General features: G+C 42.0%; 1 protein-coding gene and 1 non-coding gene across 5 annotated transcripts; one reads left to right on the forward strand and one right to left on the reverse strand.

Moving 5' to 3' along the window:
* Positions 1-26,615: 26,615 nt before the first annotated feature.
* Positions 26,616-26,780, forward strand: LOC121277554. Its single transcript, XR_005942917.1, has one exon. It is a non-coding gene; the product is annotated as a U1 spliceosomal RNA (small nuclear RNA).
* Positions 26,781-56,455: 29,675 nt separating this feature from the next.
* On the reverse strand, positions 56,456-233,411 carry dennd4c (DENN/MADD domain containing 4C). Of its 4 annotated transcripts, none has more exons than XM_041185809.1 (33): positions 233,168-233,411; positions 190,391-190,707; positions 171,603-171,855; positions 156,580-156,649; positions 153,860-154,029; positions 152,574-152,815; positions 144,588-144,654; positions 144,388-144,446; positions 140,886-141,030; positions 140,609-140,784; positions 138,704-138,804; positions 137,172-137,390; positions 132,047-132,192; positions 131,599-131,637; positions 122,813-122,943; positions 114,815-114,944; positions 114,251-114,457; positions 113,726-113,854; positions 110,778-110,925; positions 105,451-105,579; positions 101,832-101,939; positions 97,252-97,386; positions 91,533-92,695; positions 88,020-88,188; positions 77,547-77,656; positions 75,963-76,138; positions 75,241-75,411; positions 74,213-74,393; positions 71,456-71,707; positions 66,991-67,108; positions 65,898-66,051; positions 65,527-65,591; positions 56,456-57,707 (listed from the first exon to the last, which is right to left on the reverse strand). In XM_041185809.1, the coding sequence occupies exons 2-33, from the start codon at positions 190,693-190,695 to the stop codon at positions 57,571-57,573; spliced, it is 5,805 nt and encodes a 1,934-aa protein (XP_041041743.1). In that variant the 5' UTR covers positions 190,696-190,707; positions 233,168-233,411; the 3' UTR covers positions 56,456-57,570. The 4 variants fall into 4 exon arrangements, with proteins under 4 accessions (XP_041041743.1, XP_041041744.1, XP_041041745.1 ...); XM_041185810.1 differs by lacking the exon at positions 233,168-233,411 and adding an exon at positions 199,605-199,656; XM_041185811.1 differs by lacking the exon at positions 233,168-233,411 and having other exon boundaries at positions 88,020-88,140.
* Positions 233,412-288,358: the final 54,947 nt, after the last annotated feature.

Genomic DNA, 288,358 nt, shown 5'->3' on the forward strand with positions numbered 1-288,358 from the left:
CTCACCACCACCCGCTCACCAAGACACCCTCGAACCCAGCCACTCACCCAGCCGCCCTCACACTCACTCACTCACCCAGCCACCCTCACATCCAAGCACTCACTCTCACACACACCCAGACACCCTCACACCCACCAACTCACCCAGCCATCCTCACAATCACTCACTCACCAAGACACCCTCACATCCACCCGCTCACCCAGACACCCTCACTCCCATCCCTCACCCAGACACCCTGACATCCAGCCATTCACACAGACACACTCGCAGCCAGCCACTCACCCAGATAACCTCACGCCCACTCACTCACCCAGCCACACACACACCCACCCACTCACCCAGACACCCACACACCCACCCTCACATCAAGACACCCTCACATCTCCCCCACTCACCCAGTCACCCTCACACTCACTCACTCACCCAGACACCCTCACACTCACTCACTGACCCAGACACCCTCACATCCACCCACTCAACCTCACACCCACCCAGACACCTTCACACCCAGACAGCCTCACACTCACACAGACACCCTCACGCCCACCCACTCATACAGACACCCTCGCGCCCAGGCACTCACACAGACACCTTCACACCTAGCCACTCACCCAGACAACCTCATGCCCACTCACTCACCCAGTCACCCTCACACCCAAACACTCTCCCAGACACCCTCACACCCACTCTTACACCCAGCCACACACACACCTACCCACGCACCCAGACACCCTCACACCCACCCTCACACCCAGACACCCTCACATCCCCCACTCACCCAGCCACCCTCACACTCACTCACTCACCCAGACACCCTCACAGCGAACCTCACTCCCAGACACCCTCACATCCAACCACTCACCCAGACACCCACACACCCACCTTCACACCCAGACACTCTCACACCCAGACACCCTGACACCTACCCTCACACCCAGAGACCCTCACACCCAGACACCCTCACACACACCCACTCACCCAGACACCCTCACAGTGACCCTCACTCCCAGACACCCTCACATCCAGCCACTCACCCAGACACCCACACACCCACCTTCACACCCAGACACTCTCACACCCAGACACCCTGACACCCACCCTCACACCCAGAGACCCTCACACCCAGACATCCTCACACACACCCACTCACCCAGACACCCTCACATGCATCCTCACACCCAGACAACCTCAAACTCACTCACTCACCCAGACACCCTCGCACACTTCCTCACACCCAGATACCCTCACACCCAGACACTCATCCAGACACCCTCACACTCACTCACTCACCCAGAGAGCCTCACACTCACTTACTCACCCAGACACCCTCACGCCCACTCAGACACCCTCACACCCACCCACTCACCCTCACACCAACCCAGAAATCCTCACACCCATCCACTCACCCAGACACCCTCACACCCACCAGACACCATCACACCCACCCAATCAACCAGACAGCCTCACACCCAGATACCCTCACATCCACCCACTCACCCAGACACCCTCACACCCAGACACCCTCACACTCACCAAGACACCATCACACTCACCCACTCACACAGCCACCCTCACGCTCACCCATTCATCCAGACACCCTCACACCTACCCACTCATTCAGACACCCTCACACCCACCCAGAAAACCTCACACCCACTCTCTTACCCAGAAACCCTCACACCCATCCACTCAACCAGACAACCACACACCCAGACATCTTCACACTCACCCAGACACCATCACACTCACCCACTCACCCAGGCACCCTCACGCTCACTCACCCAGACAGCCTCACACCCATTCACCCAGATATCCTCACACCCACCCATACACCCTCACACCCACCCAGACACCCTCACACTCACTCACTCACCCAGACATCCTCACAACCAGCCACTCACCCAAATAACCTCACGCCCACTCACTCACCAAGCCACTCTCACACCCACCCACTCTCCTAGTCACCGTCACACCCACCCTTTCACACAGCCACACACACACCCGCCCACTCGCCCAGACAATCTCACACACACTCTTACACCCAGCCACACACACACCCGCCCACTCACACAGACACCCTCACACTCACTCACCCAGACACCCTCACACTCACTCACTCACCCAGACACCCTCACACTCACTCACTCACCCAGACACCCTCACACCCACCCACTCACCCTCACACCCGCCTTGACACCCTCACAATGAACCACTCACCCAGACACCCTCACACCCACCCAGACACCTTCACACCCACTCAGATACCCTCACACCCACCCACTCACACAGACACCCTCACACCCACCAACTCACCCAGTCATCCTCGCACCCAACCATTCACCCAGACACCCTCGCACCCTGCCACTCACACATCCACCCTCACACTCACTCACTCACCAAAACACCCTCACATCCACCCACTCACCATCACACCCACCCACTCACACAGACACCCTCACACCCACCCGCTCACCCAGACACCCTCACGCCCAGCCACTCACCCAGACACCCACATGCCCATTCCTCATCCAGACACCCTCACACCCACCTGCTCACCCAGACATCCTCGTACCCAGCCACTCACCCAGACACCCTCACATCCACCCACTCACCCTCACACCCACCCAGAGACTTTCACACCCAGACAGCCTCACACTCACCCAGACAGCCTCACGCCCAGCCACTCATCCAGACACACTCTCGCCAAGCCACTCACACAGACACCCTCGCACCCAGTCACTCACCCAGACAACCTCATGCCCACTCACTCACCCAGTCACCCTCGCGCCCAGCCACTCACCAAGACACCCTCACACCTACCCGCACAGCCAGACATGCTTGCACCCAGCCACTCACACAAACACGCCCACGCCCAGCCACGCACCCTGATACCCACATGCCCAGCAACTCACCCAGACACCCTCACGCCCATGCACTCTTCCAGACACCCTCACACCCAGCCTCTCACCAAGCCACCTTCCCACCCACTCACTCACCCAGACATCTTCACACTCACTCACTGACCCAGACACCCTCACATCCACCCACTCACCCTCACACCCACCCACTCACACAGACACCCTCACACCCACCCACTCACACAGACACCCTCACACCAGCCACTCACCAAGCCACCTTCACACCCACCCGCTCACCCAGACATCTTCACAACCACTCACTCACCCAGACACCCTCACACTCACTCACTCACCCAGACACCCTCACACTCACTCACTCACCCAGACACCCTCACACTCACTCACTCACACAGAGACCCTCACACCCACCCTCACACCCAGACACCCTCACACCCACCAACTCCCCCAGCCACCCTCACACTCACTCACTCACCAAGACACCCTCACACCCACCTGCTCACCCAGAAACCCTCACGCCCAGCCACTCACCCAGACACCCTCATGCCCATCCCTCACCCAGACACCCTCACACCCAGCCACTCACCCAGACACCCTCGCACCCAGCCATTCACCCAGACACCCTCGCACCCACTCACTCACTGACCCAGACCCCCTCACACCCACCCAGACACCCTCACACCCAGACAGCCTCACAACTACCCACTCACCCAGACACACTCACACCCACCCAGACACCCTTACACTCACTCAACCAGACACCCTCACACTCAGACTCCCTCACATCCACTCACTCACCCAGACACCCTCACGCCCAGACACCCACATGCTCACCCAGACACCCTCACATTCATTCACTGACCCAGACACCCTCACACTCACTCACCCAGACACCTTCACACTCACTCACCCAGACACCCTCACACACGCCCTTACACCCAGATACCCTCACAATCATCCACTCACCCAGCCACCCTCACATCCAATTAGACAGCCTTGCACCCACTCACCCAGGCACCCTCACACTCACTCACTCATCCGGAGAGCCTCACACTCACTTAGCCACCCAGACACCCTCACGCCCACTCAGAAACCCTCACACCCACCCACTCACCCTCACACCAACCCAGATACCCTCACATCCACCCACTCACCCAGACACCCTCACACCCAGACATCCACACACTCACCCAGACACCCTCACACCCAGACATCCTCACACTCACCCAGACACCCTCACACATAGACATCCTCACCCTCACCCAGACACCATCACACTCACCCATTCACACAGCCACCCTCACACTCACCCATTCACCCAGACACCCTCACACCTACCCACTCACCCAGACACCCTCACACCCACCCAGAAAACCTCACACCCACCCACTTACACAGACACCCTCACACCCACCCACTCAACCAGAAAACCTCACACCCAGACACCCTCACATCCACCCACTCACCCAGACACGCTCACACCCAGACATCTTCACACTCACAAAGACACCATCACACTCACCCACTCACCCAGGCACCCTCACACCCATTCACCCAGACAGCCTCACACCCACCCACACACCCTCACACCCACCCAGACACCCTCACACTCACTCACTCATCCAGACACCCTCGCACCCACTCAGACACCCTCACACCCACCCACTCACCCTCACACCAACCCAGACACCCTCACACCCACCCACTCACCCTCACACCAACCCAGACATCCTCACACCCACTCACTCACCCAGACACCCTCACACCCACCAGACACCGTCACACCCACCCACTCAACCAGATAGCCTCACACCCAGACACCCTCACACTCAGCCAGACACCTTCACACTCACCCACTCACACAGCCACCCTCACACTCACCCACTCACCCAGACACCCTCACACCCACCCACTCAACCAGAAAACCTCACACCCAGACACCCTCACATCCACCCACTCACCCAGACATGCTCACACCCAGACATCTTCACGCTCACCCAGACACCATCACACTCACCCACTCACCCAGGCACCCTCACACTCACTCACCCAGACAGCCTCACACCCATTCACCCAGACATCCTCACACCCACCCATACACCCTCACACCCACCCAGACACCCTCACACTCACTCACCCACCCAGACACACTCACACCCACCCACTCACCCAGACAACAATACACCCAGACATCCTCACACTCAATCAGAGACCATCACATCACCCACTCCCACAGCCACCCTCATACTCACCCACTCACCCAGACACACTCACACCCACCCACTCACCCTCACACCCACCCAGACATCATCACACCTACCCACTCACCCAGACACCCTCACACCCACCCAGAAACCCTCACATCCACCCACTCACCCAGACACCCTCACACCCACCCTGACATCCTCACACCCAGACACCCTCACAATCACCCACTCACCCAGACACCCTCACACCCAGACATCCTCACACTCACCCAGACACCATCACACTCACCCACTCACACAGTCACCCTCACACTCACCCACTCACCCAGCCACTCTCAGACCCAACCAGACAGCCTCACACCCACTCAGGCAGACAGCCTCGCACCCACTCACCAAGACACCCTCACACCCAGACATCCTCACACTCACCCAGACACCATCACACTCACCCACTCACACAGTCACCCTCACACTCACCCACTCACCCAGCCACTCTCAGACCCAACCAGACAGCCTCACACCCACTCAGGCAGACAGCCTCGCACCCACTCACCAAGACACCCTCACACTCGAACACCCAGACAGCCTCGCACCCATTCACCCACACTCACACCCACCCATATACCCTCACACCCACCCACCCACCCATACACCCTCACACCCACCCAGACACCCTCACACCCACCCACTCACACAGACACCCTTGCACTCACCCAGTCACCCAGACGCCCTCGCACTCGCTCACTCACCCAGACCCAGGCAATGTAAGCCTGCATTAAAGCATGTAGCTTTGAGGCAGCAGTCATAATTTTAGGTGAACTTGAAATCGCCATGGAACCTTGTCTCTCACTAAATTCTGCTTAGCTTTAAAACTGTTAAAAATGGTTCAAAGTTCCTCAGAATACAACCCATGATTGGTAAATACATCACTTGTTTTCTCTGTATTTGATACAGTCAAGTAGCCAAGTGCTCAAACAATTTCCACTCTATAACATATAAATTAACAAATCTATTTGATAGTCCTTTTCCTTCAACATGTGAGAGTTAATTTAATATTGAGCTTTCATTTAGCAGATATATTTTTATTATTTGCCTTCATCTTCATACATCCATCTGCTTATTCCTAATGTCACACTAGTAAAGAAGTCCTTCATAATATTTTTAATTTTTAGGATCTCTAGTTTCATTTGAAGTGGTTTTTATATATTGCCCTTTGGGACTGGAATCCAGATGTGATATTTGAGCAAGATCAGTGGTTCATTACCATAAACTCATTCAGTATAGTAGGCACGGCCATGTGGATACTAAGATGTGTGGTAGTATGATATATTTAACCTATTGCCTTATTTAATACTGAGCATCAATATGACAAATTCAGGACATTAAGCTTGTACAAAGGGCACGTGAACATCGAATAAGTTTCAATATAGACAAGTATCATAGAATTTTATAGCATGGAAAGAGGCCCTTCAGCCCATCATGTCCGTGCTGGTCATCAAGCCCCCTATCTACTCTAATCCCATTTTCCAACACTTGGCCGGTAGCCTTGTAGGTTATAGCATTTCATCTAAATACTTCTTAAATGTTGTGAGGGTTCCCGCCTCTACCACCCTTTCAGGAAGTGAGTTCTGAAAAAAATTTTCCTCAAATCCCCACTAACTCTCCAGCCCCTTATTTAAACCTATGCCCCATGGTTATTGACCCCTCCACTAAAGGGAAAAATTCCTTCCTATCTACCCTATCTATGCCCCTCATAGTTTTGCACACCTCAATCAGGCCCCCACTCAGCCTTTTTTGCTCCAAGGAAAACAACCTCAGCCTATCTAGTCTCTCTTCATAGCTGAAACGCTCCAGCCCAGGCAATATCCTGGTGAATCTCCTCTGCACCCTCTCCAATGCAATCACATCCTCCCTATAATGTGGCGAAAAGAACTGCACACAGTACTCCAGATGTGGCCTAACTAATGCTTTATTCAGCTCCATCATAACCTTCCTGCTCTTGTATTTAATACCTTGACCAATAAAGGCAAGTATCCCATATGTCTTCTTAACATGTACCTGCCCTGCTGCCTTCAGGGACCTATGGACACGCACACTAAGGTCCCTCTGATCCTTTACTTGCTATGGTCCTACCATTCATCGTGTACAACCTTGCCTTCCAAAATGCATCACCTCACACTTTTCAGGCTTAAATTCCTTTTGTCATTGTTCTACCCATCTGACCAGCCTGTCTATATCGTCCTGTAGTCTAAGGCTTTCCTCCTCACTATTTACCATGCCACCAATTTTCGTGTCATCTGTGAACTTACTAATCATATCTCCTACATTCATGTGTAGATCATTAGAAACAGCAAGGGATCCAGCACCGAACCTTACAGTATACCACTGGACTCATGCTTCCAGTCACAAAAACAACCTTCAACCATCACCCTCTGTCTCCTGCCACTAAGCAAATTTTGGATCCAATTTGCCAAATTGCACTGGAGTTGTCAAAAGCCTTATTGAAGTCAATGTAGACTACATCAACTGCTCTAACCTCATCTACACACCTATTCACCTCGAAAAATTCAATCAAATTTCTTAGACATGATCTCCCCCTGACAAAGCCATGCTGACTATCCTTGATTAATCCTTGGCTCTGCAAGTGGAGGTTAATTCTGTCACTCAGAAATTTTTCCAAAAGTTTCCCTACCACTGATGGTAGACTCATTGGCCTATAGTTCCCTGGTTTATCCCTACTACCCTTCTTGAATAATGGTACCATACATTAGCTGTCCTCCAGTCTTCTCGCACCTCCCCTATAGCCAGAGACTATTTGAAAATTAATGTCAGGGCCCTGCGATCTCCTCCCTTGGCTCCCACAGCGGCCTGGGATACATTTCACCTGGGCCAGGGGATTTATCCACTTTTAAGCCCACTAAAATGTGAATACCTCCTCCCTCTCAATGCTAATTTGTTCAACTATATCACAGCCCCCTCCTTGATTTCTATACCTACATTGTCCTTCTCTATAGTGAATACAGATGCAAAGTATTCATTTAAAACTTCACCTATGTCTTCCGGCTCGTCACACAATTGCCACTTTGGTCCCTAATAGGCTCTACTCTTTCCCTGGTTATCCTCTTGTCCCTAATAAACTTATAAAACACCTTTTGGTTTTCCTTTATTTTACCCGTTAGTGTTTTTTCATGCCCCCTCTTTGCTCTCCTAATTTATTTTTTAAGTAACCCACCTAAGCCTTTCACACCTTATCTATCAGTTAATATTGGGGAAGTTGAAATCCCCTATTATTATTATCCTATTATTTTTACACTTCTCTGAGATTTGCCCACATATCTGCCCTTCTAGCTCTCCCTGACTGTTTGGGGGTCTATAGTACACTCCCAGCAATGTGATTGCCCCCTTTGTGTTTCTAAGTTCTACCTATATGGCCTCATTTGAGGAACCTTCTAAGGTATCATCCCTCCCTTATTGCAGTAGTTGACTCCTTGATCAATAATGTAACACCACTTCCTCTTTTACACCACCGCCCGCCCCCCCACTTCTCGCCTGAAGATCCTATACCCTGGAATATTGAGCTGCCAGTCCTGCCCTCTGGGCCTCAACTCTCAGATTTTTATTGAGAAGCTCCACTGGTGCATTTCACCGCCAGGTTTACTCAGCTCCACCCCCACTGCTGCTCCAACTGGCTTGATTTGGGCCTCAACCCTCAGGCTTTTACTGAGAAGCTCCGCTGGCACCATTCAACCCCAGGTTCATTTCGCTCCCACTGCTGCTCTGACTGAGGTGGTGAATTTCAATAGGTGAAATGGAGGCCACGTACACCTTGGTAAAATAAGAGTCCAAACTAGATGTGGAATCTTAGAGCGCAGGAGGGGGCTGTTCATCTTGTGCTTCTCGATTCTTTGAAAGGGCAATTCAGTTTGATTCTTTGAAAGGGCAATCCAGTTTGTCTCCGAGTATATGTCTAAGTGCTTTTTAACTTTTCCTGTTGGACCTGATTCCTCAAGCCTTTCAGTTAGTGTACTACAGATCTTAGCAAATCTCTGTGTGGGGGAAAACATTCCCCTCTAGTTCTTTTGCCAATTATTTTAAATATATGACCTTTGGTTACCAACCCACTTGCTAAAGGAAACTATTTATCCCTGCTTGCTCTATCAAAATCCCTGAATTTTGAGTGCCCCTTATCACTTCCCTGTAATCATCTCTGCTATAAAGATAATAATACCAGTTTCTTCAATCTCTCCACATAACTCAAGTCCCTCATCCCTACTACCTTCCAGGTAAACCACCTCTACATCAATATTTAATTATACCCCCTGTATACATTCTCCCAAAGTTCATCACTTCCCACTTATCCGCATTAAACTGCATCTGCTATTTATCTGCCCATTTCATCCACCAGTGTGTCCTGCGGAAGTCTATTATTCTGCTCACTATTACATTAGTTTACCACTATTCTCTGCCTCCTATCCCTTAGCCAATTATACATGCAAGTTACCATCAGCCCTTTCCTACCAAGGCTTCTGTCTTTGGAATAGTCTGTTATGTGGCACTTTATTAAATGCCTTTTTAAAGTCCCTATCATGCATTACCTTCATCAAGCTGGAAATGTTTTCTACTGAAAAGAGGTGATCTAGTACACAATTTAGAATTCTATAAACTTAGGCATAAAAGGCTAAAGTTTCTGCTCAATTCTGTTGGTTTTCTCAACAAAATTCCTCCAATGCCACCATAGCTGGTGTAAAGGATTATGGAATTAAGCACAAATTATGTTCAGTGCAACTTGTGTTTCTGTGATTTTTAAAACATTGTGATAGAAGCAAGCCCCACTCACAAAGCTAACCAAACTTGCAGGGTAATCATCATTGAGAGTTTCCACCAATTCTCATTTGCAGGCCTTCAAGGAGGCACCAAAAATTAAATTGGTCTTTTGGGCATAAGGCCACAAATAGGTATATTTTAAAAGGTTTTGAATTATATTTTTGTTAATTTACCAAGGAACTCACTATGTTATCTACTGGTAAAGTAGTTTTATACATAATAAGTCATTTCCAGCTGTTACAATCCCAGTGGGGGGAACCATAAACCAAATTTACTGAATGACCCACAAATGAAATTACTAACAAGATTTCAATTTTTGTAACTTTTATTTTAGCATGAATCAGAACCAATGCAAATTAAACAGGACTTAACAGGCAAATGATACTTCAAATAAAAAGGCAAATTTCATTTTAAATAGTCAATATGACAGATATGTCTTACACAATCACAAGCATTCCTCTTTCAGCATGTATGGCATTACGTAGCTACACAGTTCCACAATATGCTGTTCTTTAATCATGCAGGATAGTTCAGGGGTCTCTCCAACAGCTTTCACCTCCGAGTTTCATGGGTGCTATTATCATCAACAAGGCATACTTCTACAAACCCTCTTTTCCTTAGGTCATGGTTTGGCCACTTCTGGTAAAACATCCAGATTTTAGCATCTCTGAGCTATTCACACAGTCTTCCAGGTTTTAGACCCTTTTAGCCAGCTCATACAGTCCCTCCAAGAGTTCCTGTCTCCTTTTCTGCCAAACAGAAAATTGTCCTGAGAGAGATTTGATTTTTTTCCTCCAAGAATTCTCTATGTTCCTCCTTCTGTCTATTTGCTTTTTCATTGTGCCTGCATCTGTGAGCTGACGCCTTCAGCCTTCAGCTTCTCTGCTTGTAGCTCTCCTTTTGTTGCTGCCAGTCATATACCTTCTTTGTTAACTTCCTTCATGCTAGTAGTCCAGGTCAAAGGTGTTAAAAAAACTTATACTTACCTTCAGAGGTGGGGAATTCTGATTCCCAACAAACCTTGGGCCTTCTACGCATGCGCCGTCCAGGAAATGGCCACATATGTGCAGTTCAGGTATTTTACATTTTTCAAACCAAGGACCGGCGCTGCATGCGTGTGCAGAAAGAAGAAAGAAGATGGGTGTGAAATTGCAGGCCAAATGATTTGAAGCGGAATGCGATTTTCAAGTAGGTGTCCCAGGGAGTGGGACTCAGGAGGGGGACAGGGAGAGGTCCCAAACCAGGGAGGGAGATGGGGGAGGGCCTAGAAGGAAGTCCCAGGTAAGGGACAAAGACAGGGAGGCAGAAATAGGTCCTGTTGAGTTGCTTTACAAGAAAGGATAGAGGTACAGGCTCCAAATTAAAGAAAGAGTGGCAGGGAGCAGACTTTAAGCAAAATGAGCTCGAGAGAAACACTGCGAGGTGGGCCGTTGGGGAAAAGGTACCCTTTGGAGCACTGGTGTTCTGCTTGGCACAGCCAAAGATCTGAAATTGTGATTGAAAGTTGGAGCTTGTGTGTTCTCAGAAATCCAGGGGAAAGGAATCTCAGAAGGTGAGATTGAAACCCTGTGAGGTTGGTGTTGTTGAAGCCACCCGAGTGGGAGCAACTTTTGGAGAGAATTCCAAGATGAGATCTTAAAATGTAGAAATTGAAAACCCTCGAGAGAAAGACGAAGTTTCAGTGAGATTAGTTGGCTCACAATGTGATAAACATCTGGGTGGGTTGTTGAGAATTCCATGGAATTGGGTTTGGTCACATCTGTCACTTATTATGTGGTATGGTCTGTAAGACCACAGTTTGCCTGTTTAATTCACATGTACCTCATACTTACCCTGAATGTTAGAGTATAAGATAGATATTGTAAATTGCTTTATCTTTCTGAATCCCACTTTTGTCCAAGAAAGAGCCCAGAAAAATAGTTATCCTAAGAGACACTCATTCTGCTCAAAACTTACTATTAGCAAAGGACTTGAACCTTTCTCCAGAAAATCGGCTGAAGGGAAGTGTGTGTCTTACCCATCACATAGAGGAAATTTAAATTGTGTTCTGATGAAGGGACTTTGTGTGGGAGTTGTTCCAAAATTAACCTATTGAAAATGTAGAGTGTATAGTGGGCAATGACATAGTGGATAGGATTGATTTTCCACATGGGAATGGAGTGTCAGAGTTCCAAAGTTATTCTTATGGTTAAAAACTGCTTGCCCAATTGTGACCCATTTGAGCGAGGAACTGATCCAATTAACCGTACTGATGTGCCAACTCAGTAATGGACAGTATAGAAGCAACAGAAGTGCCTGAAGAATTGAAAATTAAGAATTGTCAATGGAAAGGACTGAAACTGCAAAATGGTCTGGAAGGGTCAATGACCATGGACACTGAATCACAAGTACTTGCCAGGGTTGAAACAAAGTGTACAGCAGCAGGAATCAAGGCAAGCGGACAGTTCACGAAAGACCGTTTAAAACCTGCAGAGGAGTGGAATGATATGGTTCATGAATTGTGTAACAAACCATAAAAATTCAGCATAAGGAAATGATTGATGTTGCTCAAAGAGAATTAAATAAGATCTGTTTGGAATGGGATCAGGAGAAACTACAAGATCTAAAAATGTTCAAAGATTGTACCAAGCAGGAGGATGAAGTCTTTTTATGTGAACATAAAAAGCATCTCAATAAATCCTTGAAACGGCTGGAAGAGATTTTGACAATAGGAGAAATGAGTTGTTATTGTACAAAAATGCCATTTTAATCTTATTGTCTTGAAATGAGAATTTACCACGTTTGAGTTTGGAAAAAGAGCTTGAAGATGGAATTCCATTTATAGCTAACAAAAAGGATGAAAATTAGGCTGTGGATTTAAACGAAATGTTCTTTACTGAGTTAAAGACCAGGAATAAGTGGAAAAGGAAATGCAAGCGTTGAGTTATGATAATTCTATGATGTAGAAATTCTGCTAAACCTACTTGTTACATTTACTGTCTTTTGTTTTGGTTAAACCTTTGTAATTGTATAATACGACATGTGTAATTATGAAACAAAATGAAAAGGTTATTGGTATAGCATGCAATAAGAAATTTGTTAGAGGTTTATGCAAACATATGCACAAGGAGCTGGAGTAGGCCATTTGGCCCCTTGAGCCTGCTCCACTATTTACTAAGATCATGGTTGATTTGATTGTAACCTCAAATCTGCATCCCGCCTATCGTCAATAACCTTTCATCCCCTTGCTTATCAAGAATCTATCCACCTCTGCCTTAAAAATATTCAAAGGCCCTGCTTCCACTGCCTTTTCAGGAAGAGAGTCCCAAAGACTCACAACCCTCTGAGAGAAAAAATTTCACCTCATCTCTGTTTTAAAAGGGCGACCCCTTATTTTTAATAACCTGCTAGTTCTATAGCCTCTCACAAGAGGAAACACCCTCTCCACATCCACCCTCTCCAGGTCTCTCGGGATCTTATATGTTTCAATCAAGTCGCCTCTTGCTCTTCTAAACTCCAGCGGATACAAGCCTCTAGCCTGTCCAACCTTTCCTCATAAGACAACCTGCTCATTCCAGGTATTATTCTGGTAAACCCTCTCTGAACTGCTTTCAATGTATTTACACCCTTCCTTAAATAAGTTGACCAATACTGTACACAGTACTCCAGATGTGGCCTCATGAGCATTCTGTATAACTGAAGCATATCCTCCCTACTTTTGTATTCAAATGTTAAGTTCTTGTAAACAAAATGTAATACCATTGTAAAGAAATCTTCACAGTAGTGAAGTTTCATTTTTTCCAAGGAAAAGGTATTAAGAAACCTATACTAACCTTTGGAGGTCAGGAATTCTTATTCCTGGCAAACCTTGGGCACCGCCTGGGAAATGGTCGCACATGTGCTGTTCAGGTATTTTATGTTTTTCAGAACGAAAACCAGCCCTGTGCATCTGAGCAGAAGGAAGAAAGAAGAACAGCGGAAAAATCCAGGTCAGATGACCTGAAACTGAATTCCATTGTCATGTATGTGTCTCAAGGAACGGGACACAGGAGAAGGACAGGAAGAGGTCCCAAACCAGGGACAGGAACTGGGAGAGGGCCCAGAAGGATGTCCCAGGTAAGAGACAAAGATGGGGGTGGGGGCACAGAAATAGTTCCCATTAAGTTAAGTTACAAGGATGGAGCAGAGAGACAGGCTCTAGATTAAAGAAAGAACAGCAGGGAGCAGACTTTAAGCAAAATGGGCTCGAGGGAAACACTGTGAAGTGGGCCATTTGGTCAAAAGGTACCCCTTTGGAGCAGCAGTGCTCTCCTTTGCACAGCCAAAGATCTGAAATTGTGTTTGAAAGGTGAAGTTTGAGTGTACTCAGAAATCCAGAGGAAAGGAACCTCGGTTCAATGTTCAAGGCAATGTTCAAACCCTGCGAGGTGGGCCATTGTTGAATCAGTCTGAGTAGGAGTGACTTATGGAGAGAATTCCAGGATGAGATCTTCAAATGTGGAGATTGGAAACCTTCATGAGAAAGATAAAGTTTCGGTGAGATTGGTTGGCTCACAATGCAACAAACATCTGGGTGGGATGTTGAGAAATCCATGGAAACAGGTTTGGTCGCACCTGTCATTTATTGTGTAATGTGGTCTGCCTGATCACATGTGCCTGTTAATTCATATGTATTTCATTACCCTGAACGTTTGGAGTAAAAGATAGATATTAGAAACTGTTTTATCTTTCTGAACTTTTATAGTAAAGTTTATTTCATTATTGCTCCAAACCCGTGGAATCTTGTGGCTTTATTCACTTAGGAAGCATCTTGAATCTCAAACTTTATCTACTTGAAACAAAATGTTATTGATCCCTAACTGGATCTCCCCCACTCCCCAAACCCCCAGCAGCAGCCCCTTCCCCACCACAACCAACAACCTGGGGTCTGGCCAAGGATCATAGCAAGGGTCACCAGGTTACGTGGACTAGTATTTCTTACCATCCAAGAAAATGACAACTGATCCCTTTACAATTTATGCAAACTCTTAAAAAATCCTCCGCAAACATTTTTAAACAGCTATAGGTTCCACAGACATTTTAAAGAGATTGCACATTTTCCTTACTGTACTGCTTCCGGGTCAAAGGTCGTTCCACAGTGATTTCAAATCAGGTTGAGGACAGGTGTGGTTGACACTGATTTTAAATGCTTTTTTAAATGATAAACCCATTTTCAGTTGTATTAAACACACCTTACCAAGTCACCACTCATATAATATGCCTTAATATAAGGGCTGCCTGATGACAGATTTTGCATTCATTGATATGTAAATGAATTTAATTAGAAACTTGGGTTGGGAGGTGAATACTTTTCAAAATTGAGCCCAAAGCAAAACTTTATCTTGAAGGCTTTAAAATTATGATAGGGTGGAGGATGTTTCCAATTATGGAGAAATCCAAAACTAGGGGGTCATAAATATAAGATGATTACTAATAAATCCAGGAAAATATTCAGGAGAAGCTTCCTTGCCCAAAGAGTGATTAGAAAGTAGAACTTGTTGCCACAGGCTGAGCTGAATAGCATAGAAGGGTATAGAGAGAAAACTTTCTTCTGGTGCGGAGTCTAGGACAAAGCGACATAACTTTAAAGTCAGATTAGGAATTACTTCATCGTGCAAAGGGTGGTGAAAGTATGGAACACCCTACCCAAAAAGTAGTCAACACTGCTTAACCAAATGTACTGCAGTGGTTCAAGAAGGCAGCTTACCATCATCTTCTCAAGGGCAATTAGGTATGTGTAACAAATGCTGTCCTTGCCAGCGACACATCCCGCGAGAGAATAAAAAATTGATAACTTTATATTTTAGGTGTATAGATTATTGCTAGCCAAGGATATTAAGGGATATAGAGCCAAGTTGAATGAATAGACCTAAGATACAGATGTTATTAAATGGTAGAATACGATCAAGGGGCAAAATGGCATACTCTGGTTTCTGTGTTTCTACATAAGGGAGAAAAGGGCTAGAAGGATATGCTGATAGGGTTAAATGACATAGAGTTGAAGGAGGCTGCTTTGAAGCATGAACACCAATGTGGATTAATTGGACCAAATTGGACCAAATCAACATCCCGGGAGTTACCATTGACCAGTAACTGAATTGGACTAGCCATATAAGTACTGTGGCTACAAGAGCAGGTCAGAGGCTGGAATCTTGCACCAAGTAACTCACCCGCTAACTCCCCAAAGCCTGTCCACCATCTACAAGGCACGTCAGGAGTGCGATGGAATACTCCCCACTTGCCTGGATGTGTGCAGCTCCCACAACACTCAAGAAGCTTGACACCATCCAGGATGAAGCAGCCCACTTGATCAGCACCCTTCCACAAATATTTATTCCCTCCAACAATGAACAGTGGCAGCAGTGTGTACCATCTACAAGATGCACTGCAGAAACTCACCAAGGCTCCTTAGGCAGCACCTTCCAAACCCACAAATGCTGCCATCTAGAAGAACAAGGGCAGTAGATACATGGGAACACCACCACCTACAAATTTCCCTCCAAGCCACTTACCATCCCAAATTGGAAATATATCACCGTTCTTTCATTGTCGCTGGGCTAAAATCCTGGAACCTCCCCACCTAACAGCACTGTGGGTGTACCTACACCACAGAGACTGCAGTGGTTCAAGAAGGCAGCTCACCACCACCTTCTCAAGGGCAATTAGGCATGGGCAATAAATGTTGGCCTAGCCAGTGATACCACATCCTGTAAATGAATATTAAAAAAATGGCCTGTTTCTGTGTTGTACATTTTATGTAAAGTAAAAAGGGTTTGCAATTATATAGTACCTTTCATGGCCTCAGGACATCCAACGTACTTTACGCCCAATGAAAAACTTTTGAAGTATAGTCACTGTTGTAGGAATCATGGCAGCCAAATTGCAATCAGCAAGTTCCCACAAGCAGCAATACGATACAAACCAGATAACTGGTTTCTATGATATTGATTGAGGGGTAAAAATTGGCTGGATGACCAGGTATAACTCCTCTACTCTTCAGGGTAGTGCCATGGGATCTTTTGCATCCACCTGAAGGGCAGACAAGACCTTGGTTTAATGTTTCACCTGAAAGAGAGCACTTCCAACAGTGCAGGACCCCTTCACCTTCCATTGAGCTTCATTGGAAGAGTGTAGGAGGCTGAGGAAAGAGAGGTTAGAGTGGGAATAGGAAGGAGAAGTAAATGTATAAGAAATAGAAGCAAGAGCAGATGATAAGGCCCCTCAAGCCTGATCCACCATTCAATAAGATCATGGCTGATCTGGTCTTGGCCTCAACTCTACTTTCCTACCTGTTCCCTATAACTCTCAACTCCCCTATAGTTCAAGAATCTGTCCAGCTCAGCCTTGAATATATTCAGTGACTCAACTTTCACAGCTCTCTGGGTTAAAATATTCCAAAGATTCACAACTCACTGATAGGAGATATTCCTCCTCATCCCAATGGGCAACCCATTATTCTGAAGCTATGTCAGCTGGTTCTAGGTTCTCCCACGAGAGGAAACATCTTCTCAGCATCTTCTCTGTCAAGCCCCCTCAGAATCTTATCTCATTCTTCTGAAGTCCAGTGAGTATAAGCTCAACCTGCTCAACCTTTCCTCAGAAAACTACTCCTTATCCCAGGATCAACCCAGTGAATCTTTCTGAACTTTTTGCAATGCAAGTATATCTCTCCTTATGTAAGTAGACCAAAGCTGTATGCAGTACTCTGTGCGGTCTCACCAACAAATTGTACAGTAGGTACAAGACTTCTCTACTTTTATGCTCCATTCCCCCTTGTGATAAAAGCTAACATTTAATTTGCCTTCCCAATTATTTGTCTGCATGGTAACATAATGTAAAAGCAAATACTGTGGATGCTGGAAATCTGAAATAAAAACAGAAAATGCTGGAAAAAGGCAGCAGGTTTGGCAGCACCTGTGGAGAGAGAAACAGAGTTAACATTTCGAGTCCGATATGACTCTTCTGTGGAACAGTTCCAAAAAGCAGCAACTTGCTTTTCCACCTATCTTTGTATCATCAGCAAATTTGGCTACTTATACCCTCCATCCAAGTCATTAATATAAATTGTGAACAACTGAGGCCCCAGGACAACTAGAGAAGCTGTTCCTTCACTGCAAGCGGCTGATCACCAGCTGCAAAGAGTACAGAACAAATGCGTTCAAAATCTACAGTCTTCCTAGTGCTGTGTCTTTATTGAACTAAATGAAACATGGCTGCCCCTTGACATTCCCTCATGCCAGAGGCCACATGTCTATGGCAAACTAGGTAAGACAATTAGCAATGATTGCATTTCAAAGCCCAAACATCCCTTCTCTATAATGAACAACAGACAACTTCGCATGCACTATCATGTGTAACTTCGAGTTACATAAGTTACCCACTAAAGCACAACTGTTCTTATGCATTAACAAACTGATTGTTATTCTTGTCAGTCTCTGCACATGCACTGCACACATGGTTATTAACTTGTACAGATTTTTTACTGGTAGGCATGTGTGTTGTCATTGGCTATTTGTCTGGATCCTTCTCCAAGAGTGTTGTTCCATGGCACTAGTTGCCGTGGTAACAATTGTTGTTCCATTTCTGTTGTTGGGTGTTGGTGGGCCCCTGGGAATGATGGTTGTTCTGTACTCTTTGCAGCTGGTGATCAGCCACCTGCAGTGAAGGAACAGCTTCTCTAGTTGTTCGTATATACCTGCAGTTGCACTAGTAAATTTGGTTGTTCATTTCCACTGCATACGATCAAGGTGACAACTGCTCTACGCTTGTCCCAAGTTGTCACGTGGGCTGACTCCTGTTTAGAGTAATGAAGGAGTACCCTAACAGGCTCTCCAATGCTCAACTCCAGCAATAGTTTGGCAGTCTTGTTAAATTGAAATTTGTCTTTCTGCCATTTCACCTTGATTTTTTTCACCCACACCTGTCACTAATTCTGGTTTCAGTAGTTTTTTTGCTATTGGAAGAGTAGTTTGGGTGCGACGTGACATTAGTCTTTAGACTGGATTACTTTTCATGCCTTTTCATTACTTTTCATGCATTGTGTTTCTCCACTTGAGGATTGTATATATCTGTGCTACTTTTGCTCAATTTCTTGAAGATTTCTTTGACAATTTTCATTGCTGCCTCAGTCTTTCCATTCGACTGGGGATGATGTGAAGATGATGTATAGTGTTGAATTTCCCAATATTTTGTGAAGCGGCTGAATTCTTCACTCGTGAACTGAGGGCCATTGTAACTCATCACAATGTCTGGAATGGCGTAACAACAGAAGTATGTTTTCAGTCATTCTACCATCTCTCCTGTCATCGTTGAAGTCAGCTGATCTACCTCCCAGTAGTCAGAATAGTAGTCGACAGTGACAAGATAATCAGTTCCTGCTATAGTGAAGACATCTTCTTCCAGCTTCATCCATGGTCTGTCTAGTATGTCAGGTATCATCAACGTCTCTCTAGCTTGTTTAGCTTGGTACTCATTACAAGCACTGCACTGGCTGATAAGGTCTTTAATTTTATTGGTCATATTTGGCCAGCAGAGTGCTTCTCTTGCCTTCCTCAAACTTGGTTCAATTCATTGATGGCTTGCATGTATGCTCTTCAGCATCTCTCCTCTCATCTTCTTAGGGATGATGACAATGTTTTCTTTGTACAGGATGCCATCTTGAGTGGTCACTTCATCTCGGTATGTCGAATGAGCTGTTATGACCACAGGTATGTCCTTGATGCTCTCAGGCCGTCTTTTCATCATTACTTCTTGCAGCACTTGGAGAGTTGCATCTTGTTGGGTAGTTCACTTGATTTGAGCAAGGCACTTGTCTGTCAGATTCAATGTCTCTGTTGGGTTGATGACTTCCAGACCATGTTGAGCTGCTGCCTTACCTTGAATCTGGAAGATTTCACATTCTGTTGTGGCATCCTCAATTTTCTTCATGGGGAGCGCTGTTCTTGACAGTAAGTCAGCGATGTACACCTGTTTCCCTTGCTTAGTCTACTGGGAGAGGGAACTGCAGGGAGCAGGTCCTAAAGGAAAAATAGAAAGGCCAAGAAGCCCTTCAAGTTAAATCAAGGGATAAGGACAGGAATTTGGAACAAGGCACTGTTCAGTGGAAATGGAAGAAAGAAGCAGAGAGGAAGGCTCCAAGCTTAAAAGGAGAAAGCTGCAGGACACAGACTTAAAGCAAATAGGCTTGTGAGAAGCCAAAAGATCCAAGGAGACAGCTGAAAGCTTGTAACACTTTATTAACGACATGTGAAGCAGTGGTGTTCTGTTGGTATGACTCAGTATCTAAGAGAAAGTGTGTGGAAGAAAGCTTGAATGCATGTGGCGATCCAAGGGAGAGGGACACTGGAAGGAGAATTTGAAACCTTAGAGGTGGACCCTTGTGGGACGTGTCTGAGAGAAAGTATCATTTGGGAGAAGATTCCAAAGCAAGTTCTTCGAGAGTGGGGGTTAGAAACCTTCGTGTGAAAGACAGAGTTCAGAAAGGCCGGTTGGCTCAGGGTGTGACAAGCATCTGGGGGGAGTTGATGAGAGATCCATAGCATCTGTTTAGGGTGCCATCTGTCACTTGGTTTCAGAGTGTGGTGTGTCTGACCACAGGTTGTTCATTGGTTTACATGGACTGTGTATTTACTGTGAACATTAGAGTATAAGATAGCTTTCGTAACTTGTGTTATCCTTACAAATCTGTATATATCTGTGAAGGTATAGTTGTGGGTGAAGGAGTACTATACTATGGTTCATCTTTCCTTGTTTAATAAAAGTTTTATTCTCTTGTTAAAAGTTCATCAGCTGACCCAATGACTCTGTTCAGTAGTTGCTCTCGATGTTTCTGAACAGAAAATCAAAGTTAGGATCTATCAAGCCGTGTTCCACCCTGGGATCTAACTTATCTAGTAGTAACATCAGCTGGGATCATAACAAAGTGGGGGCTGATCCAGGATTATCATTATAAGGTGGGATCTCTTAGGGGATTGTAAATCCTTGAACATTGGTGGGATCTGTGAATCCTTAAAAAATGAATACATGGAGGTTCTGGATATAGGAATTGGAGTTGCTGTGAGGTATATTAGACGGGTTGGAATTGAAAAGGTTTTGGAGGTTGTTGAAACTTTTTAACAAATGGAAGATGTAATGCTGACTGGTTTACAGAAATTAACCAAGAGTCAGCTAACGGAATTGGCAGATAATCTGGAGATAGAATTACCCATGGGGGCGAGGAAAGTAGACATGGTTGAGATAATGACACAGCACTTGAAACTGGAAGGGATACCAGAGAGACCATGTTCTCCAGGGGGTGAGTCAGTTGAGTTAGTTGGTCCAGTGTCAAATGAAACAACTTGAACATGAAAAGGAACTGAAAAAACTTCAATTAGAGGCAAAAAAAGGAAAGAGAAAGACAAGAAAAGGAAAAAGAGAGAGCATTTCAAAGAAAAATGGAAATGTGAAAACTTGACCTCCAGAGAGGTAAGTTAGCACTGGAGAAAAGAGAGAAGGAATGAGAAAGAGAATGCCAGGTTAAAAGGCTGGACTTTAAAAAGGGGGCCTCAGATACTGGAGAAGGTTCTAATGGTGAAACAAGCACCTCCAACCCAAAGCCTAGCAGGGAGATATTTAAATTCGTACAAGACCTTCCAAAGTTTGAGGAAAGCGATATAGAGGCATTCTTTATTTCATTTGAAAAGGTGTCTAAGCAAATGAAGTGGCCAAAGGAAATCTGGACATTGCTCTTACAGAGTAGGTTGGTGGGTAGAGCTCATGAGGTTTATGCATCGTTGTCAGAAGAGGTGTCTGTGGTTTATGATGCAGTGAAAAGGCTATTCTGAGTACATATGAGTTGGCCCCTGAAGCATGCAGGCAGAAATTTCTGAACATGAGGAAACAACTTGGGCAGACAAATATTGAATGTGAGAGGGTAAAACAAATTAATTTTGATTGTTGGATACAGGCATTAAAGGTAGAGACAATGTATGAAGCTCTTAGGGAAATAATCCTCCTGGAATAATTTAAACATTCACTTCCTCCTGTAGTTAGAACCCATGTTGAAGACCAGAGGGTTAAAACAGCTAGCCAGGCAGTGGAGATGGCTGACAATTAAGACTTGGTCCATAGATCCAAACCCTTTCTCCAGTACCCCAACAAACCCAAGAAGGAAAGAAGATGGGAATGTGAAAGGAAGGCAAATAGCCATGGAAGAGAAGGGACAGGTTGGAATTCCCATGAAATTTCTCCTCGGACAAGAAAGGAAGGTGCTGAGGGTGGAAGTGAGATTTGAAGGCCTAAGTATTTTCTTGGCAGATGCTGAAATGATCTTACACTCTTGTCTACTTCAAGATGATATTCTGCAGGTAGACATCCAAACCCTGTAAACACATATTTGTAGCATCCTTTAGGATCTGTTTGGCAGTCAATGGTTTTGTGTGCTGCAACATATTGTAAATCTCTGTTGGCATGTTCAGGTTGCCAGCTCAAGTTTAGACTTACTTCAGCTGAGTGTGAGGCTGTTGGGTCCCATCTATAATCTGGAACTCTAGATCTTCCATCTTGTCATTGCATTGGGCTCGCAGACTAATTTGTCCTCTTGGTATGAGTATCGTGCCTTCATATAGTTTCAACCTTACTTTTGAGGGCTTCATTTTTGGATCACCATGTTGCGCCACTTCGCACAGGTCTGTGAAGGTCATTATGTTGCATGATGCACCAGTATCTATCTGATACTTCCTGCTCACTTGATGCTCTCTTGCTGCAGTCATCATTGTAACAGTCCCAAACCATTTACCACCAATAGACTTGATGGAACCAACCTGTTGTATTGTGTATAGTGCTTCATCTGTCTCTTCAGCTGATATCTCTTCAGTGGCCATCTGTATAGGCTTGTTTTGTTTCTTTCTAGCCAAACACTTATGTGTGAAATGATTCCGCTTCTTGTAGTTAAAGTATTCCTTTCCCCAGGCTGGACAATTCTTCTTCTCCTTTGTATGGTGACAACCACAGTATTTGCACACTGCCCTTCATCTGAAATTGCTCTGCTCTTTAGACCTGGAATGTCTCTCGGCATAATGTATCTCCTGCTCTGTTCTGCCATACATGTGCTCCAGCTGATGTTTTACAAGCCCTGCGTTTCTACACATGTCTTTTGCTTTCTTGAGAATGAGTTTCTCCTCTATCAGTAGACTTGCTCTCGCTGTTGGATCTCTTATGCCTAAGACAATTCTATCTTTAATGAGATCACTTTTAGTTGCGCAAATTCACAAGATTCTACAAGCTGTGTTACTGCAGTCATGTACTGATCATTGGACTCTTTTTCACCATGAGCCCTAATATTGAACATATACCGTTCATAGGTTACATTCACTTGGGGTTCAAAGTGTGGCTTCAAGGCTTTCAAAATTTCTGCAGTCTGTTTTTTTCTGTTCTTTGGATAGATTTAGGATGTAATAAAATTTGTAGCAGTTTCTTCCCAGCATTGTTACAAGTGTTAAAAACAAAAAGCTGCGGATGCTGGAAATCCAAAACAAAAACAGAATTACCTAGAAAAACTCAGCAGGTCTGGCAGCATCGGCGGAGAAGAACAAAGTTGACGTTTCGAGTCCTCATTACCTTCAATTTTTACTTAGTTCTGTTGAAGGGTCATGAGGACTCGAAACGTCAACTTTGTTCTTCTCCGCCGATGCTGCCAGACCTGCTGAGTTTTTCCAGGTAATTCTGTTTTTGTTTTGTTATAAGTGTTGCTACTTGTATTGGCTCTAGCTTGTTAAATATGCTGCAATCTCATAGTTTTGTCATTGCAAGTGGAAAAATTGCCATTTCTGCCACAAATCTCCTTTCATTTTGACAGGATCTGTGAGTGGAAACTTTACAGCCACTTTTGTCTCACCCAGTATATTACTTGCAACCTTCAGTTTACGTTATCTTTTCCTTGTCAGTGTTTTTTTCCCAGAAGCTTTTTGCAGGTTGGGATAGTTCAGTGCTCCTCACTCAGTAGCTATGGCTGCTATTCCAGCTTCTCAAAACTCAATCTCAGCTCCACTCCTGACACCATATTACAAGCTGAAAGACTACAGTCTTTCTAATGTGGTGTCTTTACGGAACTGAATATGACATGGCTACCTACAGACATTCCCGTTTGGTAGAGGCCACATGACTATGGCAAGCCAGGTAAGATACTTAGTAATGACTGCATTTCAAAACCCAAACAACACTGATGCCTATGGAAATCCATGAGTTACAGTTGCCAATCCGAAAATAACCCATTTATCCCAACTCTCTGTTAGCTAATCCTCGATCTGTGTAAATATATTAGCCCGACTCCATGGACTTTTATCTAATGCATTAATCTTTTATGTATTGCCTTATCAAATGCATTTTAGAAATCCAAATACACTACATTTACTAGTTCCCCTTTACCCATCCTACTGGCCATATCATTAAACAATTATAATAAATTTGACAAGCAGTTTCCCCTTCATAAAATTATGTTGACTCTGCCTGATTATATTATGATTTTCTAAATTTTCTGTCACTATTTCCTTAATAATTAATTCCAACAAAATAGGCACCATTACAAAATTATATTCTACAGGGCACCAACTAAAAGGAAAGATTTAGAGGAACAAATTTGCAAGTTAATTACAGAAAAGTGCTACAACTATAGAGTGATGATGGGGGACTCTAATTCTCCTAATATAGACTGTGATAGTAATAGTTTAAAGAGCATACGGGACAGGTCCTGAAGTGTGTTTAGGAGAATTTTCAAGATCAGTTTGTTTCTGTTTCAACAAGGAAGGAGGTATTGCTGGATCTGATCCTGGGGCAGGATTTTGAGGTCATCAGGCGGGCCCAGAGGGCAAGTCAGGGAGCGGCCCCTGAACACAATTTTACACTGGCTGGCCAGCGCTGCCAGGGTGGGGGCGGGAGCATGGCGAGCGCTTAAGTCAGCACAGGCATGGGGGAGATGTGCGATGAAAGCTCCCTGAAGGCAGAGAGCAGCCTCAGGGATCTGAAGAATTTTAAACCTTTAAATAAGGATTTTAAAATCACACAAAAATTTCCACCCATCAGAATCACTCATCTAAATATGTTGATGATAAAAATTCTGCCCAAACATTTTTTTTAAATGAACATCAGAAACCTCATCCCGCCGTTGAGGTTTCCTCAAAAATCCAAAGATCGCCTGGTCACTTCGCCCGCCCACCAACCGTAACATTGGGCAGGCAGCAAAATATCCAGGTTAATTAACTGATTATTGGCCTTAATAGGCATTTTAATTGTCGATGGGCACACTGCCAACTCTTGCGCGTGCCTGCTGACCGAAATATCGCGCAAGTGCGCGATGACATGGGGACACTTGCTCGACGTCATCACCCGCTATTTAACGCTCAAGCATGTTGGGCGTACACCCACATACCAAGTGGAAAATCCTGCCCCTGGGGATTGAATTGGATCAAGTGTCTGTAGGGGAACATTTAGAGCACAGTGGTCATAGTACCATGAGGTTTAAGCTAGCAAAGGAAAAGGATAAGAGCAATCGAATTTAAAAAGTAATAAATGGAGGAGGGCCAATTTCAATGAGGTCCGAATGGATCTGGCTCAGGAAAATTGGAATCAAAGATTGTCAGGCAAAAAAAGGGGGGATTGCTTGTGCTGAGTTGAGGTACATTCCCAGTTAGGGGAAAGGTAGGACAAACAAAGCCAGAGTTCCCTAGATGATGAGCGAAAGAATAAGATGAAGCAGAAAAAGGGTAAATGTGACAGATGTCAGGTTGATAATGCAAATGAGAATCAAGCTGAATTTAGTAATTCAGAAGGGAAGTGAAAACGAAAATAAGAGAAGCAAAGAGACAGAAGGAATTGTTGGGGTGCTAACTGAATAATTTGCATTTGTCTTTATAAAGTAAAATAATGCTGCCAAAATCACAGTGAAAGAGAAGGACATTGAGACACTGGGCGGAATCATCCCAGGTTTGCACTAAGTACAGTAGTGGGTGGGTAAAACGACGTTTTAGCCACCAGCCGCAATGACACCTTTTCACGCTGTATTGGTCCCAAAGCCACCGCATTAATTATGCAATCCCGGGAAACACGTTGTTTCCATGGCAGGAAGGCTCTCATTTGCCTGCCACACCATCACCTTGCTGTAGCGGCAAGGCAGCACATTTAAAGTGCAGGCGCGCACACACCTCTCAGTGCTTCCAGCCCAGGACAGCTTCATGGAAGACATGGCCCCAAAAAATAGGAAGACTGCAGCCCCCAGGTTCAATGACGCTTCCCTCGAGCGCCTTTTGGCCTCAGCAGAGGCTCACCGTAATGTCCTCCACCCCCGATCTGGCCACAGGGTGGGCAGCAAACTCGCTAATCTGGCTTGGGAGGTGGTGGCAGCAGTGATCAGTGCCAATGCTGTGCAAAGGAGGACAGCCACCCAGTGCCACAAGAGGATGAATCATCTCCTCTGTTCTGCCAGAGTAAGTCACTCTTCTCATCACTCTCAACTCACAGACTCAACAACCCATCACACATTCACAGGGATCTCACTCACTGCCAGTTCAAGGGACATCACCATTCACTCTCTCACACACACCTTCATTGCCCTCATCCCATTCATGGTACCAGTCACCACCCACACATGACAGGCGTACTTATCATCCGGCCTGGCAGGCATCCTACTTACACTCTCTGCATCTCTATTCATGTAGGGATACTTACCTGGCAGGGGAGAGACCATGATCATGAAAGTGGTTCTCCCAGGACGAGGCTAGCCCATTGCACTTCAGGTGTGCCGACTCCTGAGATGTCCCCAAATGCAGGATACTCAACTGCAAAATTTGTGGTAGTGGGGGGACTGCGTTCGTGCTCTCCCCTGATTTACTAATCAAACAGTAGACTTTGTTTCGTTCGCATTTTCTTTTCCAAAAGGAACTATCCAGTAAACTATCCAGTAATTTTCCCCATTAAAATATCTATTTATATAGGACAAGCTGGCACACAACAAGAGGGAGAGGTCCAAGACTGGTGGAGGAAGCCTGAAATCAAGATCCTCACGGACTTTGAAAACAGAGCCATCCAGCTGGCTGGCGAGGATCTGGACTGTTCCTGTGCTGACGGTGAGGTCGGCGGTGCTCTACCAAATGAGGATCCAGCAGTGCAACATCCATCAGACAGCCATGCTGTGAGTGATGTGTCCTGTTTCACAGGCCAGTGTCATGCACTAATTGTCTCTCCTTGCTTTCGCAGGCACAGCTGCCACGCAGCCAACAGAATTCATGACCCAGGGCCTCCAGTCAAGCCATAAAGAAAGCTGAAGAGGAATCTGAAGGCACCCTCCTTGAAGTCCCATCACAGCGGTCACCCACACTCTCCACCAGTGCAGAGATACACACCTCTGTGGGACCTAGCTTTAGAATAGCCTTGGGATCACAATCTGGTGAGCACATCACACTGTCTGATTAACAGCAGGTGGCAGTAGGAACTTCCCAAGTGTCCGGCACTTGGAGGACCACTGGAGGCCATAAATTTGCTGAGTCAGAGTCAGATGACGAGCCTCTGGACTCAGTCATGTCACAGTTGCTAGAGCTGCAAAGGCAAGCTCGGGAATATCAGGGAATATCTGCTGCACTCCTCAGATTGCAAGGCACGATCGAGGAGTCCGTCCACATTCAGGCTGAGGTGATAGCACCGACACACCAATGCACCAAGGTCAACACTGGTAAGATGGTGGCCGCCATGGAGATCTTGGTCCAGGATGTCACTCCTGCACTGCTGTATGGGCTCAACTCCATCGCTGACATCACAGTTTCGCCTCCAACAGTGTGTACACAAGAGGAGTGTGGAGCAGTTTGATCTCACTCCAGCTACTCCTTTTCCTCAAGGAGTCAGCAAGGGGCCATTGGACCATGGGGAGGAGGATCATCAGGAACACACCCCCGGGTCATCCATCCAGGTGACTCCGGGAGTGTCCGGCCCATCCAAATCCCCTCTTCCTGTGACCTCAGCAGCTCCAAAGGCCAAGGACGGTGCCATTGCCACACAGCAGGACCCCGAAAGCAGGCCGGGGCCCTCCAGCTCTCAGCCCTCCAGAGGGCACCCGTCAAGGTCATCACAGACAACAGGACGTAATAGTCAGCAAGCTGCCCCCACCTCCACTGTGGATGTCAGGAAAGAACCGAGAAATAGTAGCAGGGTTAGGAAGGTTAAGAAGAATTAGTTGCACAGCCTGGGCATGGGTGTTAATCACTTGTACATAATGTTCACTATTGTCAATTAACTCCCAAGAATGTCTCCCTGCCTATCGCTCCTTGTTCTGTTGAGAAGTGTTTATGTCCTTCAGATGTGAAACCTTCTTGCACAAGACAAAGGCAGGTATCTCAGTCCAGGGCCTCTTCCCTGTGCTTTGTGCAGATTCCAGACCAAAGTGATAGTCCAGCCTCACACTCCCTGAACAAATTACTGATGCCTGCAACTCAGCAGTTCTTGTCATTGCTGCCAGGATGTCGTGGGCAAGCGTCACAGAGTTCTCTCATTCTCTCTGTGTGCTCTCAGCACCTTTAAGGTGGGGCTGGCCCCATCTCTTCAGTATCTGTGACCAGTGATGCGGTGCTCCTGAAGGGGTCAGGTGTTGAAGGCAGACAAAGGATCAGATGCTTTTAAAGTTTCATGGCTGCATCTCTATGATATGACCCTGATCACAGAGCGCAAGTGAGCTGCCCTCGGACAAGCAGGAGTCAGACATTCTCAGAGGCTATGTGAAGATCTATGGAGTGTCCTCACTGCATGTTGTTATTATCCTCCTGCAATCAAGTGACTATTAGGGCCTCCACTGCATCTCCACAACAGAAGCATTATCACAGAGGGATAAACCAGACTGGCCAAACATTCATAAATGCAATGTGAGAACCTCATGGTGTCTCCTCATTGCATGTCATCATCATCCTCTACAAATTTAGCAGCTATGAAGGCCTCCCAAGCGCCTGCCTCACCTGGCCTGTGCGAGGGCCTCACTGATGTCATCATCGTCTTCGAGGACCTCCTCACCCTCATCATCATCGGAGGAGATCTCCAGCTCCTCGATCTCCTCCTCAGCCAGCTCCCCTCCCCATTGCAATGCCAGGTTGTAAAGGGTGCAGCAGACAACGATGATGGGTGACATGCTCTGTGGACTATATTGCAGGGTCCCCCAGACTGGTCACCAGAACCTCATTTTCAACATCCCGATGGTTTGCTCCACCAAGTTGCAAGTTGCTCCCACTATTTGAGAATGGAGGGAGGGAGAAAACAGGGAACTACAGACCTGTTAGCCTTACATCAGTAGTAGAGAAAATGCCAGAATCTATTATAAAGGATGTGATAAATGAATACTTGGATAATCATGATCTGATTGGGCATAGTCAGCAAGGATTTGTGAACGGGAAATCACGTTTGACGAATTTGTTGGAGCTTTTTGAAGATGTTACCAACAAAATTGATAAAGGACAGTCGATAGACATAGTGTAATTGGATTTTCAGAAGGCTTTTGATAAAATCCCCCACAGGAGGTTGATTAGCAAAATAAAAGTACATGAGATAGGAGGCAATATACTGGCATGGCTTAAGGATTGGCTAACAGGCAGAAAACAGAGAGTAGGAATAAATGGGTCATTCTCATGTTGGTGGGCTGTGACTAATGGGGTACCACAAGGATCAGTACGTGGGGGTCAGCTGTTGACAATACATATCAATGATTTAGATGCGGGGACCAAATGTAATATTTTCAAGTTTGTGGATGATGCAAATCTAAGCGGGAATATGAGGAAGATGTAAAGTGGCTGCAGAAGGATTTGGACAGGCTTAGTGAATGGGCAAGAACATGGCAGGTGGAAAATAATGTAGAAAATTGAGGTTATCCACTTTGGTAGATGGAACAGATGTGCAGAGTATTTCCTAAATGGTAAGGGATTAGAATATGTAGTTGTACAAAGGGACCTGGGTGCCCTTGTCCATAAGCCACTGAAAGCTAACATGCAGGTGCAGCAGGTAATTAGGAAGGCTAATGGAATGTTAGCCTTTATTGTAAGAGGATTCGAGTGCAGGAGTAGCAAAGTCTTGCTTCAATTGCATAGAAGCTTGGTTAGAACGTGCCTGGAGTACTGTGAGAAGTTTTAGTCCCCTTAACTCAGAAAGGATATTATTGCCATAGAGGGAGTGCAATGAAGGTTCACCAGATTTGTTCGAGGGATGGCAGGACTGTCTTATGAAGAGAGATTGGGGAAACTGAGCCTGTATTCTCTAGAGTTTCAAAGAATGGGAGGTGATCTGATTGAAAGCTACAAAATACATAAAGGGTTAGATAACGTAAATACAGATAAGATGTTTCCTCTGGCTGGGGAGTTTAGAATCAGGGGACACAATTTCAAAATAAGGGGAAAGAAAGAGACTTAGGACCAAGATGAGAAATTTCTTTACTCAGAGGGTTGTGAATCTTTGGAATTCTCTACCCCAGAGGGCCTTGGAAGCTCGTCAATGAGTATTTTAAGGTCAAGGTTGATAGATTTCTGATTAACAATAACATAAAGGGTTATGGGGATAGTGTGGGATAAAGGCATTGAAGTGTTTGATCAGCCATGACCGTATTGAATGGTGGAGTAAGCTTGATGGGCTGAATGGCCTTCTCCTGTTCCTATGTTCCTATGCAGCATGAGCCTCATTATACCTTGGCTCAGCTGTAGCCTGAGGCTGCCGCACGGGTGTCATCAGCCACATTCTCTGTGGGTAGCCCTTGTCCCCGAGAAGCCAACCCTGCAGCCTTTGTGGACCCTGGAAGATTTCAGGGATCTGTGACCTATTGAGAATGTAGAAGTTGCACACACTACCTGGAAACTGTGCGCACACCTGGAGGACGCATTTGTGGTGGTCACACACCAGCTGCATATTCAGAGAATGGAAGCCCTTGCGGTTGACATTATTGACTGCTTGTTGTGATGGAGAGCTGAGCACCATGTGAGTGCAGTCGATGGCAGCTGCACCGGTGGGAAACCCAATGTCTGGACAAATCCAATCACTCTTCCATCCGGGCTCTTCTGATCCCAGGAGAAATGCACAAAGTTGTGTTGCCCTCATGAAGCTGGCATCTGTGACTTCATGGATGTATTCATGAGTGGATGCTCGTGATATCCCACAGACCTTGCTTGTGGAGCCCTAAAAGGAGCCACTGGCATAGAAATTGAGCACTGCTGTCACTTTCACAGCCACTGGCAGTGGATGTCCTCTATGTCCATGTTGCGCCAAATCCTGCATTAGCTGGCAGATGTGACTGACCAATTCCCTAATCATGAGCAGTCTTTGGCAACAATGGTTCTCGGGCATCTGCAGGAATAAAAGGTAACCTTTATAGACCTTGGGTCTAGCTAGGCACCGAAGGCTCGCTGTGGCTCTTTTGCAGCATATAGGGGAACCCCAAGTGCCTTTCTTCCCGAAGGTGCTACTCCTCCCTCTACATAGTCAGGCACTTCAGTCACTCTCCTCTATGTCGTCTTTGCTCTCTGTAAGCCAAAAGGTATACAGCTAGTTCACCAGGCTGCTTGATCCTGATTTACTCTTCCTGCAGGATGAAAGAGAGAGACACGTGGGTTAGCTTGGGTGTACTAAGAACCTCTCTTGACTTTTAAAATATTTAACACCCAAATTAATTAATTAAATAGAATACAGATGGCTGGGCAGGTGATGTGTTGCAGCTGTAGTATGTGGGAGCTGGTGGACACTGGTGCGATCCACAGTGACCACATATACAGCAAGCATTGGCTGCTCGAGGAGCTTTGGCTCAGAGTTGATGAGCTGGAGACCGAGCTGCGGACACTGCGAAACATCAGGGAGGGGGAGAATTACCTGGACACCGTGTTTCAGGAGACAGTCACACCCCTTAGATTAATTACATCAAATTTGGACCATGCTCAGGGACAGAAGGGTGTGACTGCAAGTGAGGCATGTATGGGGACCCAGAATTTAGCTCTGAGGGAGCCTCAGCCAGTGCCCTTGTCCAATGGGTACAAGGTTCTTGCTCCTAGTATGGACAGGGCCACAGGCTGCAGAGAGGATGAGTGAACTGACCACAGCACGGTGAAACATTCAAGTGGGGGAAGAAAAGAGAAATGTAGTAGTAATAGGGAATAGCATAGTCAGGGGAACACTGTTCTCTGCAATGAAGACAGAAAGGCCTGAAGGCTCTGTTGCCTACCTGGTGCCAAGGTTAAGAACATCTCTTCTGGGCTGGAGAGAAACTTGGAGTGGGAGGGGAAGGATCCAGTTGGTGTGGCCCACGTAGGTACCAACAACATAGATAGGACTAGGAAAGAGGTTCTGCTGAGGGATTACAAGCAGCTCGGGGCTAAATTAAAAAGCAGAATCACAAAGGCAATAATCTCCAAATTACTACCTGAACCATGTTAAAATTGGAGCAGGGTAAATACAATTAAAGAGTTAAATATGTGGCTCAAAGATTGGTGTGGGGGAAATGGGTTCCGATTCATGGGGCACTGGCACCAGTACTGGGAAAGGAGAGAGCTGTTCCGTTGGGACGGGCTTCATTTAAACCATGCTGGGCGAATCATATAACTTGGGTTGTAGATAGGACTTTAAACTAATCAGTGAAGGGGAGGGTTCAACTGAAAGGAAGTGTAAAAAGTCAAAAAGAAACGAGAGAGCAGAGATAGTGAAGAGGCGAACAATAATCAAAATGTGACAGGAAGAGGCAAAAAATATAAGCAGAAGAGTGCAGCAGACATTAGAACCGGAATGAGCAATAACGGTAAAAAGTCAGAGCTTAAGGCTCTTTATCTGAATGCACACAGCATTTGTAATAAGATGGATGAGTTGATAGCACAAATAGAAATAAATGAATATGACGATAGTTATTACAAAGACATGGTTGTAGGGTGAGCAAGACTGGAACTCAATATTCAAGGGATTTCGACATTCCTGAAAAATAGGCAAAAAGAGAAAGAAGGTGTGATAGCTTTGTTAATAAAGGAAGATATCAGAATGGTGGTGAGTAGCGATATAGGTGTAATAGATCGTGATGTGGAATAAGTTTGGGTGGAAATAAGGAATAGCAAGGGGAAGAAGTCACAGGTGGGAGTCATCTATTGGCACCCAAAGAGTTGCCTCACTGCAGAACAAAGTATAAATTGGGAAATAATGGGGACATGTAAGAAGTGTGCTTTAATTATCATTGTGATTTTAATCTGCACATTGACTGGACAAATCAGATTGGCAGAGGTAACATGGAAGACGAATTTGTAGAGTGCATCAAGGATTGTTTCTTAGAGCAATACATTGCAAAACCTACCCAGGAACAAGCTATGTTAGATCTGGTAATGTGTAATCAGACGGGATTAATAAGAAATATCGTAGTTAAGGATCCTCTAGGGGGTAGTGATCACAACAGGGTAGAATTTCAAATTCAGTTTGAGGGTGAGCAATTCAGGTCTCAAACCAGTGTCCTCAACTTAAGTAAGGGTAATTACAGAGGTAATTAAAGCAGGCTTGGAAAATAGACTAAGGGGAAGGTCAGTGGATGAGCAGTGACAGATATTTAAGCAGATATTTCATAACGCTCAGCAAAAATTTATCCCAGTCAAAAAGAAGGACTCGATGAGAAGGATGAACCACCTGTAGTTAACAAAGGTGGTCAAGGAAAGTATCCAACCAAAAACTAAGGCATACAAAGTAGCAAAAACTAGTGGTAGGCCAGAGGAGCCAGCAGCAGATGACTAAAAAGCTAATAAAGGGGGAGGAAATTGATTATGAAAGTAAATTGGCAAGAAATATAAAAACAAACAGCAAGAGCTTCTATGGGCCTATAAAAAGAAAGAGAGTAGCTAAAGTGAGTGTGGGACCCTTGGCGAATGCAACTGGAGAATTGATAATCGGGAACAGGGAAATGGCAAATAATTTAAACCAATATTTTGCATCAATCTTCATGGTGGAGAACACTATAAACATCCCAAAGATATAAGATAAGCAAGGAGCTAATGGGAGGAAAGATCTAGTAACAGTCTCTATCATGAGTGACAAAGTATTTGACGAATTAATGGGACTAAAGGCAAACAAGTCACCAGGACCTGATGCCCTGCATCCAAGGGTTTTAAAGGAAGTGGCTACAGAGCTAGTGGAGGCATTTGCCTAAATATTCCAGAACTCAGGGATTTCGGGAGAGTCTCTAATGTGACGCCCCTATTCAAGAAGGGGGAGAGACAAAAAGCAGGAAACAATAGGCCAATCAGCCTAACATCTGTAGCTGGGAAAATGCTAGAGTCCGTCATTAAAGAACAAATCGCAAGAAATTTAGAAAAGTTTAACACAATCAAACAGAGTCAACATGGTTTTATGAAAGGGAAATCATGTTTGACAAATTTGCTAGAGTTCTTTGAGGATATAACAAGCAGAGTTGATAAAGGGGAACCGGTAAATGTAGTGCATTTGGATTTCCAGAAGGTATTCGATAAGATGCCACATAAAAGGTTATTGCACAAGTTCACGGTATTGGAGGCAATGTATTAGCATGGAGACAGGATTAATGGATCTTTTTCAGGTTGGAAAGACATAACTTGTGGAGTGCCACAGGGATCAGCCCCAGGGCCTCAATTATTTACTATCTATATTAATGACTTGGAGGAGGGGGCAGAGTGTAATGTATCCAAATTTGCTGATGATACACAAATAGATGGGAGGACATGTTGTGATGAGGACATAAGGAATCTGCAAGAGGACATAGATAAGTTGAGTGAGTGGACAAAAACTTGGCAGATGGAGTTTAATGTAGGAAAGTGTGAGGTCATGCACTTTGGTAGGAAGAATCAAAAGGCAGACTATTTTTTAAATGGAGAGAGACTCCAAAAAAGTTCAGCACAGAGGGATCTGCATATTCTTGTGCGTGAAACACAAAAAGTTAGCATGCAGGTGCAGCAAGTAATTAAGAAGGCAAATGGAATTTTGGCCTGTATTGCTAGGGGGTTGGAGTTTAGAAATAGGGAAGTCTTATTACAACTGTACAGGGTGTTGGTGAGGCTGCACCAGGAGTACTGTGTACAGTAGGTCAATTTAGTCAAGTCAAAGCCTTGCTAGAATTAGCAAGGTCTGCAAAATGAATTAAATTGTGCAGGAGAACTACCCTCGAACTGTGAGAAAGATGGACCCCTTTTGTGCTCATTAGAGGCTATAAAGGCATCTGTCTGTACCAGCAGACAGATAATGGTGATTGACAATTGATAACAGTGTAAGAGGTAACAAAACAGAGTCAGGCTAGCTCTATTTCTTCAAGCATGGCCTTGTAAGAGACCCAGGACTTAAGAACAAGGGAAAAGGCATTGATGTAATTGAAAATCAATTAAATGGGCTAAAAACAGGTATTACCTTATATGGCACAGAGCCATAGCAATAAAGGTATAAAGAGTCCACAAAGTGCAGTGGTAAATCACTCAGAAGTAATGCATGGAGAATTCATTAGCGGATTGACCACCGACATGGACTCCAGCTCACAGGAAAGCTAAGCAACAGGTATTATTGCGAGTATGTACTATTGCTTAGTAGTTTAATAAAGGTGTATCACCTTTGGTGGAACCTCATCCAAGTCATTGTGTGTCATTGATATCCAGAGTAGAGGCAGAAGAATCTTTAGACCAGGAAGAGGGTCTTACAGGATTTGGTGAGTCAGGCAGGAGTTTTGAAGATAAAAAAAATGGCAAAACATACTATAGATGGGTTAATGACAAAATACGTGGCAAGGATATTGCCTCTTAAAACCGAGGTGTGTTCAGGTTATCCTGGAGGGGAATGAGGTAGACAAGATGACAACTAAACAGGCTCAGACACTGCTCATGGAGTGTCTAGAGAAGGGGGAGAGGGTCCCTTTCAAAGAAGTAGCAGTCATCCAAGGACGGATGGATGAGAAAAGGCTAAGAGCTGAAAAGAGTAAAGTCTTTTCAGTTGGGGCATTTCACTATGCTGAGAAATGTGACAATGTTTTTAAGGAGTTAGATAATAAAGTAAAACAATCAATTTTTGTAAATCCCACCATGCCACAAGTAAGGTGGAGATATGAAAGAAAGCTTGGGGTTAATGAAAATGGTTAGAGGAAAGCAAGAAGTTTAGTTGATAGACCAAGAGTATAGTTAAGATGTTGTGTGAAAAGGCAAAAAAAGAAATAACGTGTGTGAGTGTCTGCTTGTGTATTTTGTTGAGGTATAAATTTTTTTCTATCTGAATGTGATTTCCTTGTGCGTCTGTAAGTGCTGGGTTTGTGTTGCTGAACTAAAGGTTTACTAACCCCCTGTAGTCTGGTATGTTTTAAGATTTTTCTTGTGGTTTTTAATGTGTGTACACATTTATATTATGTTTGAGACTTTAAACTGGTTTAAACTCTAATATAATCTATAATACATTCTGAAGAAGGGTTAACTGTTTCTCTCTCCACAGATGCAGCCAGACCAGCTGAGCTTTTCCAGCATTTTCTGTTTTTATCTCAGATTTCCAGTGTCCGCCGTGTTTTGCTTTTATCTTGGTTTAAACTCTAAATTGTTTTTATTTCTCTCCCCCCTGGAGCTCTTGATTTGGGGATACTTTGGGTACTTTGTGTTTGTCTCATTACAGAAGTTCATTTTTCTAGGGGTGCAAGAAAATATGAAAGTGTGAATGTGATAATTGAGTGTGCCTAAGTTAATTTAATATAAGGTTTAATTGTAGATTTGTGGGAACTCAATGAACAGTTAAATGTGAGAATTATAAGTATGGTCTGGAGGGATGTGGAATTAGTGTTGGAACTTTGTTGCATTGTCACATCTCTCCCAGATAAATGAGAAATTTTGCAGGAGGTAATGATGCATTAAGGTGAGAATGAGTTTGAGATTTTGAATCAGTGAAGAATGGGTAATGCAAAGAACATCAGGAATTAGACGTTGGTTTAAACAGGGAAAGATAAGTGAAGCGAAAGAGAATGGGGAATTCTGTGTTTTTTCATTTTGATTAGGGAATTGTGAGGTTGCAGTGCTCTGTCTGGTTACAAGCCTCCCTGTAGCTGTGAAAAACTTAAGTCTCGTCTGCTTGCAATTTACAAGCTGCAAGGAACTGTCTTATTGCTTTTGTTTTATGTGAAAGCTTACAGGGGTTTCTATTTGTTGTTTTGGGCTAAATATGCTAAGGTTTTTCTTGTGAATTCACCTTGTTTTGAGTTTTAATTACAGGCAGTTCAGAAGTTTAAAGAAAGAAGATAAGCAAAAAGCATGTGCTATTTTTTGTGTGTGTGGAATAAACACATTTTTGTTCATGGATGATGTTTGTGTGCCTCGAACTTTAATGCTTTTCTTTCCAAAATTGTGATTTTGTGGTAGTAGTTTCAATACTTTAAGTTTAAAGCCTAACAAAAGGGAAGTGTAATTAATAAAGTCAATTTATGAGCCTGGAGTCATGGTTACTGGCCAGAATCATGATTCCAGGGTATATTTGATAAACATATGGGAATTGTAATCTGGATATAAATTCACACATGTGAGAACAAGTTAGTTTTAAAGTTTGATAGGGTAGATCAGAATTTGGGATATTTGAAATGATTATGACCAATTGGATTAATCTTAGGTTAGAAACTTCTTGCAAAGTTTGAAGATTTGTTCCCGAGACAATTGTCATAAAGAAAAGGGAAAAATTTGAGATTAGTTACTGCAAAGAAACAGTTTGAAAGGAGAGATTCAGGTTTCTAAAACAAAAGCAGAATTACCTGGAAAAACTCAGCAGGTCTGGCAGCATCGGCGGAGAAGAAAAGAGTTGACGTTTTGAGTCCTCATGACCCTTCAACAGAACTAGGTGAATCCAAGGAAGGGGTGAAATAAAAACAAAAAACAGTTCCATTGGCCCACCAGAACCGGGCCATCCAAATTTGAAAAAAGGTGGTGACATCATTACGTTCATTTGAGAATTTATGCCCCGCCCCTTTACAAGCTAGCAGAGAATTAACTCTTTTTTGTTAACAGCTTAAGCTCACCACATCTTTTACTTTGTTGAATGAAAATTTATTTATATATATAGATAGAGAGCATTACAAAACTTTAAGTTTCTGAGTTGTCAGACACATTTGGATGAATTAACACATTTTACCCCAAGCAGAAGGGATCTTTTGTGTTTCTTTTTCAGGTAACTGCAGGTGGAACAAGATTTGCAGTAGCTTTGGAAATTTGAGAATTTATCTGCAGACTTTCAATGTAAGAGCACAGCCATGGACTAAGAGGAATTTGGCCTTAGCCCAATGAGGCCATTGTTATTTCCCAAAGCAAAGTGCTCGAGTACGGGAAATCTGATGTAAACACACTGACCAACGGGTATCAGACTTATAAAAAACACCATGCCTGGGCACAATAAATTGAAATTAATGAATTAACTTTAATTCATATGAGTTGGTATTCTAAAAACTTTGAGGAAAAATTAGCTAAAATTTAAAGGGATTATAGGAAAACAATAAAAAGACATACATACACACACAACCTAGGTGGTTTCTATAGATATGTAAAAAAAGGTTTCTTTTGAGGAAGAAGTGAATTAAATATTAAAGGAAATCTGTCAGCCCAACAACACTGTTATTTGAATTTGGGATAATATTGAGATGTAAAAGGTGCAGTGGAATTTAACAAGTTACTTTTGAGAAACTATGATGCGATCTAAGATAAAGAACAAACAAGCAAAACATGTTTAACGCCTGGATTCAAATAGAAATAGTTCCTGTTTTAAAGATATTATGCAAGTATTTCACTGGACTGTAACATTTCTCCAGGGTTCGTGAATGGATGGTAACTAGTGAGATGTGTGAAATTGAATGAGAGGAAGTAATTGAGGATAGAAGGTAGAGATAGGAAAAAAAAAAGCACCAAATGGCAACTGGAATAACCTATATTAGTGTAATTCAATGGAATATTTTAACCTGGTGTTGATGTACATTCTAGCGAAAGGAAAGTGTAGATGAGGCTGGTAAATTGCCTTTGGTGATGTTTGGTGATGAATTGAATTTGATATTCAGGCCACCACCTGAGGCAACAGGACCATACGTGGAGAGATAAGCAAAAACTTTGAGAACTTTTGATAAGATCACATGAGAATCAAGAACGTGTGACGTGACATTTGGGGCACTGCAATCCGGCAGTGCTGAGCTTTTCAGTGGGTACTTCATGCTGACTGGCTGTTAATTGGCCAGCCAGCGTGAAATCGCAGTCGGGGCTAATCGCAGTTGGCAGTCCGTTTTCCGGCCGATCCTGGGCCTGCCAATCGCGCCCACCTACTGAGCTAAAACTTTCGGCCATAGTCTTTAAATCCTGCAGGTCCCTTCATGGTACGTGTGCATTTTGTCATTGGCTGTTCATCTGAGTGAGGTTCCTTATCGGGAGGGTGTCGTTCCCGGGCACTTGTTGCCTCAGTAACTATTGTTGCTCCACTGCCTTTATTGGGGACCCATGGACCTCTGGGTTTGATGGTAGTTCTGTACTGTGTAACGCTGGCGAGACCCCTTCTCCCTTACTGGCCAATTGCTGTGAAGGAACAACTTCACTAGTTGTGTATATATATCTGCAATTGCACCAGTTTATTTGGTGTCTCACTTCCACCACATATGATCGAGGTGAAATTTCTCAACGCATGCCCCACGTTTCCACACGGGCTGACTCTTATTGAGAGCGTTGATGGTTTGTACCCTGACTGGCTCTCCAAAGCTCAGCTCCGGAAGTGATATGGCAGACTTGTCAAATTGATACCTCTGTAAATGAAGTAACATTCTTTGCAGACACTTTGGAGCATATGGTAGCAGTTTGAGAGAAATGCTTTGAGATGGCTCCTGGTTGGACTCCACTGTCACCTCGTCTCTCCCAAGCAGGTATTGATAAAAATGCTCACAAGCAAAAACAATAGGCAGGCACTCTTTCTTGCTCTGAGCGTAGCGTCGTTCTGTTTGCATTAGTGCCCTGCAAATGCAACTGGCTGGCCTTGCTGCATTAGGGTTGCTCCAAGACCTGTCTTGCTGATGTCAAAATGCAAGGGCATGTCATTACCGATGTCATAGTACTTCAGTACTGGTGTTGTTATCATTAGTTTGATTTTAGTGAGCGATGCTTCTTGTTCTGTGCCCCAATACCTCTGCACATCCTTGGTAATAGGCTTATGCAATGGCTCACACGCCAATGCCAAATTGGGCAAACATTTTGCTAAATAGTTCATGAATCCAATAATTCGTTGCACTGCTTTTGTATCTGTTGGTCACTGCATTGCTGCTACAACTCTCACCTTGTCAGGATCCGGGTGAAGACATTTTGATGTCAGTACATGACCTGTGTCCTTAACTTCAGACATATTCAATTGCAATTTTTTCATGTTCAGCTTCAGGTTCATCTGGCGAGCTCTCTCTGATAGTCATATTAAATTATGATCATGGTCAGCTATGGTTTCTTCCACTGTGTCTCCACATCCATAGTCTAGTAGATCATCCACTATGGCGTCCACTCCGGGAAGGTCGCTGACTGTCTCATGTTGTTCATGTTGAAACTCTTCTGGAGCCGTGGAAATGCCAAACGGCATGTGGAACCATGTGTATCTCCTGAATGGTGTCCGGTATGTAGTTAGAAAGCTGCTGCTTCTTCTAGGAACCAACCTTTGCATCTAGGGTAGTTAAGAACGTTGCCTTGGCAAGTTGTGGCAAAATTCTTTCAATGGTTGGCATGGGGTAGTGAGATTTCTTCAGTGCTTTATTTAGATCTGTTGGGTTTAAGAATATTCTCAGCTTTCCTGCTTGTTTCACTGCTACCATGCTGCTAATCCAGTCTGGAGGAGTTGTCACTTTCTTGATTATTCCCCTCTTTTTCAGCTCTTCTATCTTGTCTTTTAGGATTGACTTGAGGGCAACTGGAACTCTTCTTGGCAGATGCTGAATTGGTCTTACATTCTCATCTGCTTCAAGATGATATTCACCTGGCAGACATCCCAACCCTGTAAACACATCTTTGTAGGATCCTCTAGGATTTGTTCGGCAGTCAATGGTTTTGTGTGCTGTGTTATGATCCCAGCTGACGTTACTACTGGACAAGTCAGATCCCAAGGTAGAACCAGGCTTGATAGATCCTAACTGTTATTTTTTGTTTAGATCCGTGGAGAGTGGCTACTGAACAGAGTCACAGGACTCAGCTGATGAATTTTTAACAAAAGAATAAAACATTTATTAAACAAGAAAAGATGAACTATATTACAATACTCCTTGTGCAAGCTCTCTCCCACGCATGTGGATCCTTCCTCCATCACACTCATCTAATGTCTCGAGCATTTTCAATGCTGCCTGCTAGGGTACTTTGGTAGGAAGAATAGAGGCATAGACTATTTTCTAAATGGGGAGAGAATTCAGAAATCTGGAGTGCAAAGAGACTTGGGAGTCCTAGTCCAGGATTCTTTTAAGGTTAACTTGCAGGTTGAGTTGGTAATTAGGAAGGCAAATGCAATGTTGGCATTTATTTCAAGAGGACTAGAATATAAAAGCAGGGATGTGCTGCTGAGGCTTCATAAGGCTCTGGTCAAACCACGTTTAGAATATTGTGAGCAACTTTGGGCCCCGTATCTCAGGAAGGATGTGCTGGCCCTGAAGAAGGTCCAGAGGAGGTTCACGAGAAGCATCCCGGGAATGAAAGGCTTAACATATGAGAAACATTTGAGGACTCTGGTTCTATACTCGATAGAGTTTAGAAGCATGAGGGGGGATCTGATTGAAACTTACAGAATACTGAAAGGTCTGGATAGAGTGGACGTGGGGAAGATGTTTCCATTAGTAGGAGAGACTAGGACCTGAGGGCACAGCCTCAGAGTAAAGGGAAGACCTTTTAGAACAGAGATGAGGAGAAACTTCTTTAGCCAGAGAGTGGTGAATCTATGAAATTCATTGCCACAGAAGGCTGTGGAGGCCAGGTCATTGAGTGTATTTAAGACCGAGATAGATAGGTTCTTGATTGGTAAGGGGATCAAAGGTTAAGGGGAGAAGGCGGGAGAATGAGGTTGAGACACTTATCAGCCATGACTGAATGGCGGAGCAGACTCGATGGGCCAAATGGCCTAATTTCTGCTCCTATGTCTTATGATCTTATGGTTCTCTTTTGGTTGTCCATCTTACATCTCCGCCTACCTACTGATTGCAGTCCCATGCAGCACCTGTTCCTGCTCACTATGAGTCGGATTTACATTCATGGTATGTTTAACATTCTTCTTTTGCTCCCTTGTCCTTTCCCCTCCCCCAGTCACCCATGTCATTTCCCCCATCACTGTTGACTCCCCTGGCATCACCTTCCACCTCCCACTTGCCAGCTACAACCCTGGGATTTTTCAATCTCTTCCTGCAGCTCGATTAGATGTTCTGGTAGTGGGGGAATATCATAACCAAATCTTTCCACATACTTCTACAACTTTCTTTTATTCATGCCTTGGGCTTTAATTTCAGTGCTATTATGACTGTAAATATTCACCAATCTTCTTTCCCCAGCCCTCATGGGTCTCTCAAGAATAAAACAAAATGTAGGTAGGAATACTGCGTATTTCAAATTCGACCCACATGGATACAATTTCCTGTTTGTGGTATGACAATATTCTGTTTGCGTTTTGAAATGCAACAGTACCACAGTGTGCTTGCACACGAACAGGGGAGAGACCTCATCCTGAGTGAGACACAGCCAGAGTGAGTTGACAATTTGGTGCACAGTAGGAAATGAATTGATAAGTTTTTCTCTTTAATTCCTCTTTAATTTTTGTAAGTTCAGTAGTCTAGTTAAAAGGTTGGTAAGGTAGCGGACTCAGTTGACTGTGTGACAGTTAACTGTCAATCACCTGAAGCCTGATTAGGGCCTGAATAGGTGTTGATTACTATTTGAAGCTTAACTAGTGTGAGTCATCTCAGCTTACCTCAATTCTATTTAAGAAAGGGACTATTTAGAAGCACACTACAGCATGCTTGCACACAAACAGGGGAGAGACCTCAGCGTGAGTGAGACACAGCCAGAATGAGTGTGGGTATTGGCAGTTTGATGCACAGTGGGAATTCGGTGATTAGGGGAAGAGGTGCTCTTTGCATTTTTTCTTTGCTATCCAACTTCTTAAATCTTCAGAAAGTGGTCTTGCCCTGCTGCAGCAGTAGAAGCTACAAGGGAAAGGAGTGACTGGTAAGTAGTGGGTAAGGTCAGGTAAGTATTTACTACTTTTATTGCTTATAGTTTAAGGTCTTTTTGAGGTTTATAGTTTGTATATTCTGTAGTAACAAGGATCAGGAAAGAAGTGCCCTAGAGTAATTGATTTAAAAGGTTTAATTTAAAGGGATGTCATGGCAGGAGAGCTCAAAGCTGTGGTGTGCTCCTCGTGCTCCATGTGGCAAGCCGGGAACATTTCCAGTGCTCGGGATCAGCATGTGTGCAGGGAGTGTGTCCAGCTGCAGCTCCTGGAAGCTCAGGTTTCAGAGCTGGAACAGCAGCTGGGGACACTGTGGAGAATCCACGAGAGCATTGTGGATAGCACGATTAGAGAGGTGGTCACACCACAGCTGAAGGGACTTGAGGAAGGAAGGGAATGGGTGACCACCAGGCAGTTCAAGAGAAACAGGCAGGTAATTCAGGAGTCCCCTGGGGTCCCACTTGCAATTCGGTATTCTGGAGGCTGATGAGGGTGCTGGTTCCTCCAGAGAGTGCAGACAGACCCAAGCTTCTGGCACCACAAGCAGCCTGTCTGTACAGGAGGGGAGGAAGGGAGGAAGATCGATAGTAATAGGGGATTCTATAGTCAGGGGAACAGATAGGCACTACTATGGCCATTAGCATGACTCCAGGACAATGTGTTGCCTCCCTGGTGCCAGGGTCCGGGATGTCACTGAACAGCTGAAGGGCATCCTGAAGGGGAAGGGTGATAAGGCAGAGGTCATGGTACATGTTGGTGACACAGGTAGAAAGGTCTTGCATCAAGAATTCAGGGAATTAGGCAATACACTAAAAAGCAGGACTTCTCGGGTTGTAACCTCTGGATTACTCCCAGTGCCACGTGCTAGAGAGCTCAGAAATAGAGAATAGCGCAGATGAATTTGTGGCTCAAGAGTTGGTGCAGGAGGGAGGGTTTTAGATTGCTGGATCACTGGGACCGTTTCTGTGAAAGGTGGGACCTGTACAAGTGGGACAGTCTACATCTGAACCAGAGCGGGACTAAAAGCCTTGCAGGCGGGTTTGCTAGTGGGAGGAGTTTAAACTAATTCAGCAGGGGGAGGGGACACAGAATGTTAGCAGAAAAGGGACACAACATAATACAGTAAAACAATCAAATCAGAGGGAGTACAGCTGCATTAAGTTTTAAGGGAGTAAGGCAGGGCTGGATGGCCTCTACTTTAATCCCAGGAGTATGACAGGTAAAACGGATGAGTTAAGGGTGAGGATTGACACATGGAATTGTGATATGGTAGCCATCACTGAGATGTAGTTGAGGGAGGGGCAGGATTGACAGCTCAACATTCCAGGATATAGAATCTTCAGGGGAGACAAGGGAGGGGGTAAAAGAGGAGGAGGTGTTGCATTATTAGTTAAGGAGTCAGTTACTGCAGTAAGGAGAGATGATACCTTGGAGGGGACATCGAATGAATCTTTGAGGGTAGAGCTTAGAAATAAAAAAGGGGCAGCCATATTGCTAGGTGTTTATTATAGACCCCCAGATAGTCAGCGGGAAATTGGGGAGCAAATATGTGCACAATTTGCAGAGGTGTGTAAAAACAATAACAATAGGATAATTATATTAGGTGATTTCAACTTTCCCAACATTAATTAGGATAAACATAGCGTTAAGGGCTTGGATGGAGTGGATTTCTTGAAATGTGTACAGGAGAACGTTTTAGTCAATATGTAGAAGGTCCAACAAGGGAAGGCGCAGTGCTGGACCTAATTCTGCGGAATGAAGCCGGATAGGTGGCTGAGGTGGTGGCGGGGGAGCATTTTAATGATACCGACCACAACCTGGTACAATTTAAACTTGTTGTGGACAAGGAAATAGACAAGTTGCAAAAAAATGTTTTGTATTGGGGAGAGCGCATTTTAGTAAAATAAGACAGGATCTGGTCAAGGTACATTGGGAACAGCTACTTGTGGGGAATCTACAGAAGAGCAGTGAGAGGCGTTCAAAAAGGAAATGGGGAGGGTACAGGCTCAACATGTTCCCTCTAGGGTGATAGGATGGAGTAACAACCCCAGAGAACTATGGATGACCAGAGATATTCAGGATATGATGAGAAGGAAAAGAGAGGCTTTTAGCAGATACAAGGGAAGCAAACCAGCGGAGGCATTAGTGGAGTACAGAAAGTGCAGGGTGGAGCTTAAGAAAGCAATTAGGAGAGCAAAGAGGGGATATGAGAAAACTCTGGCTGGTAAAAGTAGGGAAAATCCCAAGATATTCTATAAGTATATCAATGGGAAGAGGATAACCAGGGAATGTGTAGAGCCCATTAGGGTCCAAGGGAGCAATCTATGGGTGGAGGCACAGAACATTGGTAGAGTGTTGAACGAATACTTCACATCCGTCTTCACCCAAGAGAATGAGGATGAAGGTATGGAACTCGGAGACAGAGACTGCGAAGTTCTTGAGCAAATTGATATAGGGAGTGACAAGGTATTGGAGGCTTAAAAGTGGACAAATCTCCAGGTCTGGATGATTTGTGTCCCAGACTGTTGAGAGATGCAAGGGAGGAGATTGCAGGGGCTCTGACCCAAATTTTTAATTCCACTCTGGTCGTGGGGAAGGTGTCTGGGAACTGGACAACAGCTAATGTGGTTCCGCTATTTAAGAAGGGCTGTAGAGATAAGCCAGAGAACTACAGGCCAGTGAGTCTCATGCTAGTGGTAGGGAAACTATTGGAGAAAATTCTGAAGAAGAGAATCTATCTCCACTTGGAGGGGCAAGGTTTGATCAGGGATAGTCAGCATGGCTTTGTGAGAGGGAGGTCATGCCTAACAAATTTAAGTGAATTTTTTTGGGGAGGTGACCCGGTGTGTAAATTAGGGTAGTGCAGTTGATGTAGTTTATGTGGATTTCAGCAAAGCCTTTGACAAGATCCCACATGGGAGACTTATAAAGATGGCAAATGCACATGGGGTACAGGGTAATTTGATAAGGTGGATTCAAATTTGGCTTAGTTGTAGGAGACAGAGGATGATGACAGAAGGATGCTTTAGTGACTGGAAGCCAGTGTCCAGAGGTGTACCACAGGGACCTGAGCTCGGTCCTATTATTTGTCATTTATATAAACAACATAGATGACTATGTGGGGGGTAGGATTAGTAAGTTTGAGGATGACACAAAGATTGGCCAGGTGGTTAACAGTGAGGTTGATATCTTGGGCTACAGGATGATATAGATGGGATGGTCAAATAGGCAGATAAGTGGCAGGTGGAATTTAACCCTGAAAAGTGTGAGGTGATACACTTGGGAAGGAGTAATTTGACAAGGAAGTATTGAATGAACAGCATGACACTAGGAAGTTCTGAGGAACAAAGGGACCTTGGCGTGTGTGTCCATAGATCTCTGAAAGCGGAGGGGCATGTCAGTAGGGTGGTGAACAAGGCATATGGGACACTTGCCTTTATCAATCGAGGGATAGATTACACAAGTAGGGAGATCATGTTGGAGTTGTATAGAACTGTGCAGATGTTGAGTATTCCCAGCATTTTCTGTTTTTATTTCAGATTTCCAGCATCTAGAGTATTTTGCTTTTGTGTTAAAACCAAAGCTATTGTAATCATGATTTTGATTTGTATAGAGTGCTGCAGAGAGGTGAAAAGGGAGAAGGACTAAAATATATGTGAAAAAAGATGAGATATTATAAAAGTAAATTAGCAAGGGTTTCTATAAAAGCATATTAGAAATAAAAGATGAATCAGAATGGGTAGGACCAGCCAAAAATGAAGGGGAAATCTGGTTAAAGAAAGGGAAATGTGAACATTTATTACTAAATATATTTTCAGGATTTTTGATGGTGGACGTGACAACGTAGGTGTACCTGAGAAGGATGTGGAAAAATTGTTCAACATGAATATAGAAAACAAATTAATTCTGAAAAAAAAATAGCAAGGGGATTAAATCAACAGGTCTTTAAGGCATGATCCCTAGATAGTTAAAGTCAGAGAGGGGATAGCAATGCATTGGTAGTTCTTGCAAGTCAAAAATTCTCAAAAGCCCATGTTTTACATAGTTTATATGTGACTGCTGCCACACAAATGTTGGACCAAGATAGTGCATACCTGTAGAGAATTTAGAAATAAAAAGTTTCAGTGTCCAGACACAATGAATCAAGTCTCACAAAATAATTATGGCCCAAAATCCCTGGTGCTCAAAGAATTGCTAATATAACAGTAGGGAAAGAGTAGGATAGCCTGGTTAACCATTGGACCAGTTAATCCAATGTCAATTCTGGACAAACTGCAAAAATCCATAATTCAGACATTCAGAATTGCCAAGACAATCAAGGATTGGCTGCACATATTTGTTAAAGGCAACTTGATGACAGTGATTTTCTGTCTAGATAGAGGGAATGCAATGGATTTTCAATTAGCATTCTACAATGGTCCACAAGAGGCTCACTAGAAGAGTTTAAATAGATGCTAATAGTCAAAGAGAAAGTGCTGATAGACAAGAAAAGATGGATTAGAGTTACTGCATGTTACTTGATTTGGAGAAGAACCGGAAGTGGTGTACTCCAGGGCCAGCACTGTCCATTTTGATTTGAGACATCTTGTAGCATTGCTTAGTCCAAGGAAGTGGTATGGGTCTTAACTGTGTTTGTTGCAACAGACTGAGAAGATACAGTGACAAGCATGGACCAAGAATAGGAGCCACCAGCGCAGCATTATCTATTGATTTCAATATACAGGAAATGTTACTGCATTATCAACATAGAGCTTAATTTTTATATATAATTTGGATTGGATGGGGGAGCACCATTAATATCTACAAATAGGACATGTGCTAAGTTTTGGCAAAATAAACAATGTAAGGATGACTTAGGCAGCTTAGTAGAATAATCAGACAGAAGTTGCAAATTGTCAAGTGAGAAGTGATGTATTTTGTAAGGAAAAATAAGCAATAGAAGCGTATATTTAATAGAAAAATATCTAAATAGAAGGATGTGGAGAGACAGAGAACTAGGATTAAATATAACATCCCATTCTGTTTAACATCAACTTGCGTTTATATAGTGCTTTCAATTATAATACCAAATCAAAATCTTCAGTCCAAATCCAATCTCATGAAACTAAACCAAATCTATCAGATCAGTGCAAATAAAATCTACAACTTGCATTTATATACCTATAATGTAGTAAAACATCCCAAGGTGCTTCACAAGATTGTTATCAAACAACATCTGACAACGAGCCACATAAGGAGATAATAGGGTGACAAAATGTTTGGTTAAAGAAGTAGCTTTAAGTAGTGTCATAAAGATGAGAGATGGTGATGTTTAGGGAGAGAATTTCAAAGCATAGGCCAAGGCAGTTGAAGTCACTGCCACCAATGGCGGAGTGATGAAAACAGGATAATCTCAAGTGGCCAGAGTTTGAAAGATTCCTGGATAACTATAATACCGACACTCCCGACTCCCCACTGGATCACTTGACTATCCCTCTGCAACCACCCGACTACCCCGCCAACCACCCCGACCCAATTATCCCCTGACGGCCCCCCCCCGCCTCCACCACTATCCCCGGACCCATCCTACCCCTGTAGTATAATGTAGTATAAGGATCTGGCACATATAGGGTTAACGTAGGACTGAGTACAGTACCGCCCACACAGTGACATGAGAGAACACATGACCTGCACCTAGGGGTCAGTCCAGTGTTGGACAGTGCACAAGCAAGCATGGGGGCAACTCCAAGATGGAACCCTTTAATGTATATAAGTACCTAGTTCTTGTAGTTAATAAATACATACATTTAACCTACTTAGGATGACAATGATTTCACTAAGACCTACTGAATGGTATCTAGCACCCTACAACAACCCCCTCACCAACTTACCTACCATCCTACCCCCTCACCTACTTACCTGCTACTCTACCCACTCACCTTACACACTAACTCTCTCTCTGTAGCTTAAAGTGCCTTTGAGACCTGTAAATTTACCCAAATACGGCAGCTAATGCTGTGAAAAGGGGGCATGGCTTTGCTTCCCCAGTGATCCTGCACTGCAAAAGAAGGACCCCAGGACAGGTACAATCCGCATTTCTGAGAAGGCCCATTTCAGAAGTCCAAGCGAGAACTGCAAAGCTCCAGTACAGGGTAAGTAAGTAGCAGTGGAGTGGCAATCAACAGTGATTGCCACTCCTCTGAAGATTTGGGCCAAAGAGCCAATGGAGACAATCAACAAAAAGGCCTCATGTGCTTACACGATTCTTTGCCAAGAATAAATGAATAAATCAAGTCAGCAGATTGTTTAAAGGCAAATGTTTACCATAAATTGCATTATGCTATTTTTCTGTTTTTTTTAAGAAAATGATCAAATGCAAACTGGAACACCTCCCTCCACCCAGTCTGTAAACATAATCCCAAACTTCTGGTCACCTGTTATTTTAATTCTCCATTTACTCCCACTTTGCCCTTTCTGTCCTTAGTCTCCTGCAGTATTCCAATGTAGTTCAACCTGAGTTCAAGAAACAATACCTCATCAGTGATTGACCATCTAACAGACTACCATACTTAACAATGGATTCAATAATTTCAGATTGTAACCTCTGCCCTAATTTATTTCATTTCTCTTTGCTGGTTTTGGCTTCTCTCATTTTCTCTTCTGTTTTCGAACGCCAGGTGTTCATGATTCTGCCATTCACATCTCCCCTAGATACATCTTTTATTTTATTACTTGTCCCACTACTGTTCCCTTGAGCCATGAACACTTCTGTTATTTTATCTCTCCTGACTTTCACCTAATCACATGCCTTTCCTTCTGTTCTTTTTCCCACTGCCTCCCCTTTCACTTGCTTAAATTTTATTAGATCATTAAACTTTTTCCCAGTTCTGCTAAAAGTTAAAAACAAAAACAAAAATACCTGGAAAAACTCAGCAGGTCTGACAGCATCTGCGGAGAGGAACACAGTTAATGTTGCTAGTCCATATGACTCTTCAACAGAACTAAGGAAAAATAGAAAAGAGGTGAAATATAAGCTGGTTTAAGGGAGCGCGGTGGGACAGGTAGAGCTGGATAGAGGACCAGTGATAGGTGGAGATAACCAAAAGATGTCATAGACAAAAGCACAAAGAGGAGTTGACGGTGGTGATATTATCTAAGGAATGTGATAATAGGTGACATTAAGGGTAGAAAGCAGGACGAGCAAGGTACAGATAGCCCTAGTGGGGGTGGGGTGGGGGGAAGGGATCGAAATAGACTAAAAGGTAGAGATAAAACAATGGATGGAAATACATTAAAAAATAATGGAAATAGGTGGGAAAAGAAAATCTATATAAGTTATTGTAAAAAAAGATCGGAAAGGGGGTGGGGATGGAGGAGTGAGTTCATGGTCTAAAATTGTTGAACTCAATATTCAGTTCGGAAGGCTGTAAAGTGCCTAGTCAGAAGATGAGGTTCTGTTCCTCCAGTTAGTGTTGAGCTTCACTGGAACAATGCAGCAGGCCAAGGACGGACATGTGGGTATGAGAGCAGGGTGGAGTGTTGAAATGGCAAGCAACAGGGAGGTCTGGGTAATGCTTCCGGACAGGCTGAAGGTGTTCCGCAAAGCGGTCACCCAGTCTGCATTTGGTCTCTCCAATGTAGAGGAAACCGCATTGGGAGCAGTGAATGCAAAAAGTTGATTGATCTGAAACATTAACTCTGTTTCTCTCTTCACAGATGCTGCCAGACCGGCTGAGTATTTCCAGCATTTTAGTTTTCACAGAAAGAATAAAAACATCACTAGATTTTGGATGATGTTGATGAGGGACCGTGTGTGGATGAGAATTAGGAGGGAGCCAAGGAAAGATTGGGGGACATCAGAGGTGACAAAGCAGGAAGAGACACCTTTGAAAGTGGTACTCTATGACTAGGTGAATAAGAATGGAAGAAAGCAAGTTCCACCCAGCTGGATGACAGTGGAGAAGAGGATGGCGTGATCAGCCGTGTCAAAGGCTGCAGACAGGACGAAAGGATGAGGAGAGATAGTTTACCTTTGTCACAGTTTTTATTTATTCTTTTACAGGATGTGGGTGTCATTGGCTAGGCCGGCATTTTTATTGCCCATCCCTAATTGCCCTTGAGAAGGTAGTGAGACATCTTCTCGAACCGTTGCTGTCCCTGTGGTGTAGGTACATCGATAGTGCTGTTAGGCAGTGAGTTCCAGGATTTTGACCAGACGACAGTGAAGGAATGGCAATGTATTTCCAAGTCAGGATGGTGTGTGGCTTGGAGGGAAACTTGCAGGTGGCAGTGTTCAGATGCATCTGCTGCCCTTCTCCTTATAGGTGGTAGAGGTTACTTGTTTGGAATGTGCTGGCGAGTTGCTGCAATGCATCTTGTAGGTGGTACACACTGCTGCCACTATACATTGGTGGTGGAGGAAGTAAATGTTGAAGATGGTATATGGGGTGCCAATCTGCTTTGTCCTGGATTGTGCTGAGCTTCTTGAGTGTTGTTGGAGCTGCGTTCATTCAACCAAATGGAGAGTATTCCATCACACTCCTGACTTTTGCCTTGTAGATGGTGGACAGGCTTTGGGGAGTCAGAAAGTGAGTTACTCTCCACAAAATTCCCAGTGTCTGACCTGGTCTTGTAGCCACAGTATTTAATTGGCTGGTCCTGTTTAGTTTCTAAACAATGGTAATCCCCAGGATATTGATAGTGAGGCATTTAGTGATGGTAATGTCATTGAATGTCAAAGGGAGATGATTGGATTCTCTCTTTTTAGAGATGGTCATTGCTCATTGTGTGACGTGAATGTTACTTGCTACTTAGCAGCCCAAGGCGAAATGTTGTCCAGGTCCGACTACATATGGGTATGGGCTGCTTCAGTGTCTTGAGTTGTCGTGAATGGTGCTGTACATTCTGCAATCAACGTACATTCCCACTTCTGACCTTATGGTGGAGGAAAGGTCATTGATGAAGGAGCTGAAGATGGTTTGGTCTAGGACACTGCCCTGAGGAACTCCTACAGTGATGGCCTGTGACTGAGATGATTGATCTCCAACTACCAGGATCATCTTCCTTTGTGCTAGGTATGACCCCAAACAGTGGAGAGTTTTCACACTGACTGGTTTTGCTGGGTCTTCTTGATACCATACTCGGTTAAATGCTGCCTTGATGTCAATCTCACCTCATCTCTTGAGTTCAGCTCTTTTGTCCACGTTTGGACTAAGGCTGTAATGAAATCAGAAGCTGAGTGGCCCTGGCAGAGCCCAAACTGGGCGTCAGTTAGGTTATTGTTGATTAAGTACCACTTGGTAGCACTGCCAATGACTCCTTCCATCTCTGCTCAAGAGTAGACTGATGAGGCAGTAATTGGCCATGTTGAGTTTGTCCTGCTTTTTGTGGACACAACATACCTGGGCAGTTTTCCACATTACTGGGTAGATGCCAATGTTGTAGCTATACTGGAACAGCTTGGCTAAGGCCACAGCTAATCCTGGAGTTGAAGTCTTCAATACTATTACTAAAATGTTGTCAGGACCCATAGCTTTTACAGTATCCATTGCCTTCAGCCTTACTTGACATCACATGAAGTGAATTGAATTTGCTGAAGACTGGCATGGGTGATGCTGGGGCCCTCAGGACGAGGCAGAGTTGGATCATTCACTCTGCACTTCTGGCTGAAGATTGTTGCAAATGCTTCAGCCTTACCTCTTGTGATGTGCTGGGCTCCCCCTCCACCTCCAGTTAGTTGTTTAATTTCCCACCACCATGCACGGCTGGATGTGGCAGGGCTGCAAAGCTTAGATCTGATCCATTGGTTGTGGGATCACTTAGCTCTATTGCATGCTGCTTTCACTGTTTGGCATGCAAGTAGTCTGATGTTGTAGCTTCACCCGGTTGTCACTCATTCTTAGATATGCCTGGTGCTGCTCCTGGCAGACCCTGCTTCATTGAACCAGGGTTGATCCCCTGGTATGATGGTAGCATGGGTGATATGCCAGATCATGGAGGTTACATCTTCTGGTTGCATACAATACTGCTGCTGCTGATGGTCCACAGCACCCCATGATTGCCCAGTTTTGAGTTGCTACTTATGTTCAAAGTGTATCCCATTTAACACGATGGAGGTGCCACACAACACAATGGATAGTATCTTAAATGTGAAGACAGGACTTCATTTCCACAAGGATATGTAGTGGTCACCCCTACCAATACTGTGATGGACAGATGAATCTGTGACAGGTAGATTGGTGAGGACGAGGTCAAGTAGGTTTTTCCTTTAACACCTGCCACAGGCCCAGCCTAGCAGCTATGTCCTTTAGGACTCAGCCACCAGTGGTGTTACCAAGTCACCCTTGATGGATATTGAAGTCTCCCATCCAAAGTATATTCTGTGCTCTAGCCGCCCTCAGTGCTTCCTCCAAGTGGTTTCAACCTGGAGGAGCATGATTCATCAGCTGGTTGGTTGGGCCGGGGGGAGGGGGGGGTTGGGGGTGGGGGTGGGCACTAGGTGGTAATCTGATTTTCTTTCCCATATTTTACCTGATGCCATGAAACTTCATGGAGTGCAGTCGATGTTGAGAACTCTCAGAACTCCCATCCGTATACCACTGTGCCACCACTCCCATCCGTATACCACTGTGCCACCACCTCCAGACAGACCTTCCAGTTAGCTGGACAGGACCTACCCAGGGATGGTGATGGCGGTGTTTGGAACATTGTCTTTAAAGTATGATTCCGTGAGTATGACTGTCAGACTGTTGCTCTGCTAGTCTGTGGCACAAGCCCTCAGATGTTAGTAAGGAGGAATTTGCAGGGATGATAGGACTGGGTGTCCAGGTCGATGCCAGGTGATCTGTCTGATTTCATTCCCTTTTGTAGGCTTTGTAGCGGTTTAATACAGCTGAGTGGATTACTAGGCTATTTTAGAGTGCAGTAAGAGTGAACCACATTGCTATGGGTCTGTAGTGACATGTAGGCCAGACCAGGTAAGCATGGCAGATTTCCTTCCCTAAAGGACATTAGTGAACCAGATGGGTTTTTTAATGCAATCAGTAATGGTTTCATGATTACTGTCACCAAAACTAGCCTTTTAATTCCAGATTTAATAACTGAATTTAAATTCCACCAGTAGCCATGGTGGGATTTGACCTGGTCACACAATGTCATTTGTGACTTTGATAGGAGTATTATGATCTCTGTAAAGACTGGTAACTGGAAGTTTGAATTTCATTTTAAAATTTAATTGCTGAAAGACAGCCATGTCAAGATTTCATGCTTTAAGATATTTACTGCAACAAATAGCCAAAAACGCCATTAATTAAACACTGTTGTAGGTAACTTATACTTGAAACCACAGAACTGAATAGCACCCCCATCTTATTTTTAGTCCAACTGAAAAACCGACTTCACAGGTAAATGGTGTACTGTCCTTTATGTAGACATTCAATTTTCCCCAAAATCAATCTAGTGATTCTTTTCTCAGCCTGGTATCTTGCAATCTTAGAACTGTCTTTCACAGTGAATGTCCATTTGGACCAAGCTGGATGAAACTTCCAGCCTTGTTATAATTCCCCACAAATTTGGTCTTTTCAATCCAAGTGCGAGCTCCCACCTGCATTCCTGCAGTGAACCACAGAGACTTTTGCTGCTCGCTCTCTCGTGGATTGAGGCAGACCAAATATCACAAGTGTTTTCAGTGATATCTTTGTGGAACCTGTAACCTAATCTTTACAGTGGCTTCCACTGCATCCTTCCACTTGACAATGTGAATCACATAGGCCTTATATATAGGCAGAAATGCTAATTAGCTAATCTTGAAGAGCCAACTCTTTCACCTTGGAAAGAAATGGAACAGTATAAAGCGAGATGTTCACAGTTGTGGGGGGACAGTGGCAATGTCACTAGACTAGAAATCCAGAAGTCAAAGCTATTGCTGTGGGGACATGGGTTCAAATCCCATCATGGCAGTGGAATTTAAATTCCATTAATAAATCTGGAATATAAAGCTAGTCTCAGTAATGATGAGCATGGCAGCTATGATTGATTGTTAGAAAAACCCATCTGGTTCACTGATGTCCTCCAGGGAAGGAAATATGCCATCCTTACCCAGTCTGGTCTACATGCAACTCTAGACCCACAGCATTGTGGTTGACTCTCAACTGCCCTCTGAAATGGCCCAGAATGTCACTCAAATCAAGAGCAGTTGGGGTTAAATCAAGAGCAGTTGGGGTTGGCACTGTTGACACACAGGCTGCTGCCATTGCCTCCTAGCGTAAATACTTTGCACCTTCTGCGCATTAAAACAATCTAAGCCTTCTGTTGATCTCAAACCACCCAGGCTTACCATCAGGCAGACTTCAGGACAGGTCACATGACCCCCTTCATTTTATCTTTAAATTTAAAGGAGAAGTCCCAAAACATCACTCCCATAAACCTCAATTGTAACATGTTTCACTGCACCCCAATTGGAAGGATTCAAACAAGGAGTTACAGCAAAGAAGGGTATAGATTTGGGACGGAGAAACATGTTCAAGGACATTAATGAAGACGGCCACAACCTGTTCCGTCTTTGACAGCACTTATGCCACTGCTGTTTTTTTTCTAGCATGGAGATTAGAATTTTAAAAATTAATTCATGAGATTGCGACTAATGAGGCCTGCATTTATTGCCTATCACAGATGAAGCCTCCTCACGTGGCTACATCTTCCATCATGTGTCCTGTCAAGAGCATCAAAGTTGGTGTGGTGCATATTATCAAATCACACCTATTTGGCACTTTCTCCTGATTTTGTCCATGAAACCAGCTTCTTGCCTCCTCGGCCTTATTCTCACTAAATTGCTGACTACCCAAATTCCCCTCCTAATGCACAAATTAGCTGATAATTGCCAGTTTTATCTTCACGGACTGTCCCCCTCTTTAAATCTGTCAACGCTCATTGCTTTGAGAAAACCAATCCTTGACCCTGTTCTTGCAAAACTACTACACATTTCCAACTTCTCTTTTCTTTCAAGACTAACAACACTTGACGGATGCCTTCAAATTCATGAATAGTTTGGACAGACAGACGTGGAGAGAATATTTCCACTTGTAGGAGAATCAAAAATGAAGGGCTAAATACAAGATGACTATAAATCCAATAAGGGGTGAAGATACATGTCTTTACTTGTGGTTAGAATGTGGAACTTGTCATTACAGGAAATAGTTGAGCCAAACAGCTTAGATGTTTTCAGAAGCAAACAAGGAGAAGTACCTGAGAGGAGGCAGATGAAATGCGGGGGGGCGGGGTGGCACAACACAGTTTCAGGCTAAATGGCTGTTTCTGCACTGTATAATCTAGGTAATATTATGTACTCAGTCCCTTTACCATTAAAAATGACAATTTTGTATAACTATCCTTTATTCAACAAGTAATTGCTTAATATGTTGACATACATTATATTTAGAGAATTATACTGACAGTTGTCAAATAAAACAGCTGTGTATCTGCACAAGATTTGGACCATAGATGCAATCTGCCTTTCTAGAAGTGTTAAAATATAAAATCAATATTTTACAGCTCAGTGTAAAGTCTTTGATACAGGATTACATATAGATATCAGAACAGAATTTTTGTCCTTCAATATTATTTGTACTGCCACAAGTTACCCAGTGCATTTATAATTTTTCTCAGACTATTAAATCCTGAAAAACAAGATGTCAGCAATATTTGTTTTTTTTTAAATTAAATTACTCTGGTTTATGCCATAGAGAGGAAGAGAACTCCAACTATGTTTCTACTGCAGAATGCATCAAAAATCTCAGCATAAAATTACAGCATCCCTTTATAAATGCAACACTAAAGAACTGCCCTGTCAGAGACAAAGTCTATTGTCATTGTCACCACCTGGACATAAAGCATCAGCTGGGCATAGCACAGATAGAAGTCAATCAGGGGCTGTTTACTGTAAGCATGTGATCCTCCCCAACCAAGCCCCAATGCCCCGATCCAATCATGTAATGTTTTATGTCTCAGTGATACAGACAAAGAACTCAATTACCCAATGACCCCTAGTTTCATTATAGGAGGGTTAGTGATTTCATTCTGAATTGTAGAATCTCAACACTTGATTTATACTGAAAGAAAATAATCCAGAACTTAAAATCCAGTCGTTGATACTAAAAAATACAAAATGGTCAGAACCATCCTGTGTGATATTTGTACAAAACACTGCACTACTAGACCACTGATAGGAAATGGCAGACCTGCCTTAAGACATTTAGTGTTTAGCAGTTACATTTTATTAAATCTCCCTTCCATAGAAGTTTAGAAACAGTGAACAGTTCTTTCATTATTCACAATGCAACAGCACCTCAAACTGTGCAGTCATATCATCACAGACACCAACATCTTAATTCTAATCACCTAGATGCATATGCTTAGTTTGAAGATTGTACATTCATACTTTGGACTTAAATCATAGTGGTTCAATTCCATAATAATATTGCAGTTTTTTTTTAGATGAAGGGAGGCTCAAAACACTTCCGGCACCACTCAATCTTGGTACAAGGTGGTGAATCAATCGGGAGTGCCACCTTCACTTGTTCTTCTGTCAAGTGCTCGTAAGCTGCTCTGTATTCTCTATCAAAAGCATCTGTAATCACAAGTATTGAGCCAGGTTAGGATTCAATTGAGTAATACATTCAAACTTACATTTTGTTTTTGAAGATATTAACACCTCTACAGACCAGAAGTCAGACAATGAGCAATTACAATGATTCAGCATGCAAGGAGGCCATTAGGCCAATCATGGTCCCAAACTCATTTGCTATTCTCAATGCTGTACATTTTTTTCCTTCAAATATTATTAAATACTCTTTTGAATGTTAAAATTGAATGTTTCAACACCCTTTCATGCTCTGAATTCCAGACCACCCACAAATCATGAAAAAAATTCCCAGTCTAGTAATTTTGGCAATCATCCTAAATCTGTTTACTGGCCCACTGATGTTTTGGCCACTCAAAAGCTTTCCTGATGCTGAACACTTCTATCGAATCTCCCCTTAACTTTCTCTACTCCAACAATTCCTCCAGCTTCTCTAGTCTCTCACAGAATCTCTGGTAGCATTCCAGTAAATATTTTCTGTACCCTAAGACCTTGACATTCTATCTGAAGTTTGACAGCCAAAACTATATTATCCTCCAGCTTGTGCCTAATGAGTGTTTTATGAAAGATTTAACACAAGTCCCTTGCTTTTGTACTCTGTTCTTCTATTAGTAAATCCAAGGGTCCCATACGGTTTTTATTAAAAAGTCTTCTCAACTTGTGCTACCTTCAAAGATTTGTGGATATACACCCCAGATCTCTCTTCCTGCATTTGCTTTAAAATTGTACAAGTTAGTTCATGTTGTCACCTATTCTTCCTACCAAAACGTATCACTTCATCCTTCCCAGCATTAAAATCCACCTGCCGAGGTTCTGCCCACTTTCAGTCTCTGTCCTCCAGAGATCTGTTGTCAATATGGACTTTCATTTGACCAAGTATCACATAATAGCTATTTAGCAAAATTAAAGCCCATGAAATTAAATCTACAGGGGCAACATGGATTCGGAATTGGTTAAGGGATGAATGAAGAGTAGTGATGAATGGTTGTTTACAGAAGGCATTTGATAAGGCGCCACATCAAAGGTTATTGTGGAAGATAAAAGCTCGGCTATTATTGGCATGGATAGAAGATTGGCTAGCTAACAGGAAACAGTAGACATAAATAGGTTATTTTCTGGTGGGCAAGATGTAATGAGTGCTTTGCCACAGTGCTGGGGGCTCAACCTTTTGCAATTTATATAAATGACTTGGATGATGACACAAAGATAGGGAAATAAGCTGAGGAGTACATAAGGCCACAAAGGCATATAGATAGGTTTATTATATCAGAGTTTGCATCATCTGCAAATTTTGAACTTGTGTCCTGCATACCCAAGTCCAGGTTGTTAACATATTAAAAAGGGCAGCAGTCCTATTGCTAGCCCCTGATGAATATCACAGTATTCTTCAATGCAGCCTAAAAAATAAACACGAATGAGGAGTAGGCCATTTGGCACCTCAAGCCTTCTTTGCCATTCAATAAAAGCATGGCTGATTTGATTGTAACCTCAACTCCACATTCCCACCTACCCCCTTGCTTATTAAGACTCTATTTAACTCTGCCTTAAAAATATTCAAAGGCTCTCTTCCTTGAAAGGCAGTGGAAGCAGAGTTCCAAAGACTCATGGCCCTCTGAGAAAAAAGTTCTCATCTGTTTTAAAGGGGTGATCCTTTATTTATGATCCCTAGTTCTACATTCTCCCACAAGAAACATCTTCTTCCTATCCACACTGTCAAGACCTCTCTTATATGTTTCAATCAAGTCGCATCTTACTCTTCTAAACGCCAGTGGATACAATCCTAGCCTGTCCAACCTTTCCTCATAAGCCAACCCGCCCATTCCAGATATTAGTCTAGTAAACCTTCTCTCAACTGCTTCCAATGCATTTACATCCTTCCTTAAATGAGATGACCAATACTGTACACAGTACTCCAGATGTGGTCTCACCAATGCCCTGTATAACTGAAGCATAACCTCCCTACTTTTGTATTCAATTCCCCTCGCAATAAACAATAACATTCTATTCACTTTCCTAATTACTTGCTGTATCTGCATAATTTTTGCGATTCATGCAGTAGGACACCCGGATCCCCCTGCATCCCAGAGCTCTGCAATCTCTCACCATTTAGATAATATCTTCTTTTTTATTCTTGCTGCCAACATGGACATTTCACATTTTCCCACATTATACTCCATTAGCCAGATCTTTGCCCTTTCATTTAACCTATCCATATGCCTTTGTGGCCTTGTGTACTCCTCAGCTTATTTCCCTATCTTTATGTCATCATCCAAGTCACTTATATAAATTGCAAAAGGTTGAGCCCCCAGCACTGTGGCAAAGCACTCATTATATCTTGCCCACCAGAAAATGACCTATTTATGCCTACTGTTTCCTGTTAGCTAGCCAATCTTCTATCCATGCCAATAATAGCCCCTACATTACGAGCTTTTATCTTCCACAATAACCTTTGATGTGGCGCCTTATCAAATGCCTTCTGTAAACAACCATTCATCACTACACTTCATTCATCCCTTAACCAATTCCGAATCCATGTTGCCCCTGTAGATTTAATTTCATGGGCTTTAATTTTGCTAAATAGCTATTATGTGGTACTTGGTCAAATGAAAGTCCATATACACATCACATTAACAGCACTACCCTTACTACCACTTAATTCAAAGAACTGAATTTAATCAAACATGATTTGTCTTTAACTTGCATTTTATAAGCACATACTTTTCCCAAATACCAATTTCTAGGGGTATAGGTACATTGGTCAAGGACAACACTTCCTCTTTAGAAAAACACTTCGCAGCACTTTACCTGTAGTCACGCAAATTTTCTTTTCAGGTGCTTACCCAACTCCCTTTTTAAAGCCACAAGTGAATCTGCTTTACCATACTCTCAGGTAGTGCATTCCAGATCCTAACCACTCACTGTATAAAAAGTTTTCCCTCATGTCACCATGGTCTTTTTGTCAAACATGTTAAATCAATGCCCTCTGGTGGCTGGACCAATCCACCAATGGAAAAAGTTTATTTATCTACTGTCTAGATCCCTCATGATTTTCAGCAGCTCTACCAAATCTCTGAACCGTCTCTTCTCCAAGGAGAACAACTCCAGCCTCTCCAATCTATCCATGTAAGTGAGGTCCTTTATCCCTGGAAGCATTTTCAAACTTTTTCTGACCCTCTCTGAAGCCTTCACGTCCTTCCTAAACTGTGGTGCCCAGAATTGGACACACTACTCCAGCCGAGGTTGAATGTTGGACTCTATGTATCTATTTACATAGACCAAAAACTGATTCTACATCCTGATCTCCTGTACCAAGGTCATCGCTAACTATTGCACCAATGCCATCCTTGATCAACAGAGCTGCCCCCTCCACCTTTACCTAGCTTCCTATTATTCTTGAATGTCATATACCCCTCAACATTCAGGACTCAATCCTTGTCAACCTGCTGCCACATCTCCATAATGGCCATCAGATCATGGTTATTTACTTCAATGTGCACTATTAATTTACTTTATGAATGCTACCCACAGATAGAGAGCCTTCAGTTTTATCTTTGTTATCTTTTAATATCTAGTCTTGACTATTGGTGTATTCTTAGTTTTTTTAAAATCTCAGTTCTTTCCTGCTATTCAATGACCCTCATTTCCCATATAACTATTATGCTCTCATGTTTGAATCTACGCCTCGATTTGCTACATCTACCCAAGCTTAATCCCTCACCTCGAAACGTCAACTCTTTACTTCTCCGCCGATGCTGCCAGACCTGCTGAGTTTTTCCAGGTAATTCTGTTTTTGTTTTGGATTTCCAGCATCTGCAGTTTTTTGTTTTTATCCCTCACCTACCTTGTTTAGTTTAAAGCCCTCTCTACTTCCCTAGTTGTGTGATTCTCAAGAAGACTCGGCCCAGCACAGTTCAAGTATAGACCTTCCCAATGGTACAGCCCTCAGTACTAGTGCCAGTGCCCAATGAACTAGAACCCACTTGTCCCACACCAGTCTAAGCCACGCATTCATCTCTCTAATCTTAGTTGCCCATTGCCATTTTGCATGTGATTCAATTAACAATCCAAATATTACCTTTGAGGGGTTCGGCTTCTTAATTGGTACCTAGTTCCTCATACAGATTATGCAGAACCTCTTTCCTTGTGCTGCCTATGTCATTGGTACCTACATGGACCATGATGGCTGGATCCTCCCCCTTCCACAGCAAGTTCTTCTCCAGCCCTAAGCAGCTCATGGTAATATTATAGTAGTAATCTTTAGTTCTGAGAAGATTAAAGTTGCAGTGTATAAGGTAATTAAAAATTGGGCCTTAGATTGCCAAAACAACAAGAAATGGCAGTTCAAAAGGTGACACTTTTAAAAAAAAGTCAGAATAGAAGAGGAGGAGTTATTAAACAGCAGGTGGAACTACTTAGCTAAAAGAGCTGGAGATATGATGTCTGCAGTCCAGAGAGATGTTTTTATTTGGGAGGTAAAACTAAATTAGTTTAAAAGCTTTCAATATACCTTGAAAAGTTGTAAAACCCATTTACTTTCATTTGATCAAAAAAGAATTGTAAATGAGGGGTAATTAGTCTAAAAGGTCAGTTCAAGGACAGGCCAGAGCAAGCTACATCATCATGGAGTTGGGTGGAATGTAGGATGCTCTCTGGTTTTCAATTTATCTGAATGCTGAGAGAGTTAGTTGCAGTTTGGACCTCATGATTTGCAGCTCAGAGAAGATAGCCAAAGTAAATGACTGTTAGATAAATGTGTCCTGTAAGCACAGCAAAAATCTAACTTCTTCATTTACCACATGGAAGGTGGGTGAGACTTGATCTCAGTTTGAGTCTTTGAGGGAACAGAACTTGAAGATTACCTAGTTCGAAGCTAGTGAGAGAATCTACAGTGGGCCTCTGTCTTATTGCAAAAGAAAGTAATCAGCTGAATTAACTTTGAAGTATTGAAAAGTCTAAGAGAATTCTCAGGGGAAGCAAATAGTAAACTTGAGTGTATAACATACGTAGTAATAATCAAATAAAGTTTAGTGCTTTTGTCATTTAATTTTTTTCTATACAATAAAGTTTGTGTTTAAAAAAAGTGAAATCTTGTGATGTAGTTTTATTGGTTAGAAGGAGATGTTTGGATTTCTATTTAAATGTTAAAGGTCTCTTTATCTTAATGCCTTCCATACTTGTGCTTCTGAAAGGGCTTCCTTCTTCCTTAACCTAGGATTCGACTCCACTATGGTAGACGCAGCCTTTGACCATGTCCATTCTATTTCATGTACTTTTGTTTCCACCACTTTCCCTGAACAAAGAGCATCATCCACCACCATCTCCAGCGTGATGCCTTCACCGAATGCATCATCCCCTCCCCCTCTGTAATCCAAAAGGACTGTTGCCTCTGTAGTACCCTGGTCCATTCCCCCATTATCTGCAAGACTCCTTCCCTTTCCTATAGCACCTTTCCATGCGAGCGCAAGAGATACAACACATGTTCTTTTATACCACATTCCAAGGCTCCAAACAACTCCAAACATTCCTTCTAGATGAAACCGTGATTTACTTGTACTTCCTTCAATTCAGCATATTCACCTGCTCATGATGTGGGTTTCCTATATATTCAGGAAACCAAAAACAGATTGGGTGACGATCTTGTGGAACCCCTCTGTTCAGATTGACATTCTAAGCTTCTGGTCACCTATCATTTTAATTCTTCATCTTGATCCCACTTTGACCTTACTGTCCTTGCCCTGCTGCAGTGCTTCAACGCATGCTCAAGGAACAGCATTTGATTCTTCAGTTTGACACATTACAGCCTTCTAGACTCAAGAATGAGTTCAACAATTTTAGATCTTAATTGCTGCCCCCATTTTGTTTTGTTGTTCTTTGCTGGGTTGGTTTTTCCTCTCGTTTCTCTCATTTAGTTTGCTTTCAGGTGGCAGCTGGTCCGGATCCTGCCATTTACATTTCCTCTAGAAACATCTTTAGTTTCTTTACTTAGACTTTAGATGATTATTTGAATACAAACAATGTGCAAGGGTATGGGGAAAAGGCAGGACAATGGCAGTAGGTCAAGGCTCAGTTGGAGAGCCAGTGCAGACATGGGCTGAATGGCCTCCTTCAATACCATTAAGATTCTGTGATTCTGTATTCAGAAGGACTTGTCCCATTAACATTCCCTTTGGTCTTGCACCTTGAAAATCTTCGCGTTTATTCTCTCCTACTCTCCGCCCTATCACAGACCTTCCCTTTTGTTCTTCTTCCCGCCTTGCACAAAGCTTAAAGCCTATAACATTTCTAACTTTTCTCAGGTCTGCTGAAAGGTCATAGACCTGAGATGTAACTCCATTTCTCTCTCCACAGATGCTGCCTGACCAGTTGAATATTTTTAGCATTTTCTACATTTATTTCAGATTTCCAGCATCCCCAGTAATTAATTTCTACATCAGTATAGCATCTGTTTCAGGAATTATGATAGACAATACACAAGGGTTTGAAAAATCCTATAATTAATCTGAAAAAAATGTCTTGCAACTTGGTTTCAGAACACAGAGTTTTGCAACTTGCTAATAGGTTGCTCAGGCAATGTCAGTTACTGGTGCCAAACAGGCCGAACAACACCATTTAAGTGTCAGCCATGGCTCAATAGGTAACACTCTTGTCTCTGAATCAGAAGGTTGTGAATTCAAATGCCACTCCAGGACCCAAGCACAAAAATGCAGGCTGACATTCCAATGCAGTATTGAGAGTATATTGCACTGTTCACTGTATTTTGGATGAGACATTAAACTGAGGCCCCATCTGCTCGCTCTCAGGCTGATGTGAAGATCCCATGGCATTATTTTGAAGAGTAGACAGGAGTTATTCCCATTGCCCTGGCCAATACTTATTTTTAAATCAACATTACAAACAGATTTGGTCATCATATTACTGCTTGGGGGAAGCTTGTGTTTCCTAAATTACAACAATGACTACGTTTCAAAAGAACGTCATTGGCTGATAAGTGCTTTGGGGTATCCTGTGGTTGTGAAAGACAGCAGTTATTCACAGGCGTTAGAATCTACAAATATAAATGGGAGCATTAAGATGCAGGGAACAACATAACATTTACACCTGCAGTTACTGGTGAAGATTAGGTATGTTTAAAAAAAAAACAGGTTTATGGCAGAGGCTATTTTTGTTTTCAGCATTTGCATATTATAGAAGAGCTCTCACGAGTTTCTGACCTTTGTCACTTGGTTTCAGGGTATTTGCGAGGTGCATCTCTTTTTCTTTAGCATTCAGTGCAGATCAGCATTGCTTCTAGTGCTAGATACCAATGGTGAGCTATTCAGCAGGCATGGATAATTTTAAAACTGGCACATGCTGTATTATTGGAATTGGGAAAATTGCCTTCAGTTTCAATCTTGAGATGGAGATTTCAGTTCAGTTTATGTTTTGGCAAGAACTTCAGATCAGAAAAGTATTTTCCATGGTACCCACACCAGTCTGTACCTAATAGCAGGTTTAAATGTTGTGGATATTTTCTACACTTGTTTAGGAAGTAGCAATTTAGCAAGTATTCAGGGGTTAATAGGCAAACTTGCAGCACTGGTATAAAAGTTTTAGGATAGCCTAGAGGCACAATGCATACCACTGTCACAACATATAGCATCAGTTAATACAATACATATCATAAATAACATTTAGCAACTGTACATTAGGATTGCCTTAATTTTAAAATTTCATTTCCAAAAGTAAAGTGTGCAGGTGTTCAGAAGGTTGAAGGCTGCAACAAATCTGAAAATTCTACACATTAAACATGGAATCTAGTCTTACTTACCAATATCAATATTCTCTCTTCCAAGGGCCACCAAAGAAAGAAAGAGAATTTCCCTGTACATACTCCTGTGAAGAAAGAAAAAAATTCCAATGACTATCTAGCTACTGAATCTAAATCTGTCAAGATATACATACTAAAACCATTAATGTGCACTATCACAAATTGAGGCAATGGTTATTTCCAGCAGTTATTCACAAACATTAGAATCTACAGATATAATAGGAGCATTAAGATGCAGGGAACAACATAACATTTACACTTGCAGTTACTGGTGAAGATTAGGTATGTTTAAAAAAAAACAGGTTTATGGCAGAGGCTATTTTTGTTTTCAGCATTTGCATATTGTAGAAGAGCTCTCACGAGTTTCTGACCTTTGTCGTTTGGTTTCAGGGTGTTTGCTGGATTCCTTCAAGAGTAGGCATATAGGTCCCAACACATCATTGGTCTGGATACTTCTCACTATTATATGCAGGGGACTCTTCTCTACCTGACTATCTGGAGTTAATCCACCAGCCACATCTTTGTCTGTGAATAAAGAAGATTAATTTGATATTTTAGAACCAGAGGCATTCATTTTGATGACAAATTTATTTTGCTGTTTCATGCTCATGCAGTGCACATCTACAAATGAAAACCATCAATGTATGTTGCTTTGAGGTTTGGTGAACAAAATTTGAACATGAGAAACAACTTTTCAAAATGTCCATCTTTGGCTTTCCAAAAAGTGTTAGAATGCACAGGGAAGTCGGGAGCAGAGATGATTAATCAAGAGTCAATCAGAGCAATACAATGGATATTCTATTCAATTTGTCAGAGATCCAGACCAGATTGTGAAATTCAACAGATAATTGGATAAAGCAGACAATATTCTAGATAGAAACTTTAATGTCGCTTGTCAAATAATCTTAACTCTACATGAAACTATTACAGCCATGTTCAAACAACAAACTGCACTAGTCTTTTGTTACATAAGCCATGACACAAGTAGTGTTTCCATCAACTTAAGCTTTGTACATGTAACTTATTTTGTACAGAAACAACTGCTGATCTAAATAGTATTTGCTTGTGATTTATTTCCTGTGTTCACAGTTCCTTAACGAACATATTCCCATCTATTCGGATCCAACTTTCACCCACTTATTTGTACATTCAAATTTGGGGTGTTGCTTCAAGCAGCAATAACTGAAATTGATTTGGTCAAATTGAATTTAGATTACAAATTCACTTACTGCTCCTGGGTTTTACACAGCTGGGTGGTAATGATAAAATGAGTGATTGACCTGTACATCAGTATTTCTTCTAAACTGACTATTTTATTTTGATGGGGGTTGGGAGAACAATATCTATTGGTGTTGCATTTACTGTTCGGCAAACTACAAGCCCACAAATTAATAACAGGGACACCAAATAAATGCAAAATAAAGAAAGAAAAGCTATCCTGCGCAGTCCATCTCAGTCACTTACTTCTGTTTCTCCAACGTATATACAGGGGATCACCAGGTTCTTGATGAAGATTAATGTTATCCCAAAGTAGCTGGATGTAAACCAGTTTGCTGTCCTGTGAAAGACTTGACTGCGACAACTAGGGGGGAAAATACATAATTTGAGAACTATTTTCCACGTTTAAAATGCACAAGTGAACTAATAAACTGTCAGAGGGAAAATAACTGCTCCTATTCAGTTTAGAGAATTTTGATAATGTATATAACATATGAAACTGCATAATCCATGAGCAATCAAATTATGAAGGGTCCTTCATGCCTTCATGCAGTCAAAAACCATTTACATTTCAAGAATAGAATGATTAGCTATCAAGGTCTCTACTGCTGCACATGTATGTAGTAACAACCCTGGGCAGATTGAGTTTTCATTGCAGTACCAATAACATTTGTCTGGTTGAAGATAATGTAGGAGTTGGTGTGTAAGAGCTGAATACTGGGCGAAATGTTTGTTGTAGATTGCAGAAGTTTATGGCTGCACTTGATTTTTTGTTATAAAACAGATTAGTATAGCAGCTGTCTTTCCTACCCTTTCAGTTGACTCTCAACCACCCCCAGTGAAAAGAATTATGAGCATCTGAAGATGTTATTGCTAGAGAAATAACACTCCTCATTTCAACCATCTATAATCAGCAGCAAGCACTTCCAGGTCAGAAAAAGCACTGTCAAAATCAGAGTAATGCTCTATTTTTCCACAATGGTCTCAGCCCCTAAAACACAGCAAATTATCCTGTGGATTCAGAGTAAGACTGCCAAATTAGGAATTGTGCTGTAGGACAATGCCCACCTGGTAACTGAACGGAGACAAGGCCCTTGGAAGTAAAAAACGCTTTCATCCCATCAATATGAGCTAACAACTTACCCTATCCTGTATGACAGAAGTGGAGGAGTTAAAATACTGTGTCAGAGGGCAAGTATATCATTACTTAAATTGTTTCTCACATCAATACAGTTTTACTTCATTTTAGCAAGTACTTAATGCTGATCTTTTCCAGGACAATTTTAGTGCCTGCTCATAATGAAATGACTGTCTACCATTGTAATTGCTGTGGTATGCATATTTCTAACTAATTAGATGTCCACTTTTGCAATTATATAATGAAAGTTAATAGCACTAAAATATAGTTGCAGCGAGAAAAATGACAAGTTATCCTTTGCTTTCAAATGTAATGATTCACAAGGTTTCATCTATTTTTATTCTTTGAGCAAAGATATTATTTTCAACTCATTTTGTTACCATACCTATGGTACATAATCATCTTACATTTGTTCAACCAATTTATGTAAGCATAGACAGTGGGATAAAGCACCAAAGTTCAAACCACCTTAGAGCATAGCAGCAGCAAATTCAGAATTGCTGTTGTGCACTATGGAAACTTGTTACAATGGCACACAGAGTGGTCTACAAACCCCCTAACAGTAGCCACAGTGTAGGACTAAGTATTCAAAAGAAAATATTGTGTGTTTGTGATAAAGGAACAGCAATAATCATGGGTGATTTTAATCTACATATAAAGTGGAAAAATCAGATTGGCAGTAGTAGCCTGGATAACGAGTCCTTAGAATGCTTTCGAGATAGTTTCTTAGAGTAGCATGTTTTGGAACCAACCAGAGAGCAGGTTATATTAGACTTGGTATTGTGTAATGTAACAGGATTAATAATGACCTCAGAGTAAAAGGCATCCCAAGGTAGCAGCAACCACAATATGATTGAATTTTACACCCAATTTGAAAGGGAGAAGAGTGGGTCTAAGGCTAGTGTCTTAAGCTTAAATAAGGGCAAATATGTGGGGGATGAAAGCTGAGCTAGCTGAAGTGAACTGGGAAACTAGGCTAGAGGATAAATCAATAGAAAAGCTGTGGCAAGCATTTAAGGGGACATTTCAGAGTATTCAGAATAAGTACATTCCTATTATAAAAGAAAAATTCTCAGAGGAGGGTTCACCATCCATGGTTAACTAAAGAAGTTAAGGAAAGCATCAAACTTAAGGAAAAAGCGCACAACTCCGCAAAGATGAATGGCAGCACAGATTGGTCAGAATATGAAGAGCAGCAGAGAATGACTAAAAGATTAATAAGGAAATGGCGGAAGAAATGAACAAATATTTTGCTTCTGTCTTCACTATACAGGATACAAAAAACATTCCAGTAATAGCTGCAAATCAGGTGGTGAATGGGAAAAAGGAACTTGGTGAAACTGAAATCACTAGGGAAACTGTACTCAGCAAATTGATGGAGCTCCAGGCTGGCAAGTCTCCGGGTCCCAATGGACTACATCCAAGGGTCTTAAAAGAGGTAGTTGATGTGCTGGTGTTAATTTTCCAAAACTTGCTAGATTCTGGAGAAGTTCCATCGGACTGGAAAGTAGCAAATGTAACCCTTCTATTTGGCGGGGGGGGGGTGCAGAAAACAGGAAAATAGGCCAGTAAGCTTGACATCTGTCGTGGGGATGTTGTTAGAACCTATATTTAAAGGAAGTTATAGCTGGGCACTTAGAAGAGCTCAAGATAATTGGGAAGGGGCAGCATGGTTTTGCGAAAGGAAAATCATGTTTAACCAATTTATTGGAGTTTTTTGAAGGAGTAAGTGGATAAAGAGGAACCTGTAGACATACTGTACTTGGATTTCCAGAAGACATTTGATAAGGTGCCACATCAAAGGTTATTATGGAAAATAAACGTGCATGGTGTAACAAAAAAGAGTATTACGTAAATGGAGAATAGCTGCATAATCCTGAGGTGCAGAGGGATCTAGATGTTTTGACGCATGCGTCACAAAAAGTTAGTATGCAAGTAATTTAAGGCAGATAATGGAATGCTATCCTTTATTATGAGGGGGATTGAACATAAAAGGATAAATGTTATGCTTCAGTTATACAGGGCATCAGTAAAGCCGCACCTCGAATACAGTTTGCAGTTTTGGTCCCATTTAAGGAAAGATGTAAATGTATTGGATGCAGTTCAAAGGAGGTTTACTAGATTGATACTTGGAATGAGTGGGTTGTCTTATGAAGAAAGGTTGGACAGACTGAGCTTGTTTCCATTGGAGTTTAGAAAAGTAACAGGTGATTTGATTGAAGTAAACAGGGTCCTGAATGGCCTTGACATGGTGGATGTTGAAAGGATGTTTCCTCTTGCGCGCGAGTCCAGAACTAGGGGGGCACTGTTTTAAAATTAGGGATCACCTTTTTAGGACTGGAATGGAGGAGAATTTTTGTGCCAGAGGTTTGTGCAACTTTGGAACAGACTGCCTTAGAAGGAGGGGTCATTGAATATTTTTAAAAGCAGAGGTAGATTATCGGGGGTAAATGGGAATATGGAAATCGAAACACAAGATGATCAGCCATGATTTTATTGAATGGCAGAGCAGGCTCAAGGGGCCAAATGGTCTACTCCTGTTCCTATGTTCTAATGTACGTTACTCTGCATTTCACTGTGCCATATTCAATGTGGATGCCCAAAATGTAAGCGTCACATTCTCTTACATGAAAAACTTTAATTTTGAAAATAAATGGTCACAAAAAGTCATTGAAACAGTTTGTAAACTGCACAGATTTAAAGACACTATCAATACATTCATATCACACAACGGCAGAAGGACCTGGTGCCATTAGGAGTACGCTTTGTATCAAAGTCCAAATGTCTATGAGCTACTTTGGTGCATACCACAGAGCCCGATACAAAGCTTAAACACTCCAATCAATTTTCAAATGCTAACTGATATTGCTATAGTAATTTTCAATTTATCTACCAAATAACTAGCGTTAAGATGGTCCATTTCCAAACTTACAAATCCATGAAATACAAACAGCACAAACCAGCGTCTAGAAACATAAGCACAAATAGAACCAAATTGCCTGGGCTTTGTGGGCTCATATGCCATAAATTGGATATAATGTGGACCATTGACAAAGTTCAGAAAACCCAGCTGTACGTTCTGGAGAATGAGAATCAAAATCATTTATTGAATAAGTATTTAAAGACAAAGCATCATTGGTTCCTTTTCATGATAATTGTAGTGTCCTACTTGATATGGAAGCTATCAAGTTGAAGAAAGCAACACTGCTCTTCAATTGCATTTTCAGGCTACCACATTAGAGTTTAAAATTTACCACAAGCTCAAGGAATTTCAATTATTAGAGTTGAAATAAAATAAGTGAACACCGCGTCCAACTCTCAAACATTATGTAGCACTATCTTTCATCACACTAACATATTATAATGGTACAAGGATTAATCATAATAGCCCTCTTAACCAAACTGCAGTGCATACACAAGTGACTGAATACTTAAAAATAAAGATTTATATTCAAACTACCATGTTTTAGTTATAACACACAATTTGGTATGCTGACTGACAAATTGTGCCTTGTCAAGGTATAATTTATAAATGTTACCGCAAAATAAAATGGCCACTAATGTCTTATATACCTGCATTCCTTTATTGCAATGTTCGGAAGTCAGGATGAGACCTGGCAGGTTGCTTGGCAAATCGAGCCTTCTGAAATACCAAACAAGGTTCCAAAAAATGATTGGATGCTGGTTGATAAACTTGGAGCTGTGAATCACCTGATCTCCCTCATTCTCCAGAAGAGACTCCAACTCCTTACGCAGCACTAAAGGACTCAGATATGGTACAGACACAGGCTTTGGATTAGGTCTGCTTTTAAGACCCACAGAATCCTATTGAGCAAATATAAAATGGTGTACAGTGAATTCATGTATTCATTTAAAGTATTCATCAGAAACTAAATGTGTAGGTTTACTTTTGAAAGAAAAACTAAAACAGAAACCAGTTTCAGTAATCCTCAGAATAAGTTGGCATCCTGAGGGAAGGGGCAATGAAGTAGAGATGGCTTGAAGATGATACACTGGACAATGGAACATCAAAATCAAATCAAGCCTTGGCAGATGACCTGATAAACCAAAACGTGAACTCATCAAGTCAATGCTCCAGGAAACAGTTAATGATGTTGAGCTCATCCAAAACTGTGCTGCATTAACTCACATCAATTCCCTTTCACCCATCACCCTTGGCCTCAATGACTTTAAGTGGTTCCTGGTCCAGAAAAACTTGTATTTCAAAATCCTCAACCTTTGTTTTCAAATCCTGTCTTGCCCCTCCCCAACTCTAACCTCCTCCAGTCCTACAATCTTCCAAGAACCTTGTGTTCTTTCAACTATGTCCTCTTGAGCATTCCTCCCTTTGCTCAAGAGGCCACCGGTAGCCATCTCTTGCGTTGTCTCGGCCCCAAGCTCTAGAATTTCCTCCTTGAACATCTGCCTCCCACCTCCTTTATGCCATTCCTTAATACTAATCTCTTTGATTCAGCTTTTAGTTATCCATTCCACAGTCTCATTTGCTTAAGTGTCAATTTTAGTTTGATTATGTCCTTTGGGATATTTTGCTAAGTGAGAAGAAGCTATATAAATTTTGTTAATGTTTATCTAGCCAACCTGGTTTGTTAATAGGATCTGAATGGGATAACCAGTCACTCATTCTCCATACATGGCTCCAGATCAGCCTGAAATTCATTTACTCCTTTCACCACTGCTGCACAGTGGCAGCAGTGTGTACCATCCACAAAATGCACTGAAGGAACTCAGCAAGGCTCCTTAGACAGCACTTTCCAAACCCATGCCACCTAGAAGGATAATGGCAGCAGAACACCACTTCCTGGAAGTTCCCCTCCAAGCCACTCACCACCCTGACTTGGAAATAGATCGTTGTTCCTTCACTGTTGCTGGGTCAAAATCCTGGAACTCCTTTCCTGACAGCACTGTGGGTGTATCCACACCACTTGGACTGCAGCAGTTCACAAGTCAGCTCACCACCACCATCACCAATACAAGCATTATGGGACATAGATAACATTGGTAAGGTCATGTTATCTGTTGTCAATTGCTTAAATATGCGGTAGGCACTTCTTGGACCGAGTGGCTGGCTATACCACATATGATGGCATGAACAGTCAGTCAGTCACTTAGTGAGACCCTAGATTCACATGAAAGGCAGAGACACTTTTCTCAAGGATATTAATGATTTTTTTCCCCCCAACTCTCAATTTCACAATTTTCCATGATGGATTTGCGCAAACACTGCCTTTTACATAGCGCTTTTCACAAACACCAGACATCTCAAAGCACTTTACAGATATGAAGTACTTTTTGAAAAGTAGTCATTTTTCTTATGTAGGAAATGCAGCAGCCAATATGCACTCTGCAAACTCCCACAAAAAGCATTGTGATAACAGCCAGGCAATCTGTTTGAAACGTTGATTGAGATGAATTTTGGCAAGGAGAGCAGTGATAATGCCCCTGCTCTTCTCTGAAATGTGCCATGGGCTCTTAACGCCACCTGAGCAAGAGGGTTAACTGCTCAACCAAAAAAGACAGCACTTCCAATAGTGCAGTGCTCCCTCCATATTACACTAGAATGTCAGCCTTGATTTTTGTGGAGCCACATTCAACAAGATATTTTAACTTTAGCCAATTATTTTAATTTTAACAATTATAATAGAAATAAAAAGGAAGTTCCAGCGCTTGAATGCCACACAATTGTACCAGTTGACTCACATTAAACAAATTCAGAAAGTTCAGCTGAACTGTACAGATAGGAACAGGGAAACTAAAATGACAATTTAGAAATCAACCAGGTGATACTTATGCCAAAAAAACTAAATTGATTTTATACTGTACATAAAAAGCAGATAGTTTTAGAAAAGGGAAAAGGTCTGATTCAATTAACCCTTCTGACTTCTGATGGTCTTAGCCCCATCTTCCTTCCTTCTCACCAGATCCTTCTATTCAATTTATTCAGAAACACTCGGCCTCCCTTGGTAAGTTTATGTTTTTGTATGTGAAATAGTTCAGCCTTAGCCTCAAATAATAAATCATGTCTCTTGAGCAACTTTGATCAGTGTGGACAAGTTGTCAATCAACTCAACCTATTTTCCAAGAAAATAATTTATATACAGGCATAATTAATTTGGTGGACTTAGCTTCCTACAAAAAGGAATTCAAGTTTCTATGGATAGTCAAATGATCTCCTATCAAATATATTGTACATCTACTTAAATATTATTCAAAATGTAAATTATTTCAGAGCAAATTTGTGGCAGTACTAAGTCCAAAAGTTACTTTTCCAGACAAGCTTTCATTTCATATCTGGCTGCATTAACCACTTACCACACTTTCCTGCAGACTGTTTGGGAGGCTGGTTGTTGAAATACCATGTGTAGGCCGCTGAGACGCATCCAAGTTTTGCAATGGACCACCTACACTGTAACTTCGGATCAAAGATGCTGTCCGTTTAGGAGGTTCATCATTTTCATTGTCTAGCAGTTCCTTGGTGTCCTTTGGGAAAGCACTAGTCCAAAAGAGAGAAAAAAATGCCTTCCATGAAATCGCAGTATCACAGAATAGTACAGCACAGGAAGTGATCATTTGGTCCTTGAGTCTATGCTGGCTCTTCCAAAAAAAAAAAATCCAATTAGTTGTCCTTCCTATTTCCCCATAAATCTGCAATTTATTTCCTCCCTCAAGTAATTATCCAATTTTCTTGTGAAAGCTACTACTGAACCTACTTCCATCACCCTCTCAGGCAGTGCGTTCCAAATCCTAAGTACTTGCCATAAAAACACTTAGCTGACAGATCCAGCCCTCCATACTACCTTTTACCTGCCATGTATTTCATTTGCATAGTGAGTCAAGGTTTTCTTTAATATAAATAAGTTCTTATTTTGTTAAAACTTTCCAAATACATTTTGCTCATCCTATTCAATATACCATACATTTTCTGAGAGCAGAAGTAGAGCTCCTAAGCCTCTACAAATGCTTGTGCAAAACTGGTGACTAAGAAATGGGTGATAGTGGAAGTGAGGTACATTTAAAATTTCAAACTCTCAATAGCATATAGTAAAAACACACAGGGCACAGTAATAGGACAATAGCTTGTGCTTTCAACTTGTCCCCAAATGATAAAAAAAAAATGGGGAAGAAAGAATTAAAATCCAGCCAGTCTCTCTATGGGTTGCTCACATGCACTTATAAATCAATTTCAGGAGAGATACTGGAACAAGTTTCTGAGAAGACAGTTGTTTTGAAAAAGTATGCCGATCAGGAGAATAATACATTTGGTAAACAAAACATTATGTTTAGACAAAGAAACTAACAAGGAGGGAATAGAGGTCATTTATATAATATAGAAATATTACCGTTCATCTTCAGAAGTGGACTTTTCTCGAGTTGTGGGGACTGGTGAATCTAAGTTTATTGGATTTGATGCTGCAGGAACACACACAGTTTTCTGCACAACACGGTCAGTTGCTGTGCTCGCATTGTTGCTGTGCAAACTGTCACCAGACACACTGGACTTCAAGAAAAAACTGAGAAGAACAAATGGTTATAGACTTCAATTCAGGTACTGATCACAAAAATTCAGACAGAAATTTATGCAATTTTAAGACAAAAATAAATTTGCATAACTACCATTTCAAGATTAAGCAGTTTTATCTTAAGTCAATATTAATTTTGCTACAGCATGTTTCATACTCTTAAATCGGGTAGCAGGAAAGTCTAACAAGATTCATTAAGTAGAAAAATCTGTAATATTTCTCTTAAAAAGGAAAACAGTGGTATATCCGTAGGGATCACTCAACTTTATCAATTTCTTCAACATAATTTCAGAACACCAAACCATAGCAATCTCCTGATACTAGCTGAGCAGGGAGGGAGAGTATACGAGTGGATGTCAGGACACCTCCACCCAGTCTCTCTGCCATCTCTTAACTGCTCCCTTTCCCAAAGGCTTGGAAATAAAAAATTTATCCTTAAACATAAATTTATAAACAAAAATTTATCCTTAAACATAAGAATAAGTAGCACCAAACTTCGAATTTTACAAACTAGAGCAAAAATAATACAAACAACTTAGTACCTTCCAGCATCCCGTAGGTCCTTAAACTCAACATTTAGAACTGGCAAAAAAGTATTTTTACAAAATGGACAAGTGGTGTTAAGATTTGAATCATCTGCACTCCAGCCAGACATAATCTCCTCATCATAAACTAAAGCTTCACAGACACGACACTGAGAACAGCTGGACATCAATACCTTTAGAGGGAAAAAGTGCAATAAAACAGATTAATCAAATATCTCCATCTATTAGATGATTCCAACAAATGATAAATAAAAGGTGCTCCTCTAAATTGGTCATAATCAAAAAATTATGCAGTAACACAAAATATTATGAAATTTGACATGACCAAGGGATACAACATTCAAACATCTCCATAGAAACAAAAAACTATTGCACTAACTTAAAACAACTAAAGCTAATATTTTCACGCACCAAATACAGTCGACACTACCGTACCTGGTTAGCAAGACAGGAATGACACTGAAAACCTTTGATAATTGTAAATGGCTAGAGTTTTCCTATGCTCGAATTACTGCAAACACACTTGAAGTTACCGCCATATAAAATCACTCTTGGGTATAATTTCCACTGTGACATTCTTAGAAGTGCCACAGCAAAAAAAATGATAGCACTAAACTCAGCACTGATAAAGGCATCCACACAAAAAAATAAATTAATCCGACAATCCAGGCTTGATGATGCCATTAACTGATGTTCATGGTGTATATGGATTATGAACAATGTTCATGGGTATTCTGGATGTTACAAATAAAGGATCTCAGTATAAGGGCCACAGTTTAAAAGCAAGAACTTGATATTAAAGTTCAATAAATTTGAGTCGCATTGTTTTTTCTCCTTTTTCTTCACTTTGCCTGTCATCAGCAATCAAAAAAGTGCTTTCAAAGGAGCACTATGTAACCATCAACAAGCATTGTCCAGACATAATCCGACACTCCTATTTTACTTTCTACTTAAGGAAAATGCCATTTTCTGCTCAGTGCTGAGCCGAGTGGAAATTGAACCTGTGTACCCATCTCTATGGTAGTTTTATAAATTATTTTAGCACAGTAAGTTGAAGTCTGGAACGTGATTTCACAAAGATGTTGCTATATTAAAAAATTGGTCTGAGGCAATTAATAGACATTCACAGGTGTTTGAAAAATAAACTGGTAGTTGTTGCCAATGTGTCTACAGATTGCACAATATTTGCTCCCGCAACATGATTAGCAACCTATTATGAAGTAGGTCAACTCCAAACACTTGATCAATCAACTCTAAAATCAAAGGCAATCTTTAGCAAGGAGTTAACTTGATTCAATTAGTAGCAGTCTCCTTTTTGAGTAAGTGCTTGTGGGTTGAAGTACAAAATGAGACAGCAGAATTTAGGCTGAAACTTCAGTACAATACTGAAGGAATGCTACACTGCTGCCTGCAGGCGCCATCTTTCAGATAGGACATTAAAACCAGGCACTATCTGCCTATTCAACTGGGAGCAAGTATGAGTTTCTATGTAATATTTCAAGAATTGTCTTCAACCTTTTGGTTTATAGTTTTATAAATGATTCCTGCACCTTTTGCAAGCAGGAAGTATCATTTTCTTACCTCCATTGCACAATTCTGGAAAATACTTGATGTACTGGCACACTGGGAAGAGCCACGATCAGATTTCTCAGGGTCAATGTCCTTTCCTACTTTAGATGAATGTGCAGCACCTAGTCAAGTATATTAAGACACATGATTAAAAAGTCATCATGAAAAATTTCACTTGTTAATATATAGGGGGAAAGGTAACTTTTAATTTCTGTTTCATTCATGAGATGTGAACGTCACTGGCTAGGCCAGTATTTATTGCCTATCCCTAATTGCCCTTGAGAAGGTGGTGGTGAGCTGCCTTCTTGAACCACTGCAGTCCATGTGGTGTAGATATACCTATAGTGTTGTTAGGGAGGAGTGCTGTTAGGGAGGGAGTTCCAGAATTTTGACCCAGCGACAGTGAAGGAACTGTAATATAATTCCAATTAAGGATGGTGAGTGGCTTACAGGGGAAATTCTAGATGGTGGTGTTTCCATGTATCTGCTGCCTTTGTCCTTCTTGATGGTAATGGGTTTGGAAGGTGTTAAGGAGCCTTGGTGAGTTCCTGCAGTGCATCTTGCAGACGGAACACAGTGCTGCCACTGTTCGTCGGTGGTGGGGGTGCAAATGTTTGTGGATGGGGTGCCAATCAAGCAGGTTGCTTTGCTCTGGATGGTGTCAAGCTTCTTCAGTGTTGTTGCAGCTGCACTCATCCAGGCAAGTGGACAGTATTCCATCACACTCCTGACTTGTGCCATGTAGATAACGGACAGGCTTTGGGGAATCAGGCAGTGAATTACTCACCGCAGGATCCCTAGCCTCCGACCTGTTCTTGTAGCCACAGTATTTATATGGCTAGTCCAGTTCAGTTTCTGGTTAATGTTAACACCAGGGATTTTGTTAGTGGGAGATTCAGCAATGGTAACACCACTGAATGTCAAGGGGCGATCGTTAGGTTCTGTCTTGTTGGGGACGGTCATTCCCCATCACTTGTGTTGCACAAATGTTGGTTGCCACTTGTCAGCCCAAGCCTGGATATTGCCCAGGTCTTGCTGCATTTGGACATGGGCTGCTTCAGTTTCTAAGTTGTCACGAACTGTGCAATGTTCAGCACCATCAACAAATAACTCCACTTCTGACCTTATGATGGAAGGCAGGTCATTGATGAAGCAACTGATTGGGCCTAGGACACTACCCTGATGAACTCCTGGAGTAATGCCCTGGAACTGAGATGACTGAGCAGCAACCACAATCATTTTCCTTTGTGCGAGTTATGACCCCAACTAGTGGAGAGTTTTCCCCCTAATTCCCATTGACTCCAGTTTTGCTAGGGCTATAATACAAGACTATCCCCATATCTGAAAAAGTATTTACATACATAAATGATTAGAGACTAGCTTGCATAGCAAGTTATAATGGCCCGAATTTCAGTCAGCAGCAAACCAATACTGCTTGCTGCTGACCTCAAAGAAAGCTCGCCTACAAAGACGTAATGATCTAATTCCTTTTACTCGAGGTCAGTTTGAATCTGTTATCAAGACAAGGGGGTCTTCAGGTGTCCTGCAACAGTAATGTCATCACATATGGTAAGCACAATGAAGTATTCTCAGACAGTAAATCAGCAAGTAAGATGCCACAGACATTCTTTAATTTAAATTTTTACAGCGAAATGACTGGGTCATACACAGGATTAAGGTAGAAGCTTAAATATCAAGTGTCAAAAATAATTTAAAATGCCTGGAGGGACAGGATGTCATTGAGGAGGATGATACGAGAAGGATGAAAGGAATAGGAAGGATATAGCATTAGAAGAATGGTGTGGGAAGGATGGAATCTGGATTTAAAGAAACACTGTTGCAACAAAGATAATTTCATTGCAAATTTAAATGTCTTGTGGGTCCCTGCTAGTTAGTTATTAAAGATTACAAGTATGGATGACAATCCTTACTCTGTGGTTCACAAAATCCTCAACTGTGTACATTTCCCTCATTTTGCCTCTCAGCCCTTTCATAGGAACGTAGGACATGGAACATAGGACTTAAGAACAGGAGTAGGCCATAAGGCCCTTTGAGCCTGCTCTGCCATTCAATAAGATCTTGACTGATCTCGTTGTAGTCGAACTCCACTTCCCCACTTGCTCCCCATAACCCTAGACTCCCTTGTCTATTAAAATTCTGTCTAACTCAGCCTTGAATAAATTCAATGACCTAGCATTCACTGCTCTCTTGGGAAGAGAATTACACATACTGACAGAGAAAAATTCTCATCTCACCCTTAAAAGGGAGACCTCTTATTCTTAAACTGTGTCCCCTAGTTCTAGTCTCCCTCAAGTGTAGAAACATCCTCGTGCAAATTACCCTTCGGGTCTTAAGTGTTTCAATAAGATCACCTCCCATTCTTCTAAACTCCAATGGGTATTGGCTCAACCTTTCATCCCAGGAATTAGTCGAGTGAACCTGCTCTCTGTACTGCTTCTAACACAATTATATCATTTTTCAAACAAGGAGATCAAAATTGTACACAGTATTCCAGATGTTGTCTCACCAATGCCCTCTACATATCCAGTAAAACTTCCCTATTTTTATATTCTATTCCCCTTGCAGTAAATAACATTCCATTTGCCCTACTAATCACTTGCTGCACATGCATACGAACCTTTTGTGGCTCAGGTATCAGGACACCCAGATCCCCCTGTACCACTAAGTTCTGTAATCTCTCTCCATCTAAATAATACTGCTTTTCTATTCTTCCTGCCGATGTGGAAAAGTTCACATTTTCCCACGTTATAATCCATCTATCAAATTTTTGCCTGCTCAGTTAACCTGTCTATATCCCTTTGCAGACTCTCTACCTATGCTTGACAATTTACTTTACTACTTATCTTGATGTCATCAGCAAATTTAGCTACCATACATTTGGTCTCTTCACCCAAATCACTGATGTAGATTGCAAATAATTGAGGTGCCAGTATTGATCTCTGTGGCACTTCATTAATTACAGCTTGACAAGCCCAAAAAAGGCCCATTTATCCCTACTCTATGCTTTCTGTTAGCTAACTAATCCTTTATCCATGCTAATATGTTACCACACCACCCCCAATACCATGTGCTCTTATCTTGTCTCTCTAACAAGATTTTATATTGGTCATATTTTATATTGGGTTATCTTATGAGGAAAGGTTGGATAGGCTAGTTTGGAAGAATAAGAGGTGACTTGATTGAAACATAAAAGATCCTGAGGGGTCTTGACAGGGTGGATGTGGAAAGGACGTTTCCTCTTGTGCGAGAATCTAGAACCAGGGGGTCACTGTTTAAAAATAAGGAGTCGCCCATTTAAAATGGAGTAGAGCCAAAATTCTCTTTGGAGCTCTTTTCCTGAAAAGGCGGTGAAGCAGAGTCGTTGAATATTTTTAAGGCAGAGGAAGATAGATTCTTGGTAAGCAAGGGGTTAGGGATAGGTTATCAGGGGTAGGCAGGAAGCAGATTTAAGACTTCTATCAGATCAGCCATGATGCCATGATTTTATTAAATTGCAGAGCAGGCTCGAGGTGCCGAACGGCCTACTCCTGTTCCTTGTTCGTATGTTATATATAACCTTTGACGTGGCACCTTATCAAAGGCCATTTGAAACCCAAATATATCACATCTACAGGTTACTCTTTATAGACCTTGTCTGTTACTTCCTCAAAGACCTGTAATAAATTAGTTAAACACTATTTCCCTTTCATAGTGTCATGCCTGATCACATTATGATTTTCTAAGTGTCTTGTTATAACCTCCTTAATGGATTCTAGCAATTTCCCTATGATAGATTTTAAGCTAACCGTCCTGCTTTCACGGTCTCCCCCCTTTCTTAAATAAACATGTCACTTGAGCTATTTTCCAATCCACCAGACTCTGTTCCAGAGTCTAAAGAATTTTGGAACATTATAGCCAATAACTCCACTATCTCTGCAGCCATTTCTTTTAAGACCTGAGGATGCAGGCCATCTGGTCCTAGTGACTTCTCAACTTTTAGGTCTAATAGTTTTTCCAGCAACTTTTCCCTAGTGATGGTGACTGCTTTAAGTTTCTCCTTCCCATTCATCTTTTGATTTTCAAGTATCTTTGGGAAGTGCCCAGGTAACTTTCCACCTCCCTGATGCATTACAGTGTCTGCAGCTCAGCCTCCAGCACAATGACTCGGGGCCAAAAGCTCCTCATGCCACTGACACCACAGGTGTTTGCGCTCGGGATCACATTGACATGCAAGAACTCCCACATTCTAGTCGTAATTTATTACCTGCCCTGCCATCTTTATTATCTTGTAATTAGTTCATTATTTTTGTTATTTTTAACTAATAAACCCCACTATTCTACTGCTGCTCATAAACCTAATACTCAAAACCTCACAATTAAATTATCTGAATTTAAGATGATAAATGAGCAAAAATACTCACCAACTCTTCGCTACTTTCCGCTTCCCTCACTGCATCAAGTTCCCTTACTCAGCAATTCCCAAGTTCACACTCTGGCTGCACTCAGTGATGAGCTGCTGTCTTCGTGCTTGCTTAGTCTTTCCTTTCCTTCCAGAAGGAAATTAGGGTCCCTTGTTGATACATTCCACCCCACCAGCTCTCACATTTAACAGACCATCTGTGGTCATTTCTCTCCCTTTAGCATGACACTACCAAACATATCTTCCCCCTTCATTTCAGCATTCCAAAGAATTGGTCCCTCAGCAATACCTTAACCTACTCCTCTATCAATTCCTACACCCGCATCCCACTCAACAGCAATTTTCCTTCTCAGCACACAAGATGCACCAACCACCCTCATGTCCCCTCCCTTTTCACTGTTCCAGGACTCCAAACACTATTTTCAGGTGAAACAGCAATTTACTAATACTTCTTTCAATTTAACAAACAGTATTCACTGCCCCGATGCAGTCTCCCCTACATTAGGGATATCAAATGCAGATTGAGTAATTGCTTTGTGCAACACCGCCATTTAGTCTGTAAACCGTGACCAAGATTCTAGCTGCCTGTCCTTTTAACTCGCCATCCTACTCTGAAATCTGTTCTTGGGCTGCGACATTGTTCCAAAGCATCAATGATCAGTGCCCCATCTTTCAATAAGGCACTTCTGGGTCTTCTGGACAAATACAACAATTTCAGGTCATAACTCTTATAGTAGCTGTTGGCGACGATTCTGATATTTTCTATTCACACCTCCTCTGGGCTCATCCTTTGTTTCACTGTCTGACCCATTACCACCCCCTTCAACCTTGCACCACTATCCTTTTGTCATTTAATCTCTACTGCCTTTTGATCCACCATAGTCTTTCCCCAGTCACCTTTTTCTGCTACTGTACTTGCTTAAGACCTGTTACATCTCTAACTCTTACTAGTCAGGTGAAAGGTCATCATTCTGAACCATTAATTTTGTTTCTTTCCCCACAGACACAGCTGATCTTTAATAACATATTTGGATTTCAAAAAGGTGTTCCATAAGGTGTCACATAAAAGGCTCATGGTATTGGGCTAATATCTTAGCATGGATAGAGGATTGGCTAACCAACAGGAAACAGTAGGATATATGGGTGATTTTCAAGTTGGCTGCCACAGGGCTCAGTGTTGGCATCTGAACTACTTTTATCACATTAATGGCTTGGATGAAGGGGCAGAGTGTATTGCAGCCAAACTTATTGGCAATACAAAGAAAGATGGCAAAAGCTGAGAATTATTCTGGGAGAAGTCAGTGCAGTCACCGCAACTCAGAAGGGGATCGAGGAGGACCCACTCTCAAAGAACGGAATAGCCCTAAACATTACATTGTAGTGTTTCCATCCACCCTCCTCCTCAAACCAAAAAAAGAGGGAGGGGCAGTACCTTCAGGAATGCACCAGACCTATGAGAGACACTCTTCTGAAAGTGGATTTGAAAAAAAGCAGCTGATTGGTGAGTTTTTTTCCAATCTATTAAAGTAATTCATTGCTTAATACTGAGGTAGGAGCTAAAAAAAATAGTACTGTACAAGTACAATTAGTCAAGAAACAAGGCCCGGAGCTAGCGTATTTTTTAAGGGAGTAACTAGCTTAATTAAGAGGGACGCCATGGCAGGAGAACTCAGACCCATGAAATGCTCCTCCTGCAGGATGTGGGAAATGAGGGACTCTTCCAGCGTCCCTGGTGAACATGTCTGCGGAAGGTGTGTCCAAATGCAGCTTCTAGCTAACCGGATTTCAGAGCTGGAGCTGCGGGTGGAATCATTGTGGAGCATCTGCAATGCTGAGCAAGTCGTGGGTAGCACCTTTAGCAAGGTGGTCACACTGCAGGTGAAGATTACACAGGCATAAAGGGAATGGGTGACCATCAGGAACAGTAAAAGACTCAGGAGGTAGTGCAGGAGTCACCTGTGGTCATCCCTCTCTCTAACATATAAACCACTTTGGATACTGTTGGGGGGGATGGCCTCTCAGGGGAAAGCAACAGACAAGTTCACTGCACCGTGGGTGGCTCTGCTGCTCAGAGGGGCGGGAGGAAAACAAGTGGCAGAGCAATAGTGATAGGGATTCAACTGGGCACAGACAGAGGCTTCTGCAGCCACAAACATGAATCAAGGATGGTATGTTGCCTCTCTGGTGCCAGGGTCCAGGATGTCACGGAGCAGCTGCAGAATATTCTGGGAAGGGAAGGTAAACAGCCAGTGGTCGTGGTACACATTAGCACCAACAACATAGTTTAAACTAAAGGATGAGGACCTGCAAGCTCAGTATAGGAACTTAGGAGATAAATTAAAATGCAGGACCTCTAATGTAGTGATCTCAGGATTATTCCCAGTTCCACATGCGAGAGCAGGAATAAGAGGATAGATCAAATGAACACGTGGCTGGATGGTGTAGCCGGGAGGGATTCAGATTCTTGAAGCACTGGAACTGGTTCTGGAGAAGGTGGGACCTGTACAAAACGGATGGGCTGCACCCAGACTGAGCTGGGACCAGTGTCCTTGCGGGGGCTTTTGCTAGTTCTGTTGGGGAGTATTTAAACTAGTGTGGCAGGGGGGTGGGATCCCAGGAATAGGATCAGATAGGTCAGATTCAGATCAGAAAAATGGAGGTAGAACATTAGCTAGGGACGTTGTGATAGACATGGAGTTACAGGAGAAGCAAAGTTTAAACAAAGTGTTCAGCTAGGGAAATTGATGGGGTTAAACTGTTTATACTTCAATGCAAGGAGTATTACAAACAAGGTAGATGAGTTAAGGGACAAGGCAGCAGGATGTCATTGCTATAACGGAGACCTGGCTGAAGGAGACACAAAACTGGCAGCTTAATATCCCTGGTTATAGAGTCATCAGACACGATAGAGAAGAGAAAAAAAGGAGGGGGGTAGCACTAATGGTTAAAGAATCAATTCCAGTTATGAGGAGGGAAGATATACTAAATGGGTCAACAAACGAGGCTTTATGGATTAAGCTTAGAAATAAAAAAGGGGCAGTCACACTACTGGGAATATACTACAGACCCCCAGATAGTGAAAGGGAAATCGAAGAACAAATATGTAGGCAAATTTCTGCTTGTAAGAACAAGAGGGCAATAATAGTAGAAGACTTCAACTATCCTATATCAACTGGGATTCAAACAACGTAAGGAGCACTGAGGGAGAAAAATTCATGCAGTATGTCCAGGAAATTTTTTTCAACCAATTAGTGACAAACCCAATGAGAAGAGATGCAATTCTAGACCTAGCCTTGGGGAACGAAGAAAGGCAAGTGGATGAAGTGACAGTTGGCGACCATATCAGGGACAGTGATCACAATTCAGTTAGATTTAGCTTTACCATGGTAAAGGACAGAGATAAGGCAGGAGTAAAAGTCTTGAACTGGGGGAAGGCAAATTTTGCAGAAATGAGAAGGTAGTTGGCTGAGGTGGACTGGACAGCACTGCTGGAGGATAAAACAGTGGAAAACCAGTGGGAAGCACTAAAAAACAAGATCCTAATTATACAAAGTAGACGTGTCCCCTACAAAAATAAGAGTGGTACTGCCAAATCTAGACCCCCCTGGTTGTCTAGAGGAATACAGGGGAAGATCAAACAGAAAAAGAAAGCGTACGATAGGCACAAAGGACTAAGCACTGCAGATAGCCTGGGCAAATATAGGAAGTGCAGGGACGAAGTAAAAAAGGAAATAAGGAAATCAAAGAGAGGGCATGAAAAAACATTAGCAAGTTAAGTTAAAAATAGCCCAAAATGTTGTACCAATACATTAATGCTAAAAGGTTAGTTAAGGAAAAAGTGGGACCTATCAGAGATGAAGGTGGAAACTTGTGTGTAGATGCAGAGGCTGAGGGAAGGGTTTTGAATGAATATTTTGTCTCAGTTTACACAAAGGAAAGGGAGGACATAGATATAGTATCCAGGAAGAACACGGCGAGATATTGGACGGGACAGTCATAAAGAGAGAGGAAGTACTCGAAGGGTTGAAATCCTTGAAAGTTGATAAGTCACCAGGGCCAGATGGATTGTTTCCGAGGCTGCTGAAGGAAGTCAGGGAGGAGATAGCAGACACTCCGAGGATGATTTTCCAATCTTCACTAGATACAGGGGAGGTACCGGAGGACTGGAGAAATGCAAACGCAGTTCCATTGTTTAAAAAGGGATCAAAGGAAATGCCAACCAACTAAAGGCCAGTTAGTCTTACATCGGTGGTGAGCAAATTAGTAGAATCAATCCTGAGAGATAGGTTTAACTGTCAGGTAGAAAGGCATGGACTAGTCAGGGATGGTCAGCATGGATTTGTTAAAGCAAGGTCTTGCCAAATAAATTAGATTGATTTCTTTGAGGAAGTGACAAGAAGGGCTGACGAAGGTTGTGTACATGGATTTTAGCAAGGCATTTGACAAGGTCCCACGTGGCAGATTGGTCAGGAAAGTAAAAGCCCATGGGATTCAGGGTAATGTGGAAAACTGGATAAAAGGTTGGCTTTGTAACAGGAAACAAAGGGTAATGGTCAATGGATGACCTTGTGAATGGAAAGTTGTCTCAAGGGGTGTTCCACAGGGATCGGTGTTGGGACTCTTGCTGTTTGTGTTATATATTAACGATTTGGACACGAATGTGGGGGGACATGATTGGGAAATTTGTAGATGTCACAAAGATTGGCTGAGTAGTGGATAGTGTAAAGGATAGCCATAATCTCCAAAATGATATAGATGGGTTGGTGGAGTGGGCGGTAAAGTGACAGATGGATTTCAACAGAGAAAAGTGTGAGGTCATACATTTAGGGAGTCAAACATTTACAGGGATTACACAACAAATGGCAATATACTAAGAGGGGTGGATGAAGTGAGAGATCTTGGCGTAATAGTACACATGTTCAAGTAGACAAGTTTGTAAAGAAGGCATATGGAATGCTCTCCTTCATTGGCAGAGGTAATAGAAAATAAAAGTAAGGATATAATGTTGGAATTGTATAAAACATTGGTGAGGCCACAACTGGAGTGTTGTGTGCAGTTCTGGACACCATATTACAGGAAGGACGTAAATGCTCTGGCGAGTGTGCAGAGGAGGTTTACAAGAATGTTGCCAGGATTAGAAAAGTGTAGCTACGAGGAGAGACTAGATAGGTTGGGGTTATTTTCCTTAGAACGAAGAAAGCTGAGAGGCGACTTGATTGAGGTGTACAAAATTATGAGGGGAATAGATAGATTGGACAGGATAAAATTGTTTCCTTTGGTGGAGAATTCTGGAACCAGGAGACATAGATTCAAGATAAGTGGCAGAAGATGAAGGGGGGACATGAGGAAGAACTTTTTTTACGCTGTGGGTAGAGGGCGTCTGGAATTCACTGCCCAAGTTAGAAGTAGAGGCAGAAACTCTACACTCTTTTAAAAAGTACCTGGACCTGCACCTTAAGTGCTGTCAGCTGCAGGGCTATGGGCCGGGTGCAGGAAGGTGGGATTAGAAAGGGCACCTGGGTGTCCTCGGGCTGGCATGGACAAGATGGGCTGAATGGCCTCCCTCTGTGCTGTAACTTCTCTATGGTTCTAAAGCAAGTTATGAGGATACAAAGAGTCTGTAAAGGGATATAGATAGGTTAAGTGAGCAGGCGAAAATTTGGCAGATGGAGTATAACGTTAGAAAACACGAACTTATCCACTTTGGTGGGATGAACAGAAAAATAAGTTGTTTAAATGGAGAGGTGGTACTGACTGAATGGTACAGTACAAATGGGACTTGGGTCTCCTTGCACATAAAACCCAAAAGGTTAGAATGTAGGTACAGAAAGTAATTAGGAAGGCAAACACCTCCTTGCAATAAAGACTTGCTTCAACTGAAATAAAAACAAATTTGCTGGTAAAACTCAGCAGGTCTGGCAGCATTTGAGGAGAAAAAAACAGTGAACATTTTGAGTGCAATATGACTATTTTGGAACTCTTGAGTTTGAGAAAACATTAATTTCTGTATTTAAAATGCAAATATAACATTATTAGTTTTAACTAGTGAGTCAGAGGGTGTTTACCAGTATCACTGCTGCTGCTGCTGCCGCCACCAAGGCTCGTGCTGCTTTGATGCAGGCCATTTGTTGCCACTGTTGTAGGCAGGCCCATTCTCTCAGTTGGGCTGCCACTACAGCTATAATCCTGAATACCAGGAGGAAAGTTGAATCTTGGATTATCAAGATGTTCATCCTTAACATTGAAGGAAACAATTAATTCAATTTTTCAGAAGTAACCAGTTAAATAGTCATTCATTTCAAAAAGAAAATACTAAACAATGACACAAGGATACACAGAACAAACAAGTGCTGTATTAGTTAATAATGGGCATTAGAACGAGTGATAGTATTGCTATAAGTATTCATTATCCAAGAGAACAGTTAGATGACAGTTTGCATCTTTGACTTAGTCAACTTTTGACACAGACCACAGTACAAGGAATGGCAAATGGAGACTTTATGCTTCATTACCCAGTAGAACAAAAACAATTGCCAGAATTATCGCCCAGTAGGAAATGGTGCAGGTCACTAATCTTATTCTCAGCCAGCCCAAATAGACCCCCATAGAAAGTAAATTTTAACCATTATTTTCTATTCTGCACTTCTAAGTAAATATATATTTGAAATGTATAATTTCATTAGAAACAAACAACTGCAGTTGGCTAGACCAGATCCAAAACAAAATATTTTAGTACTATAGCAATATTTGCACAAGGGCCTTTCAGCCTGTTACATCTGTGCTAACTGCCTGCTGGAGCAATACACAAACTAATCTCATGGTTCTTTTCTCTCCCAGTTGACCTGTAATGACTTCTAATTATAAAAGCAGTAGTTACAACTACCAACATGGCTGACTGCCCTCTTTGCAAATCATCACACCCTGGTCCATGGTCTCTTTTCTGTAGTTCACTTCCATGCAACTGCCTACCAGCACTAATTCAGTTCTTTGCTAAAAAGATTTGTCTCTTCAATTACACCATTTGCGAGATAATTAATAACCACTATGCCCTCATCAACCCAAAACAAAGTCTCAAACACCATATTTTGGCCACCACCAAAACTGTTACTTCTACAACATTGTCTGCCTCCTCCCATCACAGTGGCTACAGTCTTAATCCACACTTCTGTTACCTCCAGACTTAATTTGAAGATCTCGTCAGTTTTTCAACCTCCAACACTAACTCAACCAAAATACCTTGATCCACGCCCCGCTCTATGTGATTATTCCAATTCTTGCTGACTCATATTTGCTCCCTATTCAATACATCTAATTTAAAATCCCCATCCCATTCAAGATGGAAATGAGAAATTATTTCTCAGGGGGTTGAGAGTCTGTGGAACTCTTCCCTGGAAAGCGGTAGAGGCAACATCATTGAATGTTTTTAAGACAGCGGGAGATTGATTCCCTTGTTAGTCAAAAAAATCTAAGGTTACCAAGCGCAGGCAGGAAAGTACTTGCTCTTTGGTTGAGCAATAATAAACTTGCTTCATATAATATGGAGGAATGTCCCAAAGCATTTCAGAGGAGTAAAATAACAGAATAATTTAGACAGTTAAAAGTATCTAAATTGTGGTTAATTAGCTGGACTTTAAGAAGGCATTTAAAGGAAGAAAGTGAAGTTCATGGTGATAATGGTCTAAATAGCTGAATGCTGTTGGTATTTCTGATGAAGTGAGGAAAAGGGAAGATGCAGAGTTGGAGGAATAAGGAGGCTGGGGTATAATAAATGGAGAGGGTCACAGAAGTAAGGTGAGGAAAGGTCATTACGAATTTGGAAGATGGGATATATGAGCATCTGAATTAGGAGCTGGAGTAGGCCATTTGGCCCCTCGAGCCGCGCTGCCATTCAATAAGATCATGGCTGATCGGTTTGTGTTTCAAATTCTACATTCCCATCTATTTCCCTATCTTAACTTGCATTAAGTCCCACTCCCCGATCACTCCTGTGCTCGCTGACCTAAACTGGCTACCAGTCAAGCAAAGCCTTGATTTTAAAATTCTCATCCCTATTTTCAAAACTCTCCATGGCCACACCCATCCTGATCTCCAATCTTCTCCAGCTCCACAACTGAGATTTGTGCTCCTCTAATTCTGGCTTTTTGAACATCCTCGATTTTAATCGCTCTGACTGGTGGCCGTGCCTTCAGCTGACTAGGCTCCAAGCTCTGAAATACCTTCCCCTTTCGGTCCTTCTACCTCACTTTCCTTCTTAAAGACAATCTTTAAAGCCTACCTCTTCGCCCAGGATCAATGTCATATTTTGTTTTATAATGTTCCCGAGAAGCACCTTAGGAGGTTTTATTATGTTAAAGGTGGTACACAAATATAAGTTGTTGCTGATATGGACTAAAGGCAGCTATGTGGATTTAGGACAGAGATCTGCCATGACCTAATTTTTAAAAATTCTTTCACGGGGTGTGGGCATTGCTGGCTAGGCCCACATCTATTGCCCATCCCTAATTGCTCTCAGGAAGGTATTGGTGAGCTACCTTATTGAACCAGGCCATGTGGTGTATGCACACCCAAACGAAATTAAGAGGAGGATCTGGCTCGAGGGGCTAAATGACCTACACATTTATGTTCAGGCTATACACTTCTACTTGGTTCTATGATCTGGTTCAGAAGGAAGCCGATTGTAAAGGGAGCTATAAGTACTCTGGACCATAGGATTGGCAATGCTTAAAGCAGGAAATGTCAACAGAACCCTCAATTGTTTTTGCCTCTCCTTTCTGTATCAGCCAACGTCACAACCAACCATGCGTCGCACAGATCATTGATATAAATCATGATAAGCAATTCTATCTTCTTTGCCATTAGATAGCAACCAGAAAGTAATCAAACTGCCCAAAGGCACTGCATTACTGAATTGCCCAAAAAACCTTGGTAGTAGCCTCTGACCATCCATCAGCAATTTGACATAATTGTCAAATAAAAAGCCAAAAAATTAGTTTGGATAGCCTCCCTTCCCACCAGTTAGGCTCCAGCCAGCCATCCATACTTTGTTGATACAACTGCACATCTGCTGCACATCGTCCAACTGCAAGCAATGACAGGCGATCAGCTAAATGTATGTGTTTTTATAACTGATCTTATACAATATATTCAAAAATTTGAAAGGTGAGATGTTACAATCTGCACTGAGGGGCTCCGATATGCAGATGAGGGTTAAATGTAGTGACCGATTATACAAAATTCACATGCATGTAATAAAAATGTGTACGTTTGTACCCACAACAGTTGCCCTTGATAAAATGCAACAATATCACTTTTGTCCTGCATGTTAGGTTAATCATCATTCAGCATAAAGATGAGGAATCTTTTAGGTATACCAAGTTCTCCTCACTAAAATAAATTACAAAACTTCACAATATCACTTAAACACTATGATTGTTCAACTTGCTGTTAGATTAGATTCACATTCATAAGCCTGGTCACAATTCTCAACAATAGTGCCAACTGACTTATTAAATAACCTTCCACTCCTATCACTTTCTCAAAGCAAATCCATTATGCAGTGAGCATAGATGATGTCTAACCTCATCGTCAGAGTAGGAGTATGCTGATGCCACTGCTCCCCACATCTTGCTGGCAACATTTGCTGCTTGTTTCATGCCTGACTTAAGAACATCCATCTTGGGTCCAGAAAGTAGATTGTCAAATTTAAATCCTGAAATTGATGTAACAATGGACCCTAAGGAGCCATGCTGGGTGTTCCGAACTAAGGCAGTTAGTGAAGCTGAACGCATTTTTTGCAAAACAGGCTTTTGCATTTTTGGCTGGCCAGCAAATGTTTTTGACCTCGACACAGATTTAGATGTTGTTTGTACATCTTCTGGTGGAACAGGGCTAGATGGGAGACTTGACCTCCTTTCTGGAGCATGGCAATGTGTGCCATCACTGTCATCTGATGGCTTCTCTTCATTTTCAGTCTTGTGCAGTTCCATACTGGCTGATTTGCTCCCCAGGGGGCTCTTAAGATTCATATACATTTCAATTTCATCAGCAAGTTTTCGAGACACAACTGGTGGTACATTCCTCTCCTCAACTTTGGCAGGGATTTTTTTAGCAGTTTCTGAGGCCAACAATGATAATGGGTCAAAACCTATCTTAACATCTTCTCTTTCTACAGGCTTAACTGCAGGATGCACACTAGTCCTGTTCTGCATGGCATCTTCAACTCGACCTTGTTCATCAATTGGAACAGTTTCTGGTTCAACCTGTAGGTCATCCATTACAAACACTAAATTTTTGGATATCACTGTAGTTTCATTATCAAGGTGATTATCTGATGTTTCCATTGTGGAAGAGTCTCTGTTCTCTGAAACACCCATGTATTTATCAAAGATAGATCTACTGTCATCACATTGACACTCTCCTCTTTGACTGGCTGAGTGATCCAAGATCAAAGAGCTCTTCATCTTTGATAGCTCTTTGGCACTGCATAGAGCAGCAGCCAGGATCTTGGCATCAGCACCCATCGTCTCAGCTATCTCATTCGGATCAGTTTCAAGGCTTCCCTTTTGAAGTAACATGTTAGATCGTGTATCAGCACTGAAACTACAGCTCCTTTCTGCCCAGAACTTCTGCCGCTGCTGGCTTTTCTCATTGTTTTTCCTGTGTGCTTGAGTACTAGGGTCACCAACTCCATCACTGTGTTGATAATGGACATTATTTCCCAGCAGTGAGCTAGCCAAATTACCTAGAATTGAAAAGATAGTGAAAGATTAATATTGACAAGTCGTACAATTCACTTTTCCCTTATTTCAATAAATGAACAGCTGTGCCTTAGAACTAAATAACAGTAGATACGTGAGGAATCTTTACTCCAATTAAAAGGTAAGCCTCAAATATAATGTGTGCAGTGCTAGCCTTAGTCAGAACAAGTACTGTAGCCGATATAGAAACTAGTACAATAAATCAAGGGTGCAATGTGTCTAGAGTACTTAGTAAATAGTTCGCATCACATCAATACAAGTTAACACAATTCTTCACGGCAAATAATCAGACCCCAGCCACACATTCAAGGGAAGTAAACGTAAGGAGGGTTGAGGGAAGAAAGAGCAGATAGAAAATCACCTTAAGCTAGTCTTATGTCTTAGGTTCAAGAGCATTCCCGGCAGAAGACCAGGAGAAAATTGAGAGAATTATAGGGAGGAAGAGGACACAAGCAAACCAAAAAAGAAAATCACAAATGAATCATTTTCGACTACATTTGAAGCAAATTTGGAAGACGGCATCTGAAAAGCAATAACCAACACTCAAGAAATGGCTTAAACAAAATTGGCACAGCAGCACTCTTGCCTCAGAGTTGAAAGGTCGCAAGTTCAAATTGCACTCGAGACCAGAGCACAAAATCTAGGCTGACACTTCAGTGCAGTACTAAGGGGGCACTACATTGCTGTAGGTGTTAGCTTTTGGATGAGGCCACATCTTTCCATTCCAGGTAGACATAACATATCCCATGATAAAAGCAAAAGTTCTGCTGAAGAGTCATATGGACTCGAAATGTTAACTGTGTTCCTCTCCCCAGATGCTGTCAGACCTGCTGAGTTTTTCCAGGTATTTTTATTTTTGTATAAAATATCCCATTGTTGTTTTCTAAAAATAGGAGTGTTTTCTTCCTGTGCCTAGGGCAATATGTATCTTTAAAAAATAGAAAAACAGAAAGCGAAGCAGATAACAATGTGTTGATGACGGCACTGTGCGCAAATTAGCTGTCTCCTTTCCCAAGGGCTCAACAATAACCCATCTTCAAAAATAACTTCATGGGCTTTGGGGTGCCCTGATATTTTGAAAGTCATTATGTAAATGCACACATTTTTCCAGATGTCAAATTATTAAGAGTATAATTGCCATTCTTGCCCTCTCCCATTCCTATTAGCTACCAGTTAACAAATTACAGGATTCAGCTTCCATACCCTTTTTCATTTTTACATTCTGTAATTATATTTTCTTGAGAATTTGATCAGTTGAGTCTGAAATATGAGCTTGTAGAACAAGGGATTCTTGTGAACCGCAAAAGGTTCCTGCTGAGATTTCCTCAGAAATGTTACACACATTAAAAACCTTAAAAACAGACATTTAATTGCTCAGTGGAAATGGTATTTGCTACCCTTTAGATATGAAATCCCAAAGTAAAAAGATTACTTTCCATATTTTTATTTCAGCAGATAGACACAAGAGGAGTTCTCCAATTATTACAAGAGCTTAGCATTTGAAGTTCAATAGGCTTTCAGCAACGACAGAAATGAAGGACAAAGGTATCCTGTGCATTGTCTATCAGGTTATGCTTTCATTACACTTGCTGCACAGAAGGTGGCAAAATCTTATAACAACTTTTTGCAGTGCTGTTGCAATCTTACACTGACTTTAAGCATTCATTCAGAGGGAGCTGTAAGAATTGCAATGAAACTCCAGTAGAAATAATATCAAAATAAAACCTTCAGGAAAAGGAACAAACTTGCTTTTATATAGCAACTTTCACATCCTTAAGATGCCCAAAGCAATTAATAACTAATTAAATATTTTCTGACATATATTTACTGTTGTTACAAATGGAAACATGGTAACTGATTGGCACAGTGAGGTTGAAAACAGGGATGAGACAAGTGAAGAGGACACACACTGGAGCACATATTTCCATCACACTTAGCTCAACATTTTTTTACAATTATGTAGCTCCTCTTTTCCCTGCCTGATGCTCTGCAACTACAAAGCTGAAAAAAGGCATCTTACTAAGAGTTTTCATCTCACTGAGGAAGCTTCAGGCCAATCCACATCCAACAACTGTTCTGAAAACTCTGCTCACATTTTTACAGTTGTGACAAATTCCACCACAACAGCGGAGACAATCCACAACATCCTAAATAAAACAACCCACAGCATTTAAAACAGTCAATCCATTTCCCAAAGATCCTTAAAAAAATTCCAGGAACTGGATTTGTATCTGCACCGTCGCCAAAAACTCAGTTTTTCCTTAGGGCCCATCCTTTGTGCTAAGTTCAGTCAAAATCTGTTCATTAGTTTTTGAGATATTGTTTACAAACAAACAGACTTGCATTACCTCCACTCACCTTCAATGGCAGAGGTGATAAAAGACAAGATTGTGTGTCTTAGCGATGTTGGCGGAGGGATAAATATAGGCCAGAACACCATGTGAACTCTCCTGGTCATTCAATAATGCCACAAAATTCTCATTTATTCTAATACCTCATTAAGAGGATCTTCAAAGTATCAGCATAACTTATATGCTCAAATCTTGAGTGTGGCTTGAACGCAAGACCTGACTCATAATTCTGAATTCAATCCTTGTGCTAAGGGTGGCAGTAATAGGAAAAATTCAACCTAAAACAGGTAGATTTACAAAGATGTTCAGTCACAATGCTATTTTTAGAAGTCAGTACATGAACATGGGACTTGCACTGTGCCACATGAAGCAACAGTAGCCATGACTTAAACTGGGGACATAAATCAGGTGTGCCAGTAGACGACAGGAATCATAGAAAGTTTACGGCACACAAAGAGGCCACTTGGCCCATTGTGTCTGCACCAGCCCAACCCCACTTTTCAGCATTTGGTCTGCAGCCCTGCAGGTTACAGTACTTGAGGTGCATATCCAGGCACCTTGGAAATTAAAAGAAGGTTTCTGCCTGCACTACCCTTTCAGGCAATGAGTTCCAGACACCCACAACCCTCCGGGTAAAAAAAAGTTCTTATCTCCCCTCTAATCTTTCTACCAATCACTTTAAATCCATGCCCCCTAGTCATTAACCTCTTTGCAAAAGTACATAGGCTCTTCCCAACCACTTTACCCAGGCCCCACATAATTTTGTGCATCTCCCCTCAGCCTCCTCTGCTGCAAGGAGAAAACCCCAGCCTATCCAATCTTTCCTCATAACTCCAATTTTCCAGTCTTGGCAACATCCTTGTAAATCTCCTCCTGTGATGATGGGATCCTGAGATCTCAGAACACCATCCTGATTTTGGCAGTATGCTACAATCAGTTTCTCATCTAAATATGGCAATAGATCAGCCACACATCTCCAGAAGTAGGGGGCACAGTTTCAAAAGGCAGCCTCTCCCATTTAGGATGGGGATAAGGAGGAATTTCTTCTCTTGGAGGGTCGTCAATCTTTGGAATTCTCTACCCTGGAGAGCAGTGGAAGCTGGGTCAGTAAATATATTCAAGGCTGAGTTAGACTGATTTTTGATCTACACGGGAGTCAAGGGTTTTGGGGTGGTGCAGCGGGCAGAAAAGTGGCGGCGAGGGCACAATCAGGTCAGCCATTATCTTATTACATGGTGAGGCAGATTCAAGGGGCAAACTGGCCTACTCTTACTCCTAATTCTATATTCTGTGGCAAAGCAATGTATGCTCCAATGAGCTGTTTAAGGAAATTTTTCATAACTTCATTTTTCATTCTTGAGGACTTCAGTTTAGGGACCTAACTCCCAAGCAGGAGAAATAGTTCTCTTTATCACATCAAAACCCTCCATATCTCAAAGCTCAAACTTTCACTGCTCGAGTGGAAATAATTAAAAATCTCTCAAGTTTCTTCTTATAAGCATCATCCTGAATTAACTGGTCTCAGCTAATGAGGACTCTAAACGGCCACAGTACCTGAATTTAGGAAAGGGAGAAATTAACAATTTATACAGTGAAGGCCTAAATTGGGGAATTGGGAGAACACAGGGTTAGGACTAGTAAGTATGTCAATCACAGTTCAATAGCTGACAATTCAATGTGATAACTCATGTGACTTCCACCCACAGGTCATATTCCAGTAAGGAAGTCAGTGCTGTGAGAAGGCAACAAAAATGACCATGGGTTAAGTAAATGCAACCTTGCACTGGAATTTCAAGTACAATTGGGTACAGAAACCACACTATTTTTTCAAGACATTAACCACATTAACCAGCTGGGGAAAAATTGAATTTTATGAACTTTTAATTGAAGGAGGACAAAAATTCACATTTTATATTTAAATTGATTCACGGCATAGTATTTTTTTCTTTGGAAAAAAAGTTATACTCTTAAAGGGGAGTTACTTAGTTAATTACTTGGATATTGACATGTCCTGTGTTTTTTTGGTCATTGTACAACATACAAATGGCTGTCTGATCCAATCACCATTTTTAGTGACACACAGAACTCCAAATAATTGCAAAAGGAATTGATAAAATGCAAAAAGAACAATAAAGCACGCTGTAATCCAATACAATAATGGCTACTAATGAGTAAAAAAAATTACTTACCACTGCTTCCTTCACTGCCAACAGCAGCACATTGTAGCTTTACAATGCTGCTACTTGAATGAAGTTTTTCTGGCGAGCTAGCATTCTTATTTTTTTTACTCACAACTGATTCATCAGTGCTGTCTGTGCTTTTTTCTGTTGATGAAATGCAACGTAAATTTAGTTAAAGATGGTTTCCACTTCAAGTGAAGGATTTGAACTCAAAATCTAATCTACATATACAATATAGATGAGAATGGATCCAAAGTACAGAACACAAGTATAGGTACAAGTACAAATGAAATTAAGCCTTGGGCAGGAGAGTTGAGGAAGATCAGCCATGATCGTAGTTAACGGCAGAGCAGGCTTGAGGGGCCACGTGGTCTCCACCGGCTCTTATTTCTATTGTTCTTAGAGTTGACAAATACCCCTCTTCAACATGTATTTAATGTGGAATAAACATCAGAGAAACAACTTGTATTTACCTAGCACCTTTAACATAATGAAACATCCAAGGTGCTTCACAGGAGCATCATAAAACAAAATATGACACCTAGCCACATATTAGGTCAAAGGCCAAAAGTTTGGTCAGAGAGATAGGTTCAAATGAAGCAAGCAAGGTAGATGAAGGGTATTCCAGAGCTTGAGGCTGAGGCAACTATACACATGGTCACCAATAATGGGCAATTAAAATTCAGGATGCACAAGAAGCTAGAATTACAGGAGTGCAGTTATCTTGGAGGGTTGTGGAGCTGGAGGAGATGACAGAAATGGGAAAGGCAAAGCCATAAAGGGATTTGAAAATGAGGATTAGAATTTTAAACATAGGTAATTTGGTCAACTGATACTCCAAAAAGTACTAGATCAATACTTAAGTGAGGTTGGGACAGTTTTCACCTGAACCATGCTGGGACCAGTGTTCTGGCGAGTCATATAACTGGGGCAGTAGAGGGGACTTTAAACTCAATAGTGGAGGCAAGAGATCAAGTGTGGGAAAATAAGATAAATTAAAGAGAGCAGAGGAGGCAAGAGAGCAAGGAGGCCAGAGAGCAAGGTAGCAGTAAGGGAAATGATAATCAGAGCATGGCAGGAAGGGACAGAGCATACAAACTTGTGTGGCAGCAGGTAACGCGAGAGATTGCAAAAACAGTAAAACAACAGAGTTAAAGACTCTGTATCTGAATGCATGTAGCATTTGTAACAGAATAGTTGAAATAGAAATAAATATATCTTATCTGGTAGCCATTACAGGGACATGGCTGCAAAATGATAAAGGCTGGGGCCTGAATATTCATGGCCACATGACATTTCGGAAAGACAGGCAGCTAGGAAAAATGTGGAGCTCCATTAATTAAGGATGACATTAGAACTATTGTGAGGATGACATGAGAACGTCCCCACCTATCGCTGGCCTTCTATCCAGCTTCATCTGCTCCACCCCCTTTAAACAGTATAAACTTCACCATATTTCTACTTCTCTCCAGCTCTGAAGAGCTATACAGACTTGAAACATTAACTCTGTTTCTCTCTCCACAGATGCTGTGAGACCTGCTGAGTTTTTCCAACATTTTCTGTTTTTGTTTCAGATTTCCAGCATCCGCAGCATTTTGCGTTTATCATCTTTCTCTATTGTACTAAAGAACAAGATGTCGAATCAGTTTGGGTACAGATGTATAGAAAAAAGTTGCAGGGTTAGGTATACAGGAAGAAATAATGGGAGGGCTTGTGAGAAAGGGACAGCAAAAATCATGAGTGATTTTAATCCACAACAGATTGGACGAATCAGATTGGCAAAGATAGCCTGGAAGATAGAGTTCATAAGAGTGTTTTTGGGACAGTTTCTTAGAGCAGCATGTGCTAGAACCAGAGGGCAGGTTATTCTAGATCTGGTAATGTGCAATGAGGCAGGATTAATTAATCACCTCATAGTAAAAGAGCCTCTATGTAGCAGTGCTAATAACATGATTGAATTTCGTGTTCGGTTTGAGGGACAGAAGAGTAGGTCCAAGAAGAGTGCCTTAAACTTAAATAAGGGCAATTATGAGGGTATGAAGACAGAACTCGAAATTTAGGTTAAGGGATAGATCAGTAAAGATGCAGTGGCAGATATTTAAGGAGATATTTCATGACACTCAGCAAAGATTCATTCCAGTGAGAGAGAAACACTCTTGGGGAAGGTTGCATCATCTGTGGCTCCTCTATTCAAGAAAGGAGGGAGAGAGAAAGCAGGAAACCAGTTAGCTTAACATCTGTCATAGGGAATATGCTAGAATCTATTATGATTTTAGCAGGGCACTCAGAAAATCTCAATGCTATCAGGCAGAGTCAGCAGGGTTTTGTGAAAGGGAAATCATGTTTAACCAATTTATTGGACTGCTTTGAAGGAGTCATATGTGCTGTGGATAAAGGAGAACCTGTGACTGTGGTGTACTTAGATTTCCAGAAAGCACCTGACAAGGTACTACATCAAAAGGTTACTATGCAAATAAGAGCTCATGGTGTAGGGGGTAACATCTTGACATGGATGAAGGATAGGTTAACCAACAGGAAACAGTAAGCATAAATGAGTTATATCTGGGTTGTTAAGACATAACGAGTGGAGTGCCACAGGGATCAGTTCTGAGGCCTCAATTGTTTATATCAATGAGTTGGTGAAGAGAGCAAATGTATGGTTGCTAAATTTGCTGATAATACAGACATAGGTTGGAAAGTAAGTTGAGAAGAGGACGTGAGTTTGGGAGTAGGCAAAAATTTGGCATATGGAGTATAATATGGGAAAAGGTGAACTTGTCCACTTTGGCAGGAAGAATAAAAAAAAGCATGTTATTTAAATGGACAGGGATTGCAGAACTCTGCACTACAGAGGGGTCTGGGTGTCCTGGTACAATCACAAAATGGTAGTATGCAGGTCCAACCAGTGATAATGAAGCAAATGGAAGCTTGTCATTTATTGCAATGTGAATGGAATATATAAGTAGAGATATTTTGCAAGGAGTTAACAGGAAAGTGGAATTGCAGCCACAATCGATCAGCCATGATCTTATTGAGTGGCAGAGAAGGCACAAGGGGCCAAATTGATTAGGTAGCATGAACAGATCTTGTGGAGGGGAGGCAGGATGTAAATGGTGAATTTCTGGGAGAGGGGAAAGAAAAAAATCACCCACAACCGAGTTAGCCATCATGGCCCACGAAAGGAGGAAACTTGATAGGTTGACAGTTCTAAATTTTCAAATGCTCTTGTTCCTGCATTATCTATCTAGCCTCTAATCATGCAAGACTTTCATGAAAAGCCAACAGGGTGACAGAGTTAACCCAGTACCTAAAACAAAAGCAACATAGTCTACAAGTGCCTTCCCCACAAAAAGGATGGTACCATTTATACAGCTGACCACAACAAACTAAAGTATATAATAAATCGTTATTTTTTCTAACCCATCAGACCATTTCCAGAGGCACTAAGCAACTGCTGAAGGCTTCAATCACAATGGCAGATGCCATTTGTTACTTCTCCAAGGTCAGCCAGATGCAAAGAGGAGAGGCTAGCAGTCTGAGTAACCTTCCTGGTGGATCTTACACATCTAGGACCTCTAAACAGCTGAAGAAATTACTTTGGTTTTCAAACTTAGTGACTTATATGTGTTTTGCAAGATTCGAATGTTGTTGCAACAGAATTAGTGCAGTATTATTTTAGCTGAGTGATAAATTGTTTTTCAATTTTTTTTTCAAACAAACTATTTTGCGAAGAACTTAAAAATTCTCCAGTTGCCTTTTTCCTTCTTCCTCTGGTGATTTTAACAATAGGTAATTTGATCAAAGATACTTTAAAAAGGACTAGATCAAAACTTAAGTGAGGTTTGTAGAGACAAACATGTTGATTCATACTGATTCAGTAACACAAGTAGATCTTGCCTAACGGAGGCAGGATATCGGTGGTGATTTTTAGGACAAGGGAAAGAAAGAAAAGGCACCCACAACTGAGTTAACCATCATGCCATTTGAAAGGAGAAAACTTGATAGTACCAGCCACCCCACAGTACTTCATCCATGTAGCTATACTTAATATGAGAGCTTAGATAAGGAGCATTGGCAGACAAATATATCTTCTCACCTAATAGCTATTTCAAGATGACACTCAATAGCAATTCCCAATGATTTTTAAAAAAAAGTGATCTTTAAGGCCCTTAAGCCACTTCTTACATCCCAAGAACTCATTATTACCTTCTCTTAAGACAGTCATTTAACACATGCTACAAATATACATTTACAGTACACAATTTTTAACAAATTGTATTCCATTGATTAGAAGCATTCCCAATCCAGGGTCTCCCTACGCCATGCACCTGGACTTTGCTCAAATTGAGCTTGAGCTGCTACAGGAATCGCTCTGCAATGACTTGCTGTCCCTAATTTTCTTCACCAGCTAATGGGGAAGTATTTAATTGCATGACTCTTGCTTATGTCAGCACAGCTGATAGTAGTAGGTGGTGTGCAAAAAATTGTTTGTGAACTCCAAAGTGCCACCATCTAGGAGACACTACAAACTTTAGGAAAACACTTGAGTAATGTTCAATTAAAAGTCAAATTAATTCTCATAACTTCACCTCTTTGCTCTTTAATTTCACCAGATAAGTCAATTTCTACCAGCGTTTCTTCAGTGTCATCACGTCGAAGTTCATCTTTAGACCCATACCCTTGGTCTGACTGAGCACCTGTAAGAAAGTTAACCCACAGTTTGAATAAAGATGCTTCCCTGTATGAGCCAGTCATATACAGGAAAAAGAAAGCCTTTTATATATTTCACAAGAAATTGAGAATTCTTCAGACTATAAATACATCAAAGTTGTCCCTTCTGAACATACAAATATATCTAGGAAATCTATTGTTTGGAAACACAAGTTGCCCAGAAATATTTTGAGCAGACCCTCAACATCATCAGCACCATTTTAGTACAGTACTTTGGGAGCAGAAACATGAAAGATACAATATTTGGCTAAGAAAACCAAACTTTATCACAACTTTCTACTGTTTTATCACTGTTTTGTATCTCAGGTAAAAAAAAGGGACAAATTTAAAACAATCTCCATCAAGAATAAATTACTCGGAAAACTCATGGGACTAAAGGTTGACAAGTCCCTTGGACTGGATGGCCTGCATTCGCAGATCTTAAAGGAAGTGGCTTTAGTTGCATTGGTTGCAATCTTTGAAAATTCCCTAGATTCTGGAAAGATCCCGGGGGTTTGAAAAAAAAACCCACAAATTTTACATCACTATTCAAAAAAGGAGAGACAGACATAAAGAGAAAACTAAAGGCCAGTTAGCTTAACATCTGTATTCGGGAAAATACTGGAATCCATTATTGAGGTAGTAGTAGGGCATTTACAAAATCACAATGCAGTCAACATGGGTTTTGAGAAAGGGGTTGACAAATTTATTAGAGTTTTTTGAGGATGCAATTTGCAGGATAGATTAAGGGAAACCAGACAATGTAGTGTATTTGGATCTCCAAAAGATATCAATAACATGCCACGTAAAAAGGTTACTGCACAAGATAAGATCACATGGTCTTGGCGGTGATACATTAGTATGGATAGAAGTTTGGCAGGAAACAAGTCAGGATAAGTTGGTCATTTTTAGATTGGCAAACTAGTAATGTTGCATGGACTAGTGCTGGGGCCTCAACTATTTTGAGTTGGATGAAGGGGCTGACTGTACTGTAGCCAAATTTGCTGATGATACAAAGATAGGTAGGGAAGCAAGTTGGGAGGATACAAGGAGTTTGGAAACGGATATAGATAGGTAAGTGTGCACAAAACTGGCAGGTGGAGTATGATGTGGGAAAATGTGAGGTTCTCCACTTTGGTGGGAAGAATAGAAAAGCAGAACGTTATTTAAATAGAGAGAGGCTACAGAATGCTGCAGGACTGAGGGATCTGGGAGTCCTCATACATGAATCAAAGTTATCACGCAAGTTCAGCAAGTGATCAGAACGGCAAAAGGAACCTTGGCCTTTCCTGCAAGGGGGATGGAGTATAAAAGTAAGGAAATCTTGCTACAACCATACAGGACATTGGTGAGGCCAAACCTAGAGTACTGTGCACAATTTTGATCACCTTAAGGAAGGATATACTTACATTGGAAATAGTTCAGAGAAGGTTCACTAGGTTGATTCCTGGGATGAGGGGATTGTCTTATGAGGAAAGGTTGAGCCTATATTCATTGGGGTTTTGAAGAATGAGAGGTGATCTTAATGTAAGATTCTGAGGGGGCTTGATAAGGGTAGCTTCTGGAGGATGTTTCTTCTCATGGGGGAATCTAGAACTTGAGGGAACAGTTTCAGAATAAGGGGTCATCCATTCAAGACAGCAGAGGAGGAATTTCTTCTGTGGAATTCTTCTCCACAGAGCTGGGTCATTGCATTTTTCAAGGCAGAGTTAGGCAGATCTTTGATCTGCAGGGGAGTCAAGGGTTATGGGTGGGGGCAGAATGGCAGGAAATTGAAGTTAAGGCCACAATCAGATCAGCAATGCTCATATCAAATGGTGGAGCAGGTTCAAATGGACTGAATGGCCTACCCCTGCTCTTATTTCTTATGATCTATGATTTATATCTACGGTGTTTTCTAGTTCACACACCTGTGCTTGGGCATTTTAGCCTCATCCTATGATCCAGAAAATTTCAAAAGCCAGAAAAGGACTTGACCAAGCATTCCAGACTGGGGAGGTTACAGTGTATTAATTTATTTACAAAATCCCAGTACAATGGACGAGAGACATTTTAAAGTCTTCCTGAAGTTATAGCTCATTTTGGCAATGTCACTTGTACAATCTTTCTATATTTTACATGATCAAGTTGATGTACGTTTACTTTGAACCCAAGGCAAAACATCTTAATTTTCTGAAAGGTTGAACACTGCAGACAAAAATTTAACCACTACAAAAGACAAAAAAAAAAGAAACTACTATTACCATCAATAGTACTTTATACCATTAATACTAATACTATTTTCTGGAAATTTTTCGGCAATATGTAATTCATGTAAAACTTTTTTAAAAACTTCAAAGGCACATTATAATCTTAAACTGCTGTGTATTCAATACTTGGAAGATTAATAGGCTTGTCGAAGTATGACATGAAATGCTAAGCAGCATTTAACTTGCATTACAGTTCTTAGGATAACTAGTAATTTAGTAAAGTAAATAAGCAATTGCAATGAAGTAAATTCCTTAACACTCATTTGTACTCAATAGTAAAAACAGAAAAAGTTGCAGTACTTCCAGTAAAGGCCACTTTAAGATCTACATATTACAAGAATAGTAGTGACATAGCCTGATTTATTCAATTTTCATAAATTCCATACGTATTTCTCTTCCAAAGATCTGCAATTTAGATCTTTGACCCAACCTCAAGCTACTGTAATCAGTAACAAGGAGAGCAGACCTGTGTGTTTGTTTCTACAGCCTAAAAGGAATCTAGAATTATCGAAGGCAAGAAAAACAGGTTTGACCAACATACAAGAGTGGCTCTTAATGTGGCTAGATGCCTTCACATTTCTTCACCTGAGGTCTTCCAATTGGGGGACGTTACTTTTAGTTCATTTATACAAAATGCAAGTGTTTAGCTAACTATTCAGGGAAGTAAATGTTCCTTCCTATTTTACAAACATGGGTATATTTGTCTACAATTAGTGACAATTAAATTGATTTCCCTGTTAACTTCCATCCACCTACAAGTCAAAATGGTCAGGATTTTGGACAATTTGGACTTGTACTATTCCATAGCTAAATGTATTTCAAAAATCAAGACATTCTAGTAATGGCTAGCATAAAAGATAAAGCATCAGAGTGAAACAAGTGAGAAATACTGCAAGTGATCAAGAATAATTAAATGAAAAAGGAGATAGTAAGACAGAGCTATTTCATTCAAATCAGGAGGAATTAATACAGTTGAACGTTAAATCCTCACTATAAACTAAGCTTTGCAATCACAGGATATTATACACGGTATGCAGCAAAATCCTGTCAAAAGTATCACAAAGGAAAATTAGAAATCCAGGTCAAGGGACTTTCCACGTTTGAGGTAACTAAGCAGCACTCAATGAAAGAAGGTAGAAGGGTGCTTTAGAAGAGGGAGTGCCAGATCATATTAGGGTTGAAGTAAACAAGTCATTTACAAACTGTATAAAGATCACCTCTGGAGCTCGTGCAACTCAAAATCCAATACCTGTGTTGCTGTGATTATCGGTGGAATCTAGTCTGACTAGGTCTCGGACGAACAGCACGTGCTCTCCACTGTTAGCATCGTTAGAACTATCCACGCTACCGTGGCTCACAGCATCTGCATCACTTCCACCTGTTCATAATATTAATTGATGGTATGAAAAAGTAAAAGCAAATGGAAAAAAAACTATTAGAAACTTTCAAAGGAGATAAGCCACCAAAGCTATTACTTTTTAGTAACAGTTTAAGTGAAATGGGTGTCCAACAAAATAAGTTTCTGCTCCATGTTTCTGGTGACACAAAGACTGCAATTTTCAGTTTGTTCATGAAGTTATTCAAGAAATGCTTTATGTCATGCAGGGATCTTTCAATCAAAACCAATATCTTTTAAACAACACTGTGGATGTTGGAAACCAGAAATAAAAAAACAGAAAACGCTGGAAATACTCAGCATCTATCAGGTAGCATCCAGAAACAGAATTAATGTTTCAGGTTGATGACCTTTCACAAGGTGATCTGATCATTGACCTGAAAAATCAATGTTTCGCTCTCCACAGATGCTGCTTGGCTCGAGTATTTCCAGCATTTTTTATTTCTTTTAAATTTAGCTTGCATTAAAAATGTAATACAAAAAGATTGTTAAGTTTAATCCACTGAAAACCAAAAGCACCAATTCTTGCACTATTCAACCTTATTTATTGAAACAATGCTTAGCAATTGCCATGGTGATGGTCTTAGTTCAATCAAGTTGCTACAAAGTTGGTTACATTAATATTCTGAGAACATATTGGGCCATATTTTGCACTAATCAATAAAAATCATGCCAGAAAATGCTGGAAAAACTCAGCAGGTCTAACAACATGGGTTGTGTGGAACATTCCTTGCTCCAGTCCTACTCGGGCCCCCTGCCACAACTCTATCATCGGTACATCGATGACTGTTTCTGTGCTGCTTCATGCTCTCATCTGGACCTGGAAAGATTTATCAATTTTGCCTCCAATTTCCACCCCTCTATCACCTTCACATGGTCCACCAACCTTTTTCCACCCCCCCGCCCCCCTCACTTGCACCTCCTTCAGTTTTGTCTACATTCGCTGCTCCCAATGCGGCCTCCTCTACATTGGGGAGACCAAACAGAGGTTCGTTGACCGCTTTGCTGAACACCTTCAGTCTGCCCACAAGCGTGAACCAGATCTTCCTGATGCTTGCCATTTCTACACACCTTCCTGCTCTCATGCCCACATGTCCATCCTTGGCCTGCTGCAATGTTCCAGTGAAGCCCATCGCAAACTGGAAGAACAGCACCTCATCTTCCGATTAGGCACTTTACAGTCTTCCGGACTTAACATTGAGTTCAACAACTTCAGGCCATGAACTCTCCTCTATCTTCACCCCTTTTTTAATCCCTTTTTTCAAAGTTCATTTTTTTTAAATTCAATTATTTTTATTCATTGTTTTATCCCATTTTCTATCCTTTTTCCACATCCCCCCCCAGCCACCCCCACAAAGGCCATCTGTTACTTGTTCCCTATTGTTCTTTTCAAAGTGCATACCCAAGTTCTGCTATTAACACATTCTGCTTTCTTACCTTTATGTTACTATCAGTGTCTTTTTAGCCCTTGCCACTAGCATTAACACTCCTTTTCTTTTTGTTCATGACACCTTTGTCAATCTCTTTTGCCCCCACCAATCACTAGCCCTCTATCCAACTTCACCTGTTCCATCCCCTTAAACTGTATAAATTTCACCACATTTCTACTTCTCTTCAGCTCTGAAGAAGGGTCATAGGGACTCGAAATGTTAACTCTGTTTCTCTCTCCACACATGCTGTTAGACCGGAGTTTCTCCAGCATTTTCTGTTTTTGTTTGTTTTCCAGCATCTACAGTATTTTGCTTTTATAAAAACCATGCCAGTCTTGACCATACACTTTCTATATGGTTCTACACTAAGTTACTAGCACACAAATATCCAAGTGCAGCACTCTCTATATGGCTTTTTGGATATCTGTAAACACGGCAAGTAACGTGCATTTTTTTTAACTAGACTGAAGAATTAACAATCAGTGCAGAGTTTGAAAGTCCAAACCAGGAAGTGTCAGCTAGAATAGTGAATTCAATGTCAAATCAGGCACAGAAGCTAAAGTAATGAGGGATAGAAAGACTGAATGAAGAGAAAGCTACAATAAACACAAAGAAAAAAAAAAACTTGTTCAAAAAATTCAAAGTTGAAGGAATGGAATTCCATACAATAAAAGTCAATTTTCATTGTCAGATAAGTTGTAATTACTGCCAAACAGCTTAAGCCATTAAAAAGGGTATTTAGACTGGAATAGACAAGTGCCAACATTTTCTGGTGGGTTTAGTGCCTATCTAAAAGGCAGATACATTAAGTTCACACTGTTCAATACATTGGAATGGTCAATTAAACAGCGAAAATGGCCAGTTTGGGAAGTTTATGGAGGATTGTCACATTGAGGCAAATTCCAGGTTTCTGTGCTATAACTGCACATGGTGCTCCCAGAATTTGCTGTCCGAGTTGCACATAAGCAACAGTGAGTACTGTTTGCTATTACTTTCATAGCAAAATCCAGTCCAATAAAATGGAACAAAATGCAAAAGACAGAGCATCACCATCCAGGGGCAGTCTCATGAAATATACAACACTGCCACTGACAAGATTTGGCAACTATTAGGCAGCTATTCTCTTGCCTAGGTACTGAGCAGCAGCAAGATTTAACTTTTAGGCTAATAAGTAAAACTAATGGACAGCAAGATTTTTTTTCTAAAATACCAAACAAGAACACAGTCAGACAGTCCAATTGTTACTCAATACACAGCCAAGTGACCCCAAGTTGCAATGATTCCAGCTTTCAATCATTAACTGGAACAATAGCACAGGGGCATCCAACATAGCCTTAGAAAGGGCTTCCTCAACGAATGTTAGCTTTCAACTTACACCACCTATCCTGCACCTTTTGTCGCTATAGCACAGTTCAGTATTAAATATAGTCTTAACAGTCATGACGTCTACAGACTATCATACCTAGCCAACTGGAAGGCTACAGATGACAGAAAATGGCCTCCATGTATGACAAAAGGCAGGGGGAGGTGCAAGGGCATTTTAACAATATTACTCTCTTTGCTTTATTAATTTCTATAGCAACAATATTTCTAAAAATCAAAAATATAGATGCTTAGTGAAATTTTTCCCATTATGAGTTAACACCAGCTTAAGGAATAGACGTAATAGTTGTAAAAATTGCTTAAAACCTTCTTTCTTGATGGAAGAGCCTTCAGTTATTCACTTTCACCCTCAATATATTTGGAAGATTTGACACAAAATTCCCATTTAAGGGGCCCAGTTCAGAAAAAATTGCTCAGGCCTTAAACCTGCTACTCCATGTCTGATCTCATTGCAATACGAGATGGCCCAAGGTGATGAGCCTTTGAATCTAGCTCCCTTCAAAGGATGCACAGACGATCTCTGCTCATTACCTCCAATAACCATCTTATTATCTCATCTTAAATTATTGAAGGTGTGAACCAACTCCTAACACATTGTAGCAGTATTAACGCCTTGCACCATTTATTTTTTAAAAAAATTTTGAGCCCTATCTTGCTGAAGTTCCCTGTCCCAAACACCATCCCACATCAAGAATTTGGGCAGCCAGTCTTCCAAGGCTTCCCTCGGTGCTCAATTGTTACAAAGTGCTGCAAAGCAGGGTCACAGGTGAACATTCCCCATTTTCTTTTCTATAACACCTCAACAACAAACTCAAACTGTAACTATTAACACTTTTTAAAACATACATGATGTTTCATGCAAAAGTGTGTTACTTGTTTTCAAGAAAAAAACTCACCCAGGCCCATTATCTTTCCATTACCTGGACATTCTCAATTTCCTTTCCAGAGAAAGACAATGGCCCAGAAGTTGCTCGGAAAATAACAGCAAACTTACTGTGCATGCCATTATTAGTGTGCACATAACCCAGCAATGTTTGGCATGAAGATGCTATATCATGAGTTGAGAATGGACGATTTATGTTGCTCTTCCACTAGCTTTGCAAAAATAGGAACTATCAATCTCAGGAGTTAGGCAGCAGCTGAATTTGCATTGTTAAAACAAATTAAATTGGCCAAAGAAAGTTAGGTCTAGCACTTCTCAATACAAGAATCATTTTAATGATGGGAGTTATGATTCTGCAATGTCTCTCAATGTCTCTGGCCGAAAAAGGGAACAACTGAAACTGAGGTTTCAATCCTACAGTTAGTAAGTTGTTTCTAGAGATTAAAATTTTAAATACTATTTTTCTTTCTTTTCCCTTATCACATTTCTCCCCTCTCAGTGCCACCTTTCTTTGCTTTTATTTCCCTTTCTATACCTAATATGACTAAACAGCCCTATTTTCCAACCCTATTGCAACAAGGCCAAAGATAGTCATCAACTTATCCTAATTGGCCACTGGTAAACAATTTTTCATTAAATAAATAATTTCACTCAAACAATACAATCCATTAACTGAGTTATACAGGGCTGCTTTCAAATTTTAGCTTAAATTGCCCAAAACCTGTCATCATGTGATTAATTGGTAAAGTAACTTTCAGTTAGACTTACTATGTTAGTGACAGTAAGGGGGAGACAGTGGTTTAGTGGCAACGTCACTGAACTAGTAATCCAGAGGCCCAGGCTGTACTCTGGGGACATGGGTTCAAATCCCACCATGGCAGCTGGTAGAATTTGAATGTAATAAATAAAATCTGGCATTGAAAGCTAGTCTCGGAAATGGTGCAACTGATTATCATAAAAATCTATCTGGTTCACTTGCATCATGTAAGAAAGGCAAGCTGTCTTTATCTGGTCTGGCCTACATGTGATTCCAAACCCATAGCAATGTGGATGACTCTTAATTACCCTCTGAAATGGCCAGTTAAGCCTCTCATCACAAGAGCAATTTGGGATGGACAACAAATGCTGGCTTTGTCAGCAATGCCCACATCCCAAGAAAGAATTTTGGAATATTATTACAAGCTGAATCTCCAGCTGTTTATACCATCTGGTTCATGCATTTAATGGTGTACTTCCATGTTCAAACATTCTGGATCTGGACCTCTCACCACCCCACATCCTCCACCCTTTTCAGCATGCTGTGTAAAATGTTGTACAACAAACCAGGAAACACTACTTGGTTAGGCTCTGCTATTTGTCCTTCAAGTCAGTCGCTTTAAATCAGGAACTAACAACCTCTCAAATGTCCCCCTAAATCTCATACCCAAAAATCACGTTATTTTTCCATAATATGGCAATCAACTTTGCTTCTTTAAAAGGGATACCTGAGATCAGTGGCACTTGGGCATTCGAAGAGTTTGACTTTTTAAACACTTGGCGAAAATGAGATACACCACGAACCACATTCCGCACTTTTGTCCACAGAAAGCAGCCACTGCGATTACTGCTGGGCCAGGGACTCTCCAAAACAGCCTGTAGAAAAAAAAAGTCCATTGCACACAGGCTCAGAAGTAATAACTAATACTCTTACAGTCTTGTGTAAAATTTATTTCAACACTCGCTACACAGTTATTTTACCTTTTCTCCATTCAATATGTACTTCACCAGCCCCTACAATTATGGTCAAGCTGCACCTTTTTCCAGAGGAATGGCTAATGCAGAATAACCAGTGACCCACAGTTGTAATGCCACTTCTGCAATAATTCACACCATTTTGTTAGCAAAGATTGCAAAATTTGGAGATTGAGAAGTTACCAATCTAACTTCATTCTGGCAAAAAGCATGCCACTAACCCAAGGAGGAGCTCTCATACAGCACCAGATACAGCATAACTAACATGTTAAGCAAACCTTAAAATTATTACTAGCAATAAAAATGTAACTAACTTAAAATTTACAATATTGCCAGAATTTGAATACTTGCCAGCAAAGCTCTACACATGTAAGCATGCATACACAAAGACAAGCTTTGCCCAATGAGAAAATATCTCTACCAAGCTTTTTTACATCATAGGCAAATGTGGTTTAAAAACCCAAGTAAAAGTGTTGGTTAACTTACAGTTCTGTCACTTTATAAAACTAAACATTTATTAATACAAGATTGATTGTAAACATACACAAGCGTACAAAATTACTGCCATAACTACAAAAATCGCCTAATTAATCTGACTCTCAGTTATACCCCTGTTAAAGCAACAGTAAATCTTATAGATTTAAAAAAGACACCTGGCAGAGCACACCCTAGACAGCCACATTCAAAAGGAGTTTCTTTCAGCTCTGGGTCCTTGAAGACAGCAGCTTGAGGCTTCTCACACTTGTTGGTTATTAAAATGCTTACACAATCTCCTTTATACATATCTTTCTCTTTGAATGTAAATTTTCCATTGTATCACTAGGCTTTTAACTTTACCTCTTCTAACAATAACATCCTTTCATCCCCCCCAATTTTATTAGTGAAAAAAAAAACACATTGACATCTTCTAGCTAGGTGTAACAGTTCACCTGCAGTCTTGAATGGTTACTTTTAACAAATGCAAATTTACAGTTTACCTTCTATCTTCATTAGGTTTTATCTAATTAACATCTCAAAACTACCGTACAAAGCACCCAGACTAGCTGGCTTTAATCCAATTACGACACACAGACACAGACCCACTAGAACTCTGTTTAAAAATAATTTCCAATAACATTATTATATCTTCTTGACACCAAGTCTTATGAAATCATACACCTATCAAGTCTACTTCCAGACATGTGAATAGTAAAACAGTATACCACTTGTGATTGGACGTTAACCAGGTAGCCAACAGATGATAAACTTGTTCAAATGCCTGTTCTCTTTTTGCTCAGGGCCCTTTCATGCATGTGCAAACTACTACTGAAGATATTCCTGGAGATCTGACCACATGAAGTATGCAAACATAACTGTATTCATCTTAAAGATTGAGCCATTGTAGTTTAAGAATCTTGGCTTGCTTTGCATAAGCAGCTATTGTTTGAGATATTCTGTACGAGATATTTCCTTCTACAACTGTGAGCAATGAAGAGGGAAGCAAAGGCAGGGGAATGGTAGAAAACTGTAGGTGGGGGAGGGAATCACAAGGGGGAAATCAGAAACTTGTATTCAACTGCTGACTAATAGTAACTCACAAATTGTACGAACAATATTGTTAACACCCAGACGTTACTCAGAACAAATTGGAAGACAGTAGATCACTGATGAAACAATGTGCAGGGTTACAGGGAAAAGGCAGTGGATTGGCATTAAGTTAAAATGCTCAGTGAGCTGATGCAGACACGATGGGCCGAATGGCCCCCTTCTACACCGTAACAATTCCATGACTGATTTTCATCTGACTGATAGTAATAGGTGCAATGTCCCCATATATGACTTGCAATTAGTAATAGTTATGATTACACTCCATAAAAGCCTCTCACCTTGATTTCACCCTATTAACATTTTCTTTTACTACTTTCACCCTCATATACTGATCTCACTTGCCCTTACAATCGTATCCTATAACCCGCTGATATTCACTCGCAAACTACTCCCAACACCTCTCTGCATGGGGAAAGGTGTGATCTATCCAGTGTACACAATCAAGTATATCTACACAAAGTTGCTCTATGTTATTTTCAACAGGGGCCCATGCCTCTCATCTCCTTGGATGACTACTCTGACCATGGAGGCCAATCAGCGCATGGACTTCCCACAGGCCAGAGACCAGCCTGAACCAAATTTGAAGACACACAAAGGGCAGTTGGCTCAGTTTGAGCTCGTTCTCACAGGGGATACAATCCTAAATGCTGCTCAGCCCCTAGAGTGCTACACTATTCCCTGATCAGATTCTGTCAAGATCAGTTTTCATTAAATGATAGAAATTACAGCACAGCTGGCTATTCAGATCCTGGTACTAGCTAGCTCTCCTCCAACACTACTTTAGCCAAAACCTTGTATATTACAGTTTCAAATATATCCCTTTGCCTCAATAGTACTTGGATCTCACTGAATTCCTTTGCTTAAGGCATGCAATAAAGCTAGCCCAGATGGAGTTTCTGCTTGCCACATCGAACCTTTTTAACAAAAAGGCATTTGGGAGTATCATTTATATTCTGGTGATAGACTGAAAATAAAAAACTTCTCAATCCACAAGGTCTTTTATTGATGAAGAAAGCCAGTTATCCTTTCATAATTTGTCATACTAGTTTAAAGGTCAAGAAAAAAAATCCATTTCTGCACCACACAATGCAAATAGATTTAGCTTCTAACTTACCTTGTTGTAATAACCATAAGTAATGGCATTCGGCTGCACACCTGCATTTTTCATTTCAAACAGAACTCTAACAGCAAGTACTGGGTGGCCCAAGAGTCCACACAATTGCATCAGAACCCTGTAGCACACCTATACATAGTAAAAAAGGAATTAAGTGAATTTCACTTGCACATAGAACCAAATTAAGATAGTGAGCAGAAATAGCACTGACAGAAGCATGCTCAGTTTCATAGTTCACTGCCACAAACATTTCTTAATCTAATAACAAAGGAACAGGAATAGGCATTCAGTCCTTTAAGCATATTTCAAAGTTTTGTGGAAAAATCTTAGAACATTTGAGTTGATGATAATGCTCTTTAGAAATTGTAACAAGTTAGAATTCCTTAAATCGAACCGTCAACTAACATGTTTCTAAGGGGATAATTGACAATAATGAACAAATCTGTAGCATCAGTAAAATTACACTGCTGCATCCTTCAAGTTAACTGCAAATGGTATTTTTGTGGTGGTGAAATGTACACTTGCCTCATCCAGTGGATCCACCTTCATATCTCTCATTTTGATGAGAACATTGTATGCTTGCTGCAGTGCTCGGACCTTGGCATGGGAGACTCCAACATATGCAGGTAAGCAAATGAACCAAAGGCTGTAACAATGGCTGAACAAGCACTTGGACCAAAGTGCAGGGACGGAAAAGTACTTCTTTGCAATTTTCTGGGCAGTTTTTATCTCCTGTGAAGCAAAGTATTATATAGCATTATATAGCAAAAAAACATAATGTGACAGTACATTTGTTTCTTCCAAAAGATTCTCATCATGGTTTCCAATTCTTTGGTTTTCTTTCCATTTTAATAACTCAATAGAGTAAGCGCCTTCAGACTTAGCCAAAGTCTGACATAAAATGCTTAGCTTTTGTACTGTATAAATTGTATTTAGAAAACCCCATTTCTACAAAGTATTCAGCTACCTTGTTAAACCTATCAACAGGACATGTAAGCAAAAGATACTGTAGAACACAGATGAAACATTGTTAATAGTTATCTCTATGACCAAGCACTATTGTTTAAACCTACTCAAAACATCCCTCACCTGTTTAGTTCTTTTTGCCATGAGGGCTGGACTGCTGGGGATAGTAGCTCCAATTAAAAGTTTGACTGGCATTTTTAATTCCTGTGGTCTGTCGAACAGTTCCGGTTTAAGCACTGGAAAAGTTTTATAGCTGAAATAAAAATTTAAATACAAGTTCACCAAAATGATTTTTTGCGTATTCTAAGTAAAACTTAACCAAACAAGGTATTTTGGCTTTACAAGATAATTAACTTAACAGCCAAGACACAAAACTAACTGATGTTTTGAGGTACAATCTCTTTTAAAATGAGGTTAATGAGTTGAAACAGCTTTCAGCTTTGATGAACAGGAATGCTTTGTGAAGCAGGCCCAAGGCAAAGCTGAGTAATTGAAGCAAAGTGTGAAGATCATTCAACCATGTTTTTAGGGTCTGGGGCGATATCGGTGAGGTCACTATGTTAATAATAATGTATTGAAGAACTTATGTGGACCGTTTAATCATGGCAGTAGAATGATTAGTCGAGATTGAGATGGCATAAGTGCATTTCCTTGGCCCCCTATTAACAATATTCAATGAGCATGAAATGTAGAGATCAAGGCAGAACTGGTTTGAGGAAACCACTATGCTGTAGTCACATTGGATTGTGGTGTGATACACCAGAGTGCTTAAAATGAATTGTGAACTCAAAAGAATCGGAATAGTATAATACAAATTAACCGAGTATGCATGTTGGATGATGCAACATGAACTTGTCAAAGGCCTGTTTCTGTGGTTGCTACGAAAGATGTCTGTGTACTCTGGTGCTTAAAGTAACAAAAGCAAAGTAAAACAGGAAAACAGTCCCAACAGTGGGCAATTTCCCCCATATTTGACAAAACATTGTGTTTCAATACACGGAGGCATTTTATAGAAATGCTGTGTGCAAGAATGGAGGAAATGCTTTGGATCATTTTTTTCCTGTACACAATTAACTATAAGCAGTTGCATACTGATTTTGGCTTGAATCGCCAAGTACCCTCCTCTCCCCTCCCCACACCCCTCTCCCCTTTTTCCTCCCCGGCTCCTCTTCCCTCTTTCCTCACCCCCCCCACCTCCCCTTTCCTCCCCTGCAAGTGACACACTAATTTTTTTTTTAAGAACAAAAGCATCTTGGGTTGAATCAAAATAGTTAATTTCACTGCAGTCACATTAACTATACTCTCCAAGGGAGTATTATTAGGTGTAACCAAGGTACACAGTACATCAAAAGGCATGGGGTTCCCCCTAAGGCTCAAACTGCTATTCAATTGCCTGTGCAGCTATTACTCTCAACTCTTAGTCAGTCCATGTCTGCTATCACACCCTCCTTTCTTAATTTGTCAACTCTGACATTATTGAATGCGTTACTACTCCTAGCACTTAGCTGACAGAGATAGAGATCACTGGAGGCGGGGTTATTTTTCTTCGCTGATTTCTGCAGCGACTGATTTGTTCAATCACACCCTTACCTCCGCCTTAGATGCCCTAGTCCCAATAAACCAATTCTCTCTCCCACCCTAGCGATTCTCCTAGTACAGTCATCAACTCCACTTCCTTAAATCCAAGGGGTGCAGAGTTGAACGCAATGAGTGGAGAACTGGTTTCGTCATTCCCACCAGATCTGGCTGGATCACAAAGCACCATCAAGCCTTGTTCTTGTCTGCTAAAATGTAAAGATAACCCCAAGTTTCTTTCCTCTGCTGAACAGCATCTTAAACCCCACTCCAGTGTCCTCCACCCTTTCCTCCTACAATACTGTACGCCATTTTGGGAACCTGTTGCTTGCAATTCCTGTACCATTTGGGAACTACAGGACACTTTATCCATCCACAATGTAGGAAGTACCTCCAGGTGCTCCAGTTTGAGCTCCGGATTTCCAAGTTTAAGGGGCAGCTGCAGTCCCTGCAGAGCATCAGAGAGCAAGTATTTCCTAGATCTTATGTTCCAGGAGCTGATCATCCCAAAGACAGTGAGAGTTTAAAATAGAAGATGGAGAGCCATCCGGAAGAGTAAGAAGAGGCAGAAGTGCAGAAATTTCAGAGTCCATCTCACTCTCAAACAGGTGTTCAGCTTTGGAGGCTGTGAAAAGTGACAATACCTTGAAGGAGTGCAGTCCAAACCATGGCACCAATGGGCAAGGGACTAAACAGGAGGGAGCAAAAAAAACTGTAAAAATGCAGTCATTATAGGAGATTGAATAGTTGGAGGCACAGAAAGGCATTTCTGTAACAGTCATCGTGAGTCCCATATAGTGCATTGCCTCCCTGGTGCCAGGATAAGGTATATGGAAAGGGTGCAGCATATTTTGTAAGGGGAAGGGAGTGCACTGAAACTATGGAAATGTTGGTTCCAGAGACAGAGGGCAGGATTTGAGGTTATACAGTTGCATTTTCAGGAGCTGGGTAGGAAGTTAAAGCAGGACGTCAAAAGGTAGCAATCTCTGGATAACTCCCAGGGTGCACACCAGTGAGAATAGAAATAGGAGGGGGGGGTGGTCAATGTGTGGCTTACAGCATGGTGCCGGAGGAAGGGCTTCAGATTCTTGGATCACTGAGGTCATTTCTAGGGCAGGAGGCACCTGTTCAAAAGGGACAGGTTGTACCTCAATAGGATTGGTACCAATGTGCTTGCAGTAAGGTTCATTAGTGTGGTTGGGGAGGGTTTAAACAAAATTGGCAGGGGTATGGGTATCAGCAAGTAGAAGCTGAAAGGAGGAAAAAGGAATAAAGGTATATAAAAGATCAAGAGTGTTGGATGGTATTACTCCCTACTCTAGTACTATATTTGATAGGAACAGACTAAGAGCTATGAGGAACACATAGGTTTACAATAATGGTGAATAAGGTTGGTGGGCAAGAAGCACAAATAGCCATGTGGGAATATGATGTAGAGGTAATATTAGGGACAAAGCTGATATATGCTTAGAGGTGCAGAACAAGGCTAGGATACTTAGTAAACACTGATACAAGTAATTATTAAGAAAGAGGATGGTGAAAAAAAAAAATCAGTAGAAGCAGAGAAGGTGGAGATAATAGATGGACTGAAAATTAATAGGAAGGATGTGCTGGAAAGGCTGGCTATGCTTAGAGTGGATAAGTCATCTGGTCTAGATGGTTTTTGCCCCAGGTTGCTAAAGGAAGGGAGAGTGGAGATAATGCAAGGGCTTGCTATCATCTTCTAACCTTCCCCAGATACAGGGCAGGTGCCAGAGGATTGGAGAGTGGCAAACGTGACACACTTATTCAAAAAAGAGTGTAAGGACATTTCTAGTAACTACAGGTCAGTTACTTTAACATCAGTGACAGATAAGGTTTGAGAAACAATAATCAGGGAAAAAAGTCAATAAGCACTTGGAAAGGTTTGAGTTAATTAAGGAAAACCAGAATGGATTTGCAACAGCAGATCATGCTAGATGAATCCAATCGTTTTTTTTAATGAAGTAACAGAAGAATGGTGAAGATATGAAATCGAAACTGTCTATATGGATTTTAAGGAAACCTCTGACAAAGTACACAAAAGGCTGGCTAACAAAACTGAAGCTCATGGGATACGAAGGCCAGAGTCAATTTATTTTTAAAAATGGCTCAAGGTAAATGGCTGTTTTTCAGGCTGCAGGATGGTAGACAGTGGTATTCCCAAGGGTTAGTGCTAGGCCACTGCTTTTTTTTTGATACATATATATATGCAAATGACTTGGATATTGGAAAACAGTAAAATTTCAAAATTTGCTTATGAAAACAAACTTGGAAATATGGCAGTGAGGATCACAACTAGGGCACTGCGACCAATTCTGGAAATGCACTCTAGGAAGGATGCGAGGATCCTTGAGAGAGTGCAAACATGATTTACCAGAATGGTTCCAGGGATGGGGGATTTTAACTATCAGGCTAAGTTGGAGAAGCCGGTTTGCTCTCCTTGGAGAAAAGGAGAGGGGTGGTTTGATAGATGTATACAAATTATGACAGGTTTAGATAGAGCATGTTATTGCCATTACCTAAAGGTACAACAGCTAGGGGATACAGATTTAAGGTTTTGGGAAAGAGATGCAGGGAGGCGGCGAGGAAAGACATTTTATGCAGCACGTGGTAATAACTTGCAACTCGCTGCCGAAGAGAATAGTCGAAGCAGAGACAATCAAGGATTTCAAAGGAAATTGGATGGGTACTGGAGGTAAATAAACTTAGAGCTATAGGGAATGACACTGATTGGACTGCTCTACATAGAGCCAGCATGGACTTGATGGGTGCAGAAAGGGGTAAGCGGACACCAGACGATGCCTGAGATGTGCAGATTGAGTGAGTTGAGAATTTGGTTCAGGTAGGAATTTGGTGTACAGGGGGAAAAGAGGTGCTCCTTTTCCTACTTTGTTTTTCAGCCTTCAGAGGTTTACTTCCTTACCTCCAAACTGGGTGAGTGCAACTTTCTATTACTTTAGCTGCGTAAGTTAACTAATTGACTAATGGGACCTAATTGATTAATGGGAACAGTGATTGCAAACTTAAGTGTGCCAGAAGATAGGGGCAGAATTCACAAAAATAGTAAAAATAAAATTGAATTAAAGGCTCTGTGCCTGAATGCCCACAAATTCACAATAAAACTGATGAGTTATCAGCTCAAATAAAAATTCATATGCATGACCTGATAGCCATTACAGAGACACGACCACAAGGAAACCAAAGCTAGTCTGTTAGCATATCTATTCAGGAAGGACAGAAAGTTCGGGAAAGGTGGTGGGGTAGCTCGGTTAAAGAGAGAGGACATTAGTAGCGCAGTGAGAAGACCTTAGTTCTAAAGGTCAAGGCATAGAATCAGTTTGGGTGGAACTAAGAAACAGTAGGGACAGAAAACATTGGTGCAAGTTGTTTATAGCCCACCAAACAGCAGTGGCCATGTAAATCATAAATCAGGAACTTAGATTTGTGTGTCACAAGGGTTACACAGTAATCACGGGGGATTTCAATCTACATATGGATCAGGTAAACCCAATTAGTACCAATGTTGTGGAGGACGAATTCTTGGAATGTATGCACGATGGTTTTCTAGTGCACTATGCTAAAGAACCAACTAGGGAATAGGCTATTTGTGATCTAGTGTTTGGGAATGAAACAGGGTTAATTAATAATCTTGTAGTGAAGGAGCCTTGAGGGAAGAGTGACCACAGTACAATTAAGTTTCAAAGTAACGTAGTTCAAAGTAAAATTCTATCAGACTAGGGTCTTAAAATCTAAACAAAGGAAACAAAGAAGGTATGGGGGATAAATTGGCTATGGGAGATTCGGAAACTATGTTCAAAGGTATGTTGGTAGACAGGCAATGGCTAGCATTTAAAGAATTAATTACAACAAAAATACATTGCTCTTATGCCCAAAATGAAGCAAAGAAAATGTTTCAACTATGGCTAATGAAAGAAATTTCGATAAAAACAGAAAATGCTGGTGAAACTCAACAGGTCTGGCAGCATCTGTGGAGACAGAAAGTTAATGTTGAGTCCATATGACTCTTCTTCAGAGCTAAAGAGGAAAGAAATTAAGGACTGCATTAAATCAATGGAAGAGGTGTATGAAGTTGCCAAAAAAAGGTACGCTTGAGAATTGGGAGCATTTTAGAATTCTGCAAAGGAGGATCAAGAAAATGATTAAGGGGAAAATAGAATATGACAGTAAACTAGCGACAAATAAAAACGGACTGTGAAAGAGCCAAAGCTATGTAAAAAGGAAAAGACTGGCAAAAAAAATGCGGGCCCATTACATGTGGAGTCAGGAGAATTTATAGTGCAGAATAAGAAAATGGCAGAGAAACTAAACCTACTTTGCATGTGCCTTCAAGGAGGAAAACACAAAGCCTCCCAGAAATAATGGAGAATTAAAGGGATGAGTGTAAATGGAGGAACTGCAAGATATTAATATAAGTAAAAAAAAAATTGTACTAGACAAATTTATGGGACTGAAAGTTGATCAATCTCCTGGACCTGATAATCTACATCCCAGAGTGTTGAAATAGGTGGTTGTAGAAATAGCATATGCAGTGGTCATCTTTCAAAATTCTAGAGACTCTGGAATGGTTCCTGCAGATTAGAAAGTGGCAAATGTAACCCTATTTAAGAAAGGAGGGAAAAAGAAAAACAAGGAGCTACAGATCCATTAGCCTAACATCAGTAGTAGGGTAAAGGCTAGAATCTATAGAGGATCTGAAAACAGGACATTTAGATAATAATGGTAGAACCGGGCAGTGTCAAAATGGATTTCTGAAAGGGGAATCATGTTTAACAAACCTGTTGGGAGTTACATCCTGGATGTAACTAGCAGAATAGACAAGGGGGAAATTGTGGATGTAGTTTATTTAGATTTTCAGTAAATTTTTGATAAGATACAAGAAATTAGTAAACAAAATTAGAGCACTTGTTATTACAGGTAATATAATAGCATGGATTGTGAACTGCTTAATAGACAGAAAACAGCAGGAATAAGTGGGTCATTTTCAGGTTTGCAGGCTGTGACGAGTAAGGTAGCGCAAAGATCATTGCTTGGGCTCCAACTATTCACAATCTATATCAATGATATGGATGTGGAGATTAAATGCAATATTTCCAAATTCGCAGATGACAAAACGAGCAGAAAGTAAGTTGTGAGGGGGGTGCAAAGATGCTTCAAGGGGATTTGGAGAGGCTAAGTGAGTGGGCAAATATGTGACAGATGGAACACAATGTGGAGAAATGCAAGGTTACTCAATTTGGTAGGAAAAACAGAAATAGAGTATTTCTTAAATGGGGAGAAGCTGGGAAATGTTGAACTTCAAAGGGACTTGGGTGTTCTTATTAACAAGTCATTGAAAGTTAACATGCAGATACAGCAAGCAATTAAGTTGGTAAATGCTATCTTGGCCTTTATTACAAGAGGACAAGTATATGAGGAAATATCTCTTACTGCAATTATATAGAGCCTTGGTGAGACCACACGGAGTATTTTGTGCAGTTTTGACCTCCTTACCCAAGAAAGGATATACTTGCCATAGAGGGAGTGCAGCAAAGGCTCGCCAGACTGATTCCTGGGATGGAGGGGTTGTCCTTTGGGGAAAGATTAAATAGACTGGGCCTTTATTCTCTGGAGTTGCGAAGAATGAGAGGTGATCTTATTCAAACAAAATTCTTACAGGGCTCGAACAGGATAGATGCAGGAAGGATGTTTCCCTTGGCTGGAGGGTCTTAAGCAAGGGGACACAATCCCAGAATAAAGGGTAGGCCATTTAGAACTGAGATGAGGAGCAGTTTCTTCAGAGGGTGGTGAATTTTTGGAATTATCTGCCCCAGAGGGCAGTGGAGGATCAGTCGCTAAGTTTGTTCAAGACTGAGATCGATAGATTTCTACATATTAGAAACATTAAGGGATGTGGGGATAGTGCAGAAAAATGGTGTTGAAGTAGATGATCTGCCACAATCTCACTGAATGGTGGAGTGGGCTCAAAAGACTAAAAGGCCTATTTTGTTATGCTCTTATGTTCCTCCTGTGCTGCTATGACTAAGTACAAGGAGCTCAAGGATTTCTTTGTCATGAAGATTGAAACCATTCCCTCAAAAAAGCAACCCTTGACCACTCTGTCCTTGCAAACTATTGCCCCATCTCCTACCTCCCTTTTTTTTCCAAAGTCCTTCAATGCAATGTCAAATTTGTACCCACATTTCTTGGGACTCCACCTTTGAATTGTACTAATCTGGTTCCATCTCTGCCGAAGTACCAGAATGTCTCTTAGGATGTTATTTATGACTTTGCTATGTGACTGACAAAAGTTAACTTTTCCTCCTCATCCTTCTTTACCAATCTGCAGCCTTTGACAGTTGATCACACCATCTTGCTCCAATGCCTCTCCATCTTGCAGCTATGTGGGGCTATATTGCTTGATTCCATTCTTATCCATTCAAAAACAGCCCGAGTATAATTCTTAGTGGCTTCTCGTCCTGCTCCTGCACAAAAAAATTGATTTTGACTTGGACCATGGTACAATACCTAAATTTTCCTTGAGGATCTTTTCCATCTGACAGTGGAGGTTCCAGAGGCATTATAAACACAGTGTGCTCACTTTTCTGCGACTCATCCAGCTCAATTAGCCTTGTATCTTCAGGGCAGTCAGCATCAACCTTGGTGTACACAAATGCAGGAAGTTAGCACCTTTTGCCCTGTCTTTCGTTACTCCCCCCTTGATAAAGACTCTCACCCCACACCACCCCCCCCGACCCCCTCCTCCCAATCACCTTCATCCTTGGATAGCCTTAACACTCTATCAGAAACCTTGATCACATACAATGCAATGACCCAACCAGCTTCTGGCTTTCTAAACAATCATTTCCCTCCTCCAACCTCATTATGATTAGCATCAGTCCAGTGGATAAAACTACCTTCAAATTCATAAACTCCTTATTCCTAGCAGAGGGCTTTCCACCTGTAATGATACCTGTGCCACTGTCAACCTGCTTAATTATTTGCTCTACATTCAACACGCTTGTCCCATTTGTATTCCCAACTGATATTGTCCCCATTTTCTGTAGGGGGGTGGGGATTGGGCACAAGTGGCTTAATTGTTAATCAGATCTATCAGGACTATGTTGAGCATTCTCATTCTTTACTTTCCTAAATCATTACTGCAGGTCAAATTCCAAAGGCTGAGTACAAATGTCTAAGCTGAAGCTTCAGTGTAGGGGGTGGGGGTACTCTCAGTGCTGTTACCTTTCAGATAAGGCTTGAAATAGAGGCCACGTCTGCCCTCTCAGGTGGGCGTAAAAGATCCATGGCACTATTTTAGAGAACCAGAGCGTTGCCCCCAATATCCTGGACAATGTTTATCTCAGCCAACATCTTTTTAAAAAGAGATGAATCTGGTCATTTACTTCAATGCTCTATGTGGGATTCTCAGTGTGCAAACTGGCTGTGTTGCCTCACATTACAGCATAACCACACTTTAAAAGTGCTTCACTGCCTACTAAAGTGCTTTGGAATCCTCAGATTATCAAAGACACTTTGTAAATACAAGCTCTGTCTTTCTTATTCATCCCAAGCTTTTGCTTTTTGTAAGGTGCTTTGGACTTCCTGGGGTTGTGACAGGAGTTATGTAAATGCAAGCCTTTCTATTCTTTAACCCTTTTTTCAGGCAGCTGCTCTACCTTCATCATCAAACACCAAGTGCAAGAAACAATGATTTAAGTTTGACTCGTTCATTTTCTGTGTCTATCTGTACTTTGGCCACTTACTCCTGTCCTGCACGTTTCCTAGTCTTCTACCCACTCTAGTACAGGAAACTCACCTTTCTGCCATTTCTTCCCACCTCCCATTCTGCCTCCACAAAACCTAACATTCGATAAAGGTGACACCTTCAAAGATTATTGCGGAAAATAAAAGCTCGTGGTGTAGGAGGTAACATATGGATAGAAGATTGGTTAGCTAAAAGGAACCAGCGTATGCACAAATGGGTCATTTTTTGGTTGGTAAGATGTAAGGAGTGGTGTGCCACAGAGCCTCAACTTTTTACAATTTTATATAAATGACTTGGATGAAGGAACTGAAGGTATGGTTATTAAGTTTGCTGATAACACAAATACAGGTAGGAAAGTAAGTTGTGAAGAGGACATTAGGAGGCTACAAAAGGATATAGGTAGGTTAAGTGAGAAGGCGAAGATCTGGCAAATAGAGCATAATGGGGAAAATGTGAAATTGTCCATTTTGGCAGGAAAAATAAAGCATATTGTCTAAAAGGAGAGAGATTGCAGAGCTGAGAGATTCCAGAGATCTGGGTGTCCTCATGCATAAATCACAAGATTAGTATGTGGGTACAGCAAGTAATTACAAAAACTAATAGCTTATCATTTATTGCAAGAGGAATTGAATACAAGTGTAGGGAAGTTGTGCTTCAGTTATTCAGGTGAGACCACATCTGGACTACCGTGTACTATTTTGGTCTCCTTATTTATGAAAGGATTTAAATGCATTGAAAGCAGTTCAGAGAAGATTTATTAAACTAATGCCTGGAATGGCAGGTTGTCTTATGAGGAAAGGTTGACAGGCGAGGCTTGTACCTGCTGGAGTTTAGAAGAATAAGAGGCGACTTGATTGAAACATACAAGATCCTGAGGTGTCTTGACAGGGTGGATGTGGAGAGCATGTTGCCTCTCGTGGGAGGATCTAGAACTAGGAGTCACAGTTTAAAAATAAGGGGTCATTCATTTCAGACGGATGAGGAGAAATTGAGGGTCATGAGTCTTTGGAATTCTCTTCCTCAAAAGGCAGTGGAAGCAGTGTCTTTGAATATTTTTAAGGCAGAGGTAGATAGATTCTTGATAAGCAAGGGGGTGAAAGGTTATTGGGGGTAGGTGGGAATGTGAAGTTGAGTTACAATAAGATCAGCTATGCTCTTGAGTGGTGAAGGTGGCTTGAAGGGCTGAGTGGCTGACTCATGCTCCTAATTCATTTGTTCCTATGCCCTTGAAGCCCGCCTCTGCTCCCTCAATCAACTTGACTTCCTGGACCCTAGTTAGTAATATTTAGCTTTGCTTAGCAAGGATTTCTCAACCCCTTGGCAGCCTCTTCAGAGTGCACATCAGCATCAAGTCAGGGAAAAAAAACAATTTGTATTTGTATAGCACCTTTAACCTAAAAAAAATTCCCAGGCACGTAATAGGGATTTGACACAAGGGGATATTGGGGCAGATTATCAAGAACTTGGTCAAAGAGGTAGGTTTAAGGAATGTCTTAAACGACAGAAAGCAGGTAGAGAGACAGGGAAGGAATTCCAGAGCCAAGGGCCTTAGCAACTGAAGGTACAGCCGCCAATGGTGCAGTGATTAAAAATTTTGCTTGTTCAAATGGCCAGAATTGGGAGGAGCACAGAGTGGGCGCTCAGGTTGGGGGAGGTTCTAGAAATAGGGAGCAGTGAGGCTGGATGGATTTAAAAGGATGAGAATTTGAAAATTAAGCCATTAATTGCTTGGCTCGAAGAGTCAGCAAGTACAGGCGTGATGGCTGAACACTTGGTACGAATTAGGACACAGGGTATAGCTTTGGATGATGTCAAGTTTACTGAGTGCAGAAAATGGGATGCTGACCAAGGAGTGCTTTGAAATAGTCAAAACCAGGGGTAAAGACATGAAGCCGATAACAGCAGCAGATGACTTGAGGCAGGGGCTGAGTTAGCAGATGCTACACAAGTGGAAATGGCATCTTACTGATCATGCAGATGAGATCAAAAGCTCATCACAGGTTCAAACATAATAGTGATTCTCAAAGATTTTTGTTGGAAGGACCTCATTTCAAATAGTCTAGTAATAATCATAGACCTTCCATCGAAAGTACTATACAACACTCATTAAAGTATTGAATAGGGAGTATGTTAATAATGCTTAAAAGGCAACAACTATTGACTTATAGATAACAGCGAGATTGGCAATCCTGCTTCTCTCTGCACTGTCTATCCTTGTCAGGAGGCTGGAATAAGCATGAGGAGACCAAGGCGCCTTGCCTGGGATGAGGAGTGGTGGGGGAAGGGGAGCACAGCTGATGAAACAGTATATTGAACATCACTCAGAAGCAGAGAGTAAGAAGAGCATAGAACATACTTTGGGTGGGTACTCCAATGCCCTACGAGTGGCTTGGTATTGCTATACTCCTGACAGCAAGTTGGTTAAGAAAGAAACCAGAGTCAGTCTTCACTTAGAAAACATTTATTCAGAGTGAAACATTACAGGTTTATATTTCCTGACTCCACTCTACTCCTGTGTAGGCATTTCTTTACATCTGCTCAAGAAACCACCCAATTAAGGTCCTCCACCTCTTTGTACGTAATCTGAAATGATACAATTAACAGGTAGCACCACTGTTGACCAAGCTGGCCAAGTCCTGAAGGACACATCTGCCAGACTGGGCCTGCAGCAGATAGTGAAAAGCAACAAGAGGGTAGAACGTACTGACACGGTCCTTACTAATCTACCTGTCGCAGGTGCATCTGTTCATGACTATATTAGTGGGAGTGACCACAGTAAAAACTTGGAGATGGTCCTGCCTTCACACCAACGATTCCTTCCATCGTGTTGTGTGGTAGTACTACCCACTTCAAATGGGATAGACTCAAAACAGATCAGCTCAAAACAGAGTTTCCACAAAGCACTATGGGCAACCAGCAAAAGTGTACAGTAATTAATCACAATCTGTAACCTCATGGTCCAGCACAAGCCTCACTCTACCGTTACCGTCATGCCACGAGATCAACCCTGGTTCAGCAAAGAGTGTAAGAGAACACAGTAGGAGCACCATCAGGCATACAAAAAAAGGTGCCAACGTGGTGAAGCTACAACACAGGACAAGCATGTGAAACAGTGGGAGGAGCATACTATAGTCAGAGTAAAGCGATCCAACAAGCATCAGATCTGATCAAACCCCTAAAGTCATGATATATTCAGCAGTGAGTGGTGGTGGGCAACAAAACAACTAACCAAAGAAGGCAGTACCAAGAACATCCCCATCTTTCATAATGGGGAGCCCAGTGTAAAAGACCAGTTCAAAAGTGCATTTGTAGCCATCTTTAGCCACAAACGTTGAGCGAATGACCCATTTCTGCCTCCTCCAGAGGTCCCCACCATCATAAACGCCAGTCTTCAGTCAATTCAATCCAATCCATCTAATAAAGAAATGGCTTAAGGGACTGTATGCAGCAAAAGGCTACAGGCTCCGACAACATCCCAGCTGTAGTACTGAAGACTTGTGCTCCAGAACTAGCTACATCCTTAGCCAAAACAAAAACAGAATTACCTGGAAAAACTCAGCAGGTCTGGCAGCATCGGCGGAGAAGAAAAGAGTTGACGTTTCGAGTCCTCATGACCCTTCGACAGAACTTGAGTTCGAGTCCAGGAAAGAGCTGAAATATAAGCTGGTTTAAGGTGTGTGTGTGGGGGGCGGAGAGATAGAGAGACAGAGAGGTGGAGGGGGTTGGTGTGGTTGTAGCGACAAACAAGCAGTGATAGAAGCAGAATATCAAAAGATGTCAACAACAATAGTACAATAGAACACATAGGTGTTAAAGATAAAGTTGGTGATATTATCTAAACGAATGTGCTAATTAAGAATGGATGGTAGGGCACTCAAGGTATAGCTCTAGTGGGTTTTTTTTTTATTTTATATAATGGAAATAGGTGGGAAAAGGAAAATCTTTATAATTTATTGGGAAAAAAAAAAGAGAAGGGGGAAACAGAAAGGGGGTGAGGATGGGGGAGGGGACTCACGACCTAAAGTTGTTGAATTCAATATTCAGTCCGGAAGGCTGTAAAGTCCCTAGTCGGAAGATGAGGTGTTGTTCCTCCAGTTTGCGTTGGGCTTCACTGGAACAATGCAGCAAGCCAAGGACAGACATGTGGGCAAGAGAGCAGGGTGGAGTGTTAAAATGGCAAGCGACAGGGAGGTTTGGGTCATTCTTGCGGACAGACCGCAGGTGTTCTGCAAAGCGGTCGCCCAGTTTACGTTTGGTCTCTCCAATGTAGAGGAGACCACATTGGGAGCAACGAATGCAGTAGACTAAGTTGGGGGAAATGCAAGTGAAATGCTGCTTCACTTGAAAGGAGTGTTTGGGTCCTTGGACGGTGAGGAGAGAGGAAGTGAAGGGGCAGGTGTTGCATCTTTTGCGTGGGCAAGGGGTTGTGCCATAGGAGGGGGTTGAGGAGTAGGGGGTGATGGAGGAGTGGACCAGGGTGTCCCGGAGGGAGCGATCCCTACGGAATGCCGATAAGGGGGGTGAAGGGAAGATGTGTTTGGTAGTGGCATCATGCTGGAGTTGGCGGAAATGGCGGAGGATGATCCTTTGAATGCGGAGGCTGGTGGGGTGATAAGTGAGGACAAGGGGGACCCTATCATGTTTCTGGGAGGGAGGAGAAGGAGTGAGGGCGGATGCGCGGGAGATGGGCCGGACACGGTTGAGGGCCCTGTCAACGACCGTGGGTGGAAAACCTCGGTTAAGGAAGAAGGAGGACATGTCAGAGGATGACATGTGCCATAGGAGGGGGTTGAGGAGTAGGGGGTGATGGAGGAGTGGACCAGGGTGTCCCGGAGGGAGCGATGGTTTTCCACCCACGGTCGTTGACAGGGCCCTCAACCGTGTCCGGCCCATCTCCCGCGCATCCGCCCTCACTCCTTCTCCTCCCTCCCAGAAACATGATAGGGTCCCCCTTGTCCTCACTTATCACCCCACCAGCCTCCGCATTCAAAGGATCATCCTCCGCCATTTCCGCCAACTCCAGCATGATGCCACTACCAAACACATCTTCCCTTCACCCCCCTTATCGGCATTCCGTAGGGATCGCTCCCTCCGGGACACCCTGGTCCACTCCTCCATCACCCCCTACTCCTCAACCCCCTCCTATGGCACAACCCCTTGCCCACGCAAAAGATGCAACACCTGCCCCTTCACTTCCTCTCTCCTCACCGTCCAAGGACCCAAACACTCCTTTCAAGTGAAGCAGCATTTCACTTGCATTTCCCCCAACTTAGTCTACTGCATTCGTTGCTCCCAATGTGGTCTCCTCTACATTGGAGAGACCAAACGTAAACTGGGCGACCGCTTTGCAGAACACCTGCGGTCTGTCCGCAAGAATGACCCAAACCTCCCTGTCGCTTGCCATTTTAACACTCCACCCTGCTCTCTTGCCCACATGTCTGTCCTTGGCTTGCTGCATTGTTCCAGTGAAGCCCAACGCAAACTGGAGGAACAACACCTCATCTTCCGACTAGGGACTTTACAGCCTTCCGGACTGAATATTGAATTCAACAACTTTAGGTCGTGAGTCCCCTCCCCCATCCTCACCCCCTTTCTGTTTCCCCCTTCTCTTTTTTTTTCCCAATAAATTATAAAGATTTTCCTTTTCCCACCTATTTCCATTATATAAAATAAAAAAAAAAAAACCCACTAGAGCTATACCTTGAGTGCCCTACCATCCATTCTTAATTAGCACATTCGTTTAGATAATATCACCAACTTTATCTTTAACACCTATGTGTTCTATTGTACTATTGTTGTTGACATCTTTTGATATTCTGCTTCTATCACTGCTTGTTTGTCGCTACAACCACACCAACCCCCTCCACCTCTCTGTCTCTCTATCTCTCCGCCCCCCACACACACACCTTAAACCAGCTTATATTTCAGCTCTTTCCTGGACTCGAACTCAAGTTCTGTCGAAGGGTCATGAGGACTCGAAACGTCAACTCTTTTCTTCTCCGCCGATGCTGCCAGACCTGCTGAGTTTTTCCAGGTAATTCTGTTTTTGTTTTGGATTTCCAGCATCCGCAGTTTTTTTGTTTTTTACATCCTTAGCCAAGCTGTTCCAGCCAGCTACAATGTGGAAAATTGTCCAAGTTATGTCCTGTTCTCAAAAAGTAAGACAAATCCATGCCAGTCCCAGTCTACTCTCAATTATCAAAGTGATGGAAAGTGCTGTCAAAAGCACGATCAAGTAGCACTTAGCAACAGCCTGCTCATCAATGTTCAGTTTAGGTTCCACCAGGACCACTTGGCTCAGGGCCTCCTTATACCCTTGGTCCAAACAAAGACAAAAGAGCTGAATTCCAGAGGGGAGGTAAGAATGACTACCCTTGACAACAAGGCAGTCTTTGACTGAGGGTGGCATCAAGAAGCCCCAAAAAAAGTGAAATCAATGGGAATCAGGGGAAACTCCCCACTGGTTGTAGCCATACTGAGCACAAAGGATGATAGTGGTTGTCAAAGGCCAATCATCACAGCCCCAGGGCAGGTCTGCAGGTCTCCCTCAGGGTATGTCCTAGGCCCAACTGTTTTCAGCTGTTTAATCAATGACCTTCCCTCCATCATAATTACACTATTCAGTACCATTCATAACTCATCAGATAAAGTAGAAGTCTGTGCCCACATGTTGCAAGACCTGGACAACAATCAGACATGGGCTGATAAGTGGCAAGTAACATTCATAGCACACAAGTGCCAGACAATGACCATCGATGTCATTAGACCCAGAGCTCAGATTATACACCCCACATTCTATCCACTTAAGTCACAGACATTCACCTCTTCAACACTATTTCTTCCAGCTATCTTGTGGGGTTTTTGATTATTGCGTAGGATAACAAAAACCAATATGGACATACGTATCTACTTCAAGGCCTTGCCCTCTCCCCAGTCCCTGTAACCTCCTTCAGCCTTATACTGCTTCCAGTGCTCTCCATTCCTGAATGACTCTCTTTTGCATCACACACCAACACTGGCAGCCATGCCTTCAGCCACACTTTGACTTACCTCCCTAGACCCTTCTGCTCTTAACTTCCCTGCCCTCCTTTAAAACCTTCCTTAAAGATTCATCTCCTCAGCCAAGCATTGGTATGTATTTTCTATTTTAAAGCCACTGTACAAAAGCAAATTTTTGCTGCTAATATGCTGAAACTCTGCTTAGCCTTGTATTACATGATCACTGAAATATTTTGTACTTTCATAGGATTATAATAGGTCTAAAAGTGTCCCTAACACTGACTTTAAGCTGACTTTCCATCCAATTCTTCCTGGCTTGAATACCTCACCTTTGATCATATTACGGCACATAAGCCTTTCTCAATCGCTAAACCAATCTACCTGTTCACTTTGACCTGGTGCTCAAAATCAGTTAATAATTCTTGTGCGACACTCACAAGAAGCTGGATGTGCAGGCCAGTTGAAAATTGAGTTACCTTGAACGACTGAAAGTGAATTACTGTTGCTTATAGGAAAAGATTAAATAAAAACAACAAATTACACTAACCTTGGTTCCTTTCTCTGTGCCTTTATCAGAATGAAAAAGCTGGGAGAAAAGTGGACATTTTAAAGGAATGGAAAAAAAAACACATTCTATAGGAATATTTAATACATTAGGAAGCTATTGTAAACTGCAAATCTGGAAATTATTTGACTTCAATTATGTTCTGTACCAGACATTCACAGGTGATTAGTATTAAAATACATGGTAAAATCAATTCGTAATGGGCTACAAACTCAATACAATGGCTATATAACTTCTACTTTCTAACATATAGCATCGTGATCTTGCATAGTTATTTGATAAAATATAAGATTCTGCCAAGCAAATTTGTATATCTAATTGGATTCTTCAGTTGGGACCGATAAAGTACAAATATGCAATAATGCAACATATTGACGTATTTATGCAAACCAAAAACACTGGTATGGTATTTGAAAAACTAAATTCTTACCTTATCTATACAGTCATCAAAAAACGCTAAGCCAGTATCCTTGTCGCTCACAAAAGAACATTCTTCAATGAAGCGAATAAACATCTGTGTTTTAGTCAACTGAATGTAGAACTTGTGATGTGCTCGATCTCGCGATTTCAAGAACCCTACCAAAGGTAAAACACTTCAATTAGATATCAAAGCATGGGGGTATAACCTCCAAGAAGTTGCTTCAGTACAACACTCCAGCTGCACAACTGAATGTCTCAGATACTGGGAGGATAACTGTTTCACCACAACTGCCACATAATATCAGCTGCCAAGAAAGGACATCTCTTGGCATTTACTTGTTTCGCTCAAGTCAAGTCACTCCATTTTAAACTGGTTATCAGACTAAAAGCAAGAATGGACATCTTGTACAAAATCTTCCTTTCATCATACTTCAAGAGGAGAATCAAGAATGTTTTCCTTCAAATAAAAAGTCTCTTGTAACAGACATTGTTGAGTTCCTTAGTAATCATTGCTTCTTCGGTTTCTAATAATTTCAAGTGATCGCAAGCTTAGGCAGTAGTAGTAGAAACTACTACTTATTTTACAATAGCTCCTTACAAGGATGGTTCTCAAGTTAACATTTGCAGACTTTGCACAGGATCCACAATGCAAGGCTGGCAACTGTCCATGTTAGACATAGACACAGAAACTAGGAGCAGGAGTAGGCCATTCAGCCCTTCGAGCCTGCTCAGCCATTCATCATGATAATGGCTGATCATGCAACTCAATAGCCAGCACCTGCTTTCTCTCCATACGCTTTGATCCCTTTCGCCCCAAGAGCTATATCTAACTCCTTCTTGAAAACATACAATATTTTGGTCTCAACTACTTTCAGTGGTAACAAATTCCACAGGCTCACCACTCTCTGGGTGAAGAAATTTCTCATCATCTCAGTCCTAAATGGTCTACCCCATATCCTCAGACTGTGACCCGTGGTTCTGTACTCCCCCACCACCAGGAACATCTTTCCTGCATCTACACTGTCTAGTCCTGTTAGAATTTTATAGGTTTCTATGAGATCCCCCCTCATTCTTCTGAACTCCAGCGAACATAATCTTAATCGGCTCAATCTCTCCTCATATGTCAGTCCTGCCATCCCAGGAATCAGTCAGGTAAAACTTCGCTGCAAGTACATCCTTCCTCAGATAAGGAGACCAAAACTGCACACAATTTTCCAGGTGTGGTCTCACCAAGGCCCTGTACTATTGCAGCAAGACATCCCTGTTCCTGTACTCGAATCCTCTGGCTATGAAGGCCAACATACCATTTGCCTTCTTTACCGCCTGCTGCACCTGCATGCTTACCTTCAGCGACTGGTGTACAAGAACACCCAGGTCTTGTTGCACGTTCCCCTCTCTCAAGTTATAGCCGGATAATCTGTTTTTGCTACCAAAATGGATAACCTCACATTTATCCACATTATACTGCATCTGCCAGGCATTTGCCCACTCATTCAGCTTGTCCAAATCACACTTCAAGAGTAATTAAACGAGCAGTAGGCAGGTGGTGTATTCTGTTCCCCTAAAGTACCCTCATTCATTCCCCCATGCTCTGCCTTCCCCCACCACTTGCTCCAAGTACTCTCTCTGGGCTCCTGCTCTCCTAACTCCCACTCCAAGCTTCTGCCATGGGTGAACAGACTGTGTAATAAGAAGTAGGTACACCCATGGACTATTAAAATACTTCTCACATGTAGATCTTTCATATTATGAGCATTATATAGTATCATAATTTAGATGGGGGTGGGATGGGAACAAGGTCTCAGATTGCGAAATCATTTGAAAGTTTTTCAACCAAAATGAGTTTGGTAATGACTGCCTTAGACAAAAACAGAAATTGATGCTATAGGTGGTGCTGAACTGGAGATACTGGAGTACCATGCAAATAATTCAAAATAAAACCCGAAGTCACATTCTCTAATTTGCACAAGTATTAAATCTTCACTTCCCCAAAGGATCACTCCAGCAGAAATTCAATTTTTGACGAAGTGGGAAGAGAAATTCTGCCTGCTCAATGCCTCCAATCTGCACTTTGAGCTTGGAAGAACACAAAGCACAAAGACAAACAGCAATTGCAAATTTCTCTTTACAATAATTAAAATGTAGAAACTCAGAGTACTGGACCCACCCTTCTATAGGTTTTATGAAAACACAAGTAACAATGAGTACACCAAATGAAATTTGACAATGTTTGATGTATTAATATGCTAGCTCAGTCTTCTTTACATAGTGGTACAAAGGCGGTTTGTAGTTTTCAAACCAGAAAAACTAAAATGGTTTGCATTATCTTAAGTGGAAACTCAAATCAAAAAGGACTCAAAGTTTAGGGAATCAAATTGTTGGGCTCTGATTAAAAAAGACATGCAACCGACTGAAAATGCCAAGATACAGGGGAGAGATCAAACTCTACAAATGGGGTGGCAATGTATGAGACTGACTTTGCATTTAAACAATAACAAATGACATTTCGTAAGTATTACAGTGTGGCACTGCAGACTTAGTTTGCCTACTGACCACTTGTAAGTACTGGTGTACAATGTGGGAAATGTGAGGTTATTCACTTGATCGTAAGGATAAAGAAGAATATTTTTTTAAATGTGAAACTTGTAAACGTTGATGCTCAGGGAGACTTGGGTGTACTCGTACAAGAAACAAAGTTAGCACGCAGGTACAACAAGCAATTAGGAGAGCAAATGGCACGTTGGCCTTTATTTTGAGACTGGAGTACAAGTATCAAGAAGCCTTACAACAATGTAAGGGGCTCTGGTGAGAAGACACCTGGAATACTGTGTACGGTTTTGATCACCATGTTTAAGGAAGAATATACTTGCACTGCAGACAGTACAGTAAAGGTTCACTAAATTGGTCCCTGAGATGAGTGTGTTGTCCTATGAGGAGAGGCTGAATAAATTGAGTCTATGTTCTCTGGAGTTTAGAAGAATAAGAAACCAACTCATTGAAACCTTCAAGATTATGAAGGGTCTTGACAGGATGGACAGATGTTTTTCTCCTGCCTGGGGAATCCAGAACGGGGGAACAGTTTCAGGATTGGGTGAGGAGAAATTTCTTCACTCAAAGGGTTGAGAATCTATGAGGTTCTCTACGCCAGAGGGTTGTGGATGCACCATCATTGCATATATTTAGGATTGAGACAGATTTTTGGACTCACGAGATCAAGGGATATGGGGAACAGACAGGAAAGTGAAGTTGGAAGCTCAAGATTAGCCATGATTGAATGGCAGAACATGCTTGACAGATGCTATGGTCTTGCCCTGCTCCTATTTCTTATGCTCCAATGTATCCCTGTGTTCTCATAAAAATGACAAAATATTTTTAACTTCAAATCTTAATTTTATGCAAGTTGCCAAAAGATTACAAATAACTTCCAGCACCAAACAGCTTCCCAAGGCAAAAACTGAGCCTTCCAAATTCTAAGCACTGTTCTTAGCCCACTTAATTCACTTTCTCAACATTGCCATCACAAAACCCATGATTGCATATGGAAGCTGAAGTCTTTTTGCTCAAAAGATCTTCAAAATAATGATACTAACTCTGTGAACCAAGGAAGAGCTCTACACATTTGTTAAGAGTCTCTTAAAATTGATCAGCACTGTAGCCACTTAGCCACCACAGGAAACTTAAACACTTATGACATGAATGAGTGTGAAACCATTATTTTCCAACCTACATCAGGATTTCCTTCTATATTAATTCTACTCTCAAATTAAGACACATCAATACTCAATTCCAGCAGAAATCAAAATATAACTTGTAGATAAATGAAAAAGCAATTTAGTGAAAAAGAGAATGGGAAAGGAAACTAAAACATATACAAGTACTCCAGTACATCATTACACGAAATAGGAACATATGGATGCTTTCTTGCAAATTTCCACTTGTCACATCACAGCTATACTACCACAAATTAACTAAATAGGAGTAGGTTACATTCTGGCAGGGAAGGATGAAACAAAACACCATCTCCTGGCAGCACGTCCTGGTTGCTCCAAAGTACTTCGTGATCCATTTAACTGGTCCTGGCAAAGAGCTATGGATGTTTCATCCATCTCTTTGCTTTGCCAAGAAATGCATCAATCATGTAAACACTTCTGCTGAGTTTTCTCCAATCACCGTGCCAACGTGCTAGAGATATTATGCAACCTTCCAATGTTCTGTTCCTCTTCTCCTGAAGGTGCTGTATCAGACAAAGTTGCAGCTTTATTAACAAATCAGTACTTAACTCAAGTGCTGATTCTTGTGAGTCAAGAAAGCAACTGTTAGCAAACTATTCAACAGTGAGTGCAGTACAAGTCAAAGAAATTCAACAGCAGCTTCCAAAGCTCCAACCTCTACCACCTAGAGGTACAGGGCAGCAGATGCATGCAAATGCCACCACTTGTAAGTTCCCCCTCCAAGCCACATACCATCCTGACTTGGAAATATGTTGCCACTCCTTCACTGTCACTGGATTAAAATCTGAGGGCTCCCTTGCTAAAAGCAATGTGGGTGTACCTACACCATATGGACTGCAGCAGTTCCAGGCAGCTGCTCATCACCACCACCTTCAAGGGCAACTAGAGATGCGCAATAAAGGCTGGCCTAGCCAGTAACACCCACATCCCATGAACGAACAAAAAAAAAATCCATTTTCATTTAGCATTAAGTTGAGATTTCCAGCAAAATTTACTGGCCAGTGATCAGGAGGGATCCAGAATGTGTACTTAATACTTGGTGCATCATACATGTGCATGTTTACATTTTTCCTCCATTAAAACAGAAGTGGTAATTTCTTTTCATACCAGGTAGAAGTTTCATGTTCAAGATAAAGAGAGCCAGTAAAATAAGGAAATTCCTAACCAACATTCAAACCCATAAAACCAAATGGTGCAAACCTCCAACAGAAATTTAAAAGGTACTTAGTTCATGTGCCATACTCTTAGCTCAAGAATAAAACTTTTTTCAAAAAGCATGGAAAGAAAAACAGGCCAAAATTGTAATTTAGCTAGAATCAGCAGTTCATCTCTCAACTTTAAGCACAAGAATAAATTGAGGTGCTCAAATTCAATACATTAAATACATATGGATTTAAAAAATACCTTGTAGATCATAGAGTGAATTTACAGAAGTAGTTTTTTCAGAAGGTGCCTGGGTTATTGGTTTGAGGTATGTTCTATATCCTTTCAATACGGAGGCCATGAAACGCAGAAACGACTCCTGGATTTCCACTTCCAGTGAAATCATTTTTTTATGCCATGTAAAATCAGCCTCTATAGGTGTCATCTCGACAGCAGACCCTTCCTGTGCTCTCCTGTGAACTATGGAATTAATAAAACTCAATGTCTAGAAGTTTGAGCTGTTAAAATTCATTGACAATTAGGCAAGTCTACACTTGACTTCACTTTGAAACTCAAGTCAGCCAAGTGGAATATGAACTAAATGGAAAGACACTCAAGTATACTAATAAACAGGTTCCTGAGGCTGCAAATAATAATTCAAGTGATTGAAGCCATTATAAATTCTAATAACTTTTTGGGTTTTATAAAAAGAGGCAGAGAATAGAAAATAGAAGGGGTATGATTATTTTGTACAAAGCAATGAGCAATGTTTAGACCACAATTGGAATAGCACGTACACTTTTGGTTACCATGATAGAAAGATCCTTCAACTTTGCCGGGGGGACGGATGGGGGGATGTAATGCAGATTCATCACAATAGCGGGGTCAAGAAATTATAGTTCAGATGAAATACTGGAAACTTTTCCAATGACCAGAGGAGGCTAGAGATTTAGTAGGGTTTTTAAAATGATGTACAATTTCTATTGGGCAAACAAAGATAGACTAACTCCCGAGCTTCGGGAATTAATGAGGATCTAGAAAGCAGAAGGTAACTGACATTCTGCGTGTTTTTAACCTTACATCACAGGTGCATTAGCCAGTATAACAGTCTCTATAAAGTTGCTTAACTCAAAAAAAAAACTGATAATTGCATTTTAGCATTGAATTGCTATTTTGCGGCATTTTCATTGAATTATCCATTAGCTTGAATTAAGCAAGCTTTTAAGCACAAAACCTAGAGCATACATTTATAGTAGTTTTTAAGTGACATTGGGCCAGTTCGCACCTAAAAAAAATGCCAATCAAAAGTTGTTCAGTGCGCCTCCAATCCTGCTGACTTTTTCATTCCTTGTGGATCACCTACAGTAAAATACACTAGCAAGCCTAGTGGTACTATCGTCTTCCTGGGAACCTGGCAAGTGGTGTGCTAAGTGTGAGGTGATATAGCCTCAATATTGGTTTCACTATCAGTGGAATCACCAATGAACTGTTACTTCTCCTAAATGTAGAACTAATGTCATGACACAAAGTTGAGAGAGATTATTTTTAAAAAACACCTTATAGAAGCATAACAATTGAGTACAAATGGGGATGATTTTCTTTCAACTAAAATTATAAAATTACCAAAATATAGAGGTATCTACTTTCAAAATAACCACTTCTTTGGCAGTTAAGATTGAGAAAAATTGGAAAAGAAATTTCTAAAGCATAACCCTATATTCTAAATGAAGTTATGATTTTTCAAAAACTTATCTTATGATCTATGAAATGAAACTACTCCTTTGCTTTCTTACTCAGTGAAAGCTGGTTCTGTAGGTTCACTAAGGAACTGAAGAGATTCTTCCCAGGCTTTTTTGGAAGTTGCTTCCAGCTTAAATTTTTACGGTCATCAGATCTGCAAAACAAAAGTCAAAACAAATGTTACCAATAATATGCATTCCCAGGTCAGGGCACACAGAGACGTAGAGTGAAGCTTCCTGTTTTGTGCTCCAACAATGTAACTCAATTCTTACCTAACTACACCTGGATTGAGACCAAGTGCATCACCCAGTCATCCTCATCCCCCTTACCATTTACACTCATTTTAGTTATCCTCAACTGAAATTTGTATGGTTCTTAGCCTTCCCAGTTTGCTTCCTTTTAAGTTAACCTACTGACCCTCAGATCGACACTGATTCCCAATCTATCAATGTATAAAGCTAAAATTCTCATGTTCAAATCTCTTGATGGCCTTCCCCTCCTTAAATATACAACCTCCTGCTGCGATAAGACACCCCAATCTTCCTCCCAAGAACTGTGTTCCTCCAATTCTCGTCTCTTTTGTAAATTCATTAATGGGATGTAGGCATCATTGGCTCGGCCAGCATTTATTGCCAATCCCTAATTGCCCTTGAGAAGGTGGTGGTGAGCTGCCTTCTTGAACCACTGGAGTCCATGTGGTGTAGATACTCCCACGGTGCTGTTAGGGAGGGGCTTCCAGGATTTTGACCCAGCAACAGTGAAGGAAAGCGATATATTTCTAAATCAGGATGGTGAGGGGCTTGGAGGGGAACTTTCAGGTGGCGGTGTTCCCATGCGTCTGGTGCCCTTGTCCATCAAGATGGTAGCAGTCATAGCTTTGGAAGGCACTGTCTCAGGAGCCTTGGTGAGTTTCTGCAATGCATCTTGTAGATGGTACACACCGCTGCCACTGTACATCAATGGTGCAGGGAGTGAATGTTTGTGGATAGGGTGCCAATCAAGCAGGCTGCTTTGCCCTGGATGGTGTCAAGCTTCTTGTGTTGTTGGAGCTGCATTCATCCAGGCATGTGAGCTCTCAACTTGTTTCACCCCACCATTGGCAGTCATGCCTTCAGTTATCTATGCCCAAGCACTGGATCTCCTTCATTAAGCCTCTATGCTTTTCTCTCCTCCAAGATGTTCCTTAAAACCCATCTCATGGACTAAACTTCTGGTCATTTGTCTGAATGTCTACTTAGATGGCTCAGTGTCAATTTTTGCCCAATTTGTGTTCTGGTTTATGATGTTTAAGGAACTGAATAAATTAAAGTTGTTTTTCAGTTTTGTTGCTCATTTTTTAATCTCAATTCAGGTGCTTATATTACTCAGCTTTTCATTTGGGTAGAAATAGAGATCTTTCCTACACAGATTCAAATGATTTGAGGACCGATGTGCTTAATTCTAGTTACAAAGCCTACAGTAGAATCCTAATAGTTTTGGCCTAGCTTAAATACTATATCAAGCAGAATTGGCAGAAAACAACTTTAAGCAAATGAGTTATGATCTGGAAGGCACTACTTGAAAAGGCAGCAGAAACAGATTCCAATGTTAACTTTCAGAAAGGAATTAAATACACACATGAAAAAGAGAAATTTTCAAGGCTACTGGGAAAGGGCAGTGCACTAACTAGACAGCTCTATCAAAGTGCTGGCACAGACATGATGGGATGTATGACCTCCTGTGTTGTATCTTTTATGATTCTATAACAACCTTTATACAAACACACGTATTAAAAATGTCTAATTCTGATTGAGGAACAAATACTTTTGAGCTTTAAATTTCAGTGCTGATATTACTAGTACACTACTTCCCTGGTGATAGGGAATGGAAATCTGAAAGCCAAAAAATCATCTTACAAATTAATTCTTAAAAATAGCAAAGCAGCTACAGAGCTACAATGGGCAAGTTAAGATGCTTACAGATATATTGTATTTGTATCCAGGTCCACACATACAACATCCAGTGGTGGATCATAAAGATCAAAATAGCGTGAATCAACACCTACAATAAACGGAATCGGTGCATTGAGGACTCCAGCTAGGGACAATGGACAAAGTGGAATATATGGACATTGCCAGTGGAAAGGAAAGATCATCTGGAAACAGAACAAAAAACTAATAAGTAAATTATTTTTAAAACATAACTTTTTTTTTATAAAACTGTAAACAGTTTTTAGGCAAACACACCAATACTTACAGTTACAACAGCTTCAGCCACACCTGTCAACACAGCAGGCCTGAGAGAGTGCAGCAGAACTTTGTTTTCCATCAGGACAAAATATAGCAGAGTTGCACAGTTCTCAGCACCCAAATTCATTAGCAAAGTGCTAAAGTTTGCTCCTCTAAATAGGGAAAGAAATAGGTTTATAGATGTTTTCATGTCAAACATTTAAGCTGGCTTTAAAAATACAGTTGCACAACATGATTGCAAATTGGTGGGTTGGGTCATGAATTCAGATGAAAATGCAAACTTTGTTGAAATACTTGCCATGTTTCCACAGAAAAAAACTTCCCAAGTCAAACTATTATTCACAACACTCTGGGCCCAATACAGTAGCAAAAAGTTAAGTAATCAAAGTGGCTTTAATAAACTGCTGCAATAAATTATACTTTAAGTAATAGCTTTTTCCTGTAATATGCTGCAGCATAACATATTCAAACTAGTGTGTTCAAAAACCATGAAATATTACCCCTCAAGACCAAAATGTTCCTGAAATCTTGATTCATTTCTTAATTTGTCTTAATTTTCTCCTCCCTTCCCAAAAACCACCTTATTTTTGCAACTTTGCATGCACATATGACATGCTTAAGTGATGACAGCAGACAGTTTGAAGACAATCACATTTGGGCGCCTCTATTACAGCTTGTATTATTCTCCTTGAATCATCATGCTGAGGTATCTCTTCATATGTGATCAATTAGAGCAGTAATTCATGGACTAAGATTATGTATTCTCTACATCAGGTCAGCAAAAATTTCAGAAGCAGTCACTTCCAGCATCAACTTTTAAATTCAAGTCTTACATTATAGTACATCCAAAGAAAACTGAGCAACGGTTCACAGGATAGGTGTTGCAAAAAAATGTTCAAACTCTCAGGCAGTAATCAATAGTTCAACCAAAGGAACAGTAGAATATTAAATTATAAACACAAACCTGCAGTCAGCAATATGATTTTTGCTAAACAATGACCAATTCAAGTGCTCTGACACACTAACATTTAAATTTAACTGTCTAGTTAAACAAAATCATAATCTGGCCATCAGCCATTTAACCAATATTATATAAGCACATATCTTGCTGCAGAAAAACCAAAATTATGGCGAAGAGCCTTAGCCTTCTGCTCATTGGTCAATTCTCAATTATTTACATAGTTCAAAATTCAGTAGATTACTCTACTAGGTGACACAATCCTCTTTTCAAATGTTGCCCATCCAGTGCCTTGCATTCTCAACATAGACAATTATAGAATTTTCTCTGAACAATGATCTTAAAACAAGCTCAATCCAGATTTAAGAAAGTGTGAAATCAGAGGGCAAAACTGCTTTCAGTTCAATAATTTGTGAATTGGCAACCTCATTCAGAATCCACAATTGCTGCTAGTGAAAGTAAAGTGCGATAGGAAGTAGCCTAAGCATGGAGTCAGGGCTGACCTGAGAGCTTTCACTCTGCTATAACTTACCTTTCAAAGGCGAGTGTTGATACTGGGTATCCAAAGTGGAGAAAGTGCTCTATCAGCATGACATCTTGCACGTAGACGAACAAAAAAAATTAAACCCTTCACAAAACCCATTTAACAACAAGTTGTGTTGAGTGTATAAATGTAAAAAAAAACAAGGAACATTCTAGGTTCAAGCAGAATTAGCCAGTGTCAACGTGTTTACAACAGGAGGATAAAAAAGATACTCCGATTGCCATCAAGGGATGCTTGATGCAAATTATAATTACAATGAGGCTGGGTGAAGATAGGAAAAGGTGCACCCAGGATCACTTGCTGCCATTACTCATTCATGAATTATGGCATTGGGCAAGATTTGAGGGCTGTAGGCAATCAAAATCATTACTTAGTGACAAATGGAACTTACAGGAATTGATCAGTGGGGTGGGGCCAAGGAAAGTGGAGCAAAGAACAGTAGTAGCCATTAAAACAGCTTTGAACTTGTTTTGACTAGTAGAGATAAGATTTAACTTCATACTTGCTCAACAAATTTAACACTACCCAATGCTGCATAAAATTAATAAGATTTATGGATTTGCAAATATTTTTACTTTCTTTTAAGGCTTTACAAAGTAAACAATCGTGCAAATCAGTGAAAAAGGAAAATAAAGTCAAAGAAAACTGCATCAGTACAGATAGGAAAACGGGTGAAGCCAACAAGAAAAACGGGTGAAGCCAACAAGAAAAACGGGTGAAGCCAACAAGAAAAACGGGTGAAGCCAACAAGAAAAACGGGTGAAGCCAACAAGAAAAACGGGTGAAGCCAACAAGAAAAACGGGTGAAGCCAACAAGAAAAACGGGTGAAGCCAACAAGAAAAACGGGTGAAGCCAACAAGAAAAACGGGTGAAGCCAACAAGAAAAACGGGTGAAGCCAACAAGAAAAACGGGTGAAGCCAACAAGAAAAACGGGTGAAGCCAACAAGAAAAACGGGTGAAGCCAACAAGAAAAACGGGTGAAGCCAACAAGAAAAACGGGTGAAGCCAACAAGAAAAACGGGTGAAGCCAACAAGAAAAACGGGTGAAGCCAACAAGAAAAACGGGTGAAGCCAACAAGAAAAACGGGTGAAGCCAACAAGAAAAACGGGTGAAGCCAACAAGAAAAACGGGTGAAGCCAACAAGAAAAACGGGTGAAGCCAACAAGAAAAACGGGTGAAGCCAACAAGAAAAACGGGTGAAGCCAACAAGAAAAACGGGTGAAGCCAACAAGAAAAACGGGTGAAGCCAACAAGAAAAACGGGTGAAGCCAACAAGAAAAACGGGTGAAGCCAACAAGAAAAACGGGTGAAGCCAACAAGAAAAACGGGTGAAGCCAACAAGAAAAACGGGTGAAGCCAACAAGAAAAACGGGTGAAGCCAACAAGAAAAACGGGTGAAGCCAACAAGAAAAACGGGTGAAGCCAACAAGAAAAACGGGTGAAGCCAACAAGAAAAACGGGTGAAGCCAACAAGAAAAACGGGTGAAGCCAACAAGAAAAACGGGTGAAGCCAACAAGAAAAACGGGTGAAGCCAACAAGAAAAACGGGTGAAGCCAACAAGAAAAACGGGTGAAGCCAAGAAAAACGGGTGAAGCCAAGAAAAACGGGTGAAGCCAAGAAAAACGGGTGAAGCCAACAAGAAAAACGGGTGAAGCCAACAAGAAAAACGGGTGAAGCCAACAAGAAAAACGGGTGAAGCCAACAAGAAAAACGGGTGAAGCCAACAAGAAAAACGGGTGAAGCCAACAAGAAAAACGGGTGAAGCCAACAAGAAAAACGGGTGAAGCCAACAAGAAAAACGGGTGAAGCTAACAAGAAAAACGGGTGAAGCCAACAAGAAAAACGGGTGAAGCCAACAAGAAAAACGGGTGAAGCCAACAAGAAAAACGGGTGAAGCCAACAGAAAAGTAGAACAAGATAAAACGAGGAAGCCTTCATTAGTTTACACAAGGGGGAAGAAAAATCAAACAATTGCTACCATAGTTTTTCTTATTCCAGCTTACCTTAAAGGCAAGGGGGTTGAAACAGGTTGAGACAGGATCAAGGCATCAAGTGCTGACAACTACAATACAGAAGAAAACTGTTCAGTATCAAGCTCAATTTATGTAAAAGCAGACACATGCTTGATTTTTTTTATATCAAAAAAACAAGTTCAACTCTCCACAGCTAATTTTGTATTACTAGCAATGTGTATACATATTACCTGAACTAAGATTCTTGGCCTCTGGGCTGATGGGAAGGGAACATTATGCATGAAGTGGGATATATGCCTATAAACAATATAAGAAAAGTCTCAAAAAATGATAAATGGCAAAACAAAAGCGATTATAATTAGTATGCACTAAACAGAAGTGTAAACAGAAACAATACAATTACAGCAAATGTCTCGAGACAGTATCACTCCGTATTCTACTTGTGACCCAATTCTGATACTGACTGTTCTGCTGCATATGAATTTCAACTAAATTTAAAGAACTAATCAACAAAAATAAAAAAAAATGGTAGTTATTAGCATAAGTAAAGTCACAAGGTATGGTAAATAAATGCAAAAACCAATGGCTATTAGAAACTTGCCTGTGGTTTCTAGGCCTAGTAAAGTGACAGCTTCCATTGAATTAAAAGAATGCACTTGGCTCTCGAGCCTCTTAATTTTACTTTAAAATGAAAAGAATTACTAAGGAATTTACTGTCCCACGAAATGCCCAACATTAACAAACTGAACATAATAGCCAATGGAATAATTTTTCCTATATATTGTGGACTGAGTAAAAAAGCAGGGAATTTCTGCTGAACCTATATAAATGGTCTGGTTAGGTGTCAACTAGAGTGCTTCATCCAGATCTGGTGATCACAATTAAGATGTGACGGCCCTGACAGCATGCAGAGGAGATTTGCCAGAATGGTTCCAGGGATGTGGGATAGTCACAAGGAAAGGCTAGGGGTGTTCTCTTTGGAGCAATGGAGAATGTGGGGAGATTTGCTAACTGTGCACAAGATTGTAACAGGCTTATATAAAAGGTAGACAAGGAAAAATATTTCACGTGAGCTGATTGGAGACACGCATTTTAAGATTTAAGGCAGAATCTGAGGAAGAACTTTTTTAAAAAACAAATACATGCAGCGAGTGGTAACGACATGGAACTCACAGGCCAAAAGGATGGTGGCTGTAAAAACAATGATTTCAAAAGGAAATTGGATGGGCTCTTGAAGGAAATAAACTTGTAAGGCTACAGGGCCAGAGCAAGGGAGTGGGACTGACTGAATTGCTCCTCAGGGAGACAGCATGGACTTGAGCTGAATGGCCTCTTTTCTGTGCCATAAGTGATTAAATAACAGCTTTGGCAACTTAAATGATAATAATTAGAGGCTCTGCAGTTTAATGATTTGGTGAAGGCCTTTCATCCGAGTACTAGGTTCGAATCCTGTGCCAGTTGATAAGATCAATATAGGGAATGGCATTACAAGATCATAAGAGATCATAAGACATAGGAGCAGAAATTAGGCCATTCGGCCCATCAAGTCTGCTCCGCCATTCAATCATGGCTGATAAGTTTCTCAACCCCATTCTCCCGCCTTCTCCCCGTAACCTTTGATCCCCTTACCAATCAAGAACCTATCTATCTCGGTCTTAAATACAATGACCTGGCCTCCACAGCCTTCTGTGGCAATGAATTCCATAGATTCACCACTCTCTGGCTAAAGAGGTTTCTCCTCATCTCTGTTCTAAAAGGTCTTCCCTTTACTCTGAGGCTGTGCCCTCGGGTTCTAGTCTCTCCTACTAATGGAAACATCTTCCCCAGGTCCACTCTATCCAGGCCTTTCAGTATTCTGTAAGTTTCAATCAGATCCCCCCTCATCCTTCTAAACTCCATCGAGTATAGACCCAGAGTACTCAAACGTTCCTCATATGTTAAGCCTTTCATTCCTGGGATCATTCTCTTGAACCTCCTCTGGACCCTCTCCAGGGCCAGCACATCCTTCCTGAGATACGGGGCCCAAATTTGCTCACAATATTCTAAATGTGGTCTGATCAGAGCCTTATAAAGCCTCAGCAGCACATCTCTGCTTTTATATTCTAGTCCTCTTGAAACAAATGCCAACATTGCACTTGCCTTCCTAACTAATGACTCAACCTGCAAGTTAACCTAAAGAGAATACTGGGCTAGGACTCCCAAGTCCCTTTGCACTCCAGATTTCTGATTTCTCTCCCCATTTAGAAAATAGTCTATGCCTCTTTTCTTCCTTCCAAAGTGCATGACCTCACACTTACCCACGTTGTATTCCATCTGCCATTTCTTTGCCCATTCTTCTAACCTGTCCAAATCCTTCTGCAGCCTCCCCGCCTCCTCAATACTACCTGTCCCTCCACCTATCTTTGTATCATCTGCAAACTTAGTCAGGATGCCCTCAGTTCCTTCATCTAGATCATTAATGTATAAAGTGAAAAGTTATGGTCCCAACACTGACCCCTGTGGAACTCCACTAGGCACCAGCCGCCATCCTGAGAAGGACCTCCTTATCTCCACTCTCTGCCTCCTGCCAGACAGCCAATCTTCTATCCATGCTAGTATCTTGCCTCTAACACCATGGGCTCTTATCTTACTGAGCAGCCTCCTGTGCAGCACCTTGTCAAAGGCCTCCTGGAAGTCCAAGTAAATAACATCCATTGGCTCTCCTTTGTCTAACCTACTTGTTACCTCCTCAAAGAATTCTAACAGATTTGTCAGGCATGACCTCCCCTTGATGAAACAATGTTGACTTTGCCCGATTTTACCATGCACTTCCAAATATTCTGAAATCTCATCCTTAATAATGGACTCTAAAATCTTACCAACGACCGAGGTCAGGCATGTAATTTCCCGTCTTTTGCCTCGCTCCCTTCTTAAACAGGGGGGTTACTTTAGCAATTTTCCAGTCCTCTGGGACTCTCCCTGACTCCAGTGATTTCTGAAAGATCGCCACTAACGCCTCCAATATCTCTTCAGCTATCTCCTTCAGAACTCTGGGGTGTAATCCATCTGGTCCAGGTGATTTATCCACCTTCAGACCTTTCAGCTTTCCTAGCACCTTCTCCTTGGTAATGACCACCATACTCACCTCTGCCCCCCCGACACTCTTGAACTTTGAGGATGTCACTCGTGTCTTCCACTGCAAAGACTGACGCAAAGTACTTATTGAGTTCCTCCGCCATTTCTTTGTTCCCCACTACTACTTCTCCAGAGTCTTTTTCCAGCAGCCCAATGTCCACTTTTGCCTCTCTCTTACCCTTTATATATCTAAAAAATACTCTTGCAATCTTCTTTTCTATTACTGGCTAGTTTACCCTCATATTTAATCTTCTCCCTCCTTATTTCTTTTTTAGTTGTCCTCTGTTGGTCTTTGTAGGCTTCCCAATCCCCTGGTTTCCCACTGCTCTTTGCCGCATTGTATGCTTTCTCTTTAGCTTTTATGCTGTCCCTGACTTCCCTTGTCAGCCATGGTTGCCTTATCCTCCCTTTAGTATGCTTCTTCTTCCTAGGGATGAATTTTTGCTGTGTCTCCCAAATTACTCCCAGAAACTCTTGCCATTGCTCTTCCACTGTCTTTCCTGCTAGGCTCATCTTCCAGTCAATTCTGACCAGTTCCTCCCTCATGCCTCTGTAGTTGCCTTTATTCAACTGTAATACCATTACATCTGATTCCAGTTTTTTCCTCTCAAATTGCAGGGTAAATTCTATCATATTGTGGTCACTTCCTCCTAAGGGTTCCTTCACCTTAAGCTCCCTTATCAAATCTGCCTCATTACACATCACTAAATCAAGAATTGCCTGTTCCCTAGTGGGTTCCACCACAAGCTGCTCCAAAAAGCCATCTCATAGGCATTCCACAAATTCCTTTTCTTGGGATCCACTACCAACTTGATTTTCTCAGTCTATCTGCATATTGAAATCCCCCATGATCACTGTAACCTTGCCTTTCTTAGACACCTTTTCTAACTCCTGGTGTATCTTGTGCCCGACATCCTTACTACTGTTCGAAGGCCTATACACAACTCCCATTATGGTTTTTTTACCTTTGTGTTTCCTCAACTCTACCCACACAGATTCTACATCATCTGACCCTACATCATTTCTTATCAATTGAATTTCATTTCTTACTAACAAAGCAACCCCACCCCCTCTGCCACCCTGCTTATCTTTTCGATAGGATGTATATCCTTGGATATTTAGCTCCCAGTCCTGACCCCCTTGCAGCCATGTCTCCGTAATGCCCACCATATCATACCTGCCAATTTCAATCTGCACCACAAGCTCATTTACCTTATTTCGAATACTGCGTGCATTCATATACAACAGCTTCAGTCCTGTATTTCCCGTCCCCTTTCTCATTGTCGTCCCTTTATCTGATGTGCTTGAAGTTAGATTCCTAGCCCTTTCCAAACACTCTGTCCTATTTTGTGTTCTGGAGACTTTAATAGCCTCTCCTGGGCTTTCCTTTCTTTTCAGTTTTTTCATAATTTTCCATGAAGTTGAATCCACACCCCCCACCCGCCAACACACTAACCTGCTGCTTTGTTTCCCATTAGTCATATTTCTTGGAGTTTTAACCCCCCCCCCCCCACAACTTTCTAGTTTAAAGTCCTGTTGACCACCCTATTTAGCCTTTTCTCTAGAACATTGGTCCCAGATCGGTACAGATCTCTCCTGTTCCAATACTGATGCCAGTGCCCCACGAAATGGAACCCCTCTTTCCCGCACCACTCCTTTAGCCACGTGTTTACTTCATCAACCCTGCTCTATGAAGTCAAACCCAATCCAGCCAAAAAATTAGTTACAATTCAGCACAAATAGTTTCATTCATGTGCTACAGGATTGCTGGCATGGCAAAAGTAAAATATGACAGTGGTGCAATAGTTGGTGCTCTTTCAGGGTATATTTTTGAAGCCAAATAAAGGCAGTTTACTCTAGATATAACTGTACTATGCTTATGTGATACTGCTCGATGTTCCTTAATTGCCTGATAAGAACATAAGAAATAGGAGCAGGAAAAGGCCATTCGGCCCCTCAAGCCTGTCCCACCATTCAATAAGATTATGGCTGATCTGCCCCGGGTCTCAACTCCTCTTTCGTGCCTCAACTCCCCAATATTTCAAAAATATATCTATATCTTTAAATACTTTGTGATCTAGCCTCCACAACTCTCTGGAGTAGAGAATTCCAGACATTCACTATCCTCAGAAGAAATTCCTTCGCATCTCAGTTTTAAATGAGTGTCCCCTTATCATGTAGCTATGTCCCCTAGTTCAAGATTCCGTGACTAGTGGAGACATCTACCCTGTCAAACCCCCTCAGAATCTTGTACATTTCAATAAGATCACCCCTCATTCTTCTGAACTCTAATGAGTAAAGCCCTAACCTGTTTAGCCGTTCTTGATAAGTCAACCCCTTCATCCCAGGAATCAGCCTAGCGAATCTCTTTTGAACTGCCTTCAATGCCAGTATATCCTTTCTTGATTACGGGGAGCAAAACTGTTCATAGTACCCCAGGTGCGGCCACACCAACACCCTGTGCAGTTGTAACAAGACTTCCCTATTTTTGAACTCCAACCCCATAGCAATACAGGCCAAAATTCCATTTTCTTTCTTCATTACTTGCTGCACCTGCATGCTAACTTTTTGTGTTTCATGCATAAGAACACCCAGATCTCTCTGTGCTGCACTTTTTTGGACTCTCTCTCCATTAAGTAATAGTCTGCCTTTTGATTCTTCCTATCAAAGTGCATGACCTCACACTTTCCTACACTAAACTCCATCTGCCAAGTTTTTGCCCACTCACTCAACCTATCTATATCCCATTGCAGATTCCTTACACCCTCATCACAACATGCCTTCCAAGCTAATTTTGTATCATAAGCAAATTTGGATATATTACACTCTGCCCCCTCCTCCAAGTTTTTAATATAGATAATAAATAATTGAGACCCTAGGACTGATCCTTGTTGCATTCCACTAGTTAAATCCTTCCAACCTGAAAAAGACCCATTAACCCAGTGTGTGTTAACCAATCCTCAATTGATCCATGCTAATACATTACTCCCAATACTGTGAGCTCCTATTCTTGTGCAATAACCTTTTGTGGCACCTTATCAAATGTCTTCTGGAACTCCAAATACACTACATCTACAGGTTCTCATTTTGTTTGTTTTATCTGCTTGTTTTATCCTCAAACAACTCTAGCAAGTTTGTCAAACATAATTTCCCATGTCTAACAACTTCAATTTAAAGTTCTTATCCTGGTGTTTAATCTCTTCATGGTCTCACTTCTTCCCATGCCGAACCTCCTGCTGTGCAACACCACAGAGCTCTCCATTTACCCAACTCCGAACCTCTTATGCATCCCTCCCTTCACCTTCAAATTGGTGGTTATGCCTTCAGCTGCCTCGGTCCCAAACCAGAAATTCCTCAAGGATAAAGGAGGTCCAAGAGGGACGCATGAAGGAAATGGCATGGACCAAGTCATCAACTTGGGATGGACGGATATTACCCAAACATCCAGGCCAAAACCCGTCAACAGATATGCAGCTTGGAGGGAGGTTGAATATTTAAAGTGGACCGAACTCCAATGCCAAGGAATGGGCATCAAGTATTACGGCAATGACTACACTCCAAACTCCTGGCTCAGAACTTGTTTCAACCCACTGGCCCTCTATCAAGCTCTCCTGTCCCACCCCCTCCTACCAGCTTATATTTCATCTCATTTCTATATGTCTTAGTTCTGATGAAGGGTCATACGGACTCAAAACGTTAACCCTCTCTGCAGATGCTGTCAGACCTGCTGAGTTTTTCCAGGTATTTTTATTTTTGTTCTGCATTTAACATTGATTGACAACATCCCTGGAACATTTACTGGAATCGATGCTCTACTTGAACTTATTGCCCATTACTCAAGATATACAATTCCAACTCCTGGACATGATCTCAAAACAGACAATGTGGCTGAATATATAATCACCTGAATCTACAAAACAAACCATTTCAGGAGACTCAGCACAGTTCATTAGCATTTATCTATAACTTTCCAGATTCCATGATGCTTAAACTTGAAAAATATTTACAAAAAGTAGTCATTCAAAAAACAGCATTCACGTCATTATTTTTTTGGAATAAATGTTGCACCATAACAATACAATTTTTTTGATCATCTGAAGTTAAACCAGCTATTTGATTTAAATGTTTTTCCACAGTAACCTCTCAAGGCCAGAACTCCAAAATCCAGAAGCACCAAGTTTTGAATAAATGTGCATGCAACTTCAGGGCTGGCCACTTAAGCAACATGCACAGCAATAAGAAATATCCTATCACAACATCACCCTTGGGTGGTCACACTAAAATTTTACCATATCATGCTTATGAGGCCAAGAGTAAATGCCTTGCTTGTCATCTTTTTCAGATAAACTTACAGCAAGAAATGACATTTTGAGTCATTAAAAGCTCAGTCAATGGTTAACCTTAGTGTTGAAAAATATATTTCCAGCCCATCAAACTACCAGATTGTGGCAGAGTTGTCATATTCCAAGGTCTGTAACCTCAAATGTTGAAATAACTTCTGAATTTAAGAAAAAAATGTAATGAAAAGGGAATAATTGGATGGGCATTGGTGTTGGGGAAGAACAGTGTTGAAATACAACATCAGTTTATAATGCTGCATTGCTTTCATGGAAATCAAACAACTTTTATTATTGCTTTATAGTGTTGTCAATATTCACACACTTATGGTTAGACATTCTATCATTAACTTCTCAAATCTGAAATGTTTGGGACCAAGGCATTTCTGGATTTTGGAATACAGTGTAAAATAATTGAAGCTAGTTGTGAGGGAGCAAAACAGCATCTGAAATCAAACAAAGATAGGGAAGGAGGGTTGGAAAGGAGAGGCAAGTCACCCAAACTTAAACACCATTCAAAGCAACTACTGGATCATGTGCGCTTGTGTGGACATCTGTTGAGACAGATTGGGGTACAAGTCTTCTTATGCCACCATCAACATTAACCATCTGGGATCAGTTTCATTGCCTTGTCCAAGCACACATCATTAATAACAATAATGGAAATCTAACTACATGAGCAAAGTTAGCAGCTTATTTTTACTTTGTACTTTTTGAAACAGCTCAGACTTAGTAAAACAGTTCCACATTAGAAAGCGTACATACTTTTCAATGGGCAAAGGATGAGGTCCAGAGACAGAGAGCTTGTACAAAAACATCAAGAATTTGCGGAATGCCTCAAAAAAAGGCCAGCGTGAGAGAAGACAGATGCATTTATTGGTGTGCACAGTCTTGGATGTGATTAGTTTCTTGCCCACAGCAGTGATGAGGCCCAGTTGCAGGAGCTGTTTCTCAGTAAGTAGTTCCAATGGGTAGGACTCATAAAACTGGATAGCTGCACCATATACCTGTTTTGTTAGATCACAGTACAAAAGCATGTAAAATTAGTGTCTCAAAATATCAAGACAATACTAAATCACACAGATCCCTACAATCAGGGCTTGGTCAAAATGTGAACCATTTTACCAACATATCCTCTATATTTGTGGTGAATGAGTACTGACAAATTATTTATTGAGGCAAGTAACATTTGTAGATGACAAAACAAATTTAATTGTATAAACATTCATCTAATACTCAAGCTATAAACCTCCACTCTTCCTGGGAGGAAGAGTCAGGTTTACCTTGGTTACTAAAATAGTCACAGTAATTGTCCTGCATTCTCTAAAATCTATATGATTTTAGGACAACGGCCTTGCTGGATTTGTCATAAAGACATTATGACATCCTATTCCAGAAACTTGGACTGCATTTCTGCCTTAATTATAAAATAGTGTCTCAAATATGGACATTGTCACTGGTTTCTCACCTGCAAATCCACATTTTGTTACAAATCTCAGAATACATATTTACTCAATTTCCTGCTGTACACAGACTATTTAAATTTGCAAGCGTGCTTGAGCTTCAGAACATAGCAAATGGAGCCAAGCATTTAAATCTTAAGTGAGAACGTAAAATAACTTACATTTATAGAGCACCTTCCACAACCTCAGTGTCCAAAACCCTTCATAGTCAAAGAAGCATTTTACAAATTGATGTCATTGCATTTAAAGGTATGGAAAAAGCAGCCAATCTAGGAATTACGGTTTCACAAACAGTAATGAAATAAACAACAATTAAGTGTTTTAGCTGTATTGGTTGAAGGTAAAACGATTGTCAGAACACAGAATTCCAATGTTCTTCTTAAAGTAATATGTGTGATCGTTCACATCCACCCAAGAGGGCAGATGGGATCACTCATCTCAATGGAAGGACAACACCTCATGAAGGCCCATTACTAATTTCAAAAATCTATTAGCTGCTTTTTGTAAAATATGATTAATTGCCTCCGTTTACTATTTATTCATGGGCAAGACAAATGCAGCAAGATGTTTTTTTCACTCCAAGCTTACCTTCTCTGCTGATGAGGCAGTCAACACAAAAGTAGAGAAAACTGGCAGTGGATATTTAGTTTGGGGAGCCCAGCATTCAATAGTAGCTCCCATGGGGAGGCAGAACAGGGGAACGGATTCAGAGAGTGGAAACAATTCATAATCATCTTCAGGATATCTGCATATTAATCCTGAAAAAAAAGGCATAGTATGGAATGCACTTTTTAAAAAACATAACTTGAAGAAAAATGCAGTTCAGTTTTAAAATTTGTCACCACATTTACTCTTCTAGCCAGCAAGACTGAAGTACTGTAGATATTGTAGATTTACTAATCCCCTATATAGCCCAATAAAGTTTCAGGAACAGCTCCAGACATGCCACAATATTCAATAGTCACAAAGCATTATATTTTTGGGGTAAAGAGGTAGGAGATGATTAGCTTCAAATGCTCAATTCCAGTTTTTTCAGCCTTAAATGGTATGGTTACAGAAATATTTTTTGCAAAACTATTCCAGTAGTCAATGTACCTGGACAGTTCTGACAATGTTAATGGCATAAAAAGCCACCAGGTGCAATTCTCCAAGTATATGGCACAAATTAACTTGAGGAAAAGATTCACTTCAAGTTCTTAAATATTGCTGGAGAGAGAGACATGCTGTCAAAGCTTTTTGTCTTGCACTCATCAGAACAAATACAAGAATACCAAATCAGAAATGATCACAACAATTTATACTACAGGTGAAAAGAGTGATTAGTTGGCAAGTTGATTCTGATTGGCCAAGGCATTGCCATGAGAAAGCAATGGGCAACTATAGGCTGCCCAAGTTCCCGGATAATTCAAAAAAACGCACAGGCTCGAACACATTCCTTCTGTTTGCAGAAAATGGGTCTGTGCGTGTGAATGTATGTCACTTCTAGCGAGCGACAATGAACTGTGTTACCAACTCAGCTGACCATCTTAAATTGGTCATTAGTGTAGCTATAGCACACTCAGGCTTAATCAGCAAGTGCTGCCCAATTACGGAATCACTAAGAGTCAACATTTTGGGTTCTGCAAGTGCAGGCTGGTTGAGTGCAGACTGTATTCTGCCTAATATGAGCAATCGAAACAGCGTTTGACTCAGTTAGCCAATCGTAGGGACGTACGGCCAACCTATCTGGCATCATACAGGCACTGACGTTCATACACTACTTGGCTCAATTGTGGGGTAGGCAGGACGCCTTTTGAACTGACGATGAGATCCTGTTACTGAAAAATACCACTCAGGTAGCCATTCCATATTAGCAATGGGAAATTGCTTAATCTATTATTCACCTTCCCCCCCGCCCCCCCACCCCAAAAAGATACTTTTCCTTTCCAAGGTAATTTGAGGTGGACCAAGCACTTTTCAGTCCAATACACAGTGAATAATGATCTGATCCAGGATAGCTATTACCCCCACCTTTTTAAATTACCCAGGAGCTTGGGGTGCCTATTGATTTCTCCATCGCAACACCTCAGCCAGGGTCAACCAATCAGCAGTCAGCATCCTTCCCTCTTGTAGTATACATTGTTATGATTATTTAAAGTTTAACATTCTTGTATTCATCCTGAGCGCAAAACTAAAGGTTTTGGCAACATGTCTCTTTCCAGCAATATTCAAGTTCTGTACTACGGACTGTTTGTACTCCAAAAGCTGTTTGCAAAACTAGCAAATACTAATCACCTTCAGGATATCTGAATATTAAGCCTGAAAAAGTGACATAATATGGAATGCACTTTTTTTTATATAAATGCTACTTGAAGTAAAATGCAGCTGAGTTTTAAAATCTATTAGAATTAGCAGCACTCAGGGTTGGTGGAGGGGTGAAGATAAATGAGAAAAAAGAAACCTGCCGTATAACTTGAAATAGAAGTCAGTTTCTGACAGACACTAAAATCTCTGAGCTGTATATATACACAGGCACCTTCAGCTCAAATGGGCCTAACAATTTTCACTTCCTGATATCACTGAAGTGTTGAAAATGCGATATTAGATGTTGAAATAAATAATTTAATGCTGCCATTACCCTGAAGCAGCACAGGCTGAAAAATGTTCAGCAACATTTGCAATAATATGAAGTATCAAATTATTCAAGCTTTACTCTATCCTTGTTGAACAAATTCTCAGAGCTTGGTCTGTATTTTTCCTCCAATTTAAAGTGACATTTAGTACAGCCTTTTATTTTACTTTGAAACTGATAACAGAATAAATACTGTTGTGGAGCAATCAAGCAAATTTTTCCTCAAGAAAATCTGGTCTCTACAGAGAAGGAAGCTAATCATATTCAGTCCCTGGCTCACTTCAGGTCATTTAAAATAGTTGAGAACAAGTGATCAGGACTCTTGTACATTTAGGTATTCTTGTAAGAAAGATATACGTTGGAACCCCATTGAAAAAAAATGCACCATTTGGGATAATTTCATTTGTGGAAAAGCTACAAATTGAGATACAAGCAGCTTAGACCAAGTTGGGAAATCATACAAAAGCTGTTGTGCTCATCAAGAGTTAAAGTTATCTGCTGGACTTCAGCTCTATGACCTCTAGCCATGGCTTTAAGTCCAGACTCTCACTTGGGGGAGTAAACAAGTAGCTCAAGTAAGGGTGGTGATTTTTTTTAATATTTTGAAACTCACTCGCTTCCAATTTGGAGGTATGTAGTGTGTACATAATTACTTTTCCTTCTAAAAGCTTTTAAATATGTTACTTGGGTTACATACCAGCTTTGTATGCAATTGAATTAGATGCTGGAACAGACTTCTTGTAACAAAGATATACACTGGAACCCCACTGTAAATAGAAACCAATAGTTACAAGCTACATAGATTCACATTTTTAATCTAACAGGTTAAAATACTCAATTAACTAACACAAAGGACAAGGCAAAAGCATTTCATTGTTGAAGATACTAAACATACTCATCAATATTCTCTTCTAGAGCTCAGTGTCTGCCATGAGAAACTGGTGAACCAAATTAAATGCTATAGTGGTAAAAAAATTGGCATTTATGAGAGATTTGGCAGCAAGCTGTTTTAAGAAGCCTAGTGGCAAATGCTAAACATCATATGTGCCATAGCTTCAATATAATGGGGTTTACTACGATCTCTATGAACATTCCAGGTTAAGCACCTCAGTTAGTTTCAAACTGCTGGGACAAAATTTACCTAAATTCTTCAGCATGAACAAAACCCCATTACAATTATTCTGGGTTTTAATTTGTGTTAAGCTAAAAAGAGTATAAACCGTGAACTGCAAAGGGATTCTATACTGTGTAAGGCTACTGGGTGCCTTAAGCTGTCAGCCAAAAACTGAAAAAGTTACAGATACACAGGAGATCTGCTAGTATGTCTAAGGAAAAAGAAAGGCAGATACACATATTTGGCATGTGCTGTTACCGGAACTGAAAAATGGTACAAGCCAAGCCTTGTACTAGACATAGAAGAGACAGTGGCAAAGTTTGTGGGGGCGGGGGCCGGTGTGGTGGTGGTGGTGGTGGTGGCGTATGTGCAGAGGTCGCAGGTGTTTAGAACAGGATATCCCGGAGAAACTTCAAGGGTTGAAGATTATTTCTGCATCTCCAATTTCTTCCCTTTTGCCTCATGCCATTTCTTTCCCCTGTCTTCTTACCACCTTGAATGTTTACATGTTTCTATCATCACATTTTATGACAGTTTCTTGCTCTCTTACAGGCAATTTGCAAGTCAATCAATCCACTAACTTAATTTTGGTTACTGGACTATTATTGAATCCTGTTTCCAAAGCAACACCCCCCCTGCCTCCTACCATCTTCAGCCTCACAAGTGGGTGCATTTATCCTTCAGGTCTGATGAGTCTATACAAAATATGTCACCTTACAGATGCTGCCTGATCCACATATTTGACAAAATTTTTCATTTATGTATAAATTGCCAGGGCCCTGCTAAGAACAGTTTTGCTTGCAGCCAAGTTAAATTACTCTCAGCAGTTTAAAGTCTGGTTTCCAGCCAGTATTGAAACAAACTTGCATTTATGCAAGTGCTTTCGTGAATGAAGTTAGTTTTGAACTGCTGTCACTATCGTAATGTAGAAAATATGGCAACCAATTTATCTATAAATAGTTACACAACTATTTACATTGTCACTTAACCAATTATTGGTCAGGGCACCTGGAGAACTCACCTGTTACTCTTCAAATAATGCCACGGAATATTTTATGTCCACCAGAGCTTTAATTTAATGGGTCAGGTTTTTCAGTAAGGCTATCAGGGCTCATTGTTATTAAGTAGTAAATCAGACAGAAACTTCTAGCATGTAATTGAATGGGTAAAATCAGGAAGGTGCTGTCCGAGATGCCCTGATCCTCCACATATTTTGCTACACCGAAACCTGCCAATAGCCTCGTCATTGAAACATGCAAAGGGTTTGTGTTTCAGTACACAGTTAGGGTTTGTGCATTCAAGTGTGAAGGAATTGTTAACAGTACACCAAGTCTTAATTACTACCATACAACCTGTGGCCATTCAATTTTACTTTTACAAGTGTGGCATCCTGGTCTCACAGTAATCCCAAACATCCCATGCATTGATAAACAGGCCACTAACAGCAGTGAACAGGCTGATCAAATACCAAAAGGGTAATCGCAAGAAAAGATACAGCTGCAGTTGAAGGAACAACCAGTACGGGAGATAGGGAACCTTCGACTGGTGGAGCAGCAAACTTGGAGAGAAAGGTAATTGTGACCATAGCATAGCGAGAATGGCGAGAAGCATGGAATCAGGCAAGATGTCCGAAGCGCAGCTTCCAGGGCTTTAGACAGCTAGAACTCCAGATCAATTCGGTCAAACATTGTATCAGGGGAAAATTCCTTGGCAGCTGATTGGCCTGTGTGGGGAGAGAGGGAGCTGAATGAAAGTGATGACTGGTTGCCAGTCTTGAATTAGTGCCCTGTGTGTGCACCCCATTCAGCAGCTTGGATTTGGCAAGGGCGGGGGGAGAAAAAAAGAGAGAACACAGAGCTATTGCCTTGTGAAAAGTGTGTCTTTTCAATAGTCCAGATGTGAAATAAGAGAGGTGGAATGGCACAGATGCAAGGAGGGATTGAATGGGACGTATGAGCAGAGGGAGAATGGGACAGTTAGTAGCAATAATGGAACCAGAGAGAGGAGAGATAGAATGAGACCAGCAAGAGGAGAGGAGAGAGAATGGAACCATGGGAACAATCTGAAATTTATCATGCATTGGAAATAAACAGGCCACTAACAGCTTTGAGGAAGTCTGCCCATCGACAAAATAGCAGCGCTCATTTGAGCTTCCAGCTCTTCATTACAAAGAAAACACAGGGGACCATTGTTGGCATCTCACTCCTTGAGATTTAAATTATTGTTGAAGATTTAAAAATAAAATAGAATGTTCATTTCTAAATTTTCTCTTTTCCTCTCAATTTTATATTCCGCACTTGATCTTCCAGTGAAGGGACATGGTAGCAGAGCAACTGTATTAATAATACAGAATGGGTGGAGCAATGATCCAGAGACAACAGATCAAATTCCACCATGGCAGCTGGGGAATTTTAATGTAGTTAAAGAACTCTGGAATATAAACAAGTATGTGCAACAGTCACCATGAAACCACTGGATTATTAGGATTTTGACAACGGTGTTTAAGTATATCTGCTTTCCTACCCATTCTGGCCAATCAGGTGATTACAGATCAACAACAAGGTGGTTGATTCTTAACTTCCCTCTAAACTGGCCTAGCAAGCCACTCAGGTGTACCAAACCACAAGAATGTATAATAGGAATAAACCAGACAATAACTGGCATTGACCTATGCAGCAGACATGATAAAGCACACAGCCAAATGAATCATAAAAAAAGTCCTCCTCATTAAAATCTGAGGGCTGGTGCCATAATTGGGAGAGCTGTCCTACCGAGTTGTCAGGCAACAGCCTGACAGTCACAATCAGTATCATATCTTTCAGCCAATGGCCCACACCTCATCACCATCCCTGGGCACCTCCTGTAACACCACCGAGGCACACCAAACACAAGCAACATCGCTGGGGTATATTGCCAGGATGGAGTGACCCTAAAGAATCCTCAACATCAACTCCAGACCCCATGAAGTCTCTCAATCAAACATGTGCAAGAAAGCCTCTTGCTGATTCCCATATACCACCCACCCTCACCAGAAGAATCAATACTGCTTCCTATTAAGCATAACTTTGAACAATCAGGGGCAATAGCAAGGGCATAGAATGTAGACTGGGTGGGGTACTAAGAGTGGCTTGGTAACACAACTACTGACCAAGCTGGCTAATTGTGCAAGATTGGGCTTACCACAAGTAGCGACAGAATGACCGTGAGGGTAAATCCTACACGATCTTGCCCTCACCAGTCACAGATGCATCTGTCCATTACAGCATTGGTAGGTGGAAAGCAAGGTCTATCTTTTCCCTCAGAATATAATCTAGTACTTTCAGTATTAAATGGGACTGATTTTAAACCGATCTAACAGCTCAAAACTGCACATTTGTGAGGTACTGTAGGCCATTCACCAGCAGAATGGCATTCCACGGCCATAACCTATAATGTCATGGCTGGGAAATATCCCTTGCTACCTTTATCTTCTTGCTAGGGGACCAAGAGTGGTTCAATGAGGAACATGGAGCATGTCAGGAGCAGCACCAGGCTTTTCTAAAAATAAGGTGCCAACCTGATGAAGCTACAACACAGGACAATGTGTGCTAAATAGCAGAAGCAACATAATATAGGCAGAGCACAACTATTGTTTCAAATCAAAGTTCTGCAGTTCTGTTTTTTTTGTGCAAATGGCAGTGGACAATTAAACAAACAGAAGACACCTGCCACAAACATCCACATCCCCAATGAAAGCAAGGCCAGCCATATGGGCCCTGGGGACACACTGCACTGCCTGGATCTCACCCAGCCTGATTCAGAAGGTCGGGCGAGACAGGCCGAGAAAAAAAAGTTAACCTAAGAAATTGGGCATGGAGTAGCAATCTGGCACTGATTGCCACTTGAGAAAGTTCAGGCGTTTTCTGCCAGAAGGTGAGTGTGTAAGCCTCCCAAGAACAAATAGGAGCTAGTTTAGCCATGTAATTCCCCAATTTTCAAAAGACCTGCATAGTCACTGCTCAAGTCCATGGATGGAGAATTGCTATTTGGGAAAAATGGCAGAAAGATGCACTGAATGTGAAACTAAAGCCCAGAACAAGTTAAAGTCAAGGCAAGAAAATCAGGGATAAGAAATGAGTTTCAAATAATTGCTCAGCAAGGCTGAGCTTCATTTCCCTCCAATATGAATAAGTCAAGAACTTACGACTGACATCAATTATATCTTTGTATCCTTTACTGACACCTGTTCCAATTCATCTGTGTGCTCTGTGGAGCTAACACATGATTTATTAAATTATTTATGGATACATGCTCCACCAACTAGTGGGAAGGATATAGAGGAATAAATCTGCAAGGAAATTATAGAGGTATAAATATCATATAGTAGTTATAATGGGAGACTTTAATTACCTGTATAAAGTCTGGGATAGTGGTAGTATAAGGGACAATGAGGGACAAGCGTTCCTTGGTTGTGCTTAGGAAAATTTCCTGCATTAGTATACGTCCAGTCCAGCAAGAAAGGAGGCATTGCTAGACCTGGTTCTTGGGAATGAGGTGGACCATGTAGACCAAGTGACTGTGGGAGAACATTTAGGGGACAGTGATCATTATATCATAAGGTTTAAGATGACAATGGAAAATGATATTGGTCAATCCAGAGTAAGAATAATCAACTGGCACAGAGCAGACTTCAATGGGGCAAGAACGGAGCTGATGCAAATCAACTGGAACCAAAGATTGGTGGGAAAAACAGTAGCTACTGGTAGCTACTGGTACAATGGGCTACCTTCAAAACAGATGGTTTGGGCACAGTCAAGGTATGTTCCCTCAAAAAGGAAGGGTAGGACCAAACAAATCCAGAGCTCCCTGGATAACAAAGGAGACTGAAATTAAGTACACTTTCTTCTTTAAGATGTCAGGTAGCAAATACAATTGAGAACCAAGCTGAATACAGAAGGTTCAGAAGGGACGTGATAAAGTAAAAACGAGAACCAAAGAGGGATGATGAGAAAAGAATGGCAGCTAACTTGAAAGGAAATCCCAAGCACATCAATAGTAAAAGGGCAGTAAAAGGAGTCGGGCTGATTAGGGACCAAAAAGGGGATTTACATGGAGGCAAGAGTCATGGCTGAAGTATTAAATGAATACTTTGCATCTGTATTTACTTACAAGGCAGATTCTGCCCAGCAGAGGAGGAAACTCAGTCACTAGAAGGGTTTAAAATTGCTAAGGAGGTGGTACTGAATAAGCTGTGGGTACTTAAAAGTTGATAAGGCACTAGGACCGGATGAGATGCATCCAAGAATATTGAAGGAAGTGAGTGGAAATTGCAGAGGCACTGGCAATAAATTTTCAATGTTTCCTGGATTCGCGGGGGAGGTGCCTGAGGCTTGGAGAATTGCAAATACACCCTTGTTCAAGAAAGGTTGTGAAGGTCTGCCCTGCAATTACAGACAAGTCAGCTTAACTTAGATGGTGGGGAAATTTCTAGAAACAATTTTTCGGGATAGAATTAATAGTCACATGGAAAAATGTGGATTGATTCGGAAGAGTCAGCATGGATTTGTCAAAAGGAAAATTATGAACTAACTTGGAGATTTTTTGAAGAGGTAACAGAGGTGATTGATGAGGGCAAGGCTACTGATGTGGTGTACATGGACTGCCAAAAGGCATTCGACAGACTTGAGAGGAAAGTTACAGGTCATGGAATAAAACAGACAGTAGCAATGTGGACACAAAATTGACTGAGGGTTAGGAAACAGTAATGATTAATGGGTATTTTGCAGGCTGGAAAAAGGGTTAGAACCATAGAAAAGTTACAGCACAGAAGGAGGCCATTTGGCCCATCTTGTCCATGCCATCCCGAGGACAGGTGCCCTTTCTAATCCCACCTTCCTGCACCCAGCCCATAGCCCTGCAGCTTACAGCACTTTAGGTGCAGATCCAGGTACTTATTAAAAGCGTTGAGAGTTTCTGCCTCTCCACCAACTTTGGCAGTGAATTCTAGACACCCACTACCCTTTGCGTCAAAAAGTTCTTTCTCATGTTCCCCCTACACCTTCTGCCACTTATCTTGAATCTATATCCCCTGGTTCCAGAATTCTCCACCAAAGGAAACAATTTTATTCTGTCCACTATCTATTCCCCTCATAATTTTGTACACCTCAATCAATGAACCTCTCAGCTTCTTTGTTCTAAGGAAAATAACCCCAACCTATCCAATCTCTCCTCGTAGCTACACTTTTCTAACCCTGGCAACATTCGTGTCAACCTCTTCTGCACTCTCTCCAGAGCTATTACTCGAGTTTGTAGTGGAGTTCCCCAGGGGTTGGTATTGGGGCCCTTGCTTTACCTGATGTATATAAATGATCTAGGTTTTGGTGCGCAGGGGACAATTTCAAAGTTTGTGGATGACAAAAATTGGGAGAATTATAAACTGTGAGGATGACAGTGCAGAACTTCAAAAGAACATTGACACATTGGTGGAGTGGGCAGATAGAAGGCAGATGAAGTTTAATGTGGAGAAGTGTGAGGTGATACACTTTGATACAGAGAACATAGAGACACAGGATACTAAAGGGTGTGCAGGAGCAGAGAGACCTGAGTGTATGTACATAATCATTAAAGGTGGAAGGACAGGTAGAGAGCACTGTTTCTAAAGCACACAATATTTATGCCCCTATTGATGGAGCCTAGAGTACAAGGGAGGTTTTGATGAACTTACATAAGAGACTAGTCAGACGTCAGCTGAAGTACCGTGTACAGTTCTGGGTGCCACACTATAAGATGGGTGTGAACGCATTGGAGAGACTGCAGAAGAGGTTTACATGAATGGTTCCGGGGATCAGACACTTCCGTTATGAGGAAAGATTGGAGAAGTTGGGACTGTTTTCCTTGGAGGGAAGGCTAAGAGAGACTTGATATAAGTTTTAAAAATCATGACGGGTCTGGACAGAATAGAAAGGGAGAAACTGTTCCCGTTCAAAAACGGATCGAGAACAGAGGGTACAATTTTAAAGTGTTTCGCAAAAACAGCAAATGAAAGGTGAGAAAAAAACATTTTCACACAACAAGCAGTCAGGGTTTGGAATGCAGTGCCTGGATGTGTGGAGGCAGGTTCAATTGAGGCATTCAAGAGGGCATCAGATGATTATTTAAATAGAAACAATGTGCAGGGTTACAGGGAAAGAGCAGGGGATGGGCACTAAGTTAAAATGCTCAGAGCTGGTGTAAACACGATGGGCTGAAAGGCCTCCTGCGCCGTAACAATTTTGAGATTCTGTGAAGTGAACAGAAGGCCAAGATGTAATCTCAAGTTTAAAGCCTCAGACAGGATTGCTAAGTTTTTGGCCTTGTTTTGTTTACTTTGGCATCCTTCTCACCTTATTTCAGATTACACTCATTACACCCAACTCCATCTTCAAGAATGTCTACACTAGACCTGGATAACTAGGTAAGTTTTCAGGAGTGTGCCCCAGCGTAACAGCTCAACCTTCCCTTTAATATTTTGCTATTGGAATTATCCTATGTTTCCAGAAGACCTGTTAATAAACAAAAGAGCACAACTTCAGACCTTGTTTCAAGTTTAAAGTATCAAGTCCATTTTTTGGCATAAACTACTTTACAAAGCAGTTACAAAGGCATTCTAGATGGTCGGCCACATTCAAAAATAACTTGTGTAGATTGACAGGGGAATCAGTCAAGAATCTATGGGTATAAGGGATAGGAAGGAAAGGAGTTGAGACCAGAATCAGATCAGCCACGATCTTATTCAAAGGCAGAGCAGGCTCAAGGGGTCGAAAGTCTACTCCTGCTCCTAATTTGTATATTCATATCTTACAGGATAATTCACAGGCTTTTGTCACAAGCTTTATAGATGGAATGAAGCTTGAAGTACAAGGACTGGGTAGCAAGATTCTGACTGAATTTAAAAGTTAAATGCAGTCATTTATGTAAGCTTACTAGAAAAAAAAGGCTTCATTCTTGTCACAGCAACCAGTGAGAATTAGCCTTATATATTGTATCTTTAAAGATGTGTCATCTATAACTACTCTTGCAACATCTCATTTATATAGTGCCTTTAAGCATAGTAAAATGTCAAAGTATTTTACAGGAATATTATAGAGCAAAATTTGACACCAAAATACATAAAGTGATGTTTGGGCAGATGGCCAAGAATCTGGTTAAAGAAATAGGTTCCACGGATTATCTTGAAGGTAGAGAGGAACACAAGCAGAGGGGAATTCCAGAGATTAAGATTTTGGCAAATGAAGGCATGGCTCCCATTAGTGGGATGATTTAAAAAAAAAATCAGGACATGCTCAAGAGGACAGAGTTGAAGCAATGCTTATATCTGAGCACTGTAGTGTAGAAAATTGGAGATATTGAGGGTCAATGCCATGGTGGGATTTGAAAACAAGGATGAGAATTATAAAAATCGAGGCATTGCTCAATCGAGAGTCAATGTAGATGAGTGACCACAGGGGTGATGGATAAGTGGGGCCTCGAGCAAGGAGGTAAGGATATAGGCAACAGAATTTTAGATGATCTCAAGTTTACTGAGGGTAGATCGTCAGGGGCTGCCAATGGATGCACTGGAATAATCAAGCCTAGTGATAACAGAAGGCATGGATGAGTGTTTCAGTAGCAAATGAGCTGGGCCAGGGTCTGAGTCAAATAATGCTACAAAGGTGGGAACGGGTGGGCTTGGTGATGACATGAATATGTAGACAGAAGCTCACCGGGTCAAATATGACACCAAGTTTGCGAACAGTCTGTTTGAAACTGAAGTACACAAAAAAAAAAACTTCATATGCTATTCCCTTTAATTCTTCATGCGGATCTTGTCAGATTCCAAATTAGTTTTCATAAATGGTTTTACTGCTTCAGCGAGTTACACATGTTAGATAATCACAACTGAAGAATGCTAGTTACTTAAGTGAGGTGAGTTAAGTTAAGTTACACCTAAAACTTCCAGTGCTTTCTGGATAAAAGGATCCATATGGAGGAATGGTCCATATGGAGAAAGGCCTATTAGGTGGCGCTAGCTCTGAAAACGAATGATTTTCCTTACACACTACTCTAGATCGCTTACTTTAAGCTAATTGATGGAAACAGTCTTAGATTTCAACCAAAAAGCTAAACAACTTTTCACTGCATTTTCTATCAGAGATCTTAGCATTGCAGAATTATTGCCAGTCAGAAAACCCATTTTTACTACTTCTTTAATAGTTCGAAACAAAACAAGGAGAACAAGATTATATTAGTTTGTCCTTGCAGTTCCAGAAATGTACCAGGCACTGAGGAGGGGTAGGTAGCTGCTTTGACTGTCCCAACTATGTAATTCTGCTCTTGGACTTACAAATGGTCATATTGCCCAGGACCAGAAGCAGACCCACAAGACCACCCTCCAACTTGCCCACCCCAAACCGCACTAGGATGCCAAAGATTAGGAACACAGGTCTGAAATGGAGCAAGATATTAAGGAACAGCTAACTAAACAAGTGAATAACACGTCACTGTTCAGATATTGGCCTGTCAAATCCGTGGGAGTGTAATAATTAGTTGCGAGACAGACTGATGGATTGGATGTTGCCCACTTAATGCTCATGGTAGAAATGAAATTTGAAGGAGATCTCTTAACATTAATGAAGATAACAAAAAATTTGAGGAGAAACCTGTATACTCAATGACACCAGCAGCCTGCCAAATTATAAAAGCTAAAAATCAGAGTTCTTCTAACAGCAAAACATTCCATCATACATTTCAACTCACAGGTATGACTAGTTTGAAAGGAGGGTATATTATTTCGTGCAAGTCGATATCCCAAATGGGGGTTGTCCATGAAAAATTAAGTTTCTTAGTTGCTAATGGAACCCTAACGTTACAATAGCATACAGCCATTTGGCGCACTGTTTTCCTTGGCTTTTCCTAAACCAACCCAAAAGTAATCTCACTGCCCTGTCCTTCCTATGTTCCAAATATTTTACCACTATTCCTTTGTGCAACATTCCTGCTTCAACTTAAAAACCAAGCAGGATGAGCGTGGAGAATTCATTTTAGACAAAGAGCAGGGAGATTTAGTTTAAAAAAAAGTGGGGAGAGCAGCTGATTGGTGAGTTGGATTGGTAAGGATTTCTAATCTTTAAAGTAAAATTAAGTCAAAAGTTTGTGTTTAGGTCTCTAGTCTTTATTTTCTATTTCTTAAAAATAACTTAAGTATAAGATGGATACTGGTGTAAAAAAAATTACAATAAAGTGTAAGGCGTGGGGACACGAGTAATTAATCAATAAATTAAATAAACTAAGTAAGCAATGACAGGACGGGTGATGTGTTGCTGCTGCAGCATGCGGAATCTGCTGGACATCAAGGTGATCCAGAGCAAACACATCTGTAGTGAGTGTTTGCAGCTCAAGGAACTTCAGATCCAAGTTGAGGAGCTGGAGTCAGAGCTGCAGATATTGCGCCACATCAGGAAGGGGAAAGTTATATGGACACTTCGCTCCAGGAAAAAGTCACACCCCTCAGATTACGTCATTCAAATTTGGTCTGTGATCAGGGACAGGAGAGTGCGAATGCAGGTGAGGCAGGTATGGGGACCCAGGAGCCTCAGCCCCGACAAAAAGCAAAGCATCCAATGAGGGAGGAATTTCTTTATATTCATTTATACTGAACTATACTTGCCATCTGTCTGCCCTCATTGCACTAATCTCCAACAGATATCCTCTGAAATTTTCCCTGCCATGTTCATGCAATTATAAATATCCCTCAACACATGCAATATGAGCCAAACACTAACCAGTTGGTCATGCCTCTCACACTTTGGGGTGAAAATGTGGAAGAATTAATTGCAATGCAAGTAGTTTATGGAAAGTATTAACAAAAGTAGTCAGCAAGACCCAAAGCTATGGTAACATTTTTCAACGTATATATTTCATGGTCTAGACTTTACTGTACTGTTCCCAATTTGTCTCAGTTTGAATTATATTCAAAATCAGAGCATGTGGAGCTTGGTTTAAAACCATTCATCCTTATTCCATTTTAAATTGTCATTTAAAAACAGAAGACAATTTGTAACTTTTACTATTGCTATGCATATGCCAAATGATATCAGAAACACTTGGGCAATTCACTTGAATTCTACTGTAGCAAATTCTCTCTAAAAGAAAAAAGTTACTAGTGCCAAGCTCCAAATGACCCCATAGTTGTCATCAAGTCTCAAGTCAACAAGCAACTGATTTATGAATCTTTCCTCACAATAATCTCTTGCCTTAAAAAGGTCACTGAAGACCCAATATTCTGCTTTAACAGCTGCAGGAGAACCAGTCTGCAAATGCAGAGAGCAGAGAAATATTATTCCTCATAAATTTTTCCTGAACTGCCATATCATCTCGTTTAATGCATGAATGTAGATATTTATGAGCAGACACAAAATGTTATGGATGCTGGAAATCCGAAATAGCAATAAAGTAAGTGAGAAATACTTACTGCAGAATTTGTGGAGTGTAACACAAGTGGCAGGCAATGACCATCTCCAAGAGAGAAACTAACCAAAGCCCCTTGAAATTCAAAGGCATTACCATCACTGAATCCCCCATTATTGTCATCCTGGGGGTTACCATTGGTCAAAAACTGAAGGCCCATGTAAATACTGTGGCTACAAGAGCAGGTCAATGGCTAGGAATCCTGCAGCAAGTAACTCACCTCCTGACTCTAAGTCTGTGTGATGGAATACTCTCCACTTGTCTGGATGTGCACGGCTCTAACGACACTAGAGGAGCTTGACATTATCCAGGACAAAGCAGCCTGCTTTATTAACACCTCATCCACAAACATTCACTCCTTCCACCACTGACACACAGTGGCAGCAGTGTGTACCAGTTACAAGATGCACTGTAGGAATTCACCAAGGCTCCTTAGACAACACCTTCCAAATCCACGACTGCGACCATCTAGAAGGATATGGGTAGCAGCTGCATGGGAACACCACCACCTGAAGTTCCCCTCCGAGTCACACACCAACCTGACTTGGAAATATACCACCATTCCTTTATTGTCATTTGGTAAAAATCTTGCAACTCCCTCCCCAACAGCACTGTGGGTGTACCTAGAACACATGCACTGCAGCAGTTCAAGGAGGCAGCTCGCCACCACCTTCTTAAGGGCAATCAGGGATGCGCAAGAAATGCTACCCTAGCTAGCAACACCCATATCCCAAGAATGAAAAAAAAAGAAATGGTGTTAACGTTTCAGATTGACAACTGTTTTTCTCTCTCCAGAGATGCTGTCAAGCCTCTTCAACACTTGCAGAATTTTCTGTTTTTATTCTTCATGAAAGGTAGCAGCTGTTTCAATTATATGGAGAGGATTGAGGTACACAAATTATTTTCCTTATTGCAGTTAAACAGGGCTTTGGTGAGACCACACCTGGAGTATTGCATGCAGTTTTGGTCTCCCTACCCAGGAAAATATATACTTACCATAGAGGGAGTGCAGCAAAGGTTCACTAGGCTGATACTGGGGATGGCAGGACTGTGGTATGAGGAGAGATGGGTTTTACTGGGCCTGTATTCACTAGTATTTAGACAATGAGGGGAGATCTGATTGAAATATATAAAATTCTAACAGGGCTAGACAGACTGAATGCAGGGTGGATGTTTCCCCTTGTTGGGGAGTCTAGAACCAGGGGCCACAGTTTCAGGATATGGGGCAGGCCATTTAGGACTGAGATGACGATAAACTTCTTCCCTCAAGAGGGTGGTCAACCTGTGGAATTCTATACCACAGAAGGCTGTGGAGGCTGGGTCATTGAGTATATTCAAGGAAGAAATTGATAAATTTTTGGGTATTTGGGGCATCAAACGGTATGGAGAAAAAGTGGGAATATGGTGTTGAGATAGAGAATTAGCTATGATCATATTGAAAGGTGGAGCAGGCTCGAGGGGCCGAAAGGCCTAGTCCTGCTCCTAGTTTCTATGTTTCCCAAGTTTGGTCAAGAAAAAATTCAAAGAGTTTTCAAATGGTTCAACAATCATGCTTATGGCTTTTGTCAATACCATTCACATACTGAAGTGCGCACCTTATGAAAGAATAGTTGTAGAGGAACGGATTTCCAAAAAATATCACATCATGTTTGGAAAAAGAAATTAAGCATCCATACAACTTTTGTTTTGCTGATCTACCACCACAGTACATTACAGGACTAAGATCTCAGCAACAGCTCTGTCTAAAATGAAAAATACTTCATACACGTTTCCAACCCACAATACACAAGTAGTGTGAATGCCAGAACATAAGAATAATTAGCTCCAACAGCTAACACTTCTATTTGTTGAACAAATAGCTTTTAGATTACAGAATTACCAAATGCTATAATGTATTCATAGTTGAAAATTTGCTTACTCCACCCTTCTCACACCCATTAAGTCTTGACTTTGTTTAGATAATTCTAGCTGGCAGCAACACGATGTTCAATGTTAGCATTTACATGGGTATATTTAATCTACTTAGCAGAAGGAGCAGTCGGTAAGAGTTTTCAAATACATCCACAGTAAAAAAAAAAATTCAGTTTAAAAGTGCACAAAAAGTTACATGCCAGGCAACATGTGCCCAATCGGCTCAGGTGCTGTTGGTGGAAGGGTGCCCATAGCCCATATGGTATGAACTTTAATGTTAGGTGGTTTACGAAACACAAAGCCAGATGAACAAGTGTCATGTCTTTTCATTTTGTCAGAAGAGACAAAAAGATTAACTTTATGTAAAAGTACATGTTGATGCATTATCACAAGTGAGACTTGAAATAATGCGAAATATAGGCAAAATCATGAATAAATTTCTCTTCCAGAAGTTTAACCATATCCATTATATGAAGTTTAACCATATCCACTGTATGTAATCTTTGACTTCAGGTGCATTGATTACAACTGTGTTTGGAGAGAGCAAGGGCTGATTTATAAGTGGCCTTTGTTACATAGCACAATAACTAGAGAAAGCATAAAAACTTAATGGGTTGAACAGGATGCTTGAAAAGAAGTTGAACCTACTATGTACTCGCTCATTTGTGAATGAACTGAGCTATTATACTGTTAAGTGGGTTTAGAATGAAAAGGATGTTGGAAACTAAAATAGTCCCATTAATTAGAATGTGATGTCACCATTATGAAATGTGGAAACTGGTAATGACATCCTCATCTTATATAAAAGGTTGTTATTAGAGTATTTCTGTGACAGACTATAACAAATTGCAGTCTTTAATCAGTATTTTTTGTAGAGTTAATAAATAATTCAGAAAAGCTACAGTTATGGTGCACTTTCAGATTACAGCCTGAATGTTTTAAGCTAAAAATACAAATGCTGACTATATTTAAAAAGACCTTGTGCGACAAACTAGTGGAATTTCAGCTTGTGTCTACAACCTCCTGTGCAATTTTAAGTCTAACAGAGGCATGTATTTTTCCTTCCAGCTTGAAACAAAATTGTATTTATATACAAGGTTCTCTAACAAAAGCCAGTAATTTGGGTATTGCTGCAGTTAATCTGCAGGACTGATTGCTATGAAGCAAGCAGTAAAGCCTTTTCATTAATGTTTCAGATACCACAATGCAGAAAACTGGAAAAATATTCCTACCATGCCACAGTTCAAGTTCTTATCCACTTTGCAGAAAGTGTGAGGTGGAGTTTCTCCTTTACTGGTAATAATAACACAAATATCTGTCACAGCCAAAGAATTCTGAGGTCTGTTCAATGGAGCCCTCCGATGGGTAATGAAGATTCTCTGAGAGGTGGTTGAACTGTTGTTAACATTGGCACAACGGCCAAAGGGAGTTGCTTGTAAGATTTCACAGCCTGGAATTAGACGTTCCTTCCCCTCATATAAAACCCTAAAATAAGAAAACAAACAATTCTCTTCATAATTATTCCATCGAGTTTACCAATTTAGTAAAACAAGCACAGAACGTCTGGAAAAGCAATTCCCCATTTTCAGTTTGCCAGCAAGTATGGGCAAAGTGCTCCAAATTAATCTTAATCACACCTGAAATCAAACAATTTGAGGGCAACAATCAGCATTAGAGACTATAGCTCATCACTTTTGTCAAACAGCCCAGTTGATACAAAACATGCACACTCAACACACTGAAAACACTTTGATATCAGTTTGATTTGAATGTGCATGCTGTCAATCAATTGCATCTTAAAATTTCATTGAGTTCGTACAATGAATCTTAGATAGGCAAATAATGCAATTAAATAATCTCAATAACCATTTGTGGATGTGCATGAAACACTATACTGGCAAAATGGAAGTTCTGTCATTTAAAGGTTAAAAGGATTAAAGAACCAGAATATCAAGCCCAATAAAAAAAAACTAAAAATGCCCCGAATGCTTACAAATATTACAACACAAGGGTGACTGGAACTAAGAATCGTCAGACAAGGGCTAAACGTACTTATCTTCCAACACAATGCTTTTAGTTGCCTTTTATCACTAATGCAAATCATTGCAAAAGAGCATATATAGATATAAAGCATGATCAGTTCTACTGCAGTTTACTTGAATAAACATTGAAACAAAACTATCAGCTCCCTGAAGGGTACAGTTGAATAAAATTTCACTTGAGTGGAGCAATAACAGTTCAATACTTCATAGCCAACATGCACCATGGTCAAACATTACCCAGTACACAGGGAAGAAAATCAGAAACAGTCCCTTTGATGGTTGAGTGAGTTTATCTAGTGAGAAAATAAGTCAGTGATCAGCAAGGCCATAAGTTCAGTTCAACAACATGCATTCATAAAGCATTTTTAACATAGTAAGACATCAAGGTGCTTCACAGGTTTATTACCAAAGTTTAACTGTCACCTAAGCAGATACAGACAAGCAATATTGGTTAAGGAGCACTTTAAAGTGAGAGGTGTTGAGGTTTGGGGACAGAATTCCAGAGCTTAAGGTCTAGGCAGCTGAAGGCACAGCTGTTAATGGTGGACTGATTAAATCAGGAGTGCTTAAGAGAGAATTGGATGAGTGCAGATACCGAGAAGGGTGTAGAGCTGGAAAATTCGACAGGTTAGGAGGGGAATGGCCTTGAAGGGATTTAAAAACACTGAGAATTTTTTAAAAAAGGCATTTCTGGACTGGGAGCCAATGTGCATTAACTAACACAGGGGTGATGGATGAACAGAACTTGATGCAAGTTAGGGTGCATGAAGCATACTTTTGAATGAGCTCAAATTTATAAAAGATGCAGGGTGGAAAACTGCCTTGGGCAGATAGAACTGGGATATTTAACTCTGGAGTCACAGATGAGGGTTTCAGCAGATGAACTGAGGCAATGGTGGAGATGGTCAATGCTGCAGGTGGAAGTAGATAGTCTTTGTGATGGTGAGGCTCAAGAGGTCAGAAGCTTAGCCCAGAGCCAAATAGGGCAGTGGGCAAGAAGAATTGAGTTGGTAGATAGGGACAGTTAACTGAGCTCATCTGGGCAGTAATACAAACATTACAACTACCTTTAGTATCCCATGTTGGGAAGTGGCAAGGCTTATTCAGTTTGTATACTGAATCACGAGCTTGCAACTCTGACTGGAACTGCCTGTCTTCATGGACAAACAAACAAATGAACAAACCATCAGGTTCAGCTTTGAAACTTCCCTAAAAAGGTGAAGACCATGTTGGCTCACAACCATTTCAGAGACATAAGTGCTCCGGCTGATTCAATGATCAGCTAGGAGGAAAGCTAACACGCACACCTGAAGTCAGTAGGCTCTGGGGTCAAAGCTGGCCTGGAACATATAACTTTAGGTTGACATCAGTGCAGTAGTGAAAGAAAGCTGCATTGTCAGACAGAACAAAACTTAAAGTTCCACCTGCCTGTTCAAACAGATAGAAAAGTTCTCATGTCACCCATTCAAAGTAGGCTATTAAATTCTCCATCATTCATCCACAAAAATAAATTATCTGTCGTCTTATTGACATTTATAGCAGTGGTTCTGAAACTGGGGATCCACAGAGACCTCCTTGGGGGTTCAAGATATGAAGGGACTCCCAAGTCCCCATGGTCAAGAGGAAGTGAGTCAGCTGCAGATGTGTTCTGCTTGCCCCAGGTTCCTTTCAAGGATAGGCAGATTCTGCAGAGAGAAGCAGGGACACCTTTCTCACTGATATCTGTAAGTAAATACTTGCTTTCTTAAAAAGCATTATTGAAATATTACATGCATGCAACACATCCTTTTTATAAGTGCCATATATTGTCAGCAGTCATTGGGAAAATGTTAGAATCCATCATTAAGAAAGTAATAGCAGGACATTTAGAAAATCATAATACAAGCAGGCAGAGTCAACATGGTTTTGTGAAAGGGAAATCATGTTTGACAAATTCATTAGAGTTCTTTGAGGATGTAACAGCAAGGTGGATAAAGGGGAACTAGTAGATATAGTGTATCTGGATTTCCAAAAGGCATTCAATAAAGGTGCCACAAAACATGACTGCACAAAGATAAGAGCTCATGATGCTAGGGGGTAATATTTAAGGATGGATAGAGGATTAGCTAACTAACAAGAAACAGTCAGGATGGTAAACTGTAATTTGTGGATTGCCACAGGCATCAGAGCTGGGGCCTCAGCTATTCACGATCTATAATCATGACTTGGACAGAGGGGCCAAATTTATTACAGCCAAATTTGCTGATGATAGGAAAATAGGTAAGACAGCAAATTGTGAGGGGGATACAAGAGTCTGCAAAGGGGTATTCATTAAATCTTTGGTGGGAGAGGAGGTAGGGGGATGGTGAAACCCTAACATAGCTTGCATTGAGCTCAAACCAAATTGAATTCATCCCCCATCATTTGGGGAATAAAAGCAATGCTTAACCAGACATGCTGGTTCTGGATTGTTGATGCTGAATTTTTGTGCGAAGGTTTTAGTGGAATGAATGCATTGGTTCAGATGCAGACTGAATGCTGTGGGAAAATGTAATGTTGTCCATTTTGGCAGGAATAGAAGAGCCGAATATTATTTAAATGGACAAACTGCAAAATGTTGCAGTATAAAGGGACTTGTGTGGCCTTGTACATCATTCACAAAAAGTTAGCATGCAGGTACAGCAAGCAATTAGGAAGGCAAATGGAATCTTGGCCTTCATTGCAAGGGGACTGGGAAATAAAAGTAGAGGAGTTTTGCTACAACTATACAGGATATTGGTGAGACAACATGTAGAGTACAGTGGACAGTTATGTTCTCCTTGAGGAATAAATTTGCAATGGAAGCAGTTCAGACAAGGTTCACTAGGCTGATTCTGGGATGAAAGAGATGCCTTATGAGGAAAGATTGAGCCTATGCCTATTGGAGTTAAGATCACCTCTCATTCTTATTGAAACTTAAGATTTGAGGGGGCTTGACAGGATAGATGCTGAGAGGATGTTTCCCTCATGGGGGAAATCTGAACTAAGAGGCACAATTTCAAAGTAAGGAGTCTCCTATTTAAGAAAGAGATGAGGGGGGGATTTCTTCTCTTGAGGGTTGTTAGTCTATGGAATTCTTTTCCCTGGCAAACAGAGGAGGCTGTGTCAAAGTGGAGTTAAAGCCAGAGTCAGATCAGCCATGAGCTTATTGAATTGTGCACACCTTCGAGGAGCCAAATTACCTATTCCTGCAATTTCACATGATCCTATGTTCTTATAATTTAGCTGGCCGGTACATAATCACTAATCGATTTGAAAAGGAGTGCTTCAACCAAATGTTTCAGAACCATCGATCTATGAAACCTTGCTGCACACAAATTAACCAACACGTATACCAATATAATGACAGGAACAATTCACTGGCTGTGAAGCACTTTGGAAAGGCCTGAGCATATGAAGAAAGCAAGAGGAGTACGAGCAACTAGCTCACATGCAACTGTGCCCTGAGGATCTAATGTCTTCACAATTGAGGCGTCTAGAGAGAAAAACTTAAAATTAAGCAAAAAAAATCATTTATTTCAACTGTTAGGAATTAGAGATAGTCTAAGTTAGTTGTGTGCGCGTTTGTGTATGTTAAGAATATCTTCAAGTTTAATATGCATTTCTGTATGTATGTGTTAAGCGGGGGGACAGGGGACTGAGTTTTGGATTCACTTTAGAAGATGTCTGCATTCTAATGAGGTTTTATTACTTTTCAAGGGAAGTTAAAACAAACAAGGCAGAAAAAAGTGCTGTTGCCTTGCACCAGGGGTCCAGGGAAAGGGACCCAGAGAGACAGAAAAACAGAAAAAGTTTCAGTTCAGTTGGAATGAGTTACCAGGAGAAGCAGCATAGGAGGTGAACAGATAGCAAGTCCCAAACTAAAGAAGCCAAAACCAGGGAGTGGAACAGGAAGAAGGTCCCAAGATGACCTTCTAGTCAAACGATGAACAGGAATCTGTTAAGTGAAGTTGAGTGAAGAGCAGAGGAAGTCTCCAAGCTTAAAGGGAGAAAGCTGCAGGGTGCAGGTTTAAAGCAAAATAGGCTAGTGAGAAGCCAGAATATCAGGAGACAGCCAAAAGTTGGTGACTCTTTACTATGGGAATGTGAAGCAGTGGAGTTCTGTTGGCACGGCTAACTATCCGAGAGAGTGTGGGGAAGGTAAAGCTTGAATGCACGTGGCAATCCAGGGAGAGGAACATCAGAAGGAGAGTTTGAGATCCTGGAGGTGGACCCTTGTGGAAGGCATCCGAGACAAAGCATCATTTGGGAGAAGATTCCAAAGTGGGTTCTGAGAGAGTGAAGATTGGAAACTCTTTTGTGGAAGACAGTTCAGTGAGACTAGTTGGCTCACTGTGTGACAAGCATCTGAGGAGAGATGATGGGAGACCCATAGCATCTGTTTGGGGTGGCATCTGTCACTTGGTTTCAGAGTGTGGTGTGTCTGACAACAGGTCACCCATTTGTTTACATGGACTGCATACTTACTATGGACATGAGAGTATCAGATGGTTTTTGCAACTTGTATTGTCCTTACAAATCTGAATATGTCTGTAAAGATATGAGTGTGGATGAAGGTGTATCATAATATAGTTCACCTTTTCTTGTTTAATAAAAGTTCTCTTTTGTTAAACATTTATCAGCGGACTCAAATGACTCTGGTTTAGTAGCCGCTCTCCAAGTTTCGAAACAAAATACAAAAGTGAGTATCTATCAAGCTGGGTTCCACCCTGGGATCTGGCTTGTCCAATAGTATCAGCTGGGATCATAACATAACAATAATCAAATGCAAAGCTGCTTCAAAATCTGATTAAATTTGCACTCTACAAACAAGCTGAAATGTTTGTTGAACAATCCTGCTAGATGGACTTCACATTATGCTGAACTTTAGCTCTTAAAAAAAACATCTGCAAATCTGAAATATCTTTAATGCAAAAAGCAAATCACAAAAAGCATATTCAATTTAAAGTGAGCCTCAAGGTTGAAATGCTTAGATACCTCTTCCCTCCATTTATAAAGTCAACACATTTTTGCACATTTAGGAAGAAAACAATTTGTAGGACTTCAGGAAAAAGGATGAGCTGTGGAACTAGCCGAGTTGCTCTTGCAGAGAACAAGCAGAGATATGACAAGCTGAATGGCCTCGTTCTCTGAGGATGCACAATACATCAAGGTTCTTGTGCAGTGACCAGCTCATAAACACTGAAGCACATCATTTTTCCTTACTCGCTGCCTTAGTAAATATGCTGCCTTCATACACGTCAAATCTTCTGTACATATACCACTGGGTAAAAATGCCTGCTCTTGGAAGGGAGAGTGAGGGAGGGTGGAAGGACATCCAGAATAATATGGATACATAATGTTTTTGTCCAGGGCAGTGGGATAGGGATGCAAGTGAAGTGGCAGTACATTCATTTCTTTTCAGGCTTACAAGTTTTCTATACATACATGTCTTGCATGTATATATGTGGTGCTGGATAACTGAGCCCGTGCAGCTAACAAGACAGAAGACACACTGTCACAAACAAGTTCGGGAGAAAATTACAACGACCCTTTTAAGCTGTCAACACTGTGCCTGCTGTGCACTTGGCTTCCCTGTGACAGAGGGGCTGGTGCTGAGTTCAAATGGAGCTAAACTGTATGAAGAACTTGGATAAAGGCCCCAGGTACTTGAAATTCGGTCTACGTATTTGTGCTTTAAAACAAAGAAAGAAATGAATTTATTTCAGGTAAGGAGATTGGACAGGAAAATGGCTGGAGGCAACTTTGAAATTAAAAAAAACATAAGGTTGCTTTAAAAAGCAACTTTTCTACGTGGTTCATATCTTACTGACAAATTACCTCAGATGAAGTTCATTTTATACGGTTTTGTTTAAAAAAGTGCTTCATAGCACTAGAACGGTCTCTGAACTTGAATGTCATCACTCATGAGAATTTTTCCCTTTCTAGACAAGGGAGCCTTCAAACAGCAAGCCTCTCAGTACATTGTAAAAGGACAACGTTGTTGTTAAAAATGTAGTATTGTTCACTGAACACAGAAGGTAAGGAGCCTTAGCTTGTGGTCTGGAGCCCTAGACTGCAGCCAATTAAGTAACTGAAGTTAGAATCAAACAAACGAGATTGAGCCCGAGACTCCCAGGATGACAAGTGTCTGCAAGAAAGCACTATGAGATACACAACACTACAAGCAACTTTGAGGAACAATCCCTAAATGTTTTTTCAATGTACTTCTTTTTAAGTATTACTTAAATGGGTACAGTTTGAAGTGCATGAAAAATGGTGGTGGCAGAGTCAGCGAGAATGGTTTGTCATAGTGCAAGCTGAACCTGGAATACTGGCAAGAAATTCAAAAGTGATTAAATTACTGCCTCAGAGCAAACAGATTAATGGATAACAGGGAAAACAACAGTTTATTGGATCATGTTTTAAATTGTTCATCTTGTTCTTGAAATTTATTTGGTAGTAGTTTCCATTGTTTTAGATTGAGTGTCATGCGTTTGATGCAGTTTATGTAGATTTTAACAAAGCTTTTGACAAGGTCCCACATGGTAGACTGGTCAGAATGAGAGCCCATGGAATCCAAAGCAAATGACAAGTTGGGGCCAAACAGGTTCAGTGGCAGGAAGCTAAGGATAACGGTTGACGGATGTTTTGACAAGAAAGCTGCTTCCAGAGAGTTCCTCAGAGCCAAAAAGGAATCTAGTGTTCATAAAGGACAGTTTAGTGAGGGCATTGACATTATTCTTCGCAGAAGAGAGTCTAGACAGTTACATTGCTTGCCCAGTGTCAGGGTTCAGGACATCTGGCAGAACTAGAGAGGAACTTGCATTGGGAGGGGGAAGGTTCAGTCACCATGGACCATGTAGGTACTAACAACATAGGTCGAACTTTGAAAGAGGTTCTGCATAGTCAGCATGAAGAGCCAGGCACCAAATGAAGCAGAAACTCAAAAAAGTAATAACTTCAGCATTATTACCTGAGCCATGTGCAAACTGAAATAGGGAAAATAAGATTAGAGAAATTAATGTGTGGCTTAAAGACTAGTGTGGGAGAAATGGGTTCTGGTTTTTAGGGCACTGGCACCAATACTGCACAAAGTGGGATCTGTACCATTGGGATGGTCTACCTCCGAACTATACTGAGACTTGTGTACTAGCAAGCCATAGCCAGGGAAGTACAGGGTATTTTAAACTAAACAGTAGGAAAAGAGATCAAATTTGGGAAGATGTGATAAATCAAAGAGTAGAGACAAGGCAAAGCAGAAAGGTATTAATATGGGAAACGATAAACAGACCATGACAGGGAGGGAACAAGGCAAAGCAGAAAGGTATTAATATGGGAAATGATAAACAGACCATGACAGGGAGGGATCGAGGGTACAAAGCTAAAAATACATCAGCTACAAAAGTAATAGAAGGACAAAACTAAAGGCTCTGTATCTGAATGTACATTGCATTCATAAAAAAACAGATGAACTGAGAGCGCAGATAGAAATAAGTTATGATCTGATAGCCATTGCAGAGGCATGGCTGCAGGATGTCAGATTGAGACCCGAATATTGAAGAGTAAATGACATTTAGGAAGGACAGGAAGCTAGGAAAAGGTGACCCTGTTAATTAAATGATGGTGTTAACACAATCGAGGGATGAACTAAGTTCAAGAAACCAGGATGTAGAAATATACTGGCTAGAGGTTAGAAATGATAAAGGCAAGAAGTCTCCTGTGGGAGTGATGCACAGGCCTCCTAACAGTTAACTACATGGCAGGGCAGAGTATGAAGGAAGGAATAATGGAAGCTTGTCAGAAAGGCATAACAATAATCACGGGGGGATTTCAATCTACATATAGACGGGATAAATCGGATGGGAAAAAGGTAGCCTAGATGAGGAGCTCATAGGAGTGTTTTAGGGATAGTTTCTTATGACAGTGTGTTCTGGAGCCAACCAGAACAGGCTACATTAAACCTGATATTGTGCAACAAGACAAGATTAATGATCTCAGTGAAAGCACCCCTAGGTAGCAGTGATCAAAATATGATTAAATTTAACTTTGAGGGAGAGGGGAGTGGATCTAAGACTAGCACTTTAAACTTAAGGGCAATTATGAGGGCATGAAAGCAGAGTTATCTAAAGTGAACTGGCAAATGAGGTTAAGGGATGGGTCAACAGAGAAGCAGTGGCAGACATTTAAAGGGATATTTCTGAATGCTCAGAATAGATACATTCCAACAGGCAGATCCACCATCCATGATTAACGAAAAAAGTTAAGAATGTTATTGAACTTAAAGAAAACAAATAATTGCGCAGGGATGACTTGCAGATCAGAGGACTGGACAGAATATAAAGAATAGCAAAGAAAGGCTAAAAGATTGATATAAGAATGGAACAAATCAGAGTGATAGAGAAAGCTAGCTAGAAATATAGAAACACACTAAGAGTGCCTATATATTTAAATAAGAAAGTTTACAAAGTGAGCGCTGTTCCTATAAAAACTGAGTCTGGGGAATTAATAATGGAAAAATAAGGAGATGGCTGATGAACTGACCAGGTATTTTGTATCCTCTATAGCTAAGGCCAATAGAAGTATTATCCCAGAAATAGCTGTGAATCAGGAATTGGAAGGCAAAGAGGAACTCTGGGAAATTACAATTGACAGGGAAGTGGTTCTTAGCAAATTATTGGAGTTTCAGGCTGATAAATCCCCAGATCCTAATGGGTTTCACACGAGGGTCTTAAAAGAAGCAGCTAGTGAGGTAGTTAACGCGTTGGTTTTAACTTTCGAAAATTGCCTAGATTCCAGGAACGTTCCATTAGATTGGGAAATAGCTAATATAACCTCTTTATTCAAAAAGGGGAGACAGAAAGCAGGAAACTACAGGCCAGTTAGCCTGACATCTGTCATAGGGAAATGTTAGAAGCTATTATTCAAGATGCTATGTCAAGGCACTTAGAAAAAAATCAAGGCAATCAAGCAGAGTCACCTTGGTTTTGTGAAAGGGAAATCATGTTTGACAAATTTATTGGTGTTCTTTGAAGGAGTCATATGTGCTGTGGATAAAGTGGTGAATGTACTGTACTTAGGTTTCCAGAAGGATAAGGTGCCACAAAGGTTATTGTGCAAAATAAAAGCACATGGTCTAAGGGAAACATTGACATGGATAGAAGATTGGCTAGCTAACAGAAAACAGTAGGCATAAATGGGTCTTTTTCTAGTTGGCAGGATGTAACGAGTGGTGTGCCACAGGAATCAGTACTGGGGCCTCAACTTTAAAGATTTATATAAATGACATGGATGAAGGGACCCAAAGTATGGTTGCTAAATTTGTTGCTAACACAAAGATAGGTAGGAAAGTAAGTTGTGAAGAGGATGCAAGGAGGCTGCAAAGGGATATAGGTAGGTTAAGCAAGTGGGCAAAGATCTGCAAATGGAATATAATATGGGAAAATGTGAAATTGTCCATTTTGGCAGGAAGAATACAAAAACATATCAAAATGGCAAGAGATTGCAGAGTTCAGATTCAGAGGGGTCTGGGTGTCCTTGTGCATGAATCACAAAAAGGCTAGTATGCTGGTACCGCAGGTAATTAGGAAAGCTAATTTAAAGTTATTTGCTATTGCAAAGGGGATGGAATATAAAATTAGGGAGGTGATGCTTCAGTATGTACAGGACACTGGTGAGACCACATCTGGAGTACTGCTTATTTAAGGAAGGATATAATTGAAATGGAAGCAGTTCAGAGAGGGTTTGCTGGACGAATACCTGGAACAGGCATGTTACCTTATGAGGAAAGGTTGGACAATCTAGGCTTGTATCCACTGTAGTTATGTGTAAGAGGCCCCTTAGTTGAAACATCTATGATCCTGAGGGATATTGACAGGGTTGGTGAGGAGAGGATGTTTCCTCTAGTGAGAGAATCTAGAACTAGGGGTCACTGTTTAAAAATAAGGGGTCACTCATTTAAGAAAAAGGACCAGAAATTTTTTTTTGAGGGCCATGAGTTCTTTGGAGCTCCCTTAAAAGGTGGTGGAAGCAGAGTCTCTGAATATTTATTAAGGCAGAGGGAAATAGATTCTGATTAACAATGGAGTAAAAGGTTATCGGGGGTAAGCGAGAAGTTACAACCAGATTAGGCATGATCTTATTGAACGGCAGAACAAGCTTGAGAGCTCGAATGGCCCACTCTTACTCTTAATTCCCACGTTCATATGTTTCAACTGACCCCTTTAATTTCAAGCTAAAATGCAGTAATGCAGAGAAGCATGTGTTGATTGACAAGAGTCAAGGGTTATGGGAGACAGGCAAGGGGGAGCTGTTAAGGCTGTTAATCAGGTCAGCCATGATCTTACTGAGTTGCAGAGCAGGCTTGATGGGCCAAGTAGCATACCTTGCTCCTATTTCTAATTATCTTATAGTTTTATGACCTCCTCCCAGCTCTGCCCAGAGATAAGCCCATGTTACCCAATTGCCCTGGGGACAGTGATCCAGGTCAAAACCTATTGACTAAGGTGCCAGGTTTGACACCTGGATAGGACTCTCGGACACAGGCAGTTGCCTGAAAGCAGGTACTGCTATGCCCGGAAGAAAAGGACTGCTTTTGTGTTAACCACAAAAGTGGAGTGATGAGGACAAAACCCCAGTTTGAAGGAACAAAGCCTGTTGTGGAGAGTTGAAGAGTAAAAAGATCACCAGCAAGTGCCTTGCTGGTGGAGGCCCAGGCAAAAATGCTAAGATTAAGTGAAGGGGATTTTGTTTAAAAAAGGTGAGGATTCATCCTGTTGGAGCAGGGAGAAGAGGGCGTACTGAAACGAGAGCTATTTAAGACTGAAAATCCAAGGCTACATATCTGCTGAGAATGTGCAGTAAAGTATAAATGTGGCATGGGGTTTCTGGTTGTGTTAAGAGTTACTGGGGAAAGTTGCCTAATAAGTAATGCTGGTCCATTTTGATTTTAGTTCATTACACCAAGTTTTAAAACTTGAAATCTTGTGTCCTTTTGTGTTGGTCACTGAAATTTCTATTTTTTTTAAAAAAAGATTGATCTTTATGGGGATCACAACAGCATTTAAAAAGTACTTCAACTTCACCTCAGATTCTGTAACCTACAGGGCTACAGACCAAAAGCTGCACACCACCAAACCCCATGCCACCACACCCTCAACCCTACCAGTTTCTTCTGTGGCACCCTGCCTACCAACTGTCCAGGAGGGGTCCAGGCTCCAGGGGCCTGGGGTGGGTGCCAGGCAGGAGTGTGGAGAGACAGACAAACAGAGTGGGAAAGGAAAGTAACCAAAAAAATTGAGCTGACTTTCAGAAGTGCTGTGGGTGAGACACAGAAGCTGTGCTACTCAGATAACTCACCTAAACAAGCCCCAAGTACTCATTCAAATAAAAAAAAAGCAATCTGCAACTTCTGTGCACAAAAACCTGCAACTATATAGGACATGAATTGGATAGCATGCCATACTTTTCACAAACAGCACTTTGCAACAGGCCCTTTAACCATTTCGAAAACCTGTGGTCATGTGTGAAAACTATTTATCTGATCATTTAATGGGTTAATTACATTGACAGCTAGAAAAGCCATTCCCTGTTTGACTGTGGCTCAATATTGGAATACAAGTTCTTTGAAAGACAATGAGCACCAATAATTCAACATCCCTCCTTTGAACCAAGTCCAAGTATTCTTTCTACTTTGAAGATCAAACAAGTTGTCTGCTCTCCCATTGTCAACTCTGCTATTGTTATGAATTGTGGACATTTAACTACCTATAAGTCTTTGGAGTGTCAATGAAAGACATATTGATACACAAAAAATTTCCCCCTTCAGGCATAATAGATCTCTGCTTCCATGTGATATCCCTTTCAGCTAAGGCATTGTTTCCTTGCATTACATGGACTGAGGTAGACAATAACGATCTGAACCAGTGTACAAGTAGTGAAGACTGTGAACTGGAGTTCAGGACTAAGGGGGTTTAAATAAGATTACATAGAATATACAGGACTGAAACAGGCTGTTTGACCCAAACAGTCCATGCTGGTGTTTGTGCTCCACTTAAGCACCATCCCTCTTTCCTCACCTAAATCGACTATTGTAACCATCTATTCCCTTCTCCTTCGAAGGCTTGCCTAGCTTCCCCTTAAATTCATTTATGCAATTTGTTTCAACCATTCACTCCGTGACAGCGAGTTACACACACTCACCATTCATCAGATGAAGTTTCTTCTGCATTCCCTACTGGATTTCTTGGTGACTATCTTACATTGATGACCTCTAATTGCATCTTCCCCACAACCCACTCTATCAAAAACTTACATAATTTTAAAGACATTATTCGGTCACCCTTCAGCTTACTTTTCCACACTCCACCCACCTCCACCGCCCCCCGCCTGAACAGAAAAGAGATCCAGTCTATCCACCCTTTCCTGATATGCATCCCCATATATTTCTGCTTTGATGCTTGCAAATTCTCTCTGCACCCTCCCAGTGCCTATAAATCATTTTTATAATGTGACAACTAGAACTGCATATTGTTCTCCAAGGGTGGTCTAGTCAAGGTTCAATACAAATTTAGCATAACTTGGTTAGTTTTCAAATTCATCCCTCTAGAAATAAAGCCTAGTACTTTTGGTTGGTGTTTTATGGCTTTGTTAACCTATGGCACAACTTTTAGCGATTGGTGTTTCTGTGCTCCGAGATCACCTTATTCCTCTATCACCCCTGATAACTACATCTTACAAATAATAAGTGACCTGCCCATCTTCTGTTGATTGCCACCCTGACATGGTGGAGAGGCTTGTGCGTTCTGATGATCTCTTGAATGATACTGTCAGCAACTCTTTACTCCTGGTAGGCCCAACCATGGTGGCAAGGTCAAGGGGAGGTGCCAGATAAAGTGTGGTCTATAAAGTCCTCAATGGCAGAACAGACAAAGCAGGGCTATGTGTCTCACTGACTGTAAAGATAGAAGGCAGCTCCATCAGCAACGGGTCCCCCCATCATCACGGTTTTACTTGTCACCCAAATATGACCACCAGCTCATTAAGATCTTGGGGACAATGATGGTGCCAAGTTCACCAAGTTGAACAAAGTCACATGCAGACTTCTACCAAGGTCCATCTACCAAATCTTGTAGCACTGGAGGATTGGCAACAGGGACAGGCTGTGAACCTGGGTAAATGCAAAATACTGCAGATTCCAGAAAATGCTGGAAAAACTCAGGTCTGAAAGCATCTGTGGAGACAGAAACAGATTAACATTGAGTCCGTATGACTCTTCTTAAAAGCTAAAGAGAAGTAGAAAGTGATGCAATTTATACTGTTTAAAGCGGGGTGGAGCAGGTGAAGCAAAATAGAAGGTCAGGGATAGATGGAAGCTACCACAAGAACACAAGACAAAGGGAATGTTAATGGTAGTGTTAAAAGAGTAAAGAAGGTGCCAATAGTGGCATAAAGGTAAAGTAGCAGGACAAGGGTCAGCGCTTTGTGACAGCGCATAGAAACAAGTGACAGATGACCCTGTTTTTTTTAGGGAGGGAGGTGTAAAAAGAGTTGGGGAAAAAGATTTTCTTTTAAAAATCAAAAATTTTAAAAATAAAAGAATTGGATTAAAAAAGGGGTAAAGATGGAAGAGAGTTCATGGTCCAAAACTGAACTCAACTTTAAGGTTGTGAAGTGCCTGATCAGGAGATGAAGCACTGTTGCTCCAATTTGTGTTGGGCTTCACTGGAACATTGCAGCAAGCCAAGGACGGACATGTGGGCATGAGAGCAGGGCGGCGCATTGAAATGGCAAGGGACAGGAAGGTTTGTGTCATGCTTGTGAACTAAGCAAATGTGTTCCGCAAAGCAGTCACCTAGTCTACGTTTATTCTCCCCAATATAGAGGGGGCCACAATGGGAGCAGTGACTAAAGTACACCAAATTGAAGGAGGCGCAAGTGAAGCACTGCTTCACCTGAAGGGAGTGTTTGGGGCCTGAGTGAGGGTGGAAGTAGTAAAGGGGCAGGTTTTGCACCTTCTGCAATTGCACGGGAGTGTGCCATGGGAAAAGAATGAGGAGTTGTGGGTGATGGAGAAGTAGACCAAGGTGTCACGAAGGGAATATCTCTACAGAATACTCAGTGGAGGTAGGTGGATGATGTGTTTGGTGGCAGCATCATGCTGAAGTTGGCAGAAGAAACGGCTGCGAAATGGAGAAATGGCTGTGAACCTGGGAGTCCCGTGTCAGGAATATACACAGGTAACAGGTACATGAAGGTCATTGGGACAGAGGTGCCCTTGGGCATCAACACCTGTGACTGAGCAGTCTTCTTCAAAGTACCCTCTGCTCACTCCAATGGGGAGACAACTGGAAAATGGACCCCTCTCCCCCACCCAAAAAACAGCCCATCTCAGGTTCACTTGGCTGGGGAACCACACCCAGCAAGATCATCATCTTTGTGGTCAAAGAAATAAAAATCTAAATTTGCAATTGGAATGTTAGGACACTCATGGATAATCAAGGGTAAGTGCCAGAGAGAGATGATGTATAATTGGATCTTGTGAACTATCAGGACTTCGAATTGACATCACTACTCTATGACATGCCTTCAAGGAGGTATGTGGGTGCGGGTGTGCGTGTGGTGGTAAGCAAGCAGCTTCTACTGGAAAGGAAAGGTTGACAGCAACGCTCATGTCCACAGAGTTGATTTTGTCATCTGGAATAGGGTCTTGGACTTACTCCCAGAACTCCCAACCGTATAAATGAAAGACACATGACATTTCACCTACAGCTCAGCTGTAACCAATATGTCACCATCATCAACACTTATACTCCAACTCTTGTCAACCACAAAGGTATGAAAATTCAAGGCCAAGTTCTGGTTTGACCCTGAAGTCTTCAGCCATCCCAAAAAAAAAAAAGCATCTTTTGGGTGGACTTGAATGCAGGGCTAACTGTGACTCCAAAGGCTGGAGTGGAACCATTGGAAAAAATGGGGTGAGAAAGGCCAAGACAAATGTTGTCCTGCTGGCAAAATGTGCTCAACACAGCCTCATTCTGACATGCACCTTCTTCCGTCAGAAGGACAAATGCAAAGCCACACGGAAGCATCCTAGATCAAAGCATTGGCACCTCCTGGATTTTGTTTTTGTTGGGGGGGGGGGGGGGTGTGTGTGTGTGTGTGTGTGTGCGCGCGCGTGCGCGTGCGCGTGCATGAAGGCTGACACCTACTGGACAGAATATCAAATGGCTTGATCATTGATGAACATGCACCCTGCATCAAAACACCACCCAAATGGTCAAAGTCTCAACCCTAAACCAGCCTGACAGAAGGAGAAATTCCAAGTGCAGTTCACAACCAAATCCAGAAAATCTTCACACATCCAACTCAATTCCAGGACCATGGGAACTAATGTTATCTGTACCAGATTCATGTGCCTAGAGCATGGGATTCAAGCCTAGTCATCACCAGGACTGGCTCAACAAAAATGTTCAAATGTGTGATCTTCTAGAAGAACATGCAGCATGGTAGAGCAACCAAGGTCACATTCCAACAGCTCAAGCCAGCAGCATTCAAACAGCTCAAGATTGATTCCCAAAGGCAAATCCAGAAAATAAAAGGGCATGTGGTGGAAAATGAAAGCCAGAGCGATTCAACAATATGTTGATTGCATATCATGACATGCAAAACTTCTTCGAAGCCACCAGGGACATCTATAGATGGAAGTCAAATGAACAAAAATCCCTTCGTTCACAGAAGTGTTTCTCTTCTTAAATATGACAATGCCATCCGTCACTGCTGGAAAACACATTCTGACCAACTCAACTTTGAATCCACAGTGGCACTGATACCTTCCAAGGTACCTCCTAATACCCTCTGGTAGAATCCCTGGGTCAACCACTATTGATGGAGCCACTGCAACAAGCAATCAAATGTACGAAAAAGAACAAAGACTACCGCTCTGATGGTATTCCAGCTGAGGTCTTCTGCTTATCACAACCCATGCGCTCATCCTACAGATTTGGGAGAAAATGAACTCCACCCCTGCATCATTTGTAACGATCTTCAAGGAGGAAAATAAATCATGCTATTGAACTGTTTCCCTCTTGTCCATAACAGGAAAATCCTGACATGCATTCTCCTGAATAACCTACTTCCTGTGACTGAGGAAATCCTCAAGAGACACAATATGGCTTTTAAACTTCCATAGGAACTTCAAATATGGTCTTTTGTTACCAGACAAATTCAAGGAAAAATGTTCAAAATAACAAGAACTCTTCATTGTATTCATCAACTTGACCAAAGCATTTGAGTCAGTAAATTGCGGAGTTATGGATTGTATTACAATGCTTTCAATGTCCACAATCCTGCAGGTGCTTCGTGATGACACAACTGCAACTGTCGAGTGGGAGATCTGAGGCAGACGCCTTCAAAATACAGACTGGGGTTAAGCAACGCTCTGTGATTGCCCCCATACTACTTACAATCTACCCAACAGTGGCTTTAATCCATGTCCTACAAACCTGAATTTTCTTTTGGCAAAAATGTTAAACACGCTAGCCTGGAAGTTCCTAGAAAATTTTGGTGTGACCCCAATACAAGAATGTTACTACATCAGTCCCAAGTGTAAACACTAAGTGATACTATTTGTTTATTCTTAAACTTTTAAATAAACTGAAAAAGGAAATCTCTATCAAAGATCAGCAAAAGAAACTGGAACACATCTTATGTAATTTCTGCCAATCCAGAAAAATCAGGGCCCTCAAGTCTTTCACTGATGGTCTTGTGATGTTTGCAATGATTATAGAGATAGGAAATCAAAAAAATAATCAGCTATGCTCATGTTTGAGGTTGGTGAATTTTGGATTGATCTTCTCCAGTTTAGCACTGAGTTGATATTTAATAGTCTGGTCTCGTTACGATTTCTGCTTTGTAGCATTTTAAACATCTTGTTTCATGCCGAATCTGAACCCATTCTCCAATAAAAGCAGGTTCATTGCACCTATGGTGAAGAGGAGGCAGTTGGGGCCAGGGAACTGGAAATTGTTGATATGATGTAGGGTGTCAGAGAAATCACGGATGTAGGTGGGAAGGGACTAGTCAAGGGGAGAGAGAATGGAGTCAAGATAGCAAGAAATGAGTTCCGTGGGGCAAGAACAGGCTGACACGATCGGTCTGCCGGGACAGTCTGAAGGCAGGTTCATTCCCTGGAGTCTCTACAAACATTTGGAACTGCTAAGTGCTCAACAATGTTTTTGAAGGTCAGAGAATAATTTGAAGTGAATTTAATCTTTAATCAGGCAAGGGACTAAACCTGTGCACACTTTGGTACCTTGCGCGTAACTATAAACTGCAATATCAAAACTGGACTTTGCAAACTGATGCAAGGATCTACAAGATTTGCAATTCTAGGTTTGAGTCAAAAATACAATTGCAGTTAATCAAGCTTGATTTGAGCATCCTGGACAAAAAAATTATGTTTTTTTTGCCAGATTCAAAGTAAATTTGGAGGTTACAGGAGTAAACATAAAACTAAAGGGAAAATAAGCCAGGAAATATAATGGCTCCTGTGCAAGTATGGTGAGCTGAACTGTATTTTTAAAAAGAAATGATTCTATCAGTTCTTTGTCAGCTTCGAAAAAGCAGGAATATAGCAGATAAAATGCACTTAAAATTCAAACTGGGTTGCATGACAACCCCACAACATTGTCACATCTATGAAAAAAGCAAAAACTGTGGATGTTGGAAATCTGTAACAAAACCAGAAAATACTAGAAAAGCTCAGGAGGTCTGGCAGCATCTGTAGAGAGAGAAGGGTCGTTGTCATACACTCTCAAAACGTTAACGCTGTTTCTCTCTGCCCAGGTGTTGCCAGGGCTGCTGAATTTTTCCAGTTTTTAAATTTCATTTTCACATCTTGTTGAAAGTATTTGTCCTCCGCTGCACATTTACCCACCCCTGCTTTTCAGGAGAAGATGATTTTCAAATATAAAGTAACTCACCCAATGTCAATAAGAGGTGGTTTCTCTCGCCCTCTTTTGTAGCAAAGATGCATTTCTGGACTTTTCAAGCTCCCAAAATTCAAGTTTGCTTGAAGTCCTGTAGGGGTGCTCTCAATGCAAGTGTAACCTTCAGGAACATTTTCTCCTGCTGATTTGATTATCACGGCAAGATCTGTTATTGGTGCTTTTGGTCCTGTTGACTTAGTCTCTGAAATTGCGATTTCTTGCTCCAACGGAGTAGATGTGTCAGTTAGCCCTGCGACTACAAAGTAGTCACTAACTCTTGGGCCTTTATCTTCAATCATGGCTGGTTGCTCCTTAAGAGAAATGAGAGAATACAAGTGGAAACTTAATTTGTTACAGTACACTACTAGATCAGACAAGGCATACATTTATATAATTTCTGATGAACTTGGTGACTTCTTTCTTTTTAAATCTTAACTGCTTTCAGTGTTGGTTGTTTTCAGCTATGAAATCATGTCTTTAATTACCAAAAATTACTTAGGAAATTCTCTCATGCTCTGAAGGCAGCTAATCTGATTGGAATCTCGTCCAAATAGAAGTTCTCTCCCATTAGTCCATTATTAATGTATGGGCCTCAATTAAATGCCAATATACCCAACTGCAAGGACAATCCAATTAACAAGCCACAGACATGTATGCTGACATTTCCAAATGATAGCAATCAAAAGTGGTAACCACAGTCTGTGCTCCCTTCCCTAGCCATCAACTGTAGCAACCAGGCTGTGGTTCTGGCTTGATTATCTAACTCAGCACAGATTGGCAACAGAGCCAAGGTTTTCTTGATCTATTAGGTTCAAAACACAGCATCTCCACCTCAGAGGGAGCAAAAAACCTAATATTTGTAGTGCTGTCAGTAAACAGAAACACACACCTAGATATCTGCTGTGTAAGCAAGATGAAGTGAATGTTGAGCAAATAGAAGGCACTTTAATTTCTGCAAGAATGGGGACGGGAAGGTAAAATAGAATTAGTGAATTGTTGGAGTCATTTCAAGATCAAAAGATCTTATTGAACAGAATAGTCTTTCAAACTATAATTGGAGGTCAATTTGGGTGAAAAGATCTGAATACACAAACCCTCAAATACCCTCCCATCCTGGAGAAATTGTTAGTTAATGGTTCCACTGAATTTTAACATTTTGCAGCTCAGTTTTACTCAATAACAATAGAACTGACCCAGCAAGACTGACATGTGGCTGAACATATGCATGTGAATTTCTCTTGCTCCAGGGTATTCCAAGTAAAAACTGGACCTTCGCAAGCCAAAGGAACCTTCACGCTTTCTGCAAATGGCATGTTTTGCTTAGCCACCATGTTCAGAGGTTTCTCTAAGGACACCTGCTTACATCTACCATTGTACCCAATTGGCCCACAGGAGATCCTGTATTCGAAGTGATAATCTGACCACTGAGCGATTTTTGAATCAAATGAGCCAATTTTACCTGATAAACTTATTCCAGATCTCTATAAACTCTCATTGAAAGCACAGTATCAAACTATAGGATCTGACCCTTCCACTGCCTCTAATTTTCATACTACATGTCCTACATCCAGTATTCAATTATCAGAAATCTGGGTCTCTCATTTGATCAAACTAACCTTTTGACCCCAGATCCCATCAATCACCAAGCTTGCCTTCTTCCACCTTTGTAGCTTTGCATGTCTCAAATCATCTGCTACAGAAACCCTTATCCATGCATCAGTTACTTCTGGACTTGACTATTCCAATACTGTTCTAACTAGCCTCCTACCTTGCATGGTCTGTAAACTTGAACTCATCCAAAACGCTACAGTTTGGTTCCCAACTCGCATCAAGTCCAGGTCCACATCACCCTTGTACTCCTGGACCATACTGTATTGGCTTCTGGTCCAGCGAATTTTTGAAGTGCAATTCTGGTTTTAAACCTCTCCATGGCCTCACCTATCCCTATCACTAGCTTCCTCCAGCCTTATGGTGCATCTGTAATATTCCTCATTTCACCAGTGACAGTCAAGTCTTCAACTACCTAGGCCCAGTAGTCAAAACGTCCTCCTTAAAGATGTACTTTAAAACATATCTGAACAAGCTCTTGTTCACCTGCCCTACCTGTTCTTTTGTAGCTCAAATAAGCTTTGATAATACTCCTGTAAAGCACCGTGGTATATTTTCCAATGTTAAAGGTGCTATCGAAATACAAATTTGTCTAATTATTTAGGCATTATGCTGGGGAGTAGAGAATTCATAGCATTGTAGAAAGTTTACAGCACGGAAAGTCCACTAGGCCCATTGTATCTGCACCGGACAAAAATGAGCCACCCAGCCTAATCCCACCTTCCAGCATTTGGTCTGCAACCCTGCACGTTACAGCATTTGAGGTGCATATCCAGACACCTTTTAAATGAGTTGAGGATTCCTACCTCTATTACCCTTTCAGGCAATGAGTTCCAAACCCCCAAACACTCCAGGTGAAAAATATTTTTCCTCATCTCCCCTCTCATCTTTCAACCACTTTAAATCTATGCCCCCAAGTCACTGAACTCTGCTAAAGTAAATAGGCCCTTCCCATCCACTCCATCCTGGCCCCTCACAATTTTGTACAGCCCAATCAAATCCTTCCTCAGTCTCCTGTGTTCCAAGGAAAAAAAAACCCAGCCTATCCAATCTTTCCTCATAGCTGCAATTCTACAATCTTGGCATCCTCAAATCTCTTCCATATCCTCCCTTGAACCTTCTGCAATGAGGTGGCCAGAACTGCATACAGTACTCAAGTTGTGGCCTAACTAATGTTTTATATAGTTCCAACATTACCTTCCTCTTACATTCTATGTCTTGGCTAATAAAGGTAAGGATTCCATTTGCCTTCTAACCATCTTATTGATCTGTCCTACGACCTTCAGGGATCTGTGGACATTCACTCTAAGGGATCTCACTTCCTCTATACCTGTCAGTATCCTACCATTTATTGTGTAATCCTTTGCCTTGTTTGACCTCCCCAAATGCATCACCTCACACTTCTCTGGGTTGAATTTCATTTGCTGCTTTGCTGCCCACCTGGCATCATTGATGTCTTCCTGCAGTCTACCGCAATCCTCTTGGCTATCTACTGCACAGCCGATTTTTGTGTCATCTGCAAACTTCTTGATCATTTTCCCTACATTTACATCCAAATCATTAATACATACCACAATGCAGGGGACCTTGGACTGAACCCTGCAAAACCGCATTGGAAACAGTCTGCTAGTCACCAAAACATCAAGTACCCACTATGTTTCCTACCACTGAGCGAATTTTGTATCCAGCTTGTTACATTGCTCTGGATCCCATGGGCTTTTATTTTTAAAACCAGTATGCCATGTGGGACCCTGTCCAAAACCCTGCTAAAATCCATGTAGACCACATCAAAGTCACTAACATCATTAATCTTCCTTGTTGCTTCCTCAATAAAATACAAATTAGTCAGACATAACCTTCCCTTAACAAATCCATACTGACTGTCCTCAATTAATCCATGTCTAAGTGACAATTTTATCCAGTCCCTCAAATGATTGAGAAGTCAGGCTGACTGGTCTGTACCTATTTGGTCTATCCCTCACTCCTTTTTAAACAAAGGTAAAACATTAGCAGACCTCCAATATTGCACCTGCATCCAGTGAGGATTGGAAAATGAGGGTCAAACCCTCCACAAGTTCCTTCCTGGCTTCTTCTAGCAGCCTGGGGTACAAAAGAAGTGCAGAGGTTCACCAGGCCATCAGTGGGATGGCAGGATTGTCTTGAGGAGAGATTGAGGAAACGAGGTCTGCACTGTCTAGAGTTTTGAAGAATAAGAGATGATTTCATTGAAAATAAATTTCTTGCAGGATGTGACAGGCTAGACGTGGATTGGATGTTTCCCCTGGCTGGTGAGTCTAGAACCAGGAGACATGATCTCAGAATAAGGGGAAGGCCATTTAAGACTGAGATGAGGAGGAATTTCTTCATTCAGAAGGTGATGAATCTTTGGAATTCTCTATTCAAAGGGCTGTGGAACCTCAATCAATCATTGAGCATGCTCAGGACAGAAATCGATAGATTTCGGGATACTAATGGCATCAAGAGATATGGGGATAGTGGAAAAAAGGCACAAGGTGGACGATCAACCATGATCTGTTTGAATGGCGGAACTAGCTCAAAGGGCGAATGGTGTACACGCCTGCTCCTATTTCTTATGTTCCTATGTTCATCCAGCCCAGATTAGAATTAAGCTTCCAAGCATTATATTTTTCATGTCACTGCCCCCAAGTAATAAAAAAATAAGCCATGTGCAAAGCAAGTCAGTAGAGGCATAAATGATCTCATCTACCTTGGCCAAATGTGATAACAACTTGTCCACATCACTACAATCATTTGAGAGGTGATCTCATTGAAACAAAATTCTGAGGTCCCTGATAGGGTACAAGCTGAGGAGGTTTCCCTGGTTGGGAAGTCTGGAACATAGGCACTCAGAATAAGGGGTCAGCCATTTTAGGTCTGAGCTGAGAATAAATTTCTTCCATTGAAGGATTCTGAACTTGTAGACTACTACTGCAGGCTGCCAATGGTTGCTCAGTCATTGAGTACATTTAAGTCAGAAATCAGTTGTTTTGGCTACTGAGGAAAATATGGAAATAATGCAGGAAGGTGTAACTGAGATAGAAGACCTAACTGAATGAAGCAGACCCAAGGGGCTGAATAGCTTACTCCAGCTCATATTTTTCATATTCTTAACCATTTCTTTCTCCAAAGATACTGCCTAACTTCCTGAATGCCAGCATTTTCTGTTGTTAATGTCAATTCAAGGCTGGTTGCTTACCCCATTTATAGTGATACATTACACAATGCATAAGTGCACTTTGGTCACCTAAGCCCAACATAAAGTTACTTATGAACATGAGCAATTCAATTTGCCTTCTATACTGTGCCAATTATTTTGGGAGCAAGGGGGGAGAGTAGACAATTAAATAATGGCAGAAACTGAGTGAATAGTTAAAAGTCATAGGAAGTGCTGTATTTGTGCCGAAAATGTGCCATTTCCTGTTTCACTGGAAAACATCATACCACAATCTTGCACTGAAATATCCTTTATCTGGCAATCTCTGCCATTTTTATTACAAAGAACTCTTCACCCAAAACTAGATAAGTTTCTCTGAAAGCAAGCAACAGCAAAAGAGGATTTACTTTTGTATTTTATTAGGTTTCACACAGTTTGCTGGGAGTTTCATAAGGCTAAGAATTAAACTGGAAATCATTTGCAGTATGGGCCTTGAACTGACAAAAGTCCTATTAAATTCAGCTCCCACCCCCCCTCCATTTTAACAACATGAAAAACTGGCCATAAATCAAGACGAATCAGAGGAGCCAATGGTAGATTTAGTATTTAAAGTTAACATCCTCAAAAGGGATGTTATAATGTATCTAGCATTCATTTCATGTTATTGATATTTCAATAAGATTAAAAATGAGTATTCTTGCAAATACAAGCATCATGCAACACTAAGTTACAAAGAAACAATACACTTGATTAGCCCACGATACATACCTTTGTGACCAAAACACACAGCAAAATAAGGTCATCTGCTGATTTGTAGCATTAAAAAATTAAATTTTCTGCACTAATGCAAACTCTATTACAGTTATTCCCCAAGGGTGAATAGCGAATGACTCTGAAAAATGGAAACCAAATGGCACTTCTAGGAATTCAAAAATGCACAAGTGTGGCTCATTGGATCTTGCTTCAAACCCTAAGCGTGTAAAGGTTACACCTCAATTGAAGGTTACACCTCAATTAAATCTTGAAACCAGAGGACACAATTTGCCAATCATAAAGCTTACAAATTATGCTGTTGCATACAAATAAAAATATTGGTGGTTGAGATTTTCGTTAGTGATTAAGACACCCTATTGTGCACAATTTTTTCCCATCATACAAGCTTCATATTCTCCTTACAGTTTGATGAATGTATTCATGGGTACAATGCAATAGAACTGGCCAATGTCTTAGGTTTCAAAACTGGATAGCAATCGTGAGCAGGAACATAGTTTTTTTCCCCCCTCTTCTATGGTTCCAGCCTGCAGAGGTCAATTCCAAACTGCTGCTCTGGCTACATTAGATAACTCACTTGGACCAATTAAAAATTGACGCTTCTAACTCAACTGCTCACTGTTTCAGCCAGCTGAGACAACCAAGCAGCTAACAATTTGTTGTTAAACATATCAGACTTCATATTACAAATCAAACTCTGATCGCAATTTCTATATTATTAAAAAAAACAGATGGTCCAAGGACAGGCGCCAGAATTAGCCCACAGCTAGTTTAAAATTAATTGTGGTGCATTTACATGTACTGGAAGCTACATATATTAATACAGGGCCCTGTTCTTTGCAGACAAAGAACATGTACACAGTGCACATTATTCAGCTAAACAAGATATGTGACAGCCATTCACTGGTTCATTCCCCAGGGCAATGTCTTGACTGGTTTAAATTTTGAACAATGCTCAGCAGTTAACTATCACCATCAACTGGTGCATTCTCCATGGTAATGCTTCTATCAGAGTCCACTTGCCAACCAAATCAGCACTCTTTTTGCATACAGTATAAATATGTCATTTCCCTTGGCATTTCTTTGTGAATTGTCCTGATAAGTGCAAGACAAAAAGCTTCAACAAAACAAAAAAAATATATATATATATATATATATTTTCAGCAATACTCAAAGCTCTGTGCTACCAATGACCATTTGTATACTCTAAGCACTGCTACTTAGGTAAGTGGATGGATTTTCAACTATATGGTGCTTATGTAGAAGTCCTTCAACATTAAGAATTATTTAGATAAAAACAAAAAACTGCGGATGCTGGAAATCCAAAACAAAAACAGAATTACCTGGAAAAACTCAGCAGGTCTGGCAGCATCAGCGGAGAAGAAAAAAGAGTTGATGTTTCGAGTCCTCATGACCCTTCCACAGAACTGAGTGAATATAAGGAGAGGGGTGAAATATAAGCTGGTTCAGGGGGGGGGGGGGGGGGGGGGGGGGGGGGGGGGTGGAGGGGAGGAGGAGGAGGAGAGAGAAGTTGGGGGGGTGGGTGGTGGTGCGGTTGTAGGGACAAGCAAGCAGTGATAGGAGCAGATAATCAAAAGATGTCACAGACAAAAGAACAAAAGAACACAGAGGTGTTGAAGGTAGTGATATTATCTAAACGCATGTGCTAATTAAGAATGGATGGTAGGGCACTCAAAGTACAGCTCTAGTGGGGGTGGGGTGGAAAGACTAGCGGGGCATAAAAGATTTAAAATAATGGAAATAGGAGGGAAAAGAAAAATCTATATAAATTATTGGAAAAAACAAAAGGAAGGGGGAAGAAACAGAAAGGGGGTGGGGATGGAGGAGGGAGTTCAAGATCTAAAGTTGTTGAATTCAATATTCAGTCCGGAAGGCTGTAAAGTGCCTAGTCGGAAGATGAGGTGCTGTTCCTCCGGTTTGCATTGGGCTTCACTGGAACAATGCAGCAAGCCAAGGACAGATATGTGGGCACGAGAGCAGGGTGGAGTGTTAAAATGGCAAGCGACAGGGAGGTTTGGGTCATTCTTGCGGTCCTTCCTCCATCCCCACCCCCTTTCTGTTTTTTCCCCCTTCCTTTTGTTTTTTCCAATAATTTATATCTGTGGAAGGGTCATGAGGACTCGAAACATCAACTCTTTTCTTCTCCACCGATGCTGCCAGACCTGCTGAGTTTTTCCAGGTAATTCTGTTTTTGTTAAGAATTATTTAATTGGATCATAGTTCGCCTATTTAATTAGGTCACTATGCACCAACATCAAAGTAAAACACAAATAGAGATTTTAGCCAGCAATTTTTACTGAGCATAGGCACTTACTAGAATGATGCAAGTCTTGCTTACCAAATCAGATACCTCATTACAAAGTCATTCAAATTTTCAATTGATCTGGTATCAAAATGTTGCCAATTGCTATGTTACTCTGTTTAACATGTATTCAGCACAAATCCTTAACTATTACTGCTGCCATTCCTTCAGGCATAAAGTCAGTCGCCACAAAAAGAAAAATAAGATTTAATTTAACAAGTAGTTTGTGCAATTGTTTCCCAATACTACAGAAATGCATTGTTTGACCATCAACACACAAACCTCATTTTCAGAATCAGCCAACTCTACTTAGCAGATATGAAAAGACAGCAGAAAATACCCAATGCCATTCAAGTGAAATCCTACCTTAAAAATCAATAATTTGCGGTCAGCAAGCAGTGGCCTCCAAATAAAACAACAAATCAGTTTTATGTGTTAATCAACTTAAAACAATGATTTTTTAAACTTGAAAAGCTATACTGTAAATGTTATCCCTTTTAGTTTATTTTTCAAGTGAGTCATCAATGGCATACAGCCAGTGGGTTTTTTTGGTTGCTTTAGACCCGACAGCAATTTTTTTTTAAAAATCAAGGGCTTTTACAATGGTTGTATGAAGATTTAACAAAGACCCACTGATTTGAATGGGTGATCAGTGTACTGAATATCCCACATCAGCTTATATCCAAATATTTTTGTCCAGGATGTCTTTTTTAAAAATAAAGTAGGTCACTTACTTTGAGTAATAAAATCTAGTCTATCAATGGAAACAGGAACCAATGTGGTTACGCAGTCGTACATGAATATTTTCCAATTCAGACATTCTGATCCAAATCAGATTTCAGATATTTGTGGTACAGTTTAATTATTCAGTATTCAATTAATTTGATAACACTTCATTTAAAACCAGCATTCAGCAGTTATACATTTTAGTAGCTTTGCTTCAGAAAACTATTAAATTAACATGGTCGTGGTGATACAAACATTATAGGAGTAATGTTTGACACAAGCAACAAAAATTTCTGCATTTTGCACTTATGCAGTGACCTTTCAACAACTACTTGTATTTATGTAGCATCTTTAACATGATGCCACAAGACACTTCATAGCAGTCTTTACAAACTTCGACATTGACCTACACATGTTATTAGTGTAGATGAGCAAAAGTTTGGTTGAAGGGGTAGGTTTAAAGGAAGAGAGGGAGGGGTAGAGACAAAGCTTTTGGGAGGGATTTCCAGAGCTAATGGCCTCAGCAGTTGAAGGCACAGCTACCAATGGTGCAGTGATTAACATCAGGGATGTGCTAGAGGCCAGAATCGGAGGAGTGCAAATACCTGAGCTTTGTAGGACTGGAGGTGGTTAGGAATACCATTGTCCAGGAAAGTGGTGGGGGTGGAGGGAGCTATAAGAAAGGAACAGAAAAAATATTTAACAAAATTCAGCAAAGAATGAATGTATTATTCCTACAAGGGCCCAGTTAGTAAAAGCAAAAGTCCTGTCCTATCTACACTGCAGATGTATTTCCTGAATTTGTTCTTTAATAATGTAACCAGGGAACTTGCATTGAAGTAGTTGTGCAAAGCAATTTCTACAGAAGACAGAACTTTAAAGTCAACATGCATGAACATTCTACTTTTGCTTTTACATTGTTAGGTGCAGAGACTAAACAGTTTCAACTGTAAACCTACACACAAGTGGTGCATTGAAAAGTAAACTGGTCATACTCTTTTCTACATTTCTCACTTGCTACAGACTTCCAAACTGCCCTCCGTGGCAGAAGTCAAATATAAATGGGCCAAAATCCAATCAAATTATTCTGAAGAGTGCAGCAAATTATGTGGACACAATCATGGATTTCAGGGGCTCCTGGCTCAACAGCCAAATCATACCAAATTCTACTCAATTATAAATCGGCAACTCTGCCAAAAGTGCATAGTTATTGATGCCACAATTAAAAATTGTTCTTGGTTGTACTGTGATTCTCCCCTACCCACTCCAGTTTTGGGATCACACATAAGGAAAGGTCATGTTAACTAAAAGCTAGCCAGACTCTTCAAACTGCAGCTCAGCATGAATCACAACCTCGAGGAAAAAAGGGTTTCTGAGGATAGAAAAAGTTTCCAAGTTCCCAGAACAAGCCACGCCCCTAGCCAAGCTGTTCCAGTACAGCTACAACACTGGCATCTACCAAAAGTGGAACATTGCCCAAGTATGTCCTACCCACAAAAAGCAGATATCCAATTCAGCCAATAGTCACTCCATCAGTCTACTGTCGATCTACAGCAAAGCGATGGAAGGTATCAAGTGCTATCAAGCGGCACTTGCTCAGCATCAACCTGCTCAGTGATGCTCAGTTTGGATTCTGCCAGGACCACTCAGCTCCAGGCCTCATTACAAGCTTGGTCCAAACATGGACATAAGAGTAGAATTCCAGAGATGGAGCTGACACCAAAGCTGTATTTTGAGTATGGTATCAAGGAGCCTTAGCAAAACTGAAGACAACAGGAATCGGGGGAAAACGTTCTACAATGACTTGTTCTAGTTATAACATGTTCAAAAGGAAGATAGTTGTGGTTGTTGGGTGAGAAGCATCTCAGCACCAAGACAGCAGCGCAGGAATTCCTCACGGTAACTTCCAAGGCTCAACCATCTTCAGCTGCTTCAATGATCTACCCTCCAAAATATCAGAAGGGGGAAGGAGGGGGAAAACGTTCACTGATGAGTGCAGTGTTCAGTAACATTGGCAACTCCTCAGATACTGATGCAGACTGTGCTCATAAGCAGCAAGATGTGGACAACATTCAGACTTGTACTAATTGGTGGCAAGTAACATTCATGTCCCACACGTGCCAGGCAATGACCATCTCCAACAAGAGAGAATCTAACCATCACCCCTCAAGATTCAAATGGCAGCGCCACCACAGAATCTCCCGCTAACAACATCCAGGGAGGCGAGGGGGTTAGCATTGACCAGAAATTGAACTGGACCAGCCATATAAATACTGTGGCTACAAAAATAGGTCAGAGGCTGGGAATTCTGCGGTAAGTCACCTCCTGGCTCTCCAAAGCCTGTTCCGCTAATTAAAAAGGGACAAGCCAGGAGTGTGATGGAATGCTCTCCGCTTGCCTGGATGAGTGCAGCTCCAACATCCAAGCAGCTTGACACATTCAGGATAAAACAGCCCACTTGATCAGCACCCCACTCACCACCAATGCACAGTGGCAGCATGTCAGGCGTTTCTCCAGAGTTCCTTTGACAGCACCTTCCAAATCTGCAAACTCTACCACCTGAGAACAAGGTAGCAGATGCAAGAGAACAAGACCATGAGAACATAACCATGTGCACCATCATGATTTTGAAATATGCCTCCATTCCTGAGTCATAATACTCATAACTGCCTACTTAACTGTGGCTGTACATATATAACATGGACTGCAGTGGATCATGCAAGCTAGCTTGCCATTCCCTGCTCGAAGGGAATAAATGTTGGCCATGCCAGGATGCTCACATCCCACAATCAAAAATACTCATCTGCTAAAGCTGTCTAAGTGTGTTTTAGAAGGCTAAAATGCCATGAGAGCAAACCTAGAGTGGTTTATGGCATCTCAACAGTAAAATATACACCTTGGAAAATGGTCCAAATTTTTTATCCTTCTGGTTAACACGTAAGCAGACACACACCTTTCCTTCCATAATCTTTGCTTTAGGTTTGGGAGGAGGAGTAGTGGTGAGATAGGTGCTTACACATGCATATAAACAAGTTTTTATTTTTTGGTAAGGAAATTGTGTCTTGCATGGGTCAGCAATTTCAAGCAAAAATTTACATGGTATTCTAGGAATTTTACCTAGTACTTTGGAATCCAATTTGACAACTGACCACTTGTGAAAACTAAATGAGTAGCTTTTTATATTTTTTCTTGAATTTTCATTAACATTAAGCTCAGGATACATGGCAAAGTGGCACATGAAACCTACTAGTTCCAGCTATAGCTTTGTTATACACAGCAACACAATATAGGCGAGTGAGTTTAGATTCCATTTGAAGAGTGTTGCAGTGGTCTTAGGTAGAATAAGGTTTTAAGTGTGGGCTTTGATGAATTCCTGGGCTCTGCAAGCAGAGAGGAGGATTAAACCATTTGTAAGGTCTGTGAGTTTTTGAATACTCCCTCCAAATGAAAGAGATTCAATAATTCAAGATAACTATCCATAACCAGTCATTTGAGCAGTCAGTAATTATGATGGGTCTCCTGATCATCAGAGATCTGACTTGCGAATGAAGATGCACGTGGGACCCTGTAGAAATCCTCATGTGCCAACCTATGCGGGAATTGCTTGCAAGGTTTCAACGCCCAATGGGAAGAGGGTAATTGCTTCAGGGTTCTTTGCAAATGTCTCCAACTCTGAGTTAGAGTCAGAGACTTGGGAAAGATCCAGAGTACTTATCTGGATAGTTACCCAAGAAATGTACAGAAAAACATGGTTTAACACCTGGATAATGACACAACTGACATTCCTCTGCACCCCACCACCCCACACCAAGAAACCCACACCTTACCATTCATTCACTCAGTCATAGAATGACATTCAAACTGGATCTTTAAACTTAACATAAAAGCAGCTAATGCTGTAAGAAGGAATCGTGTCCTCTCTTCCCCTGAACTCTACTCTGTTATGAGAGATGCTGCACATTTGTGAAAACCAGGATTGGAAGATCCCAGAAGAAATGCATAGCAGCATCGAGTTGGGGTTATTTTTGATAACAGCATCAATCCAACGATCACTGCCACTGCTCAGAAGATCCGGGCCAATGTATACTTCTTCAGACAAACAATAAAACAACCTTTTATAGTTTGCCTATGATGCTTCCCAAATTCATTGCCCATTAAACTAGATATGAGACCATTTCAACTTTATCCACTTTGGCAAGTTGAAGTAAAAGTTAATTCTTTTCTACAAGTTAGTTAAAAACCTACTCAAACCAAAGATTTTAGTCGAATGATTTTCAAAACTAATTTTATGACAAGTGGGACTGTCCCCACTGAGAAAAATAGATGACTCAGAATTCAACGATTGAGTGTAACAATCTAATTTGAAATTAGTCTTTTTAAAATTTACAATCATGCTCTCCATTTAAAACTCAATTTTGCTAAATAAAACTTTGAGATTTTGCCCTCTAGCTTCTGAAGATTGGTTGTTTTTAATAATACAGTATAAGTAGACAGAGAAAGTGAAGACATTCAAGCAATTGGGCTGACTAAAGTCTACTAATGCACATGGGCAAACTGCACTTACTGCATATACTCAGAATTCAGGATCAGCTTTCAGCTAGTTTTGTCAAGGTTTGAGGCAAAAATGACAAGTCTGAGCCCAGGATTTTGAGGGCCTGAGGCCTTCAAGTAAAATGCTAGGCAAGTTATTAAAGAGATAATTCAGAGAATGTTAAAACGATATTGAATATTTTAAATCTTATTCAGAAAAGAGAAAGATAAGCAAATTGAAATCAATGAAAATGCACTATGTTCTTTTGGGGTGCGGTGGAGGAGATGGGGGGAGACTTGAACCATTTTTCTAAACCAAAATTTTGATGTCCAAAGCCAATGCTTCAGGAGGCGTTGCTTTTAATTTCATTTTTTTTAAAAAACAGTTTCTCAGTTGCAGTTTCCCAGCTACTTTCCTCACTTTTAATTTATATCCTTCCCACCTCTTGAATTCCAATTGCAGAAGCACAGCAAGAACTGCAGACTGGATGCAATAATTTACATTGCCAGCAGATTTTCAATGTGAGTTTTAAGATGCATGGTTTTGCCAGTCAACCATGTAAACAGTTTCCCTAGAGTGGATTTTGTAATATGATCTGCCATGAAGTGAAAAGGGAAACTTAAAAACTAACAAGTCCAGAGATGAAAACACACCATTGGTTTGATAAAGGACTTGATGAACACAACTTGTACATATGTCAGGGTGGAGAAACAGGAATCATTAACTAAAAGGTGGAAGGTTTATTACTCTTAACATGGAATAGGAAGCATTCTCAATTCCAATCCAGGGTGCAGAAACATGCCAACCAAAGAACTCAGCTCAAGGTCATCCATTACTATCGAGTCAAGGAAGGAGGATGGTGATAAATAGGATGTGATGTTTTCAGTTAGCTTTATACAACATGGGCTTTAGATTTCACACATTCTGGTGCAGTCTGTACAAATACTGACTGAGACCACAGGGACACCCCTGCTGCAGAAAGATGTCTTGAAGAAAATCAACCCCGCAGTGCTGTCTCCAGAAGGGCAGCCAAATCAACCAGCTATGTCTTTAAATCGCATCTATAAGAGAAACAGGACCATTAAACTCATCCTGAAGTCAGCCGAGTCACCAAAACTATGGACACCACACCCCCATTTTTCTGGACTCTAATTCAACTAATCTATCTTTCCCCACTCTAATCTATTTGTGAGCACACACGCATGAAAGTCATAGCATATTATTTTACTTAGACCAGGTTAAATACAATAAAGTTAATAAATACAATAAAGCTAACCTCATTGTTAAAGTAAACCTGCCCAACTTGTTCTTATGATCAGTGAGTGAACAGTTGAACACAATTGGTAAGTACATTCTGTTCACAAAAAACATGTTATAGTCAAATGAGTAGGAAAGGGGGGAGCCATTCAAACCCCTCCCCCTGATCATAAATGTTTCTTCCAATCAATTTCTACCCTGTCACTGTATAAAAACAGCTCTTACCAAGTCACAAATGCACTTCCTATATGACCATGGCAAAGATAAATGCTTCCTCCTTGTCCTTCGGTCTGTCGGCAGTCTTTGACACTGTTGACCACGCCATCTTACAATGCCTCTCCATCATCCAGCTGGTGGAACTGCACCTGCCTGGTTTCTATATCTTTGTAACCAGAAGCTGCAACAGCTTCTCATCCCCACTTATGCAGCTGCCTCTGGTGTCTCCCAAGAATCTATCCTTAGCCCCCTATTTCTTATCTATGTGCCATCTACACTGACATAATCCAGTTCTAACTCACCACCATCTCATTCCAGACCTGCACTCTCTCTAAACTATGCTTATCCAATATCCAGTACTGGGTGAGCTCAAATTTCCTCTAAACAAAAATTGTTAAGACTGAAGCTATTGTCTTCAGCCCCGGCCACAAACTCCACTCCCTTGCCACAGACTGAGGCTGAACCAGATAATTCTCAAGCTTGGTGTCTTATTTGGCCCAGGGATAAGCTTCCCACATCTGCGCTTTCACCAAAACTGCCTATTTCTTTCTCCATAAATCTTGCATCTCGGCTAATTTCTCAGCCTTACCCAGGCTAGCTCTAGATTTGGCTTTTCCAATACACTTCTGACATGGCTTTCAACCTCCTTTCCTCAAACTTGGGTAATCCAAAGCTCTGCTGCCTGTGTCTTAACTGCCAAACTCACACCAAGTCCTGTTCACTCATCATGCCTCTGCTCACTTACCTACACCAACCCCCAAATAAGTACCACCTCAATTTTAAGATTCAGCCTCAGTTTCAAATCCTTCACGGCCTTAGTTGTCTCCGACTCTAATTTCCTCCAGCCTTCATAACTGTTCCCCCAATTCTGGCCATTGGAGCATTTGCCATTTTAAACTGCTCCACGATTGGCTATCATATGCCTTGGAAATTCTTCCCTGAACCTCTCCACTCTTCATCGCTTTCCTCTTTTACAAAAGGGGTCTTAAAAACTTTTTCACCAATGTTTTGGTGGCTAATGTGGCTTGGTGTCAAATTTTGATACTGCTCCTTTGAAGCACTTTAGGATTTTTCTTTTACTTTAAAAAGATGCTATATGAATAAAAAAAACTGGTTTTTGTTTCAGGCAAAAACTTAAAAAATTAGCTTTAATCGTCTCAAAAGCTCTTGAGGAACTTGCTACTTATCCATGACAATGGTCAGCAGATAGCCAAAGCCCAGAAGCGGTTGATGAGTTGAGAGAATTCATCAAGTCATTAATTCATTAATGAGTCTGCATTTGAAAATCGACCCCAGAAGGTTGTGTGTAAATGAAGCAATATTAAGTAAGGAACCTTGTGCCCAGGGGTGACAACATGGAGCAGGAAGAGGAACTGATGTGCTGGCTTCAGGCCTTTTATTTGACAGTAATGCCACCTACTTAACTCTTCATGGAAGGATTGTGCAGCCTGAAACACCTAAATACACATGTTCAAGTTGTTAAGGGCAGTGACAGCATTTTGCTTTTAAAAAAGCTGGCTTGTTAACTGGCCTTGTTGAATTGATCAAGATTACACTAAAGTTCTTGAAGTGTGCATCTCGTGCAACTGCCAAGAGCTGAAGGCATTAAAAGTGTTTTCAAAAAAGCAATTAATGTGGTTAGCCTAGTAAACAACTTTAATCTGCTGCCATGTGACTTTGAGATCAAGGAGGATGCATATTGGTGGAAAGGGCAGAAAGAATTTGGTACCTATGATCAATATTAACAACGGTATCAAGTACAATTCCACAGCAATTATACACACTACTTCAAAAAACATTTTTAGAAAAAATTGAAGCAGCATGCTCTTTTCATTTTTAAAATGTCATTCCACAATACTACTGTGTATTCAGACCGAGGAATTTAGCACTTTCAAAACTTCAGATACATGCATGCTACACATCTGAACAAAAAAAGGCATCAGAAAATTGATATTCAAATTTATAATTTTTATTTTTTTAAATTGGTTGCAATACCACTTAGTTTTTGTATTAGAAACCTTCCCCACATACATAGACACTTCAATACAGGAAATTGCATAACCAGGAGACCAAGAAAGAATTAATTACATTGGAGTAAGATTTTGTAGCACACCATTCAAATTACTTGGTTCAAGCAATTAACTAGATTGTCTAAACCAATGGGATATATGATGATTTATATGCCACAAGTGGCTTCCACTGCATGAATAGTTATGACCAACCTCAGTAAAAATACATCATAAATACATTTATGTAATACACAATGTAATTTATTTCTATTATTCGTATGGCTGGGAAAGCAGTTATAGTTCAAAGCCAAGTTTAACAACCCATTCAACGGTTTCAGCTAACACAGTGCGAATAGTTGTGATACCACCAAGAATGCATCTCCCAGGCAAAAGTTCAGTATATGGGTGATAGTCTGCCTTGGATGATCAGAGCTTCAATTTGAGCTGTTCCTCATTCCACTAAGCAGCAAATGGCCACATCTTCCCTGGTTCATCCTCAGCCAAGAGGTGCTCCATCAGGAGATAGCCCTGTCATTAGTTTGTAGATGGGGAGATGGTGGCATAGTGGTAATGTCACTGGACTAGTAATCCAGATACTCAGGCTAATGCCCTAGGGACATGGGTTAAATAAATGGGTTAAATAAATGGTTTAATAAAAACAGTTAATAAATCTGGAAGAAAGAAAGATGTGGAATGTGTTGCAGTAAGGGCTACAGGATTTCAGACGAGTGCTTAGATTTTTTTTTAAAAAAGAGCTCCTGTATCAATGAGAATGCTTTGTTAGCTGTCAGCCAGTGGTGTTCTTTGAAGAGGACTTTATGCGGACATCCAGGAGTTCAATATATGCTTACACAGGAAGCCACTTGAGCAGTTTTGGTCTCAACATCTCTGAAGTAGTCCTTATTATTTGCCAGAAGTGGAAAGCTACCATGTTTGCATGCTGGTTCATGAGCCAAGTTGAACAGTAGCCCTCTGCTGGTGGGAAGACCAGAGCAAGTGAAGCAGCAGTGTGTTGGCTCTTCTACGCCAGTGGGACCTACCAGTTTCCATATGAGATTCACACTCATCTTGACCTTGTCTCTAGTGTTCTGGAGGTAGTGTGGGTAGGTCAATGTATGATTCAGAAATGGACATGAAGCTCTTCCCTGGCCTTCAAGTTATTCACATGGAAGTCAGTCTTGGCAATGTTTGAAGTCTCCATTTTCTGAAGAAGGTTTCCAGAGAACCAAGCTCTTCAGTGAGCGTTTCCTCAATGTTCTGAAGCTATTCAGCCTGGATAGCTCAAGCTTAATCATCAGCATATACAAAGAGGTCACAAGTATATATGTTGAAGAGAGACAGTGTGAGGATTTATCGCTATGGGAGCCATTATTGGTTATCTGTAGGCAGCTGATTTGATCTCTTAGATGTACACATAACCATCAGTGGCTGATCATGGAGTTGGATTAGCCATAGGGTTTTCACACTGATGTTTTTGGAGAGTTTCAGCAGCAGGTCTGCATGGCATGTTGTGTCATAAGCACATAAGTCAACAAATGTGGTTCCAGTCTTCAATCCTTTTGGAAACCAGCCTCAATAAGAGAGATCAGTGTCAAGTTCAGACAGGCTTGAAGCACTGTGATAATGACCAGATAATCCATATTTTTGATGTTGAGGGATATGTATTGGCCAGGACACCAAGGATAAATCCCCTAAATCTCTGTAGGGTATTTTAGATTTATCGGAGCAGGCAGATGGTGCCTTGGTTTAAACATCTGAAAGATGGCACTTCCAACATTGCAGCACTACCTCAGTACTGAATTGAGTGTCAACCTTGATTCTTGTGCTCAAGCCTTGGAATAGGACTTGAACCCAGAACCTTGTGACCCAAGAGGTAAGAGTGCTATCAACTGAGCATTGGCTGATACTGTGACATGTTGAAAAGATGACAGCTAAAAAGAATGGTTATGAAAATCCTTCATTTTTCTAAAGGGAAAAGATGAGATTTCCATGGATTTCTACTGACATGCCTCTTCTTGCTTTTTTGATTCACAAGAACGCCTATCTGGTGAGTTAATGTTTTCTTTTAGTCTGAAGTGGTTTGGAGAATGTAATTGCGCAATAATAATTTGGTTCTTCAATACAATAGAGTACAGTAGGTAGTTTTATGCCAACTATGTTCAAGCTGCAAGAGCTAGTTAGGCTCATCTGGGCTGAAGTCAGACTTATTTGAAGAAATTCAGCAGCATGATTCAAATGGAGAAACAAACCACCAACTAAAGCAATACAAATCTCCTTGTCACTTCACTTATTTCCCAGCCTTAACCATATGACTATAAGTAGATGCCAAGGAGAGACCAATCCACAGATATGAAAAGATTTGTTGACAATCATGCCAGAAAATCACTTAAATATTTTGCTATTCAGATAATATAAACTTGCAACCAGACTTCCTCCTTACAAATCACTTAGCAGAAACTAATCAAGTGCCCATAAAAAATTATTCATCGATTTTATAAAAATTTGTTTTTGCAGAATACAATCTGACAAATCTAAGTCAACAGTTAACTTTCATACTACTTGCCTCACCTGTTATTGAATTAAGAACATTCTGAAGTGCCTGCGTTCTGACTTGTCAGCCTAACCCCAGGAATGAAGGAAATATCCAGTTGCTCGTGCTGTTAAGCACACGATTAACGCCTGAATTTGAATGCCAGTCAGCCAAGCAGAGAAAGAAAGCAGGTCAAGATGGTCACAATACTAGTGCTTTAAATTTTCAGCACAGTTTAAACTACCAGCAAGGGATGCAACATATTAGGGCCCCAAATAACTTGCATTAATCATCATAAATTTTCCATTTAGAATTGAGATAGGTCAGATCATTTATTAACTTGGAGTTACATTTCTGTGGTCTTTTTACTCTAGCTTTCAGTATACATTACCAAAGTAATTTTGTAGCTATTTATGAACAGAAATGATCTAAGATGAATCACAAAGTTAAATAGTTTAGGCCATATTACATTAATACCCTTAAGGTGTTAAGGGGAGATGGTGATCTCTTGGTATTCCACCATGGCAGCTGATGGAATTCAATTAACCAAACTTGGAATTAAAAGCTCGTCTCAATAATAGGGACCACAAAACTAATCATTGATGGTCAGAAAAACCCATCTGATTCACTAATGTCCTTTAGGGAAAGAAATCTGCCATATTTACCTGGTCTGGCCTACATGTGATTCCAGATCCACAGCCATGTGGTTGACTCTTAACTGCTCTTGGAAATGGCCGAACAAGCCATTGAGTTCAAGGGTAATCAGGGATGGGCAACAAATGGGCCTTGCCAGTGATGCCCACATCTCGTGAAATAATAGAGAATTAACTGTATACAACCCAACTACTAGGAAATGGCTTGAACAGATTAAACACCTCATTGTAGAATGATTAGAAATCTTGTAAGAAAACAATATATATTTTGAAAGCCAGAAGAAATAAAACATGCAAAATCACTTCAAGTGACGAAGGATAAGCTATCTTCCCTCAGATTATTCAAGGCATAGTATGCTATGGGATAAGGACTGAAGACAGTAAAACTAAAATCTTATCCTAGTTGTAACGTCAAGCAACTCAACATTCCTCAACGTGTGATGCTTACTGATTCCATTGCCAATCTGATCATGCACGCATTTTTACCAGATACTAACCCTGTGGCAACATGGGAACAACAAGCACCAAAAACTCAGACTTTCTATTTAAAGCTAATAAAGCAATCCTGCATGTGATATCAAAAAACAGCTGAAGGCAGCAGATACCACAGACTTTGAGCCCTAGCATCATCCCAGCAAAAGTCCTAAAGACTTCTGGCTCTAAACTAGCCGTGCCTCTAGCCAAGCTGTTCTAGTACAGCCACGCCTCTAGCCAAGCTGTTCTAGTACAGCCACAATGCCTGGTATCTACTTGACAACATGGAAAATTGTCCAGACATTTCCTGTCCACAGAAAATTAGGACAAATCCAATCTGACCAATTACCACCCCATCAGCCTGCTCTCGATCATCAGTCAAATGATTGAAGGTGCTGTCAAGTACTATCAAACGGCACTTTGCCAGCAATAATGTGCTCACTTTAGTTCCGCCAGGGCCACAGCTCCTGACCTTGGTCCAAACATAGACAAAGAGCTGAATCCCAGCAGTGAGTTTGAGTGTGACTGTGTTCGACATTATGGCAACATCTGACCAAGTGTGGCATTAAAGATCCTTGGCAAAACTGAAGTCAATGAGAATCAGGGGGAAAACTCCCCACCAGTCGGAGTCATACCTAGCTCAAAGGAAGATGGTTGTTGTTGCTGTTCTTGGTCAATCATCTCACAGTGCCAGGACACTGCTGGAGTTCCTCAGGATCGTGTCCTACGGCCAACCATCTTCAGCTACTTCAATGACCTTCCTTCCATCATGAGGTCAGAAGTAGAATGTTCGCTGATGTACAGTGTTCAGTATCATTCACAACTCCTCAGTTATTAAACTACTCTGTATACACATGCAGCAAGACCTGGACATCATTCAGGTTTGATCTGGTGAGTGGCAAGTAACAATGCCAGGAAAATGGCTGACAGAATCTCACCATTACCTCCTTTGTGTTCAATGACATTACCACCGTGAATCCCCCACGAACAACATCTTGAAGGTTACCATCAACTTGAAACTGAACTGGACCAGCTATATAAATACTGTGGCTACAAAAGCAGGTCAGAGACTGATAATCCTGTGGCAAAAGCCTCCTGATTCCCCAAAGCCTGTCTACCATCTAAAAGGCACAAGTCAGGCATGTGATGGAATACTCTCCACTTTCCTGGATCAGTCCAACTCCAACACACTCGAGGAGCTCAACACCATCCAGGAAAAAAGTAGCACACTTTATGCAAACCCCTTCCACCACCTTAAAAATTCACTCCCTCCACCACCAACACACAGTGAGAGCAGTGTGAATTGTGTACAAGATGCACTGTAGTAACTCATCAATACTCCTTCAACCACACCTTCCAAATCTGCGACCTCCACTACCTAGAAGGACAGGGGTAGCAGACGCATAGGAACACCACCAACTGCAAATTCCCCTCCAAGCCACACACCATCCTGACTTGGAACTATATCACTGTTCCTTCACTATCAATGGATCAAAATCCTGGAATTTCTTCCCTAACAGCACAATAACAGTCAATATACAGAGCTTAACTGCTGAGCTCAAGAAGGACATGGTGATCCACCTTCTTGAGTCACTAGAGTCTATTGGTGCAATTCAAGGTAGTGGCTCACCATGGCCTTCGAGAAATTAGGGGTGGGCAACAAATGTTGGCCTTGCCAGCAACACGCACAGCACATTAAAAGAATAAAAAAACCTGCACAGATGTAGAGCCTTTAACATGGCATAGTATCCCAAAATCCTTCATAAGGTGAAAAAAAGGACTAACCCACATTGAGCTGCCGTGGTTTTATGAACAATACCAAGTGCAGTGCCATAATGAAAGTTCTGCAAATACATTTCAGCGGGAGGAAATGGAGCTCACAGTAAACCAACGTAAGAGCAGACTGAATAAGTTGGGTTGAAGAAGGTTGCAGAGTAGGGTGGGACATGTTGATGTAAGGATTTACACAAGAGTTTTACACAAGTTACCAGAATGAAGAAGCCCATAATGAAAGGATGACAGTTCTGAAATGTGTGGTACTAAATCAAAGTGCTTAAGATGTAGATGAAAAACCTACATTTAACTAATTCATTCAGTATTTTAAGGCCCAGGTATTCAAACAGTATTTCTAAATTTGGCTGTACAGTTACACAAAACACGATCACTCAGGTTGCTCTGCTCTTTTTCATTTACTGTAACTGGGACATGCAGCCTTAATAACCACCTTTCCCAGTTGCAAAGCAAAGATGAGGTCATAGCAAATTATTGCTGTTAGTTTATACAGGTTTTGTAACAATATATAGAGCTTAACTTACTGAATCATTCCACTACTATAAATGTTTATTCCATGTTCATGGAAAAGAACAAAAGAAAGCTTTTGATGAATGAAACACCTCAGAAATATTTAAAATCTGTCCGAGTCTAAGTATTTTAAAAACAAATGTTCAGTTATCCAATTCAAGTTACAAAAGTTTGCAGGATTTAGTTAGAGAGCAATTTACATGTACATGAAATTATTTTGGTCTGTTGAATTGTGATGTAACATCCATACATGATATCAGGGAAAAATATATTTAGAGGCAAAAGCACTTCCTCACAAGAAAAAAAAAAGAAAGAAACTTAAGTCCACTTGTATTGCTTAGACTCAAATGGCATGAAGAGAAACCTTGAAGCAGTCCAACTGGCCAGATTTGGAGTTAAAGATAACGAAGATATAGAAAACAAAATATATGAACTTATACTGCACACCAAGACAGTAACTTACTACGCCCCAAGGAAACAAGAGAAACAGATCGCTCGAATTTACAATTAGCAAATTAGGCTACATGTACCTTCACCTATTTCAAATGAAATGCCTGGGAAACTTGTGGATATAACCAGCCTAGTGTGCACACTACCTATGCGCAGCAGTATTGCAAGTGAAGATACACGTCATGGTCCCTAATTTGCTCAAGGTGCATCAATTGTAATTAACTCATTTTGATATCAAGTTCTCCCATCACAAATACACACTTCTGTCAAGGCCAGGTGAGAAATGGTAGAATAGCTCCCCTCTCCACCTCGCAGCTGGCCACAAAAGATGTTTAAGTAGTATTTGTTGGCAATTGTGCTGCAATTGTAAAAACACATGGGTTTTCTTGCAAGTTAAGCAGATGGTGTTTATTGTTCTTAATACCCGATGAATTAATGGTAAAAACACTCCAATTCATGCACCCGAGAGACCGCCACAGGTAGTTGCAAGGAAGGGGAGTAGGTCAAATTGTTTTAAGCGTGCAAAAGTTTTCTTTGATGTATTATTTCACAATCTGACATGTTCTACAAACACAAATTGATGGGAATCCATAAAGCAATATATTCACTCGAGATGCAAAACTCATGCAACCCATACTTTGGAGAACCAATAAATTCAATGTATATAAGTTCATAAATGGCTTATGGGTAAAACAGCAGCAGAATTAATTCAGAAGTAATTTTTCACAAGAAAACAAACACATTGTATTGGCCTTACTAACCGCTCAATACCTGCCAAGACCTAAGGAAATCGTACTAGACTAATAGGAGCAATTTTGCAACATGCTCCAAAATTCCTCGTTAAAACTTTCAATTGCTGGGCACACCATTATCTGTTTAAGAGTTGGATGGCCAGAAGAGGAACACTTGCCAAAAACAGGTCTGTCTAAAACAGATTATTTTAATTCCCCCTGCGAGATTGTTTTTCAGAATGCTGGCCAATATTTTTTCAAGGTGGGCCATGGCATCTAGTCCAATGACCTTGCAGCTTTGGATTGTACTGCAAAGGGAAGCAAAGTAGGGAAACAGAGTTTTTGAAAACATTGTTTAATACTCTTTGTCCAGAAGGCTTAACAAAAGTGATTTTAGCTTATTAACAATCACCCACCTGCAATGCCAACCCCACTCTCCCACCCATATCCAGAGTCTTAGAGCATCCTTGTTTTTAATCATTCACCCCGCCCTAACAAAAAGTTAACTTAGTATAATGATGCTAGTGAGGTATTAGAAGTATGGAACGGGTGGTAATTACTTGTTCTCATTAGCAATGGTCCTTTTTAAAAAAGGCTGATTGTACCAACTGAAAATCAATTACATTCAGTCTCTAAAAAAAATCAAAGTGCAGCTACCTTGAAATAAATATTTGCCATAGTCTGAAGTCACTGGTGGAGTGGAAAAATATGACAACCTAACTCATTTTACAAGATTTTGCCCTGGGAGCAACTGGTATGCAAGTATAATAATCAAAATTATAACTACAGGAACTATTTGTAGACTTAGTGAGCACTGCAAACAGTATTTTCCATATTAACTTTAAACCCACTGGCAAAGTCTAACATATTAGTTACAAACTTTACAATAAAAGCAGTTTTGTGGTGCTCTGAATTTCTGGTTGTTGTTTTCTATTGCAATTAGCTGGGTGGGTTCCAGCAAGTTGCCAGCAGCAGGTTTGGACAACCACACAATGCACTGAGAAGTCAAAAGTCTCCAAAAGACCATCATGCACCCCCACCATTCCCAAAGTCCTCAATCACATCTTCAACTCTAATTCACACTCCAACTAATACAATGCTATTTTTGCCAGACTTCAGTGTTAAATTCTATCAAGCTATAACTCAAAACAAAACTCTTACCATCTATGTCTTATTCAAGTCCTGCCCTTCAACACTCAACATCCAAATCCAAATCCATGTCAACCTCCAATGGCTCCATAAACCATTATAATCACAATCCTGTCTACAAATGTCTCAATTACCTCCAAAACTTTATTGCTGCAACCCTTTTTCAGAGTCTACATATCTAGCTGTGGCCTTCTGGCATTGGTCTCCTGGAAATCCTGCCGTCACCCCAGTCCATTTCATAAACACCATGACGACACACTGGAAGATTACTCTGTATTCTGCTGGACTTACTACTATTATTTACTTTAAAAAACTATTCCAAACCTCCTTGTGCAACTGAGCATACAAGACATCTCCACCCTGCTCCCAGCCCCATATCTGATCACAGTTCAGCGTTTTGCTTTGGCTCAGTAATTTGTCATTTTACTTCACTATAGATACTAGATAAATACAACTCGTTAATGAGGTAAAAATGAGAGAAAAAATGTTTCACAGGAGCATTAGCAACCAAAATGTGGACACCGAACACATTAAGAGATATTAGGCCAGATGACCAAACGCGTGATCAAGGGGATAAGTTTGAACACATAAAAAATCACCTGCCTGTCTCTTAAGCCTGTGGAATGTTCTGTGGCTTGAATAGACCATGGGGTGGTGGGGGCACGGAATGCTCCCACAATCTAATTATTCAAAACACAACGTCAAATTCACTATCTTCAAATGAAATGGTCTTACTGTCTGCTCAAAGTATCATATTATGTCAGTGTGTAGTATTTTGCTCTTTATGAAACATTTGACAGTAACAAACTTAAAGTTGCTATGAGAGGAGCATGCAAGCTCATATATCTAACACCTGCTCATGAGTGTGAAGCTGATAGTCAAAGAACAATAACATACTTGTCTTGTCAGTTTTAATAAGCCCCAGCAAAACTGGGATGTCAATCCAAATCATTATGGCATTTGGAGGAATATCCCTAGAACCATTCTCAAGTTTGTCTTGTGCAATTAGTAATCTAACAGGAAGAACATAGGCAAGATGGCTACAGTACCGAATGAAAGGTGGAGTATCTAAGAAAATCTCTTTTCCATTTTCAATTTCGTACTGAAGTATTTAGTACTCATGAAAAAGCCTGACCATTTTCCCAATACATTAGGAATACATCTTGGTTTTGATTACTGAATTGGCGGAGCCAAATTATGCTCACTGAAATTTCCTTAACTGCATTAGCAGATTTATTTCTCCAAGCAAAGTTTTTAAAATTACATTAACACACCGATTTCATCACCTAACATTTCCTGACTGAAAGATTTTCCCTTCTAACCCACATGTTGGAATTCAGTGAAATTCCTGCATACTTCTGGAACTAACATCAATCTATTGCACAAACTATACCTCAGGCCACATTACAATTAGTGTAGATTTAACTACAATTTTGCTAACTTGCAAACTATTTTGTTTCACAAATTCATTTGTGAACTGCTAACTTGTATTTTCTAGTTCTTCCAGTGCATTGCTCTGTAGAAATCAAGTGCAGATCATATATTGTTCATTTCAGCTGAGCAAACAAATTGCAATCTGTTTAGATTGTCACAAAAGTATAAAAATTCTCAATGTGATTTATTGTAAAAGTAGGTTTAGATAGTTTGTGTGTGGGATTTAATAGAATTGGAGACAGCTGGTCTGGAGGCTTTAACTCAGCAAAAGAAGCTAGGTTTGAAATGCTAAATATATAAACATGCTGAAGTTTAAGAATGTGAGGAGAGGGGAACTTGCATTTTTGATATAAATCAGGGCAGTCTGAATTTCAAAGAGATGGCAGGGTGTTACACCTAGCCAGGAGGAGCTAGACCAAGCAGTGTGTTTATTTTTCCCCAAAGGTTACTGATAATATTAGCACCATACAATGATTTATATAATGAGAAAAGCAAAGTTCCAAAGACATATAGAAACCATGGAATTTGCATTAAAAAGGGAGATACATGTATTAAAGGGAAATGAGGATGTGTGTCAGGGAATGCACTGTGGAAAACCTCCAGTAGCTGTGCGTTAAGCTGTCTACAGAAACCGAAGCTGGGAAAAGGCACTTTGAATTCTACTGTCCAAGGTATTGTGTTAACCTGGAATCTACTTAAAATCTATTTTTTTGTTTATTGTTTCCTTAACGGAGGTGTAACTGGAAGCCAGACTAATCAGGGGGTTTTGGAGTTATTACAGCAGTAATTTGCAGGCCTATGTGCTTGAAATCTTTTTAATTATTAAATGTTTTATTTAGTTTTCTAAAATTCTCTGAAGTCTGGTAGACTTGTCACTTCCGAATTCAGGTCATGCACCTCGAAATAAAATACAAATTGCAAAACTGTTATGGCAGTGTGATCAAGTTTCCCTCGTGGATTTGATCCACCTGGCATACATCATCTGCTGCGTCGTAAGATGTCATTTCAACAAGATATTTAGTCATAAAACTATGGCTGTTAGTGGAAAATCATGCTTTTGGAAATGGTTGTGTTATCCACGAAGTCAGTAAAATCAGACAACTGAAATGCAATAGTCTTCATTTAATTCAAATGAATGTTTTATATTAATCAGGTAATTCAATTTAAGCATGAAATTCCTATTTTACTGTATTATTTACGCTCCCCAATTTAAATTAGAGAAGTCAACTTCAAACACAATAAAAGCTTTTAATTACAGAGAAATAGATTGAACACTCGACCCAGTAAAAAACATCTTACGTTTTCTTATGTATTAGTAACATGCATCCAAAGATGGTCTCTTATGCCACGTCCAAACTTAAATTTATGATAATCTGGAGCAAAGGGGAAACCTAACTTTCCAAAACAGTTTCTTCATATCAGTCTGTGGTAAATCTTGATGCCTGCCACCCTCCCAGATTTTCCTTTATTCTAAATCAACTTGCTTTGCTGATTAAACATGCTATTAACTGACTTAACAAAAGGTTTACTGCACTCCAAACAAGCAAACTGTATGTTCATTTTGAATTCCTGGTTACTCCTTGGTCAACAGAGTGTTGAAAATGTCAACTGAATACATCATTCCATACAAAATTTTCAAGTTACACAAATATGAAACCCATTAAAAATTAGACTAGAAGAAACCTATTTATGTGGCCAAATATAGAGCACTAAGGTGGTTTACATGATATCAAATTCTTGCAGTCTTAAGTTCAAAATGGCAGCTTAATGCTGATGAAAGGGGGAATGATGACATTGTGTTGTCACCGGACTAGTAATCCGGAGGCCCAGGGTCATGCTCTGGGGGCTAGTGTTCAAATCCCACCATAGCAGATGGGGGAATTTGAATTCAATAAATATCTGGAATTAAAAGTCTAATGATGACCATGAAACCATTATCGTAAAAACCTATCTAGTTCACTGATGTCCTTTAGGGAAGGAATTCTGCCATCTTTGCCTGGTCTGGCTGGCATGTGACTCCAGACCCACAGCAATGTGGTCGATTCCTAACTGCCCTCTAAAATGGCCCATCAAGCCACTCAGTTGCATACACCGCTACGAAGTCCAAAAGGAACGAAAACAGACAGACCACTCAGCATCGACCTAGGCACTGGAAACAGATAATATCCCAAACACTACCATCACCATCCCTGGGTATGTCCTGTCCCACCAGGACAGACCCAGCAGAGGTGGCAGCACAGTGGTATAGTCAGGAGGGAATTGCCTGGGGTCTTCAACGTTTACTCTGAACCCCATTAAGTGTGATGCAAGTGCAGTGAAGGTTGACCAGACTGATTCCAGGGATAGCAGGATTGTCGCATAAGGAGAGATTGGGCCGACTAGGCCTGTATTCACCAGAGTTTAGAGAACAAGAAGATCTCATTGAAATATATAAAATTATGACAGGGATAGTCAGACTGGATGCAGGGATGATATTTCCTCTGGCTGGGGGTCTACAACAAGGAGTCTCAGTATCAGGATATGGGTAGATCATTTAGGACTGAGATGAGGGGAAATTTCTTCACTCAGACAGTGGTGAAGCTATGGGATTGTCTACCACAGAAGGCTATGGAGGCCAAGTCACCGATATATTTAAGATGGAAACAGATAGATTTCAGGACTCTAAAGGCAAAAAGAGGTATGGGGAGAGAGGAGTATGGAGTTGTGATAGAGGATCAGCTATGACCATATTGAATGGCGGAGCAGGCTCGAAGGGCTAAATGACCTACTCCTGCTCCTATTTTCTACGTTTCTATGTTACTCTCCACTTGTCTGGATGAGTGCAGTACCAACAACACTCCAGAAGCTTGATGCTATCCAAGGCAATGCACAGCCAGCTTGATTGGCACCCCATACATTCACTCCCTCCACCACTGATGCACAGTGGCATCAGTGTGTACCATCTAAAAGAGGCACTGCTGGAAGTCACCAAGGCTCCTTAGGCAGCACCTTCCAAACCCATGACCACTACCATCTAGAAGGACAGGGGCAGCAAATGAATGAGACCATCAGCACCTGGAAGTTCATGCCCAAGGGCACATACCATACTGACTTGGAAATATATTGCCGTTCCTTCAATGTCACTGGGTCAAATTCCTGGAGCTCCTAGCCTTACAGCACCGAGGGTGTACCTACACCACAAACTGCAGCAGTTCAAGGCAGCAGCTCACCAACACCTTCTCAAGGGCCATTAGGGGTGGGCAATAAATGCCGGCCGAGCTAGCAACGCCCACATCCAATGAGTGAATTTTAAAAATTAGATCAATACACTGGTACTAAAAGTTTCACGTGAAGACCACACTGATTGAATCATGATTGGAACCAGGGCTGAGTCCTTCAAAATGAAAATACCACATTATGAAGGAGCACTTGATCTTTATGTTAACTAAGCTTTTCTCAACACACATTGTGACATTATACTTGATGTGTTGAATTTTTGTGCTTGATATTTAAATTAGTTTTTTGTAAAATTAAATATCTGTCATGCCAAAAAATTGTTGTCACCACACAAGAACGTATTCAAGTGTTAAGCCTCAAGTCACAACTATGCAATAGTAAACTACAGCTTGCAGAGTGTTATGGGCCTCTTGTTCAACTGTTAAGAGAAAATGGTTGTAGAAAAAGCTGTAATTATAAAGGAGGAAAACTCTACTTAAGTAATGGGTTGTACTGAATTTCGTAAGTGCTCTTTAGTAGCCATATTAATTTATTCAGGCATCAGCATCTAAAATGCTTACATAAGTTTTCTTGCATTAACTTGTACTTGTGCTGTAAATAGTCCCATGGCACTTCAATAGGTGCATCTACTGACATCAAGCCAAAAAAAAAGGAAACATTATGACAAGTGACCAAACACTTGGTCTTAAGATGTAGGTTTTAAGCAGTGCGAGCATGAGCAGCAGAGGTTTAGGGAGGGAATTCCAGAACTTGGGACCTAAGTGGCTGAAGTTATGGTTACTAACAAAGTCAAAGGAAGTGAAGAATACACAGAAGGCCAGAGTTTTGTATGAGCTCAAGTTTCAGTTGGGTAGAAAATTGGGAGACCAGCCATGACAGCAACATCTTTAATGACATGGAATTTGCAATCTTGATCTACAGCTCAAGCTGAATGCTTTGAATATTATACAATATTTTGCTGCATGCAATCTCTGAACCCAACATTGTGAACTCTATTTTACAGCAGGGCATTAAAATTACACCAGGTTTCTCACTCTTCCTTAGAAATTTGGACAATTTGATTGTAGGATTTACACGGCTAAGATACCTGTCATTGTTTACCTGTGAGCAACGTTATGATATTTCAGTGGGGAAGAGCACCATATAGCAGACTCAGGTCTCTCACACATTACAAGATGAGGTCTGATATCCAGTCTGTGTTGATTTCAATCTCAGCCCAAGGCCAATATTGTCCAAACAGAATTGGTAACCTGTCACAGGTGACACAGATCAACCCACATGCACTAGTTATAGAAGAAAACATCTTACATACATGAGAATCATGTGTATCTTTAACATATACCACCATTCAGTATCTAGATACATTGCTTTTCACCTTAACATTTTACCAACAGATCCACTAAACTGTTGAGAGATATGCCCTGCAATTAAGTCAAATCACTTGCCCAATTATTGCATCTTATACACAGTACACATATGGGTTGGGTGGGGTAAATGAGAAAGTGAATTCTCTCAATAATCTGTTCCATTCCATTTTAAAATTATTCTCCAACAATTCAAGTGGGCAGATCACCATTAAATCACTGCTTAATATCTTAGAACAAACTTCACACAATTGTAAGTAAAAATGAGAAGGCAATTTGGACTTTTTTTTTAAAAAAATGATTGATGTGGTGGCTTTCAAACAAATATACTGAGGCAATTAAAATTCAATATGTTCAACAAACAGAACAGGCATTGTAAATTATCACAGCTAAAACTTGTTCTAAGTAGAAAATGAGCAAATCTGATCACAGCATCCAGTGAAATCAATTTTTTTAATTCAAATTCTGCAGTACCTTGGAAACCATCAAGTAGGATAATAATTTGAACAATGCAGCTTCTTCAAACATCCTTGCTACATGACTGATTAAAGCAAGGGGATAGACACAGCATCTCAGATCAGTGAGCATTAGAAATGCAATGTGACTTTAGGCCAAGATCAAGCTAGCTTTGATACCTTCTCCATTCAACTGCTGGAACTCAGTGGAGGCCCATAGAATTACCACCTGAGGCACAAGAGGGCCACCAGCACCAATAAACAGTCAAGTCCAGGAAAAGGATAAAAACCACAAGGAGCAAAAGACCTTAAAATACTGCATAAAAATAAAAAGGTTGGAAAGGTTCATTTAGAGGTATCCAAGTTTGAGTTTGACACCAACATTGGTCCCACCATGTATTCTGTTTCTTCATTTCATTTACTGCATTTCCAGTACATGTGACTTGCATTATGATACAACGCAGCAACGGACTGTCTCTTCTTTGTCCCCCAAACCAGCTCAAGAACAAGGTGACAAGAGATTCAAGTCTGAACAAATTATGCAGATACTGCTCGAATGCCTTGAGCTTTCTTCAAGCAGTCCAGGATCAGTGATGGAATTGTTGCCTGGGTCAGAAAGTTCTACAGCAGTGAGTTGAGCATAATCTGAGGGATTGCTGCACTTTGAGGTGTTGTTTTATAGTTGCAATGTTAAACAGGAGATTATATTGACCCGCTGATGGAGATTAAAAGATTTCATGGCACAAATTGAAGAGCAGGGGCACACTCCCAATATCCTGACCGATATTATTCCATTTGTTGCTTGAGGAATACAATGATCTAGTCATTGATATTATATGTATCTATGGGACTTGCTGAACACAACCTGGCTGCCCTGTTTGCCTATGTTATGTTGAAGTATGGTCAATATCCTACTTATTCAGCTGTGAAGCTCTTCCGTGCTTTTCTGAACTTGAGGACTTCAATATAAATGCAAGCTCTTTGCCGAAAAAAGTATTACCACATCTTCAGTCTGTATGGTGCAGTTAGAAGTTTCATACTCTAAATATTTGAGTTTGTATTTTTAATTAGATAACTAACTAGGGTTTGAACACATTTATGCGGCAGAGCGGGAAGCTGCAATCTTTTGAAAATGCTTAATTTATCCCCCACTTAAACCAAGTAGTCACCACTCAAATTATTTTAACAATTATGATTGATAAATGCAAGGCACTCACTGAGCAAAGGGTGTTAAGTAAGTTTATTAAATGCAATTAAACACTTAGCAGCATATTTTATGTTGATAAAAGTTATTTATGCAGTTCAGACAAAAGCCATGTAATTAGAAACTTTGAATTTTGGTCCATTTAAATCATTCAGCAATTTGACAGGAATGGACAAGAGAAATATTTCTACACCACAGATCAGACTTCAAAGTGCTTTCGTTTCTATACAACTTTGAATAGTGAATTACCAATATGCATGGTACAGAAGTATCCGAGGTATAGAGGGCTGTGGGATAGATTTCATTCCAGGTAAAATATAATTTCCATTAACAGGCTTTGCAATTAGATGATATTTTGCAGAGAACTCCAATTGGCAAAAATTCTACCCGATTATTCGGAAGGCGGATAATTAAGCACAAATAATAAAAAAGGTTCTAATGAATGTATATGACTACAAACAGTGACAAGTCTCATTTCTGCCATTGAGTATACAGCCTCTGCCTGTATAATGCAGATAAAAGTTTTCTAATTTCTTGAAATATTTGAGTTTGATTAGGAAAACAACCAGAATATGACTACGGTTAAGGAGAGAGAACCAGACTTCTACAGTTCAATGACCTCTTGGCAAATTCTTGACATGCTGAGTATTGCCAGCATTTCCTGTTTTTACTTCAGATTTCTAGCAACTACAGTTTATTCTTCATGATTATCATGCTGCATTTGAAAAGCAACATTTGTAGAATGAGGTTGGTATTGCTCAATAGTTCTTGTACTTAAGTATTCTTCAAGTGATCACACAAAGCTGAATGTTTTAGCAGGCAGCCCCAAAATAGTCTCAAACTATGCTCTCAGTTATCAACTGCAATAAGCATGCAACATTGCATTCATTTTGGAAGCTAAGTTGTCCATCATGCCCAATTCTGGTAGCACATAAGCAGCCTTGGTTTTTGATTTCCAAACAGTGCTCCAAGTATATTTACACTCAATTTTTTGAGCACAAATTCAAAAAGGAATATCAATGTTTCAACATGTTATGGAATTACCCATGATGCAACACAACTGTTATGTCAGAACACCTTTGCAAATTGTGCATGGAATGCAGTGAACAGAATTCTTAATGTAAATTCATAAGATTACAATGTACATGGAAAACTTCCAAATCAATCTGGTTGAAGCAAGCTATGTAAACGGGTCACACAACTTTGCATACAGAATGCTTGTCTTGAAAATAACTCAAAGCCAGGTGCATATCCTCTTTTAAAAAAAACTGGCATATGATTGACACCAACACAAATATGCCAACCATAAGCAAGGATACCGTAACTGCAAACATGAAACATTACAACATCATTGACAGAATAGCTTCAATAGGAATTCCAGCAAACATTCAACTGAAAACCTAAAAAGCAGAGTTCAAAAATAATAAATATTGAAGCAAATCCCAGATTGTCAGGCCATATAAAATTAATATACTGACACTTATTATAGCAAATTTACATCCCCTAATTGTGATCCTTTTTTCATGGCAATACACTTTCAAGGTTAAAAAATTAGCTCGTAATTCCAATTAACTAATTGGAATAAAACACCACCACCCCTTCCTCCCTCCCCCCCCACCACCCAAAAGGCAATTCGAATTTGATTCACTTAGCAATTCGAATGAAACAACTTCAATCAGGAACAGGCTTAAGCCTTGAAAGCTAAGAAGCTCTTCATGTGCTACAACTTCAGAAATACAGCACAAGTTAAGGCTAGAATTAATAGTTGGGTATTCAAACCCAAAATTGAGTTTGAAACATTATCTCAAATAAGAACGAGATGAGAATCACAATTTTCTCCCCTCATCCTTCCCTCCAGTAAACAATACCCCTTTCAGGGGTACATAATTAATGCCTAAGCCTTTCCCAAGTGGTCAATCATGAGAACGCTGGAGGAAGCATATTATTCAATTCTGAAGCTATCACACCCACCCCAATCGTGTCCTCAAAGAGTCTGGTTGCAAACACGACAAACGTCTTTCCAACACATCACAGGAATGAGAAAAAAAAGCTGACCATTTTCTCCTCTCTCACCTAGGAACACCAAGATCAATCATAGTAACCCAACCCCACAGGAGAACAGGCACAGAAATGCACCAGCAATTTAGAGTGGAATATATCCAAGTTTGCAGACAAAGTTAGGTCAAAAAGCAAGCAGTGAAGAGGACACAAGGAGGATGCAGAGAGATTTAGGAAAGTTAAGCAAATGGACAAGAATGTTACAGGTAGAATACAAAGTGAAGTTATGCAATTTGCTGGGAAAAATAGAAAAGGATAATTTTTTAAATGTTGAGATACTGGAAAATGTTGATATTCAGTGGGATGTGCATGTGCTTGTACACAAATCTCAATTTACCATACAGGTACAGCAAGCAATTAGAAAAGCAAATGGTCTGTTACAGAGTAAAGAAGTATTACTGCATTAAATAGAGCCTTGGTGAGACCACACTTGGGAGCACTGCATTCAATTTTGGCCTCCTTACCCAAGGACGGATATGCTTGTCCTAAAGAGAATGCAATGAAACTTCATTAGACTGATTCTTAGAATGAGGTGACCGTACTATGAAGAGAGATTAAGTAAACTGGGCCTATATTCCAGAGGGGGGGATTGGTGGACTACAATGAACGGGCAGCGGAGTAGTACTAGGTGGGCTGCTCTTGCAAAGAGCCAGCATGGGCTCAATGATCCAAATAGCTTTTTAGGATGCTATACGAAATCCATGATAGTTATCAAATCTCAGCAATATCATGGATGGGGGTCTGACAGGATCTGCAGAGAGGAATACAGTTAACGTTTCAAGTCTGAATGACTCTTCAATCAGAAGAGTCATTCGGACTCGAAACGTTAACTATATTCCTCTCCGCAGATGCTGTCAGACCGCTGAGTTTTTCCAGGTATTTTTGTTTTTGTTCTAGATTTCCAGCGTCCGCAGTATTTTGCTTTTTATCAAGGATGGGGGTGTTGGGCAAGTAAAAAAAATGGGGCACTGAATCCAAGGTCGTACAATGAAACCACAAAATTGGAGCAAGATTAGTGTGGCAACCCTCCTGCACGTTTGAGCTGCCTCCAAGAGGCCCCAAAGTTGCCTATGCTTTTCACAATTAATTGTGTGGTGCTGTATAACAATATGAATAATCTTTATGAGCTGTTTTAGTTTGGGTGATCTCCCAAAGAATTTAATTACCTCTGCAGCCAAGAGGCAAATTCCATATTGGTAACATTAGTTAAAAAACACAGTTGGGGCAATCCAAGTAGCTAGATTAACAACGCAAAGGACGATAAATTGATTTAAATCTGCCCATTTATGACCTGTTACAATCTGGGGAAAAAATAAAATCACAGCTGGCATTTTTTTTAAATCTTAATTGGTTCACACATGGCCTCATATAAGAGAATTTGCCACCCTTACCCAGTCGAGTCTGTGAATTCACTCCAACACCATGCTGTTGACTCTTGAAGCCAGTCAGAATACCTCGACAACTACTTAGATGTGAAGACCGGGACCATACAAGATCAAGACACCAAACATCTAATCTCAGCCCAGTCAAAGTTACAAACTGCCTCTCAAAGGTTGAGAAAGAGGAAAATTACATTTGAAAACATGGCTCAACATTACACTCTCACTCCCATGTTGCTGTATAATTCATTTTTTCAAGTGCTTCACTACCACTAAGTACAGAGCTAAAGCTAGCAGTACCTTCACATTCCAAAATCATACAAAATGTTATCTCCAAGTTGAGAGTAGAATCAGTATGTCATGCTGGTAACTTTTCACAGTCCAAGCAAACATCTGTGTTGTCACTAGAAATATTTACTATATATCAACATGTATCAAGGAGAGTAGGAGAGAGTTCCGCCTTTGCCCTGGCAAATGTTTATTCCTCAATTAAGCTTCAAAAACAGATTATCTGGTCATTATCGCATTTTTGTTTGTGGAAGCTTGCTGCATGCAAACTGGCTCTTGCATTTCTTACAGTGCTTACATCATTGGCTGCCAAGTGCTTTGGGACATCTGATGGTTGTGCAAAGTGCTATATAAATAAGTGCTTCTTTCACATCATATAATCATCACAAGTGACTTACCTTACAAAACACCAGATTACTGGATTAGTTCAGAAGCCTCTTGCTGTGCAACAACCAAAGTTAGAGGGAGACAAATTCTATTTTCATTTTTCAGTTCTGATGGGATATGCAGAATGAAAATTTCACACCTCAGCAATAAATCAAGACCCGAACAATCAGATTTTTCTAGATAGGGCATCAAGTCAGAATTCCACATTCAATCGTTTTACCTTTAGTCTATACCATCTAAACAAGTGTTGTCCAATACATTACCCACATCTCCATTCTTGATCAGCAAATAGAAAAATGAGTAATAGTCAGTCACAGGATGTGATCCTGATACACATGCACTTTCAGAGCATGTGGATGCATGCTTTAATGTTTAAGTTTGTTGGTAAAGTGACAAGTCAAAAAGTAAAAACTTAAATATTTGATGGTTTGTGTTTGCTTTACCTCTGGTTATCAGCTAAAAACAGTACATAACACAAGTGGAAAAAGTCAGATTTCAACTCTACACAAAAGGGCACTGTCACTGTGTTCAGTTTGCATAGAATAGCCACTGCAGGCCAGGGAAAAAATCTAAACCCAACCAACAATGAGCAGCTCCAACACGACACGACATGTCATAGAGAAGGGAAAGTAACATTCAAATACGTTCTGGATGGAGAGCTGGGCCATGTATTGAGTATCAAGTGGTGAAAGTGAACAAGTCAAAGCACCAATCAGAACTGCTAGACAAAAACCTAGATCATACTCTTAAAAAGTATGTCTGATAAATTAATGTCAGAATTCCAAACATTGGTAACAGGAAAAAAAAGGTTTCACACAGAATGGTGTCAGATGTTTGTCAAGTAAATATACACATTAGGCATATCTACCTGCATTGTGTATCAGGTTTCTTTTTTAAGTAAATGTGGCAAAAAAACACATGGTAGCCATGCCTGGGGCTTAGACAATTTTTATTGGATAATACTGACCTAAACATGGCAAATTGCATCTACTCCAACTCACATACAAAAGATTATATTTTTAATAAAAACAACAACTGGAAGTTCAAGGCTGTAATTCAATAGCAAGTAGCAGATGCTTAGCACTCAGACTCAAAGAGTGATGTCATTGGTAATCCTTAGATCAGGTTACAATCCTACAATACAACTCCACATGGCAACTATTATAGTCTGAAAATAATAAACTCAGGTTTCCCTCAGCTGTGGTATGGTACAATGAAGAGACTTGGATTTATATAGTGCCTTTCACATCCTCTGGACATCCCAAAGTTCTTTACTACCAATGAAGTACATTTGAAGGACAGTCACTGTTATACTCAGGAGCCAATTTGCATACCGCAAACTCCCACAAATGCGATAATGACCAGAAAATCTGATTTGGTGATGTTGATTGAGGAATAAATATTTGCCAAGACACCCAGGATAACACTCTTATTCTTCACTAAGTGCATTCGTTTTTATTTTTATTTTCATTCTGTAAAAAAAGAGTAGGCCAGATGGCCCCTCAAGTCTGTCCCAGCATTCAATACAATATCTTCTGCCTCAACTCCACTTTTCCACCCACTGCCCATGTCCTTTGCTGCATGAGGAGAAATTAGATCAGGTACTCAAAAGCTTTACTTCAGTCTTTCATGGAATGTGGGCATCACTGGCAAGGCAAGCATTTGTTCCCCATCCTTAATTTCCCTTGAACTGAGTGGCTTGCTCAGCTATTTCAGAGGGCAGTTAAGAGTCAAACACATTGCTGTGGGTCTGGAGTCACATATAGGCCAGACCAGGTAAGGAAAGCAGATTTCCTTCTCTAAAAGGACATTAATGAATCAGATGGATTTTTACAACAGTGATAGTTTCATGGCCACCATTGCTAATGGGTAGCTATACATTGCAGGTATCAATAGAATTTAACTTCCAGCAGCTGCCATGGTGGGATTTGAATCTGTGTCCCCAGGGCGTTAGCCTGGGTTTCTGGATTAATAGTTCAGTGACATTGCCACTGCACCATCATCTCCCATGATCACAAGCATAGGTTTTAAGGAGTGTCTTAAGAAAGGAAAGAGGTAGAGGTCCGTCTGGAGCTTTGGGCACTCAGGCAGCTGAAGGATAGGTTGTCCATGGGAATGTGCAAGAGCCTTGTTTTGGAGGAGCGTAGAGATCTTGGAGGGTTGCAGAGATGGAAGAGGTTACAGAGATTATGGGGTTGGGAGGCCTGTTCTGCATGAAATGCATCTAAGTGAGGGAATCTGGTACTAAGGAGAGAGCTCAGTGATGCCACAGAGATAAAAATTTATCCCAGTCTTAAATCTATTTTACATCCACACCTTCAGGGGTAGACAATAACAAAGATTCACATTCATAAGTGAACAAGTTTCTCATCTCAGTCCTAAATAATCAGCCCTCTATCCTGAAGCTCCCCCTCCACCCTCCTCGTTCTATATTCCCCAGCTAAGGGAAACCACCTCTTAACATCTACCCTGTCAAGCCCCTTCACTATCTGTTTCAATGAGATCACCTCTCATTCTTCTAACTCCATATAGACCCAATTTACCCAGCCTATCATAGGACAACCCTAATCCCAGGAAATAATCTTGCGAACCTCCACTGTGCTGCATACATGTCAAATCACTCCTTCCTTAAATATGGAGACCAAAACTGTGCATGGTACTCCAGATATGGTCTCACCAAATCACAAACTGCAGCAAGACTTGTTTACTTATGTGTTCCAATCTCCTTGCCATAAATGTCAACTTGCCATTTGAAGCCACTTTTTCCTCCAACACTGATGATTCAGAGGGAAATTAACATTTAATATCATCCCTCACATGAAAGTGAAGGCAACATTTTAAGAAAACCCATCAACAAAACACACAACGCAATAGCCTGATTGCAATCATGTGTAAAACAATTCCGAATCACACGATCGCTGCCTAGAATTAGGTCTAGATCTTGAATTGGAAACTGGACAAAGACTGCTATACAATTTATTTCAATTAACATTAAGGCAACCATGACCTACAATTGCCTTTATGTGCACCCAAAAGGCAATTTCAAGTTCTTCCATCTTTACTGTTCAAAGTCACCATTCTCAGGAGAGGTAGCAAGTGCAACTCGTCCTCATTGTCTAATTTCCCAATACATCAAATTCATGGAAAAGTCAAAGCACATAACTTTTACAGCAAATGGCAAGTTGTAAAAGTACAACAGCTTGCTTGGAAGAAAATGCAACTATGTATCTTAACAGTATAATTCTTTTTAAACTCCTATATTGTGGATTCCCTCAAAAGCCAATTCTTAAAAAGTAGGGAAATACTGTTTCAATTTTGTACCAAGAAAAGTTGAGATACTTAGAAGGATTGGGAGTGAGACAAGACTTGCTGAGTGAAAACACTAAGCTCTGAAATTATTTAGGGACTATGAGATTGTGTCGTGGTGGTGGGTGGATAACAACGGATAAGCAATATTGATATGTCGTGTTTGGACCCAAGAAGAGGCTGGGCATCAGTGACCTACTTTTGCACGTTCTTAATGTAGATCAATACTACTTCAAATGATATTGCTCAATAGCCTGTATTATTGAACATACAACAATCCCACAGTTACAAAACACAAGACTAATCTTAAGAATCCAAGCTACGGAAATGGAGCAGAACCAAGACCTGAATGAGTGTACAACTCTGGAAAGACAAGGCTGTTTTAAAAACTGGAATATCTGATGTGTCAATTTAAGTACTTTGAAACTCCACTACCATAAGCATCACTTCCCTACCCTCTCCATTTTATTTGTTTAAATTTAATTTTAAATGCATATGAAGTAGTTGGTGGGAAGTCACAACTACTCAAAGGGTCTCCTCTCCACCCAAGGGATGTAATTTCTTTTATTGAGCAGTAGTGGTCAAGTGTTTCTTGATTAGATGTAAATTGTAGCCAAAAAGAAAACCAACTGGCCTCCTCCCTTTGTGTCATACAATAGTGCAGCAATTTAAAAACATGGGTACATAGTGCATTCAAATTACAGTTCTGCTAACCATGGTGTTTTTAAAGATGAAGGGTTGCTAAAGGAAAAGGGGGGCAAGGTGTCTTCTACCTTAAGATTGTAAACAAACTACTGACAAATGTTAGCTGTTAACTTGGAGGTAGCTATCCAAATCTTGAATTGTGCCCACCGACTGACATGCTGACTCCCCCAGTGGATAAAATGAATTGTGATACTAACCAATGCCTTTCAAAGCAAACCGGCTTGCATCACAAATCTGTGTTGAATGAAAGTCATCAGGTGAGGGAACAAAATCGTACTCTACTTTAACAGAATATATAAATTGGTGGGCTTATTTGGTCAAAAGGATGTCTAAAACACGTGGGAGTCTATCACGATACTCTCAAGCAAATAATTTCAATTTCCCTCTATGGATATCACAGGTTATGAGGACACAGTACATATGCCGAGGTAGAGAGATTTAGGAGTGTTCCAGGGCTTACCTTCAGACCTCAGCAGCTAAAGGCACAGCCACCAACAGTGGAGCAATTAAGATCAAGAATGTGCAACAGGCCAGAATTAGAAGAGTTCAAAATTGTAGGGCTGAATGAGGTTACAGAGCTAGAGAGGAATGAGGGCATCAAGGAATTTGAAAACAAGGATAAGAATTGAAAAATCAAGCTATTGTCCAACTGGGAACCAGAGTGAGTCAGTGAACACAGAGGTAATAGGCAAGGCATTTGGTGAGTTAGGATGTGAGCAGTATTTCAAATTAGCTTAAGTTTATTAAGCTTGAATGTTGAGAGCTCAGACAGAAGTGCATTGGAATAGCCAAGTCTAGGGGTAATAAAGGCATGAATGAGGAATTCAGTAGATGAGGTGTGCCAAGGTTGGGAGTCAACAATTAGAGGTGGAAGCAGGTGGCCTTAGTGACCATGCAAATTAGTGGCATGAAACTCATCTCAGGGGCAAATACAGTGCCAAGCTGACTCCCAAGTATGCTTCCAAAGTCCTCCAATCTTAGGTAAAGTCACAATACACATTACAGATTAAGTGAAGTCCATCCGCTACCCTAATTATACCTTGAACCTCCAAACTATTTATCATGTCACAACCACGGAAGTCTCTTATGACCTACCAGTTAAGATTCACTGATAGTTTTCAGCTCAATTAGGATCCCCTTGTTACAGATAGGATTCTGTTTTGAGCTGTGTGTTTCTATCTACGTCAATGACAAATAATTTGCCCAACTCACAAAATGGTCACTTGGGCAAAAGCACCAGAAGGCCAAATCTTTCTGTGATAAGTATCCATGCCGCGGCAAGATACAGATCCTTCAGAAGCAACAAATAAAAAACAAGTTGGAAAATGGCCATCTTAAAAAATACATTGCGGCTCATTCATGTTTAGCATCGTGGTCTTCCAGCTGTACAAGCAATAAAATACCATAATACGTTTGAGACATCAGTTTAAACGTGAAAACATTCATGTTTTCAGCATTTTCACCCATTTAAATCAAGCTCAAGTATGTATTGTAGTGGCTGTAACTTTAGATTTTTTCATATTCCTCTTGGATCAAATTAATAGATTTAGCTTCCTCAATCTTCCCATTTTGACTAATTAGTGCTACTAATTCCCCACCTTAACATAGCTAGAAACAAGAAAAAAAGTACCGTGTTGACGATCAAACGGAAGCAAACGCTCTCAACTCTTCATAGAAAACGCCTGGCTTGTTTTTTAAAAACTGCCTTGAGACAGCAAATGCGATTGAATTATCTCTGGCTCTGAGCCCAGGCAACCAACAGGTTGGCTCACCTGCAGCGTTTCTGATCTCATCCACCGGAAGCCTTTGCAAGAGGAGAAATTTTAAAAGAACCGAAACTGGGGGAAGCTGGACACGGTGTCCTGCAGCTGGCCTGAGGCCCTTGCCCTGAGGAGATCCCTCACGGTGCCTTGGACATGCACCGAGCCCCCGCCCCGGGGCTTGGTTGCTCATCAGAACTCGACAAGCTTCAAAATAAGACCGACGGAAGCGGCCCGCTCGCTGAGCAATGATCCTAGCAAGTTTTGCTGGGCCGGATGAAGAGTTCCCGGTAATGAAGCCTCTCCCTCACCTGTCCCGGCCGCCGCCTCCTCCTCCTCTTGTCACCGAAACAACATGAGGCGAAAGCGCCACAAGTGCAACAGTCGCAGTCTGACTGAACTCAAAGCCAAAAACCAGCCGCCCCGATACGGCTCTGCCGCTTTGCTTTACTTTTTGTTGATTCGACCTCCCCGACCCGTAACTCCAGCACCCACACCCCAATCACCGCAACGGTCGACCTGCCGTTGCCGCCATATTTGTTTGTGACTTTTCACTTCAGGCAGACAGGCCCCGCCCCTCCTCTCGGGATGATTGACAGCCGAGGTTCACACGGTCAGTCCCCTCCACCCGGGATGATTGACAGCCATTAAGAGTCGCCCCTTCCGTGATTGACAGTCGAGGTTCACACGGCCACGCCCCCATCGATTTTGGATGATTGACAGCGGTCACGCCCTGCCCCTTCCGTAATTGACAGCAGAGGTTTTCCGGGCCACGCCCTTCCCCTGCTCCTGGCCGCGCCCTTCCTCGCCTGCCGGGATGATTGGCAGCGGAGATTGCCAGCTGCCCTCAGTTGTGGACAGCAAAGGTGGAAATGCTCTTTCGGATCGGCCAGAATCACAGAATTGTTACCGTGCAGTGCAGGCCATTCGGCCCTTCGTGTCTGCACCGGCTCTTCGAATGAGCATTGAGTCAGTACCATTCTCCTGCCTTTTCCCCCTAACGAAAATAGATTGGAGAGGTTGGGGCTGTTCTCCTTGGAGAGAAGAAGGCCAAGAGATTTGATAGAGACATTCAATATCATGAGGGGGCTGCACAGAGTAGATAGGGAGAAACTGCTCCCACTGTTAAAGGGATCAAGAAGGAAAGGACACAGATTTAAAGTGATTTGCAAAAGAAGCAACTGTGACATGAGAAAAAACTTTTTCACACAAGTGGTTCGGGTCTGGAATGCACTGCTTGGAAGTGTGGTGGAGGCAGATTCAATCAAGCTATTCAAGAGGGCATTAAATGACTATGTGCAGGGGTGCAGGAAAAGGCAGGGCAATGGCACTAGGCCATAATGCTCATTTGGAGAGCTGGTGCAGACACAGTGGAGCTAATGGCCTCCTTCTGCACCATTAAAATTCTGTGATTCTGTAACCTTTCACACTGGTTTGATTTAAATAATCAACTAATGCCTTCTTGAATGCTTCGATTGAACCTGCCTTCGCCACATTTCCAGGCAGTGCATTCCGTACTCGAACCACTCGTTTTATGAAAAAGTTTTTTCTCACATCACTTTGCTTCTTTTGCAAATCACTTTAAATATGTGCCCTCTCGTTCTCAATCCTTTTAAGAGCAGGAACAATTTCTCCCTAGTTACTCTATCCAGCCCCTTCATGATTTTGAACACCTTTATCAAACCTCCTCTTAGCCTTCTCTCCAAGGAGAGCAGTCCCAACTTCTCCAATCTATCTTCATAACTGAAATTTCTCATCCCTGGAACCATTTTTGTAACCCTCTTCTGCACTGTCTCCAATGCGTTCACATCCTTCCTAAAGTGTGGCACCCAGAACTGTACACAATACTCCAGCTGAGGTCTAACTAGTGTCCTCTACAAGTTCAGCATAGCCTCCTGGCTCTTGTACTCTATGCCCCTATTAATAAAGTCTGGGATACTGTATGCTTTATTAACTGCTGTCTCCACCTGTTCTGCCATCTTTAATGACTTATGCACATATACACCCAGGTCCCTATGCTCCTACACACCCTTTGAGTTGTACCCCTTATTTTATATTGTCTCTCCATGTTCTCCCTGTCAAAATGAATCACCTCACAGTTCTCTGCATTTAACTTCATCAGCCACCTATCTGTCCACTCCACCAACTTGTCTATGGCCTTTTGAAATTCTACACTGTGCTCCTCACAGTTTACAATGCTTTCAATTTTTGTATCATCCACAAACTTTGAAATTGTCCCCTGCACATGAAGATCCAGATCATTAATCTATATCAGGAAAAGCAAGGGTCCCAATACCGACCCCTGGGGAACTCCACTACAAACTTCTTCCAGCCCAAAAAATATCCATTAACCATTACTCGCTGTTTTCTATTATTCAGCCAATTTTATATCCATGTTGTTACTGTCCTTTTTATTCCACAAGCTGTAACGTTTCTCACAACTCTATTGTGTGGCACTGTATCGAATGCCTTTTGGAAGTTATAAAAATGACACCAGGTTACCAAACAAGAACCATTTTTGTAACCCTTTTAGGGCCCTACTCATCTCTGGAAGGTGCAATAAAATTAAAAGAAGCTCAACATAAGCAACAAAGTCCCAACAACTACATCAGAATGTTGTTATTAGCACCATTTAAGCAGCCTATATTGTGGTGCCTACGAGTCATGAAAAGCATCAAGTGTATCTGCTGCAGCCATTGCGTGCTCCCTCTACAGGGCCACCCGGGCACAGACAAGATCACAGAAGACAGGCAGGCAGACAGAGCAACTCCTCCCAGGGACCTACCCATCCTACAAATCTCTGTTATAGTCAGGTCCAGGAGCAGACCCACCAGAAGGTCCTCTGAAGTACTGACCTTTCCACCCCAGGTGGACAAAGATTAGGAGCATGGTTATAAAGTGTAACCAAATGTTGAAAAGCAGTCCCTTCAGCTGTATTGGATGGGATAGTGAGAGTGGCTGTAATTTGCTTGGGCCAATGGAATAACACTCAGCTATCTCAATGTACCAGAACACATAGGGCCAGATCTTCCGAGGCCAACAATGTCAAATGAGTCACGGAACACTGTTGCGCTTTAGGAACCATCGGAAGTCCTGATGTGTGCACAAGTCCTGTAATGGTCCGGAAAGTTTGAACTTACAGTGGACTGATTTGCACTGCTTTGCACAAATGTCTCTTACACTGATCTCAGTGTCAGAGGCGTGGGCTTCTTATGCACTACTTACCCAGTTGTTCACCTCCTTGTAGATTGTGTCTTTGCAAAGAAGGTCTGGAGAGAGATGCAGTGGTTGCTGTCGAGGTTCATCCCGAGCAGTTCTGTGACAGAGGACTCTGTGCTCTACGGGCTGTTCCCAGGGACACACACCGAGACAAACATCAACTGCAGCTGGAGGATCATCAACTCGGTGAAAGACGCTCTTTGGTCTGCCCGAAACTTGTTGGTTTTCCAGCGCAAAGAGTTGTCCCCGACCGAGTGTTGTGGACTGGCACTTTCCAAGGTCCAGGACTATGTGCTGAGGGACACAGTTAAGCTTGGGGCAGCCGCCGCAAAGGCGCAAAGGGGAAGGGTCGCTGCCTAAGACCTTTCTGCCATAGTGCACTGGGGGGCTGGGAACTGTAAAGAGCCCCTCAGGCTGTACAGATTAAAATGTATGTCTGCCAATGATTGAAATATTCATTGATTTTTCTGATTCACCTTGTTTCATGTTGTAAAAGTTGAACCTGTTTGTATTTTTGTAATGGTGATTTGAAATGTTTCAAAATGTTTTTGAAGATTTATGATTAAATTATATTTTTTCAAAAAAAAACCCAGATACTTACACTGTTTAATCTCTAGTGTAACTAAGTGATTAAAAGAGCAAACCAACCCACAACCCCAACTGACCCCCCAATCACACCCATTACCCATCCCCACCAACTTGACTGCCTACCCCACAAACTCAACTATCCAGCCCAACCTGACTACTCATCCCCTACCCCCCCACCCAACAACCCACCCCTCGACTACCCCCCACCTACCCACTCACCCATTCACTCACCCCCTCACCCAACCACCCACTCACTAACGTAACGAAAACCTTTACGATCTTTAAACACTTACCCAAATATGACAGCTAATTTCCTAAAATGGATTTTGTCCTCTGCACCATTGCTCTCCGTAGATAGCTGCATTGAAACATTGCTGCTACAGCCTGGGCAGGACGTCCCAATTGTAATGATGCAAAAAGGTCTGCAAGCAGCATCAATTGCCTCCATCACTGTTGACTGGAAGATCTGGGCCGTAGCCTCTGGACGAGTGTAGCGCTGGAACCAAGTAAATGGCACAATCAGCAAAAATGCATGCATATTGTTTATTAGTAATTCAAGACATCTTTGGTGAGCCTGTGTGAGTGATGTAGGTTTTTATTCTGTATGTCACCATCAATCTTCATGCACTGTTCTTTTCGGAGGCTGCCACGATGCTATGAATCTCTTGCTGTGTCTACTGGTTACAATAGGCTTTCAGCGAATGGAAGACACCACATGGTTGCTTTCAACAGCCACTCAGGCATGTATCAGAGCTCTAAACATTGGCATAATGGAGAGACCATTCCCACCAAGCATCCTAGACCTCCAGGTAAAATCTCTTGACAGCCCCATGATCAGACTCATAGAAATCCACTTGACCAAAGGTTAGCACTGTTAGTGAAAAATGCCGCCAGAAATTGAGGAGCAGTCAATTCAAACAGTGGAAAAAGGGCCGCAACAACAGGCACTGAAATAAAAATGAAACGTGGTCTCATTCTGGCTGCAGAATGGGCGGGCATCCAGGATATCAGTGAATTGACCAATGGTTGTTTAAGCTCCAGTGCACCATACAGTTGCTAAATTCCAGGTCCCAAGAGCACTTTCTAGGGTGTAGGAAATAAATGGATAATCAGAAGGAAGGATACAAGGAGGAGGGTCAAAGGGAGGGAGTTCCAAAGGCGGTAGTGTAAGAGCTGAAAGACTAGTCATCAGAAATTGAAGGAATCGGGAAGTAAGATGAAATTGGAAATCAGAGGCGTATAGGGAGCACACAGGGAAGTGTGGCAGGAGGCCATTGATGGGAGTGGAACATTTTCTGTGACATTAGGAACTCCTTGGTAATAACACTTGCCACATTCAGTGCATCACAACAATGATGTTCATAAAACTCAAGAAGAGGACTCCCTACTGCACCATTTTACCATGTTTCATACCAACCATAATTGCGAGATTGCAAATTCACTGCCAAATCAGGGTGCTTTTGTAGGGTAGATCTTAATTTGTGGAATGAAAGGGGTTGAGGAATCCCAAATTGATTTCAAATAAAGCTTTACAAAAAGGCCATCCAATTCGCAATACCCAAGTTCATAAATAAAGTATTGCAAGGTAAGAAAGGACTGATGCATGTGGAGCCTTATCCCAGCTAAGAAAAAAAAGCCTTCAGGTGGGGAGGGGATGTGGTGGGGAAAAACATGGTTGAAATGGGAAGATTAACATTAATTTTTACCAAATTAAGTCAATGTTAAAAGTCCTGCCACCCCACCAAGGCACAATACTGCAGTTATTTTATTGTAATAATATTTTACTGAGATTTGCAGATAGGTTCTTAAAGTCTATTAAACATTTTGACATTTTACTAGCCTACAGAGTAGAATTTATGTTGTGTGTGCTATGTTTTGTCATGATTCTGGAAAAATGTTGCTCCCATAGGCTGCTTTCTCACTTCCAGAACGAACTACACTTTCAGTCTACATTAGATTTGTTCAACATTTGGAGGAATGCATGGAGGTGTCTATTTCCTTGCTGTTTGAGTGACATACCTTGTGTCAACAAAGAACAGTATTGACATTACCAATTGATAAATCCACAAGCTGGACAAACCTAACTCATCCCTTCTTCCATAAAATAAGAGATCATGGATAAAGAGAGTTGAATAGTCACTGAATAGAGAGTTGGAGGAAATGACAAACAGTACGAACGCAAGCTGTCTTCTATTTTGTGATTTTAATTTTATTCTATTTAGCATATGTGTAGCATGATGCATGGATACAAACAACCATGACATGTAGTGTTGAAGGTGGTGAATGGATGAAGTCGTGCAGGCATTCAGTTGGTGGCAAGTGACTCTCAGGCTGGTAAATTAAATTTTAAAAATAGGGAAAAACAGAATTCGTTTTTGTTGCCAAGATGAAAATTTCCTTCATTATGACCACCATGTGAAACAGATTCCAGGTTCAAAGTCTTGAAATTATGCAATTTAAATTTTACACATTTAAGAAATAATCTTAGGGTCATAGGGTCATAGAGACTAGAAAGCTTGTAGGTTTAATCCCTTGTCTTTCTGAGTTAGCTGACATCCGTCAAGGTCATATTGAGTTGTGGCATTAGGAAAGAAAGTCAAGATTTTTTCGAAGGGTCTATACCTGAAATGCTAATCTGTTTTTTAGATGTTCAGACTGCCTTACTGTGAATATCCAGTATTCTCTTGTCTTTATTTCAGATTTCTAATATATTTTTATTTTCCACTCATTATTGCGATTCAGTGACCTACACATCTGTGAACATGAAATGAAAATAGAATCAGCTGTGTTGGTGCTTTGGTGCCCTGTCAACTTTCACTGCCTAGGCTTAGAGAATGGCCACCAAACCAACACCTGATGGTGCTTGTGTTTCCAGGCCCCAACATGATGCACCACCTGAAGGACTGCAGGGATAAAACTTGAGGGGGACAAGGTTATCGCATTAATACAAGAGTCATGGTTGAAAAGCATTTGTCATTGATTATTAGTTCAGCAGAAAATAAACAGTAAATGTGAGCATTGGGTTGCCCTTGTGTGCTATGGAGTCTGGGAAGAGTGTCCTCTGCAGTCACCGTCGCTGGGAAACAGTCTGGTAAAAATTTCCTCTACAGTCACCATCGCCATGAAGCAACCTGGGAAGAGTGTCCTCTGCAGTCACTGTCGCCAAGTGAAAAAGAAAGAGTGACATCACAGGAAAACTGTAAGTTAAGTGGTTGGTAAGTAACTGCTAGTTTGAACAACCTATTCTAAGTTGATTTCAGATTAAACTGGAGCCCAGGATCAGAGGACTAACACTTCAGCTTCAACTCAGCAGAGAGAGTGAGTTCCAGCTGATTTTAAAAAGCATATTTTGAATCTCTATTCTAACTTGCTTTCAGATTAAGGGTAAATAGAAGAAATATTTTACAGATTGATAAACAAAAGACCAGTAAGAAATTTAAAAACAAATTGGAAAATCTAATTAAATAAAATAGAGATGCAGGGCCAGGCAATGTGTTGTAGCTGCATGATGTGGAAGCTGGTGGACCCCATTGTGGTTCCTAGTGACCACATCTGTTGCAAATGTTGGTTGCTCGAGGAACTCTGGCTCAGAGTTGATGAGCTGGAGTTCGCACTTCGGACACTGCGACACATCAAGGAGGGGGAGAGTTACCTGGACACTGTGTTCCAGGAGACAGTAACACTCCTTAGATTAACTACATTAAATTTGGCCAATGGTCAGGGACCGGAGGGTGTGACTGTGAGCGAGGCAGGTAGAGGGATCCAGGAAGTAGCACTGCAGGAGCCTCAGTCCTTGCCCTTATCCAACAGGTTCGAGATTCTTGCCCCCTGTGTGGACGAGAGCAGGGACTGTAGGGACAATGAGCAAACTGACCATAGCACCATGGTACAGGGAGCCATTCAAGTGGGGGGAGAAAAGAGAAATGTAGTTGTAATTGGGGATAGTATAGTTAGGGGAATAGATCTCCTACAGTTCTCTGTAACCAGGATCGAGAGTCCCGAAAGCTGTGTTGCCTACCTGGTGCCAGGGTTAAGGATATCTCATCTGGGCTGCAGAGGAACTTAGAGTGGGAGGGGAAAGATCCAGTTCTCATGGTCCACATAGGTACCAATGATATAGGTGGAATGAGGAAAAAAGCTCTGCTGAGGGAATACAAGCAGCTAGGGGCTAAATTAAAAAGCAGAACCAAAAAGGTAATAATCTCCAGATTACTACCTGACCCATAAGCTAACTAGCACAGGGTCAATAAGATTAAAGAGGTAAATGTGTGGCTCAAAGATTGGTATGGGAGAAATGGGTTTGAATTCATGGGACATTGGCACCAGTACAAGGAAAAGAGGGAGCTATTCCATTCGGATGGGCTCCACTTGAATCATGCTGGGACCAATGTCCTGGCAAACCACATAACTAGAGTTGTAGTAGGGCTTTAAACTAAATAGTGTGTGTGGGGGGTTGGGGGGTGGGGGGGGGGGGGGGGAGGCGGGGGGGGGCTGCGGTGGTTGGGGGTGGGGGAGCGGTGGTGGTGGTGGTGGTGGTGGTGGTGGGAGGAGGAGGTTCAGTTGCATGGAAATATAAAAAATCAAAGTTTAAGGAGGGAGTGAAGAGTGCAGGTTAGTGATGAGGCTGATTGTTACCAAAAAGTGAAGGAAAGAGACAGAGTGTGTGAATGCCATATTGCACCAAAGAATCATATAAGAGAAGAGAAAATTGACAATGGGGCAAACTTAAAGGCTTTGTATCTGAATGTGCGTAGCATTCAGAATAAAACTAATGAGTTAACAGTGCAAATAGAGATAAATAAGTATGATTTGGTGGCGATTACTGAGACGTGGTTACAGGGAGAACAGGTTTGGGAGTTGAATATCCAAGGGTACTCAGTGTTTCGGAAGGATAGGCATGAAGGAAAAGGAGGTGGTGTAGCTTTGTTGGTAAAGGAAGAGATCAGTGCTATAGTGAGGAATGATATAATGGAGAGCAAGACGTAGAGTCATTCTGGGTAGAAATAGGAAATAGCAAGGGAAAGAAGTCCCTGGTGTGAGTAATCTATAAGTCCCCAAACAGTAGTTCAGCAGTAGGGCACAGTATAAACCAGGAAATACTGGGAGCATGTAAGAAAGGCACGCAATAATCATGGGTGATTTTAATATGCATATAGTCTGGACTAATCAAATTGGCAAGGGTAACCTCGAGGGAGAGTTCATAGAGTGTATTAGAGATTGTTTCCTGGAGCAATATGTTGTGGAACCAACCAGGGAACAGGCTATTCTGGATTTAGTTTTATGTAATGAGATGGGATTAATTAATGATCTCATCGTAAAGCATCCTCTAGGGAAGAGTGACCATAGCATGCTAGAATTTCAAGTTCAGTTTGAGAGCAAGAAACTTGAGTCCCAAACTAGTGTTCTGGAGTTAAACAAAGGTAACTTCAAAAGTATGAGGGCAGATTTGGTCCTCGTGGACTGGGCAGGAAGACTCAAGGTAGGACAGTTGATGAACAGTGGCAGATATTTAAGGAGATATTCAATTCCTCTCAAGTAAAATATATTCCAAAGAGGAAGAAAGTTGGTAAGGGGGGGTGGGGAAAACATCCATGGCTAAGCAAGTAAGTTAAAGATAACATAAAAGCAAAAACTAAGGCATACCAAATTGCAAATGTTAGTGGCAGGCTGGAAGATTGGGAAACTTTTAAAGATCAACAAAGGATTAGTAAAAAAAATAATAAAAAGAGTTAAGAAAAATTATGAAAGAAAACTAGCGCAAAATGTAAAAACTGATAGCAAAAGTTTCTACAATTATATAAAAGGAAAGAGAGTAGCTAAAGTGAATGTTGGTCCCTTGGAGGATGAGACTGGGGAGTTAATAGTGGGGCACGCAGAAATGGCAGAGATGCTTAATCAATATTTTGCCTCAGTTTTCACAGTGCAGGACTCTAGTAACACCCCAATAGTAACAGGTAGTGCAGAGGGTATAGAGAAGGAGAAACTTAGAACAATCACCATCACTAGAGAAAAAGTACTGAGCAAACTATTGGAATTAAAGGGTGACAAGTCCCCAGGACCTGGTGGCCTACATCCCAGGTCTTAAAGTAAGTGGCAGTGGAGATAGTGGATGCATTGGCTATAATATTCCAAAATTCCCTGGATTCTGGAAAGGTTCCAGTGGATTGGAAAATTGCTAATATAACTCCCTTATTCAAAAAGGTGGGAAGGTAGAATGTAGGAAACTATAGACCAGTTACTTTGATGTCTGTCATTGGGAAATTGTTGGAACCCATTATTAAGGAAGTAGTAATGGGGCGTTTGGAAAGTCAAAATGCAATCCATCAGAGTCAGCATGGTTTTAAGAAGAGCAAATCATGTTTGACTAATTTCCTAGAGTTCTTTGAAGATGTGACATGCAAAGTGGATAATGTGGATCCTGTAGATGTAGGAGATCTGGACTTCCAGAAGGCCTTTGATAAGGTGCTGCACAAAAGATTAGTGCATAAGATAATTTCACTCAGAGTTAGGGGTAATATATTAGCTTGGAAATGGATTGGCTAACCAACAGAAAGCAGGGATTCGGGATAAATGGGTCTTTTTCTGGATGGCAAGCTGCAACTAGTGGGGTGCCACAGGGTTCGGTCCTTGGGCCCCAACTATTTACAATCTATATTAATGACTTGGATTCAGGGATAGAAGGTACTATAGCTAAATTTGCAGATGACACCAAAATAGATGGGAAAGTAAGTTGCAACGAAGAAATAAGAAAGTTACAAATGGATATGGACAGGTTAGGTGAATGGGCCAAAATTTGGCAGATGGAGTTTAACATGGGTAAGTGTGTGGTTATCCATTTTGCTCAGAGGAATAAAAAGGCAACTTATTATTTAAATGGAGAGCAACCTCAGAATGCTTCAATGCAGAGGGATCTGGGTGTCCTTGTGCATGAATTGCTGAAAGCTAGTATGCAGGTACAGCAGGTAATAAGGAAGGCAAATGGAATTTTGGCATGTATTGCTATAGGAACAGAGTATAAAAATAGGGAAGTGTTGTTGCAACTTACAAAGCATTGTTGAGACTGCATCTGGAGTACTGTGCACAGTTTTGGCCCCCTTACTTGAGGAAGGATGTAGTTGCATTGGAGGCGGTTCAGAAGAGGTTCACAAGATTGATTCCAGAGATGCGGGGTTTGTCTTATGAGGAGAGATTGAGCAGTTTAGGCCTACGCTCGCTAGAGTTTAGAAGGATGAGAGGAGATCTAATTGAAGTATATAAGATGCTAAAGGGGGTAGACAAAGTTGACGTGGAATGGATGTTTCCTCTTATGGGGCATTCTAGAATGACAGGCCATAGTTTTAGGCTAAGGGGTGGTAGATTTAAATCAGAGATGAGGAGGAATTACTTTTCTCAAAGGGTTGTGAATCTGTGGAATTCACTACCTCAGAGTGCAGTGGATGCCGGGATGCTGAATAAATTTGAGGAGGAGATGGACAGATTTTTAATTAGTAACAGGTTGCAAGGTTATGGGGAGAGGGCGAGAAATTGGGGTTGAGCTTGAAATGAGATCAGCCATGACTGTATTGAATGGCGGGGCAGGATCGAGGGGCTGAATTGCCTAGTCCTGCTCCTAGTTCTTATAGGAAACTGTCCATTGCTAACCAAATAACATCTTCTGTTATGATGTCACAAACAGTAATATCAATAAAATCAACAAACAATTTCAGAGGCTATTTATCCCACAAAATTTCATATCATATTTCTTTTCCAATGAATATTAATGGAATAAATAGAAGCTTTTTGATAAAATGCCAAAAGTTTAAATTTAAATTGATGGTACTATTAGACACAATGTGGGTTAGGGTATGGACAACATAGTTTTGGAGGAGCTGCAGTTGCATTTCACTACATCCCCATTTATTCATCCGCCATTTTGTGCTCACCCCAATCCTTATGCAATGTGATGGATGTATGTCATAGTCACCCTCACCAAATACACAGCATCCATTGGGTGAATATTTCAGTCACTCACTCACAGGTCTTTTTTAGCATCCATGGTTAGATAAGAGAGTGCAACCTGCAAGCAATGTGGGGAGGACTGGAGGTGGACAACCACAAATAGTCAAACTCACTGATGAAGAGAAGGAGACCCTGGAAATTAGTGACACATTTGCATCCCTCTCAATCAAAGTCGGAGAGACCAGGAGCTCACAGCTAGCTGGCAACAAAATTACAAATCTTTGACGTACATATGTTGACTTAATTTCATCAAAGAATGAAGTATGAGAAGACTGAGTATGGTGAGTCAAGATTGTGACTTTGTCAGACTATATCATATCCATTTCTTCATCTTACAGGGCTTTCAGATTACAGATAAGTGTTACAGGACATACATGAGGACATTCCTCAGATGATCTAATTCCTTCTGAGAATGCAACATAATAGGACTTATGGCCATGCAACAATGCAAATACTCACCCTAAGGATGCACTTGGACAGTTAGTTGGATTTTTAACTGGTGATTCTCACCTCACAAGTAAGCATGGACAGACATCATTGGCAGGGACAGCTCGCAGAATCTATATTGAGCAACACAATCCTCTGCAAGCTTTGCTCAGCTGGACTCAAATGCTAAATCTCAGGGGCTACCATTGAGAAGGAGAATGTTCGAGGTGCAGATATTGTTGCAGTCAGGTATTGACAGATGTACCAAGCATATGCTCCACAATAGCAGAGAGGATGGAGGAGTCCAACTCAATCGTGAGTGAGTCAGTGGTGTGGGGATTTGCAGGAACGTCTGCCATGGAGAGATTGGCTGATCCATGGCGCATCAAGCATTGTTCTCAAACAAATCTAAGCAGGCTATGACAAGATACACAGGCTTTGGATGCAAATCTGTGTGCCACCTTAAGCCGGGTGATCAAGACCTTACAATGGTGGCCTTGCAATGCGTCACTGATCTTCACCAATCTGGCCTGCAGCAGAGTGGTCGGAGTTTTTTGCACTGGCACAGGAGAGAGATGATGGCAAAAGGGGACAGGGAAGTAGGAACTCTGCTCAAAGAACTCACTTCTCAGCCCCCATCAGTCAGTAGCTAATGTATTGCCACAACTCCCGATGGCCAAGTCTGCTGCTGCAAAGATGCAAGCAGAACATAGTTAAAGTCATAAACCCTGTCATGGGATATGGTTGACTTAATTATGGTGGAGCCAGCTTGGCTTATGTGTGAACTGATGTCCAAATTCAGAGACAGTTGTGGAGAGTGAGTGAGTCCAGAAGCCATTTGAAGGGTAGTGTATGAGAGAATGCACTGTTGGAGGTATTTCTGTGGAAATAAAGAGCCAGAAGTTGTGGAGAATTAATCATGGGGTAGAACAAGGTGGTGAAGTTGGAGATCTCTATACGATCCAGAAGCAATAGAAATAGGGATTCCATCTCTGGTTGGAGGGATTCCTTAAGGTTTGATCACATGATGTTCTGACCACCTGACATGTATCTTGTGACCAGTGGGAGCTTGATCATGTGACAACTGATCATGTGACAGTGGATCACATGACTTATACACGTTATTGCATTTTCCTTATAAAGGTTGGATCTTCTGTTGGTGATTATTTTTGTTCACATCAGCAACTGTTTGTGAAAAGTTCCAAGAACCAGAAGGTCACCCAGGAGCAGGCAAGGAAGGGAAACCGAGAGCAGGAAAAGAAGAGAAGCCAAGAGCATGAAAGAGGGCAAAGCAGGAGGAATGGAGGTGGGGTAAAGGGGAAAGTATTGGTGTAGAAAACATTACCAAAGGTAAGGAAATTTGATTCTATTGTTGTAGTCAGGTGAGAAGCGGTAGAATGGTTCTCCTCTTTTCCCACTCCTCGCTTGACTGCAACAATTTTTTTTATTACACTTGCCAATTGAATGAATGTTTAGCTGTTTAAGCCCTGTGACTGCAAAAAACATACAGACAAGTTTACTTGGAAGTTTCTTCAAAGAAAAGTGAATAGTGTTTATTCTACTTAACACCTGATCGAAATAAAAATAATAAAAATGCTCCAATTCTTTCACACACATGCATTTAAGAATTCACACACACATGCAAAGAAAAATACTGTGGATGCTGAAAATCTGAAATAAAAACAGAAAATGCTGGAAAATCTCAACAGGTCTGGCAGCACCTGGGGCGAGAGAAACAGAGGTAACGTTTCAAATCCATTTGATACTTCTTCACTCCATTTTAATGGCTTTGGAATTTGGAAGGTACAGTTATGCAAATGTTCAGCCATCTTAGAAACTCTGAAAAAGAGTCATATGGACTGAAAATGTTAACACTGTTTCTTTCTCCATAGATACTGCCAGACCTGTCAAGTGGTCAGAACATCACATGATCAAACCTCCAGGAATCCCTCCAACCAGAGATGGAATCCCTATTGCTATAGCTTCTGGATCTTATAGAGATCTCCAACTTCACCACCTTGTTCTATCCCATGATCAATTCTCCACAACTTCTGACTCTTTATTTCCACAGAAATACTTCCAACAGTGCATTCTCTCATACCCTACCCTTCAAATGGCTTCTGGACTCACACACCCTCCACAACTGTCTCTGAATCTGGACATCAGTTCACACATAGTCCAAGCTGGCTCCACCATATTTAAGTCAACTTCATCCCATGACAGGACTTATGACTTTAACTATGTTCTGTTTGCACCTTTGCAGCAGCAGACTTAGCCATTGGGAGTTTTTCCAGCATTTTCTGTTTTTATTACAATCGATTGATACCTTGGATGGTTTCAGACTGGACCCAGACGTCTTTCCGAATTCTGCAAAGGGACAATCTAAACATGTTGTCATACAGTTTCTAACTGCTCTCCTTAGAATCATAGAGGTCTACAGCACAGAAAAAGGCCCTTCGGCCCATCGAGTCTGCACCAGACAAACAAGTACCTAACTATTCTAATCCCTTTTTCCAGCACTAGGCCCATAGCCTTGTATGGCATGGCATGGCAAGTGCACATCCAAATACTTCTTAAATGTTATGAGTGTATCTGCCTCTACCACCCTTTCAGGCAGTGAGTTCCAGATTCCCATCACCCTCTGGGTAAAAAAATTCTTCCCCATATCCCCTCTAAACCTTCTGTCCCTTACCTTGAATCTATGCCTCCTGGTTATTGATCCCTTCACCAAGGAGAAAAGTTCCTTCCTGTCTACTCTATCTATGCCCTTCATAATTTTATACACCTCAGTCATGTCCCCCCTCAATCTCCTCTGCTCCAGGGAAAATAACCCCAGTCTATCCAATCTCTCCTCATAACTAAAACTCTCCGGCCCAGGCAACATCCTGGTAAATCTCCTCTGCACTCTTTCTAAAGCAATCACATCATTCCTATAATGTGGATTCCAGAACTGCATGCAATACTCTAGCTGTGGCCTAACCGGTGTTTTATACAGCTCCAGCATAACCTTGCTGCTCTTATATTCTATGCCTCGGCTAATAAAGGCAAGTATCCCATATGCCTTCTTAACCACCTTATCTACCTGTCCTGCTACTTTAAGGGACCAGTGGACATGCATACCAAGGTCCCTCTGATCCTCAGTACTGCTCAGAGTCCTACCATTCATCGTGTATTCCCGTGCCTTGTTTGTCCTGCCCAAGTGCATCACCTCACACTTATCCAGATTAAATTCCATTTGCCACTGATCAACCCATCTGACTAGCCCATCTACATCCTCCTGTAATCTAAAGCTATCCTCCTTACTATTTACCAACCCACCAATTTTTGTGTCATCTGTGAACTTACTGATCAACCCTCCTACATTCAAGTCTAAATCATTTATATATACCACAAACAGCAAGGGACCCAACAATGATCCCTCTGGAACCCCACTGGACAGAGGCACCCAGTCACAAAAATACCCCTTGACCATCACCCTCTGCTTCTTGCCACTCAGTCAATTCTGATCCGATTTGCCAAATTGCCTTGGATCCCATGGGCTCTTACCTTCATTATCAGTCTCCCATGCGGGACCTTATCAAAAGCCTTGCTGAAGTCCAAGTGGACTACATCAAATGCATTGCCCTCATCTACACACCTGGTCACCTCTTCGAAAAATTCAATCAAATTGGTCAGACATGACCTCTTCTTAACAAAACTATGCAGACTGTCCTTGATTAATCCCTGCCTCTCCAAGTGTAGATTAATTCTGTCCTTCAGAATTGCTTCCAATAGTTTCCTCACCGCTGAGGTTAGACTGACTGGCCTGTAGTTCCCTGGTTTATCCCTTCCTCCCTTCTTGAATAACGGTATTACATTGGCTGTCCTCCAGTCTTCTGGCACCTCTCCTGTGGCCAGGGAGCTATTGAAAATTATTGCCAATGCCCCTGCTATCACCTCTTTTACCTCACTCAACAGCCTGGGATACATTTCATTCGGGCCTGGAAATTTATCTACTTTTAAGCCTGCCAGACCACTTAGAACCTTCTTTCTTTCTATGCTAATTTCTTTAATTATATCACAGTCCTTCTGCCTGATTTCCATACCTATGTCATCCCTCTTACTTGTGAGCACTGACACAAAGTTTTCATTTAGAACCCTACCTATGTCTTCCGGCTCCACACACAAATTACTACTATGGTCCTTAATGGGCCCTACTCTTTCCCCAGTTAGCCTCTTACTCTTAATTTACTTGTAAAATAACTTTGGATTTTCCTTTATTTTACCTGCCAATGCTTTTTCATGCCCCCCTTTTGCTCTCCTAATTTGCTTTTTAAGTTTCCCCCCTACAAATTCTATACTTCCCTAGGGCTTCTGCTGTTTTGAGCCCTTGATATCTGCCATAAGCCTCCCTTTTTCTCATTATCCTTGAGTCAGCAGCTGCTGGGTTCATTTTTAGATGCTGCCCTTAGGGTATAGCTGGTCAAACAACAGGCAGGGCTCAAGCTTATGGGATGCTTGGGGAGAGAGAGAGAGTGAGAGTGTCCACACAGGAACCATCTTTTTCAGCATCTCTTCTTCTTCTGTTCTGTTGCCTGGAGAAAAGTAATTTCTTAAAACACAAGAGAGGGTGAGTTGGCTCATCACAATAAGCTCTCTCACCAACTGATCAGTTACCAAAACATAGTCATAACAAGTTTATTCCAGGTCCATGGTTTAGGTATGCTTAGATTATGACAGGAAGTGTTTCTTTCTCAGTCAGGGTCTATTGTCCAAAGAGATTGCATCGAATGGCTTGTTCCACACCCAATTGAATACACAGGTACTGTCAGAATGTTTTGTGAATAGGTCAGGAGATGCAGTCATTCACATTCCTCCAAAGGTGATTGTCTTTGATGGATTCTTCTAGAGAACCTGACTTCGTTTAAAAGGCTTTGGAATTTGTAAGGTACAGTTATGTAGATGTTCGGCCATCTTAGAAGCCACTGTTTTAAGTCACTGAAATGCTGTTGTTCATTCTTTTAAAACTCAGCCTGGTAATGGGAGCAGTCATTGATGGGAATAGAGTAAGTGGTAGCTGAAGACAGCTCCCATAATTTCTGTGGTTTACCACTGTGTTGATTGCTGATGTTGTGAAAGGCTCAGCTTTTTGACTGTCAGTGTTTTGGGGTTTGCTATGATGCTCAACATACATTTGAAATGTCTAAATCCAAAGGCAAACGCAATCAGGATGAAACCGGGCCTGGTGCTTTATTGACTGTGGAGTCCGATATTACAGCTGGTAACAACATGGCGGTTTCCCATGCTGAATTTAATTCAGTCAGCATACTTGCTGACTGACAGAGCACTATTCTCACCAAATTTGCTGGACTCCATTTGGAACTGTGTTCCCCTGTTGCTAATCTAAAAGCCTTTGTTGCTACTCTACAAACCTCTTGTCACCTCCTTCAATCAAAGGCTGCGGGATGTTGAACAATCAGCTACTGACTTGAGCGACAGAATTGTGGCTCTGGAGACCTGCTGCGCCCAGCTGGAAGCTCAAAATACTAAATTGTTGATGAAGGTGGATGACCTGGAGAATCATAGCCAAAGACAAAATTTAAGGATTCTCTCGGTGTCCAAGCGTGCAGAACAGGGGAAACCTACAACTTTTACTGAGGCACATCTTTTGGAGATTTTTGGCAAGTAGAGTTTTGATTCTCCGCCAGTAGTGGATTAAGCCTATCATTCTTTGGTGTCGTGGCCACAGCATGGTGAGCCCTCAAGGCCGTTAATACTAAGGCTGCATCATTATAGAGTGAAGGAGCAAATTATGCATCTGTCTAGAGAAAAGGGTCAACTATACTTCTGTGAAAGCAAGACATTCATCTACCTTGGCCTCAGCCTGGACTTAGTCCAGTATCTTGGAGAATTTGTTAAAGCCCAACTTCGTGAAGCTGGACTGAAGTATGGCGTTCTCTACCCCTGCTTGCCTGGATATAACTTTTTCAATGGAGTAAATAAGATTTTTTCACACCGCAAGAAGCTTCAGCCTTTTTCAAGGACATAATTGTACTTTCTCTAATAAGTCATATCATGACTTCACCCAGGACAGAACAGTACTCAATCAGGTAACTATGCAGGATGGTTCTGTTACACGATAAAGTTTGTTGGTTCTACCAATCTCTTTGTATCTTATGTCCAAACTGCACTAATTGTGGGAAATTTTACACAAACCCTATTGGTGTTTATTTTTTACCTTTTACCACATGTTCTCCCTCTCCTGTTGAGAGCTGTAATACAAAACCTGCTTTGGACAGATTCTGCACCTTGTTTAGCACATGCTGAGCTTTATAATGCTTTTGTTTGGGATACCTGATTGTACATTGCTTTAATGTGGGCTGTCTTTTTAAGACATTGATAAGATAGGGATGAATAGTACACTAGCTGTGAGAAGTAGCATTCATAAGACCATAGGACATAGGAGCAGAAATTAGGCCATTTGGCCCATCGAGTCTGCACCGCCATTCAATCATGGCTGATAAGTTTCTCAACCCCATTCTCCCGCCTTCTCCCCGTAAACTTTGATTCCCTTACCAATCAAGAACCTATCTATCTATCGGTCTTAAATACACTCAATGACCTGGCCTCCACAGCCTTTTGTGGCAATGAATTCCATAGATTCACCACTCTCTGGCTAAAGAAGTTTCTTCACATCTCTGTTCTAAAAGGTCTTCCCCTTACTCTGAGGCTGTGCCCTTGGGTCCTAGTCTCTCCTACTAATGGAAACATCTTCCCCAGGTCCACTCTATCCAGGCCTTTCAATATTCTGTAAGTTTCAATCAGATCCCCCCTCATCCTTCTAAACTCCATCGAGTATAGACCCAGAGTCCTCAAACGTTTCTCATATGTTAAGCCTTTCATTCCTGGGATCATTCTCATGAACCTCCTCTGGACCGTCTCCAGGGCCAGAACATCCTTCCTGAGATACAGGGCCCAGAATTGCTCTCAATATTCTAAATGTGGTCTGACCAGAGCCTTATAAAGCCTCAGCAGCACCTTGTTTGGGGAGGTAGTATAAGCTTTTCTTTGCTTCTTCCGCTTCTTCTATTTTTTCTCCCTTTTCTTCTCACTTCCTTTTTCTCTTTTTTCTTGTTCTTTTCCAAATATACATATATACTTCCCTTTTGGTCAGTTTTTAACATTCTTTTGGTGGATCAGATCTAGTTCAAAAATATTTAATCCTTTATTTGCAATGGTTAAGCTATGGGGGCCATATGCTTTGATATACTTTTATTATCACTAATATTAAGGTCTCTCAGGGTGGTTGTCCAATCCATTTTATCACCTGGAATGTGAAAGATCTAAATCGTCCAGTTAAAATAAATAAAGTTCTCCCTCATTTACATCATTTGAAAGTGGGCATTGCCTTCCTGCAGGAAACTCACATACGTACATCTGACCACCTTCGAATGCAGAAAGTTTGGGTTTCTAATTTTCATAGTAAAGCAAGAGGTGCAGCAATTTTAATCCATAAATGCTTTTCCTTTGTTCACTCTCAGGTTATAGCTGACCCGAATGGCCACCATGTTATCGTACAAGGCAGACTTTTTAACTGTCTATTGATCCTAGCTAATGTATGTGCACCCACCTGGGATGATCATCGTATCATTTCAAATTTCTTATTTTCCATACCTGATTTAGATTCATATCACTTACTTCTTGGAGGAGACTTTAACTGTGTTCTTCACCCAAATTTAGATTGCTCATCCACAAAATGTGTTCCAATATCAAAACAATTCTCAGTCTCCAGTTCTTATCTGGATACACATGGATTGGTCAACTCAGCATTTTCTATACCTATCAGCAACCCTTTTTCTCTCCCGTTCACCACACCTGTTCGCATAGTGACTACTTTTTCCTTGACAAGAGACTGCTCACCTTAATTCAATCTTGTGCATATAATAGTTTTGTGATCTCTGATCATGCTCCCTTACTTTTAGCAATACAATTCCATGACTAACCTGTTTCTTGTCCACCATGGCATCTCAATTCTCTTCTTCTGGCGGACCTGGATTTTACTAAATAAATTTCCTCACAAATAGAAATTTTTATCGAACTTAATACTACTCCAGATATTTCCTTTGCTACTGTCTGGGAGAGTATGAAGGCTTACCTACATGGACAAATAATTTCATATACTGCTCAACTTAACAAACACAATACCTCAAAATTGTCACAACTGATTGACCAAATTCTCTTAGTGGACCAGCAGAATGCTATTGGACCTACCCAAGTATTATACAAACAGCATCTGGCTCTACAGACTGAATTTGATCTTCTTTCCACTAAACAAACAAAAAAGCTTACACTTAGATCAAGTGGTGCATTTTATGAGCATTGTGAAAGAACTTGTAGGCTACTGGCTCACCATATCACCAGTATGCTTCCTCCCAACTTATAACTGAAATGACCATTCCAGCAGAGTCAGCCACTACCGATCATCAGGAGATCAATGATTAATTCAAACTTTTTTATTCCACTCTTTATACCCCAGACTCCTTTTCAGATCCTGATTTATTTCACAATTTTTTGGTAATATGTACATCCCATCTCTAACATCTGACTCTGTGAATGTGTTAGAAGTACCCCTTCCACAGGATGAAATGCTAAAGGCAATTGAATCCATGCAAAGTAATAAGACACCAGGGCCTGATAGATTTCCAATAGAATTTTATAAAAAAAATCCTTATCACAACTTTCTCCATTATTATTTTCTCTGTTCTCAGAATGCTTTCTCTCTAAAACGCTCCCTACTACACTGCACAGGGCATCTTTGTTTATTCTTTTGAAGAGGGATAAGGATCTTCTACATTGCAGCTCATACCAACCTTTTTCTCTTTTAAATGCGGATGTCAAGATACTTGCTAAAGCCTTTGCCCACTGCCTTGAACCTGTCCTTCCATCTATTATCTCTCCTGACCAGACAGGTTTTACATAGCAAAACAAAAACAGAATTACCTGGAAAAACTCAGCAGGTCTGGCAGCATCGGCAGAGAAGAAAAGAGTTGACGTTTCGAGTCCTCATGACCCTTCGACAGAACTTGAGTTCGAGTCCAAGAAAGAGTTGAAATATAAGCTGGTTCAAGGTGTGTGTGTGTGTGGGGGGGGGGCGGAGAGAGAGAGAGAGAGAGAGAGAGAGAGGTGGAGTGGGGGTGTGGTTGTAGGGACAAACAAGCAGTGATAGAAGCAGATCATCAAAAGATGTCAACGACAATAGTACAATAGAACACATAGGTGTTAAAGTTAAAGTTGGTGATATTATCTAAACGAATGTGCTAATTAAGAATGGATGGTAGGGCACTCAAGGTATAGCTCTAGTGGGTTTTTTTTTATATAATGGAAATAGGTGGGAAAAGAAAAATCTTTATAATTTATTGGGAAAAAAAAAGGAAGGGGGAAACAGAACGGGGGTGGGGATGGGGGAGGGAGCTCACGACCTAAAGTTGTTGAATTCAATATTCAGTCCGGAAGGCTGTAAAGTCCCTAGTCAGAAGATGAGGTGTTGTTCCTCCAGATTACGTTGGGCTTCACTGGAACAATGCAGCAAGCCAAGGACAGACATGTGGGCAAGAGAGCAGGGTGGAGTGTTAAAATGGCAAGCGACAGGGAGGTTTGGGTCATTCTTACATAGGGCAGGCAATCCTCCTCTAATTTAAGGCGTCTTTTCAACATTACTTATACACATTCAACTACTCCTCTCCATGAGGTTCTTATAACTATGGATGCAGAAAAGGCTTTTGATAGAGTGGAATGGGACTACCTTCTCTTCACTCTTCAAAAATTTGGATTTGGACCCATTTCTATAAAATGGATAAAACTATTGTATTTCTCACTAGTAACTTCAGTACGTACAAATAATATCCATTCCAAACTCCATTGAGATACCAGACAGGGCTGTCTCCTTTCCCCCACCGGCCCCCCCCCCACCCCAAACCTACTTTTTGCTACTGCTAGTGAGCCCCTGGCAATTTCACTGCGGATCTGTGGAGATATATAGGATGTTACATGGGGTGGAGTGAGCAGAAACCCTCCCTATATGCTGATGACCTGCTTATTTGCATCTCTGATCCGGCGTCATCTCTCCCACGTACTTCCTCTATTCTTGAGCAATTTGGTCATATTTCAGGTTTTAAAATTAATTTGCAAATGAATTTTTTCCTATTAGTTCAATTGCAAAGAGTTACCTTTTTTCTTCCCTCCCCTTCAAGGTCTCAGTAAATAGTTTTAAATATTTAGGGATTTTACTTACTCGATCCCTTGGAGACCTTTTTAAGCTCAACTTTGACCCTTTGTTGAAACGTATGAAGCAGGACTTAGCACGTTGGTCCAGCTTACCCCTTTCTTTAGCTGGTCGTATAAATTCTGTAAAGATGAATATTTTGCCAAAATTTCTATGCTTATTTCAGTGCATTCCATTGTTTATTCCCAGGTGTTTTATTTTGTTGCAATAAACCAATTAATTTCATTCTTTATTTGGAATAAGAAAACACTCAGAATTCGTAAAGTTTTTTTTTTACAAAGTTCCAAGCATTTATGTGGTTTGGCACTGCAAAATTTTCAGTTTTATTACTGGTCTGTTAATTTCCGTTATATTTCATTTTGGCTTCATTCGGACTTGGCTAGTTTAGCAATTGGAGGCAGTCTCCTGTCATTCCACATCTCTGCTTGCTCTGTTGGGCTCCCCCATTCCTTTGTTAACCAGTCACTTTTCTTCAAACCCCATTGTCAGACAGTCAATTAAGATTTGGATGCAGATCAGAACACACTTTGGGCTGCAATCTCTCTCTTTACACCCTTGGAGACCTTTTTACGCAAAACATATATTTCCGCCTTCATTAGGAGATTCTGCCTTTCAAGTCTGTCACGCAAGAGACGTCAAAACCCTTGCTGACTTATACATTGATAATATTTTTGCTTCTTTTGACGTTCTTAGAAATATGATCTGCTCCACACATTTCTTTCGCTATTAACAAATCAGAGATTTCACGCACAAAAAAAACACCCAGTTTCCTTCATTGCCTCACAAAATCCTTTCTTTAGGGGTTCATTTCAAAATTGTATTCTCTAATTTTTTCACTATACTGACTTTCGCTTTCTACCTTAAAAACTCTTTGGGAGCAAGATTTTGACTTAGACTTATCAGAAGATAACTGGAACTCAATTCTGTCTTGTGTACATTCCTCACCTGTGTGCGCAAAACATGGGTTGCTACAATTTAAAATCTTATATTGTGTCCATCTATCCAAGGTGAAATTATCTAAGATTTATCCAAATTTTGATCCAACCTGTGGTACATTCCATACTGCCCCAGCCTCTTTAATTTATGTGTACTGGTTGTGTCCTAAATTGGCTTTGTTTTTGACAAAAAGTTTTAGATCACTCTCACGTATTTTCAGTAGCAACATTGAACCTTCTCCTATGATAGCACTCTTTGGAGTGGAACCAAATAGCATCTCTCTTACAAAAATTCAGACTGATGAATTCGCCCTTTTCAACATTATTGGCTAGATGTATTATTCTATTAAATTGGAAACAGTCTGCCCTGCCTTCTTTTACTAATTGGATACATGATCTTATGCAGAATCTTAAACTTGAGAAAATAAAGTACACTATGGCCTGAATTTTTCAGTTAGTGTGCAGGGGCGGGCCTGACATGCCAGTGCGTAAAATGATGTGCAATGACATTGGGCGTGCATCCCGACATCATTGCGCTGTCTCGCGATGTTTCGTTCGGCAGGCAAGCACCAGAGTCAGCTGCGAGCCCGCTGACATTTAAACAGCCTATTAAGGCCATTAAGGAAGTAATAAGCTCAACTTTACGCTCCCCATCCAACCTTACGGTTGGCAGACAGGCGAAAAGGCCAAGCAGTCTTCACGTTTTTTAGGGAACCTCAGCCACAAGTGGGATAAGGTTTCCTAAAGCTTGAATTAATTAAATTTAAAAATTTTCTGAAATATTAAAACATGTCCCATCTCATATGACTGTGTCACATGAGGGGGCATGTTTAATTAAATTTTTAATCTATTTATTTATTTATTTCAAAAGCACTTCAATCTCCCTGAGGCAGCTCCATGTGCGAAAGAACACTGACCCCGACTGTCCCTCCTCCCCCCGCCCGCACAGGTAGCGCACTGCTCGCGTCTTATGCTGGGCGGGCCTTAATTGGCACCCCCACGTTAAATGACGGCGTGGAACAAATCGCGGGCGGTGGTTGGCTCCACGACCAACCCCGCCCACTCCCCTTGAGCCCACCCGCCGACTGAAAAATTCAGGGCTATAAGAAGCTCCACTGATGGATTTCAGATAGCTTGGAACCTTAGATTACTTTGAGGAACTACAGCTCTCTACTTTCATAAGACTGTCCCTAATTCGGTTGTATGTATTATATCAGGTGAAACTATGTTGGATCTATTATTGTTGTTGATTTTTTTTTTTGTGGGGTTGAGAAGGTTCTTGTTTTTCTTTTCTCCTTTTTCTTTCACTTCCAAATATAAATGTATTGAATTATTGCTGTACTAAGCATTTTTTTGATTGGTTACTCATTATGACTGTTAATTTTTTTTAAATAAAGAATTAACAAAAAGCAACTCAACCTGAGGTTTCAGACTAATAAATAGATAGTCACCTTGATATGAAGCATGGTTTTGTAACACTCTCAGTAGCTAATGGTATCTCAATTAAATTGCGCTGATAACTAATAATACTGGTAGCAGTCAGGTTTCCTCTCATAACCAACACAAATACAATAAGTCACTGTTAGTTGATATGTAACTGGTAAAATGTGAAGGTGACAACTCTGAACTTGGAATTTCAGTCATAGCCAATCTGAACTTAGACTTTGACCTGGCCTATGCAGACTGACTTTAACCTCAAGGCATTGGGCTTGTTGTTTGTGCCACTTCTCATATGCAACTTCATCCTCAATTCAGCTCATCAATAGCAGGAATTTTACTGGGCCACTTAGAGCATGTTTGGAGGCAGGGTCATGCCTTAACATTGGAGAAGACCACATGTAGGCCAGTGGTCCAGTGTTTTGTCCTCACTTCCAAGTTTTACCAGTGATGGGAACCATCAAGGCTGGACTTTGAACCTCAATGCAATGGGACACCAATTAAAGTACTTGAAAGATCAATTAACTCCAATTTTATGACACATTTCTAATTTTATCGTGGCGCATGGGAACGTGGGGTTTTGGAGCTCCGCTTGTGAAACAAGGCAGCATGGAAGTGGGGGATACATTGCTGGCTCTCTCAGGAAGCCATTGGGAGAGCCAGTGTGCAGTGGCAGGAATGGTAATGTACAAAGAAAACTGCCAGACAACGGCAGAAGTGAGGAGAGTGTGCAAAAACTGTGGGAGCGTATTGCCAGGGTCATATAGAGATAGTGGCACTTGCTCCAAGGAAATGAATCAGGGACAGGTTTTGGGGGTGCAGGGGCATCCTGGTAAAAAGGCCTAGGAATCAGAGAGAGCACATGGGTATCATCCACCCAGGGTCACATGGCATCCCGGTTAGGGGTAGGGGCAGCTTAGAGGAAGGCAAGTCCAGGTGCTGGCAGGGTAATGTCAGCAATCTCAGGACCATCAAGAGGACCAGCTTTAGGGTGGGCACATTGCAACAGGCACCTGCACGCAGAAGAGTCTATCCCCAGGACAGAGTGTACTACCCAAGGCTGAACTTTCTTCAAAGTTCTGAACAGTATCTGTGAAGACTGTTATTCTCCAGAACGGCTGTGACTGATCCCTGTGTCATGCTACTGGATGAATTGAGACCTATGTATGTTGGTGGACACCCAAAGCCAGTGACTCTGAAAATAACTGTGCCTCTCAATTTATACACCTCTGCCTCCCTCCAGAAGTCCACTGGGGAGATATGTGGGATCTCCCAGTTTGCAGTCCATCAGTGCATCAAGGAGATGACCAATGCCATGTTTAAGATGGCCGACTCCTATGTGCCCCTCTGTAACCATCCAGACAGTCAGGCAGAGAGGGAAATTGACTTTGAGGCAATCACTGGATTCCCCCAGGTGCAAGGTGTCATTGACTGCACACATGTGGCCATTCTGCGGTGAGTAACTCACCTTCTGACTCTCCAAAGACAAGCCACTATCTACAAAGCACAAGACAGGGGTGTGAGGAATACTCTCCACTTTGCCTGGATGAATGCAGCTCCAAAAATACTCAAGAGGCTTGACACCATCCAGTACAAAGCAGCCCATTTGCTTGGCACCCCATCTCACCTTAAGCATTCACCCCCTCCACTACTGATGCACAGTAGCAGCAGTGTGTACCATCAGGAAATCATCAAGGATCCTTCAACAGCACTTTCCAAACCTGCAACCAAAATGGACAAGGGCAGCAGATGCATGGGAATGTGCAAGGTCTCCTCCAAGCCACACACCATCCTGAATTGGAACTATATCACTGTTCCTCCACAGTCGCTGGGTCAAAATCCTGGAACTCCCTTCCTAACAGCACTATGGGTGTACCTACACCATATGGACTGCAGCAATTCAAGAAGGCCGCTCACCACCACCTTCTCAAGGGCAATAGGGACAGCCAATAAATTCTGGCCCAGCCAGCGAAGCCCACATCCCGTGAATGAATTTTTAAGAATTAGGGATGGGCCATAAATGCTGGCCCAGCCAGTGATGCCCACGTCCCATGAAAGAATAAAAAAAGGCTTCCTGGATCAGCCAGTGGCTGTCATCACAGGAACGGCTTCCATTCCATCAATGGTGTGCATTGCCTGCAGCCACTGAAAGAGGGTCCTTCAGGGATATGCACAGTTCCCAGTAAGCAGCATGATGCCTACATACATCAGCAGTCCCAGGTGCCACAGCTTTTACAGCCCCCACATGCATTCAGAGCTGGATACCTGGCAACAAGGGCCACAAACTAAAGATATGGCTGCTCACACGTGAGGAATCTATGCACGGATGCCATTTGTCAAGCAGGCTATTGGGCTTCTGAAGATGCAATTCAGGTGCCTAAACTGATCTGGAGGAGCCCTTCAGTATGCATCAGCGAGGGTGTCATGTGTCGTGGTGATCTGCTGTGCACTGCACCAACCTAGCACCGCAGAGTGGGGAGGCATTGAACAATTAGGACATCACTGATACCACCTCTGACAATGAGGATGGGAAGATAGCTGACCAGGGAATGGAGGATGAGGGACTCTTTCAATCACAAGCAAGGCAAAATGAGATATATGCAAGGGAGGCTCAGCACACCTTAATGCATAGCTGTTTCCTTTTGCCCTTCTGGAAAGATTCTAATAAAGCCTTCCCTTAAATCAGTCTTGATGTTGCACCCTTCGTTATTCACTCTATTGCCCACCACCCAGGTGCATAGTTGCAAGGTTGAGGAGCTAAACGGACATTCCTTATTCCAGTGATGGGCAACCTGGGCTAGTGAGTGGACCAAATGAATGACCTTGCTTCATTTCAGTGGGCTGCAAGATTGAAATCGGGCATGTGCACTAAACATGACCCCATGAATAAGATTAAATACATTTAGTACATGCCGAATATTTCATATAGAGTTATAGAAAATGCTTAATCATTGATATATTAATAGAACTGTCATCAACTTCAAATGGTAAACACAAAAAAAACATTTACGTTTCCCTTACAGCATACTCAGTGCTACTTCTGGTTGCACTCTGTGACTCACAGTATGCCTGCTGAATTGGAGGCATTTAACATGTTTGATAATTTCCTCTTGGTTTTTAAACCCATCTAATAAAACATCCGAGGATTCGATGATGCATTGTTTCACTAACTCGTCGTCTTAGAATGACTTTCCATTTTTTGCAAGTAACCAAGCAATATGAAAGCTAGCCAAAGTCACTGCGTCACTCTCATTTAATGCTCGTCTAAGCAGCTGCTTCAATGTTTCCATGGCTTCCTTCAGATTTGGAAGCTGTTGAGCATGTTGGGCAGAACCTACCGGAAATTTTGCTATGTGAGAGGAATGGCATGTTTCATAATGTCTCTTAATGTTGTATTTTTTTGGAACTGATATCACCTCATTGCAAATTAAGCAAAATGGCCTTCCTTTCTGTTTAAGAACAATATAATCCAGCTTCCAACTTTCTTTTACCATTCTGCCCACGTCACTGATTTTCCACTTTTTGGCTATTACTTCTTCCTCTGTACTTTTTGAGTTTGCACTTGATTCTCCTTCTTTAGCACAACACTTCAACATAAAGCAATCCATTATATAATTAGGGACAAATTAAATTACCGGCAAAGGTAACATAAAAAAGGGGCAACCCCCCAAGTCCACTAGTGCCGTGGCTAAAACAGTCTCCCGAGATAGGGTAATTTTGCTAACTGCGCTTGTGTCCCAAGACTTTGTGGGGCATGCCGATTGAACCGTAGCAGCGCTTTGATTGGACGCAGAGGGAGCGCACGGCTCTCAAAGTCAATGTTGTGTGCAATTAGTATGCACCTCACTTCATGTGCCCTTGCTTTGCGTGCGTCCCACTTTAGTAATACCGGTAGGAAAGACACTATGCGGACGGAAACCAGCGGAATCTGGCAACCCTGTGCAAGGGCAACGGTCAACAAAATGTCTCATGGGCCACACTCAGAATCCTGATGGGCTGCATGCTTTGAGCTCACTGAGAGAGCAAGTGTATAGATGAGACCTCACAGGGCAGCAAGAATTAGAGTGAGATGTGGCAACAATGAGTGAAAGATTTATTGAGCTTCACAACAGAAACAAGACTTAACAACTAAATATTGTAATCACCTATGATCTCCAAGTGCAGTGAGGTGCTTTTCTTCGCTCTGTTACGAGTTGTCCTATGAGGTGCTACCCATGTTCTTTCAGCTGAAGTGGAGGCAGGCTTGATCATGCTGCCCATGCTTAGGATGACTGAGGCCTCGAGGATCCTGCAGCTCTGTCATTGCAGCTTCTTGAGGTGTCACTGACAGTGGGGCTGAGGAGCTGCTGTCGACATCAGGTGTGTCCTGAGAAGAGCCCACAGATGCAAAAGTCAGCCACTCCTCCTCCCTTGCAAGGCATACTTGTACCTCTCTGATAATCTGGGAAAGACAAAGTCTTGGAGGATAATCAATGTGCCATGTTCCCCCGCTTGCCTTGCCACTGCTGCATAGAGCTCATGGATAAGGTCTGCATACATTGCTGGCATCCACTGGGTGGTCTGCTAGAATTGGCTCCTCAAGACTGCCGCCAATCTCTCCATGGAGGAAGCCAAGTCCATCCATCAGAGACATCATAGCAGACATGACCCAGAGGGGACTTCTCTGTGCATGGGTGAGCAGAACCTCTGGAAGCTCCGCCTGACGTTCCATTACTTCTCGCTGCAGCTGCAGCAGTTGCCATGTTATGGCCAACTCAAAAGGCACGTTAGCCTGGGGCTCAGTATGGGCCTGGCCTCCCAGAGTCCTCTGAGTGTCAGTGACCTCAGCTCTCACAGCCTCCGTTAACTATTTGGGTGTTTCTGTGATGTGCTCACAAGCTTGTGTCTCTGAATATAATTGTGAATGCATAGTCACTGACGTGAGAGTACCTGTGCTAGTGGATGGTGCAGGGGAATGCTGTGATGGTGAACCAGTCTCTTTATTTCATCATTGGTTTCACCCTGACCTGCATGAGAGACCATAAACATGTAAGGAATAGGGCTTTCCATTTCCTCATCCTAACCATGCTTGCTGTGGAGCTCCACGTGTCCACTGTTGATTACATGAGCACTATGCCTTATGTCTGCCAGCACTTATGCACTTGCACTCATTCTCTCAGCCTCTTGGGTTTGCACTCCTGTCTTGCCATCAGTAATTGCATGGCCACCCTCGCAGCCTGCCAACTCTAAGGCATTCTGTTCTAAAGGAATCGGGATCAGGAAGTTTGGCATCCCTCTGCCAATCTTGGTCTTCTATTTGGTGTCATATGGCATTTTATCCTGCAAGCACAAAATGGAAGACTGTTAGTTTCCCCATGGAGATAAGCACAACACCTATGCTGGTGTGGGCCAGCGGTCCTTGATGAGGACACATGAATGCCATGTGCATTCGGCCACTTTCAAGGGACCTTGCTGGAGTCAGCAAAGACAAATGGGTGCCTCTCACTGACAGGCAGCCATGCCTCTGACAGGATATGCGACTCACCTTTTGCCATTGCCTGGGCAGCACCTTACAGGACATCATTGGTTCAAGGGAACAGTAAGAGGATTGTTCAAAGTAGCAGTATTAGGATGGTCCAAGGTAGCAGTGGTATGATGGTTCAAGGTAGCAGAGGCAGGAAGGTTCAAGGTAGCAGTGGCAGGATGGTCCAAGTAGTAATGACAGGAAGGTTCAAGGCAGCAGTGGCAGGAAGGTTCAAGGCAGCAGTGGCAGGAAGGTTCAAGGCAGCTGTGGCAGGAAGGTTCAAGGCAGCTGTGGCAGGTTGGTTTAAATTAGAAAAGACAGGATTGTTCCGGCTCAGCAAATGCAAGGTGAACAGTCCTTTGAATGACACTGACCTTGTCACCTGTGTTCCAGCCTCGGGCCTGCAATTGGACAGCAACACCCACTTCATGTTAATTTTTTGGCCACCGTGAGATCCTGTCCATACAGCCACTTAATGACCAAACAGAAACAACTGCAGCTTTTGGTGCAGTGACCTTTGACCTTAGGACAAAAGTCAGCCCAATATTTCTAAATCATTAGCTCGGTTCAGTCTTAATGAAGAAGGTGTTTCATGTGATTAGATTATAGCACAGGAGGAGGCCATTCATGCCATCATTAGCAATCTCTGCTGTAGTCATTTCTCCCAGATTCTTTTAGATTCCACCCATTCAAATATTTATCTCTTCCCTTTTAAATTGTCTTAGTGTTTTTTCATTAACCAGATGTGGTGAAGTATCCCATTGTCTAATAGCTCTCAGTTCAAGTACCTTCCTCCCCCGTTCTCCCTTGGTCCTTCTGTGAGAATCCATGGTTTTCATTCCTAGTTCTCCAGTTTCATTTACTCCTTTTCTGACTGTTCCTCTCTCAGTGCTGTTTGCACTCACCATATTGCTGCTACACCTGGCTCTGAAGGAAATGCATATTCCCACCACCAAACCCAGCCCATTCCCACCACATGGGATGACCTCCCAACCCATGATCTCCCATCTCCAGTCTTCCTTGCCTCCAAGCATCCATTCCCCAATTTTCCTCTACTGTTGAACTCCTATTCCCCAATCTCTAAACCTGAACACCCATTATAGACTCTCTCCACAAAGCCTGATTTTCCAACCTATCTATTTCTCTCTCCACCTGAAAATCTATTGCCTTGTCTCTCCTCCCAGTCTGTTTCTTCCCCTCCCCCCGCAACTGAGGCCCATTCCGCAGTCTCCATCTCTCAATGGTGAATCATTTCCCACTCTATTCCCTCCTAAGCCCCCATTCCTCAGTCTATCGCTATCAAGTACCCATTTCAAGTCTCCCTTTATTCCCAAACACACATACCCATTTCTCCATCTCTCCCAGTCTCCATTTTTCAGTCTCCCTTTCAGCCCAACTCTCTTTCCCCCTTGATTATCACTGCCACCCCAATTTCCAAGCCCCATTTACCAGCCCCGTCCCTGTTCCCAGCACACCAGCCAGTCCCGTCTCTCTATGGTGATGTCACCGAGCCAGAGGTTTCTCTGAATGGCAGCTGATGACATCATGGAAAAAGCAGTGAGGGAGGGTGTGGCAACGATCTGAGGTGAGAAATTTAAAGCACTTTTGTCCTGTTCTGTTAGAGACAGCACTTGGGAGAGAAATAACTGATATCAGGAGATTCTGTCAAAAGTGAGAGTTTAAAATCCAAGGTGGGGAAATAGATCTAAGTCCGGAAGAGTGAATTTCTTGCTAGATTTCACCTGTAGCAAAATAAAGCTGAAAAACCAGTGAGATAGTTATAAGCTCAGCAATTACCAGCAGCAGTGGGGGATATTCTGTAAACTAGACAAAATTACATTAAAATGTAGGGCAAATTTTCCAATTGAAACAGTGATTATGTCTGTCCTGCAATCTACACCAATTTTCTTCTTTCTTCTGTGAAGGGCTCGATGTAGCTCACTGCGTAAATACAGATTCTCTCCCTACCTTTGTTGTCATGGCTAAATGACAACTTTAGCTACCATTTGTTTCCCAGCCTTTACCTAAACTTTATTTCACATATCTGAGCAGATGGTGTCCTTGTGCTGAATTAACACTGGTGTCTAGCAATTAGGTCTTGAATTTACAGTTGATTCCCAGGTCTTCAGGCCCTTTTAATTCTCCCAACCTCAGCACTTAGCACAAGGGCATTTGTACATTATATTGTCTTCTCCTACAAATCTCATTCCCTTATCCCCTTCCCACGATAGACCATTTGCTCAAATCAATGAGATCAGTCCAGAAATTGATAAGCTATTTCAAAATATTGTGGTTTAAATCTATATTATCATATTTCTTGGGTAAAATGTAAAATTCCCCCAGTTGCAATATGCTCAGTAACTTATTATCTAAAAACAAAATAAAATACTAACTAGCAGATTTCATCAGTGAGTGACAGAATTTCTCCCGTTGCCCTGATTTACCCTTTCCATTCTTATTAGATTCACCCAGGAAGTTATTATGCAACACAGGTCCTTGCCAAAAACAGGCAGACATCTCATTAGTCAGCTCATCAATTACCTGTTAACGAAAACCATTTATTTTTATTGTTTTATTTAAAGTGAAACTTATTGCTGGTGCAGAGCAACAATTCTGTCAAGATGTGGAGTATTCTTTGACAAGCACATGCGCATATAACGGGCAATGTTCACCCTGTTCCTGCGCTTTGTTTTCATTGTCAATGCTGAAAATCCAGCTTTGCTTAAGTGGATTGTACTAAATGGGAGCAACACTTTCAATGTTACAGAAGAAGCAGTGTTCAGTTGCACCATAACCAACATGATTCTGCACATTTGCATTTTTCAGGACTGGGTCACTTGGCAATTGGGTGTGGGAATCCTGGCTAATTTTATTTTATCCTTTTAAAAGATGTGGAAGGCACTTTTTGCTCTTCAACCTGATGGTGAACTGCGTACAGCCTAAGGATCTAACCAGGGAAATCACACGCCAGTTTCACATTGGATAATTACATTTGCCCAATGATTCATCAGTGGACACCTGTATATTCGTTATATATCTACATGTATTTCACAACACACATTGCCAATACAGACATCTCATATAACAGGATGTATTGCCAAGTATTATTTTAATTAGGCTGACACAACGCATTGCCTTTTTAATTACTGAAATTATACTAAAATATATGTCTAACACATACTGGTCCGCGAAAGCAAACTAATTCAAAGCTATTTGCATTGATTCCCCATCAAGCCAAGAGCTTCTAAATCAAATCTGGCATTCTTTAATTATGCACTGCCATATATTTTATTTGTAGTCAAGAACAAAGAACAAAGAAAGCTACAGCACAGGATCAGGCCCTTCGGCCCTCCAAGCCTGCGCCGATCATATTGCCCGTCAGCTAAAACATTTTGCAATTCCGGGGTCCATATCCCTCTATTTCCATCCTATTCATGTACTTGTGAAGCTGCCTCTTAAATATCACTATCGTACCTGCTTCCACCACCTCCTCTGACAGTGAATTCCAGACACTCACTGCCCTCTGCATAAAAAACTTGCCCCACACATCTCCTCAATAGTTTCCTCCTCTCACCATAAATCTATGTCCCCTAGTAATGGACTCTTCCACCCTGGGAAAAAGCTTCTGACTATCTACTCTGTCCATGCCACTCATAATTTTGTAAACTTCTATCAAGTCACCCCTCAATCTCCGTCGCTCTAGTGAGAACAATCCGAGTCTCTCCAACCTCTCCTCGTACCTAATAACCTCCAGACCAGGCAGCATCCCGGTAAACCTCCTCTGCACCCTCTCCAATGCCTCCATATCCTTCTGGTAACGTGGCGACCAGGATTGCATGCAATATTCCAAGTGTGGCCTAACCAAGGTTCTATACAGCTGCAGCATGAGTTCCCAGCTTTTATACTCAATACCCCTGCCAATGAAGGCAAGCATGCCATATGCCATCCTGACTACCTTATCCACCTGCATTGCCACTTTCAGTGACCTGTGGACTTGTACACCCAGATCCCTCTGCCGGTCAGTGCACTTAACGGTGCTGCCATTTACTGTATATTCCTGTATGTATTAGACATTCCAAAATGCATTACCTCGCATTTGTCCGGATTAAACTCCATTTGCCATTTCTCCGCCCATGTATCCAACGGATCTATATCCCGTTGTATCCTTTGACAATCCTCTTCACTATCTGCAACTCCTCCAACCTTAGTGTCGTCTGCAAACTTACTAATTAGCCCAGTCACATTTTCATCCAAATCATTTATGTACACTACAAACTGCAAAGGTCCCTGCATTGATCCCTGCGGAACTCCACTTGTCACAGCTCTTCATTCAGAAAAGCACCCTTCCACTGCTACCCTCTGTCTTCTATGACCAAGCCAATTCTGTATCCATCTTGCCAGCTCACCTCTGATCCCATGTGACTTTACCTTCTGTACCAGTCTGCCTTGAGGGACCTTGTCAAAGGCCTTACTGAAATCCATGTATATAACATCCACTGCCCTTCCATCGTCGATCATCTTTGTCACTTGCTCGAAAAACTGGATCAAGTTAGTGAGACACGACTTCTTCTTCACAAAACCATGCTGCCTCTCACTAAAACACCAACTTATTTCCAAATGGTAGTAAATCCTGTCACGAAGAATCTTCTCCTATAATTTCTCTGACACTGACGTAAGGCTCACCGGCCTGTAATTTCCTGGATTATCCCTGCTACCCTTCTTAAACAATGGAACAACATTGGCCATTCTCCAGTCCTCTGGGACCTCATCCATAACCAGTGAGGATACAAAGATATCTGTCAAGGCCCCAGCAATCTCCTCCCTTGCCTCCCTCAGTACTCTGGGGTAGATCCCATCTGGTCCTGGGGACTTATCCACCTTAATATTCTTCAAGACACCTAACACCTCCCCTTTTTTGATCTCAACATGATCCAGGCTATCTACACACTCTTCCCTAGACAAATTGACCGCTAAGTCCTTCTCTTTGGTGAATACTGATGAGAAGTATTCATTTAGTATCTCTCCCATTTCTTCCGGCTCCACACACAGATTCCCACCTCTGTCCCTGAGTGGGCTTACCCTTTCCCTGGCTACCCTCTTGCTTTTTACATATGTATAAAAGGCCTTGGGATTTTCCTTAATCCTGGTTGCCAGTGACTTTTCATGACTCCTTTTAGCCCTCCTGACTCCTTGCTTAAGTTTCTTCCTGCTTTCTTTATATTCTCCACGGGCTTCATCTGTTCCCAGCCTTTGAGCCCTTACAAATGCTTCCCTTTTCTTTTTGGCTAATCTCACAATATTCTCCGTTATCCAAGGTTCCTGAAACTTGCCATGCTTATCCTTCATCCTAGCGGGAACATGCTGGTCCTGAATTCTTATCAACTGACGTTTGAAAGCCCCCCACATGTCAGTTGTTGATTTGCCTTCAAACATCTGCCTCCAGTCTAGATTCCTCAGTTCCTGCCTAATATTGTTATAATTAGCCTTCCCCCAATTAAGCACCTTAACCCGAGGACTCCTGTTACCTTTATCCAACAGTACCTTGAAACTTACTGAATTATGGTCACTGTTCCCTAGTCAACTGTATTTAACAGACAGATCTCAATGTAACTTTAAACAGAACAACTTGTGAGTGTCCTGGACCTCATCTTCTTGGTTGATGTGAAACTCTGCATGTGCACCCTGTGAGAATGGATTTTTAAAAATATTTTGGGGAATACTGTGTTATTCTGTAAAGCATGCTGGGTGTCTGTGTGTGCATGTGTGTGATTTAATTAAACTGGGCAAGAGTTTGAGAGGAGTTAGGTTGTCTGAAGGTTTGGAAACATGAAAAGGATAGAGCTGTTAAGTTTGAGGTACAAGTAAATAGGTTAGATCTAACATTTGCATTTTTTAGATAAGTTGAGAAGTTGTTTGACAAGAAACATGTTTGTATCTTGCAGTAGTTCCATAGGTAAATAAATAGTGGGGATATTATATTTTCATTGACCCAAAAGCAAAGACAAGATGGAAACATGAAAGATCTTATATTTGGAAGGGTTTGAGTTTGAAAAGGGTGTGAGAACAATGGAAATGAGACAAAAGGGAAAAAGGTATATTAGAGTTACTATGGATAACTTTTGAGGTAAAGGTAGCTGGATTCTGTTGAGCTAGACATGTCTGGGGATAGCTGAAGCTTTTTGAGATGTTGCAATAGCTGGAGCTCTGTGCTGGAAGAGGATGCAGTTTGAATCGCCCATCTAGTCAAGCCAGAAGAGTCTTTGGCTGCAGCAAGCAGTTTTATTCTGAAATGGATTCCACTGCAGAGTGGAAGAGGATAAAGGTCATGTGGTCTGCCTTTATTGAAGATACAGCAGTTTGCCTTGTGTAATATTGCTAGATTTCATAACTAACATCTGTAAAGAAGTGTTACCTGGAGTGTTTACTTGTGGGTTTGACTAAGTCGAGAGTTTTGGGGGAATGTTTTGTAAGGCCAACTTTAATTATGTAACTAATCTTGAGTGCTTAAGTTTTCTTTAATTTGTTGTTAATAGAACTTTTACTATTAATTTTTAAAATTCCAGAAGTGTTACTGGACCTCTTAGTGCTGAGATTGGTATGTTGTCTTCTCAGTTTCAGAATACAAAAAAAGAGTTATGGTTCGTAAGTTAAGTTTCCCTCTGGAATTTGGTTTGTGCAGCAATTAATACCGGCTGTGGTCATAAAAACACCTCAGATGGAACATTTGTTGGCAGCAAGCTGAAAGAATAAATAAATTAAGAATGAGGAAATGCAGAATTCCCTTTCAAAATAAATGACTGATAAAAGCAGGTTTTAGAGTGGATACATTTAATTCAACTCATCTATTTTTAAAAGTGAAGGTGGGATGGGTTTTGATAAACTTATGGTGGTAGTGTATTATAGCTCACTCAGGCAGTTCAAGTTGCTCTGGCAACATGCACATTGTCGTCTGGATATCAATATTGATGGAAGAGCCTCCAACATTTTTTCCAACACATGGCTGCCCAGGAATCTTTCCTGCACTTACTGCCTACCATTGATAGGTATTGGAAGGATTTGCAGGTTGATACTCAGCCCGTTTAGCCACAGTACGAACATACTTTCCATCGCCATCAAGTCCTAGGGTGGGACTTGAACCTAGAGCTTCTGACTTAGAGGCAGGCTCATGGGCCACTGTCCCACAAGAACTCCTGAATAAACACATAGCAATCAGTAAACATAGTGAGGGGGGACAGGGAAGGTTTGTGTTCAAGTATCAAACACAATCTGGACAGCTTTGTTGAAGGTATATCTGTTGATTGGAGAAAGAGCTCCAAGGGAAGTTTTCTTAAAAAAAAACAGTTCCCCAGGGATGGCGAGGAACAAAGTGTAGCTAATTCTGGGCTCTGAGGGAGAACTGCCATTTACAAACGAGGACCTATATCCCGAAATTACTTTTGGCAAACCCCTTAAAACCTTCTCACACCCCTAGGTGGCCCCAAAACCGTGGTTGAGAAACTGTACTCGTAGTGGAGCTGGTAGTTACGAGTGCGAAATCAAATGACGGTGCTATGTATTCATCATCATGAGCGGGTGAATTCTCGTTTGATGAAATTTTCTTTTCTTTCTTCTTTATGGCTGAACATTTCCAGCGCTGTCACTTTCTTTTCAAGTACTGTAAATAGCAATCTTCTGTAATACTTGGCCACCTTCTGTGTCTTTATCTGTACTGCAAGATACAGATGCATTTTGGATATTTACCTTTAGAAATCGGTATGTAAGAAGATCAGGTCATGTATCAACTCCTATTGTTTCTTGTAAATACAAAAATATTAATGAATTCAGATTGGATATTTTTTGTCCAGGTCATTGTGCAAGTTTGCCCAGAAATCTAGAAATAAATGTGTTTATGCAAAAGAGCCCAGATCTTCTGGTCTCTGGATAGTCAAAGACCAGACATACACTTGCATTGAAGGCAGTACAGCAAAGGTTCATAAGGTGGGTTCCTGGGATGAAAAGGTTGTCCTCTGATGAGAGGCTGATTAAATTGGGCCTATGCTCTCTGTAGTTTAGAAGAATGAGAGATGACCTTGTTGAAACCCACAAAATTCTGAAGGGGTATGACAGACAAGACACAGGGATTGTTTCTCCTGGCTGGGGAATCGAGAACACTATGGGCTTATCCTCAGGATAACAGGTCAATCATTTAGGATGAGATGAGGAGAAATTTCTTCATTCAGAAGAGTGTAAATCTTTAGAATTATCTACCGAGAGCGTTATCGATGCTCCATCATTAAATACACTCAAGACTGAGATCGATTGATGTTTGATTTCTGAGGAAATCAAGGGATATGGGGAGCAGGCAGGAAAGTTGAGTAGATCAGTTAAGATAATGATGAATGGTGGAGCAGGCTCAAAGAGCCTGGTCTACCCCTGCTCCTACTTCTTATGTTCTTATTGTTAATTTTCCCAAGAGCTCTAATTTTTGGAAGGAATAGGCTCTATACTGGGCTACAATTACACATAACAGTACTGTTTTATTATCTCACCAAGTTGATACCTCATTGAGGTGCTTACACAGTGCCCTAAAGTCCTCAGGCTTGTTATTGTCCTCTGAATTGGACATGCTAGATACAGTTTGTTCCAAAATAAAACCTGTTGTCAGTAAGCTCAGCTAGTACATTGCAAGGACATTTTAATTTGCTGTACACAAAGCAGGGTTTGATGGAGAATGGTCAACAAGTAATGGTTGTATTCTAAAAGGTGCTTTGTTCATTTTCTAGGCTTCACTGCATTCACCTAGATATTGAACAAGTAAAAGCTCACCTTGGTTTATAGGCAATGTGAGATTTACTTACAGCAATGGCCAATAAAGATGAACCCAAAGAAAAGTTATCTTAAAAACTAAAAAACATAACAGTGGTGAGGGAAGGCCTGCAAAAGCAACTCACCGAGTCCAACTCCCTACCTTTTCTTCATAGCCCTGCAACAATTTTCTCTTCAGATAATTATCCAATTCTCTTTCGAAGGCCTCAATTGTGGCCGCCTCCACCACACTTTCAGGCAGTGCATTTCAGACTCTGACCACTCGCTGCATAAATGTCCATCACCAAGAGTGGCTCAGTGGCACCAGCACAGACTGAGCTGGTCGAGTCCTAAAGGACATAGCTGCTAGACTGGGTCTGCGACAGTCGGTGAAGGAACCAATAAGAGGGAAAAATATACTTGACCTCATCCTCACCAACCTCTCTGCTGCAGATGCATCCGTCCATGACAGTATTGGTAGGAGTGACCAACACGCAATCCTCGTGAAGTCCCGTCTTCACATTGAGGATACCCTCCATTGTGTTGAGTGGCACTACCACCGTACTAAGTGGGATAGATTTTGAACAGATCTAGCAGCTCAAGACTGGGCATCCTTGAGGGGCTGTGGGCCATCAGCAACATCAGAATTGTAATCAACCACAGTCTGTAACCTCATGGTCCAGTGTATCCCCCACTCTACCATTACAACCAAGCCAGGGAATCAAATCTGGTTCAATGAAGAGTGCAGGAGGGCATGTCAGGAGTTGCACCAGGCATACCTAAAAATGAGCTGTCAACCTGGTGAAGCTGCAACATCAGACTACTTTCATGCCAAACAATATAAGCAGCAAGTGATAGACAGAGCTAAGCGATTCCACAACCAATGGATCAGATCTAAGCTCTGCAGTCCTGCTACATCCAGTCGTGAATGGTGGTGGACAATTGAACAATTTATTGGAGGAGGAGGCTCCATAAATATCCCAGTCTTCAATGATGGAGGAACTCAGGACATCAGTGCAAAGGGTAAGGCTGAAGCATTCACAATAATCTTCAGCCAGAAGTGCTGAGTGGATGATCCATCTCGACCTCCTCCAGAGGTCCCCAGCATCACAGATGCCAGACTTCAGACCTTAAATATGATATGCTTCTTGCAGCCAACAAGATATATTTGTTAAATTCTCTTTATGTGTAATTAATATATTTTCGAAATTAAATCTCATTAGGAATAATCAAGTATAATTTGATTCAATATATCAAATGCAATGTATCAAAATAATCGGCGCTTTGGTGAATCACCCACTTTATATTTGCATCATCGTTCACTGCCTAAGAACAATATACAATATCGACAAAAGCTTTCAGCACAGCAAAGTCAAGAAAGAACCTTATTTGGCTTTTTTCCCTTAATAAATCTTAATAAAATTATATGGTGATACCATTGCAACATGTAAAATGAAAAAAAAATTACTTTTATACCATTCACAGCGATCAGAGGTTTTGTAACTGGTTACTAATATAAACACATGAGCTCCCTCTATTGCACAAAACGGGGACAACACAAAGCAGCTGGAAGTAAAAGCTGCAATGTTTAAAAACTCAAAATGCTGGAAACACACAGCCAATGGGAAGATGGCGGTGTAGTAGTTAACATCATTGAACTCGTATACCAGAAGCTCAGGCTAATGCTCTGGGGAAATGGGTTCAAATCCCATCCAGCAGCTGGTGGAATTTAAATTCAATTAATAAATCTGGAATTATAAAAGCTAGTCTCAGTAATGGTAACCAGGACGACTATCACTTATTGCTGTAAAATCCTATTAAATGCCCGTTGAGGAAGGAAATCTGCCATCCTTACCTGGTTTGGTATACATATGATTCCAGACCCACAGCAATGTGGCTGATACTCAAATGGTCTAGCAGGTTACTCAATTCAAGGGCAATTAGGGATGGACATCAAATGCTGGCCTTGCCACTGATGCCCACATTCCATGAAAGAGTAAAGAAAAGGTATATTGGGATCTGAAAGAGAAATACTTTACTGACAGAATTAGTACTTTTGACATACTTTTACAAAGTTTTGAGCAAAGATATTCCACCTGGAGTTCTCACCAGCAATGGAATTTGAATTTATATATTGCCCACAAAGTTTAAACACTTTGTAAGCTGCTTTACAGAAACTGAGGGCTGAATTTTCAATCGCCTTTGGGGGAGGGATGGTTGTGTGTGGGCATGCTCTGAAAATTGCTTTCGCAGATACCATGTCAGTCCTCTCATACCTCTGTGAAGTGCTGCAATTTTCAAAGGGTGGGGCAGAGCCAACAACACGCACACCTCCAATTAATTGTTGTTAAGCTAATTGAAGAGTCCATTAACTGGCTGGTGAAGGAAAGAATCAAATTTTCAGAGCTGAGAATGGGAAAAGCGAATGGTCCAGGACAAGTTCATGCACAACTATCCGGAGCACTGCAGGGAGACACAGTTGATTATGGTTGCTAATGAAAAATCTCAAATTAAAAGGATAGTCAAATTGAGCTGCACTTGCAGTGGCTCAAAGTTGCCATCATGTGAGTACTTGAGGAATGAGTGTTTGGGCACTTGTGTGGACCTTGCGTTTGCTGGTGCTCTGTTCTCCTCATTGTCCCATTCCTCCAAGCAACAGTAATGGCTGCTGTTTGCCTTTTATAATTACACTCGGTAACTAGTCTCCATCTCCTCCCCGTGCTCACCACCCTTAATTAGGTGTCAAACTCACCTCTGGGCAAATGAGGGCCTTGCCCTTTAAAAATCACATCACATCACTGACATGGTGTGGGGTCAGAACCAGGAATGATCAGGCCAATGATGAAAGTACAACTGTCACTGGTGGATCGAAGGAGGAAGGAAATTAACAAATTGATGGACTCAGAGGAATGATGAGTTTTGGGGGAGGAATTTGAAAGAGTGGAGGAGATTAAGATATAGGTATGGGCAAGGCCATAAAGGGCTTTTAGAGCAAGCATGTAAATCTTAAAATTGTGTAATTGTTGGACTGTGAAACATTGTAGGTCTGCAAGGACAGGGACAATAGATAAATCAGCAGGATACATGTAGCAGAACTCCGGATGAGCTGCCACTCCCATGCACTAATTATCTCTCCTTTCTTTTGCAGGCACACCTGCCAAACAGCCGACAGAGTCCACGACCCAGGGCCTCCAATCAAGCCCCGAAGAAACCTCTGAACAGGAATCTGGAGGCACCCTCCCTGAAATCTGGTCACAGCTCTCACCCACACCCTCCACCAGCATAGAGACACACACCTCAGTAGAACCTAGCTTTAGAATAGCCCCAGGATTACAATCTGTGAGCACATTGCATCATCCGATCTACAGCAAGTGGAGGCAAGGACTTCCCAGATTTCTGACATTGGAGCACTGCTGGAGGCCAGAACTTTGCTGAGTCGGTCAGATGATGAGCCTCTGGACTCGGTCATGTCACAGTTACTGCAGCTGCAAAGGCAAACTCGGGAACATCAAGAAGGGATGTCCGCTGCACTCCTCAGATTGCAAGGCACAATGGAGGAGTCCATCCACCTTCACTCTGAAGTGATAGCACCAGCATTCCAATGCACCGAGGTCAACACTGGTAGGATGGTGGCTGCCATGGAAACCTTGATCCAGAGCTTCACTCCTGCACTGCTGCATGGGTTCAACTCCATCGCTGATGCCATAGTTCGCCTCCAACAGTGTGTACATGAGAGGGGTGCTGGGCAGCTCGATCTCACTCCAAATACCCCTGCTCCTCCAGGAGTCAGCCTGGGCCTCCCAGGTACCCATAAGGTACATGGTCTGGGCCCATCCATCCAGGTGATACCGAGAGCGTGCTGCCCGTCCGACTTCCCTCTTCCTGTAAACTCACCAGCTCTAGCTCCGCAGGCCGAGGAAGGTGCCACTGCCACATAGCAGAACCGTGAAAGCAGGCCGGGTCCCTCCAGTTTCGGCCCGCCAGAGGATGCTCGCCAAGGTTATCGCAGACAGGGCATCGCAGTCAGCAGGTTGCCTCCACCTCCACTGTGGATGTCAGGAGAGCACCAAGACATAGTGGCAGGGTTAGGACAGTTAAGGAGAATTAACTGTTTTCAGTCAACTGCATAAACTAAATTAACAAAATGAGGGACAAAATAAATGCAGCCCCAAAATTAGGGAAACTGCAAAAAACAAAGACAAAGTTTAAAGGAAACTTGCAAAGATTAAACCAAAATGTGATTAAGGGGGCCGATAAAACACCCCAGTCCCCGTAGTGCTCACTGGGCACGGAAGGCCTCGACAGTGCTGGCAAACACCGTGTGCTCCCTCTCCAGGGATACCCAGCCGTGAACGTAGCTGTGGAAAAGGGGCAAACAGTCGGGTTGGACGACCTCCTCGATTGCCTGCTGCCTGGAACTGTTAATGGCCAACTTGGCCAGGCCCAGGAGCAGGTTCACAAGGAGGTCCTGCTCCCTCCCGGTCCTCTCTGCACCAGGTGCCCATAGATCAGGAGCGTGGGACTAAAGTGCAAAAAGAACATCAGTAAAAGGTTTTTTGAATAAATAAAAGGGGAGTGCAGCCAACAACACCCAATATAAGTGTGGTCCACGGACTCCACAAGGCCGCAAAAGACGCCGGTATCTTGGGAGTCTGTGAACCAACTCATCCTACAACACCCTCCACCCCAGGTCCCCGATGGAAAATGGGAAGACACCTCCGAAGAGGACCCCCCACTGGGGACCTCCACCGCTGGGCGGCAACAAGGCACCCCAGGGCATGTCCGGGCAAGGGCAAGGAAGTGAAGGGTGTGCAGCAGCAGCCCATACAGGAAGCACCTCCGCACCATGCTAAAGGACACAGAGGGCATTTCTGCGAGGCAACTCAGGTTGCGGGAAACCAGCTGCCGAGGGTGGGTTCGGGGTTGGGACCAATGTGGAATTCGTCCAAACAGGGGTACGCTCAGACGGACCTCTTTTGGGGTCAAACAATTAAACTAACTTAACAAAACGAGGGATAAATTAAACACAGCCCCTAAGTTAGGGTCATTGCAAAACCAAAGACAAAACTTAAAGCGAACTTACAACATCAAACCAAAATGTGATTAAAGGGGCCGATAAAGCACCCAAGTTCCCGCAGTGCCCACAGGGCACAGAAGGCCTTGAGGGTGCTGGCAGACCCGCGTGCTCCCTCTCCAGGGATACCTGGCTGTGAACGTAGTGGCAGAAGAGGGGCAGACAGTCAGGTCGGTCAACCCCCTCAATCGCCCACTGCCTGGACCTGTTAATGGCTAACTTGGCCAGGCCCAGGAGCAGGTTCATGAGGAGGTCCTCCTCCCTCCTGGCCCCCCTCCGCATCAGGTGCCCATAGATCAGGAGTGTGGGGCTGAAGTGCAAACAAAACAGTAATAAAAGGTTTTTTAAATAACCAAAAAGGGAGTGCAGCCTACAACACACAATGTAAACGTGTCCATGGACTCCACAAGACCACAAAAAGGGCAGGTATCTTGGGTGTCTGTGAACTGACACATCCTACAATTAAAGGGGACTGCTGTATGCAACACCCTCCACCCCAGGTCCTCGATGGAAAGCGGGAGGACACCTCTGTTGAGGGCCCCCCAACGGGGACCTCCACCACTGGACAGCAACAAGGCACACCAGGGCATGTCTGGGCGGCAAATGAGGGCAAGGAAGTGGAAGGTATGCAGCAGCCGTCCGTACAGGAAACTCCTCCGCACTGTGCTAAAGGACACGGAGGGCATTTCCCCGAGGCGGCCCATATTGCAAGGCCGAGGGAGGGTTCGGGGCTGGGACAGGGGTACACTCAGACGTAAGACCACCGCGCACCTGCAACACCTCGAGGCCCTGTATAACGTCGGGGCCGAGCATGATCGTCCTAAGGTCTTGAATGGCATTGGCCACAAGCTAGACATCCATGGATGTGCAATGCACCAACTCCTGTGGAAACATCCAGTCCACTACTCTGCCACCCAGCAGGTCCCTGATCCTGGTCACCCCGGCAGCCAATGAAAAGAATGGAGGAGCGGATTCCTGAGCAGCGGCTCTCTGACAATAGCCGCTACTCCTGATGGTGGAGAGCTGCATCACGAGGCGACCATGTTCCAGACTTTGATCAGCTCCTGGAAAAAGATGGGCAGCACCTGCAAGGCCCCTCAGGTCTATGAACAGGAGTTGCACGTCATAATTCAGGCCATGCACCTGGTAGAAAAAATACGTCACCAGGGCACACCATCTCATAGGGGGTTCGACGTAAAGGTATTGTTGCTGGGCCTGAAAGCGGAAAGTCACCACCTGGGTGCATAGGCACACCAGCGCCTGACCGCCCTCCCTAAGCAGGAGACTCGGAACCTCAGCAGCAACCCAGTGCAACCTTTTGTCCCAGAAAAATTTGACGAGCATCCTCTGAATTTTTGTGACAAAGTCCGGGGGAGGGGTCAAAGTGACCAGCCGGTACCACAACATGGTGACAATCAGCTGGTTTATGACCAGCACTCGATCCCAGTAAGACAGCACTCGGAGCAGTCCTGTCCAGCGCTGCAAGCGAGTGGTGACTTTGGTCTCTAGCTCCCGCTAGTTCGCCGGCCAAGATTTTCCTCAGCAGGGCAGAGGTGGGCCTCAAGGTAGAGGAGGCTGGTCCTGCTCCAGGTGAAAGGCCTGAGCTCCTCGGGTAGGGGATCCATCTGTCATTGACCAACCAGGAGTCCAGAACGTTTGCCCCAGTTGAACCTGGCAAAGATTGCGACAGAATAGATTTCCTGGCACTCGCACATCCTCCGCAGGTGAACATGAGGAAAACATCATCGGCGTAAGCCGAGAGGACCACCCTGATGCCCGGCCCACGCAGAACCAATCCCAACAATCTCCTCCAGAAGAGGCACAGGAAAGGCTCCACGCAGATGGAATATAATTGGCCAGACAGGGGGCAGCTTTGACGCACTCCTCTCCCAAAGGGCACCATCAGGGACCCGTTAACCTTAACTAGACACTCTGCAGCAGCAAACAGAAGTCAGATCCGGGTAATGAAATGCATCCTGAACCCAAATACTCGCAGAGACCTGAATAAATACTCGTGATCCACCCTCCAAGAGACAGGAAGGCACTCGATAGACCAGTCCTCTGGGAAAAATGGATAATGTCCTGGACCAGATGGACGTTATCAAAAATGGTACAGCCCGGAACCGTATAGGACAGGGCAGGGTGGATCATGTGGTCCAGCACAGTGGCAAGGCGAGAAGACATGGCCATGCCAAAGATCTTATAATCCATGCTGAGGAAGGAGACCGGGCGCCAGTTTTTGAGCAGGTGGAGATCCCCCTTCTTAGGCAGCAGGGCAATAACTGCCCAGGGTATGAAAGGGGCATCTCCCCGGTTGCGATACTCTCCCCCAGGACCCCTGCATAGTTGTTCCCCAGGACATCCCAGAACGCCGTGAAGAACTCCACAGTCAGCATGTCCAGCCCTGGGGACTTGCCCCTGGAGAGGCTATCAAGGGAGCCAGTCAGCTGCTCCAGATTTATAGGGGAGTCAAGCTTTCCAGTTCCCTCTGGGCTGACCTGCGGCAGGTCCTCCCACAAAACTCTGCGAATATCCTCACTGGACGGATTCAGAGAGAACAGGGAAGTGTAATAGTCACAGGCGAAGGCCCTGATGCCCTCCAGATCTGAGACAAGGGATCTGTCATCGACCAGCAGCATAAGGAGCTGCTGACAGACCCCATGCCTTTATCCAGTGAGAAGAAGAGGAAGCCATGGTCCAGGTCCTGAAGGAACTGGATCCGCGACCTCACATACGTGCCGTGGGACCCAATGAGTTGCAGGTCCCACAGCGCGCCCTTCTTCTCATCGTACACTGACCACAGGGCCGGATCCACATCGGGCTCATGGAGACATGCCTCCAGGTCGAGCACCTCCTTCTCCAACTCCTCGACCCTGGATTTCCACCTCTTTGTCGACCCCCTCGCAACCTCCTGACAGAAGAAGCGGACGTGAGCCTTGCCCACGTCCCACCACAGCCTCAAGGAGGGGAAGCCTCCCCGCTTCCTTCTCCAGCTGGCCCAGAAATGACGGAACAAATCCAGGAACTGTTCGTCCTCCAGCTGCAGGTCGTTAAAGTGTCAGTACACGGACCCCGTCCGAGCGCAGAACGGAGCAAGCTCTGCCCACACCAGACAGTTGTCTGTGCACGACACCTGCTGCACAGAAGTCGACGGAACACAGGACATGGACGCCTCAGAAACATAAAGGCAGTCGCGTCTGGACATTCTGATTCCAGGTGACATGAAAGTGAAGACGCTGGAGTCAGGAGATGTCGCCAGACATCCTCCAAGTCGAAAGACCCAACCAAGTCCCGGATCTTACTCACACCTAGTGTGCGGTGCTGGGCACCGTGACGATCCCGGGCCTCGAAGGTACAGTTAAAATCCCCCCCCCCGAGGACAATGCACTCACCCGCGTCAATGGAGCCCAGATGAGTGGACACTTTCTCAAAGAAGCTCGCTTGAGGCTGTGCGCCCAGGGGAGCATACACATTCACAAAATGAAGCACCGCACCCCCTAGGCGCACAGTGAGGTGCAGCAACTGGCCTGGCACCGGAAACTTGACCCCCAAGATCTCTGGCTGAAAATGTGGGGCCAACAAGATAGCCACCCCACCAAGATTGGAGGCCAGGTGACTCATGGAGATCCCCCCTCGCCACTCCAGGTGGCATGTAGCTTTGTCTCCCAGAGCAGTATGGGTTTCCTGCCAGAAGCACATCGCATACTTCCCGTCCCTGAGGACCGAGAAGTTCTGGAACCTGCGCTGTGCGTCCCTGCTGCCATGGATATTGAGGCTGGCTATGGTAGTCTTCATTGTCAGAAGTATGTGCTACCATTACCCAGACTAAATAAAAGAAGGAGGACTTTTCTAAGCCTTCCTTTCCTTCAGGAGCCCAGCGAGAAATGTATGGACCCTCCGCCAAGTGTTCCGGTCCAGCTCAGGGGCTTTGAGGGCCTCACGGCTGGACCAGAACACCAACGGATACGAATGCCACCGGTCCATTGCCAACTGGACCCTGCCTCAGCGGTCACGCTTACTTACTAAAAAATCCTGGAGTTCCTGCAAAGGGATGAGGGGAAAATCATGGGGGGCACCAGAGGAACCACCACCTCACCTGACAACAACTCTAAGTCGTCCACAGTGCTCACCAGTGAAACCCCGTCCTCCTCCAGGTCGTCGCCTCCAACTTCCAATCCCTCCCCCATGTTGAATACAGGGGCTCGTCCGGAGCCGCCAGCTCGCTCTACCTCTGCCACGATCCCACCCCCAGGACCAAGGCTAGAGGGATCCTCTCTGTTCTCCTCTCGGGTTTCTGGGTCAGAGGGTGGCAGCAGCTTGGAGACCTGTTCTGCCTCAGGCACCGGGTCATTAGGCAAATCCGGAAAGAGTTCCGGGCCCAGAACAGTCGTGCCCAGTGCCAAAGGCTGAGACGGAGCGGGGAAGCCATCCTCACCACCGCCACCCAATAACCCAGTTATCGGGGCCAAGAAAGGAGTGCTGCAGTCCCCTGGTGGGCTAGATGACATCTCGGGGGTACAAGGTGGGTCGGGGTGGGGCACCACTGCAAGGGTGGTACTCTCACCAACCCCCGAGGGGCCCTCTCCGGGGGCTGCAGCAAGGGAGCGAGGGTTTGGACTCCGCCCAGAGGCAGAGCCAGGACTTACAGGGTGGAGATGCCACCATTTCTTCACTGGGGGAGGGATCACATCCAATCTCACTCGTCGGAATGTCCTCCCCCTCCGAGGGGTGACGTCTCTTCTGGGGTAGGCTGGTGGCCGGTGAGACCTCCCCTGCTGCCTAGTCCAGCCCTCCTGGGTGCTCTGCCCTCTAGGGTTTGGGCAGGTTCACCCTTTTTACTAAGACGAACAGCTGGGGGTCTCGCGCCTTACCACCACTGGACCCGGGAACCCATGTGGGGACGACGCCAAGCCCAGCACATGGCGCTGAGGCACACACAGGCCCGGGAGCACACGCGAACATGACGCTGGGGCCGGATGATCTTTGTTCCTCTGAGCCAGTGTCATCAAGGGCTTGGATGTCTGGGGGGTTGCCTCCAGGTGGCAGGTGTTCCTCCGTGCCCTCTCACACCCGGGGTCTCTCCCCCGGCCTCGCCGGCAGCCAAGATGACGGTGGCTGACGGCGGCACGGAGTTGGAGTGGTGGCGGGGGGAGGAGCAGCGGTGCCAACTCCGTCCACCTGGATGTTTCTGGCCTTGGAGGCAAGGCAGTTCTTATGGACATGCCCCATCTCTTTGCATGGAATGGCACTGCAAGCCATCTGCCGACCAAAGGACCCTGTCGGCAGCCCCCTGGAATTCTAAGGTAAAGGCCCCCTCCATGCACTCCTCCCAGGCCAGGCGGACGAAAGCCTGGCGCCTGAAGGAGTATACGTGCTGGAAGGCTGTTACCTTGAGGCCAAGCGGGATCAGCACAACCCCCAACCTAACCTCCCCCCGTTAAAGGAAGTGGGGGAGGAGGAGCTCAATGGGGACAAAGAGATTGGAGATTACAGTCCTCTGGGCGGAGGCCTCCAAAGGGTCTTCTGCCAGAAAGGTCTCACCCACAGTGAGCCCCTTTTCTAGGGCCAGGTGCACTGCCAGCTCGGAGCTCAAGAAAATGACGGCTTTGCTGTACATTTTTGAGGCTGCGACGATGGCCGAGGGGCTGACAACCTCAGCCATCGCCTTCACACACACCTCAATTGTTGTTTCGGGTTGGGTGTAGCCCTTCACCCCCAGGGCCTTGGTGAGGAGACGGGAGGGTGACAGGGCCGCAGAAGCAGCTGCACCCGCGTAGGTTTCCTTGGAGGGCCCCGTTAGCACCACCTCCACATTCGTCTAGGAAGGCCCAGCTACAGGCGACCCTGTTGTAACCATAGGGGCTAAGCCACGCCCACCCCAAGAACTACATTGAACAATATTCCACCCCAGGCAGAGGAGGAAAATGATGGTACAACCTCCCCCTCCAGGATGACAACAAACAGAGAGGAGAAGAGGGAGAGAGGTAAAGGACAGGGAGACACGGGGGGAAAGGGTAAAGGGTTGGTGGGTGTCTCTCGGTGGGATGGGGCACGGGTAGGGGTCTTGGTGGGATGGGGCATGGGTAGGGGTCTTGATGTTCTTCCCGTAGGGGGAGGGCGATGTCTTCACCAGGCAGCTGGTACTGTCTGGCACACAGGAGTCAGCCCTGTTCCTCTTCACCAGCTACCTGGACTCAGACTTGGCTGAAGTGAGTGGGTGGGGGGGTGGTGGTGGTGGCAAGATTTTAAATAACTCACACCCTTTCTCCCCCAAGTCTCTATAACAATTCTTCTCCCCTCCTCCTACAAAATACAGTTTTTTTCAGCCCCTGCCGAACACAAAGTCCAGACACCAACCTAGGATGTTTAAACAGCAGTCTTTGCCTCCTGGCCTTCATGTCCTGCAGCAGCAGTAGTTGTTCTCTCCCTCTCCCCTTCCTCAGGCCTCAGGCCTTGCAGGCTCCAGGTCCCCAGCAACAGAAGATGCAAGAAGGCTTGAAGCAGGGCAGCAACACAATAGCAGTCAGCAACTGCACACAGCAGCAACCGGCATCCAACACTCCCAGCAGTAGCAATGAGCCGCAGCTGAGAGCAGTCGGGGAGAATTAACTCTTTCAGTCAAGCAAATAAACAAAATTAACAAAATGAGAGACAAAATAAACGCAGCCCCAAATTAGGGAACCTGAAAAAAAAACACAAAGTTTAAAGGAAACTTGTTGCAGAGCCTGGGCATGGGTGTTAATCACTTGTACACACAGTTCACTATTGTCAATAAACTCCCAAGAATGTCTGGAAAAACTCAACAGGTCTGGCAGCATCTGCGGAGAGGAACACAGTTAACAGGGCCCTCAACTGTGTCCGGTCCATCTCCCACGCATCCGCCCTCACACCTTCCTCTCCCTCCCAGAACCATAATAGGGTCCCCCTTGTCCTCACTTATCACCCCACCAGCCTCTGCATTTAAAGGATCAACCTCTGCCATTTCCGCCAACTCCAGCATGATGCCACCACCAAACACATCTTCCCTTCACCCCCCCAGTGGCATTCCGCAGGGATTGTTCCCTCCGGGACACCCTGGTCCACTCCTCCATCACCACCTACACCTCAACCCCCTCCCATGGCACCTTTCCATGTAACTGCAGAAGGTGCAACACCTGCCCTTTTACTTCCCCTCTCCTCACCGTCCAAAGGCGCAAACACTCCTTTCAAGTGAAGCAGCATTTCACTTGCACTTCCCTCAATTTAGTCTACTGCATTTGTTGCTCCGAATGCGGTTTCCTCTACATTGGAGAGACCAAACGCAGACTGGGTGACCGCTTTGTGGAACACCTTCGGTCTGTCCACAAGCATGACCCAGACCTCCATGTCGCTTGTCATTTCAACACTCCACCCTGCTCTCATGTCCACATGGCTGTCCTTGGCCTACTGCGTTGTTCCAGTGAAGCTCAATGCAAACTGCAGGAACAGCACCTCACCTTCCGACTAGGCACTTAACAGCCTTCCAGACTGAATATTGAGTTCAACAATTTTAGATCATGAGCTCTCTCCTCCATCCCCACCCCCTTTCCGATCCCCCTTTTCTCCCCAGTAATTTATATAGATTTTTCTTTTCCCACCTATTTCCATTATTTTTAAATGTATTTCCATCCATTGTTTTATCTCTACCTTTTAGCCTATTTCGATCCCTTCCCTTCCCTGACTAGGGCTATCTGTACCTTGCTTGTCCTGCTTGCTACCCTTAATTAACACATTCCTTAGATAATATCACCACCTTCAACACCTCTTTGTCCTTTTGTCTGTGACATCTTTTGGCTATCTCCACCTATCTCTGGCCCTCTATCCAACTCGACCTGTCCCACCATCGCCACCACCCCCCCACCCCCAAACCAGCTTATATTTCACCTCTTTTCTATTTTTACTTTACCTTGTTCTGTTGAAAAGTCATACGGACTTGAAACTTTAACTGTGTTCCTTTCCGCAGATGCTGCCAGACCTGCTGAGTTTTTCTAGGTATTTTTATTTTTGTTTTGGATTTCCAGCATCCGCAGTTTTTTGCTTTTATCCCAAGAATGTCTCCCTGCCTATGACTCCTTGTTCTGATGAGCTTTTTTTGTTACTCAGATGTGAAACTTTTCTGCACAAGATAAAGGCAAGTGTCTCAGTCCAGGGCCTCTTCCTTGTGCTCTGTGCAACCTTCAGACCAAAGTGGTGGTCCGGCCTCACACTCCCTGGAAACATTCCTGATACCTGAATGTAGTGGACCGGCGTCACAGAGTTCTCTCATTCTCTTGGTGTGCTCTCAGCATCTTTCAGGAGGGGCTGGCCTCCATCTCTTCAGCATCTATGACCACTAATGCTGAGCTCCTGAAGGTCGCAGTTGCTGAAGGCGGACAAAGGATCAGATGCTTCTAAAGTTTCATGACTGTGTCCCTATGATATGACCCTGATCACAGAGTGCAAGTGATCCTACCTTGGCCAGACAGGAGTCAGACATTCTCAAAGGCTATGTGAAGATTTATGGAGTGTCCTCACTCCATGTTGTCATCATCCTCCTGCAACTGAGGGACTATTAGGACCTCCACTGCATCTCCATGACAGGAGCATTCTCACAGAGGGTATTCGCACTGCCATAAGCCAGACTGGAATCAAACGTTCACAGATGCAATGTGAGGATCTATGGTGTCTCCTCATTGTGTGTCGTCATCATCCCCCAAAAATCAAGCAGCTATGAGGGCCTCCTGGGCGCGCCTGTCTCATCTAGCCAGTGAAAGGGCCTCCTCCCCATCATCGTCACCTCTGAGAACCTTCTCATCCTCATCCCCGTCATTGTCCTCCTCATCTGGGACGTACAGCTCCTCCATCTCCTCCTCAGCCAGCTCATCTCCCCGTTGGAGCGCCAGGTTGTAAAGGACGCAGCAGACGACAAAAATGGGTGACACTCTCTGTGGACTGTATTGCAGGGCTGTACCAGACCAGTCCATGAACCGGAACCTTGGGCAGGTTTTTGAGGTCGTCGGGCAGGCATGGTGGATCAGGCCCCAACCGTGATTTCACGCTGGTGGGCAAGATAAGGCCTGCCCAGTGTGAAAGGCAGCTCCGCAATGGCCGGGAATGGCCGAGCAGGGCTGGGGGCCTGTTGGCTGCTGGGTCCAGTTTAAAAACGGCCCAGGTAGCCCCTGGAAGGCTGCCAAGGAAGGACAAACGTTCAGTGTTCCCAATGGAGCCGAGTGCAGCTGGACACGGCAGGCAGGAGGGCAGTTCGAGTGGGCACTCGGCCCCCCGCCTTTCTGATGAGTGTCTCGCCATCCTCCTTGGGGAGGTGGCTGCCAAGAGGGACACCCTTGTCCCCAGGGATGGGAGGAGGAGGCCAAAGCACCTCAACAAGAGGGTAGGGATTGAGGCAGCAGCCCTGACATGCGGTTGAAGCTGATCTTTGGTAGCCCAGCTGAAGGAGCTAGTTGGTGTCCCTGCCTCCCTGGAGGTTACCAAGGTCTGCCTCCATGCCCTCAGCATTCTCCTCACCATGCTCCTCTTTGGACTCACTACTGGACTCATTATCTGTGGCCTGTGCAGCTGCGTCAACATCCCCTTCCTCCAGTGGGTCCCCCCTTGCCAGTGCCAGATGGTGGAGAGTGCAGCATGCGACCACTATCAGTGACACCTGCTCTGGGGGTATTGTAGTGCATGGGAAGTGCATTTTGAGAAGACCTATGGTCCTCTCTCCCACCGTGCTTGTGGAGGCATGACTCATATTTTAATGCTTCTCTACCTCTGTTCTTGGGTGGCAGAGAGGTGTCATGAGCCACCTCTTCAACGGATAGTCCTTGTCACCCAGCAACCATTCTTCCAGTCGGGCTGGAGCTCTGAAGAGCCTCAGCACCTGGGAGTGTCTCAGGATGTGAGCATCATGGGAGCTGCCAGGGTACCTTGCACAGACTTGCAGAATCTGCATCCTGTGGTCACACACTATCTGCACGTTCATGGAGTGGAAGCTCTCTGTTGACGAAGGCACCTGGCTGACCTGTTGGCACCTTGATGGCCACATGTGTGCAGTCGATGGCACCCTGGACGAGGGAGAACCCATCAATTGCTGCAAAGCTTCTGGCTCACTCAGACTGGCTGGCTTCGTCTGTACGGTAAAGTATAAAGGTCAGTACCTGCCTGAACAGAGCTTGACACAACTGTGGACAGCTGATTGGGGCACTCCACACAGATCCCCCACTGAATCCTAGAAAGCCGGAGGCATAGAAGTTGAGCATCACCGTGACCTTCACAGCCACTGGCATGGGGTGTCCACCCATACAGTTGGAGGTGATCTCAGGCCCAATCATCTGACAAATGGAGGTCATGGGCTCCCTTGAGAGGCAGAGCCTCCTTCAGCATTGCTCCTCAGACATATTGAGGTAGCTGCATCACCGCCTGTAAACCCTGGCAGCAGGATAGCGGCATCTTCTGCAGCCCCTAACGCCTTGGACTTCCTGCTGGCCGTGTGCCCCTTGTCTCTGTGCCTTTCATCCCACAGGTCCCTCCCCTGGAAGCTGCTGTGGGACACCTGGCATCTTCTCCCTTCTGCCCCTGTCTTCCTCCTCAGAGGTGCCATTAGCAGACACCACAATCCCCATTACCAGGGTAACAGAAGGCTTTCTGATATCTGGATGGGTCCACACAGTCTGAATCCTCCTGGGGCCTTGCAGACACCAATGAGCCCTAAAATGAATCCTGGAAATGCTAAAATTGAAGCCCTGAACAGAGATGAGGCTGCCAAGTACCAATAAGCAACCAGCAGTGAACTATCTCCAAAACTCCTCATTACTCACTGACAATGCTGCTGACCCTTTTTATCTCGTCCTTGGACGGGGCTTTTGAAAATGTCAGCTGGTTGCCTTCCCATTTTGCCCATGCAACGAGTGTGAAATCACACAGACAATGAAAAATCGCCATCAATCGGACTATTAATGGCCTTAAGTTTCCTCTTAATTAATGGCAGGTACGGCTCATGTACCTGCTCGCGTCTGCCAAATGAAACATTGCGCGAGTGTGCAATGACATCAGGACATTCACCCGATGTCATCGCGCGCTATTTTACGCCCGATCAGGTTGGGCAGCACCAACCTGCAGGGCATAAAATTCTACCCCTCATCTTCAGCATCCCGGTGGTTTGCTCTACCAAGTTGCGAGCTGCAGCATGAGCCTAATTATGCTGTTGCTCTGCTGCAGTCTGAGGCCGCCACATGGGTGTCATCAGCCTCTGCGGGTAGCCCTTGCCCTGAGGAGCCA

The sequence above is a fragment of the Carcharodon carcharias genome, chromosome 4 (genome assembly GCF_017639515.1).
Source record: "Carcharodon carcharias isolate sCarCar2 chromosome 4, sCarCar2.pri, whole genome shotgun sequence".
Classification (NCBI taxonomy): domain Eukaryota; kingdom Metazoa; phylum Chordata; class Chondrichthyes; order Lamniformes; family Lamnidae; genus Carcharodon; species Carcharodon carcharias.

Excerpts from the sequence above, each read along its gene's own strand:
- dennd4c (XM_041185809.1), bottom strand. The coding sequence starts at position 190,695 with ATGATTGAAGATAAAGGCCCAAGAGTTAGTGACTACTTTGTAGTCGCA. Across the intron at positions 122,944-131,598 it reads GCACAGAGAAAGGAACCAAG|GTTGATGCTGACTGCCCTGA; the intron begins GTTAGTGTAATT and ends GTGTACACCAAG. Across the intron at positions 101,940-105,450 it reads CGATAATCACAGCAACACAG|GTGCTCAGTCAGACCAAGGG; the intron begins GTATTGGATTTT and ends ACTTTCTTACAG.